At 37.4% G+C, this 255,127-nt stretch overlaps 4 protein-coding genes, 1 long non-coding RNA gene and 1 pseudogene across 9 annotated transcripts in view; 3 read left to right on the top strand and 3 right to left on the bottom strand.

Moving 5' to 3' along the window:
* The window catches only part of GDI2 (GDP dissociation inhibitor 2), a 36,032-nt gene extending 7,983 nt beyond the window's left edge, over positions 1-28,049 (bottom strand). Inside the window, exons 1-6 of the mRNA XM_069094274.1 lie at positions 27,801-28,049; positions 17,246-17,353; positions 15,637-15,736; positions 12,848-12,982; positions 3,293-3,491; positions 2,412-2,543 (exon numbers count right to left, since the gene is read on the bottom strand). Coding sequence (XP_068950375.1) covers positions 2,412-2,543; positions 3,293-3,491; positions 12,848-12,982; positions 15,637-15,736; positions 17,246-17,353; positions 27,801-27,845 — 719 coding nt within the window. The 5' untranslated portion in view covers positions 27,846-28,049. The remainder of the gene's footprint in view (positions 1-2,411; positions 2,544-3,292; positions 3,492-12,847; positions 12,983-15,636; positions 15,737-17,245; positions 17,354-27,800) is intronic.
* Positions 5,958-7,306, top strand: LOC138165819 (large ribosomal subunit protein eL33 pseudogene; annotated as a pseudogene).
* Positions 28,050-28,220: 171 nt separating the features above from the next.
* Positions 28,221-37,089, top strand: LOC138165887 (uncharacterized). The gene is made up of 4 exons (XR_011169482.1): positions 28,221-29,304; positions 32,393-32,550; positions 32,649-32,907; positions 34,113-37,089. It is a non-coding gene; the product is annotated as an uncharacterized lncRNA (long non-coding RNA).
* Positions 37,090-71,386: 34,297 nt separating this feature from the next.
* Positions 71,387-107,529, bottom strand: ANKRD16 (ankyrin repeat domain 16). 2 transcript variants are annotated; one of them, XM_069094271.1, is made up of 7 exons: positions 106,439-107,528; positions 100,422-100,642; positions 87,655-87,697; positions 83,679-83,787; positions 79,631-79,792; positions 76,904-76,982; positions 71,387-71,571 (listed from the first exon to the last, which is right to left on the bottom strand). In XM_069094271.1, the coding sequence occupies exons 1-7, from the start codon at positions 106,795-106,797 to the stop codon at positions 71,417-71,419; spliced, it is 1,128 nt and encodes a 375-aa protein (XP_068950372.1). In that variant the 5' UTR covers positions 106,798-107,528; the 3' UTR covers positions 71,387-71,416. The 2 variants fall into 2 exon arrangements, with proteins under 2 accessions (XP_068950372.1, XP_068950373.1); XM_069094272.1 differs by lacking the exon at positions 76,904-76,982 and having other exon boundaries at positions 106,439-107,529.
* A 1,005-nt stretch (positions 107,530-108,534) lies between these two features.
* FBH1 (F-box DNA helicase 1) lies at positions 108,535-199,880 on the top strand. Of its 4 annotated transcripts, none has more exons than XM_069094266.1 (21): positions 108,542-108,629; positions 120,000-120,158; positions 135,781-136,343; positions 137,512-137,642; positions 138,894-139,029; positions 139,804-139,994; positions 149,311-149,403; positions 149,579-149,673; positions 156,356-156,524; positions 157,310-157,532; positions 170,011-170,098; positions 170,185-170,271; positions 171,416-171,552; positions 174,509-174,608; positions 174,697-174,818; positions 178,090-178,165; positions 193,140-193,337; positions 193,692-193,817; positions 195,416-195,522; positions 197,251-197,382; positions 198,835-199,880. In XM_069094266.1, coding segments are annotated over exons 1-21 (3,105 nt in total). In that variant the 5' UTR covers positions 108,542-108,628; the 3' UTR covers positions 199,006-199,880. The 4 variants fall into 4 exon arrangements, with proteins under 4 accessions (XP_068950369.1, XP_068950367.1, XP_068950368.1 ...); XM_069094267.1 differs by having other exon boundaries at positions 108,542-108,639; XM_069094268.1 differs by lacking the exon at positions 120,000-120,158 and having other exon boundaries at positions 108,535-108,629.
* A 15,638-nt stretch (positions 199,881-215,518) lies between these two features.
* The window catches only part of IL15RA (interleukin 15 receptor subunit alpha), a 63,650-nt gene continuing 24,041 nt past the window's right edge, over positions 215,519-255,127 (bottom strand). The window contains 7 exon segments of the mRNA XM_069094265.1: positions 215,519-216,262; positions 216,265-216,329; positions 217,016-217,076; positions 242,000-242,032; positions 242,727-243,002; positions 246,351-246,410; positions 247,416-247,610. Of these exon segments, the coding sequence (XP_068950366.1) occupies positions 216,183-216,262; positions 216,265-216,329; positions 217,016-217,076; positions 242,000-242,032; positions 242,727-243,002; positions 246,351-246,410; positions 247,416-247,610 (770 nt within the window). The 3' untranslated portion in view covers positions 215,519-216,182.

Genomic DNA, 255,127 nt, shown 5'->3' with positions numbered 1-255,127 from the left:
AAAAAAAAAAAAAAAAGAAAAGAAAAGAAAAAAATCCCAGGCAACTCTCTAACCAAGTTGTTAATATTCACTGGTGGAAGGACTTTTCATACTGGCAGTTTCCTGCACCATTGAAATCATTCAACAGTCAATAAACATCTATTAAGCATTTACTATGTTACAGGCTCTGTGCTTAGCACTGGTAATAGAAAGAAAGGCAAAATATAGTCCCGACTTTCAAGGAGTTCACAGTCTAATGGGAGAGACAAGAAGAAAACACATACTACCAAGCTACATTCAGGATAAAGTGAAAGTCATCAACAATGGGAAAGCATTGTGAATAAATGTGGATCTGGAAAGGCTTCCAGAACATGGGATTGTAGGTGGGACCTGAAGAAAGCCAAGTGTGAAGAGAAGGTAGTGAAAATAAGGTATAAGACTGGACAGGTAGGAAGGAGTCATGTCATGAAGGGATTTAAAAGCAAAATAGAGGACTTAATATTTGGTCCTAAAAGTAAGAGGGAACTAAGAGAGTTGACTGAGTAAGGGGAGTGATATGGTCACACTTATCAGATCATTTTGACAACTGAGTAGAGGATGGGCTGGAATAGGGAGAGAGGCACTGCAGAAAGACCTCTCAGCAGGCTATTGCTGGGTGAAGTGAGAAGCACTTATGCCAGGGTGGTGGCAGTGTGCACTTGTGCAATGTAACAAAGGTAAAAATGACAAGAGCTGGCAACCAACTGGCTATGGACAGTAATAAAAAAAAGGGAGTCAAAGCTGACACCAAACTTGCAGACCTGAGTGACTATGAAGATGATACCTTTGATAGTAACAGGGTAAAAAACCAGAAAGAGAGGAAGGTTTTAGAGGAAAAGATAATGAGTTATCATAGGTTCAGGTCAAAAACAATAGTCCCCATGTCAGCAACTTAGATCTAGGGAAATTTGATAATCAGAGTTTATATGCATACTACATAAAGTTGATGCCAACTGGCCCTGTAATAAAGCATTTATAACAAGTAAAGGGAAATCCTCATTCTAAACATCCATCACCTGTGGCACACTACTACCAAGGACTAAAGTGGTATCAAAGTTGGAAGTGAGTATTGTGTCTGATTCAATCACCAAAGTTCAACTTAAGGTTCTGGGCTTTGTTTTTTGAAGTTAGCTTAGAAAGATGATCATATTGAGACCTATTTTTTCAGACACGACCAATGAGAAATTTTGTTTTGTGCAGCTGTGTTTTTCTTCCTTTCTCAATGGGAAGGAGGGTGAGAAAAGTGAGGAGGAGAGAAGGCTGACCACTGTGTGAAAATAAAATAGTATTTAACTTTTTTAGAAAGGTAACCATATCTCTACCTTGCTTAATCTTTTGTTCCCTAACCAGATATGAAGTCCCTATCGGATATACATTTCCTCTTTTATTTTTCACTTTATCTGTGTCTTACACACAGTGGATATCCAACAAATGTTACTGACAATTTTTGCAAGATAATACTAATTTCAAAGCCTAAAGGAATGACCATTAATATCGCTCCTATAAATGTGAGACCCATTTGTAATATGCATTCTGCTTTACCAAAAATCTTTAATGCTTCTGACCTTTTAGAATTCAACTTAAAGTGAGAGATGTAGCTCCCGCATTTTACACAGAAGAAAACTAAAGTCTCAAGAGATTAAATGACCTGTCCAAAATGCAACAAAAGGAGTAAACAGCAGAGAAGGCTGGAACCAAAGCTCTATTAACTCCTAATTCTGTTTGCCTCTAATGCTCTTTACTGTTCTCTGTTCTCCTTTGCTGTTTTATACTGCAAATTCAGAAAATATTTAATTTCTCTGATATTTTAGGATTTTTTTTCATGAAAAGACACCTTCTATTGGGGGAAAAAACACTTTGAACACCATAAATAAAAATCAGATATGTCAATTCTATGTAATCATAAACTATGTAGTAATTTCTAAAAAGTGTTTTAGAACTTAAACTATCCAAATGAATGATGGTTAAACTTCTGCAAAAGTCACTTTGAGAAGTCACATATTTAATGATACAGCAGTTAGAACAGACTTCAGGACCAAGTCATTTAAGAAAATTCAATTTTGTGCTATAGGATACTTTCTGAAGCAAAATATTATTACTCGCCTTGTTAACACTAAACTTGACTATGAACTGTTCTGTTTTGCCCAAGGATCAAATTCATTCATAAAAAGAAATTTTTTATTGCAAAGCATATTCAAAAGAAAGGAACATATGGATTATGGTAATTCTAAAAATACCTTAAGTGATATCAGAAAGGCATATACTTCTTCCTGAGATGACTATGTTGATATGACAACCCAAGGAAGTTTTCCATGCTGCACATTAATATCAGCTAATTTAACTTAATTAGAAGATCACATTTATACTCAGGCATCAGAAATATGGGCTTTTACCTTGCAAATCCTTGGGGCAGCTCTCCAAGGCCATAGAGTGGATAAAGATATGGACTCTTGCCATATCTTGCCAAAGAGTCACTATAAAGTTTAATCCTGTTGATGGTTTCATAACATGGTTGATCTAAATAGCTAAAAAAAAAAAGTAATGACAATTAGTAAAGGGTTTTATATTTACAGCTTTTTGTTTCTAATACTAATGTCATTTCTCAAGTGTACTATTGCTACTGTCTAATTTATTTCAGCTTCAGGGTATAATAATGCATTTGCTTCATTAAAATACCTACATCAAACAGATATATTCCTAAAGAATGTACTTAGAGAAGGCTCCAAAAAGAAAGTCCATCTTTAAACAATATAAAATGAAGGTTTCAGGGGTAGCATGCACTTATACTTAAATTACACTTAGTATCTGGACTACATGTCCAAACATTGGGAGGGAAAAAGGGGACAAATCTGTAATTTCAATGGTATAAGGGCTCCTGGTGAGGAAATTCCCTTTAATGATGCAGACAGGCAACTCAAGCCTTAAGGAAGTGATTGGGGGCACTGATTTGCACAGGGACACACAGCTAGTATGTATTAAGAGATAGGACTCACACTTGGTTTTTCCTAACTCTCCCCATGATACCATGCTGCCTCTCAAATGGAAAACTAGGGAAATAAAAATATGCTAAAAGATATGCCCCGCACAGACCTCTTCATATGTCTTTATTAACTGAAAAAACATAAGGCTAGCTTTAAATGAACATTTGCATCTCAACTGTTATGGAACAAGTTTTATCGAAAGAGCTAATGTAGGACTTTTTAGAGTTAAGGGACCTTTTGAGAAAATCTTGAGATTTTTCAAAATTAAGACCACTAAAATACCAAGCACTCACTCATCAGTTCTGTAAAGGGCAAGGGCATGGCCAGTGAAATCTATGACATCTTGGCCCAAATCAAACTTCTTGTACACATCTCGCATTGTAGTCTTCCTAGGATCAACACCCTCAAAAGTTCTGGAGTCTTTTTCATCAAAGTTGGCAACATATACTAAGAATTTCCTGAACCGACGTTTCTCAAACAGCCCCATCAAGCCTAAACATATTCACACACGGGGGAAAAAACACAAAACAAAATGAGAATTGAGTAGTAAGGAAAATATAAGGACCAAGTCAATAACTGGGAACAAGGAGTCCAAAATAAGTTCAAAGTATACTATAAGAACTTTGGAAATAGGGATACATCCTCAACTTCATAAACCTTTCCAAAACTGAAATGATAGAACTATAGCATGAAATTTTCAACTAAAATAAAATTATCACCATCAATTAGTGAAATATGAAGTGTACATCTTTAAATATCACTGTCAGGTAAAAGAGTAATAAAAGATATTTCTTGAAAAAAATACTTTAAGGTATCCTGTTGCTGTTGCTCCTTTAGCAATGGAGCCTGAGCAGCTGAACCACCTGATTGAGATCAGAAAACAAGCAAGGGTCAACACTCTGAAATTCTGGTATATTCTTTTTCCCTTACTCAATATATGCCCTTGGTTATTATTACAAAAGAAGCTTAAGGTTACCTTGCCCACACTCACCCCCCAAGCCAAACTAGATTCAGTTTAAGGGCCAAATATGCTACCAATCAAATATTTGTTTTAACAAACTTTAAAGTGAAAAAATTCTTTCTACATAGTCTTTAGGTTGAACCTTTTAAATACACTTTAGTTTTAGTCCAACCATTTATTCAGATAAAGATATTTCAAAGGTAAAAAAATCAGGACATTATTCATTGTTAACAATTACTCTCTACTTCAAACCATTTCAGACCTTCCCATTACTACTGGTAAGTCTGTTAAGTCAGACAAGTGCCATCTGGATAAATTTGTCTACATCAGCATTCTTATCCATTGAGCTATTTCAAGCTATTGAAGCTTTAAAAAAAAAAAAACAAATTAGTCTAATAGTTGGACTACATTTAAGACTTGACTTATGTCTAAGTATTTAGCAAAAAGTGGATTTATAATTTATAACACAGTAGGGGAGCTGTGGCTGACCTGATTGCTAATTTTTTCTAGCTCTGTATGCAATTAGCTGGGGGAAGACACAAAGTTGTGGCAGAATTCAAGTGAAATATCTTTAAATACCTACTATGACAGCACTGTGCTATAGTGCCTACAGGTGACACAAAAATGAGTAAGACAGTGCTCAAGTTAGTCTGCAATCTATTAGAGGAGGTAAACTGAGGATGCAAATAATTCTAAGACCAATCAAGACTGCATCAACTGCACTGGAGTATTACAGATAGTGTTATATTGAAGAGCCACAAATACAGTCATTGCCTAACAAATATTCTTAGCAAGACCAGTGCATTCTGGAAAATTTGAAAAATCCCTAATTATGAAAATTAAGGTAAATGTATTGAATACGATTCCTACCTTACCATTTCCATAATAGTTAAATTTCATATTCTGGGCTATCTATTACAACAAAGGGCTACGTTTTAGGTACTACATGTACATTCATATTGCAATCTGGCTTCTGACCTCATTACTCAAATGAAAACATTCTCTCCAGTTACCAGTATTGTCTTAGTTTGCTAAATCCAACGGCCTTTCCTTAATCCTCATTCTTTTTTGCCACATCTGCAGCATCGGACACTGGTGACTGTCACGTTTTATATACTCTCCCTTCTCTAAATGTCCATGTCATTGCTGTCTCTTGGTTCTCTGACATATCTGGCCACTTTTTCTCAGTCTTCTATCTTGGGTCTTCATCTATATTCTGTCCCCTAATCCTCACTCTTGAGCCCTTGCTTCTACTCTCTACACCCTCTTCTACACTACTCTCTCCATCAACTCCCAAGGAATCAATGATTCAAAAAGATCTAAATACTGCTTTACTAACTGCTTACTGGGCATTTTGAAATGAATGTCCCATAAGCATCTCAAACTCATCATGTCTAAAATACATCCCTATCTTTCCTTCCAAATTGACCCTAGCTTCTTAAGCTCTATGTATTTCTACTGAAAGCACCACTACCCTTCTAACTGTCTAGGTTCACAACCTCAGAGTCAACCCTCTCCCTGATAGCTCATCCGTTGCCAAGTCTTTTCAATTCTACTTTTATAACAATTTTCACATCTGTCCCCTTCTCCTCAAAGGCCATCATCCTTATTCAAGACCTTATCACTTCTTGCTTGGACTACTGCAACAATCTGTCTGCTTTAAGTTTCTCCCTTTATCAATCCAGATGATACTCAAAAAGAACAGGTTTGACCATGTCCTTGGTTCAAATGCCTTTCTATTAGCATCAAATACAAACTCTTATTTGGCATTAAAGCCTTTCACAATGAGGTGGCAACCCACCTTTCCAGATTTGTTACTGCCCTATACATCCTTCTAACCAAACTTGTCTTCTTTTTTCCCCCCGTAACAATTCATCTCTCATCTTGTCTTTGCATAGGCTGTCCCCTTGTGCTTCTAATTCATTTAAACATATGCTCTTATGTAGTAGAGTTTAATGATGCAGTAATTAACATTCCCTCAATAGGCTGTAGGCTCAATGAGGGTAAGTACTATATCTTACCTAAACTTGGAATATATCTTAATATTATAGCTACCTCATTACTCTATAAACAACAGAAGCATAATGTTTACTGACTTAGATGTGTACAAATCCCATGGAGGAGGATAGGTGGGTAGTATAAAGATGAATGAAAAATAAGAGAGGGAAGACATCCCCCAAAGGGGGCAAATGGTATTAACTTTTTTTCATTATAATTTTATTTAAATTTTTAAAAAACAGCCCAGAAGCATCTCAACCAAAAAAATCAGAACTTCAAAATAAATTTAATCTGATCTGATTTAAATAATAAGCCTTGTACTTCAGATAAGCAAATGAAACTGAATTCATATTTAACATTTATGGGGTCTACAGCTATGGATAATCTTAAAAGGAGGAATAATGAGACCAAACGTCAGATTGTTAGTAGCTGGTTAATAGGGAGGAGTTATATAGCCATAAATCTCAATAACTGTGAAATTCTGATGTTTTTTTTTTCACAACAAGCTTATAAGGCTTAAAAAGTAAAAGGCTCTTGTCTAGTGGACATACTAATGAAAATCTAAATCATAAATATTGACATTCTCTGTAAATGAAACTATAACAAAGAAAGGAAGCTGAAGCTAAATTGAAAGAATATTCAGGTATTCTCCTTGGAGAAGAATAAAGTAACCCAGTAGTGGAGATTTTATAATACACTGAAGGGGGGAAATTGTCATTCAATGTGATACTTGATAATTTTATCTGGTAGTGCTTATGATAAGCATTTTCAAAAAGGTTGCCATGAAAATAATTGCAGCTTATGTACTAAAAAAAAAATTGGAGCTTTTTTTTTTTCCCCTCCATCTTAGAGCTGTGGAGGCCTGCTGAAAACAGGACTTTTAGAATAGCAAAACGTCTGGAAAACTGTGGTCCAAGGCCATTTTTGCTGGCTACAAGAGAGGCCTACGAAACCAGAGGGAACATACAGCTCTTCTGAAAACTGAAGGTGTCTATGCATGGGATGAAACTGAATTCTATTTGGGAAAGAGATGTGTTTATGTATACAAAGCCAAAAACAACACAGTAACTCCTGGTGGGAAACCAAACAAAATAAGAGTTATCTGGGGGAAAATTACTCGGGCCCATGGTAATAGTGGAATGGTTTGAGCCAAGTTCAGGAGCAATCTTCCTGCCAAGGCCTTTGGACACAGGATCCGAATGATGCTCTATCCCTCAAGGATCTAGAATGAAAACTGAATGAATAAAATTATACATTTTTTCAAATGTAAAAAAAAAAAAACATTGGAGAAAATAAGAAGAGAAATTCTATAAAGAACTTTATAAGGTCTTGCAAATGAAATCAACAAATACTTTAACATTCAAGTACCTTCATTGCAAAAGCCAGCGTTACAGAAGGACTGCAAAAATTGTTGGAAAATATGGTTAAGGAGTAAGAAATGAAAGAAGTCAAAGGTGTGTAAACTATACAGATGCCGCATGTCAAAATATCAATACTTTCTTCAAAACTGTCAGAAAATATCGAACACGGCAAATACCAAATTCTATCATAAAAAATACTTAACAGACAAGGAACAAACCTGTTACTAAAGTAGGAATTATTCCCAAATCGGACGTCTGTGCCTCAGGCAGCTATGTGGCACAGTTAGCTCTGGTTCCCAGGGTGCTGGACTTAGGGATCAAGTTCTGACTGCAGCCAAAGGCAAGGACATCATCTCCTCACCCATCAAATTGTAATAACTACTCCACCTCACTAAATAGCATAATTTATGTAAACTACTTTGCAAAGCTTAAAGCAATAGATACACATTTTTACTTATTTTGCTTATTAGTATTAGATAATTATTATTATCAGTATCAAACCAGAAGAATGGCATACAATTGAGTTAACTTGACCTATTTAAAGGAACTGCTGACACTGAAAAACAGCAAATGGGTGAAAGAAAAAACATTAACACTATTACTATTTCCTAATAGTAAATTAAGTAGGTCTAATCCATGTAAACCTAGAAACTACTTCAGCCAGCCAACAAGAGATGTGACAGTCAAGAGTAACCCTGTTTTAGATCATAAATTCCTTTTTAAGAACAAATATGACTTCAAAGAAGGGATATGATTTTCAAAAACTTTTTTTCTCCTTTTTTTTGTCTTCAAAAAATGACATTTCTAGGGCAGCCAGATGGTGCAGTGAATAGAGCATTAGCCCTGGAGTTAGGAGGACTTGAGTTCAATTCCAAACTCAGACACTTAACACTTACTAGCCGTGTGACCTTGGGCAAGTCACTTAACCCCAACTGCCCTGCCTTCCCCTCTCCAAAAAAAATAGCAAAAAAAAAAAAAAAAAAGAGATATTTCTTATTAAGAGATGGCTGTCTGGGAAGGTGAAAGATACTGGGGATATTTTTGATAATGTTAAAAAAAATTACGTGTTTTTAAAAATAAATTCATTTGTAAAACCTTATAGAAAAAAATGGCATATTATGACTAATATCATCTTGCAAAAGAGTGAGAAGCTGCCAAACAAAAGACAATTTTAAAGAAAGTTGGGAGAGACGGAGAGAAAGAGAGAGACACACACACACACACACACACACAGAAGAAAAGGGAAGGGGAGAGACCACACTGGACAAGAGAATCTACTAGAGGTCTAGCCTCTAACATAGACTGACTCTGAGACCCTGGACAAGTCATAAAACCTCTCAAATACCCCAGATAACCCATAAGGACTAAGGTGCAGAGTAGATGCTGGTCTGCTCTGACAGAGGGAGTTTGCTCACCAAGACTACCCTACACCATTCAAATCACAGATCTGATCCAAAAAAATAGGAGAACACTTGTCAACATATCCAATTAAGCAGTAACACAAAAGGTATTCAAGAATTTAAACAGTACAACAGATAAAAAATGAGAAAAGACTTAAAATTTTTTCAACCATCAAAAATAGTTTCGTTTCTAACATCCATTCTAAGATCTTTTATAATATCTCAGATAGTAAAAAAGCAGAAATGGCACTAAATAAAATAAAGATGAAAAGAACAGTTGGTTGAGACCAAGTATGTGCAAAGGAAGGTCATGTTGGAAATAACACAATTTTGAGGGATTAAATGAACTCAAAACTATCAGAAAAGAGAGGAGGATAAAAAGGCTTGTGGAGAATCTTAGACCCTACTATTTATTAGCAAAAAAAGGAAAATATTAACAAACAGCATATGCTTACTTTCCCATATCTACAATGTTTTTATGAAAATGATCTTCATATTGCAAAGGTATCCTTGCTGATCATGTGAAGAGAAAAGGTATTCACAAATGATATTCTAAGTCACACCACATCCTAAGAGTCATATGATTGACTGAAAGTTATAGAGAATATAAGGTTCATATAGAATATAAAGTTAAGAATAGGATACATACAGTTTTCTGACTAAAAATAAACATTTGATTCATTAGAGCACAATGACACCTTAAAGGTATATTTTATTCAAATGTCAAAAATCATAAAGACTTCTTGAAAGATGTAACAAGAAACCACTTTGACCTCTGAAGACTGATCAAGTAAGGCCTTAAAAAAAAAAAAGGAAGACATATCACTGTCAAAGATGTTTACATCATAGTGAATGCCCACAACAGAGTCCAAATCCTTCCACATGATTCCCTATAGATGGTAACATCCTCCAAATACTCTTGTTTGTAGATGGCATTATGCTCATCCTATTAACTGCCAAAGCATTTCAAAGCCTTCTAAAAAATATCCATAATCTCTCAAAAAAGAAAAGAATAACCAAGTGGATGAAGAATGTCTATTTTATAGACTATGCCATGCAGGTGGATGACAAGTCATAGAGACAGCCCATCAGTACATATATAATGGGCTCACAATGGAATAAGAAAAGAAAATTAGCTTGGGCTCCTTTTGCAAAACTGTCCAATGCTTTTAATAAATGAACCCTAAGCTTCTCCCTGAAACAAAGTCCCATCATTTTAACACCCTTTGTTCTAATTATACTGTACTGCAGCAAAGTCATGAAATACCACTGTCACCAAGTTATGGCACAAAGCGGGTGGAAGTATGCCAGAACATATTATTTACTATTCAAGTGCCATAAGAGGATTACTGTAAAGGAAATCACCAGAAAGAAGTACAACTGGAAAAGAAGCAGTGCCAGTCCATACAATTTCCACTGGTATCTAGATGTGGAGCAGTGGAGAGTCAGCTGGCATCAAAATCAAGAAGAACTAGGTTCAAGTCTACCTCTAATACACTACAGCTTATGTGGACCCAGACAGAATGGTTAAGTTCTTAACCAATGAAATAACAGACACAATTCCTAATCCTATCCCTCATATGCTCAGGTAACATTATATAATAAAAGGTGCAAATTCAGAGTAAGAGGAAATATAAGAGTAAGTTAGGGTTATATCTGGTATTACAGAAAACCGTTGACAATGGCCTTCTTATAAACTGAATGGATCTCTTATTATTAATACAACCCAACAGGCCTTTTCATGCTATCAGATCATGCTATTTATGTTCTGGTGTTTATATTCTCTATGCCCAACTAGACTATAAAGTTCCATGGGGGAAGGCACCATTTTATCACCAAGATATAACACAGTGTTACATTCTCAGCAGATGTTCAATAAACTTGTGTTGATGATGATGAATATAACCTTCCTAGGGATTTACATACTTCATTTAAAAAGAGCAACCTAGCAAAGACTAACCCAAAAGAATGAATGTATAATGTTACTATTTATGGTATGAATAACAGGTCAATAGGTAAGATATTATTCCAAGACCAGCTTGGAAAATTTAACATTTATCCTCCTCCACACAGAATACTTTACCTCTAAAAGCCAAGAAAAAGCAAGTACATTTAGGAGGTTAATAATCATAATATCTAACATTTATATAGCACTTACTTCATGCCAGGCACTCTTAAGTGCTTTATAATTTTAAGAATTTAAAATCTTATCCTCCTAACAATCCTGGAAGATAGGTGCTATTATTATCCTCATTTTACAGTCAAGGTTAAGTAACTTGCCCTGGGTCACCTATCTAGTATGTGTCAAATTTTAACTCAGATTTTCTTTTTGGAGGGGGGAGGGCAGGGCAATTGGGGTTAAGTGACTTGCCCAAGGTCACACAGCTAGTAAATGTTAAATGTCTGAGGCCGGATGTGAACTTAGGTTCTCCTGACTCCAGGGCCGGTGCTCTATTCACTGCAGCACCTAGCTGCCCCTCAGACTTTCTTATTAAGGCAGACCTGTACAACCCGGCAGCAGGTAGGGGCCAAAATTAAAATAGGCTAAAACATCTTCAGGTCACAGATAGGTTTTTAACAACTCACTTTCCAAATAAAGGTATAATAAATGATTAAACTATTCTGCAAATAAACCATGTTAAAAGGAAATTTCAATTAATTACATTTATTACTTAAGATTTTTAATCATGAAATCACATTAATGTTAAAAAAGTTACTTTGCTCAGCGGTACAAGTTGTAATATATTTTTCAGGCTTTCTTACTGTTTACATTTCATTAACTGGATGTATCATACTTCTTGTCAGCAATCATTTTATTGTACTCCAGATTCATATTTGAAATCTATTTCTTTAGAAAACTGAAAACTAACTTTAGTGGCTGCCTCATTTTCTGAGTTTACTTTCTTGAAAAACTCCTGTTCTACACTGAGATTTTTCAACAATTTGGATGTTTTAATTTGTTTTTAATTGGTGTCCAATTTGCTTACGTCAGGATATTTTGATTTGAAATGGTGACGAAGATCGTATTCCTTTGAAACAGCTATTACTTCTCAGCTAACAAGGCTCATGTGAAAGTAAACAAGTATCTATTTGTCCATTTCAGATTAAACACTTCGTGTTCTGATTCAATCTTCCATTTCTTTTTATCACCCATATTATAAGTCACCCAAAAACTTTAATATTAGAACCAAAAAATCTCCACAACAACTGTTCACATAGAGAAAAATACTGAAATAAGTGTATGACCTTGGAGAGAGCACCAGACACTCATGTAACTTGGAGGGCAGTCACACAGCAAGGAAGAGAATTGCATAGTGGGTATGAGCTAAATTGGTGCATGGGCATGGCTATACTCACTTTGTCCCTATTCAATGGCAGTAACAACCAAAAACACAGGGAAAAGATACAACTCTTGCTCCTCTCAGACTAGAGCCAGACTGACGATGGTTGGTTGCCAAGGGTCATGTGACAAACAGGAGAGAATGTGCAACGGCTACACCCACCCACCAAGTTACATGATGGGCACAATAGCGACTAGCAGAAGGCGGGTAAAAGCAGGACACAGATAAAGTACTCATTACGTTTTTACTTCTTTTACATCCTCTACATTTTTCAGAGGCTACCCAAAATCCTTCAGTGGGTAGTATGTTGTGCAGACCTATATTAGGGTTAACCATGAAATCCCATCAAATTCCATCAAATTAAGACTTTTTGGGTGGGAGGGGGTAAAGAAAGGGGAGTGGAGTTCACTGAATGGAAAGAACACTGGGATTAGAAGCTGAGTTCTAATCTGAGCTCTACCACTTACTAGAAATCTTCCATCTAACTCTCTTGTACCTAATTAACCTACATGTTGCTTCCTCATTAGGACATAAGCTCACAGGGGAAAGGGATTATTTTTACATCTCTTTGCATTTTCATGACTTAGCACAGTGACTGGTCCATAATAAATTCTTAATATATTATAATAATAATAATAAATAAGACAAAGTTCTTAATAAACACTGATAGCTCCTTTAAATTCTCTGTATCTCAGCTTCCTCTCTATAATGTAAGGGGGCTGGACTTCTAAGGTCCCTCCCAGCTCTAGGAACTTAAGAAAACAAGATTTAAAATACAGCTACTTACTAGATGCCAAGGCTTCTGCCTCAGTGGAAGGAACTTTGTAGATTTTCCCTCCCTTGTAGACAAAGCTTCCTTCGGTTACTTTGAAGTCCAGATACCGAGTGACTTCTGTATAAAGCAGCATCTTAACCAACTGACCTATAAAAAGATTAGTATCATAAAATTTTAACACTGTTATTTGTACATGGTTAATAAAGAGATCTGACCAAAAGTTAAATATTATAAAGATTATTTCCTCCTTTTTACTAAAATGATTAATGCTATAAAGTTGCTACTAAAGAAGAGCACAAAATTTTGCATGTCTTATAACGGTCAAGCACTTGTAGAAAATTCATCTTTACTTTATAAATCTTTCAGTGAGTCAGTCAACAAAACATTTACTAGGTGACTATCATGTACCAAGTACTGCACCAAGTATAGATAGAGATACAAAAAAAAAAGGGGGGGGAGGCAAAAGTTCCTGGTCACAGTTCAGTGGGGGAGGTGACATACAAATAACTATTTACAAATAAACTATAAACAGGATAAATTGCAAATACTCAACAGAGGGAAGGCAGTAGAACTAAGGGGGATCAAGAAAGTCTTCCTGAAGAAGGCGAGATGTTAGTTGGGATTTGACAGAAAACCAGGGAAGTCAGGGGGCAGAGATGAGAATGGAGAACATTTCAGAACAAATCAAGAATGGCAAAGTAAAAAAACTTACATCAAGTGGTATATTACTTACTCTTTAAGGAGAAAATCAAAATCAGATGATGGCAATATTAGAGAGAGAAACAAATTCTAAGATGTACTCTTTGAAAAAAGAACTACGGTATCTATTATACTTTTTTGATCAAAACTACTTTATAAACAGAACAAAGCATAATTATAAAACTTTAAAGTTTTCTATGTTTACTTATCGATTTGTTAAATTAAAAAATACCAACCATAAGTCATTAGTTCCATCCTACCTATGACACCATATTTACGTTTTTTGCATTTAAAAACTCTAGGCACCTCTATGACTAAGGCAAAACTCTCTTCCCAGTTATTTTTATCTTGTTATTTTCTGGCTACTTCTTCCTCTGTTACCTTTCCTTACAAGTCATACATGATTTAATGATTTTTGCCAGGGCATTATTCCTTCTTCACCTTCATTCTTAGTTTAAAGTCACTTGACAAGATCAACAAGTCTCCAGAGAAAGTCTCCCTGGTCTTCCTGATATGTACTTTGCCCCAACCCAAAAAGCCTTCAACATCACTACAGTATCTTTTGACCATAGCCCACAAAAACAAACCCCTTTCTTTCAACAATAAGCACATAGCCCTGTCACCTCTTTGACTGCCAAGTTCCAACTCTCAACTGGTAGCACAGATGAAACATCATCTAAGCCTGAAAGTCCACAAAGTCCTTCAGTTTCCTACTTAAGAGTTTCAAACTGCCTAGAGAGTCTTCAGGTTTCTGGAATGGTATCAGGCATCCTGATACAAAATCATCAGTTAGACAAATCCAAGGTTAATGATCACATTCCAGATTCTTCCTCCATGAAAGAAGCTTCATATCCCTCAATAGGATGACACCAATAATTATGCAATCTTCTATGTATACTCAAGATATAGGAATATGAATTCTCTGGCACTCAAATTTTTTTTCTTTCCTTAAATCAGTGCATGATTGCTACCTATTACTCACCTAGTCCAGATCTATAACTGTATTACTCAGAAATTTAGGAAATTCATCTGTTCTACCAAAGTGACTATAAGTACAACTTGTAGATCAGTCCTTTCAGTCTACATTTTAAATAAACCTTTAAATAATTTACATTTAAATGTAATTCAGTCTACATTTAAATAACCATTATTTCTAGACTCATTACTGACCTATAATTTTTTTTACCATTTTACTCTAACACCAAGCACACATAGGGTTAAACTAATTAATATTTATTACATTTCACACTTTGTATATTTGGAAAAAAGTATCCCAAATAAATGACTTGAGTAAGGTAGTGAAAATTTATACAAGTGACTGGTTTTAAAGTTAGCATTTAGGTTTCTGAATTTCCTTTCTTAACTTCACTTAAGATACACAAGTTTATTCTATTTGGTGAAAACTCAAATTGATAATTATGCCATATTAAAACTAATAATTATAGGTCCTCAAGTAATACATTAGCATGTAAGGTAGGGATACACTTTTTCCCTCCTGAAATATATGTGGGCTAGAAACTTTAACAATCATTAATTTACCTTTATGATAATTCAAAAGTACCACTATCATGTCTGTTATGAATGCTTGCCATTATAGCATAAGACTTTAATGTAATTATGTGAAAATATTACTATATTCTGGTCCTACCAAAACTATCAATTTAATACTCAGTCTTAATGAGCTGTATACAATATGCTACTTAACACTGTTGCAAAAGGAACACTATGATTTTGAACCACAACAGTCCTACATATAGGTATAAAAGCTATATACATATCAATTTTATCTTAAATACCTACTGCTGATGGAAAAAGAATGAACAGTTTATCGCTACTTACATTTTCCAGTGTTAGTAATTATCAAAACCTTTTTTCCTACTTCTAAATTGGATATAAGATATTCAGAAAATCAAAATCACTGGTATTCCAGGGCGGCCAGGTAGCACAGCGAGTAAGAGCACCAGCCCCAGAGTAGGATGACCTGGGATCAAAGCCGGGCTCAGATACTTAGCACCACACCCAGAAATAACTGGCCGTGTAACCCTGAGCAAGTTACTTAACCCCAATTGCTTTAAAAAAAAAAAATCACTGGTATTCCTTACCATTTGCCATAAGGAATTTGGGGATTAGGTCCACATTCCAGTCTCTTCCCCTTCCCATTGAGGCTGGTGGTGATCCTGGTATATTAAACCTTTTGTATAACTAAGAAGAAAATGATATTTAAGTGCACATTTATTTTTCTTTAAATTTCAACACAGATTTCAATGTGAAGTTAGATTCAAAGACAGAAATATTTATCAGTTTCTGCACTATTTATACCACTACTCTAAATACAACAACTGAAGTCTTACTAAAATGAAGTTCTTAAAGTCTATGCCAGATGTGACACCTACACAGGTTAGATTATCTAATTAGAAGGTCTAAGACCAGATCTATTAAAATATCTCCTTTTGGGGTGGCTAGGTGGCACAGTGAATAGAACACCAGCCCTGGAGTCAGGAGGACCTGAGTTCAAATCCGGCCTCAGACACTTAACACAAAAAACTAGCTGTGTGACCTTGGGCAAGTCACTCAACCCCAGTTGCCCTCCAAAAAGCAAAAAAAAAACTATCTCCTTTATTATAAAAAAGTTCCAGTGTCTATTTAAATCTATTTCACTGGACAGTCATTTCAGCAGCAAGAACACAGGACTACTTAGAAGTAAAGAAAATAATACTGCCAGCAGTCTACATTTACAGCATTGCCTTCAGGAACATGCTTTCTTATTTGTAAAAATAATCTAAAACTCATTTTCTCCCTAAGCAAGTTATAAGAGCAAGCTTTTGCTCCAGTGGTTACAGGTTAGAGAAACGGAAAGCAAGATTTGTTAAATTTGTCAAAAGAATTTAAAGTTTCCAAGAATATAATTAATATTATATTCAAGAATGTAAGTGCAATTGTTATAATACAGAAGGGTACATTATTTCTTATTCTAAAAAAGGAAACCTAATTCACTTAACTTGTTTTTCAAGCTGTTCAGTTTTAGCAAACTCAGAGGCATGAAACTAAACAAAATTCTATAGTTTTCTAAAGCATGACCATTTATAAAAAATTTCTACTAAGAGGAGAATTTAATGTTAATTAGGCATGCCATTTCCAAAATTTGTATGTGAAAGATGTCCCATAAAAATAGGCCAATGGTTCTTGTCCACAATCTATTAAGTAGAAAGTCATAATTAATCAGCTACAAATGGTAGTAAAGAACACAAAATTTCTATTATTGCAATCCAAGTAAGTTTGCTGAAAAGCCTTATATAAACAACAAGACAGCATGGTTTAGTAGACAGAGATCCTTGGAAGCTGGTTGAACATATGTTCAAGCTACATCTCTGAATCAAGTCACTTAACCTTGCTCAGTACCTGAGAGTATTTGAGGAACACTTGCCATTTTGCATTGCGCTGGTAGAGGAAATTTCCATACCAGGACTTCCTTACAATGCAATCAGAGGCCAAACAATAACAAAAAAGTTCATGATACAGCAGTCTGTGTAAGCATTTTTGTACTAAACTTTTGTCTAGAAGAACAAAGATGTTCAGAAGGATATAAATGTACATAAATGCTAAATAAATGTAACCTCCATGTAAATATCAACATCATTATATAACAAGAAATGATCTTAAACACCTAATGAGATTTGATAACAGAAAAATAAATGATTAACTACAACTTACATCTTCCAGTGGTGTAATAGATGCACTTTCACCTCCATAATAGGAGTTTCTATCCATGTGAAGGACCTTCTTTCCATTAACTGACATGATCCCAGAAAGTATGCATTCCTGTATGAAGAAAGTAAGTATTTTAAAAGGTAGAAAGGTATATAGCAAGTGCTAATAGCAAAAATTCCTAACTCTGTAACACTTCTTCACTGACAAATGCTTCATAAGTAGGATGATATTTTTACATAGAAAAAAATGAATGAAGGCAGTTTAGATGCAGAGAATGATTTTAACTGAATCAAGGTTTTAAATGTAATTTGTGAGATAAAATTATAGGATGGCAAGGAAAGAAGAACTGTATTCTTAGGAATAAAACCAGGAAGAGTAATGAGGAAAATATAGGCAAGTTATTCAAACTTTCATATGCATGTGTGACAGGAATTTGCTAACTGCTGTATTGTGGCTCTGAATGTATGGATTTTTTTTTTACCCACAGTGAAAGGGTTTTTTTAAATTATTTTTTTTCAGTAAACAAAAATCTTCTTCACCCTCATACTGTGACTTCCCCCAACCAAGGAAGATAAACAAAACCCCAGTTGTAAATATACAGAGAGAAGTAAAATAAATTCCTGTTTTACCTGTGTCCAAAAATAAATCTCAATCTGCATTCTGAAACCATTATCTCTTTATCAGGAGGTAGGCAGCGTGTTTCATCATGAGTCCTCTGGAATCATGGCCATTCCAGTGATTCAAAACTATTTTCCTGGTTTGTTCACCTCATTCTACATCAATTGATTCATATAAGCACCCCCAGGTTTCTCTAAAACCATTCCCTTCATCTTATTTATAGCAAAATAGTATGTCATTATATTTATGTATCATAACTTGTTCAGTCATTCCCCAATTAATGGGCCCCCGAGTTTAAAAGTCTTTGTCAACAACCAAAAAAGCTGCTATATTCTTGTACATCCTTAAGTTTGTTTTGCTTAAGACTACTACTCCCTCCCTTCATTTCCTATCTTTCTTTTATTTCCTTCTCCCTTTTCCTTCCTTCTCTTTTGTTTCCTTGTTGAGTAAAAATTTTTTATACATAACGTTTTTCCTTCCTTTGACGAGTTTAGATCAGTGAGGCTCAAGTATCAACTGCTCCCCCCACTTTGTATAGACTTTTACTTACATACCCCAACTGGGTGAGATAGTTTTCCCTATTCTTCTCCCCTTATCCCCACAGTATATTCCTCCTGCCCTCTCTTTCCATTCTTTTATTAAGATCAACAAAACCTAACAGAACCACTACCAGGTATGACTTTCTCTACAACCCCTGATAAGAATCTAAGGGTACACATACACATGTATTATCTCCAAGCATTAAAAAACATAAACATTTTATCCTTGTTTAGTCCCTTATAACTTACAAGTTTTACCTTTTTTGTTTCTTGACTCTTATAAGTCTTTTATTTCATTAATGTCCATTTTGCCCCTGTACAATTAAACTCAAGTGTTTTGGGGTGGCTAGGTGGCACAGTGAATAGAGCACCAGCCCTGGAGTCAGGAGGACCCGAGTTCAAATACAGCCTCAGATGCTTAACTTACTAGCCATGTGACTTTGGGCAAATCACTTAACCCCAATTGCCCTCCAAAAAGCAAAAAACAAGTGTTTTTCAGTCAGCTATTCTTGCCTCTTTTAACTTCTACAATACCATATTCCAGGTTCTCCACTCCTTTATGATGGCTAATATAAGCATGATCGTAACTGTGGTTCCTTGGTACTTGAATTCTTTATGGCTGCTTGCAGTATTTTTATTTTGACCTAGAACTCTGAATGTTTCTGGATGTTTTTGAGTCACTCTCTTCTGAGATTGTCCTGAATATCCTTGTCAGCACACTGGCTTTTAATGGTGGGATTCTTTTTATATTTGCCCCATTCTTCCATCCTACTTGCTGAATTCTGAATTTTAGGACCAGGCTCTTCAATTTCTGAAGGAAAGTCTAGGCTTGGTCATAGTGCTGCTTTCTTGAGGTACTGAAGGTTATTCTAGAATTCTGACAGCTCAGGTTTGGGTCCTACAAGCTTTCAGTGCTCCAAAAGCAGTTTTTGATAAAAGGCAAAGGCTGATTTCTGCCCTCCTGAACTAATCTTTGTAAATTCCTGACCTGGGTTTAGGTCAGAGCAACACAACTGTGGGTTAAACTCCAAAAGAAGTTCCAGTAGACTGCTGCTGGATTCAGCCACTATCAACTGGCCTGAAAGCTCTGTTGGTTGATAGTGATGGAACGACAGGATCCCTTTTGCCCTGAAATTTCTGCCCAAGTCATTCCATTGTAGCCTTCAGAGTGGGATTCCACTCTATTCCTATAGTTAGAAATACAGAGCTGCTGCTTGCTTCTGAACTTTATTTCCTATTCAATATACACTCTAAGGGCTATTACCACTCTTCACATGGGAACACTCTCTAGTCAGCCTTCAAGCTGTGATCCAGAACTGAATAATGAGCAAAAGAGCTGCCAGTTGGCATCTATTCCTGCACTCTGCATAACACTGGGTTCCTCTTGGCTGGATTTGGTACTGCCAGTCTTCCTTCCTCCCTTTCCATTTTCTTTTTAATTCCCTTGACATTCTTGATCTTTTGTTCTTCCAAATGAATTATTTTCTAGCTCTATAAAGGAATATTTTGATAGTCTGTTTGATATGACACTAAATAAGTAAATTAATTTAGATAGCATTGTCCTTCATAGTATATTGGTTGAGCCTACCCATGGACAACCAATTTCTCCAATTATTTAGACCTGTCATTACTTGAAGAATATTAACTTTGAACCCCAGTTTAGCAAAATGTTATTTCCTTCAACAGAATTCCATTCTTATTATTAATATTACAATAATTACAAAAAACTCTACTTAATCAGTATTATACTTGGAATTTTAGGACCAGGCTCTTCAAACATCCAGAAAAAGTGCCTGGGCTGGTCATGCTTTTGCTTTTTTGAGGTACTGAATACTAGGTTATTCTATGATCTCAGAGATAGCTCAGGCCTGAGTCCTACAAACTTTCAGTGCACTGAAAGAAATGTGATGGGGACAAAATCTGCATCAGAAATTTGTGGAAACCTGTTTTCTCTTTTGTTATATAAATATCTCTATAATATCCTCAATTTTGCTTCTTGGCCCACAAGTCTAAAATATTTACTATCTGGCCTTTACAGTTTACCAAACCTTGCATTAAGGAATGGCTGTTGTTCTGAAATATTTTGAACAGATCTTCCATATATATTGGATGTCAAACATTCATCAGGGTAACTTGTAAAGCCTCCCCATCCTTCTCCACTTTAAATTTTTATTTCCTTTCTAATTTTAACTGAATTGATTTTATTGGTACAAGAACTTAATTTTATGTAATCAGAATTGTTCATTTTATGTTCTGTGATTTTCTCTATTCTTTATCTTATCACAAACTCTTCTCCTAGCCATAGTTGAGAAAGTCATTTTCTCCCTTGTTCCTCTAATTTGTTTATGATATGACAGTTCATTTTGAGATAATGTAGCCTTTTGGAACTCATAAAATGTGGTCTCTACCCAATTTCTGCCAGATTGTTTTCCAGTTTTCCCAGTAGTTTTCGTCAAATATTAAAGTAATTAAGATCCTTGAATTTATTAAACACTGTGTATGTATTCATATGCTTGTGTATGAGTAATCTGTTCTAACTGAGCTTTCTCTTTTTTTAACCATTACCAAATAGCGGCAGCTAGGTGGCACAGTAGATAGGGTGCCAGGCCTGGAGTTATGAAGATCTGAGTTCAAATCCAGTCTCAGACACTTATTAGTTATGTGATCCTGGGCAAGTGAATTAACCCTATTTGCCTCACTTACCTCATCTGTAAAATGAACTGGAGAAAAAAATGGTAAACCATTCCAGTATCTTTGCCAAGAAAACCCCAAAGGGGTCATGAAAAGTCAGACATCTAAAATGACTGAATAACCACCACCAGCCTTAATCATTACTGCTTTAGAGTGAGATAGTTTTGAGATGCTATTACTATGCCCCATTCCTTCCTTCTTTTTTCCATCTTACCAGAATCCTACATTTCTAATAGTGCTTGAACAGCTATCACAGAATCATGCAATATTAGAACTAGAATGAACCTTAGACCAACCTAACCCCCTCCCTTTAAAGATAAGGAATGATGAGTCCCAGAGAGGGGCAAGTGGCTTGTCTAAGGTCACACAACTAGACTGTAACAGAGCTGTGACTGAATAAGTCAGGTCTTCCAAGTCCAATGTTTGTTCCACTGGGTCCGTTTGGGTAGACATTATTTTCACCACAGAGGCAACAGTATTTATAATACTTTGCCTTTTGTCAAAACATGGTGAATCAAAGGGAGGAAATCTAGATATTCTTAAAGATATAAAGTAACACTTACCCATGGCTGAAATCACATATGCAAGCAGAAATTCTAGTTAACTCAACAACATAAACCAGTTTAAAATGGATCACAGTTATCAATGATTTAAAGATAGAAGGAGCACAAACTACGTACTATCATATTTTGTAAATGTAATATAACAATTACTAATTCAAAATGAATTTTTAAATACTTAATACATCTTATTCAATTCAATAAACATTGAGTGAATCCTCATTATTTGAAAAGCACTATGAGATACAATGATGAACAATTTAAGGGCCCAAATAGTCATCTTCCCAGATGTTTTAGGGTTCCATTTTTGGAAGAAAAATCCACATTTATATTTTAAGTGCTCAAGTGTCACACAGTCTCTATTAAAATATACAGCATTTCACAATCCATTCAAATTAGCATAGGTCCACTGGATCATGGATCCTTAAAAAAAAAAATCACAGCAAACTGACATTTTAAAATCAGAACAGTAAGGATTAATAATTTTTCTAAAAAAAGGGATGCTTACTAATAGTAGAAAAAATGCAAGATTCAGAGTCAGAGAACCTGGATTCAAAACCTAGTTTTATTGCTTACTACCACTGTGACCTCTGGGGCTCTTTTTCCATATTTATAAAAAGACTAAATGAATTCTAATATCCTTTCCACTTGTAAATCTATCTGCAAATCTTAAATGCTATATCAATGCTAGTCGTCATTATCACTATTATTTATGCATTAAATTACTGAATTACTACTATGATGTTTACAATAAATATGAAAAAAGCTAGTGGAAATTCTAGAAGGTGAAGAATGTTCTGAACCCTTTCTAGTGTGTTACGCCATGGAGTAATGGAAATCACAGATTCAACATTAAAGACATGTAAATATGTCTAAGTACAGAATTTATCTACGTTATAAAAAGTTCTAAAATTGCATTATCTTTTATAATAGCATAAAATTAAAATTTGCTATTATCCAACAAGAAATATATTACACAGAAAAGAGCATTAATACCAAGACATTACTCCAAATGTTTTCCCCGTATTTAATCTTCAATCCCTTTATCAGTTACATTTGCTTTTTAATGGCATAGCTTCAGCATTTTATTAACTCCTACCTGATAAGTTAAATATAAATTAACATGCCAAAAAACGCTGGTTTAGATCAGGCCTACACTACCTTCGGCCCACCACAGGATTTCAGGTGGTCGGCAAAAAATAGATATAGATGAAAACATCCTCTACATTTTTCATGGGCTGCCTAAAATCTTTTGGTGGGCTGCAGGGTTATGCAGGGCTAGTTTAGATGCTACCAAATACTATACATTTTTAATTTCCATAACTGGAGCATATCCACAAAACAACTGACCAGAATGACAACATATACCAAAAAGTCAAACCGAAATTACAGCACTATTTTCAGTATCCAAGTTATGACCTCAACCATTTAGCACTTCATGTTTTCTTGCGTAAATGGGAGAGACCTACCCAAATTGTTTGAAATGTGGATAAGGCAAATTCTCATTGTTAAGACAAAACATAAAAAGTTAATGTAGGTTTGATAGCCCACAGAATAATTTTAACACATTTTAATAAGATTCAGAACCCCAAAGAAAATATACTCAGCCACATGCTAATCAAGAGGAGGTAGGATGTATAATGATTTACTGCAAAGAACATTTCACTGACAATCAGAAGAACTTCTAGTCCTGTTTGACATTTGCTTGGGCAATTCACTAATTTCTCTGGGCCTCTATTCCACACATGTAGAAAAATGAGGCTGAATCACATCATCTCTAAGTCTCCTTATTTCTCTAGTTCTAAAATTCTAAAAACAGAAGGTCTCACTTTTCTACTATGATGGTTCACATTTACAATATAACAAAGATACAACTCATTTGAACCATTGCTAAAGCATCAGAATTTTTTTAATGGTGATTTGAGCTACTTTTCCTGATCAATAACGCAATGTGATGGTCTAAGGTACCTGTTAGTGTCTAAATTGTTGTACAGCCCCAGTGAAACAAAATGGAACTCTTATTTTACTAAATAATAGCAATACTGTAAATTTCTTTCTAACTTACAGAGAAACAAAATTAATTACATTCTATAGTACTTAATTTACCAACTAACAAAGATTGACTCCAATAAAACAAGAGAAACTGCATTTGGCTTATTAACATGCCAATGTTAAAAATGACCAAACAAGAGACTTCATAAGTTACATCATCTAACATCTACCCAAATCATAAATCCAGCTTTATAACATTCCAATATCTCCAGTGATGGGAATACAACGATAGAGATGGGAACTGGACCCATGATTTCACTGGTAAAGAAAACTTCTTGGTGAGAAAATTTCCTCTACCAAAGCAGGATGGCACCTTCTCTGAACATATAGTCTAAAAGAACTCCCTAGAGCCCTTAGGCTGAGTAACTTGCCAGGGGTCAAGGCAGAACCCAGGTCTTCTTGACTTTGAAGAGTGCTCTCCATCCATTTCACCATACTGCCTCTCATCATTAGGATTTTTATGCTCAGAATTAAGCAGAACAAGTCTAATGCCTTTTATCTATAATCGCTATCTTTAAATATGTTTTAAATATTTAAAGATTTCTAACACATATAACCCCTAAGTCTTTTCTTAAGACTAAACACTCCCTACCTGGCACCCTTCAGTCTTGGCTCCAACCTACCTTTCCAGTTTTATTATATATTACCCTCCTTCAGACATACTTCGGTTAAACCTAACTGATTATCTTGATATTCCTCAAACAAGACAGCCCACTTTGGTGTCACTGACAAGCTTTCCCCCCATGCCTAGAGTGCACTTTCCTCATCTCCAGATCTTAGAAGTCCTAGGTTTTTTTCAGAGCTCAGATCAAATATCACCTCCAATATGAAGTCTTTCCCCAAGTCCCCCAATTCCTAACACCCCTAGCACAGGGGTGGGGAGCTTGCAGCATCAAGGCCACACATGGCCCTCAAGTAAGGCCCTTTGACAGAATCCAAACCAGATTCAAGTCTGGTGAGGCCGTAGCTGAGGACCTAGACTTGAATTCAGACAGCATGTAGCCTAGAGGCCACAGATTTCCATGCTAGAATTTCCCTAAATTGCCTTCTATTTACTTTGTAAGGTGTTAAGTGTGCTGTACCTATAGTCTCCCCCTATAAAATGTAAGGGGCAGCTAGGTGGGGCAAGGTTAACAATCAGGAAGATTCATTTCCTGAGTTCAAATCAGGAAATCACTCTTACTGGCTGTGTGACCCTGGCCAAGTCATTTAACCCTATCTCCTTCAGTTTCCTCATCTGTAAAATGAGCTGGAAAAGGAAATGGTAAACCATTCCAGGATCTTTGTCAAGAAAACCCCAAAGGGGGTTGGGGGTCACAAAGCATTAGACATAATTAAAAATGACTGAACAATAAAATGTAAACTCCTTGAAGTGAGCACAATATATTTAATTTTATCTTTGTAGTTCTAGGTTCTTAACACAAAAGATGGATATCTCAGGCATTTTCATAATCTCATCTGAAGATCACAATAACCCCTCGAGGTAAAAATTATCCATATAATTTCTCCAATTTATAGAGGAGGACACTGAAACTCAGTGAACTGCTTGGAGGTGACACAACTTACAAGTGTCAGTCAGGATTCAAAACCAATTCTATTGACCCTCACGATAAAAGGACATGAGTTTAGTCTGGTATGGTTTTTGATGAATCCATGCTGGCTCCTGCCTACTCTTCTAAGTGAAAAACACTGAAAATTCACAACCATAGAGCAAAATGAAGGTTCATGCAAGGGCCTAAGTCCAAGATAATGGACTTAGTACTATGCACTTGCTACCTGATCTAACCCATCACACACTATGTACAAGTCTGCTTTCTTTAATTAAAAGTCTGGCAGTTTTCCAAAATACCACACAGAGATTCAACTCAATCTCTAAAATTCAAAATCATTAAATAGATTTTCAGGTAAATAATTTTGTAATTGGTATCTATTTTTTCAATCCCCATGATAGCTATGTTTCTTTAATGACAGTTTACAACTTTAGTTTCTCTGATCCAAAGTGATAGAGATGAATACAAATAAACACAAAAAACTATAAATATTAAAGTGATAGACTGAAAAATAATCACATTATTTTTGCAAATGGTTAACCAACCAAATGAAAGCTGAAAATTGTCCTTTTAACATCGATCAAAAGTGATTAATATTGGTATAAGAGTCTGTCTTTTAGACAAGGATACCAGAAGAGTAAGGTACCTTCAAATATTGCTTACTGAATATAAAATAAAAGCTTAACACAGATTCAGAAATTTTAAGATGAGTCAGATGACACATAATGCTAGGACAAGATACAATTCAAAGATAGCATTTTAAAATTTTTTAGGGGTGGAGGTTCAAATCAATTTGACCCTGTCTTCCAACACTGTTTTTCTTATGAATACTAATTTGTTCATTCAGCCAACAAATATTTATTCAGCTTAAAATAAACCATAAAATGATATGCAACAGAGAGAATTTATTTACTTTTTCTGTATTTTTTCCCCTGAGTTAAGTTACCCAAAAGTATAAACAAGTTATTAGAAAATTAAATAAAATATGCCAAGGTCAGAGAAAAGCCTTTTATTTGTATTTTATATTGTAGCATTAATAGTATCAAAATTATCCAACTTAAAATGTTCTCAAAAAGGGAGCCATAATCTTTTGAGAAAAAAAATGCAATAATACTGGGAATGCTAAAATACGAAGTATGTTCAACTCTGGTATGAAAAAAAACTGATATATGAGTTCTTAAAGGACAGGACCTAAAAGCACATTTTTGTCCCCTTCCTCCACACAAACCATTCAAATGAGTCAAAGTCATTTATGGAGTAAAGAAAGCACTCACATAGACATATATTGATTTCTTTTCCAAGTCTCTGAAAGAAGCCGTCATGGAGTTATCTGTGCCTTTTACTATCCATTAACCCTCATCTTAGTAAGAAAGATAAAAGGCCAAGGAGAAGAAAAACCCAAAATTCAAAAGCAAGTCTTTCTCATTTCTAGCCTGTAAACGTGTAGCAAGTCTGGGAAGTGAAAGGCATTACCGTAACATCGGAGGGGGGACGGGGGTGAAGGAAAGAGGTTTTGCTAAAACTTAAAAACTCAACGCAACATTAGGCATCCATTAGACCTGAGTCTCTTACCTTAAGCAGGGGGGAGAAAGAACATGTGTTTAGGTGCTGCACTCAAAGCTTTTTAGAATGAGCTAACGTTTACAGTTATCACAGAATACCTTCTCACATCATCCGATTCCTGCGCTTGCTTCCTGCTGCAAGGGATTGAATTTTAGTAACTGAAGGGACCGCGAACCATTTCCACTCAACCCTTCCTGCCTCCCTTGGCCAAGTGCTATATTCTGCCTCCCATCTGGAGAGGTCATCAAAGAAAACGTTAAAGAGACACAAATTAATTCCCGAATATACAGGTTTAGATTTTTGTTTTAGTTAAAAACGGTCCGAGTCTTTTAGTAGAAAATTTAATTCTAGCCGTCTTCCTGCGCTTCACTGATTTAAACCATTTCCTGGGTCCTCCTACAAAAGTGACTGGGGAAGCTGCCATGAGGATATGGGGAGGTGGTTACTTGAGCTCCTGCAAGCGTCCTCATCCCCAACCAGGGAAAATGTTATCTGTCCGAAGCACCCTTTCCCACCAACACGTTATTTTAAGGAAAAGATCTGTGCATTAAACCTAGATCAAAGAGCTACAGAATCTCAGAACAAACGGTTCCCTTCTTAGTTCTGTCCCCCACAAAGCCTTCAGTACTGAAAGACAGAGACACGCCAATCATCCTGGAGCTCTAGGGACGTGTGCACGGAGCCAACCTCGCCGATACAGCATAAGAAGGCAGGGGAATGGAGGAGAGCTGGACCAGAGAATAAAAGCAGGAAGCTGGAGGAAGGAGGCCGCCGCTGTCACCGGACCAGACCCCGACTGCAGGACGCGCGCTCCCGGCCCGGGAGCCCCTCTCACCCTTCCCCCTCGCTGTTCACGCCCTCCAGGCGCAAAGCTTCCTCCCCTCCCCCCCACCTGCAGGCGGTCACGGCCGGCCCCCACCCCCACCCCCACCCCCACCCCCAGCGGCCCAACCTCCTCCCCTCCCTTCCCCCTCCCAGTCCTCACCGTGAGGCCGGTGCCCAACACGATCACGTCGTACTCCTCATTCATGGCGGGGGTCACAGGATGAAAGGGGAAGAAAGAAAAAAAAGGAAGAGGGGGCGCGTCAAGAGCTAGAAAGGGAGAAAAAATAAACCAAAGGGCGCGAGTAGCGAAGCCGGTTGGCGAGCGCAGAGAAAAGAAAAAATGGAGCACAGAGGAGGAGAAACCGCCCACTGCCACAGATTAGAAGAGAGGATCGAGGGCTGCGGGAAGAGCAAGCAGGAGGAGCAGAGAAGGGAAGGGGGCGGGGCCAGGCTCTGCAGCCTAGAGGGCGGGCTCTGGCGGGGAGAGCTGCTCCTGGGAGCTGTCAATCATAGGCCTTCCGCTTTGGTTGCCGCGCTTCCATTGGCTGAGCCGCGCTCGTTCGTTACCGTACTTCCCTTTTCCACGCCACGCGAGAGGGAGGCGGCACAGGGCGAGGCCTTATCCCCTCCTCTTACGAATCTCTTCCTCTCTCCCTATTCCCGCCCTCCCCGCTTCCAGCTTTGCTTGCTGGAGCGACTGGTGTGGTGGGTGTGGGAAAAGGCGGAGGTGGCATCCAAGTGGGCTGGGGCCTAACGCTTGGTTTAGCGCCTGGGACCTCCGGGACAGGGCGGGGCAGCGCTGCGCTGGCATTTGGCAGCGGCCCCAATGGTCTCGCTTCGGCCGCTAGAGCGGCTGCTCGCCCTTGGACTCTGAGCTCCCTTTTGTTTCCAAGTCCACACTGGGACTCGGGGAGAGGAAAGGATGGACAAGGTCGTGGATACAAACCCGTAAACTGTGACCATGGGCGAATTGCTTCATTTACCTGGGCTTCAGTGTCCTTTGTAAAGCCAAGGGTTTGAATTAGGTGATAGAAAGCTTGCCAGTGCCTTGTGATGGAAGGAAAAGAGGCAAGGGATGAGCTGATGATAAGTGCATTTTGGGCTGCTCAGTGAGCCGACACACCGCAGCGCCCGCATTCTCTGCCCAGGATCTTGTTTTGTTAGGTGGCTCCCTCCCTGCTTTACTCACCCTGCGTGTCAAGAAGAATAAGAGAAACAGCAAATGGTTTTCAAATGCATTTAAAGAGAAAAATATTTTAAATTTTGATGAAAAAGAAGCCACAGGCTGTATTTAGAAACAGACTCCGGTTTAAATTGATATAATCTAGAATGATTTCCACAAAAATAAGCAGCTCCGTAGAGTAGGCACTTCCTCAGCTTATAGGAAATCTAACCATCTTCTGCTTGCCTTTGGGGTCGTTTTTATCTTTTTTTATTTGGTTTTCATGACAGTCTTTCCCTCTCAAGATAAACCTTGAGAATCTGCATAGACAGAGGAATTCTCAACTTACATATCGAGGAAGCAATAAAGTCATGGAAGAAGCTGATGGAGCTAATGGAATCAGGAGAGTGATCACACTTGCTGAAAACTTGCCTTGGATAATCTGGTTTCACACTGATCCATGACAAATTTGTTTTATAATCTCAGCTGGGCCCTCACTATGGTAATGCCATCAAATCTTTTTACACCTTTCTAATTGATTCAATTCCACTCACCATAATGGCTTTTCCAAACATTTTCTTCCCCCCTCAAACTTCCTTCTTCCCTTATACTCTCAGCTGAAAACTTTGTTTCATATTTTAAAGACAAAATTGAAGCCATTCATTGTGAGCTTCCCTTTTCTCTCTTCCTCATCTCATATCACTCAAATGCTTTCTGCCATAATCTCTTCCTTCACCCTTATCCCACAGGAAGATTTACCAAGGCAAATGCCATTGCCTGCATAAGCAATCCAATTTCATCTCCAACATACCGCTTCCCTATCATCCCCTTTCAGTTATCTTCAGTCTCTCTACTGGCAGTTTCCCTACTGCTTACTTGCCCATGTCTTCCACATCCTCAAAAAAAAACCCCCAAAACCCTCATTTGATCTAACCATACCAGTTAGCCATCACCCTCTATTTCTTCTCCTTTTTGAAATGAAACTTCTTGAAGAGGCCATCTATAATCAGTCCTTCAATTTTTTTTCCTTTGAATTTCTTAATTCTGCAGTCTGGCTTTTTACCTAATCATTCAACTGAAACTGCTCTCCCAAGATTATCACTGATCACTTAATTTTCAGGTTTAGTGACCTTTTCTCAGTTCTCATTGTGTAGGACAAGAAGACCCCTGCCCAAAATAAAATAAGCAGAGATATCTCCAAGTAGAGACAGGATTTATTTAATTATTTCTTCTTACAAGAAGGGTGGTCTCCCTACTAGAGGCAGTCTAGTAGGAGAGGCAAAATACAAAATGCAAAGCTTGGTTATATACCCAAGAGACCACCTCTTCTCCCCACTCTTTGTCCTGTTCCGGTTAATCAGGAACTGAGGCACACAATCTAACCACAAAAGAATCTGCTGGCATTTGCAAATGAAAATGTCAGTAATATCAAAAAGCAGAAGTCCATATCTAGTGGACATGAAAACAGACAAAATATGTCATCAGGGGGTGGGTAGGTGGCACAGAGCACTGGCCCTGGAGTCAGGAGAACCTGAGTTCAAATCCAGCTTTAGACACTTAACACAAAAACTAGCCGTGTGACCTTGGGCAAGTCACTTAACACCAATTGCCCTCCAAAAAGCAAAAAAAAAAAAAATGTCATCAGTATTATAAACTACCTTAATATAATCAAAATACGGATATAAAAGCAGACAATATGGGTGTTAGGAACTTTTGGGTCATGGTGACCCTTCTACTGGCGACAGGAAGGTGGGAAATATCCTATGCGTCATGGGGATTTTGGAACACGATGACCGGTCTGTAGGTCACAGTAATCTTTCTAAATCTGTGTTTGTGCTAGTCAAGGGAAACTCAGTCCATAGCCAAGTTTAAGGAACATATACTTTCCCTTCCCACAAATTAGCTAAGCTCAGCAAAGCCTGCAGCTCAAGGCCAGGGGAATAGAACAAGGATTTCAGACTGCTAAGTACTAAGTCTTTGGTACTTTATTACAATTCTACTCAAATTTCTGGAATGTTACCTGAGAAGTTATCACTTTCATCCCATTTATCATCCTTCTGACCTCTGCAGCTTCTAACACTATTGCTTGCTTACCCACTTCATCTTGATACTCTCTTCTGTCTAGGTTTTCCTTATAATGCTCTTTCCTGAATCTCTTCTTTCCTAAATCATAGCTCCTACTCAATATCCTTTGCAGCATCTTCATTCAGGTCTTTCCTGCTAACTATGAACGTCTCTCTCAAAACCTTTGCTTTGGGCCCAAGAAGGCCAAGAAGACTTCCTCTAAACTATTTCTCTTGGTGATCTCATCAGCTCCCATATCATCTCTCAGCAGATAATTCTCAAATATATTTATCCAGCCCTAATATCTCTCCTAACCTTCAGTCTTAATCTCCAACTGCCCATCGAACATCTCAAATGTCCTATAGGTTTCTTAGACATTTTAAACTCAACACGTCCAAAAATGAACTCAATCTTTCCCCAAAAAATTCTTTTAACTTCCCCATTACTGTCATCACTATCCTCCCAGTTATTCAGGCTTGAATCCTTGACTCCTTACTCTCTGGCTGATGTTACTGCCCAAGGGAATTTCTGTCTTTTGGAGTAGCTACCGCAGGTAAGCAGGCTTCAGCCTGCCCCCACCTGAAATCATTATCCCTCTTAGCCCGTCTTAGGGCATGAAGTTTGCTCCTGCCAATCAATATCTACATCATCACACACCTGACTGCCCCAGTTAGATGTCTGATTACCCAGAAATCATGTTTGTGATGAATTAATGCCATTCTAGGAAGGCTCTCCATTCCAGTGGTTTCCTGCATCTAGTCTCCAGAGAAGATTAACCTGATAAGAAGGGGCTGCTTTTGGATATACTTCTAGCTGTCCCTCCTGTTTCTTGCCCAGTACAAAGTTCCATAAGTCTAGAGGTTCTTGCCCTGTCAGAAGGCTCTGTATGCCCTGGAGAAATAGCTCAGGTCCCTCTTGACTGGGCAGCTAGGTGGTGCAGTGGATAGAGTGCTGGGCCTGGGGTCAGGAAGAGTCATCTCCCTGAATTCAAATCTGGCCTCAGACACTTACTAGCTGTGTGACCCTGGGCAAGTCACTTAATCGTGTTTGCCTCAGTATACTTATTTATAAAATGATCTGGAGAAGGAAATGGCAAACCAGTATCTTTAACTAGAAAACCCAGATGTGGTAGTAAAGAGTCGAACACAACTAAACAACTTCCTCTTAACTGGCAGGTTTTCTTTCCTCTGGGATGGTTTCAACAATACCTGGGGGGAAAGGTAGGTGGTATTGCTGAAAGGTGCCTTGCTATATATCTCATAGGAAAAAGCCGCCCTTTATAACAGTTTTGCCTCAGTTTCCTCACATGGCTTCTGGATCATTTGGGGCATAAAAAGTCCCAGCCATGTGAAATCTGAGTCTCTTAGACTTGGTGAGTGCCTAAAACTTTGCAAGTCATTAAACTCTGATGAACAGACTCATTTCCAATGAAGACAGAGGGAAAGTGCAAGAAGCTAAGTATCATTTTATCCTTGTTGCATGCTCTTGCACAGTAAACATTCTTTGTTAAATGTTCAATGACTTAGGAGTGCCTCACTTCCTCCCAATGCTGAATTGAACTAAGAGGATGCTGGTGATAAAGCTGCACCTACAATAGTGAATGTGTATTTACTTGGAAGAAAGGAATTCTTTATCCACAAAAAGCTATGTGTATCTCCAGCACTTAGCACAGTCCCTAGCACTGGTAGGTACTTAATAAATGTTTGTTGACTGTCTTCTACCTCATGCTTTTACCACCTGATCTCTAGCCTCTGACCACATCTTCCCTCCAATGCTGCACAGGCCTGATATCCAGTCTCAGATTCCTAGGGGCTGTCTGGAGGAGACTTCTGTGTGCACCGCCACAAGGTAGCTTCGGCTTCCTGCTCTGCCTGTCAGCCTGTTCACCCACCTCACTTCATATGAAGAGACTCCAATGAGAAGAGGAGAATGCTTCCCCCTGAACTCAAGTCTTCCTTCTCTTGCTCTGCCTGTCCTCCAAGGAAAGAGGAAGAGGAAAATTTCATTTGCTGGATCCTCATCCAGCTCACATCCTCGAGCAGTAGGTATCCCAATGTACCTTGGGGCTCCATCCTGGGCTCTCTTACACTGCAGTAGTATTTCAGTTGGTGATCTCATCAGATCCCATGAATTCAATTATCTTTATGCTGATAATTCTCAAATCTATTTATCTAGCCTTAACCTCTCTGGTGATCTCCATTCCTCTCTCTTCTGCTTTTCAAACATCTCAGGCTAGATGTCCAGTAGACATCTTAAGCTAAACATGTCCAAAATGAAACCTATTATCTTTCCCCCTCACCCCTCCCCTTCTCTTAACTTCCCTATTACTATAGAAGATAACACCATCTTCCCAGCCCCCTAAGGCTTGCAAGTAGGTGTCATCCTTGAATCCTCTTTCTCACCCTCCATGTCCAGTCTTGCCAAGGTCTATCAGTTCCACATTTGCAACATCTCTCAAATATATGCCCCCTTTTATAGTATAGGTCCTCATCACTTCACACCTGGATTATTGCAATAGCTTTGTGGTAGGTCTACCTGCCTCAAGTCCCTTCTCACTCCAATCCATCCTCTGGAAACCAAAGTGGTTTTCCTAACACACAGGTTCAATTGTGTCACTCTCCAACTCAATAAACTCTAGTGGCTTCCTAATATCAAGTAAAAAATTCTCTAGTATTCAAAGCCATCATAACCTAGCAAGGCTTCCCTCCCCACACCCTCCCCCTAGTCTCTCATCTCTGGGCATTTTCTCTGGCTGTTCCCCATGCCTGTAATGCTCTCCCTCCTCATCTTCACCTCCTGGGATTTCCAAATTCCCCTGGCTTCCTTCAAGTCTTGACCAAAATCCCACCTTCTAAAAAAAAAGTCTTTCCTACTCCCTCTAAACTCGAATGCTTTCTATCTGCCTATTTATCCTGTATATAGCTTACTTGTATGTATTAGTTTGCTTGTTGTCTCCCCTCTTAGAATTTGAGTTCTTTGAGGAAAAGAACTGTCCTTTTGCCTTTTTTTTGGTATTCCTAGTTCTTACCACAATACCTAGCACCTAGCAGACACTTAATAAATGTTTATTGACTGATTAAGTGACTGGCAGAACCTAATGTGCCTCTCAGGAAGGGGGAGGTTTTGGCATGTGTACCAGGGAATACTGAGTAGATGGGGGTGTTATGGGGAAAAGTCTCAGAATCAAGCTAGAACCTGGACAGATTTTATGGAAGAAGCTTATGACCTCTTAATCACTTTCTACAGATGACTGACATGTGATGAAGAATCATTGACTGTGCCAGAGGTATCATCATCTGTGCTGTGTCCTTGATGTTCTTATCATTCTCACCCATCATTACAATGGGAGAAGAATCTGTGTGTGACTGTATTGGAAGTTTTGTGTTCCTAATGGGATTGCTTTCTGGTCATCTGCTGCAGCATGTGACTCACAGTGAACTGCAAATATTTGGAATTACCCAAATCTTTGAGATCTAAGATTTGGTCCTTCTAAAGGGAATAGGAAAAGTCTAATATTTCTTGCATTTATTTTCCACCTTTTTTTTTTCCTCTACGGTAACTTTTTTTGGGGGGGGGTATGGAGGGTGGGGATAGATATTAATTTGTTTTGTTATTGTTCTTTGTATTTTGTTTTTACTTTCTAAACTTTTTTTCTTTTTTCTTCCTTTTATTCCTCTTAGTACTACTCATATGCCGGCAGGATTTTTCATTAAAGTCACAAAAAGCATTCAAATGGCAGAAGGTATGAAAGATGCAATCCACAGACTTTGTGCACTCCAGAAACTCCCAAGTGTAGCCCAAAGCAGATTAAAAAGTAATTGAAAAATATTTAACAAAATATATAAAAATACAAGAAAACATATAATATTACAGTTTAAAATAGTCAATTTTCAGCCCACAGGGATCCTTATTATGGTCTAGTGAATGCTGTTTCTATTTGAGTTTAACACTATTACTGTAGAACAGGACTTCTTAAACTTTTTACATTTGTGACCCCCTTTCACCTGAGAAATCTTTATGTAACATATAGGTATATAAAATAACTATATAAAATAAAATACACTTACTGATCAAATCAAACATTTCTAACAAACATTTACTGATAATAAATTTTTAAAAATTTATTTTAAAACAATTTTTTGGTGTACATACAATTTTACTATTTGTTAAGGATGAAAGCAAATTTGCATACTAATAAGATGGATGTGCTTGTTTATTTTACAGAAAGAATTAAATTTTGGCAGAATATTTGATATTGTAGGGCATAGAGCATTCTCAACATTTTTCAGAGGTGATCGATAATTTGATAAATATGTAGTACAAAATTATGTTCAGGGCCACTTCAGATATTGTTGGAAATTTTGTCCTAATCCCAAGCCAAGATTCATTTAATAATTTTTTGGGGAACTCAAGTTTTAAACCTATGTTGTTTGATAAGTCAGCAAATTCTTCTTGAACTTTTAATGGCATTTGACTGACATTTTTTTATTTCAATTGAATATGGTTTATGAACTCAGTTTTTTAGAATCAAAATTTGAAGTGAAGTAGTTTTGAAACTGTGTCTCCAGACACTTCAGATGATCAATTATAACTCTTACAATTAAATCTTTGGAAAGTTTATTTTCAGTTGTAAAATCATCTGTAGTTGGAAACATTTCTAAAGAACCATTTTCCACCCTATTCTTCCAAATGTTAACTTTTTTAGTAAAACTTTCAGTTTTATCTTTTAATATAAATATGTTACAATTTTTTCCTTGAAGCATCATAATTAAATCATTGAGTTTTCCAAAAATATCTGACAAATAACAGTTTTGAAAGTCATTATGAAAAAAAATCAACAAAATAAAATTTTTACTCAGTCAAAAATATAACAACTTAATCTTTCAATTTCAGTAATCTGTTTAAAATTCAGCCTCTTGAGAGCCACCATCTCTGTATGTAGTAATAAGCTTTTGTAACTGGAGTTCGTATCTTTCCAAAGATTTGAAAACAAATGACTGTTAAGGGCACCGCTTTTAATGAAGTTAATGATTTTGATAGTCTCATGAACTATAACATCTAACTCTGTCTAGTGATAATTTTTGGCTACAAGTGCGTCCTGATGGATCATGCAGTGAATAAAAGTGATATGTTCATTGCCACCAGCTTTAACTTTTGCTACAAGTCCAACATTCTCATCCATCATTGCTCCACCACTGTCTATATAGACTTCGACACAATTATTCCACTGTAAAACTTCATTTGTGAAAAATTAATCTACATTAAGATATATCTTTCCCTCTTGTGTGCCCTTCCAAAGGGTAACAAAACAATAATTCCTCATGTATGCTTCCTAAATAAACACATATCACCCACATACTACCTACTTCCTGACATAGAAGTCACAAAATCAAGGTGCAAGCTAAGACATACATATTCAAACTTGGCCAATGTGGGATTTTTTTTTTTTGCTTGATTGTACATATTTATTGAAAGTGTTTTTCCCTTACAGGGTGAGATTTAGCCAAAAAAAAAAAAAAGCCCAAAAAGAAATAAGGGAGGGTTATTGAACCATTTTTATTTTCTTCTTCTTTTTTTAAACATTTATTTTTAGTTTTGAACATTCAGTTCCACATGCTTTTGAATTTTAAATTTTCTCTACTTCCTTCCCCTTCCTCCTCACCAAGACAGCATGCAATCTGATACAGGCTCTCCCAATACATTTATATTAAACATATTTTCACATTAGTCATGTTATAAAGAAGAATTGGAACCAATGGGATGAGCCATAAGAAAGAAGAAATATAACAACAAAAAGAGAGAGAACAAATAGTATGCTTCAATCTGCATTCAGGCTCTAGTTCTTTCTCTGGATGTGGATAGCATTTTCTATCATGAGTCTTTTGGATTGAACCCTTCTTAAATGTACAGTAAGGGACTGAAGTAATGCCAGAAAAAAATCACAGAAAGGTAGCTTCAAAAGTTTTTTGTTGAATTATAAGTAAAAAATAAATCAAACTGTATATAATAGGTATTCATGTTTCATGTACAATCCTCTTTTTGTGTTCTACTGTGTATATGGAAATGTCCATTCTATTTGGTGTTAAATTCAGAATAAAAATAAATAAAATTTCCTTATCCCAAAAAGAAAATTGAGCTAGAATATCTGGAGCTCCCTGGGTTTTGTTACTGCTATGACTTGAGGAGAGGAATTTTCTGTGTATAACAAACAGCACCTATACTTACTGGGTATTCAAAAAAATATTCATTGATGGTGATGATAATACACTATTTTCCTTTTCTACTTTAGAAGAATTTTGTGAAGCTAATTGAGAATTATATAAAATGCTGAGAACCCTGTAGAAAGACAAAAAAGAGGTTTTTCAAAGTAACTTGGTATAGTAGAAAGAACACAGAAATGAATCAGAAGTCTTAGGTACAAACCCTAGCTCTGAAACTATGTGATCTTAGTAAATCATTGAATATCTATGAGACAGTGTTCTCCTCTGTATAAATCAAGTTATTAATAGTTAGAATACCTCCCTCAGAAGAAGTAGCATGATGAGATAGGTAGAGGACAGAGCTAATTTAAGTCCTGCTTCTGACACATATGATCATGGGCAAGTCACTGAGAATCAACAGGAATGATATATGTAAAGAGAGATGAAACCAAGATGGCAGCCTACCAGGAAGAAGTACAGCTGAACTCTTGCCTACACCCTCCTCCTATCACCACAGAAAAAAAAGAAAACTCTACAAAGAGATTATAAAGTGTACTGGACTAAATCCTAATGGGGCCAAACAAAAGAAGACTAAACACTTCTGGTCCTTCCAATACTTGAAGACAATTATACTCCTCTTCCTGACCCTGTCCCTAGTATTCTCCAGAATAAACATCCCCAGTTCCTTCAATAGATCTTCATATGACATGAACTCCTGGACATTCTCCCATTTATGAATATTCTGTTTAATCTTTGGTGCTAATAACTGAACACAGTTTTTCAGGTGAGGTTTAATAAAGGCAAAGTGCAATAGGACTATCACCTTATTCCTGGAATCTGTACTAAACAACTAAGTTCTCTCTCTCTTTTTAATTATTTATTTAATATTTTACTTTTCCTCAATTACATGTAAAAACAATTTTCAACATTGTTTTTAAAATATTGAGTTTCAAACCCTTTCCATCCCTTGCTACCGCCTTCATTTAGAAGGCAAACTGTTTGATATAACTTATATGTGTATAGTCTTACAAAACATATTTCCTTATTAGCCATGTTGTAAAAGAAAACATAGACCAAAAAAATTTTGAAAAGTATGCTTTGATCTGTATTCAGATTCCATCAGTTCTTTCTCTGGGGATGGATAGCATTTTTTCATCATAAGTCCTTCAGAGTTGTCTTGGATCATTGTATTGCTGAGAACAGGCAAATTATTCATGGTTGATCATTATCCAGTATTGCTGTTATTGTATACAATGTTCTTGTTCTACTCAGTTCACTTTGTATCAGTTCATGTAAATCTTTCCACATTTTTCCGAGAGCATATTGCTTATCTTTTCTTATAGCACAACAGTATTCCATCACAATTGTATACCACAGTTTGTTCAGTCATTCCCAAGTTGATGGGCATCCCCTCAATTTCCAATTCTTTGCCACCAGAAAAGAGCTGCTATAAATATTTTTGTACATAAAGGTCCTTTTCTTTTTTCTTTTTTATCTCTTTTGGGTTACAGACCTAGTAGTGGTATTGGTAGATCAAAAGGTGCATGTGAATTTATAGGCCTGGAAAGAAGATTAGAAAGATCTATATGAACTGATGCAGAGTGAAATAAATAGCCAAGAAAACAATATACATAGTGACTACATCAATGTAAATGAAAAGAACAACTACACAGCAAAAAAAAAAAAATCAGAAGTGAAATGTAACAAAAGTCTAAGATAAAGCAGGACTCAGATGAAGAGATATAAAAAGACATTTCCAACCTATCTTTTTGTGGAGTTGAGAGGTCCATAGGTGTTACAAACATTGCCTCTATTTTTAGTTTTTTTCCAATGCACTGATTTTTTTTTCTTACTCTCTAAAGAAATACTATTTGTCATATGGGATAAAGCTCTGGGAGGGAGAAGAGGAGGAATATTTGGTTTAACTACATTGATATTGATAATCATTAAATATCATATTTTGGCCAATGTCCGAATTAATCAAACAGACTGCTTTGCCGCATTTTAAAAAGGCTCTTTTTCTGTCAGCAAACCCAGAGAACAGATAAGGCTGAAAGTAGGATTTAAAACAGGCATCCTGAGATCATAAATTCCAAACAGACCTAACTTTGACTTTGCTTTCGGAGAACACCTCTCCTTATGTCAACAAACCAGATGAGGCTACTTTATGGCCCTAAGGATGAGACCCTCAACTCGAGGCATTAATTTGAGTAATGGAACTTTTTCTTATCTTAATATTTTCTGAACATATACAATGTTATGGAATGTTAATGATAAAGAAAACACAGATATTCTGGATCATAATTTCAATTGACACTTTGTGAACTCTCTTGTTTTATCATATTTACCATTTATTCCATTAAGAAAATTCCTTTTGGGCGGCCAGGTAGCACAGCCAGTAAGAGCACCGGCTCCAGTGTTGAGAAGACCTGGAGATCGAATCCCGGGCTCAGACACTTAGCACCCACCCAGAAACACCTGGCCGTGTAACCTTGAACAAGTTACTTAACCCCAATTGCTTAGGGGTGGCCAGGTGGCTCAGTGAGTAAGAGCATCAGCTCCAGTGTCGGGATGACCTGGATCAAATCCGGGCTCAGATACTCAGCACCACACCCAGAAATAACTGGCCGTGTAACCTTGAGCAAGTTACTTAACCCCGATTGCTTTAAAAAAAAAAAAAAGAAAATTCCTTTTGTGATGACCAACTTTGATAGACTGGACTCTTCTCAGCAATGCAGTGATATAGGTCAATCCCAAAAGACTCATGATGGAGAGAAATGTGTGCATCCAGAAAAAGAACTAGAAAGAACTGACTTTATATCCAGATGGAAGCAAAAATACCTGATCTTTTCCCTTTTCTTGTTTGGTTTTGTGTCCTCTTTACCATTTTTCATTCCATCTGATACAATCCATCTTTATAACCTGACTAGTGTATAATGTGAAAGTATTTACAGATACTATACTTGACTATATGCCGCCATTGGGCGGAGGGGGGGAGAGGAAGGAGGGAGGGGGACAAAAATGTGAAACTCAAGGAATTGTGGAATTTAATCCTGTAAACTAAAAGGAAACAAACAAATTAATTAAAAAAATAAAAGAAATTAACATTAAAAAAAAGAATAACAGATAAATGTTATGAGAATAGGAATATGAAGATCTTCCCTGCCCCTAGGCCCTTTGATAGGCTTAAGTGACTCTGAGAATCTTCCTTGATTTGAACATATACTCTGTCCCCTAATAAGCTGAATGTGGTCATATGGAGCCTATGGCAGGAGGCTTGTTTTTCGGGAATGACCACGTCTTGGTGCTGTGTGATTAGGCAGTGGGTCAAGAGGGTTGTGACATTCTCTGAGCCAGGAGGAGGCTATATGTACCCTAATGTGAGATTTTGTTTTGGGGCTCACTTTGAGAAGAGTTATGTGATTTGACCAGATGAGACTCTGGACAGCCATTGAGCCCCTGGGCTTTGAAAACCCAGATGTTGGTGCTTCCCTCTCTGGTAACTGTGATTAGGTATGGATGTAATGGTCGGACACCTGGAAGCCTGTCTGCTGAATTATTTCTCTATCTGCTTGTAACTCCTACTTGTAACTTCTGTCTGTATACTCTGAAGTTTGGGGTGCTGACTTTTTCCTCTGAACTAGGTAAATAATATATTTAATTACAGCAAGATTGTTAAGCAAAAAAAAAAAAGAGAGAAAATTCCTTTCTCATACAATGATTAAACCATTGTGGGGATCATAAATTTGTGTGACACAGCCACCCTGAATTGGGATGGTCCTAAAATGTACTTTAGCTCTGTCATCTTTTTGTTCATCAGTTAGGATGTAGCTCTCCTAACTCCTTGTACAAGTCTGTTAGCTTTGGGGGAATAAATGTTGTAATTTTATATTACTATTCGTCTCCTTTAACCAAACATTTTAAAGGTCGAAAACATAAGAAGCAGAAAATATTAATTTAAAAAAAGAAACAAACAAAAAAACCCTGCTCCCTTTAACACATGCTTTGGGGCTTCTAAGCTAATTCCCACTTGCATTGGCAATTTGAGTCCCCAGAGGGAGTCTACTGCCTCAGGATTCTAGACATAAACCTGAGAGATTGGAGCTGTTTTTCTAGTACTATAACTCATGAAGTATATAAGCACCAATGTTTCTCACCATGATTATTCATCAACATTAGTCATCTAGACTTACTAAGCTTTTAGAAAGGTATATTTAATACAGTAGCATAGCAAGAACAGTTCCTATAAAACATACCCCCAAAAGTCTATGACATACTTTATTACCAGTATAACTCACAATTTCTGATTTCTGGAAGTCCCTTTTTTTCCCCTTTGTAGGATATTCATAAAGTTCCCCCTAGGCATCATGTAACTTTACTGCTAGCTTTCTTGTAGAGTCTTGAGGCCACATTTCTTTGGTATGTTTGGTTTGTCCTCAGCTCCAGATGTAAATATCGTCCCAGTCCCTGCTGTTCTAGGGACATTGCTAGGATGCTGATGAAAAAATTCAAATTTTCTAGGCCTCCAAAACTCACAAGGTTCTCTTCTTTCCAAGGGGCACTCTTTTGTCCATCAAAAGAGTCCTCTTCAGGGGATTGCCTGCTGGTAGGACCCCTACCACTAAGCTGCCATATTCTCAAATGCTCAATTCTAAACTAGCTTGTTGGTTTTATATAAGCCCCTAGAACAAAAGAATTTCTCTCAGCCTTTTTGCTGTCATTATGATAAGAGAAAGACTGTGATGGGAAAGAAAGTTTGGCGTAGACTTCTTGCCATGACTATGTTAAGAAAAGGATACTGCCCTAAGTCTCTATTTTGTGCTTCCCTAGACATTGTTCCTAAGAGGTAGAAAGTCACAATACCTACAGAATCAAAGCTGGGAAATAAGCCACAGCTCCTATCTTGACCAGTTTGCAGGTGTCCTTATCTTCCCTCTTCTGCTATTTGTTTCCAGACATTATCCTTTCTTCCTCTCCAGCTTTCCATAAAAATACATTTTTCTATGCTACTTATGTATTTACATTCTATGTAAGGTTGCTGAAGCTGATGTTTTGGGCTCCCTTACTTTGTATACAGATGAGACTGCACTCCAAATATAATAGAACATTGCAGGTAACTATCTCTATCTTTTATCTTACAAATATCTATAGGTCAGAAAAACTGACTGACTAGGAAAGTTGCAATCCTACTTAGAAAAATTGTGCAGACAGGTTAGTGTTTTGTGTATTTATCTGATTTCTTGTCAGTCATTTGTAGATGTTACAGTCTTGGTGACCTTCCCTCTCTTAATTCTTGGGTAGTCCTGGTTTGATCTGATCTGACATACAATTTGAGTGGTCAGGAAGGATCCATGTCACTAATAACATAAGTCTAAAAAAATCTTAATTCCACTTTAATTAGAAATCATTAAGAGATTTCTTATGTTCTGGTAATAATTGTGAGAAATGTCCTTAGTATAGGAATAAACAATATTCATTGGAAAGCCAGGAAGGTTTTCATTACATTCATTTTACATGTATTCTTTCTGAATAAATGGGTAGCCCCCTTAAAGGAGTTGCTGACTCAGACAAATGTGAGCTCTTCCATTCAAATTTCCCACCTTGTTCTCCATTGGCTAGGTGCAACTTCCTGAACTGCCCACTTCATGTTCCCCTGAAATAGCTCGTCAAGCATGCATACTGATGGGGGACGGGATCCCAATAGGTTCAGCAGGAATTATGATCTTATCTAAGACCAGAAAACCTGCAATATCATCTGGAAAGAATTCAAGGTCTCAGGCTTAATTGGAGTGAGAGTTGTAGAAGTTTATTGTTACGATTCCATGAGAAGCGGGCAAGAGTCCTTTAGGGGACCTGCAAGTGAGAGGGGTACATGCTTTTACCTTTAAAGGGTAGGGCTGCCATTGGATGGAGGGAAGGGACCTCAGTGCATAGATAAAAGGTTAGAGCTGACCAAGAGGAGCATGTGAATAGATAGTTTGGATAAGATTTGGGCCAGGTTGAAGGAGACAAAAGGCAAGGACAAAGGAGGGTGTAGGCCAGGCCCAGAAGAAATGAAGAGATTAAGTAAGAACAAAGGGGTCACAGGGTGTTGCCTAGGTGGAGTGTGGGATAGGGAGAAGGAGAAGAGCTCAAGGGTGGGAAAGAACAAATTACAACTTCACAGACTGGTTTTACAAGTTGGTTTGACCTAGACCCCAGGTACCCCATCATTCCCCCCTTAAACAGATGACACCCAAATTCATTTGGGAGTAAGGACGATGTACAGCTTCCCGAGCTACTTCCCGCTGGGGAGGGGCGTAGAGCTGTTCCTGCCTCTCAGGGTCCCATCGTTCAAAGGGTGGGGTTGGTGGCCAATGTCCGGAATTTGGCCTATGCCAGATCCAAGGGGTGAGGGGTAACGCCCGGTAAGGTTGCTATCCAACCTGAGCAATCAACTGCAAATGGAAAGCACTGAGCCTAGAAGAGACAAACTTAGCAAGGAGGTTAAGCAGACAAGGACCAGGAAAGGGGCCAATATAGGGAAAAGCCAAGACCACCATGAGGAAGAGGAGGAACCTGGTGCACTAAGGGCTTCATGAAGTTCTTCCATCCAATTGGCCTTTTCCAGTATATTTTTGGTGTGGAGTTCTACCTGTCAGGAATTATTGATACACATGCAACAGGAGGTGTTAGCTAGGGCACAGACACCCCCACTAGAGGCCAGCAGATAATCTAAGGCTATGGTTTTAGAACATTGTCTGAAAAACCCCGTTTAACTCATTTTAAAGGATAAGTGCTGGGCTTAGTGATGTTATAAACAGTCAGAGGGGGTGCGAGAAATCCCAGGGAGCACATACCTCGCCCCCAGAATTCACACCCTCTGGCCCACCCATCCCACAAAGAAAGGAATATCCTTGGGGAGCACAAATGGGGCCCCAGTTTTGTTTGTAGTAGGCCTTGGACACGGAGGCTCCATGGGTTAGTTAGATTGCATGACAACGTTCCCGGCAGAAGAGTCACCTGCCAGTGAAGGGTGCTGAGCCTAAAAGACACAAATCTAGCAACAGGATTAAACAAACAAGGGCCAAAAAGGAGTAAGAGAAAATTGACCAGAAGTGGAGTGAGTATGGGCTAGTATAACCCATTACTCAGACTATTTCACTGTCCTTTATATTTTCCCATAGAGTAGGCCTTTCAAAATCCCACTAGAGATTTAAAATTTCTTCTAAAAGTATTTTCCCTTCTTTTAAAACAGTTCTTGAGATTCATAAAACTTTTAGAATGATCTTAAGCAGTTTGCATAACTTTCTGTACATGTTCTAATCCTAGATGAAAATAATATTAGATTTTCCAGTAAGCTAACACGAAAGAGCTCCCATCTTTTACTGACTCCTTGCTCTGATCATAGAAACCTGTTATAGAAGGAAAAAACAGGGACCTGTCACATTCCAAATATGACAGGATAAAACATCCTTGATTCTGTTTAAATTCAGGTTAGTTACAGATATCCAACCATGCAGTATCCATTCCACCTCAGTGCTAGACTCAGGAATAGGTGGGGAACATTCCTTTTCAAAGGAACCCCATAGGTAAACTGAGCCAGGAGGGATCCCATCCCAGACAGAGGCTAAGATCGTCCCTCCAGCCTTTACCAAATGCAGGCTTCCACCTGTCCACAGTACAGGCTCTGAGTAGCTTGTGGCATTTTCTCTGATACTGATTTAATGCAGATAACTATACCCAAATTCAAACTCAAAATAAAATTTAGTTATGGTCCCAAATGCCTTTTACCTTAAACAACAAGCCTCAACAATCACAGCTTAGAGCCAGTTATAATTATTTCTATTCTCTTGTAGCTGCCATAAGCAATAAAGATTTATCAGGTCCCACAACTGTAAGGAATTCCATTTACCATCTTTCCTTCTGAAATCTAGAAGCCAATTGATAAAAATCCTTTTTAATCCTTGCACCTTTTTAGCAAGTTAGGTTCATTTAAAAACTACATGACTAAAACTGTTCCTTTCCCAATGACCTTGCTTAATTAACAGAGAGAGTTTCCAGGGGGATTTGGCAGTTTTATGCCCCTGTTTAGCCAATTCTCATATAAGCAGGAGGACTGTTCTGAATGGGCAGAACTAGTCAGAATAGTTGTTACAGTTTTAGGTTTTAGCATTAAAACGGTAGCTCAATAACTTAGTTAACAGTCTTACAATTTTAAACAATCTTGACTGAAACTTCCTTTTAAACAAAGACAGACTTGGAAGCTTAAGATTTTCCTACATTACAATACTCCGAAACTTTAAGAGAAACTGCTTCTCATACAGCATAGATAGTACAGATGTTTACCAGTAATGATATCATCTTAAATTTGAACTTTGAAATAAAGACAAATGAATTACCAATCTGATGACCTTAAAACGCCACATGAAGTTATACTGAACTAAAATCTTTTTTTTATGCCATACAACCAATCAACTTATAATCATTGCATATTTCTAGAATAGCCAAAAAGTTAAATGGATAATCAGCTATCACAGTAAATATTGGCAGTATTATTACTACTTGTTTGTATCCCACATATAAGAGCTTTAAACCATGAGATATTATAACATAAAAAATCCAATTCACATGAAATAAACATTATAACATAGGGTTAGCAGAACTGATAAAGTAACATAGCTAGTTTTACACAACTTTTTCTCCATCTTTTAGTTTCAACAAAATTCAGATTGAAAACTGCTTTTTGTCACTCAATTTTTACAGTATAAGAGGACTTTACAATTTAGATTTTACAATTTAGAGATACCATAATAGAACAATGACATCATGACATTAATTGCATTTCCAATTCATCACATACCAAAATTATTGATAGAAAATTAGGCTTACCAAGTGCAGCGGCTTTTCCTCCTCTCCCCACAGTTGCAGAGCTTGGTTGTGGACCCCAGGATTTGAAAGGAAAGAGGGTCATCTGCATGCCCCAGGGGCCCTCGATATAGCTGCTATGCCTCCCCCCCAAAATGTTTTTAGCTGTTCCAACTTTTACTCCAATAAATTTTTGTCTTCACTCCTTAGAAACTTCTTTGAAAGTGATAGCTTTGACTTCCCTAGCAAGGGGAGAGGGAGTGACTCCTACTCCTTTATCCCAGTTCTAGAGAACCCAAAAACCTCACCTTACGTATCAAATTTTAGAAAATATTCCAATTTGCCTAAATGCCAAATAGTAAAATGAATTCCGACTTTTCTTTAGCATCAAATTAGGAGTGACACTTTTCAAAAATGACCAGAATGCATTCAGTTGCCTTTTAGTTGCATTTTGTTACACAAAACTTTCTTCTTTTAGGTGAGGCAGGAAATAGTTAAATGTTAGTCTACCTGTGTTCTGAGGGAGAAGATTCCCTGCCTTTCTTATCACCTTCTCCTCACTCCACTTGGCCAGAGTGGAATGAAGAGGAGGAGATTTTCAAACTTTTAAAGATCTTAACACTTCTGTTTACAAACAAGACAATATTTTGCTCTCTTTCTCTCCCTCTCCAGTCTGCATTCAGCAGCAGGGGAAAGAAGGAGGGAAAGAGATACAGCATGTCAAAGGAATGTCCTGCAGTTGCAGTTTAAAGCTTAGAAGATGTCAGATTACTCACACACACTCATTCACAGAGAGAGAGAGAGAGAGAGAGAGAGAGAGAGAGAGAGAGAGAGAGCAGAATTCCAAGGAAAAGTCTAGCCCTTGCTGCTCTTGCTGGTTGGCTGCATTTTTAGTCTCATAGGTTGCTAGGTTATACACAGACACTCACTCACTCTACACAGAAACATAAAAAACAAATACAGACAAAGCAGTACAGATCTTCTCTTTTTTAGGAAATAAAACCAATTTAGGAATTTTTTTGCCCTACTTCCTCTCTGCTCCCTTCCTCCAAAGTTTTTCTGAGGAGCAGACAGGAGTAGGGTGGGATTTTCCAGGTTAACCTACTGTAACCAGCATTTCTCCTAAAGGGCTACATGGAGATAATGCTTGGAGGAATGCCATCCCCCTTAGGTACCCAAATTTAAGAGCTGTTTCCCATTCTAGGTAAACCTTGCTTATGAACCTAGAATCTGAGACTTGACAAAATGGTACTTTAGCTCCAGAATCTTCCCATTTTGCTCAGGAACTTGACTTGTGCTGCCTCCAGTTGATCAGTTTCTCATTCAGTCTCTTTTTACCTATATTCCTGATTTCACAACATTCCAAAAAATAGTCCCAAGGAATTTAGCACCCCAAAGAAGGGAAGTTCTAGCCTGTGGATACTCGGGACTGCTGGAAACCAGCAGGGCACCACCCTTTGTCCATAGTGAGCTTCCCTTTTTCTGATGCTACATAAATCCCGGGGATGAGCCCCCAAATTGTGAGAAATATCTTTAATCTAGGAATAAACAATATTGATTGGAAAGTCAGGAAGGTTTTCATTACATTCATTTTATATTTATTCTTTCTGAATAAATGGTAGCCCTCTTAAAGGAGTATGCCCACTCAGACAAATGTGAGCCCTTTTATACTGCTTCCATTCTAATTTCCCACCTTGTTCTCCACTGGCTAGGTGAAACTTCCTGAACTGCCCACATCATGCTCCCCTGAAACAGCATGTCGACAAAGTCTCTAACCCACTACCTGATAAGAAGCCTGATTCTGCTAGATCATAGCTCTGGTTAGAACCAGGCACCTCTGACCCACATTTTGCTATCACTCAAAGACAGAAGCACTTTTAATTATGTGGAAACAAAATTCCTCCCATCCTTTCCCACATTCTGATTTGCAGTAATTGACTGTACATTAGGAAGCTAAACTATTCCTGCCGGAATCTACATCTGATTTGGGAACTCTAGTCTGGTTAAACTCTGTGAAAAATATGTATGGATTATATTAAAGGTTGAAATAGAACATCCTTAACCCTGCAGAGGATCTTTTAATTTTGTAATATTGTGTACACAATGAACTATTGTAAATTGTTGAAATATCATATGTAAATCAGCTCTCCTTGATGTCAGTAATTACTACAATTCTGAAGCTAAGCTCTCCTTCCGAATAAACAGGATCTTCCACTGATCCTTTCATTACAATTTCAATGAAAGACAAATTTAACAGTTGGCAGAAAAAACTGCCCAGAGTTTCAAAGCTTTCAAAAGGCATAATCTCATCTTTGTGTTCGTAATTCTGGAATGTTTTAGGAGGGCCTCATTGATTCTAAAAGGGGGGGGGGGGAGAAAATGCAAGAATGCCTTGTAAATCTTTGGCGTTAGACTTAAAGCCTTTCTATTCTGAAGTGCTAGCAGTGAATGGCCCTCAGAAAAATTGAGATTATGTGCAGTACCATTTGTAACTATAGATTCAGATTTGATTTGACTGAATATGTTCTAAATAAAATAGTAATGCAGCCTCGTTTAAAGTGAGATGTGTTTTTCACGTTAGGATAGTTGTGCTATTTGACCCTTTATAAGTAAATCATAACTTTGATGGAAAACACACTTCAAATTTGGCATTATTAAGGCAATATGTTTAGAGAATGTGATAATAAGAATGATAAGTATCCTTGGATCAAAATTACTCTAAACTGGTTTCTGAAGGTGTCTAGTATAGAATTCCTAAATTGCTAAAAAAAAGAATTAAATGATTTTCTTAAAGATAATTCTAAATGCATTCAACTAAATTAATGTTAATTGACTGGCAACGAATGTTGTGTTTAAAAATCCATGATATTGTTTTATACTAGTTATTATGTTTATAGTTTCTTGCATTGTTATTTTGGGAAATTAGGGTATAAGAAATGTCCTTAATAGAGTGATGCAATTGTATCATTAAAAGATTAACTTCTCTTTTAATCCTAATTATTTTAAGTTATTAATTTCAGTTATCATTTATTAGATTTATGGTTTAAAAAACTATCTGAAATATTTACTTGGGTATACTTGGCCTTAAGATGAATAATAATAACAATTACTTAATCTTGGGAAAAGCACAAAAGACTTTGTAAATTTTCATTTGTAAAGTTCTTTGGGCACTTGTCAGGTCCTCTGGCAAGGTCATAAAATTTTATTGGCTCTATGAAGAAAGAACCTGCAAGAATGTATTTAACTTGTTGAGCCTATATCAATTTACGATGTCTTGGGGTGTAGGGAGGGGAGAGATGGGAAGAAAATTAGAAATTCAAAATCTGATGGAAGTAAATGTTGAAAACTAAAAATAAATAAATTAAATTAAGAAAAAAGAATGTATATAACTAAGGGGAGCTTTGTAAATTCAAAAATAATGAATCAGTTTACCAAGAAATTGAGATCCATCCACCCCACCCCCAACACAAATAGTCACAGCCACAGTGGGAAAAAACTTTTAAAATTTACTTGTAGTATAGAAGTGATTTATATGATGAATTACCTGACTACTGATTATGAAAATCTGAAAATGCACCAAAATGTATATTGTAAAAGCAAGCATGAATAGCTCTCCTGAGGACTGCTGATCGCATACTATAGTGGACTCTCTATTTATTCAGCAATAAACTAAAGCAAAACATTCACAATATAACATAACAACTTATTACTGAGGTGACCACATAGTCTTAAACAAAACATATCATTCAGTAAGTCACAATCTCCTCAATCAATATAAAGTACCCATCTAAAGTCTTCTTTCATCTTGATTGGAGGCTGGCTTCCAATCATCCTTAACTCAATCATCCTTAAGGAGTAATTATCCTTAAGGGGTAGTGGAAAGTACAAAGGTCTTCCACCCCTAAGTCACAGTAAATAATAATCTCGTCAGTCAGCACTAAGTACACAAGTAAAGGTCCTTTCATCTTGAAGAGGCTGCCTTCCAAACTCCATGGCTTCTTTTTCATGCTCCCAGATCTTGCCTGGATTTATCCAACTCTTGTCTAGATTCATATGTAGGCAGGTCTCTGTTCCTGTTCCATATCAAAGCTCACAGTGACTAGTCCACTCCAAGACCTTTGAAGTTTCTGTTTCTGGGAAGACAAAGCTTAACAGAGTCATGGCAATATTCATACACATTAAGTTTAGCGGAGTTATAATATTCACACACACTGCCAGCATTGTCATCTCAATTCACTTTCTCTCTGACAAGGTAACACAAACCAACAGACATGGCCTCTATCTGAGAAATTAACACAGACCAACAGACAGGTTTTCTATCTGAGAAACCAAACACAAATCAACAATAAAGTCCCAGGACTTCTGAAAACAACAGTATACTCTCTTTTCAACCTTGCCAGTTATTTACGTGTATTTGTAGCATTTCTCAGATTACACTACCTTCAAGGAACTCCTGATATTTCCCCTGAATGGTGAATTACTGACCATAAAGAGAACTGAGTCAAATTTATAATAATACAAATCATTCCCCAATTGATAAATGGTCAAAGGATGTGAACAGGCAGTTTTCAGATGAAGAAATTAAAGCTAACTATAGTCATATGAAAAAAATGCTCTAAATCACTATTGATTAGAGAAATACAAATTAAAGCAACTCTTAAGGTACCACATCACACCTATTAGATTGGCTAACATGCCAAACAAGAAAATTATATATGTTGGAGAAAACATGGGTAAATTGAAACACTAATGCATTGTTGGTGGAGTTGTGAACTGATTGAACCATTCTGGAGAGCAATTTGGAACTATTCCCAAAGGGTTATAAAACCGTGCATACCCTTTGATCTAGCAATACCACTACTAGGTTTATATCCCAAAGAGATCATAAAAAATGCAAAAAGGACCTATTTGTACAAAAATATTTATAGCAGTTCTTTTTGTGGTGGCCAAGAATTGGAAATTGAGGGGATGTCAATCAATTGGGGAATGACTGAACAAGCTGTGGTAGAGGAATGTAATGGGAGAAGTGATGAGTATATGGATTTCAGAAAAACCTGGAAAGACTTATAGGAAGTGATGCTGAGTGAAGTGAGCAGAAACAGCAACAATGCATAATGATTAATTATGATAGACTTACTCTTACCAGCACTACAATGATCCAATATAATTCCAAAAGACTCATGATGGAAAATGCTATCCACATCCCGAGAATGAACTATGGAGTCTGAATGCAGATTGAAGAATACTATTTGTTCTTTTTGCTTTGTTTTGTTTTTTCTTTCTTGTGGTTTTTCCTTTAGTTCTGTTTCTTCTTTCACAACAAGACTAAGGTGGAAATATGTTTAATGTGATTGTACATATATGGCCTGTATAAGATTGCTTGCCTTCTGGGGCAGGGGGGAAGGGAAGGAGGGAGAAAAAAATTTGGAGCTCAAAATCTTATAAAAGTGAATGTTGAAAACTATCTTTACATGTAATTGGAAAAAAAATACTGTTAAGTGGGGGAAAAAATAAAAAATCTTATTGAACCTTTCCTCACCCACTATATGGTTTAAGAAAGGACTTTCAGGATTTGGGGTCATCCTGGGGACCACCCTTCTCTTTTCTCAATGTATGTATGTGTGTATGTGTGTGTGTGCATGTATGTGTGTGTGTAAATTGTACCTCCACGTACAGTAGTTTAAATTGTTTTGTGAAGATGGGTAGCATTTATTTCCTTTTTATTTTTTCATTTTCAAAAAAAATTATGAATTAAAAATTTATTCACAACTAATTTAAAGAACTCTATATGTGAAAACCTCAATTTGAGACCTTAAAAACAATTACTAAAACCTATCCAAAGAGAGTTACAAAAATATGCCCAAAGTCTGTGTATTTAGAAATGTGTTTGTTTGGATGGCATCTGTGGATATTCAAATGAATCCAAAAGAAGTTCAGAAGTTCCTTCCAGCATAAGAGGAATTGTGGGGGGTGGGAAGAGGGGACTAAGATCAATTCATGTTTTTCTTTGAGGGTTTTGCATATAGCTGTTTTGACATTGCTGTCTTCTGAGTTTGTATTTTGGTCTTCCTTGCATTATAGTAACTTTCTATGATCAGGTTCTTTTTGTTGTCCTTGCTGCTATTTGCTCATTTTTTCCAGCCTATTTCTTGACTTTTAACTTTTATGTTAAAGTTTGGTTCTGTTCCTAGGGTAAAGGAGGTACCAGCCAAATGTCATGTGTTTTTGTGTTGCTGTTTTCAGAGCTAGTTCTGGGAGTCTGTAAGTTTTAAGTTCTTCCAAGGTGGTATGATCTAAGGAGCATTATGGTCACTGTTCTCCTACCCTGAGCTCTAGTCTGTGAATGACTACAAACTCTCTTTTCCACCCTGGAACTGTGACCAGGAACCATGTTTGAGCAATGCGACAGAGTCCTGTTCCCAGTGCCAACAAAAGGTCCTCTGGAATCTCCTGACCAGTTGTCTGATCCTTTATAATATGTGGGCTAAGAGCTCTGGAAGCCACAGTGGCCCCCTGGGACTGCTGCTGGTTTGCATTCGTATGGCCTGCACTGGCCTAGTGTCCACTCTCACCCCAGTGAAACAGACCTTTCCTGATAACCTTCTAAGTTGTTTTGGGTTAGAAAATTGTTTCATTGGTTCTTCTGCTTCAGAATTTTTTTGAGGCTTTATTTAAACATTGTTTAGAGGGGGATTTAGGAGAACTTAGGTGAGTCCCTGCCTTTACTCTGAGACACTTGCTCATCTCTACTTTTGTAGTGCCTCTGTCATTTTTCATGATCTTTCAAATATCACTGACAATCAACAATAATATCTGTCAGTTCTTTCAGTGTTTGAGGATATAATAATGTCTGATTTGTGGCTTCTGTGCTCCTTCCCATAATGCATATAAGGTTGTATTCTCCATTTAGGAACTTTGTAGGTGCTATTCTTCCCCATTGAATATAAATGAATTGACATTACTTGCTAGAAAATACATGCATGAATACAAACATCTGCCTGTCTTAATAGTCTAAATACCTTTTTATTGCATGCAGTAATGGCAGAATGACTCAGGAGAAGTTAAATAAAAAATTCTATACATGAATGAATTTAATGGTAACTTTGTTCTTTGTTTTTTCATGACACACAATATAAGCTCATGATCATCTTTTTGAGGGATGGATCCATGGGCACTTGGAATGTTTCTCAGACTCTGTCCAAGGCTATGAGAGACCAAAGTAGAGGTATAAAACTGGGTTGCTTGCTGATCAATATTCAACAGTGGAAGAGTGTTAAGAAATTAATATATAAATATCCATAATATAAAACCTCTCCTTCTGTTAGAGGTTATTATCTGGGTAGCCTCACAAATACTCATTTCTTTCTTATATATTGGTTCTAAAGAAACAGGCAGTAGTAATACTAATATAGTTTACTTAGATTCCAGAACTGCAGGGCTCAGATTGGAACAGCTCAGGGTTCCAGGACTCCATGGTCACTCACATTTCCTGAAGACCAAGCACTGTGAACCTCAAACATCCAGAAGGAACTAAATCAAGGAAGCAGAAGTCAACCCTGGAACCTACTAGAGCTGGGAGAGATCAGGTAGATTCAACCATACCATCCAAAAGTAAAGCATAGATGTGGCACAAAGCCCCAGTGGACTTTGTGGAACTGAAGGAACTAAAGCTGGAGAAATAAATAAATCAAGGAAAACATTAACTAATATAAACTATTATAGTTACCAAGATGAGAGTAATTGTAACAACTTCAAGCAGCAGCTGAAAAGGGGGGAAAAGATTTTCCACAAAAGCTATATGAATATCTAAAATAATTAGGAGATTAAAAAATGAAATACTGGTAGAAATGATTGGAAGAAAAATAAAGAGCTTAGAAGAGAAATTGGTAAAGCTTACTCAAGTAATGGGGTCCGCTGAAAACTAGAATAGAAAAAACTCATAAATAATACTTTAAGATATAATGTCCCTCCCTAAGTCTCCTCTTCTCTAGGGTAAACAAGCATCCCAGATTTCGTCAACTAATCACGTCCTCTGTATGCCAGTTGTCCTTCTCTGGATATGCTCGAATATGATAATTCCCCTTCTGAATTATGGCAGCTAGGTGGTGCCATGGATCAAGCTCTGTGTTTGGAGTCAGGAAGACCTGAATTCAAATTCAGCCCCACAAACTTCCTAGCTGTGTGACCTTGGGAAAGTCACTTAACCTCGGTTTGCCACTGGAGAAGAAAATTGCAATTCACAGGATCACAAAGAGCTGGACACAAATTTGGACTTACTTAGTTGAAAAAACGAAATAACAACAAAATGTGGTACCTGGAAATGAACACAGAAATGATCTGATTAGGCCCCTGTGTACATGACAAGCATGACTTCACTCATCGTGGACATTAACCCAAGGTCATATTACCTTTTTTGGATTCCAGAGGGACTATTTCATTTTCTTTTTGTTGTATCCCTAGCACCAAGCACAGTATAAGGCATATAGTACATGCTTAATAAATGCTTGTTGATTGATTGACAAAGAACTTAGAAAATGATGACTGATACATGATAAAATTCAAATTGGAGCCTTGGATTTAAAAAATGTGGGGCAGTTAGTGGTAAGGATGATGAATGAAATGGGAAACTCTTATGAAAAAGAGAAAACAGAATAATAAGACCACAAAACAAAGAAAAATAAGAAACATTCGGCTACACAAGATGTCTCTAATGAAGCAGTCAGATAAAAGGCATTATTGCTATTTTCTCAATTTTACAAACAACTACTACTTTCTTTCCTCAAGGAAAAATGAGCCCTGACTTTTCCTTATTTTTTTTTTAATTAGGTGAGTGGATGGAAGTCTTTTCTTCCTTTTAATTTTTTCCATCTTTCCTTTCTGTCTGTAGTTCTGTTCCGAAAATTCTAAGGTAAAGGCCATCCAAGAACTTCCATGAGACTACAAAAGTCATGGTTTCTACCAAGAGGTATCTTTAATAATTTTATTATGAATTTGTTAGTTATCAACCGACTTGAACATTTTCACATACAAAAGATAAAATATTATATTACATATAAAAAGTTCAAGAAATCTAATTTCTGCATGATGAATAATTTTATTAATTATGATTAGTGAGTAATTAACCCTCTCATAAACCAAAGACCCCTCATAGAGGCCTCTCAATGCTTACATGCCCTTAGAAGAATGAGTGTCCTCTACAGGTGGCAGTCAACTCTGATTGGTTAACAATTACTGAGAGAATGAATGTTATAATGAGAAGGGGGCTGGCTTATTCTAAGGAGCGGCTGGGGAATGAGACTCTCATCACTCAATCTTGGACAAAGAGATTTATCTATACCAGAATACCCCCTGTCTAGGGCAATCTAGACAAAAGGGGGAATCTAATTCCACTCAGACCTGTCTGACTGAAAACACTGGACTGGAATTCACCACTTCTCAACTAAAATGTCTTTAGTTTTCCCAGGTGGGAAAGGCTGCCTGAATAACCTACAGGTACTGATTTCTGAATTAGGAAATAGAAAAGGGAAAAACCTTAGTCCTAATTCATTCAGTAATTGGTTATTAATATAAGACAGAAATAATCCTTTCTTTCAACTACAAATAAACACATGAATATATCATAAAAGGCAGCTAGCTGGTGCTTTGGACAGAACACTGGGCCTGTAGTTAGGAAAATGTGATTTCAGATCCAGCCTCTTATTAGACACTTAGTAGTTGCATGGCCTTGGGCAAGTCACAATCTCTGTCTCAGTGAACCAAGAGAATGTTGTGCACAATAACATCAATATTGTTTGAAGAATAACTGTGAATAAGCATGTATTCTGAGTAATATAAATATTCAAATCAACTACGAAGGACTTATGAAAGAAAATGCTATCCACCTCCAGGGAAAAAACTGATATATGGAAGTATGTATTGTATGATTATGCACACACAGAGAAACACATAGATTCATATAAATGTTGGCCTTCTCCAAAGCAGGGTTGGGAGGAAGAGAAGAAGACAACTTGGAACTCATAAATATGACTTTAAAAAAGAAAAGAAAAATGAAAAAAATCATATCATTAAAAAATTAAAGAAGAGATCACATACCTTTTAGAAGTATAAGTGGGAGATGAATTCTTAATCAAAGGACAGAGGCAGTTACCAAATATAAAATATGTAATTTTGATTACATGAAATTGAAAGACATTCACACAAATGAATTAAATGTATCTAGAAGCAGTGGAATGGAAAAAAAAATCTTTATATCAAATTTCTCAAATAAGATATATATCAAGATATATAGACAACTAACAGAAATATATAGGTCCAAAAGCCAATGTCCAAGAGAGAAGTGGTCAAAGGATTTCAAAAGACAGTTATCTAAAGAATTACAAACTTTTAACAATCATATGAAAGAAAGCTTCAAATCATTTACTAAATACAAATAAGAGAGATGAAAATAAAAATAACCCTGAGGTTTTACTTCACATGTAGCAAATTAGCAAAGATGACCAAAAAAATTGTATTAATCAATGTTAAAGGAGTTATGAAAAGACAACTAAAACATTGTTGTGAATTAGTATATCCAGTCTCAAAAACAAATTGGGGTCAAGTAAATAAGAGGGCTGAAACATCTACAACCTTAACTCAGAGATCCTGCTACTAGGTGTACACCCCAAAGATGTCATTGATAATAATGATAATAACAACAGCCTCATAGATACCAAAACTTTTATAGTAGTACTGTTTGTGCTTGTAAAGATCAATTTGGGAACAGTTAAACATATGATGGTATAAGAAAATATTTGAATATTGGTATCCTATAAGAAACAACTATGATGAATACAAAACAGCATGGAAAAGCTTACTTGAAATGATGTAAACTGAAGTAAGAAGAACCAAGAAAACAATATATACAATGACCATGATGTTTTAAATGGAAAAAAAACCCCAACCACAAAATAATTGTTTTTAATTGCAAAATGTACAAACAAGCCTAAGCTCAAAATGATACCTCTCCTTACCTTATCGTCAAATTGCAGGAGTTCATCAGTATGAAACATTGCATATAATATCAGTTTTAAAAAATATATGTATTCACTAATTTTGCTGAATTTTTTTCTCTTATTTTTCTTTTTCTTTAAAAAAAACCTTTATTTTAAAGGGTGGATCTCTGGAGGACTGGGAGAAATATAGAGGGAAATTTAGTAAGGTATTTTACCTTTTATTTTACAAAAGCTACAAATAAAAATTTATTTAAAATATAAAATGTCAAATCTTTTCACTAGTGGGTCCATATATGGCTCTAAAGCTCCCACCAGTTGACTTGCTCATTCATCTGCCTACCACAAGTTTCTCAACCCTCTAGTCCATCTTTTATTCAGCTATCAAAGTGATCTTTCCAAAGCAGAGTTCTAATCATGCCAAGATTAACTATAAAACCTTCTTTTGACTTTCAAAGTCCTTCATAATCTGTACCTCCCCCCATCTTTCCAGTCTTTTTTATATCTTATACCCCAACCCCTCCTTTGAAACATAGTAACATTGGCCTCCTTTTTATTCCTTGAACAAGACCCTCTGTCTTCTTTCTGTCCCTTGGCATTTTCACTGGCTGTCCTCCCACTCATATCTGGAATGCTGTCTTTTCTTATCTCTCTGTCTTCCTAAGCTGCCTTGAGTGGGAAAAATGAGTCACTGTGACTTTTTATTGACTTTCTGGCTCAGAATTTGATTTGGTGAATTTTTAAAATTGTTCTTGGAAGGTTTATTGGGAGATCTCAGCAAGACTGTTGGCTTCGCTTTACCATCTTGGCTCTGCTACCTAGTTTGTTTATGATATAATCATTTATACCTAGGTCATGTATCCATTTGGAGCATATTTTTGCATATAGTATGAGTTGTTAGTCTAAACCTAATTTCTGCAATACTGTTTTCAACTGTCCCTAGGAGATTTTGTCAAATAGTGAGTACTTACTCTAGTAGTTGGGGTCTTTGGGTATAGTGAACCTAGTATTACTGAAGGGGAAAGGAAGGAAATAAACATTTATGTAGTTTGAGATTTGCTAGCTCTACACCAAGAATCTAATTTTATTTTTCTGCACATACAAACTGAAGCTAACTTGTATACAGGGTGTAAATCTAATCATATAGAGGTGAATTAATTCATAGTACCATAGATTTAGAAGTAGATGGGACTTCTAAAATCATCTGGTCTAATCCCTTCATTTGATAGATGAAAACTAAGGCTCAATGAAAGTGACTTACTCAAGGTCATAGGGCAAGGAAGTGGCAGCCCTGAGATTTGAACACAAATCTTTTAATTCTAGAGCCAGTGCTCTTTCCATTGCATTATACAGTTGTTCCTTCTTAAATCTTATTTCTGTACTTGTATAGCTTCACTTAAGTGAACAGTGGTATTTATTTAGGGTAGACCCCAAAGATGAATTTACTGTAGATGTGAGAAACAAGTATCTTAGAGATAAGGCATGTGATAGAAAACAATTGTGATTTTTCTCTAAAAATACACGAGAGGGGCAGCTAGGTGGTGCAGTGAATAGAGCACCTGCCCTAGAGTCAGGAGGACCTCAGTTCAAATCCAGCTTCAGACACAACACAAAAACTAGCTGTGTGACCTTGGGCAAGTCACTTAACCCCAATTGCCCTACCTTCCCCCCTCCAAAAAAACGAAAAAAAAAATACACAAGTGTCCAGTCCTAAGCAATATGCATGGGGTTTTCTGTCTAATGCACTCCTCATATATTTGGTGAGCTAGCTTCCAGATCTGCTCTTCATTTCAGAGCACACACTAGAACAATCTGTTTCTTTTTAAAAACAAATCATTAAATCATTTATTATATTTGTTTTTTCAATTAACAAGCATATCAAAAATTAATCTGTCCCTTTTACTACCTGCCCCTCCCCCACCATTGAGCAAATTAAAAACAAAAACAAATTCAAGAAATAAAGCTTTTAATATACAGCCATATAATCTGGCAAAACAAATCCCCACATTGGCCAGGTCTGAAAATGTACACCTTTTTGCACTCTAAGTTCATCATCTCTCTGGAAAGGAGGTAAATTGAATATTTCATCTTCATTCTTTTGAAGAATTAATTGCATTGATCAGAGTTTTAAAGTTTTTCAAAGTTGCTTTTCTCTGTGATGTTATTATTGTATAAATTGTTCTAGTTCCTATCTCAGTTCAGTTTCCTCTGACATTGTCCATTTCATCCTTTCTTATTGAACAATAATATTTTGTTACATTCATCTTCCATAATTTGTTTAGTCATTTCCCAATAGCCTGATATGACTCTAGTTTCCAATCTAGGATTAACAAAAATAACTGCTACAAATATTTTTGTACATCTGGATCTTTTCCCTCTTTATTTTATTTATTTGGGGTACAGTGTTATTGCTGTGTCAAAAGTTATGTACAGTTTGCTAATTTTCTGGGCATAGTTCCAAATTGCTTTCCAGAGTGTGTGGATAAGTTCACAGCTTCACCACAGTGCACTAACTTTTCTAAGCTTTGTCATTTTCCTGTTTTTCCGCCTTAGCATTTAATAGATAAGAGGGGGAACATCAAAGTTCCTTTAATTTAAAATTTTCTAATCATTAGAGATTTAGAACATTTTTCATATGATTATTTATAGCTTGGATTTCTTATTTTTTTAAAAATGCCTATCCATATCTTTTGACCCATTGAAAAATGGCTCTTGATTTTTATAAATTTGAACCAGTTTCTAATATATTTTAGATATGAGACAATTATTAAACTTGTTGCAAAGATTTTTCCCAGTTACTTGCTTTTCTTCTAATTTTTTACTACATTAGATTTGATTATGCAAACATTTTAAAATTTCATATAATCAAAAGTGCCCACTAAATCTTGTGTGATCCTCTCTATCACTTTAGTCTTCTAGAAAGAAAGACATCTTTCCCTATCCATAGATCTGAAAGGTAATTTATTCCTTGTTCCTCTGACTTCTTTTTTTAATGTGATGCCTTATGTCTAGATTGTGTATCCTTTTAGAGTTTATCTTTGTATATGATGTGTGGTCTAAATCTAATTTCTGCTAAACTACCATCCAGGTTGTTTGCTTTTGCTTTTTGGAGGGGGAAGGCAGGGCAACTGGGGTTAATTGGCTTGCCCAAAGTCACATGGCTAGAATGTGTTAAGTGTCTGAGGCCGTATTTGAACTCAGGTCCTCCTGACTTCAGGGCTGGTGCTTTATTCACTATGCCACCTAGCCGCCCTCCCCTCTCCCCAACCCCATTTTTGTCAAATGGTGAATCCTTCCCCCAGTGACTAGGATTTTTTGGTTTTATCAAACACTATGTTACTGCTTGTTTACTTTTGTATGGTGTGTAGGTACTCGGTTCCACTGGTTGACTTATCTATTGATATCACTTGATATCCACTGGATATCACTTGATATCCACTGATTGACTTATTCAGCAATACTAAATTGTTTTAATGATTAAAGTTTTGTAGTACAGTTTGAGATTGACACTGACAGATGTCCTTCCTTCTCACTTTTGTCATTATTACACTTGAAATTTTTGACCTTTTGTTCCTTTATATGAATTTAGTCTATAAAATCTATAAAATATTCTATGGGGAGTTTTATTGGTATAACAAGGAATAAATCAATTAATTTAGGAAGTATTAACTATATTATATTATTACCCACGAATAATTAATGCTTCTCCAATTACTTAAATCTGTGCAACCTAGTATACGTATTTCTAAATCTTTTAAAGTTTATGTAGTTATTTTTTAATATTAAAAATATTGGTAATTTAAAAATTTTAAATTCAATTTTAATTTTATTTTCAATTCAGAATTCTCTCCTTCCCTTTGAGAAAACAAGAAATGCATAACCCATTATAAATATATATAGTAATGCAAAATAAACTTCCACAATAGCCAATTTCCCTCCTAAAAAGAGAAAGAAAGAAGGGAACAAAGGAGAAAAGAGAAGAAAATATGCTTCAATTTACACTGACTCCATCTACTCTCTATCTGGAGGTAGACAGCATATTTCATCATTTAGTCCTTGGAATTGTGGTTGATCATTGCATTGACTGTGTTACTGAGTTTTTCAGTATTGATTATCTTTACAATATTGCTGTTACTGTATAAACTGTTCTGGTTCTGCTCACTTCACTTTGCATCCTTTCTTACAAGTCTTCCTAGGTTTTTCTGAAAGCATTCCCTTCATCATTTCTTGGAGAACAATAGTATTTCATCACATTCCTATATCATAATTTGTTCAGTCATTCCCCTATTGATGGAAATGCCCTCAGTTTCCAATTCTTTGTCACCACAAAAGAGCTACGATAAATATTTTTGCATGTGTGGGTCCTTTTCCTCTTTCTTTGATCTCTTTAGAGTGCAGACTTTATTGGGTCAAAAAAGCATGCCAAGTTTAATACCTTTTTGGGTATAGTTACAAATTGCTTTCCAGAATGATTGGATTAATTTGCAGTACCACCAATAATGCATTAAGGTACCTGTTTTCCCATAGGCCCTTTAACATTTGTCATTTTTTGTTTTTTTGTCCTCTTAGCCAATCTGATGGGTGTAAGATGGTACCTTAGACTTGTTTTAATTTGTATTTTTCTAATTATTAATGATTTTGAGCATTTTAGTAATTATTCATAGCTTGAATTTCTTCCTCTGAAAAGTACCCAGCAATATCCCTTGAATGGCCCTTTTGATTATAAATTTGACATTGTTTCCTTTATAGTTTAGAGATGAGACCTTTATTAGAGAAATATGCTGCAAAAGGTTTTCCCCAGTTTCCTACTTTTTTTTTTACTAGTTTTAGCTGTATTGATTTTGCTTATGCAAAAACTTTTAAATTTTATATAATAAATATTATCCCTTCAACTTCCTGTGAATCTCTACCTCTTGTTTCTTCATGAACTCTTCCTCTGTCTATAGAACTCACAGGTAATTTCCTCCATGTTCTACCACTTTGATTGTGATGTCACCTTTAATGTCTAAATGTTGTACCCACTTTAAGTTTATCTTGTACAGTATGAGATGTTGGTCTATACCTAGTTTCTGTCAGACTGCTTTCCAGTTTTCCTAGTCATTTTTATCAGATAAGAGTTCTTGCTGCAATAGCTGATATCTTTGGCTTTATAAACACTAGGTTACTATGATCATTTGGTTCTGCATATTTTATGCCCAATTGTTCCCTTTATCAACCCCTTTATTTCTTACCCCTCTTTTTGAACTATAGCACCAAATTATCTTGATCATTACAACTTTGAAATAGACTTTGAGATCCAGTAGTACTAGGCTCCCTTACTTTCCTTTTTATTTTTCATTGATTAGCCTTTCTTGATCTTTTGCTTCTCCAAATAAAATAAGAAAAGAAATAAGCCAAAAAGTCTCTTCCCAGCCAAACTAAATGGAGGAATTGTGTGTCAGTTGAAGTCATTCTGTTTTATGAATGATAATATGAATAGTTAAAACACATTATAGTAGTATGGATAAAAGGCTGGCTTTAAAGTTAGAAAGACGTGGATTAAATCTTGCTTCTAACCCATGCTAGCTATGACCATGGACAAATCACCTAACTCTCAAAACCCTCAGATCACTCCATGACTTGTACAAAGATAAAAATGAGTTGCTGATCTGCATTGGATTGATGGAAGAATTTTCTACAGTTTCCTTATACAGATGACAGCATAGGCATTTATTCCTCCCAATAAGTTAGAATAGCTGCAAACGCAGCACCTCTTTCTAGTTTACTACCACAACTTGTACTTATTTGTGGTTTGGGTCCCCAGAAAGGCATCTTAGATTCAAGGGGTGATGCTACAGTCTATGCTACTGTGCTCATGAATCCCCATCAGTGGACTTAATGGACTATGGAGTTAATGGACTCAATGAGCTCTTAGCAAAGACATTTACTTAAATTACATAGCAAGAATAGTTGCAAAACATTCTCCCTATAATACACACAAAACTGTGAGGCATACCTGTAACATACATGTGTCAAAGGCAACTTAACTCCTAGTAACGTAGAGCCACAAGGTCCATTCTTTCTATGTAGAGTCCTCACACTTGATTCACTCACCTTGGGCAAATCACTTAACTTCTCTCAGTTTCAGTTTTCTCATCTACAAAACAGAGGAAATAATACTACCTATCTCACAAGGTTATGGAGATCAAATGAGATAATCCGTATAAAGCTCTTTGCAAACATTAAAATGCCACGGAAACTCCAACTATTATTATTTTCTGATATTTACATTTTGATTCATTTATTCTACATATTTCTTGGGTGAGGGAATTTAAAATTAACAAAAAGTTCAGAACTGCAACATAAAATAACTGGGAACACAATTTTTCTAAACAACTATTATATTCGTTTCTTTGACCTACCGTCTCCTAGTTTATTTTAATAACTTTCCTGCCTTTCTACCTATACCACTGGCTGACTCCCACCTCAAATACCAGTCTTTCACCAGGAAGACAACATGGAATAATGCACAGGGAATCATCCTTCAAGGAAGGAAGACCTGGGTTAAAGTCCCACTTTGGACACATATTGGCTATGTGACTCTGGTCAACTCATTTAATCTCTCAATGTTCTATCTATCTAAGACTATAAAAATCTATTTGGGACAGGTAGGCAGACCAAGTCCCCAGTGATCTCCCCTCATTATCTGGGAAAACAGGGTGGTAGGAAGACCTGTCTATCTCCTTTGACCCCTCCCCCAGCCAGACTGCCAAGCATCAGTCCAGGATATTTGATTGCTCTCAGGGCTTGGATGAGATGGAGAGATTGGATGGATTCTTTGCAGTCAGATAGAAAGAAACTAGGTTTTATCATTTACCCTGACCTTCATTACCTTCTGTAGACCTCCAGGCCTTACTATCTGCCCGGTTTTTATGTCTTGCAGTCCCTGGCACTGTTATTTGACCTGATATAGCCTAAAGACTCCTGGGCCTTGCCATCGACTCAGCAGCAGAACTTTCTGTTACATGCTTTCTCTCCTAATTGGAGTGTGAGCTCTTTGAAAACAAGTAATGTCTGGATTTTTCTATTTGAAACCTTAGGTTTTGTACTATGTTTAGCGCATAGTAAATGTTCATTTATGCTTCATTCATTCATTCATTGCAGAGAAGGTGGCATTGGTAAAGGGCATTTCTTAACCTGGGAATTAACTATAACAATGAAATTACAGTTCCAGTTCCTTTCCCATGTATACCTCTTAGTTCATCACCCATGTTTTAGGATCACTTTACTCTCTTTGTAGTTTTGATTCAATGATTAAACCAGTTCAACAAGTAAAGCACTGTTCTCCACCCTCCGTTCCTTGCCCCTTTGTTCTTTCATTATGCACACCCTCAAATCAAATCAAAACAGATGCAGGAAGATGTGATTTGGCTGTCACTAGAGAGGATTGCATAGTATGTTCATATTTTTACAGTCTTTCTTTTTGTTGTTCAGTAGAAAAAACACAGAAATCTACTACTGAACAAGTCTATAATTTTGTTGTTGTTCACTGGTGTTTGATTCTATGTAATCCCATGGACTTTGTCCATGAAATTTTATGGGTAAAGATACTGGAGTGGTTTGCCATTTTCCTCTCCAGTGTAACCTCATTTTATAGATGAGGAACTGAGGCAAATTAGGGTTAAGTGACTTGCCCAGGGGTCACACAGTATCTGAAGCTAGATTTGAACTCAGATCTTCCTGTCGCTAGGCCCAGTGCTTTATCTACTATACCACCTAGCTGCTGTTCTATGATAGGACATAATATCATAAACCTATCATAGGGTTTAACAAAAGCCAAGGGCTTTGTAAATACTTATTGAACAAGATGTCAAATTCTTCTTGTGGTTAGAGCCTAAAATTCCTAACATGGCTAAATGAGGTCAATTTATAAAAAGACCAAATAGAGGTACTATTCAGATAGAGTTGACTTAAATGCCAGAAAAATCTGTCCATTCAGATGTTGAGATTTTATTTTTTAAGTTGAAAAAACTTAGTGTTTCATTTATAGAATTCACAGATAACATTTATAGCCTAGGAGTATGGCTATATGTAATTTGGCCTGTAATCAGCCACTCTTGAGAACAGAAACCATTTTTTTTGCTTGGCCAAGGGACACAGCATAGAATCACAGATCTACAGCTGGAAGGGATGTTAGTCCATCTAGTCCAACCCTCTCATTTTACAGAGAAGGCAACTGGGCTCAGGAAGTTTAGGTGATACACAAGTTTCAGATGTAATCATCATAATCTTCATAGTATTTTACCAAAAATAATCAACAAGCATTTATTCATTTATTCATGTGCCAATCACTGGGAATACAGATAAAATGAATGAAATAATTCCTATTTGAAGAAGCCTATGTGCAATTTTTTTTAAGGATATCTTGTCAAGGTAATTAAATTTTTTAAAGTGTAGTAATCCATATGGATTTGATATACAGGCATAAAAGTAATTAAGAAGCAAATTCTCATCCCTAATGAGGAAAAGAAGCTGATACTCAGGTAGCTGAGAAATGTTTTGCATACTGAGAGATAGTGAAGACTTATTTATAACTAGAGGAGTACAAATACTTGGATAGCTAATTTTGGTACAGGGCTCACTGAAGGATAATTTTAAATGCTAATAAGAATGACAGATTACTGCCTAGACAGGAAGAGGACACCTTCTTTATGCCAGTAGAGAACCAGAAAAAAAGTAGAGTGTCTTGAAACAATAGAGCTCTGTTTTTATTTTAAAAAGATAATCTTTTTCTTCCCACCTACCTCTCCTCCCTCCCTCAAACTCCCCCTTGGGGTTCCCCTCATCCCTTAACCAAGTCCTCAGAGGACAGGGTAACTAATTGAATCAATAGGAATTCATTTAACTGTGCTATTCACTTCTTGGCATACAAGTGGAATAACGGCTTGTAAAGGGGAAAGCATAGGTATGCAGTGGATAGAGTACCAGGCTTGGAGTTGGAAAGACCTGAGTTCAAATCTGGCCTCAGACAATTATTAGTTGGGTTATCCTGGGCAAATCACTTAACCTCTGTTTGCCTCACTGTACTCATCTATAAAATAGAGATAATAATAGTACCTCTCTTCCAGCATTGTTGTGAGGGCAAAATGAGATATTTGTAAAGTGCTTAGCACAGCACCTGGTACATAGTAGGCATTCGATAAATGTTAGCTATTACTATTATTATTAATTCAACATGACCTAGATTGTTAGCTAATATACTCTATTTCATCAAGGGGAACTGAGGAGAATACACCTGAAAGATGAGGGCATTCAAAGGGTAAAGAAAACAATTCTAACTCACTTCCAATCATGCAATTAAGGATCAGAAATAGTAATCTTAAATTACTCATTCTCAGCATGAGGTTTAGAGTACTTTGGCATTCTGGTAATAAATATAAGTAGTAAAGGAAAACAAATTCCCATATTGGTAGTATTTGAAAATGTACATATTATTCTGCATCTTCCATTACTTGTCTATCAGGGTAGAATAATGCATTCATCATTAGAATGAATGGACAAGAAGAAGCTTACATTGTTATTTTAAATTATTTATTTTTAACATTAATTTTTAAAATTTTGAATTCCAAATTCTGTTCCTCTCTTCAAACCTCCCTCACCCATTGAGAAGGCAAACAATATATCAATTATGCATGTGAAGTCATATAAAACATTTCCATATTAGCCATGCTGTAAAAAAAAAAGCAAGAAAAATAAAGTGAAAAAAGTATGCTTCAATTTGCATTCAGAGTTCATAAATTCTCTCTCTAGAGGTAGATAGCATTTTTCATCATAAGTCTTTTGGAATTGTCTTGGATCTTTGTATTTCTGAGAATAGGAGAGTCGTTCACAGTTGATTATTGTACAATATTGCTGTTGCTATATACAATGTTCTTCTGGTTCTGCTTACTTCACTCTGCAACAGTTCATTATGAGTCTTTCCAGGTTTTTCTAAAATCATTGTCCTCAACATTTCTCATAGCACAATAGTATTCTATCATAATCATATATTATAACTTGTTAAGTCATTCCCCGATTGATGGGCATCCTTGTAATTTCCAATTCTTTGCTCCCACAAAAAGAGCTGCTATAAATATTTTTGTATATATGGGTCCTTTTCTTTTAAAAAAAATCTCTTTGGAATACAGACGTAGTATTTCTGGCTCAAAGAATTACTTTGAGCCTTTGGGTATAGTTCCAAATTGCTCTCTAGAATGGTTGGATCAGTTCACAACTCCACCAACAGTGCATTAGAGTCCCATTTTTCCCACATGGCCTCCAACACTTGTCATTTCCCTTTTCTATTACATTAGCCAATATGATAGGTATGAGATGATAGCTTAGAGCTATTTTGATTTGCATTTCTCTAATGAATAGTGACGTAGGGCATTATTTCATGTGAGTGTTGATAGCTTTGGTTTCTTCTTCTGAAAATTGCCTGTTCATATCCCTTGAACATTTATCAACTGGGGAATGGCCTTTATTTCTATACATTTGGTTCAGTTCCCTATATATTTGAGAAATGAGCCCTTTAACAAAAAAACTTTCTGTAAAACTTTTTTCCACTTTCTTGTTTTCCTTCTAAAAGATCTTATATTCCAATGGGGAAGACAAAAAGGACATATGTAAATGCATATAAATATGAAGAAACTAAAAAAATTAATTTAATACAAGGTACTTTGGGATGAAGTCTATTAGGAGTTGATAGTGTATGTGTGGGGGGAAGGATCAGCAAAGTTTTCATTAGAAGGCAATATTTGATCTGTATCTTGAAGGAAGAGGTATTCTATGAAATAGAGGTGAGGAGGGAATACTAGATGGGGCATGGCCAGTACAAAGGCAAGAGAGATAGAGTGTTTTGGTTGTGGAAAAGATAAAAGTCCAATTTGGCACAATTGCCAAGTACAAGAAGGGGAGAAATGTATGATCAGATGATATCATCTTGTAAAGATAGGACTGAGGCCTAGGCTTTAAAAGGGTTTAGGATTTAGGGGATAGGCTTTAAAAGACAGAGAAGAATTTATATATTTTATTCTGGAGGCAATAAGTAGCTACTGGAGTTGGTCAGGTAGGAAAGCAACATGGTCAGATATGTACTTAAGGAAAATAATTTTGGAAGCAGTGTGTAGGAAAAAATGGGATAGTGAAAGACTTGAAGCAGGGAGACCAATTATGAGGCTGCTGCAATAATCTTGGCAAGATGTGATGAAGTCTTAAACTAAGGTGGTAGCTGTATGAGTAGAGATGGAAATATTATGGAGGTAGAAATATTAAGCTTTAGTTAATGATTTGGCCATCTGTTATTACATTAATTGGTGTAGAGCTTGTGAAATACCCCCACTTAATAGACATTTCCTTTCTAAACACAAAACCAGAAACTATTCCAATGCAATGTCAAGTGGGGCCATGAAATAACATGAAACAGAGTGCAAAGGGTTGAGAATAATGACAATTTATAAATCTGGGAGACTAGAAGGAATGGTGGCAGTTCTGACAAGAATACAGAAGTTTAGAGAAGAGGTGGGTTTAAGGGGAATTATGAGTTATCTATCATATAGATAATGAGTTCTGTTTTGGACTTTTTGAGTTTGAGATGTTTCTAAGACCTGCACTTTGAAATGCCCAATAGGCAAATGAAGTGAGAGAAACTCTGGCAAGAGATTGAGACTGAATATACAGATCTCTTGAGTCATCTACATTTAGCTGTTAATTACATCCTTTGGAGCTAGTAAGGTCACTCAGAGTATGAATAAAGGAGAGAAGGGGACCCAGGACAGATCCTCTAGATCAGAGGTTCCCAAATTTATTTGACCTACTGCCTCCTTTAAAAAAATAAAATTACTCAGCTTTCCCCTGGAAATCTACTTTCTTTAGCGTTAAGTGTTTTTAAAAAAAATTTGCATCATTTCAAAAAAATAATGCATCTTAAATTCAATAATTTATGAATTTTTTTCCTGCATTGAAATTTTGATGATGCCATATTGTCATGTAACCATATGGTATTATATTGGAAACAAGTAATTACATGCACATTTTTCTGATAAGGCACACAGGCACTGGCTTGGAGATATTTCCTTGTTAAGAATGGTTGGCAGATGTGACCACCGGTTCTAATTTGCATTTTGTGTGTTTATTTGGAAAATGATCGCTACGACTTTAACTCTGTTATACAACAGATGAAACATGTACAACAATTTTTCAAAATGTTCTCTTCTTTCCTTATGCTTCCACTGCCCTCTTCTTTTTATTCAACTCCCCCCAACTGGCTACTACGGTCCCCCTGGATTGTTCCAGAGCTCCACACGGTGAGGTATTGCCAACTTTGGGAACCTCTGCTCTGGAGCAGGCCTGCACAACCTGTGGCCCACAGGCCACTTGTGGTATGCCAAAGGATATACCATAGTATATGCCAAAGGATATTGGCATACCACAAGTGGCCCATGGGACACAGGTTGTGCAGACCTGCTCTAGACCCTCAGTTAGGAATGTGATGTGGCTGATAATCCAGTAAAGGAGACTAAGAAGGAGCTGTCAGACATTTAGGAGAACCAGAGAATAATGTCATGAAAACCCAGAGAGGAAAGAGTATCTGGAGAACAAGCAGTATCAAAAGTAGCAAAGAAGTTGAGAAATATGAGGAAAGAGAAAATGCAATTAGATTTGGCAATTAAGAGTCATTTAGTAACCTATGATCAAATCCAGAGAGGGGAAAAAACCCAGGAGAAGAGGGTGGTCAACAGTGTCAAATAGTATGTAGCTGTCAAAAGAGATTAGTTGAAAAGGATGATGACTGAGAAAAGATCATTAGATTTGACAATTAAGAGAACATGTGTAACCCTGTGACCATATTAATTGGGAAGGAAGTTTGACAATGAAGATCATATCAAGGAAAAGTGAGAGCCAGGATTAGAAGTCAGATAACTATCAAATCATCACAAAGAGCTGAATTTATGAGAATACAGAAGTGAAAAGGATAAAGAATCTGATACAATTGAAAAGGCTTTGACATGATATAGCTGTGCTCTAGGAATCTGAATTGGTCCAATAGAGACTATTTAAAGTACTAATGGGGAACACCTCAAGTCTAGAGCAGGCCTGCCCAACCTACGGCCCATGGGCCACTAGTGATATGCCTCAACGGTTTAGCTACGAGTACTGGGAATATTGACAGAAATGTTTACTGGTATAGTGGAAAAAACTCCAGAGGTAGAGTCATGAAGACTTGAGTTCACAAGTAAAGCACTTTGTAAATCTTAAAACATTATATACATTTTAGCTGTTATTAATTTTTTCTTTGTTTGCTACCTGTGTGTAGCAAACCCCTCCAAAGCTACCTCTCTAATCCCCACTCTGTTGATGGGCTGGGTCTCTGAAAGGTAATTTCTCCTACTCCTATTCACAATGCTGTCATCACCTAGCCCTGCGAGACTAGGACCCTCATGTTAAGTTTAATTAGCTCTCATGTAAAGGTCTCCATATATAAATCTGTTTGGACTCAGAATGTGTCTCAGCTCCCCATAGAGAAACTGCTGTCTGCCACTACTGCTCAGGAACACTGCTATGAACTTCATGGGAAGTCTAAATCTTCTGACCTTTCATAGTTCATAAGATCATCCCTGGTTAGGAGGGGAAAAAAGGAGAAGAGAGAACTCTATCCTTTGCCCTCCCCCCATGGGGAAGTCCCCTCAACTACCCTAGACTGGCCTGCTGCTGGAATATTCCTGCTAGAATTCTCTATTCTAAGCTGCATTGCAAAAGTGTCTGATTATTTTAATCCATGTGAATATCATACTATTTTATCCAATGATCAAAGTATTCAATTCCTCCCAAATTGTCTGAGGACATGTTCACATTTAGTTTCCACTTTCTATTAATTCAACAGAGATTTCTAGGCCTTCTATAATTACATTAATTGGGGTGGGGGTTGTGAAACATCCCCTTACATGTATAAGCAGCTTATAGATATTTCCTTTCCAAAAACAAAACCAAAAATTATACCAGTGCAATAACAAATAGGTCTACGAAAATAATAACTCAAACTGAAGAGCTGAGTATTACCACTCAAACCTAAAGCAAATTTCAGGTGTAATGCAGATTTTAATAATGCTCAGTCAAAACCATCCATAATATAATACTTTTATACTTTTATCTGAGCAGTCAAGAGGTTCCTTCAAGAGCAAATTCAAACTTTCATAGAAACTCCTCAAGAAGCAGGATAAGCTACTGTATCACCTTCAGAAGCTAAGAAACAAAGCAAGAGGTACATGCTGGGTCAGGATCTCACATGTCCATAACAGAGCCTGATATATAACCAATGCAGAGGTTAATCCAGTACCTCGATATTGTCTTCTGATGATCAAGACATTCTTACTCAGGTGTAGCGGAGGAGCTGAAAGCACCCAATGATGTCCAAATTAAATAGTCATATGTTTATTAACCAAAAAATTAGCAAGAAAGCTGGAAACACTGCTGCTTAAATATTTCTTTTATTTGTGGGTCATGCCATTTTTTGGTCAAAGTAATAAAGAATGTCTTGTTTTTTTATGAGCTCTCGAGCCAGGGTCCCTGTGATGTCTGGAGAGTCCATTAGTCCACACTGGAGGAGAAACTCAATGCAGGCCAAATGTTGACCTGCACAAGCCAGGTGCAAAGCTGAAGGAAGAGATGACCAAAATGAACTTAGTACAAAAGCAGTCTTAAACTTGTGAATAGATTAACTCCATTTAAAGCAATTATCTACAAGCTATTTTTGACCTATTCCAGTAGTTTATAATGTATACTTTCTTTTTTGTGGTTGTTAGTTTTTTTTGGGTAGGCCAATTGGGGTTAAGTGACTTCCCCCCTGGTCACATGGCTAGTTTTTGTGTTAAGTGTCTGAATCCGGATTTGAACTCAGGTCCTCCTGACTCCAGGGCTGGTACTGGAAATAAAGGAAACCCCAAAGCTTATTCTCCATCCTCACTGTGACCTCTAATTCCTTGACCCCTCAGTTCTTTCCCAGGCCATCACTGGTGCACTGGATACATTCTCCTTCCTTCCAGATCCTAACCCCTTGATGAACCAGTTCAACTCTACATTGAGGTCTTTGTGCCCTTTGCCTATTGAAGCTCTTGCCATGTCAAGCCCCCCACTATCCACTGCATTCCCTCCTAATCATGCTACTGAATGAGGATGGAGAAAATCACAAAACTGTGCTGCTAACTGTGCCACTACAAACTTATGTAACATAATCTCAATGGGACCCTAACTGTGGCAAGGCAATCATTTTACCCTCCCTAACAGATGCACTATCCCACTTTCTACAGCAGCTCTTACAGCCCTTTTCTTCTCTTATCAAACCTCCCATGGCTCCCTCTCTTCCCACCTGGTCTCAAATTTCACTGAAAAAACTGAAGCTCTTTTCCAAAAGCTCCCTTTTCCTGCCTCCTCTGTATCATAGATCATTTGAGTACCTTCCATCATTTTCTCTCCCTTAACCTCTGTCTCATGAAAAGACTTGCATTCTTTCCATTTAAAGCAGACCTCACAACATATGTCTCATAGGCCTCTTGCCCAACAAAGAATTCTGGATGGCCTGGGAAAAATGTAGGGTTACCACTGAGTACTCTCTCCTGCTTGTCACATGACTCGCGGCAACCACCCATCATCAGTCTGTCTCTAGTCTAACCTATCTGAAGCCTGAAGAAGTTTAGCCTTAGTTTAGTTAATTTTGGCCCTTGCCTGCCAAGTTGTGCAGATCATGAGGCTTCTTGCCCTTCTTGACAAGGCAAAATAAGTGACTGAACAAGTGATCCCATTCCATTCCATCTTCTCCAGCCCTCTCCATCATTCCTCTCATCTTCTGTCTGTCTTCTGTTTCCTTCTTTACTGCTGACAAATACCTAGGACTCCCCCAGCCTCCATCAACTCTTACTTGATCTATCTGTCCCTGCTAGCTACTGTTCTATGTCTCTTCTGCCTTTGTGGTTAAATTTCTTGAAAAGGCTATCTACAGCTGACGCCTTCACTTATTCTACTTCTCATTCTCTTAATTCTCTACAGTATGGCTTCAAACCTCATCATTCCATCAAAACTGCTCTCTCCAAAGTTACCCATGATCTCTTATTCACTCTATCTAATGGTCTTTTGTCAATCTTCAGTCTTCTTGGCCTCTCTGTAGTCTCTGTTGATCACCCACTTCTCCCTGATGATCTCTTTTCTCTAGGTTTTCATGATGCTGCTTTCCTCTGGTTCTTCTCCTACCTGTCTGACCATTCCTTCTCAGTCTCCTTTACTACATCTTCATCCAGGTTATGCCCATTAACCATAAGTGCCCCTTGAGGTTCTGTCCTGGGCCCTCTTTTCTTCTCCCTCTCTAATATTTCATTTTGATGATATCATCAATTCCCATGGATTCAACTATCATTTCAATGCAGATGATGACTGGATTTATTTGAACAGCCCTAACCTTTCTCCAGAACTGCATTCTCACATCTCCAACTGTCTATTAGATGTCTTGAATTGAATGTCCTGTAGACATCTTCAACTCAACATGTCCAAAACTGAACTCATTATCTTTCTCCCCAAAAGCTTCTCCAAATAGAATATATGTAAACATACATATTATATATGTATACATATATATAACATACATATATGTACACAATACACACATATAGTCTACCCTGGTATTAGCTATAATCTATATATATATATCTGTAATATATATGAGACATTATTATATATGTATAATGATATATATCTATAATAGAGAATAGATTTTATAAATACATATGTGTATATTTATATATACATATACACATGTACATACACACCTATCTAAGGTAGAAATGATAGGACTTGATTTTGGGTATTTGTGTGAAAGAATAAGAAATTGAAGATGATACCTAGGTTGCAAGCTTGAGTATGGTGGTATCCTAGACAGCAATATGGATGTTAAGAAAAGGGGAGGGTTTGCAGGGGTAGAGAACCTGTGGCCTTGAGGCCACATGTGGCCTTCCAGGTCCTCAAGTATGGCCCTTTGAATCCAAACTTCACAGAATGATTCCCCTTAATAAAAGGATTTGTTCTGTAAAACTTCTCAGTCAAAAGGCTGCACCCACAGACCTAGAAGGCCCCATGTAACCTTGAGACTGCAGGTTCCCCACCCCTGGTTTAGGAAGAAAGATAATTTGGTTTTGGACATGTTGAGTTGAAAATGTCTATGAGGACATCCAATTCAAGTTATATAATAGATAACTGGAAATGTGAGAGTGTAGAATAGAGAGAGGTTAGGACAGTTCAAATAAAACTGAGAATCATCTGCATAGAAATGATCATTGAATCCATGGGGATTCACACACACATACAACCTTTTCTCTCCTCTGATACTACCACCACCCGTCTGTAGGCCCTTATCACCTCATGCCTGGATTACTGCAATAACCTGATGTTAATGGTAGCGTCTGCACAGCACAAGTCCCTCCCTACTCAATCCATCCTACTCCAATCCATCCTCCACTCAGCTTCATAGCACTGATCTTCCTAAAGAACAAGTCTGACCACGTCATACCATGTTTAAAGAACTCCATTGGCTCCCTTGTAGGATCAAATATAAGATCCTCTGTTTGGCTTTCAATGCCCTTCATAACTTGACCCTTACCTACCTTTCTTACTCCCCTCCTCTTACTCTTCAATCTGGTGACACCAGCCTCCTTGCTGCTTCTCTCACGGGACACTCCATCTCCATCTCTAGGCATTTTCATTGATTGTCTCTTATACTTGGAACTCTTTCCCACCTCATTTCTGCCTCCTTGCTCCCCTGACTTCCTTCTAGTCTCAATTAAAGTCCCACCTGCTACAACAAGCTTTTCCCAGTCCTCTTTAGGTGGCATAGTAGATAGAATGCTGAGCCTGAAGTCAAGAAGACCTGAGTTCAAATCTTTCCTCAGACACTTCTCACCTTGTGTAAGTCACTTAACTTTTCTCAGTCTGTTTCCTTATCTGAAATAGGAAATAATAACATATACTTCCCAGGGTAGTTGTGAAGATAAAGTGATATAATATTTGTAAAGTTGTTTGCAAACTTTAGATTTCTTTATCAATATTTGTCATTCTTATTTTTTATTCTCTCTGAGATTATTTACAATTTACCCTGTATATATTCTATTTATTTTTCTAATATATATCTATTCCTTTTGCAAGTTGTCTTCTCACTTGGACTGTGAGCTCCTTGAAAACAAGGGTTGTTTTTTGCCTTCTTTGTATCCCCAGGGCCTGGTACACAGAAGGTACTTAATGAATGTTTTTTTTTTTAACTAACTGAATGATTAACCTATTAATCTAAAGGCAAGGTACACATACATGGATTGGCTGGTATGACTAAGAATTGGCTGGGGTCCAAAGAAGTCACTATTTAGTTTTGTAAATGGAATAAATTATCTCATTTTTTAGAAGACTAATCTAGTAAGGCATAGTAGAAAGAGGTCTAGGCATATCTAGTTTCACTTCCCACCTCTCACATCTGCTATCTGGGCAATCTATTGGTGCTCTAGACCAGAGGTTCTCAAACTTATTTGGCAAAAAAAAAAAATACTCTCTGCACACCCTGGAAATCTACTCTCTTTAACCCTTTAACTTTTTTTAAAATTTGCATCATTTCAAAAAGTAGAAAATGCATATTTTTTTAAATTACACATCTTAAATTTAATAATTTATTCTAAATTTGTGGGTTTTCCCCCTGCATTGAAATTTTGACGGCACAATACTGCATCATGTTATAGTTTGTATTTTTTTTCCTTAGTTTTTTTATGTGGGTGTTAAGTGTCTGAGGCTGGAACCGAACTCGGGTCCTCCCGACTCCAGGGCCGGCACTTTATTCACTGCGCCACCTAGCCACCCCTATGGTTTGTATTTTAAACAAGTCATTATATGGATGTATTTCTGCCAATGCATGCTGGACTTCCCAACACTGTGCAACATGCTTGCCTGCCAACACTTGCTTGTTAAGATCTGTCAGTGGACTTGACCACTGATCAGTTGTAACTTGCATTTGTGTGTTTATTTTGAAAATAATGTAATCACAACGACTTTAATTCCATTATACAACAGATAAAAAAATGTACAAATGGTTTTTCAAAAGTTCTTATCTTCCCTTTTTTCTTATGCTTCCACTGTCTATTTCTTTTTATTCAATGCCTCCCCCAATTGCATCTGAGGCTACTAGTGCTCCCCTGGATTGTTCCAGGCCCCTAACACCCCCCTTCCCACGGTATTGCCCACTTTGGAAAACTCTAAGAGACCAATGGTGTCAAATTCAAAGAGGAATGGATGCTTGCCTGATGCATATTGATTTAGAACACCACAAATTAACATTATCTATGTTGTATTATATTTTTATTTTGTTAACATTTTCCCAATTACATTTTAGTCTGGTTCTGCCACAATTGAGAGTTTTGAGTTGGACACCTCTGCTCTAGATAACTAAGACAATAAATTGCAAAGAAGATGCAGATCTTCTTTGGTAGAGGATGTTTCCTTGCTCAGAAGTTCCCTTAGCCAATGAAATTACAGATGCAGGCCTTATGCTTAATTAATGAAATGTAATCTTTCTAAAATGTTAATCTGCTACTTTATCACTGTGTCCAAGTTTTCTCAAAGTGTGTGTCAGTTAAGGTAGGAATTGACAAGTTCTATCAGGTGCTTTCAAACTATAAATGCTTTGGGTATGAGTCTGATGATAGCCACAGTGTTTCAGTCTAGCTAAATTTCAAAAGGTGATCTTCCCAGTCACTAGGTGATGAATTTCTTTGGTCACAGCAACTGATGAAACTATCTACTAAGGTTCAGTGTTGTAATTTGCACCATTGGAGGAATATTCATATCAATTAAATTGCAGATTATTTGAATCAAGTATTTCATATGAAACTCAAATAAAATCCAAATTCAATTTACAAATATTTTACAAGGTTTGTCTATACTGAGTGTCAGTGACATAAATTCTTACCTGATCGATTCCTTCCATCTTTAGACTCAAGGTCAGCTCCCAAAGACAAGAGAGTCTTCACTGTATTTGTATGTCCCTCCTGATTTATTAAATACATTAATTACATTAATGTGGAGTTGAAATCAGGTCTTAAAAATATATTCTAGGGGTGACCAGGTCACACAGCGAGTAAGAGCACTGGCTTCAGTGTCGGGATGACCTGGGGATTGAATCCGGGCTCAGACACTTAGCATCCACCCAGAAACTCCTGGCCATGTAACCTTGAACAAGTTACTTAACCCCAATTGCTTAGGGGCGGCCAGGTGGCTCAGTGAGTAAGAGCACCGGCCCCAGTGTCGGGATGACCTGGGGATCAAATCTGGGCTCCGATACTTAGTACCACACCCAGAAATAACTGGCCGTGTAACCTTGAGCAAGTTACTTAACCCTAATTGCTTTAAAAATATATTTATATTCTAAATGCCAAGTATTTATTTATTTTTAAAGCAACTGGGGTTAAGTAACTTGCTCAAGGTTACACGGCCAGTTATTTTTTGTGAGGGTACTGAGTATCTGAGGCTGGAACTGATCCCAGGTCTCCCGATGCTGGGGCCAGCGCTCTTACTTACTGCGCCACCTGGCCTCCCCCAAGTATTTATTTTTTGCCATCTTTTTACTAACACCATTTGTTTTTGTATCATTTTCATTTGTGAATATATTACAGGAAGTAGGAAAGAAACCCTGAGATTATAGATATAAGCTTCCTAGAACCTAAGATGGCTATTTACTTCTGTACCCTTGTGTGAATCTCACAAAATAGAGGCCAATTTAACAACTGTATAACAGCATGGACATTGTGCAAACATAGCTTTAAGTACCTCCTGTCCTGCAATTCTGGTGTTAATGGAACTCCCAGAGTTTATCTATAGTATACAGCCCAGTTAAATTGCTATACCTTCTATGCTTGTGACAATCTTAATTATAATTTTCAAGGAAATAGGGAGAAGTGATGAATTAAAAGAGACTGTGAAAATGTAGTACATAGCATCAAAAAGTCTAACACCAACTGATTATATATAGTAGTATATCCTTTGTTTACAAGCTTAGGAGATCACTTAAGTAACTCATAAATTTTCTATCTGTGGCTGATTAGTTCAGTTATTTAATGTGTTATGACACTGAGGCTAAGGTCATGGATTCAGTTCAGTTCCCTTGTATGTCCATTACATTGGTTTCATTCTGTGACCACAGACCATACTCCTAATCCTAGGGGCTATAAACTTTGCATATAAACATGTCGTTGGTCATGAAGGTGACTGGACATGAGAACGTGTATCGATCAGTGCAAATTCATCACTGTAACTTGAAAAATAATTCAAAGCACAGGCATTACTACTGGTGCATCAGTAGTTTCATCTCTATAATTGGTGAGCAGAACTCATCCCTTAAAACCTGATGGGAGGCTCATAAGATTATAGATTTTTAGTTGGACAGGTCCTTAGCAGTCTAGTTCAACCCTGTCATTTTACAGATGAGGAAACTGAGGCCAGGAGTCACAGTGTGTCCAAAGTTACACAGAGGCAGGACTGGAATTTGAATGAAGATCTTCAAACTCTAAATGTAGCACTTTTTTCACTATACTATACTGCTCCTGGAGATAAGGAAATTAAAATGCTTATTGACTGGTGGAAATTCATTTGTCTAAATAGTTTATGTATCATAATATATAAATTACTCTTTTACTACCCCACCCTCCAATCTCATGTATAAGGAGAGTCTATTGAGTACAACTCATATGAGCCTTCACAGAGCCAAATCACACTGTTTTAAAAAATGTAGAAACCAGGTATCTCAAGAATGTAATAGTATTTTTAAGATTAAAAAAATTTTAAATATTACCTATTATGCATGAGAATGGGGGTGGGGTGTTAAAAGAATATGAATTTATATATTATGATACATAAACTATTTAGACAAATGAATTTCTACCAATCAATAAGCATTTTAATTTCTTTACCTTTAGGAGCAGTATAGTGTAAGTCGAAAAAATGCTGGATTTAGAGTTTGAAAACCTTCATTCAAATTCCAGTCCTGCCTCTGCTACAACTCTTGGTCTCAGTTTCCTCTTCTTCCAGACCCTTGTATTTTTAAAACAGGTTCCTCTTGCTTGATTCTCATTGATTTATTCAAGAGATGTTCTCACCTAACAAGAATAATTACTTTTAGCTCCAGCCCCAGAGTCGGGATGACCTGGGATCAAATTCAGGCTCAGACACTTAGCACCCACCCAGAAACACCTGGCCATGTAACCTTGAGCAAGTTACTTAACCCCAATTGCTTTAAAAAAATTACTTTTAAATGTGGGAAAACAATGGAGTCTCACCCTTATAGGGCAGGTTTCTACTTTATGGTCTACTTAATTTCAGAAGGATTACTATTCAGAACTCATCTGATGGGGCAGCTGGGTGGCACAATGAATACAGCACCAGCTCTGGAGTCAGGAGGACCTGAGTTCAAATCCAGCCTCAGACACTTGACACCTACTAGCTGTGTGACCTTGGGCAAGTCACTTAACCCCAATTGCCTTGCCTTCTCCCCTCCAAAAAGAACTCATCTACTTTAGGAGTTGTGCCACAGGTGATTTTGATAAACCAACCCACACAAGTGACTTGCTAAAAATTATTCAGTGAGGCAGCTGGCTAACAAGTCAGAATAGGGATAGGAATACTACTACAAAATAAAACTAACCTTAGCTGCATAGTGGAGGGCTGTGTATTGTGTTAATGTTGCTCTCTCATCAACTCCAACACCAAGATCAGAGACTAGGAATCGAATAGCTTTATCTTGACCAGTGACTGCTGCCTTGTGTAAAGCTTGGGCACCTAGGATATCCTTGGCCGTGAAACAAGCCTATTGGGTGAAAAAAAGACAAGAGAGAATAACGATGATTTCAAAAGAAAATTAGAGTAAAGGATTGGATGGGTTTGTTAACAATAGTACTATAACAGCTAGAATTTATATAGTGCTTTAATGTTTGCAAAGTGATTTACATAATATTATTTTATTTTCATGCTAACCCTGTAAAGTAGGTGCTATTTTATTATCAATTCCATTTTACAGATGAGGGAATTGAAGATGAGAAAAGTTAAATGACTCACCAGGGTCATACAACTAGAAACTGTCTAACGCAGATTAGATTGATCACACATCTTCTTGGCTCCAAGTTACCTTACTCACAATTGGAGCTAATTTTACAGATAGTAAGACAGATTTTAACAGACTGTGGGTTGAAAAACTCTTCACTTCTTTTACATCCTTTTGGTCACTACCCTTTAGATAAACTGAAGTAGGTATTATTATCCCTATTTCAATTAATCAATTTATTAAGAGCCTACTAGGTAGCAGGCATTCCACTGAGCTTTGGGGATACAAATAAAAAGAATGAAAATTCTTATTTGTGATAAAAAAAATATAAATTTTAATACAGTGGTAGTGGAGGGAAAGATAAGTACATATAAATGTATACATACATACATACATATATGTACATACATATGTGTGTGTATTTTTGTGTGTCTATATATAGACACACACACATATCCTGAGAGAGGTTGTGCTTTCTCCAGTGCTGTGCAGCTAATAATCATTTGAAGCAGAATTTGAACCCAGATTTTCCTGCCTCCAAATTCAGTACTTGATCCACTGTGGTATTACTGCCTCTATAAAGATATGTAGACAGAATAGAAAAATGTTGAATTCACACATAAATGCATAGGAAAGCATTTGGTTTAGTGGATAGATAAGTGGTCAAAGGGTATCAACAACCAGTTCTCAAAAAAATTATGAAATTCAAACATCTGAAGGAATACTCCAAATCATTAGTAATAAGAGAAATGAAAATAAAAATAACCATGAGGTTTTACCTTATATGGTGCAAATTGGCAAAAAAACAATAGTGATAGTCAGTGCTGATGGGGTTGTGGGATGATAGGTACCCAGGCACACTGGTGATGGAGCTATGATTTGGTATACCATTTTAGAAAGCAATGCAGAATTGTGCAAATAAAGTGATCATCATGTACAGAAACTCCATTATTTTGCCAAAGAAGCCAAAGTTAATAAGGAAGTCCCTTAATGCAGCAAAACATTTATAGCTGAAGTTTTTGTAATAGCTAAGAACTGAAAAAAAAAGTAGATGCCTATGGATTAGAGAATGGTGAAACAAACTGTGAGGCATGAAAATAAAGGAATTCTACCAAGCTGCAAGAAATTATGAGTGTGATGAATATAGAAGCATGAAAAGATCTAGATAAATTGAAGAATGAAGCAGAGCTAAGAAAATAATATACACAATGACTGTAATAATGTAAGTAACAATAATACATTCAAAAATAAAAAATGAACATAGCAAAATTATAAAAATCATTTGATCCTCATAATGATCTTGTGAGGATCACAAAAAGTCATACACAACTGAAACAAGTCAACAACAGTAACACCCATAGTGTTTAGAGTGCTAAATTTGGAGGCAGGAAGGTATGTGTTCAAATACTGTTTCAGACAATTACTAGCTACATGACCTGGGGGAAAGCTCTTAACCTCTCTCAGGCTCATTTTTCTCATTTATTAAATGGGGATCATAACAGCACGGCCTCATAAGGTCATTCTGCAAATCAAATGAAGTAATACAAGTAAAGCATTTTGCAAACCTTAAATTGCATCAAACACTTTTATTAACTATTTACTTTGTGTCAGGCACAATCTGGGAATATTAAAAAAAAAAAAAGCAAAACCAGTTTCTGCCTTCAAGCATTCTAAAGGGGGAGACAGCACCAAATAAATAAGTGCCAATAAGATACATAAAGCATAGATAGGAGACAATCCCAGAGAAGCAAGTACTAGTGGCTGGGGAACCTGCAAAGATTTTCTGTAAAAAGTTGTGTCTGAGTTTAGTATTGAAGAGACTTTAGATTTTACAGATAAGGAAACTGAGAAAGTTTATTTGTCCAAGGTCCCACAGCTAATCTGTCACTGAACCAGTAACTCTCATATTCAGTCCAGTGCTCTTTCCATCCCACTAGGCAATGTGTCCATATTAGTGTTATTTCTCTAAAACATAAATTTGAGGGCAGGGATTATGTCCCTTTGTACAGGTTCCTTTACAATTAAGCACATTTTCACGATGACTGAGTTATTCAGCCCTGACCTCTCTCTGGACTACTAGTCTCACACCTCCAACTGCCTGACAGACATCTCAAACTGTATGTCCCAGTTTCAATCATTTTTCAGCCATGTTGGACTCTTTGTGACCCCATTTGGGGTTTTCTTGGCAAAGATATTGGAGTGGTTTGCCATTTCCTTCTCCAAAATGATGTCCCATAGATAAACTCAACATACCCAAAACTAAAGTGATTATTTTTTCCCCAAACCTTCCCTTCTTCCTAACTTCCCTATTATTGCCAAAGGTACCACAATCCTTACAGTTGCCCAGGTGTCATCCTCAAATACTTTACTCTTTCTCTCCCATATTCAATCTATTGCCAACTTTTGTTGTTGCTATCTTGGTTACATCTCTTCTACATACCCTCTCCTTTCCTCTGACATGGCCAGCACCCTGGTACAGGTCTTCATCACCTCCTACCTAGACTACTGCAATAGCTTGCTGCTGTGTCTGTTCACCTCAAATCTTTCCCTACTCCAGTCCATCCTCCACTCAGCTGTCAAACTGGTCTTCCTAAAAAGCAAGTCTGACCATATCACTCCCCTATTCAATCTACCTCAGGGGCTCCCTATTGCTTAGAAGATCCTTATTAAAGAGCTTTATAACTTGGCCCCTTCTACATTATTTATTTTTTTTTTTTGCTTTTTGGAGAGCAGAAGGTAGGGCAATTGGGGTTAAGTGACTTGCCTAAGGACACATGGCTAGTTTTTGTTTTAAGTGTCTGAGGCCGGATTTGAACTCAGGTCCTCCTGACTCCAGGGCTGGTGCTCTACTCACTGTACCACCTAGCCACTCCCATTTTGAGTTGCCTTATACCTTAATCTCCTCCACTTACTCTGCTATCCAGTAACACTGACTTCCTGGCTGTTCCTCACACATGACATTCCATCTCTAGACTGACTATTTTCTCTGGTAATCTGTCATGCCTGAAATGTTCTCCTTCACCTCTGCCTTCTAGCCTCTCTGGTTTCTTTCACACCCACTTTCTACAAGAAGCCTTTCCTAGGCTTCTTTAATCTTAATACTTTCCCTCTGCAATGACCTCCAATTTATCCTATATTTCTTATACACAGTTGTTTTCATGTTGTATCTCCCATTAGAGAGTGATCGTCTTGAGAGCAGACTTTTTTTTTTTGCCTTTTTGTATCCTCTGTGCTTAGCAGAATGCCTAGTACATAGTAGGTACTTAATAAATGCTGGTTGGTTGACTGTTTACCAAAGGAAATGGAAATGTAACTCAATTTAATTTGATTACTTCTTTAAAAAGGAATGAAATATTAGCTAGATATTGAAACTATGATATAAAAGATGAGCTGGGAATTTCATGTAGATTTTATTTGTCCATGTAACATCTTCAATTACGAAAAACTTATCTTCATGTCACAGAAAATTAAAGTGTTTTAACCAGTATCCTAAAGAAATTTGGTAGTGGAAGATTATTAGACTAGAACACAAGTCTTTCTGATTGGCATAATAGTGTCAAAAGTTGAGTCTGCTAGGATGGACTTTCCTGCCTAGCAGTTTTTTCCTTGAATTTGTAAGACTCAAAATAATGCAATAGAATAGTGTCCATACTTTATGTTTTTCAAGGAGGAGCTGAGCTGTGTTGATGTGGCCACACTGTATTGCATCCATAAAGGGAGTAATGCCACATTGGTCTCTGCTGTCTGGCTCATACTGGCACCTAGAATCAAAGCAGGAAAGAGAGGAGTTGAGAAAATGGTAGCTTCAAACTCAACATCCAGTCAACTTTTTATCACCTACAAGAAGATTATCTGATATGAAAACTATCTACAACTACCTAGGGCTCTCCTATCCTCTGCATTTTTATCCAAATACCCCAGTCAAGAGAAATTTAGAGAGATAAGAGGAAACAGTGTTTGAAGATCTACTCCAGGGTGTTCCCTGTATTTAGACAGTATATTCCTCTGTTTTATCCTTGCATTCATCCTCTTTCTTTCTCTATACCTCTCATCTGGGACCTTCAACAGTTTCCATCGATTTAATAATTGTCTCTATATAGCTAACTCTCCCATCAACATATCCAAACCTAGGCCTTCCATAGGTATTTCAGTCTCCCCTGAAAACTACCCTTCTTCTAAACTTTCCTGTTTTTGTGGAGAGCATGAATTACTTTGGTATCTTCCTCAACTCTTTCTTCTCCCTCATCTCATTTATACAATTAGTTGCTATATCTTGTGTAGTCTCTACCTAGAAAATGTTTTTTACACCCATGCCCTGCTCTCTAATTTATATAGCCAAGACTCTAGTTTAGGTCCTATCAACTCTGGCCTAAATTCTTGAGAAGACCCCTTAACTGGTCTCTCTGCTAAACTCCATGACGACTCCAATCGATAGTGATTTTCCTAAAGCACTAGTCTGACCATATCACTCCTCTGTTTAACAAACTCTTTTGTTATTGTTGTTGTTGGGCAGTGAGGTGGCCAAGTGAATTGAGTGCAGGGCCTGGGTTCAGGAAGATTCAACTTCCTGAATTCAAATCTATCCTCAGATACTTCCTAGCTGTGTGACTCTGGGCAAGTCACTTCACCCTTTTTGCCTCAATTTCTCATCTGTAAAATGAGCTGGAGGAGGATATGACAAACCACTCCAGTATCTTTGCTAAGAAAACCCCAAACAAGGTCACAAAGAGTCATATACAACTGAAATGATGGAACAACAACAAAAACCCTATGACTGGCATTTAAAAATCTTTATAATCTGGCTCTAACCTACCTCTTCAGATTTATTGTATGTTACATTCATCTTGGCATACTGCACAAACTGGCCAAACTGGTCTTCTCACTATCCTACCCTTTACATCTCATTGTAATGGTACTAGTAATTTGAAGATCTTCCTGGCTCCTTAATAAGGTCAAATGTAATCACATGGAAGCCTATGGTGGGAGGAGTTTGCTGAAGGGTGGAGCAGAGCTGAGAGGAAGCTGGGAGTTACAGCAGTTAGAATGGAAGGAGGAGAGAGGCTGCAGGCAAGGAAACAGGCTTGTGTTTGTGGAAAGGCTTTGGGATGGTGTTGCTCTCTGCAGTGTTATTGTATATAGATTTCTTTGTTGCTATGATGAATTTGGTTTTCTTGTGTTGGGATTTGGCTTTTTGGTGTCTGAATAAATGTTTTGTTTCTGTTCTTCTATATGGAGAGTCTGTTATATTTTGCAATTCAGAATTATGGCAGCATATTCATAGTCACCATTGGTGCTGTGAATATTGTGTTGGTGCTACACTAATTTCCATGTTTTTATACTGGCTCTCACTCATGCCTGGACTGCTCTACTTCCTTACTTTCAACTGTTAGAACCCTTGGTTTGTTTTTTTTTTTTTTGGAGGGGCAATTGGGGTTAAGTGACTTGCCCAACATCACATGGCTAGTAAGTGTTAAGTGTTTGAGGCCGGATTTGAATTCAGGTCCTCCTGACTCCAGGACTGGTGCTGTATTCACTGAACCACCTAGCTGCCCCAAACCCTGGTTTCTTTAAAGATTCAGTTCAAATGATACCTTCTATATGCTAGTATAGGATTAAAATCATCCATTAACTAGGTGACAATTAGGCCTCAATCAATTGCCATCAAAATTCCTTAGACTAAGTACAAAAAAAATCTTTGAAAGTCATTTGATGAAATAAAATTGAGGCAGACAAGTGGTCTGTTCTAACTGTTCCATGTTTGCTGTGTCTTTTGGGTTCTGTATAAAAGCATTAAGTTAGTTCCAATTGGAACCTTTTCCAGAAATTGGAAGATGTGGCTTACCATCACATTCCTGAGAAGGAACTACCTGAGGGGGTAGGAGCTGTATGGAGAGATAAAGAGAAAAGAGGAGAGGCCTTAGCCTGAGTCTTCTTTCCTTTGTATCAGGGGAAAGAATATGTATTAAGACTTCCCCTCTCTTACAGCTACAACACTGGTTAGGCCCTAAAAAGAAACCAAGTCTGGACTTGATTAGCCTGGGGGTGGCATCAAGGCTCAAGGTAGGTGTAATTTCCTAATAGCCTTGGGCTATGTGGAGATGGCTTCCTGGTCACCTAGGAGCATAAAAGGTCCTATCCACTTGGGCTCAGGTCGTTAAGACTTAGTAGATGTCTGAAGAATCACCATACCCACACCTGTTGAACAGATATGCTTCCTCCCCCCTTCATAAATTAAGCATACTTGTTGCTGTGTTAGAGCTAAGTAAACTTCCTTTGAACTATTCAGTGACTGTTATGTGCCTGATTTCCTCCCAATATCAAACTTAAACTAATAGGGTGCCAGCATCAGGATAAAACCTCCCTCCTTCCCTGCCCTCCCATTCCATCTGTGACTAGAGGAGGAGCTTCTAGCTTTGAAGGATCTGGAGAATGTTGGACTTCATATATTCCCTTTGGTGTTCTAAAGGTATCCTTGATCAGCTGGCAGCAATGTCTACACTGGGAACCAGTGGTTGACTAAATACAGATTCACCATGTTTAAGGAGAGCTTGAGTAGTCACAAATGGAAGGAATGGACTCTAGCAGCCAAGAGTTCCATGCTATGCCTTTGCCACCTGTGGTCTCTAAGCTGGAGACAGCTTTCTCACAGATGTTAAGAGTATACTACATGTTTTTGGAAGGATGATTTGTACCAACTGTGGACCAACTTAGTAAATACCCCTCTCCAAAAAGCTATTTATGACTCTGATTACATGATTTTCAACTGATAATCTAAAGGAAGAAGCATATCAGTGAGGTCTGGAGCCATTTTCATGAGAGACTACTCATACTCCTCAGGGGCAGCCCTAGGACCTTGACGGTGAAATATAACGAGTCCAGTAATAAGGATTTTACTTGTCTGTTAAGAGTGGCAGTTGGGGGGCGGCTAGGTGGTGCAGTGAGTAAGAGCCCCGGCCCCGAGTCAGGAGGACCCGGGATTGGTTCTGGCCTCAGATACTTAACACCCACACACAAAAAAACTGGCCTGTAACCTTGGGCAAGTTACTTAACCCCAATTGCTTTAAAAAAAAAAGTGGCAGTTGGGATAAAAATCATTAGAACATACATAGGTAGCCTGTTCTGATTCCCTCAACTGCTAGTGTCTCCTCAATGACCCTGTATCTATTCATATATGTAAATGTCTCCCCCACATAATGTCAACCACTTGAAGACAAGGATTGTTGTACTTTTGTCTTTGTATCTTCAGTGCTTAGCACAGTACCTGGCATACTGTAGGCTCTTAAATGCTTTTGGTTGCCCCTTAATTACCATAAATAATTTGATGAAGAGGCAGAGGGGAGGAGGGAGAGATGGTCTAAGACATGGGATTTCCCTGGTGTAGGGAATTCCTCTTTAGAAAAACTCCCTCCACCAATTCTGACAGGTAACTGTTTTGCATCTTTTAGTAAATTAGAATTGCTTGGGACATTGAGAGTTTAAGTGACTTGCTCAATCACACAGTGATTAAGTATCTGAAGCAAGATTTTGACCCAGGTCCTTTTACTCCAGCTGTTGAATTTACTCCTGACTACCTAACCCAGACCACTTGTGCTTCACTGCTGGGAGCACACAAACAGAAGTTAGCTTACCTCTCCAGAAGCACTTCCACTGCCTCTAAGCAGCCATGCATTGCTAGTGTTGAGATGGAGAGAGAATGAAAAAATTAGAGCTTTTCAGCATTCAGGCAACAAACTTCCTTCTCTAAACTCTAGTGCTCTAATTCCTTGCAGATTATCATTTATACAAGAAAAAAAATCAGTTTTAGAAATGTAGACAAATTCTACCTATAAATTAGAGAGACTTACTGATAACATTAAGATGAGGACCTCAGAGGTTTAAGAATTTAAAAATAAGGAAGAGATGATCAGATTTTCTTAGACATTTCATAACCTTCATTGGAAGTATTTGTATTTCTAAAGGAGTGATTTTGTCATTACCTTGTCTCTACGCTAGGAAAGAGAAAAGGAAATGTTCACAAGATTTAAGTGTCCAAAGGAGATTTATCAGAAAGACATTCCTTACACCAGATGGAGATGGTGGTGGAATCCTGCACTCAAATTGAGATGATGCTTCAGGAGTTCCCCAGACTGGGGTGATGTGGCAGATCTAACAATAAGCCTTCTTTCTCTTTTTGTATAGGAACAGTACCATCACAGACATGTGCAGAAGGAGTTTTCTTCTTCTTTAAGGCTCCAGCACTGGTGATTGGTAGAGTGTTGTCTTTGTACTTCTGTGTTTAGATCTATGCTTTGGAATCTTTGATCTTTGGAGCTGATAGAGTTGAATGAGAATAAGGTAGTGAAATGTCCCTAAGATTAGCCAATAATAGGGACAATGAAGATTTTTTTCCTATGATACCTGATGGTTTGGAGCTTTTTAAGCCCATAAAGACACTTTATCTATGGAGTTATTATTGGCAAATGAGAGGAAAACCTTGGATAGTTTTGAGAATGAAAGCCAAAAGCAAGGAACAATGAGTACTTACAGGATACAAGTCAGTAATATAAACAGAACTTCCCAGGGACTTCAGGAGGACTATTAGAAGAGTGTTTGGGTTTATTCTTACAAGGAAGGAATCAAAGGGTTTGTAGAGGTGCTTAAATAATTTTTTAAAAAAATTCATGTGATTCTAAATATTAAAGCTAATTCAGATTCCATAAGGAAAGGGAAACACACTTTCTCTTTTAAAATAAGTTTGTAGGGGGCAGCTAGGTGGCACAGTGAATAGAGCACCGGCCCTGGAGTCAGGTGGACCTAAGTTCAAATCTGGCCTCAGACACTTAATACAAAAACTAGCTCTGTGACCTTGGGTAAATCACTTAATCCCAACTGCCCTACCTTCCCCCCTCCAAAAAAGCAAAATAAATAAATGAAATAAGTTTGTATTATTTTGTTCTTATTATTATGGTTATCCCAAATTTCCATCTCCCTCCCACTCCCAGAGAGTCATGCTATATAACATAATATTTTTCTAGAGAGAAATAAAATTCAGCACAACTGATTGATACATTGAAAAAGTCCAAGACTATGTGCAATGTGTAACAACTTGTAGACCTCCCACCTTCACAAAGGGGTAGATTGAAGGTGTCTCCTAATTTTTCTTCATTTGAATCTTTATATTTTTATATTTACTTTTGACTTTTTGGTGTATAATTGTTCTCTCCTTTGACATTGTTACAGTCATTGTTCATACTGTTTTCTTGTCTCTGTTCCCTCTGCATCAGTTAATATATATGCTTCCATGTTTCTCGGTATTCATCACACACATAATTTCTTATAGTACAGTACTGTAATATTACATTATATTCATGTAGCATACATTTAGCCATTCCCCAATCAATGAGCATCACTTTGTTTCTAATTATTAAGTATCACAAAAAGTATTGCCATAATTCATTTGGAGTATAAGGAGGCTTTTTTCTTATCAGAGGCTTCCTTGGAGATATGTCCAGTAACGGAGTCTCTGGTTCAAAGGGTACATAAATTTTAGTCACTTTATTTACATACTTCTAAATTGCTTTCCAATGACTGGAAAGCTCCACCAACAAAGTATTAGTGTGTCTATCCTTTGACATCCCCTCCAACATTTGCTGTTAGCATTTTGGGATCATTTTTGCCAATTTGCAGCATGTGAAGCAAAACCTCAGGGTTATTTTGATTTGCATTTCTCTTAATATTAGTGATTTGGAGCATTTTAAATGTTGTTGCAAGTACTTTGTAGTTCTTTTGAGAACTGTTGGTTCATATCTTTTAACCATTTCTCTACTGGAGTATTAGTCTTATAAATGTTATTATTATTATAAATATTATTATTTATATAACTTGGACACCAAACCCTTTGAAAATTTTGATACAAATATTTTTTCCCCTTTGACCACTTCTCTTCTTATCTTCGATGCATAAATGCTGTCTGTGTAGAAGTTTTTCAGTTTTGGGTAATCCAAGTTATCTATTTTATCTTCTGTAATTACTTCTATCTCATGTTTGGTTAAGAATACATCTCCTACCCATAGCTATAAGAGATATATGGTCTGCTTTTCTTCAATTTTTAATAGTATAATCTTTAATATTAAGGACATATATCCAGTCAGAAAAGAGCACATAGGTCACACAGTGGATAGAGTGTCAGACCTAGAATCAGAAAGACCTGAATTCAAATCCAGCCTTAGATACTTACTAGCTGCATGACTCTGGACAAGTCACTTAAACCTGTTTGCCTCAGTTTCCTTATCTGTAAAATGAGCTGGAAAAGGAAATGGCAATATCTTTGCCAAGAAAACCCCAACTGGGGTCATGAAAAGTTGGACACAGCTGAAGGGAATGAACAACAATAACATCCATTCAGACTGTATTGTGAAGTGTGGTGTTGGTCTAAGCTTAATTTCTGCCACACTACTTCTCATTCTTCTGAGCAGTTTTTATCAAATAGGGAATTTTTCCCTAAATAACTTAAATATCCTACATTATCAAACACTGGGTTATTGATTTAAATTGTTTTTGAATCTTTCTTGTCTAGTTGGTTCCATTTATCTATCTCTCTATTCTTTTAGCCAGTACCAGATGGTTTTGATGACTATTGCTTTATAATATAGTTTGAGGTTTAGAACTGATTGTCCCCCTTCATCCCTACTTCTTTTAAGCATTTTCTAGATATTGTGTTTTTCCAAATGAATTTTATTAATATGTTATCAAGGTCTATAAAATATCCTCTTGATAATTTGATTGGTTTAGCTTTTAAAGGGTAAATTAATTTTGGTAGGATTATCATTTTTATTATATTGGCATAGCCAAGCCATGAGCACTGAATATTCTTTCAGCTATTGAAGCTGTTATTTAATTCTTTAAAGAAGACTTTGAAGAAAGAAAAAAAAAGAACACTTTGTAAATTGAATCTACACAAGTATTTTGTGTACTTTGAGAGATTGATCCCCTGATATTTTATACATTTTTAGTCATCTGGAATGAAATTTCCTTTTTTATTATTGCTTTTAGGGTTTTGTTACTATTAGAATGCTGTTGATTTTTGAGGAGTTATTTTATAGTTTGTAGCTCTACTGAAGCTATTATTTTAACTAATATCTTTACTGTGTAGATGCCCAAACCATCTTAAACCCCCAAGACCTAAGAAAGGCCTAAAACCTGGAATGGCCAAAGAGGAAAGACATTTTGGTCTATGCTGAGCCTAACCTACCATAATGCTTTGTGTACTCTGGCATAAAAGACATGCTTCGCTTTGCTCTCTGAGTGAAATCAAAATGCCCCTTCCTGTGCCAGCAACTACAAGTTCAGATGAAGCTGACCAGGGGCATTCTTCTGTTTATTACTACCAAGGACAAGATGCCTTGAACTAGATACTATCTTAAAAAATGGGACTTCTCTTATCTTGGTATTCTATAGACATATGTTGTGTTATGTTAAATTATGTCATGTCAATGATAGAAGAAACATAGACATCCTGGGTCTATAATTTCAACTGACACCTTGACATTCTCTTATCATATTGTATTTACAATCTATCCACTTAAGAAATTCCTTTCTCATATTATGGTTAACACATCCTGAGCCAGGAAAGGAGGAAAGGGTGAGAAGGAATTGCTCTGAAGATATAAAATCCCCTTCTGTCTGTCCATCCTGGGGTTCATTGTCTACAATGACCTTCCATGTGTATCTCTATATGCATGTTCTACAAGGTTTTAGAGAAATAATGCAGAAATAAATACAGTTTAATTTTGTTTCTCGTTTAGTTTTGTTTTGTCATCTTAGAATGAACTCAGTAATGGTTGACAACTGATTCCCTAGTAATTTTCCAATTAAATCATAATGCCATCAGTTCAGATGGTTTTATCTTCCCTTTATCTATCTTTGTGGCTTCAATTTCTTTATTTTGTCTTATAGCTATTGCTAGAATTTCCAGAATTATATCAAATAATAATAGAGTGTGCATCCTTGCTTCAACCCAGTACTTTTTTCTTTTAAATTTATTTACTTTTAGTTCACAGCATTTGAGTTCCACAAGTTTTTGAGTTCCAAATTTTCTCCCCCTCCCTTTCCTACTCCCTGCCTCCCCACTCCCCCCCACCCATAGAGGTATGCAATCTGATATAGGTTCTATATATACCTTCATATTAGACATTAATTAATCAAACCAGTGTCTTTTAGAAAAGGTTCTAGTGGATCTCCATTGCATATGATGCTTCCTTTCAGTTTTAAATGCTTTTTTGATATTTTTTAAAAGGTCACTCTATGCCTATACTTTATAAGGTGTGTTTTTTTTTTAGCATAAAAGAATATACTTTGTCAAAGTTATTTTTTTTGCATCTATTAAGATGATCATATGGTTGTGGATGCTTAGGTTTTAATAAGATTAATTGTGTTGATTGTCTTCCTAGTGTTGAACCATCTTTGCATCCCCAGCATTAGGCACACTTGATCATAATGAATGATTTTTTGGATAAATTTCTGTAGTCTATTTGACAGGATTTTGTTTAAAATATTTCAGTCAATATTTATTAATGATACTGGTCTATAGTTTTCTTTCTGTGATTTACCTTTCCCTGGTTTAGAATATATACAAATAATTAAGAATATATTTGTTATACTAATTCACTGTTGGTAGAACTATAAACTGATCCAACCATTTTGGAAAGCAATCTAGAATTATGTGCAAAGAATTATTAAATTAACTATACCCTTTGACCCTCCAGTACCACTACTTGGTCTATTTCCAAAGATGATTAGGGAAAAAGGAAATGAATCTATATGTTCTAGAATGTTTATAGCAGCTGTCTTGGTGGTGGCAAAGAACTTTCAGGTATGCCTCTCAAGTAGGGAGTGACTGAAAAAGTTGTGGTATATGGTTGTAATGGAAGACTACTGTGATATAAGAAATGATGAGCTCAATGATTTTAGAAAAACATGGAAAGACTTGTACAAAATAATGAAAAATGAAATGAGCAGAACCAAGAGAACATTGTATATAATAACAGCAATATTGCTTTAAGAACAACTTGGAGTGAATAAGTAATTTTGTCTATTATAAATACCCAAACTCACTATAAAGGACCAATCTGAATCCAAAGAAATAACTCATAAATAGAAGGATGGTATAGAATAATTATATATGTGTATATATGTACATATGTGTGTGTGTATGTGTGTAGATAGATAACCATTTGTGTCTAATGGTAGCCATATCTAGGGTAGGAAGGGGAGGGAAGAAAGAAAAGAAGAAATTTCCATGATAATTTTGTTGTATATTTGAAAGAAATAGCAAACTTTGCATAGTAGATTTGCAGTTCCATGTACAATCATCTTTTCTATTGTACTCTGTTATGGAAATGCTTGTTTTAATTCCATACATTTAAAAAATCCTTTTATTTATCCCATTAAAGGATTTTGATAGAGTGCTTTCTTTCTCAATTTTTGAGAATAACTTGTGAAGTATGGGTACTAACTGTTCTTTAAAAGTACAATATAATTCTTCTGTGAATCCATTAGGACCAGGAGTTTTTTAATTTGGTCACTCCTTTATAGCTAATTCTATTTCATTTTCTGAGATGGAGTTATTTAAGATCTCTCTCTAGTCTTCTGATAATTTGGACATTTTCTATTTTTGAAGGTATTTCTCTCTTTCCTTTATGCTCTGTTTTGTTAGCATATAACTGTGCATGATATATACTGATTATTCTTTTCATTTCTTCTGGTTTTGCTGTGATTTCACCTTGCTCATTTACTTTTTCATTGATTTCATTTTCTGCTCTTTAAAAAAAAATAAGAATAACTAAGGGTTAATTTTATTAGTCTTTCTAAAGAACCAGTTTTTATTTTTATTTATCACTTCTGTTTTTTCTAGCTTATCTATTTCCACTTTAATTTTTAATATCTCCCCTTTTCTGCTTGTTTTAGGGTTTTTTTGCTTTATAATTTTTATAAATTCATATTCAGTTCATTAATCCTCTCTTTTCCTATTTTGCTAATATAAGTTTATAAGGATATGATTTCCCCCTGAGGACTACTTTATCTATACCCCAGAAACTTTGGTATATTGTTTCATTATCATTTTCTCTCACATACTTATTGTTTCTATGATTTGTTATTTGACTCACTCATTATTTAATATTTCATCGTTAAGTCTCCATTTGGGTTTGTATCCTTTGTGGTCACTGAACAAATTTCTATTTTTATTGCATTATAGTCAATAAAGAATGTATTAACTATTTCTGTTTTTTTACATTTAGATCTGAAGGCCATATTTTCTTATTTTGTGACTGATTTTCCTGTTGACTGAGCTTTCTTCTCCCTGAAATTTTTGGTAATTTAAGGGTTTTTTTTCTCATTTTCCCTGTCACTTACTATCCTCTCTGATGACAGTTTCTCTAGGAGCTCATCTCAAAGTGTCTGAGCCTCCCTCCATGATGAATATATTCATAGTTCACCAGCTTAGGTCTCTGTCCCAGTGGTCAGAACTGGCCCCAACTAGATGCTGTGCTCTCTTCCTCAGGATTGGTAGAGTGCTATATAGTACATGAGATACACACAGTCTTGTCATGGAGCTGTCCTGCTCCCTCTCTTCCTTAGTTCTTTGCCTAGGACTGGCAGGTCAGAGCTTTGCAGCACTGTTGCTATGGGGGTGTCCACCCTAGCTCTGGCTTTGCTGGAGCTACAGAGTTGTATGCTCTGTAGCTACTGATGCTACAAGGTTGTGAAATCTGGCTGGCTTTTACACCTGAGGGACTGTGGTCAACAGGGCAAATTTCTGTAGAATAGAGATGGGGACTCTGCCCTTGGGTTTTGCTAATGCAGCCTGGCTGCACATAGTGTGAGAGGTGAAGAAGTATGCTAAGTTAGTGTTAGTGTCAATTCATGCTTTAAAAAATTTTCTTTTGGGGGCGGCTAGGTGGTGCAGTGAGTAAAGCTGGCCCTGGAGTCAGGAAGACCTGAGTTTGGTTCCTGCCTTAGACACTTAACACCCACACAAAAAAACTAGCCGTGTAACCTTGGGCAAGTTACTTAACCCCAAAAAGTTACTTTGCCCTCCAAAAAGGCAAAAAAAAATTTTTTTCTTTTGTATTCTAGATGTTCCAGACCATGCATATAGTTGAAGTTGCTTTATCTTTTGTGCACAGTTTCTGTTTTGGAGAGTTTGGAGAGGTCATGGGAATCAGAAAAAATGTCTAGTCCTCCATCTTCAGAAACAAACTTTCAAAACACACAGATCCTCTCAAGGCCTTACTTGTTAATATAACTATTTATAAGTGTGTATATACATGAATATATTCAATAATAAATAATATTGTTTAATTTGTGTTTCTTAGTGTAATTGTAAATGCATTTGTAATTACAAAATTCCAAGAGGTAAAAATTATATTCTTATACACATAAGAGGTTATAAGAACCACAATCCAGATGCTATGAAATGAATCTCAGAAGCCACAGTTTAACTGGCCCTACAACAATTGAATATCATCATTCAATTCAATGAAAATTAAACATTAGATAAGACAATGTTATAGTGATATTATATAATATATTATAGACAATATTATATAGACTTAACATTAAACTGAGTCTTGCAGGACAGATACGTTTTAGATAGCTACAGAAGAAATATGAGTTAATTTAGTTAATTTCGGACAGGGGAAAAGAGGAAAGGAATGAGCAAGGTGTATGAGGAGACAATGAATAGACCAGTCTAGCTAGAAGTAGTTATTATTTGAAAATAGAGAGAAATAACACTGGAGATATAAGTTGGGGCTAGGTTAAGAAAGTCTTTGAATGTCAGGCTAAGAAATTTGGAATTTATCCCATAGAATATGGAGAATCATGGAAAAAAGTTTGAAAGAGCACATGACATACATATATATGTGTGTATATATATACATACATACACATATATCACATTTGCATGTCTATGCTACATACTATGCTCTATTTATACTATTACACTTAATGATATTAGACATTCTCATGATTTAAATTATTATCTTCATATAGATGAGTCTCAGATATATCTGACCGGTCCTAACCTCTCCTCACCTCCAATTTTGTATCTCTAACTGCCTATTGGACAACTTTAACTGACTATCTCATAGACAGTTTAAACTTGGCATGTCCAAATTTCTTCCTAACTTCTTTGTTACTATAGAGTACCACCATTTTCCCATTCACCTTGGCTTGAAAACTAGGTATCATCCTTGACCACTCACTCTGTCTCAATACCTATATCTAATTTGTAGCTACCTCCTATCATTTTTGCTTTGGTTATATCTCTCCTATACTTTCCTTTCTCTCTCTTGACATTGCAATCACTCTGGTATAGGTCCTTATCAATGGGTCCATATGCAATAATCTGCTGGTTGGTCTCCCTGCCTCAAGTCTTTCCCTGATCTAATCCACTCAGCTGTCAAATTGATCTTCCTAAAGCACAGGTCTGACAATATCACTGCCTCCCCCCCCCCAATTCAAACAACTCCAGGGCTCCCCTTACCTCTAGGATCAAATATATAAGATCCACTATCTTTGAAAGTCCTTCATAACCTGGCTCTTCCTTCCTTTTCTCTCACTCCCCTCCACTTACTCTGCTACCTAGTGACACTGGCCTCCTTGCTGTTCTTCATCTCCTGGCTCTAGGCATGCTTGCTGGCTGCCTCCAATTCCTGGAACTCTCTCCCTCCTCTTGTTTGCTTCTTGGTTTCCTTCAAGTATCAGCTTCAGAAAGAAACTTTTCCTGGTGTCTTCCCTCTGGGATTATCCCCAGTTTATCCTGTTTATGTCTTGTTTGTACTTACTTTGAATCCTGTCTCCCCCATTGACATGTGAGCTCATTGAGGACATGGAGTGGTTTTGTGTTGTAGTCCCATCACTTAGCACAGTTTCTGGGACTTAATGAATGCTTGTTGTCTTGGCTTGACTTGATTAGCCTTGTATATTATTTGCATGAAATTAGTTTGATGTCAAAATACTATGAAAATCCTTCATCCCTTTTCTTTCCCTTGAAAAACCTTAAGCTTCTTCCTATTTTTCTTCCTTTAACTTCAGTTTTTTCATGTGTACAGAAAATGTTCTAGATTAAATGACCACTAAGGTTTCTTCAAACTCAAAATCCAGGATTTTATTGCATACCCCTTCTTCCCATTATGTCATCTAGTCTTATATTTTGCCTTTTTGGTGATGTTGGAGGTAGGGTAGGAAATGAGAATCTCATTTACTTTAATAACTTCAAGAAACACTTTTCTTACTAATCAATAACACTTGATTCAATAAGCATTCATTGAGTGCCTAAGATTTTTCAAGCATCATGCTAAGCATTTAGGATAGAGACAAAAATTTAAAGTATCTTCCCTATCTAATCTTTCTTTTTCCACATGGAGTCAGATTCATTTTCCCTTTTTTTAATTTAAATTTTTTAAATTAAAAAATATTCACTTTTGGGGCGCTAGGTGATACAGTGAATAGAGTACTGGCCCTGGAGTCAGGAGGACCTGAGTTCAAATCCGGCCTCAGACACTTAACACTTACTAGCCATGTGACGTCGGGCAAGTCATTTAACCCCAATTTCCCCTCCAACAAGCAAAAAAAAAATCACTTTGAACTTAAATATAAAATGATAAAAGAAAAAGATGAACATCTCCATGTACATAGCAGAACATAAGAGAGGATTCAATATAAAATAATAAAATTCCATTTCTTAAAGACCTATAATTGTTTTCAAAGTAACCCAGCTTTTCTGTGCTTCCTTCTAGGTTTTCTTTTGTTCTTCATTGTGTTCTCCCTCCCCTCTACCCCTCCAGAGAAGTCTACAATCAGATATGACTATGTCTATATAAGCATACACATATATACACACATATACCTATATGTAAGACTATACTATGCATATTTCTATTTGCCAGTTCTCTCTCTGGAAGTGGATAGCATCTTCCTTCATAGGTCCAAGTCCCAAGTCTTTCCTTGTTTTTCTAAATCAACCAGCTCATAATTTCTTATATTATAGCATTACTCCATCATAATCATATCCTATCTGAGATTGTCTATGAAAATCCTTTCCCAGTTTTCTGCTTTCCTTCTTTTTTTGGAGGGCAATTGGGGTTAAGTGACTTGCCCAAGGTCCACAGCTAGTTTTTTTTTTGTGTCAAGTGTCTGAGGCCAGATTTGAACTCAGATCCTCCTGACTCCAGGGCCAGTGCTCTATTCACTGTGCCACCTAGCTGCCCCTTCTGCTTTCCTTCTAATCTTGGCTACACTGTTTTTATTTATACAAGAAAATATTAATTTAAAATAATCAAAATTATCCATTTTATATTTTAACAATACTCTCACCTTATAATATCGTTTAAGGTCTGGTACTGCTGAATCTCCTTCCTTTATTTTTTTTCCCCTTAGTTTCTTTGAAATTCTTGACCTTCTGTTCTTCCAAATGAGTTTTGTTATTATTTTTTTTAACTTTGTAAAATATTTTTTAGTAATTTAATTGGGATAGCATTAAGTAAATAGGTCAGTTAGTTACATCGTCATTTTTAAAAATTTCATTGGCTTTACCTACCCATGAACAATGAATGTTTCTCCAATGATTTAAATTTAGACTCATCTTCCTTAAACATGGATCTAGTTATGCCACTTCAGTGCTCAAAACCCTGGAATGGATCTCCATTAGCTCCTAAATAAAGTTCAAAACTCTTTGCCTGTCATTTAAGGCCCCCGTAATCTGGCACCATCCTATTTCTTGTTGACTTCTCATACTCTGTGCTACAGTCAAATTTGACTGTCTACCACATAGTGCACTACTTTCCCACTTCTGTGCTTCTGCTCAGAGTATACCTGAAACTCTCCGATTCATAGTTACCCTTTATAATCCTACTCAAATACCACCATCTCTATTATGTCTTTCAGTGTCTTCCCCAGTGAGTATTAATGTCTCATCCTCTACCTTGGACCTCATATTAGTAATCTGCTTGCACTTCTCTTAACTATTACTTACGTGTCAGTTATTCAACTATTCAAGCACCCATGTTTCAGGCACTGTGCTAAGCTCTGGGGACACAAAGAAAGGAAGAAAAAAACAAAACAGTTCCTGTTCTCAAGGAGCCCACAATTCCATGAGGAAGACAACACAGAAACAACTATGCACAACAAGATATATATATATAGAAGACAGGCCTTTAGCTGAGATCTGAAGAAAACTAGCGGAGCCAAGAGGCAGGATGAAAATGGAGAGAGTTCCAGAAAGAGAAAACAATGAGTAATCATTTTCAGCACTGGGAGATGGAAACTCCTATGTGAAGAATGTCGTATACTCAAGATATAACCAAGCAAAAATAGTGGGACCTGGCAACAGATTGAATATGGGAGGTGAGAAAGAATGAGCAGTCAAGGATGACTGAGATTTTGAGCCTTGGTGCCTGGATGGTACCCTTGACAGTAACAGTGAAGTTAGGAAGAAGAGTTTTTGGGAGAAAGATAATTGGATATATAGAGTTTAAGACATCAATGGGACATCTAGTTTGAAATATCTAACATTGGGGTGGGGAGCAGAGGGGAAAGGGAATAAGCACTTATGTAGCTTCTACTATGTGCCAGGCACTGTGCTTAGTGCTTTTAAAATACCTCATTTTATAGTTAGAGATATGAGACTGGAGGTTAGGAAAGGGGTTAGGGCTATCTGAGAATCATCTTCATAGAGATGATAATTGAACCCACTGGAGCTGATGATGTCATCAAATGAAATAGTATAGAGAGAAAAGAGGTCTCCAGGATAGAGCTTTGAGGGACCCACATGGTTAGTGGATTTGACATGGATGAAGATGTATTTTTTTACAGTATAGTTATGTGTGTGTGTATGTATGTGATACCTCCCTCCAACTGGGTTCTATGCCCCATGAAAGCAGGGACCACATCTCATCTCAGTATCTTATGTAGCACTGGCATGTGGTACCACAATTATGTTATGTAATTCAGTCTACAAAAAACAATGGTCAAATCCAACATGTGTGCAGCTCTATAATTAAAGATCTAGGGGTGGCTAGGTGGTGCAATGAGTAGAGCACCAGCTCTGGAGTCAGGAGGATCTGAGTTCAAATATGACCTCAGATATTTAACACTTACTAGCCGTGTGGCCTTGGGCAAGTCACTTAACCCCAATTGCCCTACCTTCCCCTCTCCAAAAAAAAAAAGATCTCTAAAGACTTAGATATGGAAAGGGCCTTAGAGATAATCTGGCCTAATCTTCTCTTTACAAAGAGCAAACTGAAAGATTAAGTGATTTGGAGAAGGTCATACAGGAAATAGGTAGCAGCAATGGGATGTGAACTTTTATCTTCTAACTCCAAATCCAGTTTTCTGAACAGCCCAGAGTCCATACCTGCAGTATGTAGAGGTGTTCTTCTGATTTTGCTCTCTGTCTGCCAGACAGCTGGGGAAACAGTAAGCAAGTACTTGAGGATCACAGGGTGACCCTCTCGGCTAGCAATATGAAAGCTGTTCCAGCCATCTTTGTTCTTCAGGATTGGATTGGCCCCATGTTCTACCAGATCCTGGATCACTTCCAAGTTTTCCCTCGTGCAAGCCATCATCAGAGGAGTCCTAAGGCCAATAAGGAGAAACTTATCAGGCTAAAGAACAGCTAAACACCAGTATTGTGTAACAATTGTCTGATACTTCCAGTTTTTGTACTAATAGGGGAAACTAAAAGGATCAAAGAGCTAGGAAATAGCATAGCCTCTGGCCTTTATTAGCAGCTTCTCTGCCTGTTTTGTAGAGTTTGGGAAAATAACTATAGGAGAACGGACTGTGATGTATAGGAGGGGCAAGAGTGTGGTGCAGAACTTAGGCTCTGTACTCCTCAATAGCACTAATCTAGGGATAGAGGGTAGTTGATAGCAAAAGTAATATTATAGTGAGGCTCTCTCATTATATGCTTAGGTAAGGTAAAAGACATACCAGAAACATGAAACAAGATGGCTCTTGCCCTCAAACAACTTGTAATATAGTCGGAGAGACATAAGAAGCAAATAGTGACTATAAGAATACAGGAAAGAGACAAAGATGAAGGACAAAGACAAAACAACATAGCTCAACTTTCTCCCATACCTACTCCAAGAAAGAATGAGGAAAAGTAGCAGACCAAATAATGATTGGGAAATTCAAGGAGAAACTACAGTAAGCCTCTTCAGAATAGGAAGATAAGCAGAGGACTGCATGCCCTGGAGAGGGGACCTAGCTAGGAAGGTCCAGTATAGGACCTTGGGGGTTGAAGCTGTGTAATGAAGCACAGAGTAGAAGTAGAGGCCTCTGACCCAAGAGCAGAATATCAAAACCTTTCAGCACAGATGGAGTTGGGTCTGCAGCCTAAAGTGTGTACTCATGCTGAACACACTCCCTTCTCACCACCCTCTGCTGTGGGTGCATAGAACAAAGAGGAGAAAAAGTATAAGAAAATAGGATAAAGGGAAATATACAATAAAGCATCATAAATGTGAATGTGAATGAATTCAACCATAAAATTGAAAGAGAACAGCAAAGTGGATTAGAAAGCAGATTCCATTAGTATTTTGTTTATAAGAAACATATTTGAAATATAAAGATTTACAAAGAGTTAAAATAAGGAACTGGAGCAGGTGACTACTGAATGGGAATAGAAAGGAACATATACATTTCTCAGAACTACAAGACACAAAAATCGACCATCTCGGGCATAAAAACCTAATGACCAAATGCAGAAAAGTAGAAATATTAAACCCGTCCTGACCACAATGTAATGAAAATTATGTTAAATAAGAGATTATTGAAAAAGAATTACAAATTAATAAAAAGTTAAATTATCCTAAAGAATTAGTGGGTCCATGAACAAATCACAACATACTAAAATTTGTGGGATGCATCTAAAGCAGTCCCAAAAGGAAAATTCATATCTCTGAACACTTTGATGAATCAAAATGAGAAAGATCCAATTAGTGAACTGGGAATATGACTAAACAATGAAACAAATAAACAAAATCCTAGAAAATCAAGAAATTTAAAAAGCCCTTGATTAAATGCCAAAGTAGAAACTTTTGAAAAAATAAAGAAAATACCAACAAAACAGAAAGCAAAAATCTCCATTGAATTAATAAATAAAAATAAGAACTAGTCTAAGGAACCAAAATAAAAAACAAACAAAAAATAGATAAATAATTTGCCAATTTGATCAAGGGGAGGATGGGGGAGGGCAGAGAAGAGGGGGAGAAAATTGAAAACTTAAGGAAGTGAATGTTGAAAACTAAAAATAAATAAACTAAAAAAAAAAGATTTAGTTGGCTCAGGGAACTAAAGTACATACAATTGACATAGGTTCCTGGTCATTTAGGCATAAAACAGCTAGGACTGGGGCGGCTAGGTGACACAGTGAATAGAGCACCGTCCCTGGAGTCAGGAGGACCTGAGTTCAAATCCAGCCACAGACATTTAACACTTACTAGCCGTGTGACCTTGGACAAGTCACTTAAACCCAATTACTTTGCCTTTCCCCCGCCATAAACACCTTAGCAGTCAGAACAACAAGGGAGGAGTTCCAGCCAAGGCTGGAACTCCTCCCTTATTCTTCTGACCACTAACTAGGAGAATCCCCAACACAGGCAGTGGAGAATTGTATGATGCTGAATCAAAGCTATACTCTAGATATTCTAACATCCCTCCCCTACTCCCCTGCTCTTAGTTCTCCTGACTAAGTAAACCTCTTTGTGCTTGGTTTTCTCAGAACGAGCTATAAAAAGGTCAGGTGGGCTTGAAACCCAGTGTTTTACTATGGTAAAATACTGTTGACATAGTATTTGGTTATTAGACAAGGAGACAGAAAGACACACAACAACCTTAACCCATCCATCAGACTGCTACACCGAGGAAGGAATGATCTCCTTCAATTCCCATAAGGAAAGGACTTCAAAAGCCACATAGCAATGTGGCTTAGTCTACCAAAACCTTGGAGTTTAAAGTATAATAAAGGTAACAAGAATTTAATTCAAGATCGAAAAGTGGATATGCACCCCTGGAGTGTCTACCAGAGAGCAGCTCACTTCTACTTGAAAAAATAGTTCTTACTCCTTTGGATATCAGTGTCGCACTTCATAATATTTGTCTTTGACCTGGAAAACCTGGTCTCATTCACTGAGCAGCCAACAGAAAGATCATTAATGGTGATCTGGCAAAGCATTCCCTTTTAGTCAATGATGAAGAGATGCTAGAATGACATTTCCTTATCTGCCTTCAAGTCACTATAGTTCTGAGCAATTGTATGTTTTGGATTAGACAACTATGTATTCCAGGTTCCTAGTCTATCTTGCCCTTTGAGTTGATTGACCCATGCAAGGTAATAGAAGCAAAGTCCACTGAAGCACCAATCACTGGACAATTCAGTTTCTTAAATTCTCTTGCATGATCACTGAAAGTAATAATTTCTGTTGAAGAAGTCAGAAAGTATTTTCCTTTAGCAGAAAGGATGTCTTTGAGCTGTTGTCAAATGCTTTTAATGAGGATGAACACAGCATCAAGGTTAGTCACCGAACAGATGGCAAATTCTTCAAACTGAAAAGGCTAAAAAGCTAAAACCAAAGTGGAGGGAGTGTTTTCTGTCTGCAGATGATTGTGCATTCAATGTAGTCTCTGAAGCTGAGATGCAACAAAATATGGATCAATTCTCTACCAATTGTGCTAACACTGGCCTAACAATTAACACCAAGAAAACATAGGCTACTACCACACCATCCATATGTGGAACCAACAGTTACAAGCAAATGGAGAAGTTCTTAATGCTGTGGATAAGTTCACTTACCTTGGTAGGGTACTTTCCAGAGATATACACACTGATAATGAGGTTGTTGCATGCATTGCCAGAGCTAGTGTTTGGGAGACTCCAAAGTAAAGTATGGGAAAGAAGAGGTATTAGACTGACTACCAAACTGAAGGTCTACAGACACATTGTGCTGACCTCATTGTTGTAGGCCTGTGAAACCTGGACAGTATACCAGCAGTGCCATGCCAGGAAACGGAATGACTTCCATTTGAATTGTGTTAGGAAGATTCTGAAGATCACCTGGCAGGATAAGATACCAGACACTGAAATCTTTTCTTGAACTAAACTGCCAAGCATTTAAACTCTGCTTCAGAGAGCACAATTCTGATGGGTTGGCCATGTTGTTTGAATGCAAAATGCATGATTGCCAAAGACTATTTTATAAAGAATGCATACATGGCAAGTGTTCACATGGTGGTCAGAAGAAGTAATACAAGGACACTCTCAAGATCTGTCTTGAGAACTTTGGAATTGATTGTGTGACATGGGAGTCACTGGCACAGGACCACTCAGTATGGCATGCACACATCAGAGAAGGTGCTGTGTTCTATGAGCAGAGTTGAAATAGCTCAAAAAAAAAGATGCTCAAATTCAGAGAATCCACCCCAAATGTTCACACAGACTATTTGTACCTGACCTATGGTAGAACATTCTGAGCTCATATTGGTCTGATCAGCCCCAGCTGGACACACTGAAACTTGACTTTGGCATAGTGATGTCATTTAGTCCTCTCTCTTTGGCCTTTCTCACCTTCACCTCACTGAATCCCTCACTTCCTTCCAAGGAAGCTCAAATGTCATTCTTTATACTCACAATCCTCCCTAACTACTATTGAACTATCTCCCTTGTATCCATTCTGTACTTACATATTTACATGTTGTCTATCTCAAACAGACTGTAAGCTCATTGAGAGAAGGTATCATTTCATGTGTGTGTATCTCCAAAGAGTATTGGTATATAGCAATTTTTAAATAAATGCTTGTTGCACTGTTTGACTGTCCTGAAATGTTATGCATTATAGTGACCTGTAATTTCGTCGATTTAAGGAACTTCCTAATGAGGAAACTACTTTGTGGTGGGCTTCACCTGACTCAGACTGATCCTTTGATAGTTTAGGTCCGATACCAGAACAAAATGAAACATTTGTAAGTCATTCAAGTTACAAAAGGCAGTTTACTTAGTTATGGCAGGAGAATATGTATCCAACAAGGATTTGCACAGAGGATACTTTGGCTGATTTGTTCAGCGACAGATAGATGAACCTAACATCAGAATGGGGCTGGGGATCTTTGCAATTTTTTGTACTCAGGTGACCAGGGAATTATGTATGTAACTTGAATTTTTAATCCCTTGAGCCATTTAAGTCTTCATTATAGTTTCAATAGCTTTTTAAGGAAAAGAACTAGCTCATCCCACATGGTGGGGGGCTCTGGTAGCTTTTCCTCAGCACACTCTTCTAATGCAGGTTAGCATCTTTGTCAGTTATATTACTAAGAGAGTTGCTTTGAGCACCTAAAGATTTAGGGACTTGCTCAGTCATACAGCTAAGTATGTATGGCTCCAAGACCAGCTCTTTATTTTCTACGCCACTCTGTTTCAGTCATAGAATCTATAGATTTAGAGATGGAAAGGATAAATCATGTCTACCAAAATTTAATTAGTGCAATTTCTCAACACTTCTGTTATAGGAGTGCTTCCATTTTATAGGATCTTGGCTGATATTTAGTTTATCATCCCAGCTGTAAATTTTTTATGTCTCTGATTTATAACATGAAAAATAATCCTGGAAGGCAATGATTTCTCAACAGAGGCTCAGAGACATAGCACAGTGGGTGCTAGAGTGAACCAGTCTCACAAAACTTGGTAGGGCGGATTCTGGGTAAAATGTAAATTGGAAAAATGAAAGCAATTAATAAGGTGGTTATCTAGCCAAAAAACCTGAAAGGAATTTACATGCATATAGCGTTTTAAGGTTTGCAATGTGCTTTTCACACAATAACTTGAAGACACAGAGAACACAAGTATTACTATCTACATTTTATATATAAGGAAACTGAGGGATCTGAAAGGTGATGTGATCTACCTTTGATCATCTAATAGAGTGGAATTTAAACTGAGGTCTCATATGTAAAACGGAATAACACCTGTAATAAATACCTACCAAAGTATCTGAAGCACCTCGTTAACAGGTGAATGAGAACTTATTTAAAAGGACTATAGAAATGTCAGTTACTCTCACTATTAGTGTTATGTTCCTTTGAATGCCAGATTTTAAACTCTTTAAGGATAAGGGAAACTTTGCATTTTTTTTTTAACTTCTCCCATTAACTCTGCTGGCATAAGACACGGGGCATAAGCAGCCGTTTATTTGCTATCTACTAGCCAGTAGGCTGCATTTTAGGAGAAGACTGTACGAGGGGGGGGGGGGGGGTGAAGCTCAACTGAATGAGCTAGTAGTTCAGGGAGACAAAAATAAGGGGGGGTCGCCGAAGCCATAGCCCATCTTCGGGCAGGGCTTAATCTACGGACACATGCAGACCCTCCCCACCTACCAGTCCCCCTTCTTCAGGCAGTCCACAGCCGCCCCTCTTTTCAGCAGATACAGCACGCAGTCGCGGTGTCCCAGGGACGCTGCCTCATGCAGGGGACGCTTGTAGTCCCGGTTAGGGGCCTCGATGTCCAGCTCCCAAGCTTCAGCCAGGTAGGCTAGGATGTCCCGATGGCCGAGGCGGGCTGCAGAATGTAGAAGGGTGTCGCCTCCCCGGGCCGGGCACCCGCTCTTCACCTGCCAGCTGCGGCTGGGCTCTGCTCTCCCAAGCTCCTCTTGCAAGGGCCTTAGCTGCCCCTCCTGGACCAGCCTGAAGAGTCTCTCCTGCAGCTGCGCTTCCTCCACGCGCCGGCGGCGGGCCATGCTAGCTCTCTCGGCTCGGATTCTGGGGGAGGCTCCCAAGCCACACGCGGCGCGAGGAGAGCCGGGACGTGCGGGAGTCCCGGGGGCCCTTCCCGGTCTGAGGCCGCCGCCTTAGCGCTCCTGCGGCTCCCTTAAGGGAGGACCCGCCTCCCGGCCGGCCTGCCTTCCCCGCTCGTCCTCTCGGCGAGTCCGGGGAGGATGAAGGGAGCAGACCACGGCCCGAGGTCCGCCCTTCCTTCCGCGCCAGTTATTACACGACGTTGGCTCCCGGAAGGTTGTTTCTGGGAACCGGGGCTGGGACTTGCAAGGTTTCATCCCAGGAGAGCTCTGACTCCTTCTGCTCCTCCCAGCCGCCTCAGTTTTCCAGGATGTGCAAGGTGTCCCCAAAGTTTTAGTGCTATCAAAGCTTAAAATGGCATGAAGACTTTTGGGAACACCTCGCAGGGAATGTGTGCGTGTACATCAGTGTGACCAGGGTGACTGCCATTGGGCATGAACAAGGATGGGACAGAATTGGAAGGGATCCTACAACTAGAGCGGGAAGAGACCTCTAAGGCCTTTTAGGTCCACCTCCTCTTCTTGTAGACGAGGCAAATGATGCTGGGGGAGGAGCTAACGGACTCGACCCAAGTCAGAATTCTATACATTCAGTGTGTGCGTAGCATGGGTAGCGTATTGCTTGCCTTTTCAGTGTGTCTGGGGGGGGAAGGGGAAGGTGAGAGGGCGGAGGGAGGGAGAGAATGTGGAATTGTAAATAAAAAAAAAATTCTATGCATTTATATCGTGTAGCTCTTGGATTTTCCTAAGGTCTCCAGAGAAGGAGGTACTACAGATAAAGATATTCAGTAAATGCTAAATTGCCCAATGCATCAAAGGATTCAGGGTTTAAACTTGGACCTTCCTCATGTCGAGTCTAGCATTCACAATACTATGCTATAATTTAATAAATTACTTTTGAATGGAATTTGATATCCATTCTTCTGGTACCAACTCTGAACCCCAATTTTCATCTGTGAAATGGAGGGGTTGGATGATCTCTAATCATCCCTCCCACGCTAAAAGTAAGATCTATTCCCTTAACCCCCAGTGGAGTCGGAAATACCTGAGTTCAAATCCTGTCACATACATTTACTAGTTGAGTGGCAGCCCCTTCACATTAGCCTGTGAGCCCCTAGAGAACCAGGGCTTTTTTTTTTTTTGCCTTTGTGTTCCCAGAGTTTGGCATGGTGCCCGGCATATAGTAGGCGCTTAATAAATGCTAGTTGACTGACCCTGGACAAGTAACAACTTTTCTATACTTCAATTTCCTCATCTGTGAAACAAGAAGGTTGCCTCTGAGGTCATAAAATTAGACAGTTATATAAAATCATCAACCAGTTCCCCACCCTCCGCAAAAACAGAGAACCCGAGGAAATTCTCTTAGGTCTCTAAGATCATAAAGTAGAAGAAACAAGAGATAGAACCGAGACTTGTCATTGGGTGGCAGGCTGCATCGGCATTTCTATTGGTCGAGACCGAAGTCAATTAACTCTATGGTGGGGTGTTTTTTTTTTTTTTTTTGTATTGTGTGCTTGGGTTTTTGTTGTAGTTGTTGTTTTTGTACCAGCTGGAGACGAGGGGGTGGGACTTTAGGGAAGAAGTCGTGAGAATTCCGAGTCCTACTTGGTAGAGTAGCGGTTTGGGAAGGTTGGAACCAGGCCGGAAGGAGCGGAAGGATCGAAGGGGCGGGAGGGGAAAAAGAGCGGAAGGGGAGAAGGACGGGGGGCGGGGCTGTTGGAGGAGGAGGAGGAGGCCTCGGCGCGGCGGTAGCAGCCACACTTCGAAATATTCAAGTCCGTGAGAGTGGGTGCTTTGCGGGTGCGGGCGGGGACTGGGGCTGGGGAAAGAGGTGGAGGGGATGGCCAAGCCCACTCCTGTTTGGCAGATTTAGAACCTGAACAACGACCGCCGGTTTCCGATCCCACGAATACATTTATTCTGTTTCTATGAGCTGTATGACCTTAGAAGAGTCACGTTCCCACCATGGGCCTCTTTCCTCGTCTGTAAAATGAGGGACTTAGATTAGATCTCAAAGGAAAGAAAGCCCCTTTCAGCTTTAACATTCTGTGGTTCAATGGAAGTCTAGATTTGAGGGAAGGAAAATACTGCTGTTAGAGAGGGGGAGGGGCGGAGAGGGACCGCCCAGGAGGAATCGTCACAAACATTTATTAAGCTTTTAGAATCTTCTGGACTTTGTGCTAAGCACTGGCTGTGCATACTCAAATATCAAATAGAAAATCCTTGCCCCCAGGGAGCTTACGTTCTAGTGGGGGATGACGACTCACCCTAGGGAGCTAGAAATGGGTGGGGAGGGAGGAGGAGACCTTAGTGGGGCATGGCCTGGAGGGAAAATGAAAGTTTATAGGCCTAAGCCCCTCCCCAAAATGGAGGTCCGGGGGCTGGCGGCCGGGCCAGGGCTGCAGGGCCAGATGGAGGCCGGGAGGCTGAGAGGCTGAGGAGGCCGCCGGGATTGAGGGAAGCGCAGGATGAGCCTAGCGAGGTGTGCGTAGAGGTGGAAAAGCAAAAGCAGCCAGGAAGAGCAGAGTGGGTGAGAAGACAGGACCCACCGACCTTTGGAAGGAGCAGTGCCTTCTCATCGCCTTCCTTTTCTTTGGGGTGGCGTCTTCAGCCTGTGCTGCTGCTCCCCCTGCCCCAAGGGGCTTCTCACAGCTGTCATTTCTCCAGCTCCAGAGAGAGGGGATTGAGAGGGAGGAGGAGGGAAGGAAGGCGAGGGAGGGAGAGAAGAGACTTTTGAGAGTAAGTTGCTTCGGTCAAGGAGGCCCCCCCCCCCATAGTAATTTCTTAAAAAATAAGATATAAAAATTTTCTTTAAAAATAAGATATAAAATATAAAAAAATTAAAAAAATACACACAAATAGTAATATCTTAAAATTAGAGTGGATGATTACAGTTTCCATTTTGTGACTCAGGTTGAATACTTTTTCCTTTCATCATCTTTTAAAAAAAACAAACTCCTTTGCCTCCTTCCTTTTCAAAAACCTTAATTAATTAATTAATTGCCTCCGTTATAGAATGCAAATACTTCAGCATGACGTTCAAGCTGAAGTTCAGCTATCTGGCTGAAACTTACCTTTCTAGGGTTTTGTTTTCAAGATATTCCTTTTCCTGGACTTTTCTACACTTTTCTTACCCCCTCCCATTGTACCCTTATCCACACCGAACCCCTACTTTGTGCCCACCCTGCCTGTTAACAGCCATTTTTTCGTTCAAGCCCTAGTTCTTCCATCTCTTCTGAAATCCCATTTTACCTTCTCTGCCCTCCTGCCCTCCATGTCATGCTTGACAACCATAGGCTTCTTTTGATTACTAAACTATGTACTAGGCACCGTAATAAGTACTCATGATACAAAAGACAAGAAAAACAGTCTCTGTCCACAAGGAGCTTATATTCTAATTCATTTATAGCCTTATATTCTAATTATATATTCTTACATATATTCTGATTTCATATATGTAGATATATATACAATTCTCTTATATTTTAATTCTCCCAATATTCTAATGGGAGAGATAACATGTGTACACACACAACACACACACCCCTCTCCCTGTTGGTGAGTTCTTCCTCACCGAAGGTCTAGATCAGACATCCCACCTTCTCCACATTTAGCCACCATGCCACTATTGGGTACCTCCCCCTTCCCTCTTTTTAGGATTCCCTTTTATGTATGTTTTTTCCTCATTCAAATTTAAGTTTGTCAAGGGGCATCCCCAGCATTTATTAGACTGCCTAGCACATGATAGATGCTTAATAAATGCTTTTTGCCTGTGTAGAAGCAAGGTAATCTTAGAAGGGAAAAAGCTAACAGCCAGGGTGGGAGAAGAGGAAATGCCTTTTGCAGAAGGTGGCAGTTGGACTGAATCTTGAAAGAAAGTATAATAAAAGTTCAAAGTGAGGAAGGAAAGCATTCTAGACATGGGAGACAATACAAAAGGCAAAGAGAACGGAAAAATAATTGTGTGTTTTTTGGAACAAAAAGGCCAGTATAGCTAGAATGTAGAATGTATGTAGGGAAGTAATGTTTGAGAAGACAGGAAGGATAAGAAGGGACTAGATTGAGAAGATGTTTAAATGCCAAAAGGAATTTGTTATTTGATCCAGAAGGTTTATTGAGTTGAAGGGTGGAGTGATACAGGCAGACCTGTACTTTAGGAAAAATCACTTTGCTAGCAGTGTGAAGGATGGATTGGAGTGGGGAGAGAATTGAGGCAGGGAGATTGGTGGTTTTGGCAGTAATTCAGTGTAGAGGTGGGGAGAACTTGAACTAGGGTGGTGGCTACAATATAAGTAGAAAATTGGGGACTTATCCAGGAAGTATTGTGGAGATAGAAGATTTAGTAATTGATTAGCTATTTGGGTTGAGGGGAGTGAGGGATCCTCGTGCTGGGAGGATGATGATGATGTATTCCACTGGAATTGGAAGTTTGTAAGGAGGATGAGGTTGGGGGGAGGGATAAAATGAGTTCTAGGTGGGGAAGTGAAGAGAGCACTGGCCTTGGAGTGGGGAGGACCTGAGTTCAAATTTGGCCTCAGATACTTAACACTTACTAGCTGTGTGACCTTGGGCAAGTCATTTAACCCCAATTACCCTGCCCTCCCTCCTCAAAAAAAAAAAAAGGTCTGGCCCTCCTTGAGTAAATGTTTCCTTGTGCTCCAGATTCAGGCCTCTTAAAGTCCCATCCCCTCCCTCCCTCATCAAAATTTTGTTGACTTGTGTATATATCCTCAGTGAACTGTTTTCTGCTTTCTAGGACAACTGGCTAATCTGTTAATTTATGCAAATATGTTAATTCATGTCAATTTAATAAATATTTATTGAGCAGGTATACTGAGTTCCACATGCCTATGAAACATCTAGTTCAAAATATCCAATAGGTAGTTGATAATGCTCAACAGAGAAGCTGTGGTTGGCTGAAGTAGACTCAGGAATCGTTGCTAGGCTATATAGTGGGTATGAGTCCTGGAGTTGGAGTAGGGAAGATCTGAGTTTATATATATGTAAGCTTTGTGACCCTGATTAAGTCACTTAATGTGAGCCTTAGTTTCCACATATGTAAAATGGGGATAATAATTACACCAACCTTATAGGGTGGTTGTGAGGATCACATTTTAACATGTGCAAATCTTAAAGTACTGTATAAATGCTAGAGCTATTATCTGTATAGGGGTGATAATTGAAGAAGAATTGATGTGGGTATAATGGAAGAGTACTGAGCTAGGAGACCTAGGCTTCACCAGCAACTAGCTGTGTCATTGTGGTAGTATTACTTCTCTCTTAGACTTTATGTGTAGAAAAGGGGAAAATTATAACCTGCCCTGTTTACCTTATAGATTTATGAGGAACAAACAAGATAGTGCATGTGTAAGAAGTAGGTTATTACTATTACTGCCATTTTAAAGAGCCACTGTAAAGTAGGTAATCATAAGGGCTTTGTGGATGGAACTTCTGAAGTCATCTAATCTAATTTTTTGGGCAGCTAGATACACTGAAGTCAGGAAGATTTGTCTTCAGATGCTAGCTGTGTGACCCTAGGCAAGTCACTGAACCTTTTTGGCTTCAGTTCCTTGTCTGTAAAATGAGCTGGAGAGGGAAATAGCAAACCATTGCAGTATCTTTGCCAAGAAAACCCCAAATAAGGTTGCGGAGAGTCAGAAACAAGTGAACAACAGCAATCTAATCTTCTCATTTTGTAGACAAAGAAACTCAGAGGGGAAAGACTTGGTTCAGATCATAGAGGGGAGTTTGGACTCTATATTCCTGCTCAATTCTTTCATTGTACCACAGAGCTTCCATGAAGATAGTTTTTAACAGTCTCCATCCTCACGTCTTTTGTGTTGTTTCTTCATAATACTTAGAAGCCCTACCCTTTGACATCTGATCTGGGCCTGGCCCTCCTTGAGTAAATGTTTCCTTGTGCTCCAGATTCAAGTCTCTTAAAGTCCTGTCCCCTTCCTCCCTCATCAAAATTTTGTTGACTTGTGTATACATCCTCCTCAGTGAACTGTTTTCTGCTTTCTAGGACAACTGGCTAATCTGTTAATTTATACAAATATGTTAATTCACGTCAATTTAATAAATATTTATTGAGCATCAGCTATGAGTAAGTTACTTTTCTCAGCACTAGGAAAGATGGAAAGATGAATAAAACTTTAAAATGCTATATAAATGTGAATTTGTATTGTTATTTTTTTTTAAGTAACTTGCTCAAGGTTACATGGCCAGTTATTTCTGGGTGTGGTGCTAAGTATGTGAGCCCGGATTTGATCCCCAGGTCATCCCGACACTGGAGCCGGTGCTCTTACTCACTGAGCCACCTGGCCACCCCTGAATTTGTATTGTTATTGCTAGCAGTAACATTGGGATAAGGAATTAAGGACCGGACTTGTAATTTCATTGATATAAGGGAATCCCATATGAGAACACATCATCTACCTGTACATTCTCTGCAGCTTAGAGTCTTAGAGAATTGCCCAGAGTACCAAAAGGATAAATGACTTACCTGAAGCTATGTGGCCAGTGTGTGTCAGTGATCTGACTTGAGTGGAGGTCTTGGTATTGAGACTAGCTTCTGATCCATCATGTTATGTTCACCATTACTAATAAAACAGAACATGGTGAAAACTCTGAACAAAGGGGCATGAAAATGAGTTCTAGATCTGGATCTGACACTTGCTGACCAGGTAACATTGTTATGTCACTTAATTGCTTTGGGACACATTTTCCTTATATATAAATAAAAGAATTTAAAATTGATCTCTTAAAGTCTATTCCAATATTAGCATTTTATAACTATTATTCATGCCTTCAAGCAGTTTATAATCTGATTTAAAAAAAAGACATATACAAATAACTAATGGAAGGTAGAATTTGAAAGTTTAGTGGAAAGTACAAAGTGCTTTGGAAATTTATAAGAGGGAGCGGTTGCTTTTTTGCTTATGGGAGAAGGATTCATGAATATTAGATTTGAGTTGGGTCTTGAAGGTTGGGTTAGGATCTTTGGGTATATCAAACATTAGATTTTGGTCATTTATTATATATTTAATCTATTCCACTGATCCATGGCTCTATTTCTTAGCCAGTACCAGATTATTTTGAAGATAACTTCTTTGTATTACAGTTTGAGATCTGATGAGGCTAGGCTATGTTCTTTCACATTTTTTTCACTGATTCCTTGACAGTCTTGACCTTTTGTTCTTATAGATGAATTTTATTACCTTTTTTGGTAGCTCTATAAATTTTTTTTTGGGTAATTTAATTGATATGACACTGAATAAGTTAATTAATTTAGGTAGAATTGTCATTTTTATTATATTTTCTTGGCCTACCCATGAGCAATTACTATTTCTTCAGGTATTTATGTCAAACTATTTGTATAAAAAGTGTTTTGTAATTGTATCCTTATAGTTTCTAGGTTTTTCTTTGCAGGTAGACTTTGCTACAGTTATTTCTAAGTGGAATTTCTCTTTTTAACTTTTGTTGCTGTACTTGGTTGGTAATATTTATAGAAAAACTAATGATTTCCTTTTTTATATACTCCTACCAGGAGTTGGATTTGTCCACTGGTGTAACCCTGACAGGGCCCAACTGGATATTGGAGGCCAGGATTCAATTCCTGGTGACTTCAGGATCCGAGGCATACTGGGTACCTCTGCCCTATCATTGTTACTGTGGCCAGTTTCTTTTTGGGAACTGGCTTTTTTCCCAGATGCAGCATAAATGGCTATCAGAGATTACATTGGTCTCTCTAAGGGCCCCATATTGCATGTCATTCAATAAACACTTATTAAGTACCTATTACATGCTAGGCACTGTGCTAAATGTGATTCTGAGTAGTACCTCTGCCATTTTTTTTTAATAGTCACCTACTAGGAGTTGACATTATCCCTTACTGTGACTCCAGTAGGCATAGATTGAGATCCTATTGACTTTAGACCTTTCCACATATCACAGTATCTTCCTGCTGCCCTGATGCACACCCAGTCAGAAAACTCATAGAATCTTCTTTTGTAGTTCAGGGCTGAATGGATAAGTTTGCTGATTTTATTGAGTATTTCTTTTATCTGGAGTTTTTCCGTCATTTACTTGAGTGTTGCTCATGATAACTGGGCTTTGCTTGGCACTTTTCATGTCACTATTTTTGCAAGATGTCTTAAAGAAAAAAAATTAAGTCCTTAAAATGTTTAAAAATAAAAACAAACCACACACATCAGGCTTTAAAGAAGTTTACTTTTAATATGGAAAAACAAACATGAATTTAGATTGTGCGTGTGAGTATATAAATAGAACTGTTTCACTTTGAGAAAACCTGGTAGATTAGACCCCCAAATATACCAACAAAGGTTATTATATTCACTTCAGTGGTCTTTTTAACTTGATGTCTCTTGGTATTAGCTCCCATGGGTTTAATTTTCATTTCTTTGAAGATAACTCCCAGTTAGTTCTATATATCTAGCCCTAGTCTCACTCCCTGAAATCTAATCCCACATTCCCAACTCTGCATGTTAGATATTTCAAATCTGATGTCTTATAGACTTATCAAACTGAGCACATCCAAGACTTCTTATCTTTCCCACTCATGTCCCGCCTTGCCCTCCCCACACCTCCTAATCTTACCTTCTTCCACATTTCATCATGTCTTCTGAGGGTACCACTATCCCATCTTTCAGGTTTTTTACCTTCTTCTTTGACTTCTTCTCTTTACTCTTACATTTTAATCAGTTGACAAATCTTGTAATTTCTGTGTCTTTAACATCTCTCAAGTTTATGCTCTCATTTCTATTCCTTTCACTATCACGGTAGCTTAGGCTTTCATCGCTTCTCTTTACTAGCTGTCATTCACAACTGCAGAAGTGATTTTCCATCTGATTATGTCACTATCATTTGATAAACTCCAGTTGCTCTATGTTTTATCTAAGATCCCATATACACTTCTCCATTGGCATTTTTTTAAAGTCCTTTGCAGCGTGGTCTAACCTACCTTCCTAGACATATATTGTTCCCTTTCCTGCATTGTACAGTTCTACCAAACTGGCCTCTATTCTCCCCACCTGATACTCAACCTCCCATTTCCATGCCTTTGCATAGGTTCTCTCATGCCTCAAATGTCACCTCCACTTCATAAAATCCCTCACTTCAGGGTGCATCTTAAGCAACATCTTCTATACAAAGCCTTTTCAACTGCCAGCTCATGCCCTCCCTAAATTCCCTTTTATTTAACTTTACTTGCTCAGTTGTGTCCAATTCTTTTGTGACTTCCTTTGGTGTTTCCTTGGCAAAGACACTGGAGTAGTTTGCCATTTTTTTCTCCAGCTTATTTTACAGATGAAGAAACTGAAGTAAACAGGGATAAGTGACTTGTCCAGAGTCACACAGCTAGTAAGCAACTGAGGCCAGATTTGAACTCAGGAAGTCTTTTCTAATTCCAACCCTGGTACTCTATCCAACTCTGCCACTGCTCTTTTATTTAACTATCATGTATTCTCTTTGTTTATTCTGTATATCCTTTATAGCTCCCGAGGTTTCTTCACCTCAACTTCCCTCACACCAGCACACCTAGGGTTATCAAAGAAAAGTCACAACTACAGGGTTATAACTTGAACTCTCTCCAAGTAGCCTTTTTGTGGGAAAGAGACATTTTTCCCTGGATGCCATCTGCAGTACTGATCTGGATCTTGGCACTGGACTCTGATGGCTCCCATAGTCTCTTTGCATAGCTCTCCCTCACTTAAATCCAATTCACTTGCAAATTATGGTATCACCTTCCTGGTGTCATGGTCCTCTTTGAGAATGAAGGACAAATAGCAACATTATTCACCACTTTAGCATATTTGTTCCTCTTTTGCTCTTGAGTTAATGAAGTAGTGACAAATTCTTAGTCAGCCTTAACCAGGGTACTGACAAAAATGTTATACTATTTTAATGATACATAATTTAGAGAATTTAAGCCTAAGCCAGAGAATTACCTATTTACATAGTCATTGACACCATGATTAAAAAGAAAACTTTTATTTAAGGATAAGGAAAAACAAGGATAATAACATTGTAGTCAGTTAATGTAAAGCAAGTGTAGAAACATGAAATGCATCCATAAACTTGGGTCACACTGCCCAGTTCAGGTAGTATTTCTCTCCTTGGAGGTTGAGAGAGTATGCATTTTTAGAAATCTAGCAAGGAGGTACATGAGTAGGAAAATTGGTGTATTTGGGTTAACAGAACTGCTGCTGTAGACCTTGATATCTTTGGTTGCTTTAGGAACAGTTTGTACTGCACAAAGTCTCTTCTCACTTAGCTGTTCCCCTTTTGGTTTCCTTCTCTTCTGTTAGGCATATTTACTCCTGCTCTTTAGTTAATGAACCAGTGACAGATTTTTAATGCACAATCACAGGGTCCTGAGAAAGACATGCTTGTGTAGTGACATACAGTTTCTTTAAGCTAGAGAACTGCATTGTTCCTCAGGTTGACTGAGCAATGGAGTCAAACCTAGCCAGCCTGTCACTCAATATGATTCCATTTTGTTTAATCATATCTCAGCCATTAAAAAAAACAAACAGAGAAGGAAGGCTCACAGCAAAACAATAGACATGCTCAGCTAATTCTTTATTCAGTTTGAAACTTCTTACAGTAAAACAGCCCCACAGCCTGCCATGCCTCCTTTGTTTCTCCTTCAAGCCACTCGGAGAAATTTGCCTCTCAAACTAAATGGAGCTAGAGAGTAATAGCTCAAGCTGCTGTCAACTTTTAACTCTTGTCCAGTGAGCTTCCCAGCACCTGCTCCAGCCTTTGCTTCAGTCAGTCTGTATAGTCAACCATTCAGCAGGCTCCCAGAAAAACAACTGAAGTCTTTCTGACATCTGACTTTGTTGGTGCCTTCTTAATTAATTCAGCCTTTTTGCAGCTGGCTTTTTCACTTCCATTGCCTCATATCAGGCAATCCTGGTGGCTAATGATTCCTTTCTCTTATGAAGTAAAACTCACAGAATCTACCTTTTTGTCAGACAAACCCAACAGTAATCTTCCCAAAGTCTTCAGGCAGTTATTTGATTTACCTCTTTATCAGTAATAACATCTGGAGGCAGTTGGAGTTAAGTGACTTGCCCAAGAGTTGCACAGCTAGTAAGTTGTCTGAGACTGAGTTTGAACTCAGATACTCCTGACTAAAGGACTGGTGCTCTATCCACTGTGCCACCTAGCTGCCCCAACTTCTAAAAATTAAAAAACCCCAAAAAACCCCATCATGTATGCAAATGAGTAGGACCACAGTATCTCACAATCCTCAGCCATTTCTTCATCCTCAAACAGTTCTTTTTCTGGTCCTTTAGGCAGTCTGTGCCTCTCTTCACATCTTATTGGAGAAACTTCACTCACAAGTGAATTTGATTAGTTTTTCTTACACCGAAATTCTTTTTCTGCCCCTTTCTACAACCAAACTGTTTGAGTTATAAACTGATTTACATTCCTTAACCTTTTTTTGTGTTATAGACTCCTTTGGCACTCCGATGAAACCTATGGACTTATCAGTGTGTTTTTAAATGCATATAATAAAATACGTAGGATTACAAAAGAACCCAGTTATATTGAGATATGATTATAAAAAAATTTTAAGTCAAATCCAAGAACTGTTTTGCAAATTAGTTTCATCCTTTTTTTTAACAAAAAATTTACATTTATACACCCTTTAGCAAGCAAGCTGTAGTACCATACTCATTTAATTGCTAGTTTTCTTTCCCATTAAGAGCTTAGGGATATTATTTGTATTTATATCCTCACCTACTAGCACAACCCCTGGCAATCCCAAAGTTTTGACCTTTTCTGAGATCATGATGTTTCATAGTTTCCAACTATTTTCTTGTTAAAAAGATTTTTTCTTGTGTGTTAGGGAGGATCTTGGAATCATTGAAAGTCCTGCATGATTTCCATAGTCCAATTCAGCCTGATTTTCTCCCCCTTTTAATTTTTGGTCTTTAATTGGTGGTTGATCTGAATGAGTGAGTTAACTACTATTTCATAGTATTAGTTGTTTTTGGCATTTTAGCTAATAGGTAACCCCAATTTAATTCAATCCAACAAATATTGATTATGTTAAATATTGGGGGAGAAGCAAAGTTTCACTAGAGATGGTTCCAGCTCTTAGGGAGCTAATAGCTTAGTAGAATAATATGGCACATATACAAATAACATAATTACAGGATAATACATGATAAGTACATTGCAGAGTTGTAAAACAAAGCATTTTGTGGAGTCCTGATGGAAAATATAGGGAAAGGTTTCATGAAAGAAGGTGACATTTGGATTGGACTTTAAAAGATGGTTAGGAAACCATAAGTCAGGAATTCTTAGATATTTGTGTGTCATGGGCCTCCTTTGGCACTCTGGTAAAAGCTATGGATCCCTTCTAAGAATGTTTTTTAAATGTATAAAATAAAATACATAGGATTACCAAGGAAATAAATTACTGAACAGCAGTTACCAAAATAAAATTAAATGTGACCCAAGGCAAGTCACTTAACCCCGATTGCCTCCAAAAATATGTATAATTAAAAAAAAAACCCTTCAGAGCCCAGGTTAAGAACCATTGATGGAAATGGAAAGAACAAAAAAATGAATGCTGCGTAATTGTAATGACCAAATTTGACTCTAAAAAGAAATGAGAAATCCACTTCCCTTTCTTTGCAGAGAGAGGGAACAATGGACATGGAACGTTGCATATTCTGGCAGACAGGATTAGTGTTTATAAAATCATTTGTTCAGAGGATCAGAGGTGTAGAGCTGTGATAGATGTTAGAGATCTATCTAGTTTAACTCCCTTATTTTTTAAGAAGACAGGTATTTAACAAGGGAAAAATAGAATACATTTTAGCTGTAGGAACAAAACATTATTTACCAGTAGTATTGTAACAATAAATGACAAAGCTATCTGTCTTCATCTTGCCATCTCTCCTTTCTTTCTTGAAGTGCTAGGGAAGTGATGCTTAGAAACCAAATGATTAAAAGATGGGTACCTGGGAAGGAGGAGGAAAGGGGCTGGGACAAACCACAAACTGCATAATTGGATGACTGAGATTTGATTGTTTTTCCTGGCTAGCTTGCTGAGTTAGTGATTAATAATAAATGTATAATTATTTTATTCTTTTTGCTCTTAGTGAAACGGTTTAAGCGGATACAACTCACAGCCATTGACTGCCAACACTTGGCACAAAGCAGGGAAGGCTCGTGTTCTCTGACCCAGCCCTTAAATCAAAGGTGGACAAGTAGAGATCTGAACTGGAGACTCTATCCTAAACAAAGAAAAGGAAACAGAGGTATATTTGTACTTTAAAAACTAAAAGAGGATGTAAGAAATCTAATTAAATTTTAATGAGACAGGAGAATACACATCAGTTTGACCATTCTTCTAGAAAGGCTGAAACTCTAGAATACTCAGCAAAAAAATAAATAAATAAAATTTGGGTTACAGCAAAGACCTAGGTTCAGGAATTTACAGGAAATTGGTGTTCAAGAAGCTGATACAAACAAGTACTTTATGATTATGCAATGCAGCAGGTAGACAAAGCATATGCACATACTCTGGCAATATAAACATTTGTCATGAGGTGTAATAAGAAACTCACTTAGCATGAAGAGGGGGAGGGATACATGTTAGGGAAGAAACATGCCTAGAGTTGGGGTTCAGGTGGTAAAATTAAGAATAGGCTTGGTTGGAAACAGGTAATTTGTGTCAGATGTGAGAGGGGCATTCCTAATCAGACCCAGATGTTGCAGAGAAGTTTTCAAGGTCATTTCCTTTATTGGCATCAAGACTACTTAGCCTAAGTGACTCCATATTGAAATCCTATCATTATAACTATAACATCAAGTTATATAAATTTTAGTTATCACGCTCTTTCGTCTTCTTTATCTATCAGGCCATCAAGTATGATCCGTTCTTCCAAAATGTTTTACTTCATTCACACAGCAACTAATTTCATCTAGTTTAGGCCCATTATTGCCTTATCGTTAGCCTATTGTGATAACCTCCCAACTGTTCTCAGCAGCCTTTTCTGTTTCACTTTCAGTCTGTTCTGTATGTTGGAGCCAGATTAATCTTCCTAAAATAACAGTTTTAGCATGTTGCTTCATTGTTCAAGAATCATTCCTCATCCTGGCAAGAATAACCTGACCTTACTCAGTTATCCACCTTTGATTTTTTGCTAGTCTCAAACATGTGGCATAATGGCAAGACACCTGAGTTCAAATCTTGATCTACAAATATGACATACAAACATGCATACTTGTACGTGTATGTATGTGTATTAAGTATGTACACACATAAATATAGGCCAGATTACTCTTCTTAATATTCATAAGTATGTGGATATATATTACCCTCTTTAGTGTCTATCCCAGTATTGGATACTAGTGAATATTGTTGAATTAAATTTATTAAGTAGAAGAAAATATCATTAATTAGTTTCTGGCTAGAGGCGCATCAGTTCTAAACCACGATTTTCTTTCAAGTTGTATTAGAGATAGTTTTGATTGATTTAAATAATTATTCTTCTCATTATAGAGTTTTAATTTAAATATTCCCCAAACCACATTTAAAGACCACATCTAATTGGAAGTCCATTTCCTATCCTCAGAAAGAGCAATATAATTTTATGTGATATCTTTTGTTTTTATAGCAGAGTAATGATGAGAAAAAAATCACTTAGCCAAACTAACCAGAGCAACCTTGTCTCATATTATATGTAACAGTCCATACCCATTGTCTCCTAGTTCTGCATTTGAAAGGAAAGAAATAATGTTTCTCCTCTCTTTTCTAGGGCTGAAATTGGTTAATATCATTGTACAGTGTACACCTTCATTTTCTTGTTTCTATTTATATTGTTAGTGTTATTTATATGGTTTTGCTGATTCTTACTTTTCTCTACTTTAGTCTCTTCAAATTTTCTCATGTTTTTTGAAGTCTTCATATTTGTTTCTTATAGTACAATAACATTTCATTTAATTTGTGTATTTTAATTTGTTTAGTCCTTCTTTAGTCAGCGGATACTAAATTTATTTCTATGTCTCTGTTACCACAAAATTAAAAAAAATTGTATTTATTTACTTTTAGTTTACAACATTGAGTTCCACAAGCTTTTGAGTTACAAATTTTTTGCCCCTCCCTCTCCTCCCTACCCCCATGGAGGCATGCTATCCAATACAGGTTCTGCAAATACATTAAACATTAGTCAAGTTGTAAAGAAGGATTTTAACCAATGGAATAAACAGCGAGAAAGAAGGAACAAAACAAGAGAGAGAGAGAGCAAATAGTTTGCTTCAGTCTGCATTTGGACTGTAATTCTTTCTCTGAATGTGAATAGCCCTTTCCATCCTGAGTCTTGGAGTTGTCTTATAGCCTTGCATTGCTGAGAGGAGTCCAGTCTATCAAAGTAAGTCATCACAGATATGATGTGACTATAATTGTGTACAATATTCTCCTGGTTCTTCTCCCTTCACTCAACATCAGTTTATATAAGTCTCTCCAAGCTATGAAGTCTATCTGCTCCTCATTTCTTATAGCACAGTAGTATTCCGTTACATTCATATACTACAACTTGTTTAGAGATTCCCCAATTGGTGGGCATCCCCTTGATTTCCAGTTCTTTGCCACCACAAAAAGAGCTGCTATAAATATCTTTTTACATACCTGTCCTCCTCCCACTTGTATGATCTCTTTGGGATACAGCCCTAGAAGGAGTATTGCTGGGTCAAAGGGTAGGCACATTTTTATAGCCCTTTGGGCCTAGTTCCAAATTGGTTTTCAGAATGGTTGGATCAGTTCACAACTCCACCAACAAGGCATTAGTGTTCCAATTTTCCTACATTTCTGGCATTTATCATTTTCGTGTTTTGTCATGTTAACCAATCAGATAGGTGAGATGTGGTACTTCAGAGTTGTTTTGATTTGCATTTCTCTAAGCAGTGATTTAGAGCATTTTTTCATACGATTATAGATATCTTGAATTTCTTCCTCTGAAAACTGACTGTTCATATCCCACAAAGTTAAGTTTTATGCAAAATAGAAGAGAGCATGAGAAGTTCCTTTGAACGTCTAGGGATAGTAGAATCTCTGGGATAGAGTATGAATGTTTAGTCAAAGAGTAAAGATATTAGTTACAGGGGTGGCTAGGTGGCGCAGTGAATAGAGCACTGGCCCTGGAGTCAGGAGGACTTGAGTTCAAATTTGGCCTCAGACACTTAACACACAACTGGCCGTGTGACCTTGGACAAGTCACTTAACCCTAATTGCCCCTCCAAAAAGAAAAAAAAAGATAATAGTTACAGCAGTTTAAAGAGGAGATATGGTATCTTAAATTTCTTTTTTGGTTTACTTATTCTTTTTTTACCATTGAAAATTTCTTAGAAGAGACAACTCATCTAGAAATCTAGTTAGGTTGTACAGCTCTTATTTCAGGGTGAATGCTTCAAATAAAAGTCTCCAGTTAGAGGATATCTGAATGGTTGGAATTAGGGAAAAAAATGTACTTAGAAAAAATTACTGAGTTAGCAGTAGAGAAACAAAATTCCAACAGCCTGATAGTCTTCGTTACATATTTTCTGTTAATATTTTATTTCTTTTTGATCAAACAAAATCCACCTTCTCACCATATAATCAACCAAAACAGATTTTCACATTGGTCATGTCAGAAAAAAGTCTTTATCTCATTCTGTATTCTGAGTCCTTCACCTCCTTAACATGAGATTGATAGGGTATTGTTTTGAGACCCTGCTTACTGCACCAGTTGTTTTGAGGCAGTCCTCTGGAATAAGGTAGCCCCTCCTGAGAGGGTGTAGAGTTCTCTATTGATCCTTGCTTTCTACAGCTGGGCTCATCATGTCATATTTTCATAGTGTCGGTTGACTAGCAGTAGGCTAAATCCTTGTCTGGGTACCTAGTTGATGTCTAAGGAAAGGCTGATAGCTAGCCAGAGATGGTGAAAACAATTCCTTAATGAATTCTAGTGCTATGAATAACATGTAAAACAGTGGGAGTCAGTTCAGTGCAAAGTTTTATTGAAAGAAGTGGGAAAGAAGGAGAGAGAAGAAAAGGGGACCCAACATACAAAATATTTCCATATTAGCCACGTTGCAAAAAAAAAAACCCAAACCAAAAAAAATAAAGAAAAGGAAAACATCTGCTTCAGTTTGCATTGAGTTCCATCAATTTTCTCTTAATGTAGCACCAATGGAATATTCACAGTGCCAATGGTCACTATAAATATGCCTGCATAATGCTCAATCACAAAATATAACAAACTCTGTATAGAAGACAGAAACAAAACATTTATTCAGACACCAGAAAACTGAATCCCAAAACCAATAACCTGATTCCATCATAGTAGCAAAGAAGTTAATAAGCCATAACAGCACAGAGAGCCACAGCATCCTCTAGCCTTCTCATAAGCCTAACTGTCTCCCTTGGATGCGTCCTTACCTCCCTCCAGTCTAGCTGCTCTGATTTGCAGCTTGCTGTGGGTTCTGCTTCACCCTGCAGCAAACTCTTCCCACCACAGGCTCCATGTGATTACATTCAGCTTATTAGGGGGCAGGGTATATCTTTAAAACAAGGAAGGTCTTCAAATTCCCTTGGGCTTATTAAGGGCAGGGAAGATCTTCAAATTTCCATTACTATTATGCCATGTTGCAAAAAAAACAAAAACAAAAACCCCAAACCCAAGAAAAATAAAGGGAAAAAATGTGCTTCAGTCCGCATTCAGAGTTCCATCAGTTTTCTTACTAGATGTGGCATTTTTCATTATACATCTTTTGGGATTATGTTGGATCTTTGTATTGCTGAGAATGGCAAAGTCATTCAGTTAATCATCATAGAGTATTGCTGTTACTATGTACAATGTTCTCTTGGTTCTGTACACTTTACTTTGCAGAAGTTCATTTAAGTCTTTCCAGATTTTTCTGAGAGCATCCTGCGTGTCATTTGTTATACCACAGTGATATTCGATCACGATCACATTCACCTTGTTTAACCATTTCCCAGTTGATGGATATCCCATCCATTACCACAAAAAAGAGCCTGTAGATATTTTTGTACATATAGGTCCTTTTCCTTTTTGTGATACAGACCTAGTAGTGTTATTACTAGGTCAAAGGGTATACATAATTTTATGGCCCTTTGGGTATAGTTCCAAATTGTTCTCTAGAAATGGTTGAAGTCAGTTCACAACTCTACCAACATTGCATTAGTTCCCAGTTTTCCTGTGTCATTTCCTACATTTTGTTATTTTCCTTTTCTCTTATATTAACCAACCTGATAGGTATGTGGTGGTAGCTCAGAGTTGTTTTAGTTTGTATTTCTCTAATCAGTAATGATTTAGAGTATTTTTTCATATGACTATAGATACCTTTGAAAACTACCTGTTTATATCTTTTGACCATTTATCAACTGGGGAATAATTTGTATTGTTCCACATTACACTCAGTTTCCTATTTATTTGAGAAATGAGGCTTTTAATCAGAAAAACTTGATATAAAATTTTTTCACATGTATGGTGACTGTATATTACCCTCCATCCTATTTTTCATTGTTTATCCTCTTTCTCCTTTCGTCCTGTCTGTCCTCAAAAGTGTCTTGCTGACCCCCACTTCACCCAATCTGCCCTCTCTTCTGTCACCCCTTCTCTCCATTTCTCACCCTGCCCTTCTTTTATCCCTTCCTGTTTCTACTTTCTATAGGGTAAGAAAGATTTCTTTACCCAAACTGAAGGTGTATGTTATTTCCTCTTTGAGCCAGTTCTGATGAGATTAAGATTCAGGTGCTCCCTCAGCTCCCTTATTTTTTCCTCTACTGTAAAAGTTCTTTTGTACCTCTTTTATGTGAAATAATTTACCCCATTCTACTTCTCTGCCTTTTCCCAGTGTATTCCTCCTTCATCCCCCCTTAATTTTATTTTTTATAAATATCATCCCAGGGGTGGCCAGGTAGCAAAGCAAGTAAGAGCACTGGCTCCAGTGTTGGGATGACCTGGGGATCGAATCCCAGGCTCAGACACTTAGCACCCACCCAGAAACACCTGGCCATGTAACCTTGAGCAAGTTACTTAACCCCAATTGCTTAGGGGCAGCCATGTGGCTCAGCGAATAAGAGCACCGGCTCCAGTGTCGGGATGACCTGGGCTGGGGATCAAATCTGGGCTCAGATACTTAGCACCATGCCCAGAAATAACTGGCCATGTAACCTTGAGCAAGTTACTTAACCTCAATTGCTTTAAAAAAAAAAATATCATCCCATCTCACACCCATGTCCTCAGTCTATATATACTTCTAACTACCCCAATAATAATAAAATTCATAGAAGTTACAAGTATTATCTTCCCATGAAGGCATGTAAACCATTTCCTTATTGAATCCCTTGTGATTTCTCTTTCCTGTTTACCTTTTTATGCTTCTTTTGAATTTTGTATTTGAAAGTCAAATTTTCTATTTAGCTATGGTCTGTTAATGAGAATGCTTGAAAGTCCTCTATGTCATTGAATGTTTATTTTTTCCCCTGATAGATTATGCTTAGTTTTGTTGGGTAGGTGATTCTTGGTTGTACTCTTACCTCCTTTGGCCCTTGATATATGATATTCTAAGCCCTTTGATCCCTTTATTGTAGAAACTACTAGATCGAATGTTATCTTGATTGTGGTTCCACAGCATTTGCATTGTTTCTTTCAGACTGCTTGCAATATTTTCTCCTTGACCCTGGGAGCTCTGGAATTTGGCTGTAATATTTCAGGAAATTTTAATTTTGGGACCTTTTTCAGGAAGTGATTGGTAGATTCTTTCAGTTTCTATTTTACCCTCTGGTTCTAGGGCATGGGGCAATTTTTCTTGCTAATTTCTGGAAAGATGATAGTTAGGCTATTAAAAAAAAAATTATGGCTTTCAAGTAGTCTAATAATTGAATTATCTCTCCTGGATCTATTTTCTAGGTCATTTGTATTTCCACTGAGATATTTCACGTTTTCGTATTTTTTTTTTCCATTTTAAAATTTTGTTTTATTGTTTATTGATGTCTCATGAAGTGATTAGCTTCCACTTGCCCTGTTTTAATTTTTAAGGAATTATTTTTGTCATGAGCTTTAGTACTTCCTTTTCTGTTTGGCTAATTCTACTTCTTAAGGAGTTATCTTCTTCAGTGAAGTTTTGTTCATCTTTTTTGCATGTGACTAATTCTGCTTTTTAAGGATGCTCTTTTCTTCAGTGGATTTTTGTGCCTTTTTTACCATTTGGCCTATTTAAAATTTTTTTTTCCTTTAGTTCATATGTTTTTTGGTATATTTTTAAAATTTATTTTTAGTTTTCAACATTTACTTCCATAAGTTTTAAATTTTCTCTGCTTCCCCCTCCTCCTCCTACCCAGGATATTGTACAATATCTTATATGCTCTACATATACATTCTTATTAAACATCTTTTTCACATTAGTCATGTTGTATAGAAGAATTAGAATGAATGTAAGGAAGCATAAGAAAGAAAAGCCAAAACAAAAAAGAGAACAAATAGTATGTTTTGATCTGCATTCAGATTCCATATTTCTTTCTCTGGATGTGGATGGCATTTTTCCTCATGAGTCTTTTGGAGTTGTCTTAGGTCCTTGCATTGCTGTGAAGAGCTAAATCTATCAAAGTCAGGCATCATACAGTATGGCTGTTAACTGTGTACAATGTTGTCCTAGTTCTTCTCACTTCACTCAGCATCAGTTCATATAAGTCTTTCCAGGTTTTTCTGAAGTCTGTCTGTTCATCATTTCTTATAGCACAATAGTATTCCATTACATTCATATACTCCAACTTGTTCAGCCTTAACCCAACTGATGGGACTCCCCTCAATTTCCAGTTCTTGGCTACCTCATAAAGAGCGGTTATAAATATTTTTGTACCTGTGGGTCTTTTCCCCATTTTTATGATCTCTTTGGGATACAACTCTAGAAGTGATATTGCTGGGTCAAAGGTAGGCACATTTTTATAACCCTTTGGGCATAGTTACAAATTGCTCTCTAGAATGGTTGGATCAGTTCACAGCTCCACCAACAATGCGTTAGTGTTCCAATTTTCCTTCATCTCCAGCATTTATAATTTTTCTGTTTTGTCATGTTAGCCAATCTGATAGGTGTGATGTGGTACCTCAGAGTTGTTTTTGATTTGCATTTCTCTAATCATTTAGAGCATTTTTTCATATGACTATAGATAGCTTTAATTTTTTCTCTGTTCATATCCTTTGTTTATCAGTTGGGAAATGACTTATATTCTTATAAATTTGACTCAGTTCTCTTTATTTTAGAGATAAAGCCTTTATCAGAGAAACTGGTTATAAAAATTCTTTCCCAATTTTCTGTTTTCCTCCTAATCTTGGTTGCATTGGCTTTGTTTGTGCAAAAACTTTACAATTTAATGTAATCAAAATTACCCATTTTGTATTTTTTAATGTTCTCTATCTCTTGTATGATTATAAATTCCTCTTTTCTCCATAAATCTGACAGGTAAACTATTCCTTGCTCTCCTAATTTGCTTATAGTATTAGACTGTATATCTAAATCATGTACCTGGTTGGACTTTATTTTGGTATATGATGTAAGATGTTGGACTATACTTAGTTTCTGCCATACTGGTTTCCAGTTTTCCCAGCAATTTTTGCTAAATAATGGGTTCTTATCTGAGAAACTGAGGTCTTTGGGTTTATCAAACAGTGGATTACTGTAGTCATTGATTACTGTGTCTTGTGTACCTAATTTATTCCACTGATCCACCACTCTGTTTCTTAGCCAGTACCAAGAAGTTTGATGATTGCTGCTTTATAATACAATTTAAGGTCTGGTATGGTGAAGCTACCTTCCCTAGCATTTCTTTTTATTAATTCTCTTGATATTTTGGACCTTTTGTTTTTCCAGATGAATTTTGTTATTATTTTTTCTAACTATATAATGATTTTTTGGTAGTTTGGTATGGCACTGAATAAGTAAATTAATTTAGGTAGAATTGTCATTTTTGTTATATTAGCTTGGCCTAATGAGCAACTGATATTTTTCCAATTATTATTAATTCCAATAATTATCCAATTATTTTATCCAATTATGCTGTGTTCATATAGTTCCTGGGTTTGTTTTGGCAGGTAGACTCCCAAATATTTTATAATGTCTGCAGTAAATTTAAATGGAATTTCTCTTTCACTCCCTTGCTGTCAGGCTTTGTTAATCATATATAGAAATGCTGATGATTCATGTGGGTTTATTTTATATCCTACAACTTTGCTAAAGCAGTTTTTGAGTGGATTATTTTTTAAAAAAATATTTACTTATTTTTAGTTTTCAACATTCATTTCTACAAGATTTTGAATTACAATTTTTTCTCCTGTCTTTCCCCTGCTCCCCACCCCAAAATAGCAAGCCTACTGAAAACCCGTTCTCCCAATCTGTTCTCTCTTGGATCCTCCCCCATCACCATCCTAACTTTCTAGTAGGGCAAGATGGATTTCTATACCCCAGTGCCTATATATCTTATTTCCCAGTTGCCTGTAAAAAACACATTTTTTTTAAACACTTGTTTTTAAAACTTTGAGTTCCAGATTTTTTCCTTCTTTTTTCCTCACCTGCCTCCACTGAGAAGATAAGCAGTTCAATATAGTTTTATACATGTGTAGTTACCCAAATCGTTTCCACAGTAGTTATATTGTGAAAGACTAACTATATTTCCCTCCATCCTGTCCTGCCCCCCACTTATTCTATTTTCTCCTTTGACCCTGTCCCTTTTCAGAAACGTTTGCTTCTAACTACCCTCTCTGCCAATCTGCCCTCCTTTCTATCATCCCCCACCCCCCTATTTTCCTGTAGGGTAAGATACCCAATTGACTGTGTATGTTATTCTCTCCTTAAGCCAAATTCAATGAGAATAAGGTTGTCCCATTTCCCCCCCCCCACTCCTCCCCTCCACTGCAACAGCTCTCTCTTGCCTCTTTTATTTGAGATAATTTACCCTAATCTTTCTCTCCCTTTCTCCTAATAAATTTCTCACTCACCTCTTAATTTTATTTTTTAGGTATCATCCCTTCATAATCAACCCATCCCGTTGCCCCTTCCTGTATATACATGAATATACATATGCCCACACTCACATATATTTATATACACATATACCCTCCTATACATATATACATATATATACACATATACATATATATTTTCTCTTTAGCTTTCCTTATACTGTGAAAAGTCTTATGAGTTACAATGATCATTTTTCCATGTAGGAATGTAAATAGTTCAACTTTAATAAGTTCCTTATGATTTCTTTTTCCTGTTTACCTTCTCATGCTTCTCTTGCTTCTTGTATTTGAAAGTCAGATTTTCTGTTCAGCTCTGGCTTTTTCATCAAGAATTTTTGAAAATCCTTTATTTCATTGAATAATGGTATTTTTCCCTATAGCATTATACTCAGTTTTGCTGGGTAGGTGATTCTTGGTTTTAGTCCTAGCTCCTTTGAACTCTGGAATATCATATTCCAAGCCCTTCAGTCCCTTAATATAGAAGCTGCTAGGTCTTGTGTTATCCTGATTGTGTTTCCACAATACTCAAATTGTTTTTTCCTGACTGCTTGCGGTATTTTCTTCTTGACCTGGGAACTCTGGAATTTGGCTATGATATTCCTAAGAGTTTTCTTTTTGGGGTCTTTTTCAAGAGGCGATTGGTGAATTCTTTCAATTTCTATTTTGCCCTCTGGTTCTAGAATATCAGGGCAGTTTTGTTTGATAATTTCTTGATAGATGGTGTATAGGCTCTTTTTTTGATCATGGCTTTCAGGTAGTCCAGCAATTTTTAAATGATCTGTCTTGGATCTATTTTCCAGGTAAGTAGTTTTTCCAATGAGATATTTCACATTGCCTTCAATTTTTTCATTTGTTTGGATCTGGTTTATAGTATCTTGATTTCTCATACAGTCATTAGCTTCCAATTGCTCCAATCTAATTTTGAAGGAGTTTATTCTCTTCAGTGAGTTTTTGAAATTCCTTTTCCAAATTTGACTTTTTAAGGCATTTTTCTCACTGGCTTTTTGGGCCTCTTTTGCCATTTGAGTTGGTCCATTTTTTAAGGCTTTATTTTCTTCAGTGTACTTTTGGGTCTCCTTTAGCAGGCTGTTGACTCACTTTTCCTGATTTTCTTGCATCATTCTCATTTCTCTTCCTAAGTTTTCCTCTGCTTCTTTTACTTGATTTTCAAAATCCTTCTTGAGCTCCTGCATGGCCTGTAAGCAGTTCATATTTTTCTTGGAGGGTTTTGTGGAGTTCTGACTTCACTGTCTTCCTGCTCTATGCCTTGATCCTTTTTGTCCCCAAAAAAGGGTTCTGTGGTCTGTTTGTGCTTCCTCTGTTTGTTCATATTGCCAGTCAATTACTTGACGTTTGAGCTCTGCCACGGTAGAACTCTGCTTCCAGAATGGAGAGAGCTTTGTCCCAAGTCGCTGGAGTTTTCTCAGTTACTGGAGCTATTAGGAGGACACCCTCTCTACAGCGCCCACAAGCTCTGGCTCACTGGCTATATGCCCCAGGACCACTACATAAGACCATGATCCATATCCAAGTAGGTTAAAGCAAAACAATTATCCTCTGAATGCTTGCTTGGTCCTCCTACATCTGCAGGCGAGGATCTCCTGAGGCAGTCATTGCACTGCCACTGCAGCTTCTCACCCCAGGCGTAGCGGCTAGACCTTGCTCTTCCGTCCCATTCTCCCCCCAGCCCCCATTTTCCAGTAGAGTTCCACATTGACCTTTTACTTTGTCTTTGGGTGTTTATGGGATAAGAAGTCTGGAAACCACAATAGCTGCTGGTGGTTCACTCTCCTGAAGTCTCCGCTGGCCGCCTCTGGTCTGGGTTGCCCTGGGGCCAGAACCCCATGGATCCTATGGGACTGAGCTTCCAGCTCAGTGCGATATATCCTTCCTGTCTGCCTTCCAGGCTGCCTTCAGTGGGAGATTTGTTTCTCTCTGTCACTTTGTGGGTTCTATAGCTCTAAGTTTGTGTAGTCATTTTTTACATGTATTGGAAGTCATTCGTGCAGCCAAGTCTGTGCTTCTACTCTGCCATCTTGGTTGCCCCCTGATTCTTAACTTGATTCTTTAGGGTTCTCTAAGTCTGTCATCATGTCATCTGCAAAGAGTGATTGATAGTTTAGTTTCTTCTTTGCCTTTTCCAAATCCTTCAATTTCTTTTTATTCTCTTATTGCTAAAGCTAATATTTTTAGTACCATATTTAATAATAGTGGTGATAATGGACATTCTTGTTTCACTCCCAATCTTATTGAAAGTGTTTCTAGCTTATCCTCATTAAATATAATGCTTGCTGATGGCTATTTTTTTTTTTTTTGCTTTTTTGGGGGCAATTAAGGTTAATTAGTTTCCCGCAGTTTCACAGATGGCTTTTTTTGTGTGTGTGTGTGTGTGTGTGTGTGTGTATGTGTGTGTGTATTAAGTGTCTGGGGCCGGATTTGTACTCAGGTCCTCCTGACTTTGGGGCCGGCACTCTAGTCACTGTACCACCTAGCCGCCCTTATTTTGTTTTTTTAAGGTATTATTTTCTGCAGTATTTTTTTTTGTGTCTTTCTTACCAAACTGTTGGTTCTTTTTTTCATCATTTTTTGACTTCACTTTCATTTCTTTTCTCAATTTTTCCTTTACCTCTCATTTGATTTTTCCTTTTTAGGGATGTGGTGCTCTTCCAAGAATTCTTTTGGGCTTGAGACCAATTCCTATTTTTCTTTGAAACTTTGGATATAACAATTTTGACTTTGCTGTCTTCTGACTTTGTCATTTGCTCTTCCCTTTTTTTATAGTTAAGTTCTTTTTAAATTGATTGCTCATTTTTCCAGTCTATTTCTTAATTTTAAACTTGTTTTAAAGTTCGACTTTACTCCTGGGGTGTAGGTTGCACTGTCCAAAATTTAAGGTTTTTTGTGCAGCTATTTTCAGAGCTAATTCTGGAGTTCTCTAAATTTTCAGTTCTTTCAAGATGTGTGTTCACTACTCTCTGACCTTTGCCGTGTTCTGTGAGTGACCACAAGTATTCTTTTCCATTCTGGAACCTGTTGACCAGGATCCCCGTTCCCCTGCAGCCACAAACTCTGGTTTTGTTATGCTCCTCCTTGTCCTGAGACCAAAGCCCAGGACTTCAGCCTGGTACTGTTTATGGGCAATGCAACAGAGTCATACACTCAGTGCCAGTAAACAGACCCTTGTAAATCTCTTTCTGACCAGTTTTCTCACCCCCTTACGGTCTGTGGGGCCTGGAAGCTGCTGCTATTGTTTCAGTTGCCCCAAAGGCCTGCTGCTGGCTTACCTGGCATTTCCAGGGCTGGACTGCACTCTACTTTCTTTCAACCAGTGGGACAGACCTTTTCTGCTAACCTTCTAAGTTGTCTTGGGCTAGAAAATTCTTTTTTTTTTTTTAACTTTTTGGAGGGGTAAGGTAGGGCAGTTGGGGTTAAGTAACTTGCCCAAGGTCACATGGCTAGTTTTGTATTAAGTGTCTGAGGTCAGATTTGAACTCAAGTCCTCCTGACTCCAGGGCCGGTGCTGTATTCACTGCGCCACCTTGCTGCCCCCAGAAAATTCTTCCATCCTGTCCTTTTGTTGGTTCTGCCACTACAGAATTTGTTTTGAGCCATTATTTTAAAGGTGTTAGAGGGGAATTTGGCAGAGCTAGACCAGTCCCGGCCATTTCTCTGCCATCTTAGCTTCTCCCTCTTTGGTATTTCTTTCAAGAGGTGACCAGTGGAGTTTCTTTGTTCTCTCTCCTATCTTTTTATTTACTCCTTTTTCTGTAGTTCTATAATATGGACAGTTTTTCTTTTATGAATTTTTGAAATGGGATGTCTAGCCAGTCCAAAGATTCCTAAATTTTTTTTACCTTAATCCCTTTTCTAAGTTATTTGTTTTTGCTTTGAGATACCTTATATTTTCGTCTATATTTTTAGCCTTTTGACTTAGTTTTAAATATTTCTTGTTTTTTGGCATCACTGGCTTCTATTTGATTCATTCTAATTTTTAGAGAATTTGTTACCTGGGCAAGGTTTTCCTTGCCTTTCCTATTCTTTCTTCCATTGTTCTTGTTTCTTTTCCATTTTTCCCCTCAAGTATTCTTACTTCATTTATAAAAATATTTGAAACTTTTTTCAAATTCTTATTTAATTTCTTCTGGGAATTCTAGTTGAGTTTGTGCCCAAACTGTGCTTTTCTTTGAGACTTTGCTTGTAGATGTTTTGGAGTCATTCTCTTCTGTGTGTGTTAAGCTTTCCTGCCACCATAATAACTCTTTATGGAGAGATTCTTTTATTATTTGCTCATTCTTCCCACCTGCTTCCTAACGTTAGATTTGTTGTTAGAACTAGACTCTGCAGCACTTCTTTAGGGAAGGTCTGGCCTGGTTCTGTTGCTGTTTTCTTGGAGTATTTAATCTTGTGTTTTTCTATGGTCTCAGGAGGCAGTCTGGGGATCTACAAGCTTTCAGTGTTTCCAGAGTGGTCTGAGGGCAGAGCCCCAGGTTAGAGCTCTGCAATTTCTTGATCTTGGTTTGGGTCTATGTAAGAGTAGACTTCTGTTGGCCCATGTCATTCAGCCAGTTAGAAAGTTTTATTGGTTTGGTGTGGCAGTATTGTGGGCTCTTTGGTCTAGGGTTCCACTCTACAGTCTGGAATTTCTCCTTGCAATCTGGGCTAAATGCTGAATATGAGCCTTTGAGTCTGGAGTATGAGCCACACTGCTGATACTCTTGCTGTTGGCATTTCTCTCTCCAAACATAGCCCTGCCCCCCAAGAATTCTACTCTTCCACGCAGGTTCCCTCTATCTGCCCTGGCTTTGTAACCCAGAAATGAGTAATGGGTGTCAAAGTTGCCATTTGGCATCTTCCCCTGTTGCAGGGTCCTGCTATGGGTCTTGTGGGATATGGGTGAGGATTGCCTCAGTGGACTAGTGTGTTCTATAGGCAGCATACTCCTAAGCTGACCCCAGTGTCCATGTCTCCCTCTCTGATTCTCTGTGTTGAGCTTGGATGAACATTTGATTCACTGGGCTTTTTTATGGATTTCTTTCTGGATTTCCCCAATGGGATTCAGTTTATTGCATATTCTATATCTGTTTAAAGTTTTGTGGAAGGAAGCTCCCACGCTTGTTCTTACAATTTCTTCATCTTGTCTTCTCCTATACCTCTCCATTACATCTTAATCCTTTTACTGTTTAACAAAGAACTAATGTGCTTTTCTGAACTCTAGTGACTCTAGACCTTTTCTTCATAGAAGACATTCCAAGACATGAGTTTTCTACAGCAGGAATAAATCAAAAGGAACTCAGGTCTTGGCATGGGGTAAATGTATGTGGCTCTAAATGTATGGATGTGACTGATTATATATTTTATTCTTTTTTCCCTTCAGCACCCAAGTGTTCAGTTTGCATAATGTTTTTCAGTATTTATTTAAATGTTCTTTAGTATGGTACAGTATATAGTACCAAATAACACATAGTGGTGCCCAGTGGATATTGATTCCTTACTCATGTGTACTGTAGGTCAAGTGCCTCCTTCTTAAAGACTGTTTAATTTTCATCTTTGTATCCTCAGGGCCTAGAAGAGTTCCTGGTGCATAATAAGCATTTTATTGACTAATTGACTTTAAAAAATGGCTATTGATTGACTGATTAGATCTGTTTGCATCTCAGAATATGTCCTCCTATCCCTAAAGTCAAATATAAATGACATATGGTTTTTCTAATCTATCCTCTATTCCCCTTCATTAACATGGATAATTAGTAGTTGATTTGTTTGTGTTGTTAAAGAGCACTAAATGTCTATAGAGTTTTCAGAAATGGAATGATAGTCATCATTCATTTAAATTTCTTTCCTCCTTGGTTTCTTTATTCAGCACAGGGATTTCAAAGACGAATGACTGATTTCTTCCCGGTTAGTCAACAATCATGTACCAGTAACATGGCTCAAAGTGGCTCCATTGATGAAAATAATACTGCTGCTGATGAAATGGCTTTTGCTTGTGCTTTGCCTCAAGAACATGAAAGGGAGTCTAAAGTAGCATCCTTGGGATCTGTTGTGACTTCTAGGAAGCGATGTCTTTCCTTTGACCAGGAAGGAAACCAAATCACAGGAAGAAGCCAATGTGGTGGTGTTGCTAAGAAAAACCTCAAGGACCAATCCACAGATCTTGGGGAAATGAAATGGGAAATGAATTGTTTATTCCAAGTTTGCATGGACCCTGGACAAATTAAACAAGAAGATGATGAAAATGCTCCTGAACCTGACCCATATTATGGGCTTCTTGGAAACTTGGCCTGTCACGAGTCCCAGAGCCACATTTGTAGTCTTCCCAGTGAAGTCCTGAGGCACATCTTTGGTTTCATCCCTATGGAAGATCTGTATAAGAACCTAAGCTTGGTGTGCCACCTTTGGAGGGAGATTATTAATGACCCACTGGTAAGCAGTCTCACCAGAAAATTATTTTTCCATTACTTCTGAGATTTGTGCTTTTCTTTTTTATTGTTGGAGTGGATTGGTTCCTATTTTGGAGCTTTTTTTTTTTTGAGACTGATGCCAGAGAGGGCAACCTGTATACTTCATAAAAGATTTGTAGATACTGCTGTGTGATTCAGCATACCAATCTTAATAAATAGCTGATCTATACTAGTATGAAATTTCTTACATTAGTGTTAGATTTCTTGTAACTTTGTATTATAATAACTTGATTAGGTTTGTCTGGCTTCTCACAGAGGCTTGTAGGATATTTTGCCAAATTTACATTTCACATATGCTAACCTTTGGGACTAGATCTAAAACAAATATTATACCACCTTCATGTATACAGAAATTTGAAAGTCAAGGAATATGGTTCAAGATGTATCAAAGTAAACTTGATGATTTATTGCAAAGCACAAAGGATTTGAGGAAAAATAGCTTGACTTTAATCTTGAGGAATAGGACTTCTGCCATCCTTATGTTTTTGGTTTCTTAAGAGTTCTTTCTGGCTCAAAATATTGGTATTATTTTATGTTATGTTTCCTTGACCCCCTAAATCTGGTACTGCTTTGAATTGGTTTGAATCATGTAATTGACCTTTTGAGATATTTCTTGGTTCAACTCTGGCTGCTTTTTGGGAGGATGTCAACTTCTTAAAATGCAGCCTAGAACTAACACTTTCCATAGCTAGACAATTACATGGATGAATGTGGAAATATGTATTGTATGTCTTCCTACATATAATGGGTATCATTTCTTACCTTCTGAATGGGTGAGGAAGGGAGAGAATTTGGAACTGGAAATGAAAATACATTTTTTCTAAAAAATAAAAGAAAACAAAAATAATAATGCCTTGTTTCCACACAATGTTTTTGCTTTCAGAAACATTTATGTCTCTCATTTAATCTTTTTTGATGGTCCTAGGAGCCTACAGATGGGAAAACTGAGGTAATGAGGACACAGTAAAGATTTACCCAAGATTATACAGGAAGTTAGTGGGGATAACAGTGCTAGAATCAGGACACCTATCTAGTTATGAGAAAGTCATTCTTTACTTGTGGCTTAAGCTGTAGGTTATCTTATTGATGTCCTGAGCTCCCTTGTTACCTTTAAATTACCTGTCTCACAGTTTATTCCTTGGAAAAAGCTGTACCATCGTTACCTGATGAATGAGGCACAAGCTGTCAATGAAGTGGAAAATATCCTTTTGAACTATGCCATATCTAAGGAGGAGAACCTTTGTATGGTGAACCTGATACGGTGAGTTACTTAGATATGTGAGGGGAAAATGGGTTTTTGAACTAGTCTATTCTACAAAGTCAAACCAGCAAAATGCAGAAAGTCTTATAAACCAAAGAAACATATTCCTGTGTTCTTCCTCCTTCAGTTTTAGGCAATATATTACAAAGTATATTAGGAGAGTACTAAAGTCTGAAGTCTTTTCCAGAATTACCTGACTGAAAAAAAAACCTTGTCATTACTTAATCATGTCCTAGTGAGAGGAACTTTTTAATAATTCTCTTTAAAAGTCTAACCCATTTTTTTAAACTAAAATTTTATTGATTTATTTTGTTTTTACATTACAAAAATTTATCCCAGAATCTCTCCCCCCACCTCCAAAGAACCATTCTCTGGAACAAATAATTTTTTTCTTTAAAGAAAGCAGAAGAAAAAAAAAGAATTAGTAGGTGTGTGACCCTGGGCAAGCCACTTAACTGAAGTAATGAGGACATAGTAAAGATTTACCCAAAATTATACAGGAAGTTAGTGGGGATACCAGGGCTAGAATCAGTTGGTGAAATCTGAAAATATATGCAGTGTTCCACACTCATCAGTCTCCCACCTCTACAAAGGAGTGAGGTGGAGTGTCATCTATCTCTTCTTGGGGTCCATACTTAGTCTTTCTAATCCATTTCTAAAACTAAGTCAGAGTTCAGGAAGGATTTGTTCATTCTGAAGATAGAATTAGGGTAGTGACTTCCAACATAGAGGGACTCTTGATTAATTCACTGAAGAATGGTTTCCCTTTTCCCTATGACTGGATTAGGGTAAGGATCAGACTAAGGAAATAAAGAAGTCTTTGTTTAATTCAGATTAACCAAAGTATCTCTTCAGTTGACTTCTGTTCAAGATGAAAGAAGAATACTTCCATGAGATTGATTGCAGAGGGTTTTAGGAAAATGATTGTCCAGGGTGTGTCAGAAGTTGTGGCAATTGTTCTCTTTATGGAAGCAAAATGTTGAGAGAACTTTCATCTAAGCTCTCTAACTATGCTTTTATCTTGTGGAATTTTTTCTCTGAGAATATTTTAAGTTATAACTTCAAAATTCCTTGTATGAGGGAGGTTTGTAAGCGTAGATTTGATTTCTTTTCCTTTGACTTTTTCTAAGCAAAACTACTTAGAATTAGATTAATCTAATTACTAAAAATTTTTCTGGCAGGCTTATGTTTGTTCCACAGACATTAATGACCATTTAAAAAAATTAACCCTGTTTTTTGGCTGTTCTACAGATATACAGTAGGTACCAAATATGTTCAACATGTCAATCCTGAAGAGGCAAGGTGTTGCCTGAAGGATCATCCTCTCTTTCCGCAGGCAGAGGCGTGCCTTCGTCACAAGATGCTTGATTTATACAGTGCTCCTGGGGTATGTAAAGAAAGTTTGGGGAGTTGTAGGGAAAGATGGCATTGCTTTCTCTGAAAGAGAATACTGTATATTGGGGAATGAGTTCTTTTTAAAACTACTTTGTATTTTTATAGAACCTTTCTTCTCTAAATTTGATAAGTTTTTGATACTATAATCTAGAAGTTGGTGAGGAAGTGAAGCAATGAGAGACCATAGAATTATAGGACTTTAGAGTTGAAGTCTAATAGACTCTCTAATAGAGTATTACTCTAATGCCAGAATCCCTTCTGTAGCACCTCTGACACATATTCATCTAACCTCTGCTTGAATCTTTGCTTCTGTAGTGATAGAGAATTCAATACATCTGATAATAGTTGAAGAACTCTGGTCATTCGGAAGGCCCAAATTTCAGTTTTGCTACTTGGCCCTGAAGACTTGTACTCAACTGGACCTCTTATCTGAATGTCCCAAAGATCTCATGGTGAAATAAAGCAACCAATGAAATAATGTCTTGTAGACACATTTAAAACATGAAAGCAGCAATCTATTGTACTACTAAAATTGGGCTCTGAGAAGAAGAGGAAATGCAGTTTTAGAGTTGAAGACTGTCATTGGACAAAACACCCATTTCTTTCATGGTTGGGTTGTCTTTAACACACAGAGTTTGTAAAATTGGCTGGCAGCTGATGGGTAGCACACCAACCTAGCGCTACTTTAAGAGATAGGTTGACTTACTTGGCTTTCATTAAATGTAGCATGTGTCCTCTTTTTCTTTCCTTGTTCTCTATTCCACAGGGTATCAGTGTGTGGGCCTTAATAGCAACGATCGTACTTCTCTCCAGCGCTATGAGTGACATTCAGAGGCTGTTATCCTGTTTCAAGAGGCCTACTTCCCCGGTGACCATATTAGACATCACTGAGACTCTGTACTGTATGGCGGTACTGCTACATGCCATGAGAGAGAAGGGGATTAAGATTAGCAACAGGTGAAACAAAGGAAGAGAAAGGGCAGAGGGGCTAATTTCTTAAGCTGAGAAAACCAAATTTATACATTTGAAATTTTTCAACCTTATCTTTCATTTAGTGGAAGCCTTCTTTAAACATGGAGATGGAGTTGGAACATCAGATTTCCTAAGGAGATTTAAAAAACGTTTTCTTTTCACTGTGGTGTAGTGCACAGAACATTGGTCCAAAGACTGAAGCACAAGTCCTAGTTCTAACTCTTATTATATGACTTGGCCAGATCTCTCTCAGGTTACACATCTGTAAATGGAAAAATAGTATTTTTCACTGCTACAAGATCCTTACATGTCTTTTTCTCATTTTCCTTCTTTCTGTATATGCTTTTTCATGTCTTGTACCTTCAGATATGCTTAGGTCTAACAAATCCTTAAAAAATCTTCATTTGATTGTGCTATCTCCTCAAGCTATTCTCCTGGGTTTGCAACCTGTGTTATCCCTTCATTGCCAGATTTTCTGTAAAAAAATTATTTTATACTCACTGCCTCTTTTTCTTACCATCCACTTATTTCTTTCTCAAAATTTACATTTTTAAAAATTGTGAGCTTATCATACAGAAATGTAGTAGTATGATTATTTTACCTATCAGTAGTTGTGTCATGGATTATCCCCATTCATGTCAAAGACCCAGAGCAAAAGGACAGTTACCCCTTTATAGGTTTTGGTGAGTGCAGAACATGGTAGATGATATCATGGGATTAAGGGCCATATAATTGGTTATAGAGCTGAGGTGTGGGGAACTATATGATTAATTGGATGTTTGGTAATGGGGGCTAGCAATGACCTCCCCTTCTCTAATGAAACTAAGAAATGCTCTGTTTGAATCTATGTGCAAGATAATGGCTCAGACTTTTGTACAACAAACCAGACAGCCTTGAAGGATAGTTTGGTAGAGTAAAGATACCTGACCCAACTCCTGTTCTTTCATACACATTGCCCAAGGATAGCAAAATTCCTTGAGGCAGAAAGAGTTCAGTGATTTAGCAGGAGAGCTGGAGTTCTAGAATTAACCCATTATAGACAAGCTAAATTCTGAACTAAGTTCAGAGACAAAGAACTATGACTTAAGCAGTTACAGGACAAAATCAATAAAAAAAAATGATACAAGGATTAGTCTTTATCTCTGTACATAAAGAAGTTAAATAAGGGGCGGCTAGGTGGCGCAGTGAATAGAGCACTGGCCCTGGAGTCAGGAGGACCCAAGTTCAAATCGGCCCTCAGAGACTTGACATACTTACTAGCCATGTGACTTTGGGCAAGTCAGTGAACCCCAATTGCTCTCCAAAAAGCAAGAAAAAAAAAAGAAGAAGAAAAAGTTAAATAAAATTACTGGGAACTTCTCTGACAGTTTTTTTTAAATGTATGTACTGAATTTAATTTTAATGCTGTACTGAAAAATTTTTTTCCTCAGTTTGTGCCCTTCTTAGCTGTTTTGTTTTCTTCTGTGTACTTTAAAAATGTTTTATTGATGCCTTTTTGTTTGTACCTCTGTCATTACCTACTAACTCTCCTCCCCCCCAGAACTACTTTCTCCGTTTTACCAAATAAGTTTAAAGTTTAATCAAGCAAAACAATTCTATGCATTTAATGTCTGAAAATATATGTTACATTCTTGTTTTTGTTTTTTTAAAGCAATTGAGGTTAAGTAACTTGCTTAAGGTTACACGGCCAGGTGTTTCTGGGTGGGTGCTAAGTGTCGGAGCCCGGATTCATTCTCCAGGTCATCCCGACACTGGAGCCGGTGCTCTTACTCGCTGTGCTACCTGGACGCCCCAATCTTGTTTTTTTTTTAAGCTTTTTTGGAGGGGAGAAGACAGGGCCATTGGGGTTAAGTGATTTGCCCAACGTCACATTGCTAGTAAGTGTTAAGTGTCTGAGGTCAGATTTGAATTCAGGTCCTCCTGCCTCCAGGGCCGGTGCTCTATTCACTGCACCACCTAGTTTCCCTCATTCTTTTTTTAATTAAATTTTTTGAAGAATTGCCTTCACTTCCTCACTCCTCTTTCCTTTCCAAACTCACCTCTCTCCTCTAATTGAGAAAGCAAAGAAAAAAAGCCCAAAACAAAGTCTTATAACATAAATGTGTAGTCAGGCAAAAAAATCTCACATTGGACATGTCCAAAAAAATTGTCTCCTCTGTGCCATCATTTCTGATGAAGACTTTGGAATCGTGATTGGTCATTGTGGTGATATGAGTTCTTAAGTCTTTCGAAGTTGATTGTCTTTACGATTGTTATATAAATTGTTCTCCTAGTTGTGCTTTCTTCACTCTGCATCAGTTCAAATAGGTCCTCCCAGGTTTATTTGGAACCATCCCATTCATTATTTCTTACAGCATGATAGTATTTCATCACATTTAACGTACCTTAATTTGGTCAGTCATTCCCAAATTGAAGGATGCTTCTTCAGTTTCCAGTGCTTTGCCAGAGTACAAACAGAGATGCTATAAATCTTTTTGTATATGTTAGTCCTTTTTGCTTTGATCTCTTTGGAGTATATACCTAGTAGTGGTATTAATGGCCCAAAGTATAAGCGCAGTTTAATAGTTTTTTGGTCATAGTTCCAAGTTGCTTTCCAGAATGACTAGATGAGTTCACAGTTTCATCAACAGAGTGCAATTGTGCACCATCCTTTTAGTCACCCAGGCTCACAACATAGGTGTCATCTTTGACCCTTCACTCTCTCTCACTCCCACGTTCAATATGTTGCCATGTTTTGTTGATTTTACTTTCATAGTATCTTTCATATATTCCCTACTTCTTTCCTCTGGCACTACCACCACATTGGTGCTTGCATTTATTACCTTATACTTAGACTATTGCAAAAGGCTGCTTATTGGTCTCCTTGCCTCAGGTCTCTCCTCAAGGTAGTTCATCCTCTCCTCAATTGCCAAAGTAATTATCCTAAAGTAGTGTGGGTCTCATCATGTCATCATCCTGCTTAACAAACTTCAGTAGCTTCCTTTTACTTCCAGGATCAAATATAAAATCCTCTGTTGTGAGTTTTTTCAAAGCCCTTTATGACCTCTTCCTTCCCCTTCCTCCTATATTCCCCATCCCTCCCGTGTTTGAAGACTTCTTGTAACTTACATTCATGTACTCTGTGATCCAGTGACCCTGGCCTTCTTTGCTGTTCCTTGGACCAGGCATTTTATTACCTGACTCTGGGCATTTTCATTGGCTGTGTCCCTTGTCTGGAACTCAGTCCTCATCTTTGCCTTCTGGTTTCCCTGGCTTCTTTTAAGTTCCAGCTGAAGTCCCATCCTCTCCAAGAAACCTTTCACAATCCCAGTCATACTAGTGCCTTTCCTCTATTGATTCTCTTCAATTTATCCTGTATGTAACTTATTTGTACCTATTTGTTTGCACCTTGTCTCCTAAATTAGACTATGAACTCCTTCAGAGCAAGTATTCTCTTTTACCTTTCTTTGTATTTCCATCACTTAGCATAGTGCCTGACTGTGCTATTTTAGGCACTTAAATTAATATTTACCAGCTGATTGACTTAGGGGTATTGGTCTATAGTTTTTTCTCTGTTTCTACTCTTTCTGGTTTAGGTGTCAAGGTCCTATTTGTATAATAGAAAGAATTTGGTAGGACTTCTACTCTTTTTTTTTCTTTGTTTGTATACTGTTAGGATTGATATTTAAGTGTTTGAAAGATTTCTCTTGGAAATCTATCTATTCTAGAGTTTTTTCTTTGCTTTGGAAGTTCCTTTATGGCTTGTTCAATTTATTTTTCTGAGATTGGGTTATTTAAGTTCTGTATTATTCAGCTAATATAAGAATTTTGTATTTTTGTAAATATTCACCTGTTTATTTTAGATTGTCATTTTTTTTGGCATATAATTGGATGAAATAGTTCCTAATAATTTCTTTGTGAATTCACCTTTGCTTCTGGTAATTTGGTTTTCTCTTTTTTTAAAATCAGATTAACTAATGATTTATTTTATTGTTTTTAATTTAATTTTACTAAATTTTTTTGTTAATTTCTTCTTTGATTTTTCAGGATTTCTGTTAGTATTTTGAGGTGTTTTATTTCTTAGTGTTCTAGGGGATTTTAGTTGCATGCACAACTTGTTGATCTACTCTTTCTCTTTTATTGATGAAAGTGTATAGATAATTTTCCCCCTAATTATCATTTTGGCTGCTTCCCTCCAATTTTGACATGTTAATCTTCTTGTCATTATGTTTAATGAAATTATTGATTGGTCTTATGATTTATTCTTTGACTTCCACCCATTCTTTAGGATTAAGTTATTTAGTCTCCAATTAAATTTTGGACAGTTTCTTCAGAGACTCTTTATTGAATATAGTTTTTATCGCCTAAAAATGTAAAGGATGTGTTTAATACTTGTTTTTCTGTGGTTTGTGGTTATTATACCAAATACTTGGTCAGTTTTTGTGAGGATGCTATATGATACTGAGAATATTTACATTCCTTTCTTTTTTCATTAAGTAATTTCCAGAGGTTGATCACATTTAACTTCTTAAATATACTATTCAGATCCTTTACTTATTTTTTTTTGTTATTTTAAAATAGATCTCTGTAGCTTTGAAAAGACTAAATTGAGGTCCTTTATTATTATAATTTTACTGTCTTATTTCTCCCTATATGTCATTTAACTTTTCATTTTAGAATTTTTGGTGCATACATGTTTAGTGTTGAAATTAATTCATTGCTGTGTGGTACCTCTCAGCAAAATGTAGTTTCCCTGTTTATTTCTTTTAACTAGGTCTATTTTTGCTCTTGCTTTATCTAAGATGGTGATTACTACCCCTGCCTCTTTTACTTTAGCTGAAATGTAATAGAATTTGTTCCAGTCCCTTATTTTAACTCTCCTTGCATGTCTTTCTGATTCAAGCATATTTTTCATATACAGCGTATTGTTGGATTCTGCTTTCTAATTCATTCTGCTATCCTTTTCTGTTTATTTTTATTCTGTTTACATTCATATTCCATCTTGTTCTCATATATTTTTCCTTTGCTTTGTCTCCCAGCCTCTCTTCATAAAGATAAAGAAGAAGGTGGTAAGAGAGGAGTGTGCCCTATGCAAATGCTGTAGATTTGATGTGATCTGCTTCTTTTCTCCTCTGCCTCTCTTCTCTTTCCTTTATGCTGAGCTCAATAACTGGTTCTTATACCTTTATTTATTTTAAGCCTCTCTTCAAATTCTGTACTCCTTAGTTAGGATTTATTTTGTTTAATACTATCCTTCTCTTAATCCTCCCCTCTCCCTTTTTTCCTCTTCTCTCCTTCCTATTTTTCTGTTGAGTGAAATATATTTCTATAACAAACTGTATGTGTATTCTCTTCTTTCACCAGTTCATGTGAGAGTGAGGTTCAAATGTGGCCTGCTCCTCTTACCTATTTCTCCTTGTTAAAAGTATTAACTTGTGTACCCAAATTATGAGATGATTTTCCTCATCTTTATTCTCCTTTTCACCTCCTCCCTTTTTATTTCTCTTCCTTTATGTTTACATTTTTCTTTTAAGATCAAAATACAGTGGAACTATTCTCAAGCCCTGTGTCCCATCAGGCTGCCTAATTATAGACCCTCTTTAATGTGACTTCCAAACTGACAGATCTGATGGCCTTTTTAAAGGCCAAGTATTCTTTGACCTCTTTGCAGCTTTAGGTCCTTGACCATTCCCTTCTCTTGGACATTGCCTTCTATGGCATTTTTCTGTACTACTTTTACCTGACAGGTCCCCCTTAATCTGTTTTGCTGGATCAGTCAGTAAGCATTTAGCAAGTGCCTATGTTTGGGTATAACAACAAAAATAACCTTCCCTCTAAAAATTTAAATTCTGCTATAGGAAATAACACACACACACATGCAATAAGTTAGGGAAAGGGACTGTTCCTGTGATTTCATTGTTATAGAGCACTCGTAGGTGAGGAAATCACCTTTACCAATGTAGGTCATCACTTCTGTAACATGCTGTCTTAGGGAGTTGCCTAGAGTGCTGAGAATTTAAGTGACTTGCCCACCTTCACAGAACCAGTTATGTGTCAGAAGTATATTTGAACTCGGGTCTTCTTGCCCCTGGGGTCGGGAATTTATACCTGACTGTTCACATATATAACTATATACAAAGTAAATAAGAGATAATATATGAGTGTTTGTGTTTGTAATACAAGCACCTGGAGATTATCAGGTAAAGCTTCTTGGAAGTTGAAACATTTGATTTGAGTTTTGAAACGAGACTAAGGAGTCTGTCAGGAATCAGTAAGTAAACAAATGTTAATTAATCACCTCCTATGTGCTAGACCCTAGTGATTTAAGGTGCTAGTTGCTAGTGATACAGTGATAAAAATGAAATGATCTGATCCCTAAGAGCTTACTGAGGAGGGTTACTTTACTCCATGTTGGTACAACCTGTGTGGATATAGCGCTTGTCATGTGTAAAGAATAGGAGGGCCAGTTTGACTGAAACATAGACCACATGAAGAGGAGAATTGTATAATAAGAATGACAAAGAAGTTGGCATTTATTCTTAGAGGTAATAGGCACTAGAATTTTTTGATTGGGGGAGTCTGACAAGGTCAAACATATTCTTTGCAATTTTATGGACGTTGGATTGGAAAAAGAAAAATGAGGCAAGGAGATCTCTTAGGAAGCTATTGCAGTAATCCTGGTGAGAGGTGATAGAGGCTGGAATTAGGGAGGTGGCCATGGGAATAGAGAGAAGGGAGAATTCGAGTGATGTTGTAGAGTCAGAATTTATGAGACTTGAGAACTAATTGAATCTGTAAAGTGAGGCAGCATAAGGAGTCAAGGTCACCATTGAAGTTTGGGTAACTAGAAGGATGGTGGTCTTTTCAACAGAAATAGGGATGCTTAGAAGGAGTGAATTTGACTGGGAAACTTAAGTTCTTTTTTGGACATGATTGAATTTGAGGTACCTATGAGGCATACAGTTGGAAAATCCCATAGTTACTACATGATGTGAGACTACAGCTTGGGAGAGGGACTAGAGTTGGCATAAATCTGGGAGTCTTTTGTGTAGTGCTGGGAGCTAATAAGGTCATTGTGAATGTAGAGGGCAAAGAAAAAAGGGAGCAGGATAGAGCTTTGGTGGTACACTCTCTGTTATAGCCTCAGTATGGGTGAAGATCCGTCAAAGGAAACTGAAAAGGAGGGCTGTGATATAGTGGAAGAGAATTAAGAGAGAATATATTGGAGGTGGCCAAGTTTCAAATGCTATAAAGAGCTTAAGAAGGATGAGAATTGAGAAATGGCCATTTCCTAGTCACCTAAACTTGTAACCTCAGAGTCATCTATGGCATTTCCCTCTCCCTGATGCTTGCTGCACATATCCAGTTAGTCGCCAAGTCTTATTGCTCTTACCATATGTACAAAGATAAGCATAGTCTGCTGTATTGGCTTCTGGGCCAAGGAGAGTAATATAAGAAAATCTGAGAAATGCAAGCATACTTTGGAGGAAGAGGCAAGGATTTATGGTGGAGGATGCACCTTACTAAATCTAGATGAAAAAGAATGATTTTCACTGGCTGAAAAGAGAAGGAAAGTGCACTACCATATGTTGGAAGGGGGGGGGGGGTGTAATGACCTCAGAATACATAGAACTGGAAAATGGGAGGTTGAGATTGGGAGACAGTTTATAACTCATTTTGGGCTGGATTAGTTTATATAAAGAGGAGTAAGATGGAAAGGAAGATGATAGAAGAGCTTAAATTTTAAGGAGTTTATAGAACAAGATAGTGTATAATATGTGAGTATGTTTTAGTGTATCTGAAACTTCCTGCCTTGTCTAGAAAGTATTTCTTCTCTTACTAGTACTGACTGAAAGATGTGTTTTAAAAGACATTTACCTTGCGTAGATGCTAAAGAGATTATCCATTTTAGTTCCATGGATTCCCAGTCATAATGACTCTTTAAATGCATTTTTTTCCCTTTTAAATCATAAGGTTACAACACCTTATTATTGATCTAGTTAGCCTTTCCTTCTGAAAAACACAGAATACTTTAAAGATAGGATTTTATTTTTCAATACTTCTTATGAGAATTTCTATGTGAGACAGGTGGAGATAAAAGAGAATTGTATTAGAGTCATCTAGGATGAGACTCATTTTACTCCAATCTTCTCTCTTAACACAGGTCCTTGTGTTTTGTGTGTTTGGACTGTAGTAATACTAATAGTAGTCTCTTAAATGGCATCTCTACCTTCAGTCATTCCACTACACTCCATCTTTACAGTTGTAAAAACACTCTGATGTAAAGATCTGAAAATGTCAATCCCCTGATGAAAAACTGCTAATGACTGTCTGTTGCCTCTAGAAGAAAACCTAAACATCTTCTCTGACTTTTGAAATCTTTCCCAACAATTATCTGCACAGGTATGCCTTTCTCTTAGAAGTTTTCTCTGATCACCTCAAGTCAAAAAAGACCTCTTCTCCCTAAAGTTTTCTTTGGATATTTGCTTGGAGAATTCCATTTTTCCTTTCGCCTTCTGCTTTGTATATGAATTAGTGTATGTGTCTTATCCCAAATGTCCTTCCCTTTACCTTCCATTAGATTTTAAGCCCCTTGAAAGTAAATTCTGGCATCTTTTCATTTTTTGTATCCCTGTCATCCAGTACAGAACCTGATAATTCAACTAAACAAGCTTTTATTAAACACTTGCTACAAAACAATCCCAACTCTCAAGAAACTTATATCCTATTGCATATAATATTAGTTTAATAAATATTTGATGAAATTGTTGAATTTGTTTCATTTCTGGGTATAGAGTCAAAATTTCAGATCTAACTTTTATCACTCAGTTGTATTGTAGTGTCGTAGTGTCACAGTGTGTGTTCCTGTTGGAATTACTAGAGGACTTCATTTGTTTAGTTTTACCTTTTATGGTCTTTGATGAAGAATACATTGTTCCCAGGATTGTGCTTTGGCCAGAATTTTTTGTTGTTTAAATTTTTCAAATATTTCTTTTTGATAGGTTTTTGTTTTATCTGCTCTGTGTTTATTTAAGGTTTTTTTGGGGGGCACTTTTAGCAAGTTGTTGAATTATAACTAGAAAAAGAATTAATATTAAGAAGTCTTTTATAGAATTTTAAATCTTTTAGGGATTTTGGAGATCCCATCTAACCTGACCTGTTTTTTATTTAATGAAAAAAACTGAAGTTTAGAGAGAGGCAATGACTTGCACAGTGAAGTCACACACAGTAAATTAGTGGCAGAGCTGGGACTAGGACTCAGGTCTCCTGACTACCAGACCTTAATAAATCAGTTCACCGTGTCTTTTTTTTTTTTAATCAGGATTCATTACAATATCTCCTGTTGCCTATACGTTCAGGAGAACTCGAGATTTCAGGCCGTAGGTGTCAAAGAGGAAGCCTCCACTTTTCAAGGGTAAATATTTTTTCCATTTTTCTTACTAAAAGTTTGCAAAAAAGGATTTTATATCAGTATATGTTCACAAATCCTCTGGACCTCTGCTTTTTTTGGTGAGGGGAGAGGATAGTCTGTGTATATTATTGTTTTTAGTCCCTTCCTTTTCTTTTTAGTTTTTCTCTGTTGATTTCAGGAAAAAAGTGACCATTCAGCTAACACATGAACAGCAAAAGATCCTGAACCATGAGATTAAACCTCTCCAGGTGGTGAAAATTATGGCTTTTGCAGGTTAGAGAATTTGCTTTCCAATCTTCCCCTTTTTTTCCCCCCAAGACTTCCAAGTCGAGGTAGGCAGACATGTATGTATTCTGTGCTTCTCTTTAGGGTGTGGAAGGCAGAGATCTGTGTGAATGAATTGTAATACTCAGTATAGCACCGATTGTTGGAGGGTGGGGGTGTCCAAGAGGGAAGGGAGTTGGTGTCTAAGAGTGATCTGCTATCTCTCTCCATTTCACCTTTGGTTTCTAGTCCTAATGACTTGTAGTAAGTTAGCACTGACATGTTTTATTCTCCAATATAAAATATATTCAGTGTTGTGCTAGAGCCAGCTTTTAGCCAATTTTGAAGGTGAGTATTTACACCATGGACGTTGGCAAAATGCTACAAAGCAGAGCTTGATATATTGTATTATTGATTGTCTAGACTTAAGGTGGTAAAGTTATTTCTCCAGCAGTTTGTTCAGTTTCATATTTTCCCTTTCATTTATCTTTGTTAGGTTTATCTAAAACTGAGATGTTGAAATCTCCTGTCACTCTTGTATTATTCTCTATATCTTGTGGCTCAGATAATATTTCCTTTATGAATTTGGATGCTAAGGCATTTGGAGCACATAAGTTTATTACTGATATTGTCCAATTATCTGTGATTCCTTTCAGCATAATAGTTCCTTGTCTATCCCTTTTGATTTTTTGAATGTTTGTTTTTGCTTTGTCAGATTGTAAGATTATAACTTCTGCTTTTTTGGATTTACTTGCTGCATAGTCAACTTTTTCCCCCCATCTCTTCAGTTTTATATTGTGCATATCTTTGCTTTTTAAATGTGTTTGTTATAAGTGACAAATTTTGTAGAGTTTTCTTTTCTTATCCAATCTGTTACTCTTTTTCATTTTATTGGATTGTTTAATCCATTCACAGTTTTCCTCCATCTGTCTCTAATATGCCCCCAAGGTATTTTTTTTCCTTCTGCTGTAAACACAGTACTGTATTCCTTCAGCTACTTTATTCCTTTTCTTCTTCTATTGGATTTCCTTCTTGTTTGTTAATCCCTTTTCCTTTAGGGTTTTGTTTATTAGTTTATTTTTCCCTCCTGCTTTTATCTGTTTTTATAATTCTTCCTTCCTTTTACCTCTCACTAGTCCTGTCCGTTTGTTTTTGTTTTTTAATATTTTTGTGCCCCTTTCCAAGAAGAATTTTTTCACTCTTCATTATCTATCATTTCTTTTCTTATACTCTAGACTCTTATCTTCTGATTCATGACCCCTATAATTATCTGATCTCTCTCTAGTTTCAGTATTCTTCATGTAATCAAAATTGCTAAAGTAGTAATTCCAGGCTCTCACCTCTAAACAGTATTGCCATTGCCACATATAGCTGGGCCCATGGATTCCCTTTTTCCATCATGCTTCACCCCTAGAACAATGCCAATTATTGCAAGTGTCAGAAAGGATACTGCCCCATGGTAGGGTTCCTCCCCTTCCACATCCACCTTCATCCACCACATGATTATGCAGCTTATCACTGGTTTCTACCTTCTCCTAGTTATTTTTTTCCTCCCATGTTCCTCAAAGTCTTCTCTCTGGGTCTTTGTTTTCTCACTCTTCCAAAGGCCAGTTACCAAAGGAGTTCCAGCTCCCCCTTTCTGAAGTGGGAAGAGTGAACTTTTCAAACATCAAATCAGATCACACCTAATACAAGGTCCCCATTTCCACTTGCTGACCATCTTTTTTTACCCATAAGAGCATTACAACAAGGTCTCCTTTTCCTTGCCACTTTTTATTCCTTCTTTCTACCTACTTTTCTGCCAGCTTTTCTCTTTCTGAGACCACAGGGATCATTTTCTCTCTAATTTGACCTCAATTTGACATTTCTCTGTATCTCCTTGTTCCCCTCACCCTTCTCCTTCATGGACTCTCCCATGTTGTAGTATAGTCTTATAAAAAGCACTGATTCACCAGCAGGCAGAGTATTACTAGGTTCTACTCAGAATGCCCTATGCCCATCTCTTTGCTATTACCGCCACCAGATTTCTGCCTTCACTTATCTCCTTGTGTATAGTTAAAGTGAGGCTAGTGACTTTGCACAGCCCTCTCTCACTCAAATTAGAGTCAACTGCAAGTCATGTCATCATCATGCTTTTTGGGGAAAAGGCTTTGCTTTTGTGGGAGGATATCCAAAAAACATTTCATAAGGAGAACCATGTAATTCCCACCTTGGCCTGTACTGCAGTTGTAAGCTCCCTTTAAGGGCAGGGACTGTTCTTTGCCTCTTTTTGTATCCCTAGTACTTAGCACAATGCCTAGCACATAGTAGGTGCTTACTAAATGTTTATTGATTGAATTAATTGAAAAGAGACTCCAGGGATACAATGAGAAGAAAGGTGCTGTGAACTGAGATAGTTAGTTAACAGAAAGACATGAAACAGTATCTCTTAATTTACACAGAAGACCTCACCTTAACAGAATAACAGGAACCGTAGGCATTAATAAAAAAAATGTTATACTGAAAGAGGGCCCATAGTGACAGTTTGTAGTGATAAGATAGGAACAATAACTTAATTATTACAACTGTTTGAAGTCCAGTAGGAATACACTGAGAACTTGATATTGAATTTAAGATTGAATTAGAGGCATTGGTGTCAATCAGACAATCACCAGAAACATTCCCAACCTTAAGTGTAACATGAATTTCACCAACATGGGAAAAGGCAGTGACAGGGATAGCAGCCAAGGACTTTCAGTCCAGAAATAAGAGGTCTTTACTATCATCCATAGTCCTTGTCTTTTCTCTGTGCCTTCATGCCAAAGGTTTTCTTAGGGGTCTTGACAATTCTTCTCTACAGGAATCTTGCAAACTCATCTCTTGGGAGTCTGGGAAACCCACCATTGTTTGGGAAATAAGGAGTACCAAATTTGTCTCTATTCTGAAAATGCATATCACGCTTTGTTTTTTTGGCAGTCTCTTCTAAAATGTCTTCTTGTATGGCAGTAAAAATATACAACCTCATGAGGTGGAGTTGGGTTTGCTTGGGTAATTGCTAAAAGGGAGGGGGCTTCCTCTTTTGGCTTTTTCCTTTGGAGCCTTTTCATCCTTGTCCCTTCCCTCATACACATATACATGATAGCTTTGAACTCCTTTATATTTTTTCCATGCCATCCTGGACAGTTCTTATGAAAAAAATTATGAATATCTTGCTGTAACTGATTAACTAATGCTGAATTAATTGTTCAGGCATTCCTAGGATTAAGTGGAGCTAACCCTGCATATTTCTTTGTACTTTTACATAGTCAGTTATAAAAGCTGGTGGGAGTTTTAATTATTTTCTTGGATAGCCCCTGAAACTTACTCCAGTTCTTTGGATGTGCTGTGCATCTCTAGTTTGTGTCAGTCTAACAAAATCACCTGAGATATTAGGATCCCAGAGAGGATCTTATGAGGGCCAATTGGGAAGATTTCCCAGTCTGTCGTGGTCATAACCTCTCAGGAGGCTATTGGATGCTTCTCTAACTGTTGCCCTCTAGATGAAAGTAAGGTGACCATTAAATTCACAATATGCCCCCAAGTGGTATTTTACCTCTAAAAATGGCCTGGAATTGATCGATAACAGTTGTAAGATGCTTATCAAATTTGGGGGTGTCCTTTCTCCAGGGGTCAAAATCAGAGGGATTTAAAAGGGTGATGATTTCTAACAATTGTTAAACCTCTATTAGTGATATCCTGAACAAGTGTGTCTTGAAGGGAGAAAATGCCAGTAGGCTGTTCCCTGGAGGAGTAATAAGTCAGATTCCCCATCATTATTAGTTAACGCCTTGAATAGGCACTAAGTCAGTGGGCCTTTCTGTATTCACAGAGGGAGTGAAATTTTTTGAAATAGATGAGTAAGCTGGAGGAGCAAATGGATAAGGAGAAGACTGAGTGGAAAGAGCATAGGATAGGAGAAAAAGAAGAGGCCTTTTTTTGTTGCTGTGGTCAAGATTTGTCACTTAGGGATGCCCAGTAGAACTAATAATTCATTGGATACAGGTTTTCAATAGCCAATCTCAGTTTTTCCAAAATACAATAATCAAAAGAGCCATTCTTAGTCCAGAACAGCTCATCAGCTGAGTCCTTAGCAGTTTTAGACCAACTTTCACTTAGTTTAACAGCATATGCTTTTGTCATCCCCAGACGAACTGTCAGGCTACCTTAACTCCAGGAATTCAGTTACTTTTCCAGAAAGGTTACTGAAGGAATCCTGATTTCTGCTCCCATTGTCACCATTTAAAGGGATATTAAGTGGGAAACCAATTGCAGATGATTATAAGTGGCCTTGGAAAGGATTAATTAGAAAAGATTGCCATAAGTGACCCTACAGCAGTGCTCTTGTAGAAGAGAACTATTGAGTTGTAGGGTATCCTCCAGTCTTAGCAATAGCCCTAATTCCTTGCTATGAGACGTTATCAGTCACCTAAAAATGATGACTGGCAAACTCTCCTCCTAAGGTTTTATATCTCAGGAATTCCGTTGTTCTTTGGAACACATTACATTCCTTCCTACATTGTCTGGTGGGTGCAGAATAGTCTTGTGTTAACTTGACTTTTCTTTATATTTGAAGGTCTTTTTTCCTGATTGGTTGCAGAACTTGGTTTTTTTCTGAATTGAATTATTAAGTTTAACCATTATGTGTCTTGAAGTTTGCAACCTACAGTTTTTTCCCCTGGAAAGAATCTGTGAATTCTTTCAATTGGAATTTCCTTTTTCTATGTTTAGAAGTTCTGGGTAGTTGTCTTCTATTATTTCCTGCATTATGGTGTTACGGGTTTTTGTCTTGTTGTGTTCTTCTGGGAGACCTCTGTGATCTTAGGTTAGGTTGTTTCTATGCAGTTTGTCTTCAGGATCAGCATGTTTTTCTTGCATAGTGAAGCTCTTTTCTTTTAATGTTATTATTCAGATTGCCCTTTACTTCAGTATATTTGCATTCCATATATTTGCATTTGCATATTGTTCTCTCTTTTGTTTCTTTGGTGAGATTTGTTATTGCTGATATCAGTTTTTCTGTTCTGCCTTTATTTTTGCTGTCAAGGCCTTAAATTCTGCTCCCATAATTTTCATCCCTCTTTTGAACCACTCAGAAACAGTGTGTTGTGATTTTTGTTCTCTCATAGCATCAAATTCCACAGAGTTCTCAGCCTAATCAAGTGTAGATAATTTTTCTTTGTTTTTTGGTATTCATGGATACCTGAATTCATTTTCTAGATCTCGAAGTTTTATTCCTCTATTGTTAATGTTTTCCTTGTTGATTTAAGTTCTCTGAATAATTTCAATCTTTTTTTTCCCTTCTGATTTTCTCCAGTTGCACACTCTGTACCTTCTGATGGTAGTTTTCTTGGGAGCTGGATCTCTAAGTATCTCAGCCTCCTCCCATGCTGGTCAGTTCATGGTTCACCAGCCAAGGTGAACCAAGTGAATTTTGGGTAGTCAGAAGTGGCTTCAACTGGATTTTGAGTTCTTTCTCTCAGGCTTAGTGGAGTGTGGTACATACTCCCCCCGTATGTAGAGTGTCTTGATCTGGTGTCCTGCCACAATCCTTCTTTAACTTAATTTTCTGACCCAGCATCAGCAGTTAAGAGAACTGCCATGCAGGTGCTTTGGCCTGTCCGCCCCCACACAGGCAGAGGCAGTTCAGGGCTTTGCAGTGCTGGTGCAAATGTGTGCCATAGCACTAGCTATCTCAGCCTAGGCTCCTTTACACTTTTTTTGGGAGGTGGGGGAGCAGTACTAAGTGAGCTCAGGATCAGTGAGTGTCAGTTCATGGTTTTTGTGGGTGTGTTTTTATTTTTTTAAACCTTCTTTTGGATTCTGGGTGACCTAGACCATTGCTGATTGCTGAAATTGTCTTATCTTTGGTGCATAGTTTCTATTTTGGAGAAGTTTGAGAGGTCATAGGGATCTGAGAAAATGTCCTCCATCTTGTTGCTCACTGGAGAAGCTTATTAATAATGCAGATTAAATTTAAAAGTGTGTTGGCATTTTTAGAGAGTTGGTTATTAAGAGCACACTCTTGGCTTCATGAGTACTGGGACATTTTCATTTTTTGTCTTTGTATGTCTAGTGCTTCATGGATAGTACACACTTAATAAATTCTTGTTGACTGATCTACTTGAAAATAATAGCTGCTTAATAAGTATTTGTTGAATTGAATATATAACAACATCCTTTTTTTTACAAATGAGGTAACTGATCTATATAGTTGAATTAACTTGCCATGGCCGTTTAGGTAGAAAGTCAGAGAACAAAGGTCCTCTAACTCGAAATCCAGTGATCTTTCTACTCTACCAAGGGTGTAGTGTTGAGAAGATTTAAAATGACTAACTTCCAATCATTTGCCTGGTCTTAATTTCCCTATTTATGATTAGGGGGTAATTAGTTAAAGCACCTCTAAGGTACCTAAGAGCTAACATTTTCTGAGTCTACAAAAAAGTTTTTTTTTTGATACAGAACTTTCAGATTAATTGAAAGTGTTATACACAAGAAAGGTATTTTTGACCATACTAACATAACACCTTGTATATTGTGGACACTTAAATATTGATTTGAATTGATAGCTGAGTGTAATTAGTAGTACAATGAACTATTTTTTTTATGGTATTGTAAATCCCATTCCTCCCCCCCCCAGCCCAGTCAAAAGTATACAAACTTTTCTCTTGGTTTCTAGGTACTGGAAAGACCTCAACCCTAGTTAAATACGCTGAGAAGTGGTCTGACAGAAAATTTCTCTATGTGGCATTCAACAAGAGTGTTGCAAAGCAGGCTGAACACGTGTTCCCAAGCAATGTTACCTGCAAAACTTTTCACTCTATGGCCTTCAGAGACAAAGGGAGGCTGTATGTATTGTCACTACTATCATTACTGTTGCAAATTGTTACTATCTTGCCTATGTGTGGTGTGTGTATATTCTTTGTACATATAACATATACAAACATAATATATAAAATTTATGTGACATTTGTGATAATTTGTGACTATGGTAGTAAGTGGAATGTTTGCTATCATTGTCCCTTTTTACAAATAGAGAATAGAAAGTGAGAGATTCAGTAACTAAACATCTCAGTCCTCTTACGTTTTTGAATACCAACAACAAAATTTACTCAGATTTTCTCACAGTGCAAGTACATAAGCTATGCCATTTTCCTTCCTACTTGTAAGCTGCCTGGACATACCCTTGAGTGAAATATGGTGACACCAGAATCTAACGAGGTCTATGAAAGACACAAATCTTCAGTACTTTACATTACTATGGAACTGACAGTGGACTTCATGTTTGTTACCTGAGGATCAACTTCTCTAAGTTCAGGGAGGTTCATCAGCAGATTTTTTTCTTTTAAGTCATAGTTGCTCTGGAAGAATAAAGTGTTGTGCTTTACATCAGGAGAAAGAAAATTTGACTTTGATTAAATCACAGGTGCTTGTTAGAATTGATTAATATAATTCTTTATGGTATAATTATATCCTCATTTGACCATGACAACACTATGATGAAGACAGGTTAGGAATTCTTACTGTCTTTTGATTCCTAGCCTAATAATTCTGTTATACACATGTATACCTACATACACCAACACATATTGCAGTTTACTGTTCATTAAATAACTTTGGATATTCATTACAGGTACCAGATAGCGAAGAAACTGAATCCTTTCAAGCTCACACCCTTCATGGTCAACTCTGTCCTTTCAGAAGGGAAAGCAGGGTTCCCAAGGGCCAAATTAGTATGCAAGACCTTAGAAAACTACTTTGCCTCTGCTGATGAAGATTTGAACATAGAACATGTGCCCTTATGGTGGAAGAACAATCAGGGACAGAAGGTCATGGTAGATCACAGTGAAAAGCAGGTAAGTGTTTAAACTGAAAAGGATGGTCTTAGAAATTTAGATTTGAAGAGAGTGAATGTTGACACAGTGTACTCTGTGTTTTTCTCTTATGTTTCTCTGATGCCTGCATCAAAATGGGCACAGGCAGAACCAAGAAGTGTGGAATGATGTACACGAGCCAGGCGGGATCTGTCATAGGAGTTCCAATTTATTGATCAGAGGGCAGGGTTTACATAATGAATGTAAAGCAATTATCTCTTAGGTTCCCATGAGAAAATGTTTAATGTCCTTGTTCACTGATGTACATCTATATGTTTTAATGTCCTTGTTCCCTTGCATGCATCTATGTCTGGGTCACTGCTCAGTTATCACGTCCTAAACTCCTGCAAGTCAGGAAGAGATGGTGAGCCAATCTTACGACATAATATAGCCTTCACGGGGAGCTGGCTTGGGAGAAATCCTGGACCAGAGACTTCCCATGTATGGACCAGGTCAGGGAAGGCCCTTGACTTTTCTTCTTGTCACCCTCTTTATATATTTATTTATTAAAAAAATTTTTTTTCCTGAGGGTCCCTAAGTTTACTGGAAAAATAGCAAGAGCAGGCATTAAACAACACCTCTTCGAGTTTTTAAAGTTCATCCTAGCTATGTGCTAGGTAACTTGTAGATTAAACAAACTGCCAAAGTCTAGAAGTTCCAGTATTTCTTTGATATCAGAGTCCATTTTAGTAATCTCCTAATTCAGAGCAAAGACCTCAAGGTATCTTTTTTTCTCTTTATTCTTCCTTCAGTTTCCTGAAGATAGCTCTCATAGGGCAGAGCCTCTCTAGATCTGTTTCATCAGACGAATAGCATATCCCTTGATCCTTTTGAAGAACTTTTTGCCATGAATGGGACAGTTTCCTAAAATATAGACTTGTTCATGTAGTAGTTGTTCCTTATGTGGGTATAGTTCTTTAAAGAATAAATTTTATTAGGGGCGGCCAGTTAGCACAGCGAGTAAGAGCACCGGCCCCAGTGTCGGGATGATCTGGGGATTGAATCTGGGCTTAGCACCCACCCAGAAACACCTGTCTGTGTAACCTTGAGCAAGTTACTTAACCCTAATTGCTTAGGGGCGGCCAGGTGACTCAGCGAGTAAGAGCACTGGCCCCAGTGTGGGGATGACCTGGGGATCAAATCTGGTCTCAGATACTTAGCACCACACCCAGAAATAACTGGCCGTGTAACCTTGAGCAAGTTACTTAACCCCAATTGCTTAAAAAAAAAAAAGAATAAGTTGTGTTAGGGGCAGCTAGGTTGCACAGTGAATAGAATGCTGGTCCTGGAGTCAGGAGGACCCGAGTTCAAATCCGGCTTCAGACACTTTAACACTTACCAGCCCTGTGACCTTGGGCAAGTCACTTAACCCCAATTGCCAGCCTTCCCCCCTCAAAAAAAAAAAGTTGTATTGCTGTGTTTGTTTTCTTATGTCAAGCAATACTATATAATAAATGGTATTTAAAAAAAAAAACAAAAAGAAGAGGAAAAAAATCAACACAACTAATTATTACAAATGTGTGTTATGTATAATACTTGTGGGTCTCTCTTTTCTTTCTTTTTTTTTTAATGCTTTATTAATTTCTGATTTACACCATTTGTTTCCGCCAGATTTTGAGTTACAAATTTTCTCCCTGTTTTTCCCCTACCCACCGCCCCAAAGCAGTCCCACAGGATATCCCTTCCTCCAATCTGCTCTCTCCCATATTTTCTCCCATACCCCTTTCGACTTTTCCAGTGGCTCTCTATGCCTCAGTGCCTGTATATCTTATTTCCCAATTACATGTAAGATGGCATTAATAATAGTATATATATATATTTGAATATTTGATTTTAAAACTTTCAATTCCAGATTCATTCCCTTGCTTCCTTGTCACCCACCCTTACTGGGAAGATAAGCAGTTCAGTATAGGTTGTACATGTGTGCCTAATGCAAAACAATAACATAGTAGATATATTGTAAAAGACTGACTATATTTCCCTCCCTCCTATCCCACCTCCCACTTGTTCTATTCTCTACTTTGATCCCATCCCTTTTCAAAAGTGGGTGCTTCCAACTTCTCTCCCCCCCAGCCTGCCCTCCCTTCCATCATTCCCCCTCTCATCCCCTTCCCCCCCTACTCTCCTGTAGGGTGAGATACCCTATTTAGTGTGTATTTCATTCCCTCCTCAAGCCACATTCAATGGGAATAAGGTTGACCCATTCCCTTTTGCCTTCCTATTCTTCCCCTCCATTGTAACCATTTTCCCTTGCCTCTTCTGTATGAGATAGTTTACCCCAATCTGTCTCTCCCCATCTCCTCTCATTATATTCCTCTCACCTCTTAATTTCACCTTTTAAGTATCATCCCTTCCTGTTAAATTGGTCCTGTGCCCTCTATGTATACCTGTAAACATACATATACACATTCACATATGTATTCATATGCCCATATACCCTCATATATAGACATATATATATATATATTTCTAATCCCTTCAACTACTGAGAAAAGTTTCATAAGCTATAGTTATCGTTTTTGCATGTAGGAATATAAATAGTTCAACTTTGATAAGTTCCTTATGATTTCTTTTCCCTGTTTACCTTTTCATGCTTCTCTTGCTAATTGTATCAGAATGTCAAATTTTCTATTCAACTCTGGTTTTTTCAGCAAGAATGCTTGAAAGTCCTCTATTCCACTGAATGACCATATTTTCCCCTGAGGGTCTCTCTTTTCTACAAAGGGATAAAGTGGGAGTGTCTTCTCAGATCTCTCTCTCTCTCTTTCTCTCTCTCTCTCTCTCTCTGAGGCAGTTGGGGTTAAGTGACTTGACCATAGTCACCCAGCTAGTAAGAGTCTAAGGGCAGATTTGAACTCAAGTCTTCCTGACTCCAGGACTGGTGCCCCTTCAGAACTCTTCTTTCAAACATGCTTGTTTTTTTTTTTACAATTTTGCAACATTGACTTTTGATATCTGTGTGTATTTCTGTTTACATTGTTGTAGTTATATATTTTTTGGCTCTGCTTACTTCATTGTGCATCAGTTCATATAAATCTTTCTGTGCTTTTTTGTATTCATCACATTAATTATTTCTTATAAGACAGTAATATTCCATTACCTTCTTGTACCACAGATTGTTTAGCCATTCTCCAATCTATGGGCGTCTACTTTGTTTCCTATTCTTTCTTATTACAAAATGTGCTGCTAGAAATATTTTGTAGTATATGGGGACTTCTTATCAGTGGCCTCCTTGGGCCAATAAAGTGAAATCTCTGATTCAAAGGCTATGGACATTAGTCACTTTGTTTGCATAATTCCAAATTACTTTCCAAAATGGTCGCACCAATTCACAGATCTGCCAGCAGTGGCTCAGTGTAGCTATCTTCCCATAATCCTTCCACCATTACTGTCTGACTTTGTCACCATTGTCTTTGTCCATTTATAGGATATGAGGCGAAACTCCAGGGTGTTTTGATTTACATTTCACCTATTAGTGATTTAGAGCATTCTCTCATGTGCTTCTTAATAGTTTGTAAATTGTTCTTTTGAGCACTGTTTGTTTGTATCCTTTGACCACTGAGCTATTGGGAATGGCTGCTGGTCTTATATTTATGCCTCCTATTTGTTTATATATTTTGTGTACCAACTCTTATAACAAAGATTTTTTTTTTCCGTTTGACTACTTCCCTTCTTATCCTAGGTACATTAAATGTTTCATTTTCATGTAATCACATTATCTTTTTTATCTCTCCTACTTGCCTCCATCCCTTCTTTAGTTACGAATTCATTGCCCACTAAGAAGTATATGACCTACTTCTCTTCTAATTTTTTATAATATTGCCTTTAATATTAAACATGTATTCATTTAGAATATATTGTGGAATGTGATGTAAGGTGTTGGTCTAAGACTAATTTATTTCAGTCTGCTTTATAGTTTTCCCAGCAGTTTTTAATCAAATAAAGATAATTTTGTGTTTTCCACTTTATTTAAAACTGGGTTATTAAGCTTCATTGTTTCTGATTCTCCCTTATTTTGTCCCTTCCATTAATATATCTATTTTTAAAGCAACATCAGATGATTTTTATGACTGCTGCTTTATAATGCAGTTTGAAATGTGGATGTGCTAGTCCACTTTCATCCCTATTTCTTTTCATAATTTCCCTTGATAACTCTAGATATTCTATTTTTCCAGACAGATTTTGTTGTTATTTCATCCAGTTCGGTAAAAGATTCCTTTGTTAATTTGATTGGTATGGTATTAAAAATATAGATTAACTTTAGTAGTGTTGTTATTTTTCTTATATTGTCATGACCTAGATGTGAACACAATGTTGCTTCAGCCTTTTTTTTCTTTAAAATTTTTTTACTTTTTGTTTACAACATTCAGTTTCACAATCCCTTGACTTTTAAATTTTCTCCCTCTCCCTCCCCTCTCCCCTGCCCCCCATGGAGGCATGCAATCCAATATAAGTTCTACAAATACCTTCACATTAAATATTAGTCAAGTTGTAAAGAAGGATTGAAGGAATGAAAAATGAGAAAGGAGGGGCAAAAGAAAACACAGAAGAGAGCAAGTATTTTGCTTCAATCTGCATTCAGACTCTGTAGTTCTTGCTCTGGATGTAAATATCCCTTTCCATCATGAGTCTTTTGTAGTTGTTTTCTAACCTTGTATTGCTGAGAGGAGCCTAGGCTATCAGAGTTAGTCGTCACACATACGATATGTCTGTAATAGTGTACCAAGTTCTCCTGGTTATATTCTCTTCACTCATCATCAGTTTATTTAAATCTCTCCAGGTTATTATGAAGTCTGTCTGCTCCTCATTTCTTATAGCACAATAGTATTCCATTACATTCATATACCATAACTTGTTTAGCCATTCCCCAATTGATGGGCATCCCCTTGATTTCTAGTTCTTTGCCACCACAAAAAGAGCTGCTATAAATATTTTTATACATTGGGTCCTTTTCCCACTTTTATGATCTCTTTGGGATATAGCTGTAGAAGTGGTATTGCTGGGTCAAAGGGTATGCAATTTTTTATAACCCTTTGGGCACAGTTCCAGATTGCTCTCCAGAATGGTTAAATCAATTCACAACTCTACCAATAATACATTAGTATTCCAATTTTTCCATATCCTCTCCAGGATTTATCATTTTCCTGTTTTGTCATCTTAGCCAATCTGACCAGTGAGATGTGGTACCTCAGAGTTGTTTTGATTTGCATTTCTCTAATTAGTAGTGACTTAGAGCATTTTTTCATATGCTCATAGATATCTTTAATTTCTTCTCTGAAAACTGCCTGTTCATAAAGTTGACCATTTATCAATTGGATAATGACTTGTATTCTTATAGATTTGACTCAGTTCTCTTTATATTTTAGAAATGAGGCTTTTGTCAGAGACACTGGTTGTAAAAATTTCTCTAGGGTTACGTTTCCTGTACTGGGTCAGTTTTCATGTCAAAGGCTCTTTTCTATTCCTTTTTTTTTTTTTTTTGTCTTTTTGGAGGGGGGACCAGTGCAATTGGTATTAAGTGACTTGCCCAAGGTACCATGGCTAGTAAGTGTTAAGTGTCTGAGGCTCTATTTGAGTGCTGGTCCTCCTGACTCCAGGGCCAGTGCTCTATTCACAGTGCCACCTAGCTGCCCTGGCTCTTCTCCATTCTGTATTTCTCACCGGGAAAGAAGCAAATTTTCTAACCCTTTTGAAAAACCATCTGTTGTCATGGTGGCATATGGTAAGTTTTGCAAGATAGATAATTTTGAGGTGCAGGATAATTTCTCTTAACTTTTCAGCATATTGCATTCCAACCACTGCCTTTGACTTTTAGTTCTTGTTGAGTAGGCTTATAAAATCTGAATGAATGATTCTTGATAATATTAAGTTGCTTTCTCTTTGCTATTTCTTCAAAGTCTTTTTGATAAGAAACTCTAGAAATTGGTGACTGTATTTAGTTAAACTTGGAATTCTCCTCTTTCAGCCTCCTGTGAATTATATTATGAGAGAAATGTCCCCTCTTTGAGTGTAGAAATTGTAGGTTTTATTATGCTTAAGCACAGTTTCAGGAATAAAAAAAAATAACCCCAAGCAAAGATTAGGATTTTAAATAGACTTTTTATAGACAAAATTACATCAGAGTGACAGAGAAATTCTTTTACATATTGCCATCTCATATATTCTTTTAGGTTATCAAAATTAAAAAAGATTCATAATCCTTTGCTTCCTTAAATTTCATTAAAATTGAACAAACTCAGTTAAACAGAATCACAATCTCATACATCCCCTAATTAAACAGACTGTAGGTAAAGGTTCAGTTACAGATTAAACTACATTTAGAGGGTTCACAATGGGTGGATTGAGAGGGGAGACTTATGCCTTTATGCCCCTTCCTCAGATAAAGTAAATCAAATTACTTGGTGAAGTCTTGACTCTTTTTTTCTTCTTATATGAGGAATGTTTAAGGTCTTAAGTAAATTTCTACATCTTTGGAACAGGTTTCAGTGAGACCCTCCCCAAATAATGAAAATTAATAAAAGAAAATCGAAGGTGAAAAATTATTATTGCAATTGTATTGATTTTCTGGAATTTGGTATCGGACTCTGTTTCATCACATTTTGAGGGAAACCAACAATTTCCAGATTGTTTCACCAAGTTCTGCAGTCAGTGTCTATTGCTTTGCTTTCCAGTTATTTAAAAGTTTTCAGTTTTAATATTTTTTTTAAGTTTGCTCTGTCATTTGTTCTTTCATCCCTGCCTTTTTTATTCTGCCTGTTTCATTTTGTTATTCAGTCCTGTTTTGAGATTTTTCAACATTCCTTCTACAAGTTCTGATGTTCTTCATTTTTAATTCCCTTTAGCATTCTTATTTCTGTATTTTTATAGATGTCATAAGAGAATCTTTCAGTGTTTATTACCAACATTTCCTTAAAGCAGCAAGTCACACAACTAGCTAGAGCTCGCAGAATTTATCTGACATCAAACTTTAGCTCAAATAATTAAGTGGTTAGTGATGAGAGAATTTCTGGCTCAGCTTTATTACCTCATTTTATTTAAGATGAACATGTCAAATAAGTAGCTCCAGGATTGATGGTTCAGGTTATACTGCAAATTCTAGCTTTATTGTTGTACTTCTCCATCTGTCTGTTTTTTGATATGTAAATCTTTATATTCCCTTTTGTCCCCCTATATTTGTCCTACCTATATAACTAAGATCTGTGTAAAGTTGTTAAAACTGATGCTGAGGCCCACTGTTTTTTGTATACCATGAATCCATGCTTTGAGCATATAATAAACTGGTTTATGTATGTTAATAATTATCATTGGCAGTAGTACCTGTCAATGAATTTTTATATCATGGTTTTATTTTCCTTTATACACAGTGTAAATATTCTAGCCTCTCTGGAGATTCCTGTGGCAGGAGACAGTTTATTAAATGTTTACTATGGGGGCGGCCAGGTAGCACAGCGAGTAAGAGCACCAGCTCCAATGTCAAATCTGGGCTCAGACACTTAGCACCCACCCAGAAACACTTGGCCGTGTAACCTTGAGCAAGTTACTTAACCCCAATTGCTTAGGGGTGGCCAGGTGGCTCAGCGAGTAAGAGCACCGGCTCCAGTGTCGGGATGACCTGGATCAAATCCGGGCTTAGATACTCAGCACCACATCCAGAAATAACTGGCCATGTAACCTTGAGCAAGTTACTTAACCCGATTGATTTAAAAAAAAAATGTTTACTATGTGCTGAACTCAGGATATAAATCCTACCCTCGAGGAGCCTACATTCCTTTAATTTTATTTTTTCAACAAAAACATCTAGTATGAAGGTATGATCGAATATTTAACCTGAAGCCTTTGTCTTGTGGGGCCATTTAATAAAAATGTCCACAAATGAAGTCATTTTAAAATAAGTTTCTCTCATCTCAGTATTTCTCTCATCTCAGTATTTAAGTTTCTATCTTTTTCTGGGGCCTGCGAAACTAGCTTTCTATAGAACTTTACAGGGAGCAGAATCATAACAATGTGTCACCACCTTATCTCTTACAGGTGGATTTTTCCAACATGGTGCTTGTTTGAATTAAAAAGGACTTAAATTGTGCAATTATCAGGTTTTCACCTTTGGAGATGGCATCAATTGCCTAGAAGTAGTGAGACACTTCAGTTTTGGCTATTATAATAATAGGAACTGTATTAATAACTTCTGAGAATGTAGAGCTTTTCAATTAACTAGGTCTTTCACAATTTACAGAACACTTGAACAGAAGTATAGCTGGAGAAACATTGGCCTGAAACATGAGACACATATTCTAGCCCTGAATCTAACACAGTAGGTTGCCTTGACCAACTCTGTTTTCCTCTCTCTGGGCTTGCTTCCCACATCTGTCAAATGAAAGGGTTGAAGACAGAATATATTAGCTTATGTCACAAGGACATGTGACATAAGGGGTCTGGCATGTGATCAGTAGATTCTTTCAGTAGACATTTCATGGCTCTAGGGATCCACAGTCCATCCTATCTGATTCTCAGGTCAGGTACTCTAGTGACTCTATGGTCCCCTTCTAACCTGAACATTCTAGTCCCTTTCAATTTTTTCCATTTTATGATTTTCTATCTTATCACTTTGGGTTCTGCATCCAAGGCAGACAGGGAAGATCGTCATTTTGGTTGTAGTTTGATACCTGCAATTGCTTGTTGTCACAAAAATGAGAGGGAAGTAAATGCCTATTATAATACATATGCTTCTAAAAACTTACATTAAGAAGCCTCCACCTCCCATTCACTCATGAAACAGTCCCCATTTCTCTCCTCCAGGAGCCTATATTCTAATGGGGCAGACCACATACAGAAAGGAGCAGACGAAAGGAGGATCTGACAGGAAATGAAGGAACCCAGTGCGGAACTTGGAATGAAGTCAGAGTCCACACATAGAGGGTTCAGGAGGAACTTACCATTGGGAGATATTCCAAATTAAAACAAACAGAAGGATTAGGAGATTCTTGGGTGAGGAGATCTGAATACTGAGGGAAGTTTCAGAATGAACCAGCAGGAACAGGGATATGGTTTTGAAGTCTAAGAAAGTCACGAACAGAACTGGGATGAGAGTAAAGGTATGACCATTCTACCCTTTAGAAGTGCTTTTGTTGTAACCTTATTTTTTTCCTTTACTGCATTGGGGCCCTTTGAGCTTATTCATTTCTTTGAGATTTCTGTTAATTCTCTTACTGTCTCTTTCCTGTTAAGATTTGTTGTGGGAAGAATATTTTCCCCATTGAATTAATGGATAGACTCCTATGGAATAAATCTCTCACAGTGTAAAAATTTAGAGGTAAAAACCTAGGTTTTATTATGCTTAAGCACAGGTTCAAGAAGTAAAAAAATAACCCTGAATAAAGATTGGAGTTTCTGACAAAGCTGTAAGGGAAAATTTAAACCAGAGAGATAATTTTTTTTTAAAAACATATAATAATCTTTAAAAGATCACGTAGACCAAGTCAAACAGATTTGTTATCTCATGCTTCCTTCAATTAAGGTTGAGCAAACTTAAGTTAGAACAAATTAATAAGCAGACTAAGTTGTAGATTTAAACACCGAGTTTTAAAATCCTACTTAGAAAACTACATGGCTACATTTTAAAGTCATAATGGGCTAATTAAGAGTAGGAGATTTACGTGTCACAAAGGTAACCAAAGGTTCAGAGCCAGAATCCTTTCCACAGAGTTAACTAAATCCCCCTGGGAAGGTTTAAAATGTTTATAGATGCTTTATTCTCTCTTTTGGCTTATTATTTCAGAAATGTCAAAAATCTTCATTCAGTAATATCATTCCATGAGTTGGGTTTTTAGCCAGATGAAAGTTAATATTAACAGGAGACAGCCAGAAATGACGTAATAAAATAGAATAAAAGGAAATATAGAATTCTCATAAGGTTCTTTCCCCTTCATTTTTTTTTTTGGTCACTCTTTTATTTGATGCATTTGTTATTGTTTTGAAATGGTACAAGAGACCCAGACTTAGTTGTAACCAGTTTCACAGACATTTTGTCCAAATGTTTCTGCAATATCTACATCTTTCCCTTTCTCTCAATTCACACGGTTAACACCGTAATTCAGAACCTCAGCACTTCTCACCCAGACTGCCTGTTAACTTACCTCCTTCCTTATAGGTTTTCCTAATCTGTCCTTAACAAAATTTCCAAATTAATTTTGAGGCACTGGACTAGGTCATTCACCTCTTCATAAACTTTCAGTACTTTCCAATTACCTATAAGATAAAATACTCCTGATGATCTGAATCCAACCCAGTACCTGTAATGCCAATAAAATATTTACAGCATCCACGATCATGATAAAGACCGTGACTAAATATTCCTGCATGGTAGTTGATTGCAAAATAGAACAAACTCTCCATATAGAGGACAGAAGCAAAGCATTTATTTAGACACCAGAAAACCAAATCCCCAAACCAGTAAGCTGATTCCATCAGAGTAGTTAAAGAAATTAACAAACTGTAACAACACAGAGAGCTACAGCATTCTTTAGCCTTCCCACAAACCAATATAAGATTAATATTTACTCACTAGCGTATCTGACTCCTTGCCTGAGAGTCCTCTACCCCAGGGGTCTGGTCTAGCTCTGATTCCCAGCTTCCTGTGGGCTCTACTCTACCCTTCAGCAAATTCCCATTCCTATTACAGTGCCTCTATTTCATATTACTCCTTTGAAGCAGTCCAACCTTCTGCCAAACTAGACTGTTTCCTGAACCTGATATGCCATCTCCTACTTTTTTGTTCTTACATGCCATCCACCATGGCATTTTCACTGACTTTCAGAATGATTTTCTTCCTTTATGCATTAACCTAGGTACAACTTCTTTCTTGAAGCCTACCCTAATTCTTTTAGCTGAGAACATTCTTTCCTTCCTTAGATTTTTCTAGAGCAATTTGGAGCTCTTTTCACTACCTTCTCAATAAAATATAAGCTTCTTTAGGATATTGACTATTCATTTTTTTAAACCTTTGTATCCCCAGTTTCTAGTGCTGTGTCTTATACCTAGTATCAAATTAGTTACTGTTCTGTGCTTTGCAAACCTTAATGTTCTACCCAGGTTGTCCTAGCTGCTCTAGCTAATTGCTAGCTATTTCTTTTATCATTATTGTTGTTGTTACCACCTAGGATGTACTTCAGAAATGGTTGAATATTAAATAAATTAGTGGTGAGACTAATCCTTTGAATTTTTCATGTGTATCATTCCATCTTCCAAAAGCTACACTTGCAGACTATTTGATGACTTGGAACTGTCTTGAATTTTCTTCCCTGACTCTTGAACTTTAGTATCATAGGATCATAGATGAAAAGCAGGGGCAGTTAATATTTTTTTTTTGTTATCATGGACCTCTTTGGCAAACTAGTGAAGCCTATGGAACCCTTTTCAGAACAATTTTTTTTAATATATAAAAAAACCATATATAAGGTTGCCAAGGAAACCAGTTATATTAGAATTCAGGAATTGGACTACTTTTTAAAAACAAATTCCTGGATCCCAACTTCAGAAGCTCTGATTTAGAGCATGAAGGGATTTTAGACCTCGTTTTATAATTGAATAAACAGGGGCCCAGAGCTTGTGTGACTTGCCAGACATTATCTATAATGCCCAGGTTGGAGCTTACAAGGTTTAGTTTTCTCTCTTCCTTATGAAGAATTATTTGTTCTTGTTCTGTTGCTGTAGTCCTTTGAGATCATACTCTGTTCTCCTTTTTGGTTGTAGCCATCATAGACATAATTCTGTCCCAGCATATGGAAAAGTAGTAAGTAGCAGTCAAGATTTGAACCTGGAACCTCTGACTTTGTAAATCTAAATCTCTATAACACCCTGCCTGATTAGACTATTATTATTTAGTTTATTATAGAGGTTTTGCTTATGTTTAAGTCTTCCATTTTTATGAATTTTTCATATCTGCCCTCTTTTTATTCCTTACAGGCAAATTTGGTATTAATGTCAATATATGGTACTACTGTGTACATTGTTTATTATATACAGTGTTGTTAGGGGCAAAACCTGCAACTCCTCATCAAGTCTGACAGTCCACAAGAAGGGCTTTGGCGTTTTCTGTACCTGTCACCTTTTCTTTTTGATGAATCAATCAGTTGCTGATCTTTAACACTTTTTCTTTTTAATGTCCTATAAACTTTAAAAGCTAACTTTTTTCTTCTTCTTTTTCAATGTGTCCTACTCTTCCCCTTCCTTGTTTTCTTTTTCTTATATTTTAGTCTACTTTTGACTCCTATACCCTGAGGAGATAGAGGATAGACAAGTCTTTACAGAATTTGAATATTTTCCCAATCAGAATTGTAGTTTGGGTTGGAAGAAATTGTTCTAGACTGTGCCCATAGCCTAAATTTTGAAGCCTGATTTACATAATTACAGACCCTTCTCTTTTTTCATGCCTTTAGTCTTTGATACTATATACTTTGCTTTCTAGAATGGTGCATATGAAGCAGCCAGACTTTGGGAGAACATGAAGAAGTTGGAAGAATGCAGAGAAGAGGCGTATCATATGACTCATGATGGTACGGAAGTCTTAGCATAAGTCTTTTATATGGAACGGGACTTGTTTACTCTGGAGATTTGAACCATAACCTCTTGTCTCTTTTAGGCTATTTGAAACTTTGGCAACTTAGCAAGCCTTCTTTTGGTGCTTATGATGCCATCTTTGTGGATGAGGCCCAGGATTGTACTCCAGGTGATAAATATAGGAAACAAACCTAAAATAAGTAGAAATGAACACTATCCCTCTCTCTGTCTCTCTCCTTCTCCATGTGTACATACAGGCATATATGTGTATGTGTATTTATATATACACATGTGTATGTATAATTGCTGTGTATACATATATATGTGTGTGAAATCACAGTTTACGGTCATCATTCTCTCTCTGACACTGACAATAGATGTACAGTCCTGAACAATTCTTTTGAACTTTTTAGGCCTTGGTTTCTTCATCTGTAAAATGGGCATCATAACACTTTGTAAATCCTAAAGACCTTCCCACCCCCATTTTTATGAAGTGCCATGGTATGTAGTAGTATTCTGAACTTAAGAGAGTTGACACTTGGATTTGAATCCTGGCTCTTACCCTTTTTAACTATATAAGATTCACTGACTCTAAGCCTCAGTTTACTTTTCTATAAAATGGTACCTGCTTCATAGAATTGTTCCGAGGAAAATTTTTTGTAGAAGACCTAAAACAGCCATATAAATATGTATGATTATCCATGCTTACAAAGGAAACAGCGATATAAATCATCCTAAAACCATTTGTGTTCTACTTTGAAGTATATCATGTAAAGATAAATATGCTTATCTTCTTACTTATGTTTTTGCTTCAATTAGCATTATTAAAATATATCTGCCTTCCCTAAGAACCAGTCAGCTGATGGTAAAGGGTCACTAATCTTAGGATGAAAATTTTGTCACAGATAATACCCATGTGGATTATGTGAATGTACAATGTGCATGCACATGTGAATGTAGTTCTCTGAGGGATCTTGTTGGTTTCAAATTGGGATAAAACAGGCAGAACGCATTGGCTTGTTTTCTAAGGATATCTGTGCTTAGTGAACGTTTGCGTCATTGCACATTATCAGCATATATAGAGAACAGTTTATAGTTGTAAAAGATATGTTACTGATAAACTAGATGAATGCTAGTAATAGTTTTAGTTTTGATTTATTTACTTAGTCCTCAAGAGAAGGGAAGACATCTGTAATGCCCTGGCTGGAGCTTACAAGATTTAGTTTCCTTTGTTCCTTATAAAGAATTATTTGTTCTTATTTTATTGACTGTAGTCCCTTGAGATCATACTTTTTTCTCCTTTTTGGTTGTAGCCATCATAGACATAATTTTATCCCAGCCATGTGGAAAAATCTTTGTAGGGGACCCACACCAACAGATCTACACCTTTCGGTATGCTATTAATGCCCTTTTTGCAGTGCCACACACACATCTCTTCTATCTCACGCAGGTAAGAACTTTCCCTGCTCTCAAAGTGTCGTTTTTGTTTTTTGAATTGTGCTTTCCTCACTTAAGTTACATGCCTGAAACGTGTGCCCGAATCTTAGATTCTAGACCACTCTTTCTGTTTTCTTCCTTAAGGGCTGCAGAAATCCACTTGAGTACCTTCTCTGCATTATTTGGGCCTTCTAGGGAGGGATGTGTTAGATACAACCTGTATGACTCATTGTAGCTTTCTCCTCTGTATACCTAACATCAGCCTTCCTGTACCTGGAGGTTCAGTGGTGTTAAGAAAGGAACTGGGCTCTGGAAGTACTAGGAGCCAATCATAATCCACTGTCATAACTTTCTTTTTGATATGACATATTCAGCCCTACTGAGTCGTCTATAAGCCATAGCTCCTGCTTTGGCTTGTTTGTTGTCGCAGTCACTTTAGGCATTTCCCATGGGTTCTTGTGTGACCCATTATAAGATAAGATATTGTTCATCTTCAGGTATGGCGTAGCTCAATCAGTCAAACACTGAATTTAGAACCAAAACTTTTTGAAGTAAGCATTTTTTATTCAATCACAGAGAAGCTTCCAGGATTGTAGCTAAGATTTAAAAAGAACCAGTCTGTCAGGCAGATCCTGAAGCCTCCAAAATTTTTATTTCAACAGGCATTTATTAAGAATGCTGTGTGCTCTACATGGAAGATACAAAAATAACACAAAGCTTGTGTGCGCGCGCACGTGTGTATGTGTATATGTGTTTGTGTTTTGGGATGACACACTAGTAACTGTAATAAAAGTTATAATGACATAAATAAACAGAAGAGGACCTATATAGAGGAATAAGAAGATTCTTTTAGTAGGTTAGAGGAAGGTATTAGGGAAAGCTTCATGATGGTAGCATATTTATAGTAGTTGGACTTAGGGGAATGGTGAGCATAAAGGGAAGAAGTCATGAGGGCAGGGCGAAATTGGAAAACAGCAATAGCCTAGGTTGGCTAGAACATAGCATAGATGCATGGCATTTGGTAGTGATGGATATGAATTGTCCTGAAGTTGGGGGCAAGGGGACTTCTCAGATGCCTTCAGATTTATATGGCCCTGTATCAGAGCCATATAGCAAACTGATACAGACGTGAATTCTTGAAAAAGGCAGAGAACAGAGCTGTGTCAGCTATCTGGTATGATATGCAGGGGTGGTTTTTAAAGTTCTTAGCTTTTTAAAAATTTGTTACAGATTTCTTGGGCAGTCAGAAAATTGTTTTCAACTACATAAAATAAATAGGATTACAAAGGAAATCAATTAAATTGAAAGAAAGATGTAATTTTTTCCATCTAAGTTCATGGGTCTCCCCTGAAATTAATCTGCTTGGATTACTTGGGAATCCTAGGACCCTAGGTTAAGAGCCCCTAGTCTAGAGAAAGGTAGATAGAACATAAAAGGAGAATGTTGCTGTAGTGCTTATATGAGAACAGGTCCTTAACCAAAGTTAGAGAAGCAATGTAGCTTAGTTGAAAGAACACACCCAGGGGAGCAGAAGTTCTAGATTCAGATTCTGCTTCTAGTATCTACTACATATGTGACCTGGGGCAAGTAATTTAATATATGGGTTTCAGTTTGCATATCTGTAAAATGTGGGGGTTAAGCTCAATAGCCTCTAAAATCTATGCTTCTATGATCTGACTCTACTTCTATAATCTTATGACATCAAGATGAAGGAATGTAGGTGAGAAACATAATGGATAAAATTAAAAGAACTTGGTTGGTTCATAGGGGAGGGAGATGGGAGATGTCAAAAAATCATAACATCACAGTTTATGCCAGTCATTTTGTACTCCTTCACCTTGCCATGCCTCCCCATCTCTATCTCCAGCCCAATGAATCCCTTCTGTAATATCCTATAACATCTCCAACTTTCTTAAGGTTTGACAAATAGCCAGAATTTGAACTCAGGGCTTCTGATTCCATAGCAAACATTATTTCCACTGTACCATACTGCCTATACCCAGATTCTACTTGAATTTCTTCAGTGATTGGGAACTTACTATTTCATGAAACATTTTTAAATGGATCTGAGGTTTCAATCCTGGATGATTAGGAGAATGATATTTGAAATATTTAAAAACACTATTAATAGTTTGTTGGGAGATAACATAATAACCAGATTCTAGTTAGAACCCATCATCAACTTCATGTTTGAAGACTTTCCAGCATGCTAGAGCATTCTTCTGGCATATAGTCAGCTAAGTGGTACAGTGGATAGAATGTTGAATCTGGATTCAGGAAGACCTGAATTCAAATCCTGCCTTGGACACTTGATAGTTCTGTGAACCTGGGCAAGTCTCTTAATCTCTTCTTGCCTCAGTTTCCTCATTTGTAAAATGGGGTTAATAGCAACTGCTTTCCAGGGTTTTTGGAAGGATCAAATTTGTAATGCAATCAACAAATCATAAAGCACTATGTAAATACTGGTATAGATTCAGAAAATCTAGAGTCATTTCCATGTCATGTTTAGATATGATTGGTAGGACTTTAGTGGAAAATGGATCTAGTGGTGGATTGCCTATCTTTTGGAGGAAGACCGGTCTTTCTAAGGTTACTCTTTGCCTTGATTATATTAGTGAATTTGTCAGCTATCACAGCCTTCCAAAACTTACCAACTATATGATAAAAGGGTTATTATGACCACTAAAGGAATCATAGATCCTTGAAGTACTAAATGGTAAATTTGAGTACAGGTAGTTTTATTTTAAAAACAATTTCTGAATATCCATTCCAGATAGGGTGAACAGAAATTATGTTTAGCAAAGCAAATGAGTTCAGTTAAGTAACATACTAGTAATTATTATCCTCCTTTAAATGCTGAGAATTCTAGTGCATTTCTTAATTAGGATTAATTTACTGTTGATGTCACTGACTGTTGTATGCTAGGATGCAGCCACTAAATCCTTTGCCCTCTTGACTCTTCTCAACAGAGTTTTAGGTTTGGTGCTGAAATTGCTTATGTGGGAGCCACTATCTTGGATGTTTGCAAGAAAGTCAGGAAGAAGACTTTGATTGGAGGAAACCAGAAGAGTAAGATTCTAGTTCCTCTGGTTTATGGGTTCTAAAAATTAATTTTTTTCATTACCATACAATATGATACATGTTTCTCTCTCAAAAGGTAGCATTAGAGGCAGTTCAGAAGGACAAGTTGCCTTGTTGTGCAGAACCAATGCGAGCGTATTTGATGAAGCAGTACGGGTGACAGAAGGGAAAGCTCCCTCAAGAATATATTTGATTGGGGTAAGAGTGAGTTTATTTTGACTGCTTCATGCTCTGAAACTTTTCAGAGAAACATACTTTCTCCTATGAGAGGAAAATACCTGGCACAAGAGATCTAAATTGATTAGCTGAATTATGGAAGGAAATATTTATTTGACTGTTGGATATTTTAGTTGTTGACCTCTTCCATTTGTCAGTTAGGTGGCAACGTGATGGAAGTTTCTACTACTTAAGGGACCAGATTATGTTGATTAAATATTGAATCTCAGTGACTGAAGGACCTTTCTGTACCTACTGTTTTGAAAATGTAGGCCCTCATCTCACATGTGCACTTCTTTTTTTGTATCTCCAACTGTTTGTTGTCATTATTCATTGCTATGGAATTGATCAGGATGACTACACATAACCCAAAAGCATTACTGTAATCTACTGGATAGACTTTTGAATTGAGGATTTGGAAGCTAGAAGATTTACACTGCTTTTGACTCTGTGTGCCATGGGACAAATCAGGTCTATTAAGTATCTATAAAGCATATAGCAGTATCTTTCTTTTTTCACAGGAAATTTGGGAAGATTAGGTTTCTGAAGGGAAGTTGCTATGCCATATAAATTCAAAACACTAGTATTTTCCAAGTTTTTTATATTCATCATAATAAAAATAATACTTTTTAAATGTTACACATACTGAACATTGTGCAAAATCCAATTGATTTCTTCCCTTCCTGACTGTTCATAACCCAACTGACTATACCATATGTTATGGAACTTGATTATATAATTTGTTGTATAGTCCCTTATATTTTCTAATTATTTTATGTATATGGGTTTTGTTCCCTGAGAAAATTGTGAGTTCCTTCAGGACATAGACCTTGTAATAAACTTCTTTTGTATCCTTTACGTGATAACATGGCAAGTGCTGTAGCTTGTGATTTGGGTTAGGTCAAAAGAAGCTTTACTTAAAAACATTTAGCTATGGGAAATTTTATACCCTCCAGAAAGCAACTTGTTTTTGTCTCCAGTTAGCCTTGCAAATGGTGCTGGATAACTTATTACATTCTGTGGTTGCCCAGCAAGTAGAACAGTTCAAAATGTTGTTGTTCAGTTGTAGGGCAGGCTGAACCTAGATTCTGAGAAGGATATGTGGCTGTTTTAGCCAAAAATGGTTTGTGTCTACAGAGAAGGAGGACACAATGCCTTTCTTTCTGGGCCTCTACATCATCTAGCATTATGGAGCACATAGTAAGTATTCAGCAAGAGTTGAATTAAATTTAATTAAATGGATCTAGGCCCTGCCTATTTGGAGTTTATCTTTTAAAATGAAATACAACACAAGATTTCTCTAGCAGTACCTTCCTAAAGACGTAATGACAAATGCACATATTTTTAAATAATTATTTACCTTACCATTCATATTTACATTGTGCCAGCATATGTTCCTAGAAAGTAGGTTCCTTTAACTAATTAGAAAACAAAGGTATAGGGGTTTGAGGACTTAACTACTGCTACTGTTGCCTCCTGGGGAATGTCAACTATTCAACATGGAGGCGGTGGCCACTAACCTGGAAGTGCTGTTCCAGAAAGCAGAATCTGATCTGGATTACATTCAGCACAAGCTGGAATTTGAAGTCAAGAAAAATCCTCCTGATGATTTGTCAGGAGAAAGGAATTGTCAGTCATGAAGTCTTGATACAAGACTTTGTGTGCCCAGTTGGAACAAGTTGCTGTTGAACAGAAAGAGTCTATGAACTGTATTCGTGCTACTTTGAATAATACCGTGAAAATGGTACAACAACTAGAGCGACACGCAGATCTGGAGTTGTCACCTCTGACTGAGGAAGAGCAGACTGCAGTACAGCAAGTACAGTCCCATTCAACTTGCATAAGACAACTCGAATGTAGTTTTCCAGCATGAGTGTTTTCACTTTGGTTGAAGTTTCCATCACCTCAGACAGAACTCTACTGAATATGAACAAATTCTACCAATGAACAAATGATACAGATGAATGTGAAAGCCAAGAGCCTAAGCTATGGACTCAGAAAGCACTGAAGTTAAGAAAAATGGAAATAGTAAAATGGACAAGGCAGATTAAAGACAAAGGGTCTCTTTTCATTTTGATGCATTGAAATGAGCATTATCTACTCCTGTGCCAGGAAGCTGTTATTTTGACAGTGATGATATGGTGATAAATGTATTTTGAGAGTTGCTTGTGCTGTATTAACTATTTGTAATAAGTGTTCCTTTAAAACTAAAAAAAAATCTGTAAACCATCTAAGTACTATTTTTAACTGTATCATGTTTTACTTTTGTATCCTGGGAATTAATCTAAATTCTCTATTCAGTGAAGTAGAGTGTTTCTTTAGAGCTTCAAGTCAGAAGTTTTTTGAGAGTTTAGTAGTGAGATCATTTCCTAAACTTCTGTATTTGAGAAGTACATTTAACCTCCCCAGCCTTAGTTTTCCCCTTTAGGAAACTGAAATTTAGTTAATTTTATCTATTTCCCAAGAATGAAGGAAATATTGTATCCACAGACAAACAAATTCCTTAGGGGTAGGATTTGTCAGCACGTGAAGTTTTATTGTCATTGCTTGATTTTAAAATGTGTCTAGATATGATAATTTAAACTCAATTTTTTTCAAATGCCTGCTTTTATTTTCTTAACCTGATAAAGATAAAATAGATGGTGTCCATAGTGGCTCCATGAACTCATATGAGAAGAGAAATATTAATGTGTGTTTTGAGAATTAAGAGTACAATGTAATTTTCATGGGAAAAGCTGAAGAGCTTTTTGCGTGTTTCCTTTTACTATTTTACTTGGTGTGCTGTAATGATACTATTACTCTTTGGTTTCCATGATCCCGGTGGTCATTTTAAGTATTTTATTTCAGTGCTTATTTCAGATTTTATATATAGATCCATTAAGTTTATCATGTCGTGGAAGTGCAATACTCATGCTAATTAATATGATTGTATTGGATTTGTTAAGTTAAAATATTCATACCTTTAACAAGCAAAAAGAAAACAAAGGTACAGAACAGAGGCCTTGACTTTGCCAGTGCCTTTGAGGAGCTAATAGTTGAAGCAAAAAACCCAAATTGACCATCCCACGTTCTCAAATCTGTAGCATAACCCTGTAATAATTTTCATCCTTGACCTGCTTGTTGTTTTATGCTTTCATTATAGCTCAGGTTTGTTTCTGAAAAATCACTTTGTTTTAGAGTTTCAATATATTTGCTTTACTTAGTTCTACTTTTTAAATATCCAAACCTTCACATCTCCCAAAAACTTTTTCAGGGAACTAAATCATTTGGACTGGACAGATTCATTGATATTTGGGTCCTTCTTCAGTCAGATGAGGAGCAGAGGAAACGTGAGTACCCTGATGGTCGAAGTTCATCAGAATAAGTACTGGGGGCAAGAGATTTGAGTGTTATTCTATTGTATAGTATCTGCTTAACTGATTTGCTTTCTTCTGGAGAAAGGTTGTTCCTTTCTGATGACACTTATTTACTATGTTTTCAGAGAATTTGATCATTGACTTCAGATTCTTCTGAAGTATGATCTCTACTTGGTCTCTACTTTTCCTGTAGCAGAAAGAGTCTTAGATTTGAGTCCTAGTTCTGTCACTTGGTTTCTGTTGACATTGAGCAGAGCTTTTGTAGTTTCCTCATCTGTAATGAAACAATGGGGTTGGAACAGGCCTCTCAGGTCCCTTTCAAGTTTCATATCTTTTGAATGAGGCTATGAGAAGCAGCCATGGTACAGTAGAAAGAATGCTGGGTCTGGAGTCAGAGGACCTAGATTCAGTTCCTGCTTCTCTCATTTATTGCTTTTGTGACCTTGAGCAAGTCTCCTCTCCTTCCTATAAGTCCTTGTTTCCCTTCTTAAAACTCTTAGAACTTCTTGAAAAGTGTGACTCAGAATGCTTGTTTTTCTCCCTTGATACCATTTGAAGACAATAACATTTTTGCTTCTTCCTTTTAAAATGTTATCACTACATCATCAGATAACCCCTTCACAATTGCTCAAATGAATTTATCTTACTGGGTTTCACAAATACTTGTGTTTGCATTTCAGAGTTCCTGCTCAGCTTTGGTCTTTTCATCAAAGATGTTTGAAAGTCTTCTATTTCATTAAAGGTCCATTTTCCCCTGTAGACTCAGCTTTGCAGGGTAAGTTAGTCTTGGTTGTAAGCTTCTTTCTTTTGCCTTTTGGAATATTGTATTCCAAGGTTTCCTCTCATTTATAGTAAGTTATCAGGTGTTTTATTATCCTCACTGCTGTTCCTTGGTACTTTGAACTTCTTGTTGACTGCTTGCAGTGTTTATTCTTTGATATACAAACTCTGGATTTTGGTTATAACATTTCTCAGACTTCTCTTTTGGGGGCTCCTTTCAGGACATGGTTGGTAAATTATTTCTCTCCTTTGCTCTCTGATTCTATAATAGATTTGGATAGTTTCACTGGTGATTTCTTGAAATAAACTATCCAGGCTTATTATTATGATTTATTTTTTTGTAAACTATGACTTTTAGGGAATCCATTGATTTTTAAATTATCTCTCCTTGAACTGTTTTGCAGGTTACTGTTTCAGGTCAGTGTTTCTGATAATAGATACCTTGTATTCTGTTTTTTTCAAGTCTTGATTTTGTTATATTTCTTATTGTCTCATGGAGTAATTGATTTCTCTTTGTTTATTCTGATTTTCAGGAATTCTCTTACTTGGGCACTATATTTTCTAAACTGTTTACTTCCCTTTTAATTTTTCCTCCACAGTTTTTATTTCATTTTTTTAATATCTGACTTCGTTTTCTTTTACATACTTATTTAGCTGTTGTGAAAAATCTGCTTTTTCCTTTTAGTTTCTGCTTACAGTTGTTATAGAGTTACTCTTCCCTTGTAGTTTATATTTTTGTGTTTCTCTAGATCTGTTCTTCTCATAGCTGTCACCCTTTTGTAGGCCTTCATCACTTCATATCTGGACTAATGGCACTAATCTGGTTGGTCTCCCTACCTGAAGAGTCTCTCCACTCAGCTGCCAGATGTTTTTCTAAAGCACAGAGTTGATTATGTTACCACCTACTCGGTAAAATCCAGTGGACTCCTATTACTATTCCATCATCAAATATAAAATCTTCTGTTTAGTTTTTAAAGCTATCTACTACCTTCTCTTTCCTACCTTTATAGTCTTCTAGTACTTTATTTCTCCCATAACTGGAATGATCTCCTTCACTTCTACCTCATGACTCCCCTGGCTTCCTTCAAAGTTCAGCTCAAAAGCTTTTCCCTGGTCATCCCCTTCTTCATATACCTTCCTTCTGATATTACATCTGATTTATACTGAACATACTTTGTGTGTACATAGTTGTTTATATGTTGTTTCTCCCATGAGAATGTGAGCACCTTGAGGACAGAGGCCATGCTTTTACTTTTCTTTGGAACATACATAGTAAATCCTTAGCTTACTTAAAAGGCATTGATTATTTTATTGTCTATTCTATTCTTTCTAATAAAATGAGAAAGAATTTCATCGTAATTCTTTTGTTTTCTATATCTTCAGTTTCCTCAATTCTTCAGCCTTAGTTCCTGAATTGGTGGGGCTTTGTCCCAGGGCCAGGCTTTACCTTCTAATTACACTTTTGGGTAAGGTTGTCATCTCTGCTTTGTAATGACCTGAGTCATTTTGCTTCATCTTCTGACGTCTGCCTTCTGGAGTTTGGCTCTCTGGATCTTTGAAGTTCAGAACATTGGATCTTAAGGGCCTTTTCTGGTTCTTTAGGACAGAGTGCTGAAGACCTTGTAGCCCTTTGACCTGAGGCTTCCTCGTCTGAGTATTCCATCAGCTTCACTGGCTGCTGTTGCTCCTGGTGACTTTCAAGGTATCTCCACTGGAACTTTACCATGGGGGAAAATCTTCCAATTCTTGTTGCCTCCAGATACAGAGTCCCTTTCTCAGTTTTGGATAAGTCTAATAGAAAGATATACAAAGAGGAAAATCGCTACTGAATAATTTACTGAAAAAACTAGAACTAAAAGACATGACATCTTCCAAATAGAACTGCAAACTATATTTTTTCCAGATGGAACTTATAAAAATTGACAATATATTGGGGCACAGAGATACTGTAAATAAATATAAAAAGGCAGAAATAGTAAATGCATCCTTTATATATAGTAATGCATAAAAAAAGTAGTCAATTCAAGGATCATAAACAAAAAACACATGCTCAGATGAGCATTTAACAATGAAATCCAGAATTGAGCAAATTATAGAAATAGTTAATAATGATATAAAAGAAAGTGATGGGGGGATACAGCTAAGGAAATCTTCAGGGGGGGTCATATTACTATAAATATACATTAATAAACTAGAAAAAGAAAATTGAATATTCATTTAAAAAACAAGAACTAACAATCTAAAATTAGTATTGTATAGGAGATATAAAAATTAGATGATAAACTGAAAACAAAAAAATTTAATTTTAAGAACCTTAAAAACTAGTTCTTTGAAAGGACTTCTAAAATTGAGAACTTTAGCTAATCTGATTAAAAATAGAACAGAGAATAAAATCAACATAATAGCAAATTAGGAAGGTGAAATTTTAATAAAACCAGGGGAAATAAAAAGGTAATCTGAGCCTACTTTGCGCAATTGTATCTTAACAAAACAGAGTACACAAAAGAACCACAAAAACACCTTTAAAAATATAAAATACTCAAAATGACCAAATAAAGATTTTAAATAGTCCAATCTCAGAAAAAGGAATAGAAGGAAATAAGCATTTACATGGTCACTACTATGTGACAGACTGTCAAATATTATCTCATTTGATCCTCAAAACAACCATGCAAGATAGGTGCTATTATTATCTCCATTTTAAACTTGAGGAAACTGAGGCAAACATCTTAAGTGACTTGCCCAGGGTCACACAACTACTAAGTATCTGAGGTCAGATTTGAACTCAGGTCTTCCTGATTACAGGCCCTGCTCTCTGTCTTCTGAACCACCAACTCAGAAGAGTTATTTTCAGTCTTGTCCAACTCTTTGTGACCCTATTTGGAATTTTCTTGACAAAGATACTGAATAGTGTGCCATTTCCTTCTCCGGCTCATTTTACAAATGAGGAAAGAGAGGCAAATAGGCTAAATGACTTGCCCAGAGTCACACAGCTAATGTCTGAGGCAAGATTTGAACTCAGGAAGATGAGTCTTTCTCACTCCAGGCCCAGCGCGCTATTTCTGCATTACCTAGCTGCCTCCAAGAAGAATTACCAGTGAACAATAGTGGTCCTAAAAGATTTATAGGAAAATTCTTTCAATCTTTCAAAGAATAATAATGTACTTCACAAATTAGTCTCAAAAATTGAAAAGAGAGCGCCTTGACAAAAGCCTTTTATGAGATATAGTCCTAATATTTAAACTAAAGAAGAACAGAAGCAGAAGATTTGTAGATCAATGTTATTAATGAATGTTGATTAAAAATTTTAAAATAAATTTTAAATAAATAAAATTTTTAAATAAAATCATGTCAAACAGGCTGCAGTGATGTATCCAAGAAAACATTCATTATGATCTAGTGAGATTTATTCTGGGGATGTAAGGATGATTCAACATATGGAAAACAACATACTGACATAAAAAACCAAAACCATATGATTATCTGAATAAATGCAGAAAAAACCTTTGACAAAGTATAGGACTCATATATGCCAAAAACTTTACAAAGTGTAGGCATAGAGATCCTCTTTTTAATATCATAAAAATAATCTAAAACCAAAAACAAGTATCATGTGAAATGAGGATACACTAGAACTTTTTCCAATAAATACAGAATCCTCACTGTACCTACTTTTATTTGATATAGTTCTGGAAATGCTAGTGATAGCAATAAAGCAAGAAAAAGAAATTATAAACATAAAGATAGGTAAAGAAATTATAAAATCATTCCTATGTACAGATGATAGAGGAGTCAGCAAAGATACTGATGAAACACAATAGGTTCAACAATTCTAGGCTACCACATAAACTTTTAAAAATTAGTTGCATGTCTATATAATAACAAAAACCAAGAGGCAAAAATGGGAAGGCAAATCTCAAGCAATTACAAAATGCTTAAGGTATTTTGGGATCAACCTACCAAAACAACTAAAAGTCTTAAATAGACTTCAAATACAAAGTGCTTTGTAAAGAAATGAAACATTTAAAATGGCTGGAAGAATATTCCTCATGACTGTACTGTGCTACTTTAATAAAAATGACAATACTAGGAAAGTCAATTTATGCTTTTAATGCTATTTCATTCAAATTATCTAAGGGATACTTTATAAAACTTGATGAAATAATAACAATTCATTTGGAAAAATTAGATTGTCAAGGCAAGTAATGAAAAGAGGTACAGACAAAGGGAGGATAGAACTTCCAGATTGCAAACTGTATTATAAAATAGCTGCCATCAAAATTATCTGGTATTGGTTAAAAATTAAGAGGTAGATCAGTATTGCAAACTAGAAAAGGAAGTATCAAAAACATTGGAACTCAACCCTGTGTTTGATAAACTAGTAGACATATATTACTTAGGAACTTTTTTGATAAAATCTTCTGGGAAAATTAAAAAGAAAGCTGGCAGAAATTCAGCTTTAGCTAATAGGCTAAGCCATATTCCACAATACATTATAAATGGAAAGATTATTGTAATATTAAAGATCATACTATTAAAAAAAATTGGGGCAGCTAAAGTGGCATTGTATATAGAATCCTGGACCTGGAGTCAGGAAGACTCTTGAGTTCCCAAGTTCAAATCCAGCCTCATTCGTTGGGGGACCCTGAGCAAGTCACTTAACCTCTATGCCTCAGTTTCCTTATCTGTAAAATGATCTTGAAAAGGAAATGGATGATTTATATGGATTTACTTTATATCCTGCTGCTTTACTAAAATTACTGTTTTGACTAACTTTTTATTTGAATCTTTGAGATTTTCTATGTATTATCATCGTTTCGCCTTCAAAAAGAGTTTTATTAGCTCATTCCATATTCTTGCTCCTTTTATTTCTTTTTCTTATCTTATTGCTATGATTTCCAGTATGATATTGAATCATATTGGTGATAATGGGCATCTTTATTTCACACCTGATTGATCTTACTGTGAAGAATTCTAGCTTATCCGTATTACAAATAATGCTTCCTGATAGTTTTAGATAAGTGCTTTGTATCAATTTAAGGAAAAATTAATTTATACCAATATTTTCAAGTATTTTTAATAGAAATAGAAATGTGTTAGACTTTATAAAAGCTTTTTCTTCATCTGTTGATAGAATCATATGATTTTTAAATTGATATAATTGATTATGTTAATAGTTTTCCTTATGGTGAATCATCCCTGTATTCCTGGCATAAATCCCACTTGATTATAATGTATAATCTTTGTATTATATTGTTGTAATTTTTTAGCTAGTATTTTTCTTTAGGATTTTTGCATCCATATTCATTGATGGAATTGTTTTATAATTTTCTTTCTCTGTTTTTACTCTTCTTGGTTTAGGTCAGTATCATATTTGTTTCATAAAAGGAGTTAGGTAGGACCTCTTCTTTACCTATTATTCCAAATAATTTATTTAATACTAGAATTAGTTGATCTTTAAATGTTTGATAGAATTCACTTGTAAATCCATCTGGTCCTGGTGATCTTTTTCTTAGGAAGCTCATTTATATTTTCTAATGAAGCAATAAAAATAGTTAGTAGTCATATGAAAAAAATGCTCTAAATCATTATTGATTAGAGGAATGCAAATTAAAACAGCCTTGATATCATTTTATACCTGCCAGAATGGCTAAAATGATTGAAGAAGGAAAGTAACAAATGTTGGAGGGGATGTGGAAAAATTGGGACACTAATTCATTGTTGGTGGAATTATAAACCGATCCATCCATTTTGGAGAGCAATCTAGAATTTTGCCCAAAGAATTATTAAACTTTGGCCCAGCAATACCAATGCTAGGTCTATTTCCAGAGATAATTAGGGAAAAAGAAAAGGAACTTTTATGTTCTAAAATTTTTATAGCAACTCTCTTTGTGGTGACAAAGAAATGGAAATTGCAAGGATGCCCATCAATTGGGAAATGGCTGAACAAGTTGTGGTATTATGATTGTGATAGAATACTACTGTGCTATAAGAAATGAGGAGCTCAATGATCTTAGAAAAACATGCATGAGTAATGAAGAATGAAATGAGCATAATCAAGAGAACATTGTGTATAGTAACAGCAATATTCTTTTAAGAATAACTGAGCAAATAAGTAATTTTGACTATTATAAATATCCAAATTAAATGTAAAGGACGTATAAAGAAAGATTCCATCTTTCTCTATCCAGAGAAAGAACTAATAGATATGTATAGAATAATTTTACATGTTTGTAAAATTATGTATTTGCCTATTTGTTATCTAAGGCAGAGGGAGAGAGAGGAAGAAAAAAGTTCACATGATAACTTTATTATATTTTTAAAAGGAATAGCAAGTTGTACATAGATTTGCTGTTTCATGTGTAATCATCTTTTTTATTATACTATGTTATGGAAATGCTTGTTTTATTCCATAAATTAAAAATAAAATTTAAAAAAAGAACAAGCTTGGTATGAAAGAAGAGATATGAGAGGCTTCTCTCAACCAACCCCTTTTTTTCGAGTGATAGAGCCCCAGATGTTACATAGTGCACATATCTTTTGACTTTTTTATATTAATGGTTGCGCTGACTTTTAACTTTTTTTTTGTCTTATAAAAGTACTAGGGGGAAAGATTGGGATACTAAGGAAAACTGTGGTGATTTAAAAAATAAAAGAATTCAATTAAAATGTATTTTACAAAAATAATTATCCTAAAAATGACCTTGGAAGAAGCTATCTTAAAATGAAAGAGCGAAACTCCTTTAAAAAAGGAGACAAAAAGATTAAACTTTTGCATACAGAGATTACAAGCAGCTGTACTTCAGTGTATACTATGCCCTCTTTACATGTTAGCAAAAAAGACTATAATTTACCCACACTTAATACAAATGTTTCTTCTTATGATGAAAGGAGACTCTCAGAAGTTGAAGTGTGGGGGATTGTAGTCCCAGTTTCAGTATACAAGTAATAAATGTAGGGATCTGGTCCATCACTTCAGTCTCACTTTGTAGTAGAAATTTGTATATCAGTAGTACTTTAAATTTTGATAAATGTCGTAGCACTTAAGTTGTTTGCTCAGTCATAATTGTTTTTTTTTCCATTTTTCAAATGCTTTATTAACTTCTGATTTACATCATTTGTTCTGCCAGATTTTGTTACAAATTTTTTCCCCGTTTTTCCCCTACCCACCACCCCAAAATAAGTCCCACAGGATATCCTCTCCTCCAGTCTGCTCTCTCCCATATCTTCTCCCATACCCCTTTTGACTTTTCCAGTAAGGCATGGTGGATCTCTATGCCCCAGTGCCTGTATATCTTATTTCTGTCATAGCTGTTCTTTATCCTATATCCTGTAGGGTATGAATTATAACAAGTATTTTACATGTGCATTAGACTTATTTTTTAAATTATTTATAACAAGCATTTATTTTCTATCTCTCTCCCAGCACTCTCTGCTCCCTAGGGGAAACAAAAGAAAACAAAACTCTTGTAACAAATAGGCATAATCAGGCAAAAAAAATTCTGATATTGGCCATATCCAAAAACGCACCTTTCTTTCTAGAGAGAAGTACTTATGTTTCATAAATTATGGTTAAAATGTCAGATTTTATTGATGTTTTAAAAAGATATATATTTTATTTTAATCAGCCAAGATCTGCCTTCTTGCCTTCTCATTTTAATCCCTCATTCCTCAATGAGGACACAAGAAAAACAAACTCCATTAAAAACATGCATCATCAATAAAAAAAAAAAACATCCACATTTACCATGTCGACAAAAATATTTGTCTCATTCTACATTCTGAATCTTTCACTTCTCTGTCAGGAGATGGGTCACATGGAATCCTGGTTAGTCATTAGGTTGATAAGGGTTTAGCTTGTATCGCTTCTTCTGACCACTGTTCGAACACTTGCCCTGTGTGAGTTCTCTATAAAACAGTCTTTTTGGCAAGCATACATTTTCATTCAAACAGTGTTGCCAGCCCATCAGAGTTGTACTCTGAAGCAAAGTTTAAATGCGTGGCAGTTTTAGTTTGAGTAAGGACATCAGTGTCTGGTACCTTATCCTGCCAAGTGATCTTCAGAATCTTCCTAAGACAATTAAAATGGAAGCTATTCACTTTCCTGGCATGGTGCTGGTAGACTGCCCAGGTTTTACAGGCATACAATAATGAGGTCAGCACAATGGCTGTGTAGACTTTCAGTTTGGTAGTCAGTGTAATACCTTTTCTATCCCATACTTACCTTTGGAGCCTCCCAAAAACTGAGCTAGCTCTGGCAATGTACTTTTTTTTTTTTATAACTTTATTTTATTTTATTTTTTTCAAGCAATCGGGGTTAAGTAACTTGCTCAAGGTTACATGGCCAGTTATTTCTGGGTGTGGTGCTTAGTATCTGAGCCTGGAGTTGATCCCCAGGTCATCCCAACACTGGGGCCTGTGCTCTTACTTGCTGAGCCACCTGGCCGCCCCTAAGCAATTGGGGTTAAGTAACTTGCGTAAGGTTACACGGCCAGGTGTTTCTGGGTGGGTGCTAAGTGTCTGAGCCTGGGATTCGATCCCCAGGTCATCCTGACACTGGAGCTGGTGCTCTTACTTGGCTGTGCTACCTGGCCGCCCCTGGCAATGTACTTTCAAGGTCTCTCTCAGGAACTTTGGAATTGATTGTGTGACATAGGAGACACTGGCACAGGACCACTGAGCATGGTGTGCCCACCTCAGAGAAGGTGCTATGCTCTATGGGAAAAGCAGAAATGAAACAGCTCAAAGTAAACACAGGATGCACAAATTTGGAGAATTCCACCCTAAATGTTCACATGGACTATTTGTTCCAACCCGTGGTAGAACATTCCGAGCTCATATTGGTCTGATCAGTCACACTCAGACACATTGAAACTTAGTTTATAGCATAATGATGTCATTTTAGTCCTCTTCAAGCACGAAGGACAACAGCCAAGATTTTAGCATAGTAATTTCATAAAGTGTATATACCATAGCTTGTTCATCTATTCTCCAATTCATGAGTACCTCCTCAGATTCTCATTCTTTGTCACCTCAAAAAGTTATAAATATTATTGCATATTCTTAGTGTTTTTTCTGTCTGGGATTAATCCCTCCTTAATTTACCCTTTTTCTAATTTCATACTTGTCCTTCCTTTTCCTCTTTTCCTCCTGTTGATTTCCCTGTTGAGTGAAATGTATGTTTGTACCCAGCTCTGTGTGTGTGTGTGTATTTGCATTATTCTTTCCTTTGACCAGTTCAAATGAGAGTAAGGTTCAAGTGTCAGGTGCTCCCTTTACCCCCTACTTGTTGTAAAGAGGTCTACTTGTATACACTTAATTTTCCCTAACCTTCTGTAATGGGAATGGGAATTTGAAGACCTTCCTTGCTGTGAAAGTAAACTCTCCCCCCAATAGGCTGAATGTAATCAGTCACATGGAGCCTGTGATGGAGGAAGTTTGCTGAAGGGTGGAGAAGAGTCCACAGGAAGCTGGGAGTCAGAACTAGTGAGACAGTGGGAGAGAGAAGTGCTCAGGCAAGGAGAGAGAGAGGTTTGTGAATAAATATTGATCTAATATTGGTTTATGGGAAGGCTGAAGGATGCTGTGGCTCTCGTTGTTATAGCTTCTTAATATCTTTGGTACTATAATGGAATCAGCTTACTGGTTTTGGGATTCGGTTTTCTGGTGTCTAAATAAATGCTTCAGTTCTGTCCTCTGTATGGAGAGTTTGGTATGTTTTGTGATTGAACATCATGCAATATTTATAGGCACAGTCTTTATAGTGATCGTGGGCACTGTAAATATTGCATTGGCACTATACCTTCCTTTCCCTTTTCCTTCTCCACCCTCTCTTTCCATTGTTTTCTTGACTATCAAGGCATAACAGAACCACTCCCAGGGAATTGCACTCCCTCTGACCCCTTATGATGTTAGGGTTCAAAAGGGACACATGTATCATCTCCTCATATTTGAATGTGGCAGTTTATCCTTTAGTCCTTTTTTTTAGCTCCTTTTTGTATTTCTGTGAACTATAGTGTTTGAACTTCAAAGATCTAATACAGGTGTAATCTTTTCATCAGAAATACTTAGAAGTCCTCTAATTAAAGGTCCTTTTTTCCTTATAATATTATACTCAACTTTGCGAGTGAGTTATTCTTTTCTATAAATCCATATTCTTTGCCTTCTGGAATATTGTATTACAAGTTCTCCACTCTTTTTTTTTTTTGGAGGGGGAAAGGAAGGGCAATTGGGGTTAAGTGACTTGCCCAAAGTCACATGGCTACTAAGTGTTAAGTGCCTGAAGTCGGATTTGAATTCGGGTCCTTCTGACTCCAGGGCCTGTGCACTATTCACTGTGCCGCCTAGCCACCCCTCTCCATTCCCTAATAGTGGTTACAGCTAAATTGTATGTGATCCTGACTTTGGCTCCTTGGTATTTGAATTCTTTCTTTTTCGCTGTTTTCAGTACTTTTTTTCTTTGACCTAGAAGGAAGCTCTGGATTTTGGCTATAATGGTCCTGAGAGTTTTTGTTTTGGGATTTCTTTCAGGAGGTAATTGTTGGATTCTTTCTATTTTCACTTTGTCTTTTGGTTCTGAGAGAGCTGGACAGTTTTCTTTTTTAAGAGTTCTTGAAATGGGATTAAGATGTCTATGTTCTTTTTCTTTCTTTCTTTATTTTGGTCATGGAATTTCCTGGGACACAAAAGTATTCCATTGCATTTATATAACATAACTTGTTCGACCATTTTCCCAGTGATGGGCACCCCTTTAATGCCCAGTCATTGCCACCACGAATAGAGCTGCTATATTTTTGTACATATGAGACCTTTCCCTTTTTATTTAACTTCTTTGGGGTAAAGTCTAAGTAATGGTGTCACTGACTAACATGTTCTTAAACTACATGAATACATTAATGTTCAGAATGAGGAATGTGATAGTGATGTTATACTTTGGATCAGATCATAGCTTATAAGTTTATGAACCTGTGGTCCATTTATTTTCAGTGATTGATGCATCATTTTTACTTTTTGGAGGGGGATGGCCGGGCAGTTGGGGTTAAGTGACTTGACCAAAGTCACACGGCTAGTTTTGTGTTAAGTGTCTGAGGCTGGATTTGAACTCAGGTCCTCCTGACTCCAGGGCCTATGCTCTATTCACTGCGCCACCTGGCCACCCCGATGCATCATTTTTAAAGGGATATTAATAAGTTAGATTTTCCACAGGAAGGTGACCAGAAGGGCAAAGTGACTAAAGACAAGTAAATGCCATATCTTTAGAAAATAACTTGCTTGGGTAAATTCTAATCCATTTACATAGGTCTGAATAGACTCGGAAACTTTTTCTGGGTAGCACTTTTACTGGAAAATGACCAGTGAGAACACAAGTATTTATTGTTCTCTGAATTATGTTATAGTGATGGGAAAGCAGATGTATGGATTAATATTTATTGCTATTTTTTAGTCACCTTTTTCAATGACAGTTATGATTTTTCCCCCTAAGTGTTTGGTATCCACACCTCTTTTTTTTTTTTTAACTCTCCTGAGAATCAGTCCTTCAATTTCTTCAAAAGTGTATACCCTCTACTTCTCTCTGTACCATCTTCTTAACTTTGCTTTTACCTCTTGTCTCTTGTCATCTTTCAGTCAACCAGGTTAGAAAGTGAGTCATCCTTGAGTCCTCTCTCCCTGACTCCATATATCCAGTCAGTTGTCAAATGTTATGTATTCTACTTCAGTTTCTCTTGTATCCATCTCCTCTCCACATATATAACTACCCTAATACAGGTTTCTTTCCTGTCCTGGACTGTTGCATTAACTTCCTAATTGGTCTCCCTGTCTTAGATGTCTCCCTTCTCCAATTGTAGCACCAACGCAATATTCACAACACCAACAGTGACTCTGAATGTGCTGTCATAGTTCTCAATCACAAAATATAAGCGACTCTCCATATAAAGGACAGAAGCAAAACATTTATTCAGACACCAGAAAACCAAATCCATCATAGTAACAAAGAAGTTGATATACCATAACACCGCAGTGAGTCACACCATCCTTCAGCCTTCCCACAAACAAGCACTCACAAACATAGCTGTCACAGCAGGGGGAACACACTGGAAAGCTTAGCTATCTCCTTGGGTGTGTCCTCTCCTCCTTCCAGCTCTAACTACTCTGACTCCCAACTTCTGTGGACTCTTCTCCACCCTTCAGCAAACTCCTCCCACCACAGACTCCATGTGATTACATTCAGTCTCTTAGAGGGCAGGGAAGATCTTCAAATTCCCTTAGGTCTATTAAGGGGCAGGGAAGACCTTTAAATGCTTATTACCATTGCACCAATCCATCCTCAGTTCAACTGCCAAAGTAATATTCCTAAAAACCAAATATTTCTATGCCACTTAACTTGCTCAAAAAGGTTCTTATTACCACTTGTATCAAATACAAACTCATCTGTCATTTCAAGCTCTTCACAACATGATCCCAGTCTATTTTTATGGCTTTATTATATATCATTTCCCTTCCTGTACTTTATACTACAGTCAAACTAGCCTTCTTGCTGTTGCTTATATCTCTCATTTCTTAGCTCTCTCCCCACCTCCCACTCTGCCCCAATTGCTCTCCTTCCTCACCTCCACCTCTTAGAATCCATGACTTTCTTCACTCCTCATCTCCAATACCACTTTTTCATGAGAGCTTTTCCTGATTCCCCACCAACACAAAATGACCTTATGTTTACTTAATGTGCTTCTTATATACACATTGTGACCCCTGCACTTTGAGAGCAGGGACTATTTCATTTTTGTCTTTGTTTTCTTAGCACCTAACAGTGCCTGGCACATAGTAGGTTCTTAATAAGCACTAATTGATTGATTGAATTAACTAACATTGTTTTTAGGCTCTTTGTCATGGAAACTGATTTATATCAGTTAATCTTTCTCAGGAAATAGTTATTATTTGTGTTAATATTTGATTTTTCCAATTTTTTGCATTAAACTTGTTTAAATATCAGAATGAGTTTATTTAAAAATTGCATGCCATATCTTTTCATTCTTCTTACTTGGTATCAGTTTTTATATCTACTCTAACAAGTTGGTAGTATGACTGTACACAGAGAACTTATTTGGAAATGACTCCCACATTGATAATCAGTCCTGTTTTGTCTGCTAAAGTACAACCAATTTCAGGGTTTTTTTTTTTTTGGTAATATAATAATGATATATTTGCTATGTCCATTACGTCCTAATCTTAAAGTATTCACAATATAAAGGTGTACTGGCTGTTGGCCTCTCATTTCTGACCCCTTAGCCATATATTCTAATCTTTCTTGCCATCCTCCCCATGTGTACATTTTTATTGAAGTTACCAAGTATTAAAGTTTAACTTAGAAGGTCTTCTCATACTTTTTCATTCTTTATATCCTTGTCGTTTGCAACAGAGTCCTAAAAGTTGCAGTTTGTTTCTCATTACCTTTGAGTGTATGATAAAATTCTCCAATTCTAGGTGATTACAGTAGTTAGAATGCTGGGCCTGGGGTCCGGAAGAATTGAGTTCAAATCTAGCCTCAGACATGTCCTACTTGTATGACCGTAGGCAAGTTACTTAACCTGTCTGCTCAGTTTCCTCAGTTGTATAATGGAGATAATAAAGCATCTTCCTACCAGGGTTATCGTGATGATCAAATAATATTTATGAAAGTGTATATTATAGTGCCTGGTCTAAATAAATGCTTGCTCCTTCTTCTACCTTTCCCATCCCCTTTATTTGCCTTTTCCAAGAGGACCTGTGAGTTATCTTCCCTTTTAATGGAACTTATTTTCTGTCTTCTTATTTTATTTATTTAAAACAGGTTTGAGTACCAACTGTTTAATTACTATTAATAGAGGGTCTAAAACACTATGATTCTTAGGCCCTTCTGTTTTATAATTTTCTTTGCTTTATGGGTTGCCATGACAAAAGAATCCATTCCTTGTATATCTATATATTGCAGAAAAAATGTATTTGATTAGGCAAGTGCTTCCAAAGTATTCCCTGTTTTGAAGCTTTTCTAGCTACTGCCAAAGCCTTTGAAAACTCAGGATCATTTTTGTGCCACATTGTGACATTAGAATAGAATTTTATGGAAGGAATATGTAACCTCTTAAGTTTTATAATAATATCATTGGTTTTAATGTATATGTGTTTTCTTTAGAAAACCTTTCTATCAAGGATAGATTCATCCGGAGATGGATACACAAAGATGGCTACGGGGGCTTAAAAAGGTATGCTGTTGCTGCTGAAGATAAGGAACTGATGGCAAAGATTGCGGTGGTTGAAAAGTACAATGTCCGGATCCCAGAACTAGTGAAAAGGATTGAGAAGTGCCATGTAAATGATGTAGCATTTGCAGGTGAGGGAAAACAGGATCCCTTTTCTGTCTCACTGCATTTCATAAGACTTATTGCTGTGTTTTCTGCACTGTTCGTAATGGAAACTTTCTCAGTGCTGACCCAGGAGCTTCATGGATGTCTTGCCAATGCTCGACATAGAGGGAGCAGTCAGTGCATGGTTCTTCACTTCCAAGAATGGTACCAACCATTCTGTAGCTTGCATTCTAACTTCTTCAGTCTTCCCATTTTACCCTTGTTTGTTATAGCCCTACATCAAACCTATATATTGTCAAGAAAGAGACATTTTAGTTCTGTATTTTTTTCTCTTCACATCAAGCCCCATTTTACTATGTTCTACCTTTTTCTTGATCTAGAATATGTTTTGGGCACCGTTCACAAAGCCAAAGGCTTGGAGTTTGATACAGTTCAGATTTTGGATGATTTTGTAAAAGTTCCTTGTGGCAGACATAGCCTTGCACAGATTCCTCACTTCAGAATTGGTAAGAATATCAGAAATTTTCCCCATATTAATTATAAAAATTGATGTACTAGGGTGGCAGTGTTTTCATATAACTGTTATACTTCTTGTTGGATACAATATATTTTTATTTTTTTCAAATAGCATGCATTTGTCTTCACTTCTCAGCCCCCCCCAATTAAGAAGAATAAGAGAGGGCGGCCAGGTGGCTCAGTGAGTTAGAGCACCGGCCCCAGTGTCGGGATGACCTGGGGATCGAATCCCGGGCTCAGATACTTAGCACCACACCCAGAAATAACTGGCCAACTGGCCGTGTAACCTTGAGCAAGTTACTTAACCCCAGTTGCTTAATAAAAAAAAAAGAAGAAGAATAAAAGAAAAACAAAATCCTTGTAATAAAGCATAATTAAGAAAAACAAACTTCCACATAGTCCATGTATAAAAATGTTTTTCTCATTTTATACCTTAAGTCCATTTTCCTCTCTGCCTTAAACCTTGGTTTTGGGCATTAGTTTTGAGCGTTTTGTGATAGGATTATTTTTCATGATGGCAGTTTTATGTTGGTGTTACTTAACAAAAAGGTTAGTTGGTTTGAAGAATTTATGCCTATATGTGATAGTTTAAAAGTTAAATTCTATGACTAAGTTTATACTTCTGGTTATATGTCATAAAAGCATTGTGTTAAAAGGCATTGTTTCTTCACTAATGTAATATGTTACTTCCTAATAGTGTTGGATAGCAATAAATAAATTATTGATTTGAGTTCCTACCATGTATTCAGTACCATACTAATTTCTGTGGGGAATACAAGAGATATCTAAGATGGTCAGTAAAGATTTGTTGATTTTTTTTTCTGGTTACCATGAGTAGTTAGGCAAATACATTTTAGTGATAGGATGAATAGTATCTCCTCATTAAGTTAATTCCTTATATTATTCCTAATATATTAGACAGCAGGCCTAAAAAGAATGTAATCCTGGGGTAGCTAGGTAGTGCAAGTGAATAGAGCACTGGCCCTGGAGTCAGGAGGACCTGAATTCAAATCTGAACTCAGACACTTGACACACTTACTAGCTGTGTGACCTTGGGCAAGTCATTTAACCCCAATTGCCTTGCCTTCCCCCCTTCAAAAAACAAACAAACAAAAACAGGCTTAAATCCAGCCTCAGACACTTAACACAAAAAAACTGTCCTGTGACCTTGGACAAGTCACTTAATCCCAATTGCCCTTCAAAAAAAAAAAAGAATGTAATACTGATATGAGAATTCATATTTGTAGGAGAACTCTAGTATCTACTAGGCAGAGCCTAGGAATTCTCCCTTCTGTATGATAGCTTCAGAATAATTGTGATTTCATTAGTGTGAGTTCTCCCTTCACAAACACAAATTGCAATTGTGCCTTCTTTGTCCCAGTTAGCATAGGTGCTTGTACTGTGTACCACAGATGAATGTTGTGAAGAGATGCTTTCTAGAGCTTTAAGCAATATAAAAACATCACTTGTTATATAAGGAATAATAGGAGGGTCTAGAGAACATTTAAATGTGACTGTAGATTTTTGTAAGTTATTTAATCTTTGAAGTGACATTCACCTCCTTCCTTGCCCCACCTACCTTCTCTAGAGTCATTTCCTGATGAGGAGTGGAATTTGCTATATGTTGCAGTGACTCGTGCTAAGAAATGCCTCATCATGACCAAGTCAGTGGAAAACATTTTAACTCTGGCTGGGGTAAGAGAAATGATAAATAATCAGATAAAACATGGGACACATAGTAACATTATCAAAAGCCTGGGAATTGTAAAAACTGAATTAGGGTACAGAACTTGGGAAGATTAAAATGTTTTATCAGATTAATAAACTCTTGTTTGCGGTACAAAAATGTGGTGTCTTGACTAGGATCTAATCGAAAATGGCGAAAAGTGGAATTCCAAGCCTGCCAAGGGCTCCAAGGCTCTTCATTAAAACAGCAACATTCTATATGTTTTCTATTGTTTGCCTAAGTCAGCTTATTGTCCCAGTTTTGCTACAGTTGCTCATATTTCTTCCTTTGCATATTCTATTCCTTTGAAAAAGGAAATCAAATAAAACTAATTTCTGCATAAATTTCCTTTATACATGCTTTCTCTCCCCACTCCTACCTTGTCTTTGAAGCAGCAACAGCCATTGCCAAGAAAGTTGTTTGTAAGTGGAATGAATATATTTTGTCTAGGGCTAGATTAAAAGTGCAGCTGGTTACTTGTCACTGGCAAGAGTATCCAGAATCAGTATTTTCTAATGCTCAACAGCTGTTTCTTCCCCACAATGTCCTGACACACTCTTTGTACTTCACCATTTCTCCTTCCTGCTTTTCCTGAGTTAGATTATTGAGCTTTTGGCTTTCCCAATAAACCCCAGATTCTGTAGAGAGATTTAATATAGGACAGCTAGAGCTGTAAAAGCTGTCAAGTTCTCTTTTCCTTGAACCAAATAGACTTTAGGCTACAAATCTGAAATTGGAAAGGAAAAGAAATCCTAAGTGTAATCACTACCTTTCAATTCTTACAAATCATCTTTCTCACAAGTACACGTGCTACTTTTCTAGATGCTTTGGTTAAAGTAGTCTTTGGCTTTGCATAGCACTTTTGAATAGCTGCTGAAGGTAGATAGAAGTGTCAGGGGTTAATTATTTTTTTTTAAATTTTAAAGCAATTGGGGTTAAGTAACTTGCTCAAGGTTACACGGCCAGTTTTTTATGTGGGTGTTAAGTATCTGAGGCCGCAACTGATCCCAGGTCCTCCTGACTCTGGGGTCAGCGCTCTTACTGCACCACCTAGCCGCCCCTGTCAGGAGTCTAATTTTGCTGTTGATTGTTGTATTACTACAAGGAGTCACTTTCCTTTAGTATTTGGACTTTTACATTGAAAATAGCTAGAGATCGAAGGTAAAAAAAAGTAAAAATGGTACGTAACTATAGCCAAGATAGCCAAGGAAGAATGAGAGAGAGTGAGTGAGTGAATGAGAGCGTTTATTAAGCATTTATTTTGTTCCAGGAGCTATGCTGGGGATACAAACACAAGCAAGTAAGGCAGTGCTGGTGCCGTTCAGAGTTGCACAGAAAGTGCTGACATACTTTGGTTAAAGGAATTTCTTTTTTCAGGGGTTCCCTGTTAGAGTGAAATCACTGATCCAGTCTCTATTCCCTCTCTTATCCCTAATATTGTGGATATTCCAAGAAACTATGATGCCATAAGAGCAAAGAGTAGGAGGAAGGAGGCAGAGAAGCCAAAGGCTCAGATAATGCATAGATGGGACAGTAAGATCTGTCCCCTTAATAATTTATACACGGGATGAGGGACACCCAACTCTACTCCAGCAGGGATGTTGTAAGGACTGACAAAATGCTTGAAGTTCTTTTAAGACCACTGCAGGGGCCAGAAGGTGGTATAGTTACTAATCTTAATCTCTCTGTCTTTCCAGGAGTACTACTTTCAAGCAGAGCTAACCAGAGATGTCTTAAAAAGTGGAGAGGTACATTGCTGTGTGAGGCAATGCAATAACATAATCCCTGCAGAGACTGTTCTCACCATGAAGAAATTTCCCATCATTTATGTACGTAGGTCACTTTTGTCATTGGACTCATTTTTTGATTCAACAAATACTTAATACACTATGTTCAGCTACATGCCTTCTACTATGCTAGAGGTGGGTGGGGTGGGGTGGGGCAGGGAGATATATAAGAGAAAGAATTTTAACAGACAAGTAGATACACTATTTGAATGCCTACCAGACTGTAATGTTGAGAGAGAACTCAAATGTGCAAGGAGCATGTAAAGAAAAAATATAAAACAATATAAATAAATGCTAGATTTTGAGTGATGCAGACATTCAGAGAATACCAAGGACCACTAGGGGTTGAAGTAGTTTGGAAAGTTTCATTGAATCAGAGCTGATGGTACCATGGACCAGCCTTTGAATATATGAATTGTTCTGATACTGTTGTTAAATTGGGAAGTGTTTAATAAGAGTACGTCAGTCTTCCTTGGCTCATCATTCTTTGATTTAATTTGATTTTTAAGACCTCATACTGAGTAGTGTGTACTGAGGATCTGCCTATTTAGCAGGTCACCTTTAAACTGAGGGAAGTGCTGGAGAAAGAGTCGAAGCAGTAATAATAATTGATATTTAGATAGTTCTTTAAGGTTTGAAAAAGGGCATTTAAGTGGCATAGTGGATGGAGAGAGGGCTGGATTAGAGATTCAGGAGTATCTGGTCAGTTTAGATCTTGTCTCAGACACTAGCTTCATCACCCTAGGTAAGTCCCTCAACCTAACTCAGGCTTAATTTCCTTCTCTGTAAAATGGGGATAATAATAGCACCTACTTCACAGGGTTGTTGTAAGGATCAAATGAAATAGCTTTTGTTATTTCTTTGTAAAATTTAAAGCATTATATAAATGCTTTTTATATAAATATAATTATTGTTACTATTAAAAAGAATAATAATGGTCTCATTTTATTCCCACAAGAGCCCTGGGAGGTAGGGTCCTGTTATTATTTCCATTTTACAGATGAGGAAACTGAGGCAGAGAGTGAGGTTAAGTGCATTGCCCAGGGACTCATAGCTAGTAAGTATCTGAAGCTGCATTTGAACTCAGGTCTTCCTGACTCCCAAATCGAGCCGTCAAACCAGGGTGCCACTTAGTTCCCAAATATGATTCAGCCCTAGATAACATATTCATGGTTAGTTTCCACAGACCTCATTGGAAGTGGCAGCTTTTTGTTTGGAGAATGGTCCTGAAGGAACTATTTCCTTACGTCCTCCAAATGGCTGAATTTCACTTGCTCATCCTTGCAGATACAATAGAAGGGAGTGTCTTTTTGACAGATATTTATATATTGAATTTCATTGCAAAGTCTAAGTTACTTGAGCAAGCCAAAAACAAATTAATGGGCTTTGGGTTGTGGCAGTACTGTAACACTTCCCTCGGAGACAGTGTCTCTCAATACACTCTGGCTCTTCCACCTTTTCTCTTTGCCTTCTTTTCTTTATCCCTCCCTCCAGAGTGGCAGAAAGGAAGACAAAGGTGGCCACTTCTGCCATGCGTGTGCAGAGCAACGTGTTGGGCCTCTAACATTCATGACAGCTGCACCAGAGCTGATTGTCTCTATGGAACATACCTTTGAAGAACTGGAGCTGCCTAGACACGAAGCTCAGCTTTTCATTGTCTTTTGAAAACTAAGGCAAAGCTTCTCACCAGTATGAAACTCTTTGTCATTAAGTTTCCTGGAAAGAAGGAATGTGAGAGTTGGGGTGGGGAAGATCAGTTTCCCACCACATCTGGAGTTTGTGAATCCATGGAAGAGCAACCTCAGTGGTTACTGGAGTTCTCAGCTCCTGAACTTGGAGTTTTCTAGTGTTGGGACTGTTTTCTGATTTTATACATGGGCTCAGGGTTGTGTTTGATTCTTTCCAACCAATTCCAAGATGTTTCCTGTCTAGTACCATTTGCCTTCATCCAGTGGCCAAAGCCCTTACAATAGTCTATGATTAATTCAGGATTTATTCATCCATTTGTAGCACAGTTTCTTAAAACCTATTCTTGTTGATGATTCTTGGATTCATTCAGAAACATTCCTACCTGATATAGGTCTCAGGTTTCTGAATTTATTTTATTTACTCATTAAAGCCTAATAATGTCTGTTGATTTTGAGGGGTATAGGTCTTCTGTGATTACATTACATAAGATTAAATTTGTATCCCAGCCACCTGACAAAAGCATAATAGAATCATACAACTCAAGCCCAGAACAGAACTTCTAAAGGCCCTTTAGCTTACTTGGCACATGTGACTGGCAGCCATATAGGGCAGTGCACGAGATGAACTCAGTAGTGAGGAATACTGCTGAATGCAGACTAAAGCTACTTTCTTTGTCCAATACCCTGTGTGCCAAGTACCTTGTGTAGATACCCCTCCCACCATATCAAGGTTAAGAATGTCCTAACAGGTATTGATACTGACATTGGTTAAGGCTTTACCTGACCCAGCTGACATGCAATGGCTATTTATGTCATCTTTCTTTCAATAATTAAAAAAAAAATTATAATAAATTGCCTTTGATCTCAGTACTTCTGTCACAACTTAGAAAATTAGATTGTCTGGTCCTGGGCATCAGTTGGGCATATAATATTCCTGTTACCATATAAGTTCATAGAGTGTGGGCTGGGTATGCAAATGCACTCCAGGGGAGAAATTTTATTGCCCACTCCCTGTTTCTTAACCGGAAGACTCACAGTCCTTCCCCAGAGGGAAAGGACAGAGGGAAATGCTTCCCAGCATATATTCTGTGTATGTGTATACCTGTCACCCATAAGCAACATTCCTCTTAGAAAAGTAAGTTCTTAAAAGTGGAAACTTCACCACCTCCTGACCTTTACATTCTTAATGAGCTGGGGAGTCTTAACTGAGGCAACCTATCAGTAGTACCATAGCCCCTTTCATCAGAAGTATGAGATCAGAGGATAGACAGCAAAGAAGGGATGAAGAGGTTGGAAATGATTCAGCCTGATATATTTGCCTACTTCCTCAAACAAAAAATAAAATCAGGAGCTTTATGAAATACACACTGACTCTCGGAAGTAATGGAGCAATAGTGACCCTCTCCTACTCCCAACTCCCTAGACTGTTATCGGAGAGGTCTGGAACCTTTAGCCTGAGGGAATATTCTTGCATAGACCCAGAATAGGAAGCAAAGGCTAAATATTACTTGCAGATTTTGAGTAGGTCTGATTTAGCAGCTCAAAGGTGCATCACCTTAAGTCTGATCAGAGTAATTCTTCAGAATCTAAGCTGTTGCTCCCATTTGAGTAGAAGGGATACTAAGTCACTCAACTGTTACATCTCCGACTCTATTTTTTATGACTAAAGGGACATTTTAACCTGGACAGTATTTGCAAAGGACAAGGATTTGGGTTTATTGTCCAGCCAAAGTGAGCAGACTGGCCAAAGGGTCCATAGCAGTTCTCTGTGCATTGTTACTTTAAAGTTTCAGCAGAGTTCTTGTTTTATCATGTTTTATCCCTAATTATTCTTAATGAACCTAGGCTCCCCTTTCACTACCGCAGGGTTGGATCGCCAAGATTACATGTAAGGGAAGTTAGAGTTCTTATCTAAGGCTATCTAGGCATCCAAATTTCATTGAATTAAATTAGGAGCCAGATCAAGGCTTTTAAGATACAGAATGACAAAGTAAATTTTGTAACCGTACCAGCTAAAAGCAGACATGGTCAGATTGAATGTTAACTCCAGATATCCCGGTTTCTAAGCACTTGTTTAATTGTCCACCACCAGTTAGCATAACCAACTATTTTAACATCTATTAGAGCTGTCTATGTCCAAAAACAGAAGACTTGAGAAATTTATGACTTGCCTTGATCAAGATTTAATAATATTAAGCACCTACTTTGTGCAAAGCACCATGCTAGTTTGGCACTGGGAATATGAAGATAAAAGTAATTCCTTAGCCTCAAGGTGCTTATATTCAAGGAGGGAGAATACAGTGACTAAATACGTTTCAGTACAAGGGGAACTGAAATAAGTAGTTACCAAATTTCATCCTGTAAAAGGGGAGAAGCAGTGAAATGAATTTAATAACATCTCAAAAGAGGAAACAGGTTATAGTTTGGCAGATGAAACACTTGGTAGTGATGTCGATGCTGTTGTTGACCCACTATATGTGAATTTTCAAAAGCAAGAATAATAGAAAAAGATTTGCCTTTGAATCAAAACAACTTATTCTTGAACTAAACAACTGACAATGAAAAGTGGGAAATGCAAAACAAGTTACAGACATGTATTTTAACCATTTTATGGAAGAGTCTAACCAATATAAATCTATTTCCACAAGACCGAGAAAGTACCTTTGGAGGCAAACATTTGACTCTATTGTTAGGTAGAGAGAGATGACAGCAAAAGGTTTTGAGAATAAACTTTAAAAACCTTATGGAGAAGGATGATAGATAAGTATAACCAGTTGTCATCTCATGAAACAGAGAATCATTGGAAGATAGAAGTTTGGCAGGAGATCCAGCTAAAAAAAATCATCCCAAGAGCATTAAACTATGAAAAGAAAAAAAGAACAACAAAGAAGAAAAATGGGAAACTTCCTATAACAAACTTTTCACCTCAAGAACAATTGAAGTACCACACTGATCCACCCATCACAGTCCTGTGCTAAGAAGATAGAAATAGGGGGAAGAAATTTTTCCAAAGATGGGAAGAGCAGCCAGATTGGACCAAGTGTGTGTGATCCATACTAGAGGTAAGATAATTGTGAGGGTTATAAAAGATTGATCTATAAGGTAGTTAAAGAAATGGAAGATACAAAAAGGGCAAAAAAAAAAAATCTCAGACCTTGCTAATATCAGAAAAATGCAACGAAAATTACATCATCTACTGATCAATCTGCCTACTCTCTCATGTATGCAAAGTCTTTATGAGAATCATCAATAATGGATCAAGTTTATCCTTAATGAGAATATTAGTAGGGGCCAATCAGTCTTTCTCAAGGTTCCATATGCGTATTCATAGCACTTTTTTGTGGTAGCAAAAAGAACTGGAAACAAAAGTAGGTGCTCATCATTTGGAGGAATGATTAAACAAATTGTGGTTCATGAATATAAAAGAATAAAAAGCAAAATTAAAAGTCTTTCTGTTTCCCTCTACACACACACCAAACAGTACTTAAGAGAAAGTTGTCAAATGCCAACCCACAAAACTCCTGAGTGTGACCTGAACCAGATTAAAATGTAATTGGGAAGTCTTTAACAAAATCAGTAAAAATACAACAAGGATAATATTGATTTGTGGTTTTCTATTAACAAGATCAGAACCATGAAATCCTTATATTGGCTCAGCTTTCAGGTATGAAAAGGAAATCCTAACATTTCTGGATGAGAGGTTTACACCTCAGGCCTTTATATTTCTATTCATATGAAGCTAGTCACTGAGAATACCTGGTTATAATTATAAGCAACAGTGAATATTATGAATTCAGAAAAGAATAGGAAAACAAATTAATACAAAATGAATTAAGAAAGATAATATATATAATGACTACAGCAAAGTTCTTGGAAAATATAGAAAACAATTCAATGTAATTATAAATGATTAAGTTGGGCTCCAAAGAAGAGATGAGAAAATGTACCTCATTTCTTTGTGGAAGTGGTGGTGGATGGCATATAGATTATTGCATATACTATCAGACTTTGTTGTTATAATGGTTAGTTTTCCTAAGCTGCATTTATTTTTCTTTTATTCTTTGTTGCAAAGGATGACTTACTGGCTAGGGGAAGGAGATGTATCTATTTAGAAATAAGGGGATATAAAAACAAAAGATACCAGTAAAAATGTTTTAAAAGATGTATTGAAGAATGGAAGCTGGGACACATAAAGAAGGATAAATACAAAAGAATAGAATGATTCTGTAAGAAATGTGTCAGAGATGGGGTAGCCAGGTAGCACAGCGAGTAAGAGCATCAGCCCCAGAGTCAGGATGACCTGGGATCGAATCTGGGCTCAGATACTTAGCACCACACTCAGAAACACCTGGCTGTGTAACCTTGAGCAAGTTACTTAACCCCAATTGCTTTAAAAAAAAAAAAAAGATGTGTCAGGGACAGTTAAATTTCAAATGACCTGAGGTTGCTGATAAATGCTAAGAACCAAAAGAAATGGAAGGGGGGCTATTTTAACTTATTTGGGAAAAAAGGAAGATCAGCTTACTTTAGGTAAGTATAATTATAGATGACAGTATGAAAGCTGAGCTACACCCAACTTTATTTTCCTTTTTTCTCCCTCTTCCAAGGACAATGATTTTTGGATTAGGAAGGACAAAATAAAGATGGCTAGAAATTCAAGATTAGTGAGGAGATGGTCAGCATCTAGCTTTTCTCAGTAACTTCAGGTCACTAGGTCTGAAAAACTATATCCTGCATGATAAAAAATGACAAACATTTCCAGTCATAGCGCTACATAATGTAGAAAATAGAACAGTCCTTGATTGGAGTGGAGGAGGGGAAGAGGAGAGACTACCTTCATAAAGGTAGTTTGAAGGAGGGAGAGGGGAGAATACTAAGAGATGAGGGAATAAAAAGCCTTCAGAAGGTAGAGCTTGTGGAGTTTTGAAGGAAGCTAGGGACTCTCAGAAGTAGAAATAAGGGTGAAATGCATTCCATTTGATTATATGGCACATCTCATATTTTAGCATACAGGCTAAAAAGGATGGAGTATAGTTTGTGAGGAGCAGCAAGGTCAGTTTAAAGGAGAACAGGAAGGGAAGTAATGCAAAACTGGAAAGGAAGGTTGGAGTCTGGTTATGAAAGGCCTGATATGCAAAAAAAAAAAAAAAGGAGTTTGTATTGGATTCTAGAGGAACAGGGAGTTATTGGAGTAGAGGGATGACAGTACTGCTGTCACCACCTCTGCCACCCCAGGACTCGGGCTGGACCTTGATCTTTTCTCACCCAGGTCCAACAGAGTTTCCCTACTTATCTTCTACTTTGTCTTTGGCAATTGTGGGTTGAGAAACCAGGAAACTGCCTCAGCTGCAGGTGATTCATTCAGTCCTCTGAGGCCTGTTCTGCCCCTGTCTTTGCCAGCCCAGCCCTCCTGGAGGGACTGTGCTCCACCTTCAGCCCAGTTTGTTAGACCCTTCCTGTAGGCCTGCTAGACTGTCGAGCTGGAGCTGTGTTTCACTCTGTCACGTGGGTTCTGTAGCTCTGAAATTTGTTTATAGTCTTTTTTTTTACAGCTATTTGGAAGTTATTGGGAGATGAGCTCAAACAAGTTCTTGCTTTTACTCTGCCGTCTTGTCTCTGTATCTTACATTTTTAGAATGCTCTACTTCCTCCCCTTGACCACCTGGCTTCCTTCAAGGTTACTCTCAAATTGAACCTTCTGCAGGCAGAACCCCTCCTGCTACTAAGGCCTTTCCCCCAATATTATGTCCTACTTATCTGTATTTATCTTGTGTTCATAATTGTTTGCATGTTGTCTCTACCAGTAGAATATGAATATTGTATGTTTTGTATTCCCAACATTTCCACCAATACCTCAGAGGGCATAATCCTTCTCCCCTCAACACATTCTATTTTAATGAATAGGAGGGAGTTAGGCTCAGAGTTTAGCTCAGTTCTCACATAGTTTTAGTCCCACCAAATTCAAGTCCAAAAGCCCCTGAGGTTGTTAGTGCCCATAGATTCTTGTTCTTCAGGGCTTTGTTTATGTACTAACTGCAAGACAGCCTTGATTCCTGGATTCACATCACTCAATGTTGAGGTTTGGGGTTTAGGGATACTTGAGATCCTAAAATGTCAACACACTGGGTCCTGCTGAATGAATTCAACTCAAGCCTTCTCTCAGCCAAAGTAAAGCAAAGTTTATTAAGGATTCCCCATAATGGGTAGACTCCTAGGGAGCCTGTTTGTGATGCTTGTGTTGACAAGTGGGCCAGAATAATCAGACACAGACTGAATCTGTGCTAGACTGAATCTGAGCACCTTCATGGAGGCAGGATGGATCTGATATACAGAAAGATTGTGGGAGGGATCTAGGGGTGGTCTAGAGGAGGAGTTTAGGGAAAGTCTTGAGGAGGAGTCTAAGGAAGATCTAAACAGGATTGAGGTCAAACTACAGGAATGGGATTAAGGGTGGGAAATAACTGAAGGCTACCTGGAGATGACAATAGGGGGCTAGGCTAGGTTAAGGGTAACAGATTTGGGTGTAGCAATAATGAAAGGCTTATGGCCTCAGGCGAATGCCTCATCAAAGGGGAAGATTCAAGGAGGTTCCCAGAACCTAAACCCCATCATCAAGCTCCTGGACTGGATCAGACCTCACCTCCCCACCCCTAGAAGAGAAAAGAAGTGCCTGCTATATACTAAGTACAACATGCTTTACAAATATCTCATTTAATCTTCAAAACAATCCTGGGAGGTAAGTGCTATTATTTTTGTCATTTTATAGTTGAAGAAACTGAAGCAATAGTGGTTAAATGACTTTTCCAAGGTCACAAAATAAGTGTGTGAGATGTTTTGAACTGAGGTCTTTGTGGTTCCTGACACAGCACTCTATCCACTGAGCCACCCAGCTGCCTAAGAGTTTCAGTTTCTTGATGTCTTCTCATCTTAAACTTTGAATATTTTTAGTAGAAACAGATTAAGTCAAAGCAGATAATGATCTCCTGAGGAGATCTCCTAGATTGAATAGAGAATGAAGACTGCAGAATTATCCCCAGGAAGTATGATAGGGTTTAGAGCTGGAAGGGACCTCATAAGCCATCTGTCCAATTTACGGGGTACAGGCTCTGGGAAACCCCTTGAACTCTGAATCTTTCCACTTGATGAGGCATTTGCCTGAAGCCATAAGCCTTTCATTATCCTGGCCCTAAATCTTTGTTATTGTTAACCTAGCCTAGCCCTCCATTGTCCAGCTACTTTCCACCCTTGATCCCATCAAAGCATCTATGCCCAAATCTGTTACCCTTAAACTAGCCTAACCCTCTATTGTCTGTCATCTCCAGGTAGCCTTCAGTTATGTCCCACCCTTAATCCCATTCCTAGAGTCTGACCCTCAGTTCCTCAAGATCCTCTTTAGACTCCTCCTCAAGACCCTCCCCAAACCCCTCCTCTAGACTACCCCTAAATCCCTCACACAGTTCTGTATATCAGATTCAATCTAGAAATGATTCAGTCTGGCCTGCTTGTCAATACAAGCATCACAAATACTTAGTCCCCTTAAGAGTCTATCCATTATGGCAAATCTTTAATAAACTTTGCTTTTCTTTGGCTGAGAGAAGGCTTGAATTGAATTCATTTAGCAGGACCCATTGTGTTGGTATTTTGGGGTTTTGAGCATCCCTAAACCTCTAAACATCAACACAACCCTCTCATTTTTCCTATGGAGAAACTATGTCTAGGGAAATTAATGACTTGTCTGTGGTTCAAAGATGATAACTATTGGAGGTGGCATTTGAACCTCTGACTCAAAACAGGACCATTAGGTAGTGCAGTGGACAGAGTGCTAGGCCTGGAGTCAGGAAGACTCGAGTTCAAATCTGGCCTTGTACACTTACTAGATGTGTGACCATGGGTGAGTCACTTAGCCCTGTTTTCCTCAGTTCCTCATCTATAAAATGAGTTGGAGAAAGAGCAGCTAACCACTTCAATATCTTTGCCAAGAAAACCCCAGATGGAGTCAGGAAGAGTTGGACATGACTGAAACTATTGAACAACTGATGAGGTATGGGCTCTGGGAGCCCCCTGAAGCTCTCCTTGAGTCCTTGAGGGACAGGCTCTGGGAACTTCCCTTGGACTCTTGATGAAATCATCCTCAACATTTGATGAGGCAAGTCTGTTACTAGACTTCCCACCCTTGAACTGGCCTAGCCACCATTGTTTGTGGTCTCCAGGTGATTTCCCACCCTTAGTCACTCATTGACCTCATTAGCTCCTAAAGACCCTCCCCAAATTCATCCTCTAGACCACCCCTAGATTCCTCCCACAACCTTCTGTATATAAGACCCTATCCTGTCTTCGTGTTTGTGAGAGCGCCATAGAATGACCTAGCACAGACTTACTCTGTGTCTAATGCAAGTGAACTTTTAATAAATTTTACTTTTCTTTGGCTGAGAAGACTTGCGTCAAATTCATTTGGCAGGACCTGGCGTGTTGGTATATTGGGGTCTCCAGAGCAACCCTACCCCTCTTACTGGGTAACCTTTTCACAATCACCATCTTTGACTCAAGAATCAGTGAAGGTTTTACTACATCATGTTGGGAAAGGAAGAAATACCACACTATGAGGTCATGGGGAGGTAGTAAGTGAAATAGCTTCTAAAGCCCTGGACAAATCACACTTCATGGCAACTCTTCACCCTCCTGTTTGTAGTATATCTCTGTGTCATGATCATAGATTCTTGGTGGTTTGGAAAAGTCTATCCATGATCAGGCAGATATTGCCCAGTGTTCTCAAAGCTCCAATAGCTTTTGAACTCGAAGGGACTTCCAAAAAGAAACAGTGGCCACTCAGAGAAACAGGTTTCGATGCAGGATTGACAGAATTACTACAGTATACCTTGTGAGATTCCATTTTCCATTGATTGTAGAATGGAGTAACGTTTGACATTCATTGCACAGACTTGCAGACACAAGTGGATGATGGCTAAAACCAACACTGGAGTAGAGGGGGTAGCCGGACTAAGTTGAGGTACAGATAGACCGGGACTAGAGCAAAGAATTGAGAGCAGAATTGGCAGATGTAGAGTTGGTACTATGAACAAATTCGATCTACAGCACCTTCCTTCTCATTCTATCCCTGGAATCTCTTTCCAATTAATCAATCATTACACATTTATTAAGCATCTACTATGTGTCAAGCACTGTGCTAAGTGCTAGGGATACAAAAAGAGGCAAAGGATAGTCCCTGCCCTTAAGGAATTTAGAATTGAATGGGAGAGACAACATGCCAATAAATATATACAAAGCAAGCTATATACAGGATAAATAGGAAATAATTAACAGAGGGAAAGTATTGGAATTAAGAGGCATTGAGGAAGTCTTCCTGTAGACGATGGGATTTTAATTGGGACTTAAAGTAAGACACATTTCAGGCATGGGAGGAAAATGCCCAGAGTCAAGAGATGGAACATCTTGTCCATGGAATGGCAAGGAAGCCAGTGTCACTGGATAGAAGAGTATGCATTAGGGGAGTAAGGTATAAGAAGACTGGAAAGATAGGAGGGTGTAATGGTAATAGGAATTTGAAGATCTTCCCTGCCCCTTAATAGGCTTAGGTGAATTTGAGGACCTTTCCTGATTTGGAAATAAACTCTACCCCCTAAAAGACTGAATGTGGTCACATGGTGGGAGGCTTGTTTTTCAGGAAGGCACAACTTTTGGTACTTTGTAGTCAAGGGAAGATGGCAGTGTAGAAGCAAGAAAACTCCCTGCGCTTCCCCCTTAATCACCTCAAATACCTATAAAAAGTGACTCTAAACAAACTTTAGGGCTACAGAACTCACAAAGTGACAGAGAGAAATAAACCTCTGGCTGAAGGCAGCCTGGCAGGCAGACAGGAAGGGGCCATTGCAGCACACTGGGAGCAGAGCCCAGCCTGTGGTTTTAACTTCAGGGTGGCCCGACCAGCCGAGGCTAGAGGGAGGTTGGGAGAGTAGATCACCAGCAGCTGTGTGGTGGTTTCCAGAATTATCAACCCATAAATGAAAAAGACAAAGTGAGAGGTCAGTGTAGACTTTGGGAACAGGGAGTCTGGGAGTAAGATCCAGCCTCTGCCCCAGAGGGAGAAGCAGCCGAGGCATGGCTGCTGCTGCCACATGGCTGCTTCAGAGCTCCTGGCCTGTAGATTGTAGGGGCACCAAGCAACCATTCTGAGGGGTAAGTGCTCTTGCTTTAGCCTGCCTGGATCTGGATTGCTGTCTAGGGTGGAGGTCCTGGGGTGTGCGACAAGTGAGCCACAGCGTGTGGAGGCTTCAGAGAGGGCAGCCAACTAATAGCTCCAGCACCTGCAAAAACCCCAGTGATTTGGGACAAAGCTCTCCTCTCTGGAAGTAGAGATCTACTGTAGCAAAAAGCTCAAAAGTCAAGTAATTGAGTGGCAACATGAGCAAGCAAAGGAAGCAAAGCAAGCACATCAGTCCAACTTTGGATTTCTTTTTTGGGGACAAAAAGGATCAAGGCATGGAATGGCGGAATACAATGAAGTCAGAACTCCTGTACCAAAAGCTTCCAAGAAAAATATGAATTGGTTACAGGCCAGAGAGGGGCTTAAGAAGGATTTTGAAAACCAAATTAAAGAAGTGGAGGAAAAATTGGGAAGAGAAATGAGAATGATGAAAGAAAATCATGAAAAGAAAGTCAACAACCTGACTGAATAACACCTTAAAAAATAGACTAACTCAAATGGTAAAAGAGACTCAAAAAGTCAATGAGGAGAAGAATGCCTTGAAAAGCAGAATTTGCCCGATGGAAAAATAATCTCAAAAGCTCACTGAAGAGAATCATTCTTTCAGAATTAGATTGGAGCAAATGGAAGCTACTTTGTAGTCAAGTGGGTCATGAGGGTTGTGGTGTTCTCTGACCCTGGGGAAGGCTGTATGTACCTTTGAGATGAGGTTTTGCTTTGGGGCTAGCTTTGGGAAGAGTTGTGTGATTTGACCTCCTGACTCCAGGGCCGATGCTCTATTCACTGTGCCACCTAGCTGCCCCAACCATTCTAATTTTTAAGGAGTTATTTTCTTCAGTGAGCTTTTGGACCTCCTTTTCCATCTGGGCAATTCTGCTCTTTAAGGCATTCTTCTCCTCCCTGGCTTTTTGGATCTCTTTTACCATTTGAGTTACTCTAATTTTTAAGGTGTAATTTTCTTCAGTAGTTTTTTGGGTTTCCTTTAGCAGGCTGTTGACTTGTTTTTCATGATTTTTCTTGCATCACTCTCATTTCTCTTCCCAATTTTTCCTCTACTTCTCTTATTTGATTTTCAAAATCCTTGAGCTCCTCCACGGCCTGTGAGCAGTTCATATTTTTCTTGGAGGCTTTTGATGCAGGAGTTTTGACTTTGTTGTCTTCTTCTGGTTCCATGTTTGATCTTCTTTTCACCAAAGAACGATTCTATAGTCTGATTTCTCTTTCTCTGTTTGCTCATTTTGCCAGTCAGTTATTTGATTTTTGAGCTCTTTGCCATGGTAGAACTTTGCTTCCAGAGTGGAGATTTCTGGGGTTTTGCGTAGCTGTTGTCAGAGCTACTTCTAGGCACCTGCCTCAGAACTGTGAGGAGAGTTCTCTCTCCACAATCAGCACAAGCTCTGCCACACCAGTGCTCTGCTTCACTCCAGGACTGCCACCCAAGACTGTGACCCAGATCCAAGCAGGGCAAAGCAAGAGAATACTGCCTCAGCATCAGCAAAGAGCCCTCTGCAATTGCCCTCTGATCAGCTGCTTGGTCCCCCCACCATCTGTGATCCTGGAGCTCCAGAAGCAGCTGCCACACTGGCACAGCTGCAGCCACTGCCACCGCTGCCACCTCCACACCCTGGGGGCAGAGGCTGAACCACACTCTTCTTTTACCCAGTCCAATAGTTTCCCCACTGACCTTTTTCTTTCTCTTTGGTGTTTGTGGGTTTAGAAATATGAAAATGGCTACAACTGCCAGTGATTCAGTCCCCTGAGGTCTGCTCTAGCCCAATTGGTGCTGCTGGTTTGTGTTGGTGTGGCCCATGCCAGAATGTGCTCTGCTCCCATCTTGGTGTAATAGACCCTTACTTTTGGCTCGCCAGGATGACTTCAGCTGAAGGTGTATTTCACTCTGTCATTTTGTGGGTTCTGTAGCTCTAAAATTTGTTTAGAGTCATTTTTTTACAGGTATTGGAGGTGGTTGGGGTGCGAGCTCAATCAGGTTCCTGCTTTTACTCTCCTTGCTTTATCTTTCTAGTAAATATACCTTTGTAAAAGCTACTTGATGTTTCAGGCATTCCTAATTTTATTGTGCTTCCCTTTATTGCTCTTTGAAGATATTGTGGGGGGGTTTCATTTTTATTTTTTACAAATTGAAAGTTTATAGCAACCCTACATCGAAAAAGTCTATTGGTGCCATTTTTCCAACAGCATATGCTCACATCTTGTCTCTGTCTCACATTTTGGTAATTCTCACAGTATCTCATACTTTTTCATTATTATCATATCTGTTATGGTGATCTGTGATCAGTGATCTTTGATGTTACTACTGTAAGACTATTGTATTTACCCATAAAAGTCAGCAAATTTGATTAATGAGTGTGTGTTGTGACTGCTCTACCCACTGGCTATTACCCCATCTCTCTCCCTCTCCTTTGGCCTCCCTATTCCCTGAGACACAACAATATTAAAATTAGGCCAATTAATAACCCTACAAATGTCCTTTAAATGTTCAAGTGAAAGGAAGAGTCAATCGATGTGCTAATTTCATTGTCTTTTAAGAAATTGCCATGGCTGTAGTAATCACTCCAATTTTCAGCAACCATCCACCATCAACATTGAGGTAAGACCCTCCTCAGCAAAAAGATTACAACTTGTTGAAGGCTCAGATGATGGTTAGCATTTTTTTTTAGCAATAAAGTATTTTTTAACTAAGGTATGTACATTTTTTCGACATAATACTATTGCACACTTAGTAGACTGTAGTATAGTATGAACATGACTTTTATACACATTGGGAAACCAAAAAATTTGTGACTCTCTTTAATAGTAATATTTGCTTTCTTGCAGTGTTCTGTAACCAAACCTTCAATATCTCCAAGGTTTGTCCAGACTTGGTTAAATAGAACTGGTGCAAATTACTAGTTGCATAATACCAGTAGTATTGTAATCTTTTTGCTGGTGGAGGGTCTTGCCTCACTGTTGATGGCTACTGATTGATTAGAGGATCACATTGGTTCAAACCAATACCTTTAGGAAAGAGACACCCTACAGTTCCTTAGGCATGCCCCTAAAATAATGAGAGGGAGCTGTAGGTGGTATCCAGAATAATAGCTGCACGCATTTTTTTTGATGTATGAAAGGAAACAAGACAATCAGGATAGTTTTTTAAGTTACACATTGAATTTATTGCATATTTAAAAGGAACTTACACAGCTCACCTGTGACCTCCTTATTCCTTCTCAAGGAGCTTGACATCACCGCAGACCCTGCCTGCCTACCTACCTGTGACCTACTTGATCCTGAGTCCCTCCATTCTTCCCTGTGTCAGCCTTAAATCTCAGTCTTAGGCCTCTCTATTCACCCCAAGGCCTTATTTAGTGGTCTATTTGCTAGGCTCTGCCTACTAACCTGCTTCTCCCTAACTATACCTTTGGCTGCCACAATTTACTGGAAATCCATTCTCAAGCACCTCACAGGACTTAATGTCAACAACTGCCTCATGGTTGGGAGGGCTTTGATTTGTCTAATCATCTGCCTCCCTCAATAAACCGATACTCTTCCAGAACTCATTCCAAAATCCTTAGCATACTCCCATTTCATCATACTATTTCTCCATCTTAGTGATTCTGAACCCCTGACTGTTATTGTCTGCTCTCCAATACCCACCAACTTGAGGCTTCCCCAAGTATTCTCTCCTCTTTGATTTATTAGTCTCTGAGAAAGGAGGGAATGCAGTTGCTGCACTAACACAAAACCATGGTGAAAACTTCATCCTGTGGGATACAAGAGTAAAACTTTGGATAGTGCTGGTAAAGGTCTCCCAGGCTTCCTCCAGGCAGTAGTAACCACATTTGTCCTTGTTTCTGCCATTGAGGACATTTGTCTTGACTCTTCCTTAACAGTACATGTTCCCCAGGCCCTTGAAGCACTCTTAAATTCACACCATACTTAGCATTTGTCCTTTAACAGGCTAGCCAATCTTGAAGTGACTCTACGATCCAAGCCTAATCTGACCATTAAACATGTGAACATACTCAATCCTGCCATCTATCTACCTGAGAGGAAAAGTGAGGATGAGCCTTTAGACCATGACTGTGTAATTTATCTGGATGTCTTGCTTTCTCCCCAGAGGACTTGAAGGAAGAGGCAGCAGATTTCAAATGGCATACTGATGGATCTTGCCTTAGAAATGAGGAAGGAGACTTGGCTGTCAGTTATGGCATTGCCACCACCATAGAAGTGGTTGAAGCTTCATCATTACCTTGATTCCCATTTGGCACAACAAGCCAAACTTGAGGCAGTAGTCAGAGCTTGTGAATTAGGAAGAGGAAAAAGGATTACTTTCTACATTGATAGCAGGTATACATTTGGGGTGGTTTATGGGATGCTATGAAAACATCAGGGTTTCCTCACCTCAGGACAGCCATTATAAATCAGAAATAGGTTTCCTGTCTAATAGTTTGTTTACTGTTTCCCCAGGCTGTAGCAGTAATTAAAATTACAGGGTACAACCAATAAAACAGTATTCATACCCATGGAATGACTTAACTGCCCACACAGCTAAAACCACAGCTTTAACTCCCCCAAGTCCTGAGAGCATGGTTCCCATAATACCCATCCCTGTGGAACTTTTACTTTTCCCTATAAGTCTTAGCATATGTATCTCACCCTGAAGACCTGCCTAAGCCTCTTAGCCTAACCAAAGAAGAAATAACTACATCCCAGAAAAGAATGCTTATCACAAAGCAAGAAAAGCTTCAAAAGGAAGGATGTGAGCTTGGATAAGACTATGGGACTATGGGTAGGCCCAAATGGACTTATTCTACTCCCTAAGAATTTATACCTCCCTATGATGGAACATCTTCATTCATTCAGCCACTGGGGGCCCCACAATATAGTGGAGCTTGCCTGAAAATATTGGTGGTGGTAGTTTAAAAGATTGCTGTCTCCGCTGCTGAAATGTGTTCCACCTGCTCCAAGCACAGTGCATCCAACACTCTGAAAGCTGCCCCTGGGCGGTTTCCTCTCCCAGATGTGCCATTCGAAATCTGGCAGATTGATTTCATTCAAGTGCCATCTACCCATGGTTACAAATATGCTTTGGTTATGGTCTGTATGTTCTCCCAGTGGGTGGAAGTGTTACCCTGTTGTACTGCCACAGCCTCTGGGGTAGCAAAAATCTTTAGAAAAAAATCATTCCATTAGGGTGATGGTGGGGTAGCTCCTAAGGAAATACATAGTGGTAAAGGCACCCATTTCACAGGAGATTCATTAGCTAAGGTACTTTCATTCTGGCCAATTATTCAGCACCTCTATTATGCCTATCACCTCCAGTCATCAGGAATAGTTGAAAGAGTTAATGGGATGCTTTTTAAAACCTGCCTTGCTAAAGTCTGTGAGGAGCTAGGTATCCCCTGGCCTAATGCTCTTCCTTTAGCCCTTCTAAGCCTTAGATCTAGACCATTTGACTCCCATTAGCTCAGCCCCTATGAGATAGTAACAAGTCACCCAATGCTACTCTCCTAGTGGGTGGAAATAGCAACCAAATATCAGAGACTTATCAACTTGTCTCACACTCTTGTTCCTATACTATAAATGAATTATGAAGATATAAGGTATATAGATCATATTTATCATTAACACTTAATTGAATTTATCTGTGTTCTTCCAAGGTAGTGAGCTGAGAAACTTTATAGTTGGGGCAGCTAGGTGGCACACTGAATGTAGCACCAGCCCTGGAGTCTGGAGGACCTGGGTTCAAATGTAGCCTCAAACACTTGACATACTTACTAGCTATGTGACCTTGGGCAAGTCACTTCACCCCAATTACCTTGCCTTCTCCCCTCCAAAAAAAAGAAAAGAAACTTCATAGTGAGGGAATGGTTATTTTGATGGGGAAGCAAGAGTAGCTTAAGAACAATAGATATGGAGGAGGTGCTAACTGGGAACTCGGGGTGGACAACCAGATAAGAAGGAGAGAGAAATGAAGAAATGTGTGTAGAAATGGGAAGTGTGTAAGTCCTTGCAGGTGACAGAAAACATTGCTGGGATCAATGGTAATTCATATGGTCTTGCTCCAGTGTTTCCAGAAAAAAGCAATGCTGTAAGGAACCATAGAGGGGAACACCGATGTGGAGGAGGAACGCTCAGGTTCCCTCCAACCCTACTCCTCTTTTCCCTTATTACAACTACAAAGTACTCAGTCTATATTCTCTCCATTCTTTTTCCTTCCTTCATTTGTAATGTACTTTTAAAATCCTTAAAACATTATTCTGCTCACTTTTATGTTAAAAAATTAAAATATAATTTTATTTTATCTTACATCATATTACATACATTCAAACAAGTATATAAACTAGACATATACACATATAAAATAAGTATATCATCTATTTTGAACCCATGATCCCAAAGTCATCAGTCAAAAGGATTGATTTATGCCTAAATTTGCACATTTCTCTTCTGCCTGATCAATGACTCCCTTACAGTACATTTTAAGGGAAGCAATCTAGCTGGAAATATGTTTTTTAGGCATTGAAATGCTCATCCTTTTCATTCAAAAATAACAAATCTTTTAACAAGATATTTCAGAGGAAAGACTTACAGGTAATTACTGCCACAGGTATATGTTCCCTTTGCCATTTGTAGGTTAGATTGTTTTTTTGGAAAAAATACTCAGGTTCCTTTCCATCTCCAGACAGCCAAATGAAGTAAGTACCTACTAACGAGTATCTGGAGAGTTGAACTTTTGCCTGACAAACTTTCCCGCAATGTACTTCTTAAGGTACTTAATAGATGCATAAGGGACTTGAAGTTAAGAGCTGTGTACCCCATCTCAGTTGCAAAGCTTAGATTTTTCATTCTGGCTTGTTTCTCCCTGTTTATTTAAGCCAAAGAAAGCTCTTTTCTGCTAAGGTAAATGTGACTTCTTTATCCAGACCTTGCTACATAAGAGCAATGGATAAAAGGGATTTGTCTTTCCATTTTTCTACAGGTTCTGTAGTTAGCTGTCTACACCTTCTCTGCTGTCAGTTCCCCCTCTCATTGGCATTGCTTCCATCTCAATATAGTGTTCCTCTGGGACTGGATCCCTGAAAAGCAGAAAATTCATTACTGTCAGAAGGTCAAGTATCCCCTGAGCTCAAATCAATAAGTATTTATTGACCTTTTTGTATGTATAAAGCACTATGCTGTATGCTGAAAGGAAGTCCAAAGTATTATATAATAATATTTTGTATAATAATATTGCTATTTTGAAGTATTGAAGCACAGAAAATCTATTTACTCATTTTTCAATAGCCCATCTTAATTCCTTTAGAAATCACAGGGCTTGATAGTTGAAAGGGAACTTCAGTCCCCAGTATGTGGATCAATGGCCTAGATAACCTTTGTCCTGGAGATGAACTGAAGATGTGAGTTAATAATACCCGTGAATGTATTTTTATCTCTTTGGAGGAAAGTTGAGATGTGCCAAGCCGTATTAAATACAATTTTTGACTTGTGAATTTGACAGTGTGTTTAGGAAGGGAAGTAGGACTACAATAGCTCCTCTGTACTCATGTGGCACCATTGGGGGGGACAATGAGAACAGAACAGGGTACAATTTTCACTCTGGAGCTCTATTAGGCTGAGTGACAGCAGGGACATAGCCTGTGACCATCTTGGTGGCTGGCAATGGAATCACAGAAGACAGGAACTCTCCATTTTCTGATGGGAATCAATTTCTCTTATATGGAATGAAGAATGAATTCTTCTATTTTTCTCTTGTGCTACTTACCTTCTTCTGATGTAGCACACGCATACCAAAATAGCTAACAGGATACTTACAGGAACAACCACTAGAAGAGAAGCACAAAACAATGTTTGTGTCATGATAAATCCAAAGATCTAATTTATGTCTAAGATCCTGAAAATCCTTTACAACTTGCAACCAGCTTATTCTTGGTATTGAATTCTTCTCTGAGTGTCTGTGGTAGAAAGAGCTCTATATAATCCCTCACATCTCCATCACCCTATCCTGATCTCTCTTATACATGTCCTTCTCCTCCTCCCCAGCTATTTGCTCCCTTCACAATATAAATTGCCCAGATTAACAGAAGAGGAAATAGAATACTTAACCCTATCTTAGAAAAAGAAATGGAACAAGCCATAAATGAGCTCCCTAAGAAAAAAATCCCCAAGACCAGGTGGATATACAAGAGCATTCTACCAAATATTTAAGGAACAATTAATCCCAATACTATATAAACTATTTGAAAAAATAGGCAAAGGAGTCCTACCCAGTTCCTTTTATGACACAATATAGTTTTGATACCTAAAGCAGTGAGAACAAAAACAGAGAAAGAAAACTATAAACCAATCCCTTTAATGACCTATTGATACAATCTGAATGCTTTCTAAGGAGGAAAATGTTTCTAGAAGGGTGGAAGCAGACTTCACTATCTCCTAGGCTACTGCCTTCCCTCTGAAATTAACTTTTTTTTTATATCTATTGTTCTATTATCCTTCATTCTCCTAGAGTGGAGAAGGCTCATTCATCAGCTAATATATTTTATTATAAGTATAAATAAAAGGTAATCTCAGATATACGATGTTCCTCAGTACAAATGTCTCCCTGAACTCAGCTAAAAAAGATACTTAAATAGAGATTATTGTCTAAGAAGATTAAATTAGAATATTAGAATATCAAGCCTGGAAGGGATGTAGAGGAACCTTTAGTCTATTGCCTCATTTAAAAAAAATAAGGAAAAGGACACCCAGAGAGTAATATAGTAACAGAACCTAAATTTTCCAAGACACTTTTCATGACCCCACAAGGAAAAAGAATACAAACACAGATACATAGAGAGATGTCATTTCTCCTTCCATTGTTGCTTTTATTTTATTTTTGGTTGGGAGAATAAGAAAAAGAGAATATAATATTTAGAGAGAATAAATTATTTAAACAGGAAAGGAAGAAGTATATAGATGCTTATTTTTTGGCTTGTTTTCTTTTAAATTGATTGTGTAAGTTTTCTGCCATTGAAACCAATGGGATTGATGAAAACGTACTTTGCCAAAGGAGTAAAAGTAAATGGTCTGGACTACATGGAAATGTGGAGGGCAGAAGGAACTGTAAGCAATGCAGTGCTTAGAATTCAAGTACTTCAAAGAACTCCTGAGAAATTCAGGCTTTCATCACTGACTTCGATTGATTTTATAGAGCACACTGAGAATACTTGGTATATTTGCCTGAAACTCAGCAGAAGCAAGGAGCCCATCGAAGATCTGTGTGATTTAGTCAAGAGGCATAAGAATAAAAGAGTGGGATAGTGAGAGAAAAAAGTAGATGTCTCAAGGAGAAGGAAGGTAGCCTTAGAGACATGAAAGGTATACAAGGCTTTTCAGATGACTTGGGAGGTATAGACAGGGCACAAGTTTCCATAAGCACTAAATGTGTAGGGATGTGCCCTCAGAATTTTCATATGAAATCCTTTCAGGCATCAAACAAAAGTGGAGACTTGGAGGAGTGGCCAGCAAGCTGATCCACCAGCTGCAAGGGCCATTCCCAGGCCTATCACCCCAGGGCTGAGATCTGTCCCATCCGGGTAAGAGAAAATGCAGGGCCCATGGCAGTGGCAGCAGCTACTCCTGGGACTATCAACTCTCAGATTGGAAATTTAAAAAGCACTATCTGAACTTCCAGGGACTAGAATGGCAGAGTGAACCCTGGCTGCTCCAATCCCCCCCTCTGACCAGGAAAACACAGAAATTATTGCCCAGAGAAAATTTTAAATAGTAAAGGCGTGGGAGTCCTAGAGGAAGGGTGAGGCTAAAGCCTTGCCTCAAAATGGGTTAAAAAAAAAGATTGCAAAGACAAAGACTCTAGAATCCTATTATTGGAGGAACCAAATTGAGAAGGAGACAGCATTGACTCCACACCTACAGCTGAAGCCTCAACAGGGAATATGAACTGGTCTAAAGCACAGAAAGCTCTTGAAGAGCTCAAGAAGGACTTTGAAAAACAAATTAGAGAAGTAGAAGATAAAATGAATAATTCTTTTAAAATCAAAATTGCAAAATTAGAAAAAATATTACAATGAAGAAAACAGCTCCTTAAAAAGAAAAATGTGTGAAATGGAAAAATACATGGAAAAAGAGCTTCAAAAACTAACAGAGGAAAATAATTCCCTAAAAACTACAATCAACCAAATTGAAGCTAATGACTCTATGAAGCATCAAGAATCAAACAAAACATCAAGAATGAAAAATTAGAAAAAGAGGTAAAATATCTCAAGGGAAAAATAACTGACCTGGAAAATAGATCCAGGAGAGATAATCTAATAATTATTGGTCTACCAGAAAATCATGATGAAAAAAAGAGCCTGGACAACATCTTCCAAGAGCTCATCAAGGAAAACTGCCCTGAGATCCTAGAACCAGAGGGCAAAATGGAAATCGAGAGAATCCACCGTACACCTCCTAAAAGGGATCCCAAATTGAAAACTCTGCAAAATGAGGTTGCCAAATTCCAGAACTATCAGGTAAAGGAGAAAAATATTGCAAGCAGCCAGAAAGAAACAATTCAAAGATCACGGAGTTTCAGTAAGGGTCACACATTGAAAGATTGGAGGGACTGGAATATGATATTTTGCAAGGCAAATGAGCTTGGGTTACAACCAAGGATCAGTTATCCAGCAAAACTAAGCATAATCTTTCAGGCAAGGAGATGGTCATACAATGATATAAGGGACTTCCAGACCTTCCTGATGAAAAAGCCAGAGCTCAATGGAAAATTAAATCTCCAATTACAAGAATCAAGAGAGACATAGAAAGGTAAATAGGGAAAACATACATGCACACAAACACACACACACAACTTATTATATAAGAACAAACTGTTTACATCCCTATATGGGAAGCTGATACCTGGTAATATTAAGAACTGTATACTTAACATGATATTTAAAAGGGATATAGATAAATAGAGGGGGTGGTACAAACTAAACAAAATGATGATTAAAAACCTTATTAAGGGGTGCAAAGGGACCTGGAAGAAGAGGAAAGAACAAAGCAGAAAAGGGTAAATTATGCCACACAAAGAGGCATAAAAACATATTATAGTAGAGGGGAAGAAGAGAGGGAGATGAACATTATAAGAACTTCGCCCTCATTAGTCTTGGTGTAAGGAGAGAATAACATAATCAGTTAAATCTAGGACTCTATTGAGAAAAGACATGAAACCTATCATAATAGAGGGAAAGAGGGGAGGGAGAGGAGCATTGCATGAGATCTATTCTCATAAATCTTGGTTTAAGGAAGAAATAACATACTACATTAAGCATAAAAATCTTTTGAACCCTACAGACAGTAGGAGGGGGAAGGGCTAAGAAAAGGCAGGGTGAATAGAAGGGAGGGAAGAAGTAGTAAGGGGGAAGGGTAGGAAAAAGGAGGGGGGCTGATGAGGGAATACTGAGGAAGGCAGTGGACAAAAGGAAAACTCTTAAGGAGGGAAAGAGAGAAGTGGAAAAATAAAAGCATAAATGGGAAGGAATAGCATGGAGGGAAAGATACAGATAGTAATTATAACTGTGAATGTGACTGGGATGAACTCTCCCATAAAATGGAGGTGGATAGCAGAATGGATTAAAAACCATAATCCTACTATATGCTGTTTACAAGAAAAACATCTGAAATAGGGGGATACATACAGGCTAAAGGTAAAAGGCTGGAGTAAAATATATTATGCTTCAGCCAAAGTAAAAAAAGCAGGGGTAGCAATCCTTATCTCAGAGAAAGCAAAAGCAAAAATAGATCTAATTAAAAGAGAAAAGGAAGGAAACTATATCCTGCTAAAAAGCACCATCAAAAATGAAGCAATATCATTATTAAACATTTATGCATAGCATCCAAATTCCTAGAAGTTAAGGGATTTAGAGGAAGAAATAGATAGCAAAGCTATACTAGTAGGCAACCTCAATCTCCCCCTCTCTGAACTTGATAAATCTAACTTGAAAATAAACAAGAAAGAAGTTAAGGTGGTAAATAGAATCTTAGAGAAGATAGATATGGTAGATCTCTGGAGAAAACTGAATGGGGATAAAAAGGAATATACCTTCTTCTCAGCAGTACATAGCACATACACAAAAACTGACCATGTTCTAGGGCATAAAAACCTCAAAATTCAGTGCAGAAAGGCAGAAATATTAAATGCATCCTTCTCAGACCATGATGTAATAAAAATTGTATATAATAAAGGGCCATGGAAGGATAGACTAAAAACTAATTGGAAACTAAATAATACTAAAGAATAAGTGGGTCAAGCAAGAAATTATAGAAACAATTAGTAACTTCATTCAAGAGAATGACAACAATGAGACAACACACTAAAACTTGTGGGATGCAGCAAAAGCAGTTCTTAGGGGAAGTTTTATATCCCTGAATGCATACATAAATAAAATAGAGAAAATGGAGGTCAATAAACTGGGCATGCAACTGAAAAAGCCAGAAAAAAAACAAATTGAAAATCCCCAATTAAATACTAAATTAGAAACAATGAAAACCAAAGGAGAGATTGAAATTAAGAAAACCATTGAACTAATAAATAAAACTAAGAGCTGGTTTTATGAAAAAAAAAAATAAAATTGGTAGACCTTTAGACAACATGATGAGAAAAAAGAAAGAAGAAAACCAAATTATGAGTATCAAAAATGAAAAGGGTGAATCTACCTCCAATGAAGAGGAAATTAAAACAATAATTAGGAATTATTTTGCTCAATTGTATGCACATAAATTTGACAATCTTAGTGAAATGAATGAATATTTACAAAAATATAAATTACCCAGATTAATTGAGGAGGAAGTAAATTACTTAAATAACCCCATCTCAGAAAAAGAAATCGAACAAGCCATCAACGAACTCCCTAGGAAAAAACCTCCAGGGCTAGATGGATTTACTAGCGAATTCTATCAAACATTTAAAGAACAATTGATTCCAGTACTCTACAAATTATTTGGGAAAATTGGTGAAGGAGTACTGCCAAATTATTTTTATGACACAAATATGATACTGATACCTAAATGAGGAAGAGACAAAACAGAGAAAGAAAATTATAGACCAATTTCCCTCATGAATATAGATGCAAAAATTTTAAATAAAATATTAGCAAAAAGACTACAGGAACTGATCACAAGAATAATACACTTTGATCAGGTAGGATTTATTCCAGGAATGCAAGGATGGTTCATTATTAGGAAAACCATCAGTATAGTTGATCATATCAAGAACAAAACTAGCAGAAACCATATGATTATCCCAATAGATGCAGAAAAAGCTTTTGACAACATACAACATCCATTCCTATTAAAAACACTAGAAAGTATAGGAATAAATGGAATCTTCCTTAAAATAATAGGTAGCATCTATTTAAAGCTATCAGCAAGTATTATATGTAATGGGAATAAGCTAGAAGCATTTCCAACAAGATCAGGGGTAAAACAAGGATGTCCACTATCACCCCTCTTATTCAATCTGGTACTAGAAATGTTAGCAGTAGCAATTAGAAAAGAAAAAGAAATTGAAGGAATCAAATTAGGCAAAGAAGAAACTAAGCTATCACTCTTTGCAGATGATATGATGATATACTTAGAGAATCAAGCAAAAAAACTACTTGAGACAATAAATAAATTTGGCAAAGTTGCAGGATATAAAATTAAACCCACATAAATCTTCAGCATTCCTACATACTTCTAATGAAATTCAACAGCAAGAGATAGAAAAAGAAATCCCATTTAAAGTTACTGTAGACATTATAAAATATTTGGGAATCTACCTCCCAAAACAAACCCAGGACCTATATGAACACAACTATAAAACACTTTTCACACAAATAAAGTCAGATCTAACTAACTGGAAAAACATTAATTGCTTGTGGCTGGGTTGAGCTAATATAATAAAAATGACAATTTTACCTAAATAAAATTACATATTTAGTGCTATAACAATCAATCTACCAAAAAATTACTTTGTAGAGCTAGAAAAAATAGTAACAAAATTCATTTGGAAGAACAAAAGGTCCAGAATATCAAGGGAATTAATGAAAAGAAATACTAGGGAAGGTGGCCTAGGCATACCAGATTTTAATCTGTACTACAAAGCAGCAGTCATCAAAACTACTTGGGACTGGCTGAGAAATAGAGTAGTGGATTAATGGAATAGATTGGGTACACGAGACTCAGCAGTCAATGACTGTAGTAATCTACTGTTTGATAAACCCAAAGACCCCAGTTTTGGGGATAAGAACTCTTTATTTGACAAAAACTGCTGGGAAAACTGGAATATAGTATGGCAGAAAATGGGCATAGACCATTATCTAACACCGTATACCAAATCAAGTCTAAATGTGTGCATGATCCAGGCATAAAGGCTGATACTGTAAGTGATCTGGGAAAGCAAGGAATAGTGTACTTGTCAGACTTAAGGAAAAGGGAGGACTTTATGACCAAACAAGAGTTAGAGAGCATTGTAAAATGCAAAATGGATAATTTTGATTACATTAAATTGAAAAGTTTTTGTACAAACAAAGTCAATGTAACCAAAATGAAGAAGGAAGTGGGAAATTGGGAAAGAATTTTTAAACCAGTATCTCTGATAAAGGCCTCGTTTCTAAAATATACAGAGAATTGAGTCAAATCTATAAGAATACAAGTCATTCCCCAATTGACATAGGATATGAACAGGCAGTTTTTAGAGGAAGAAATTAAAGATATCTATAAACATATGAAAAAATGCTCTAAATCACTATTGATTAGAGAAATGCAAATCAAAACAACTCTGAAGTACCACATCTCACCGGCCAGATTGGCTAAGATAAAAAAACAGGAAAATGACAAACGCTAGAAAGGATGTGGGAAAATTGGAACACTAATGCATTGTTGGTGGAGTTATGAACTGATTCAACCATTCTGGAGAGCAATCTTGAACTATGCCCAAAGGGCTATAAATAATTGTATGCCCTTTGTCCCAGCAATACCACTGTTAGGGTTGTATCCTGAAGAGATCACAGAAATGGGAAGAAGACCTATACGTTCAAAAATATTTTTAGCAGCTCTTTTTGTAGTGGCAAAGAACTGGAAATCAAGGGGATGCCCATCAATTGGGGAATGGCTAAACAAGTTGTGGTATATGAATGTAATGGAGTACTATTGTCCTCTAAGAAATGAGGAGCAGATGGACTTCATATTTACCTGGAGAGACTTATACAAAGTGATGCTGCATGAGCAGAGCAGAACCAGGAGAAATCTGTACACAATTACAGACACAACGTATGTGGGACGACCAACTTTGATGTACTGGACTCTTCTCAGCAAGGCAAGGCTATAAGACAACTCCAAAAGACTCATGATGGAGAGAGATATCTACATTCAGAGAAAGAACTAGAAAGAACTAGAGAGAACAGAGTTTGAATGCAGACTGAAGCAAACCACCTGTTCTCTTTCTTTTTCTCGCTTGGTTTTGCTTCTTTCCCATTGTTCATCCCATTGGTTACAATCCTTCTTCACAACCTGACTCTTGTCTAATGTGGAAGTATTTATATATCCTATACTTGATTGCATGCCGCCATGGTGGGGGGAGAAGGGGAAAGGGAGGGGAAGAAAATTTGAAACTCAAGGGAATATGGAACTGAATCTTGTAAACTAAAAGTAAACAAACAAATTAATAAAGACAAAAAAAGTGGAGACTTGGAGATTTCAAGAAACTTTGATTTAATAGGTATAGGTACTCTAATGAAACAGATTACAAAACTCTTAACCTTAGGGGTCTTTATGCATTTTTATGGCTGAAAAAAATTTTGCAAACCAAGGCCAGCTTTTATCCTGGGCTGTCACTGAGTCTATACCCCAAGCATATCCAGAGCTTTTGATCTGCTGCAATTATGTTTAAGAACTTAGGCTTACCCCCAAACTCTGAGCACTTTAAAAAGCAAGAATGGTCGCATAGAAAAGATAATGAAATACTGCTCCCTCCTCTCAGCACAAAGCTTGGGGACTATGACAGTAGGATGTTGAATACACTGAGTCACTGTATAAGGTTAAAAAAACCCAACCTTTTTTTTTTGGTAAAAGGGATGGTTCCATTTCTGAGGGGAGTAGAGGGGCTTTTCCAGAAATGACTCAATAATCTATGATGTAAAATGAAATATATGAATTAACCTTTATTCTTTTTAAAAGAACTTATATTTCTCTCCATGTCACAATGAGGCAGACTTTAATGGAAGAATCTAACATGTAATTAATATAAAATAGTCAGCTGTAAAAAATTCAAGATTATAGTATACAGAAGTTCTAGTAGGGTAGGAAGATGGGGAAGACATGCATGAAGTCTAGTAAAAAGAGAGGCAAAAAGTAAGATGTGGTTAGTGTTTATCCAATATTGTTCAGGGTGCTCTAATGATCAGTAACAGTTATACTAGACTAACAATCATTGAACAGAGAAGGCTGATTAACCAGATAATAAGTCTTGATGGAAATCTCACTTAACATTTAACTCTCTTTCTTCTAATTCTATGCTACCAAAGTTTTCTTACCTACAGTTTGGTCTCCTGAGTAGAACTACCCAGAGTCAATCTCTGTGTAATTATAATGTATGGAATTATTTTGCCAGTTATAACTTCCATTATAAAAGTTGGCATTCTGTTTTTATAAATCAATATCGTATGGTTAACATAAACTTGGAACCAAACAACCTCTGTGTTTACTGGTAAAATCAAGTCCCTGAGCGGGCAAAGCTGAGGACCAGATCTGTGATAACCTCAATGAGGTATTGTTACTTGTGAATCCAAATCTGAGAAACTATATTTTAGTTGTAGCAATAAGAATGTAATCTGTAGGTAGAAGACAGAAGGAGTAGGCTTAGGGATCAAACAGAACAGCTTTAAGAGTCATTGTGTAGGAAGCTCCAAATCAGTTTAGTTAGTCTGACAACACTATTAAGTAAATCCTGAAAAGCATGAAACCACACAGTGAGTAAGGTAACCACAACAATTGTATAGAAGCCACCTAAATATGTAGAGAAGTATCCTCCAGATGTATAGGCACTGAGACAGATAATTTCAAAAAGGGCAAATGACAAGGCAGGCAATTATGATGAATTTTTGTGACTCAGTGATGAATTAGATCCTAAGGAAAATGAATCATGAAGGAGACAGTAAGGTCAGGCAACATTGCTAGAAATGGCTTGGGTTTTCAAACTCAAATGACACACCACCTTTTATGTCACAAAAGCTAAAAAATAAAGGCTGAACTAGCAAATAGTCTCTACTAGTCACTTAGGTATGTCTTCACATTGACCAATAAGGTTAGCATTCCATTTACTGTAGTTGGTAAGATTTATTAGAAAAAGCAAGTTGATGCCAATAATCTAGTTTCTCTTTCATAACACTTGCTTCCTGTTTTTGTTCAATTACTATAAATAATTTACAATTACTAAAAGTGAAAGTGAAAAAAGGGAGTGGGTGGGTAGGAGAGACACTCCTTGGCTAAATTTTGTGACTGAAACACAAACCCACAGTCTCTTACAGTTTTTTCTATTACATCAATACCCCACCCTCATATGAAAAAATTCAGAGTAAAGCTAATCTCATGAATTTACACACCAGCTGCCAAACTATCCTACCTATTGAGCTCATTAGATGGGTGAGTGACCTAGAAAAGTTGGAGATGCAGGGGAGTAAGAAGAGTTGAAGAAACTCTTCAGCACAGTATTAGCATTGGAGAGAAGGTGAAGGAGGCTGGAAACTTCCTTTTCTTGACTTCTGATGATATTCTACTTGCTATGGACCATGAAGTTGTAGTCTCTGAGTATTTAGGAATTCAGGATATTTATGTTCTCTAGAAATGATTGTGTGGGAAAAGTAAAACCAGTTTGAGATGGTATTGATGCAAAGATTCAAAATGTCCTCTATAGTGGTCCTCTTGCCCCAAGTTCCTGTTGTCATTTTCTTTAACTCAGTCACTGGCACCAGCCTAGTTTGGGGCTTGGTGGTATATGGCTGGACAGCAGTCCAGGATGAGAGCAATTTTATTTAAAAAAAAATTTTTTTTTAATGTGCATACCCTTTGACCCAAGCAATACCACTTCTGGGGCTGTATTCCAAAGAGATCATACAATAGGAAAAGGACCCATATGTACAAAAATATTTATAGCAGCTCTTTTTGTGGTGGCAAAGAATTGGAAATTAAGGGGATGCTCATCAATTGGGGAATGGCTAAACAAGTTGTGGTATATGAATGTAATGGAATACTATTGTGCTATAAGAAATGAGGAGCAGACAGACTTCATAATAACATGGGGAGACTTGTATAAACTGATGCTGAGTGAAAGGAGCAGAACCTGGAGAACTTTGTACATAATTACAGACACATCGTATCTGTGACAACTAACTTTTATAGCCTGGACCCCTCTCAGCAATACAAGGTTATAAACAACCACAAGGGACTTATGATGGAGAGGTTCTACTCACATCCAGAGAAAGAATTACAGAGTTTGAATGCAGATTGAAGCAAACTATTTACTCTCTCTCTTTTTTGTTTAGTTTCTTCTTTCTCATTGTTCATTCCATGGGTTATATATAATTCTTCTTTACAACTTGATTAATGTTTAGTGTGAAGCTACTTGTACAACCTATATCGAATTGCATGCCACTGTGGGAGGGGAGGGAGGAGGAAGAAAGGGGAGGGGAAGAAAATTTGGAACTCAAGGGATTGTGGAACTGAATATAGCAAACTAAAAGTAAATAAATTATTTAAATTTTTAAAAATATTATTTTCTCCCCAATTACATGTAACAACCATTTTTAACATTTGTGTTTTTTTTTTTTTAATTTTGAGTTCCAAATTCTCTCCTTCCTTCTCCTCCCCCTCCCTGGGATGGCAGACAATCTGATATAGGTTATACATGTGTAATCATGTAAAACATATTTCTGTATTAGTCATTTTATAGAAGAAAACAGAATTTGGGCATTTTAAATTAAAACACATACATTTTGAAAACTCCAGACAGAGTAGAGCTTGAAAAAAATTCTAAGTAGTTACCAGACTAAATGACTAAAGTGACACAAAGTCAGAAATTTTCACTGTTTGTGGTAGATGTACCCATTTCTTGGAAATGTGGTAAGGAAGAGGCCTCATGTTACTGAAATCAATATGAAACATTTCTTGGAAGCTTGGGTTGGGTATGCTGAAGGCTTTCCAGACTAGCAAAGTAGGAAAAAACTGGGGCTAGAAGGATCCAATTTAGATTGCCAGAAACTTCGGGTCAGTTGGGCAGGGCAGGGGTGCCATGCAGGGCAGGGTCCATATCAGAGTGTAAGTTGGTATCAAAGAATCAATAGAATTCAAAGAGCATATGAAAAGATGCCATAGAGGGTCAGGCTGAAGTTTCAGATGACAATGAGGATCCAAGTATAACAAAGACATGGCTCTACCTGCCACATTTCAGGCATCAGAGAACTTTCCCCTAAAAATACTTTCACTGGAGAGCTAGTAGTCTACCACTACTTGCTATTTAGAAGTAAAAAAAACTAGCATCATTATGTCCCTACTAAGAGCTGTGCTATGGGCACTAAGGAGGCAAAAGGCAACCCTTAAAGAGCTCACAGTTTAATGGGGGAGACAACATGCAGATAACTAGGTACAAACAAGTTATATGCAGGATGGGACTGGGAGCAGTCTCAGAAGGAAGTCACTAAGATGAAGGTGACCTGGGAAAGACGTCTTCCAGAAGGAGGGACATTAGCTGAAGCTTGAAGGAAGCCAGAGAAGTTCAAAGGCAGAGATGAGGAGGAAGAGGATCTCAGGCATGGGAGTCAGGAAGCAAAAGCATTTCATCAGGGAGATGGGATATTTACTACGTGGGAGGAATAGCAAGGAGAACATTGTAGAAGGGTTGGCGATATAAGAAAACCAGAAAGGTAGGAAGGTAATGAAGCCCTTTGAAAGCCAAAGAGAGAACTAATAGGGAGCCAGTGAAGGTGACTGAATGGGGGGAGGCAGTGGTGTGGAGATGGATTGCAGAGAGGAAAGATTTGTGGCCGGAAGATTAACCAGCAGGCTCTTTCAGTTGTCCAGGTTTGAGGTGATGAGGGCCTACATCAAGAAGGTGGCAGTGTCCGAGGAGAGAAAGAGGCATATATATATATATACACATATGAGTGATAAGTAGAATCAATGAGACTTGAACATGGGGCGTGATAAAGAACAAGGGGTCAAGGATGACAATTAGGTGAGCCTGGATGCCTGGGAGGATGGTGGAACCCTTAACAGTAATAGGGAAGTTAGGAAGAAGGGAAAGTTTTCTTGGGGAAAGATAATGAGTTCAGCTTTGGACAAGTTGAGTTTGAGATGTTCAACAGGCAGCTGTAAATGTGAGACTGGAGGTTAGAAAAGAGATTAGAGCTATGTAAATAGATCTGAGAATTACCTACAGAGAGATGATAATGGAATCCATGGGAACTCACAAGATAACCACGTGAAGCAGCACAGTATGAGAGATAAAAGAAGAAAGCCCAGCACAGAGTCTTGGTGGACAATCACAGTTAGTGGGCAGAACCTGAATAAATATCCACCAAAGGGGAATGAGGAACGGTCAGACATGTAGGAGAACTAGGAGAGAGAAGTGTCTGGAAAACCTAGAGAAAAGAGAGTACTACACACTAAAATAACTACAGCTGGATGGTTCGCTGGTGGCAGGTCAGTGCACATGCATGTGAGGTGAGGCCTGGAAACACTGGATGAATATCTGTCTGGGAGTTACAGTTGGTAGACCACCAAGGTTTGCTCTCTGGACAAATAAACAAGAAAGCCCATTTGGCTTGTTTCACTAGCTTCTTTGAAGGACTTTTAAAGCAGAAATTCTGAATCCTTGGCCACACTTACACTTATGTATGCAAAGTCTACTCTAGAGGCCTGGAATCTTTGCGCCATTTATAGGTATCTTTGGTGGATGCTATCTGAGCTGTTTTCAATTTCTTTTGGTTCTAGCACAATCAGGGAAATTGAACAATAAAGCAGAAATGCTAAACTCTTAAGGAAGTCGGGTTCTTCGCTGAGGCACAGACCTCACAGAACTGAACAGACTAGCCAATGTCATGACCCTCAAGTATAAGGTCACCAGAATTTCCATGTGTTACCCCTGCTCTTTTAAAAACATACCCTTAGAGGACGGCCAGGTAGCACAGCGAGTAAGAGCACCGGCTGCAGTGTCAGGATGACCTGGAGATCTAATCCGGGCTCAGATACTTAGCACCCACCCAGAAACACCTGGCCATGTAACCTTGAGCAAGTTACTTAAGCCTGATTGCTTTAAAAAAAAACATACCCTTAGGGTACTGGGATAGAGGCTCAGAATAAGTGTTATATATTAAGACCTCACCACAAATTAAAAAATACTGAAAAATTGACCCTCCTCTTGTGTATACAGGCATGGTATCAAATATTGCCACAAGGGAGATTCTGAGGGGTTTATTGTTAGTTTACTTTTGGACTAGAGCTGACCAATCTTGCTGACTCTGTATTAAGTCTCATGGAATCTGACCAAGTCTGTCAGACATACTAAAGGTGCTTCTGTCCATGCTCATATTTGTAGATGCCCTTATGTGTTATACATTGGAAGTTCTATGCCAAACCAGTCAGTCAGTCTATAAACATTTATTTTACTATTATTATGTATATATTATTATTAAACATTATGGTCCATTCTGTGCCAGGCACTGGAAAAACCTTTCCTATAATGTTATGTCACTTACCTACCTGATCTGACACTAAGCCACACCACACAGTTTGTGATCCTTCAGGGAAAGGACTAAATATGCCCCAAAGTAAGAGATGGGCTTAATCCTATTACATGGTGACAAAAAATTTTTTTTACCCTTTTCCTTAGCATTGGACAGAGACCAAGCCTTAAGCTAATGGTTCAAATTTGTAAGCAGGGACTTAAATGGTTCCAGCTACTCTAGGAATTTCATGAAACTTGTGGCTTTCTCCAGGATTTCCAAACTGGCATGTAGTGGTAAATTTGGTCTAAGTGGTATATGCAACCAGATCTGTTTTCTCACCCTACACAGGTAAGGCTATCTTGACAAAGTGCTGGTAAGGAATGCAAGAAACACAGGAGAGAAGAAATAAGTACTATCAGGTGACCTTGCATGGATGGGAGTGAAATTTGGATCAGATTCCTGACATATGATAAAGTTTAGAACCATGTTCCTTTGAAATTAAGATTTTGGGTCAGCTTCCCCAAGCTGGTGAATCAGATTTCTTCAGGTTACTGGAAGAGCATTCAGGATAGGATACACAGCCTCTCTGGATAAAAATAGTTCTATACCAAAAAGGCCAATATCTTATACTTTATCCACTACAGAAATAAAACTTGCAAATTCTTAGACAAATTGAGTTGGCCTTTGAGAGATGATCAGACTAAATAATTTCAAAAGAAGGATCTTTTTATCCAGATATCCAAAAAAACCAAACCCACAAAACTCAAAAGCTTTTTATTTTTGATGAAATTTGTTCAGTAAAATGGTGCTTGGCCCCTAAGAAAATTGAAATCAGTTTTTTAAAAAGGTTATTGGCAATTTTATTTTGTTTTTGTTTTCTTGGAGGGCAATTGGGGTTAAGTGACTTGCCTTGTCACACAGCTAGTTTTTGTGTTAAGTGTCCGAGGCCAGATTTGAACTCAGGTCCTCCCAACTCCAGGGCTGGTTCTCTAGTCACTGCACTCTAGCCACCCCGAAATCAGTTTTTAAAAAGTTTTTCAAATGATTCCAAAATTAGAGAAGCCTCTCAAACAGTCTAGGGTGGCTAGGTGGCACAGTGAATAAAGTGATAGCCCTGGATTTAGGAGGACCTGAGTTCAAATGTGACCTCAGACATTTCATAGCTGTGTGACCCTGGGAAAGTCATTTAACTGTGTTTGCCTCAGTTTCTTTATCTGTAAAATGAGCTGGAGAAGGAAATGGCAAACTACTCTATTATTTTTGACAAGAAAACCCCAAAATGGGGTCTCAGAGAGTTGGACATGTGACTCAAGTGACTCAACAACAGCAACTCAAACAGTTGCCATTTTTATCTTGTGAATAAGAATCCTATCCGCATATAGTGTCCTTTAACTTTTTTTCTTCTCAACTTGGAAGAGAAAGTTTATCTTTTTAATTTTTATCATTCCTTGAGGAAAAGAGGTGCTTCATACACAAAGAAAGACAAATATTTTTTTGGGAAAAGACAATGCTTCATATTTGGTAGAAAGAATATGATTTGTCTGACCATAGTGAGCTAATCTGAATGATGTGGCAGGCTTCGATTGTCTAACAAATTAGAAACAAAGTGATAAAAAGAATTAAATTAAAAAAGAAAAAGGAAGTTTAGGACAGACCATAAAATTGCAGATTCTTAGGTAAGAAGTCAAATTAGAGGGGCAGCTAGGTGGTGCAGTGAGTAGAGCACCAGCCCTGGAGTCAGGAGGATCTGAGTTCAAATCTGGCCTCAGACACTTAACACAAAAACTAGCCATGTGACCTTGGGCAAGTCACTTAACCCCAATTGCCCTCCAAAAAAAAAGTCAAATTAGATAAATGGTTTACTTGGCAAAAAGAGAAACTGTGCCTGCATTTATTAAGCACCTACTCTGTACCAAGCACTGTGTGAAGCACTGGGGATACAAAAAGGGCAAAAATAATCTCTGCAAGTTCATAATCTAATGAGTAAGACAACATGTAAACCATTAGATAGAGGGAAAGATAGATAGATAATATAAGTTGGAGATAAGCTCAGAACAGGGAACAAGGCTCTTACTGAAGGTGGGATTTTAGCTGAGACTTTGAAAGAAGTCAGAGAAGCCAAGAGGGAGAGAATTTCCTTCAATAATCCAACTGTTGTACCCTGCCTCATTCACCAGTTACATAATATTGGGAAACCAGTCAAGATACTCAGGGCAGCATACAGGATGAGTCTTTTTGTTGTTGTTATTAACATACAAGTTGATTATATTCAAATGATAAAATATCATGATTATGAATATAAGACAAGGGGGGGCTCATGCTACTGCCAAAGCAAGCTCCAAAACAGTTACAAAGACATTGCTCAAAGATTCTGTAAATCACCAAAACTGCTGCAGGAGGCCAAGGGCTTCAGTTCTTGGGTTACATAGTCCATTGTAAAGAAATTTTTGCTGTAACGGAGTTTGAAGCAAAAGGCCACAGTGACTAACAAGGCCAGTGCCCTCTTCCCTCCCCAAAGAAGAACAGAGGCTACTTTAGAGCAAAGAGGTTGGGCTTGTGGTAGTGTCTAAAGCACTCTGAGAATAAGATTTTGGAAGCTGGTTGTATGAAGGAGGGCTTGCTGGCAGAGAGAGAGAGAGAGAGAGAGAGAGAGAGACAGAGACAGAGACAGAGACAGAGACAGAGTCAGTGAAGAGAGAGAAATATTTGTTTTTTTCTTTTATGTGTGTCTCTGATGAAATTTGTTCAGTGAAGAGGTGCTCAGCTTCTAAGAGAATTGAAATGGCCAGTCCTCATGAGCTCTTTTGTGGAGGGAATTGGGAAAGATTTACCTAGAAATATGAGATCTATAGTTATTGAAGCTTGGAAGCAGCTATCTACCCTTATTGTTAGGTGCCTTCACCTGCTACTCCTCAACTCAGTGGCCACAGTTGTGTTCTTTAAGAAGGGATCTGACACATATACATATTTGTTTATAATTAATGACTGATAGGAAATAGATATAGTCATGGGTCCTGGAACTAATGATCTAAGTGGAACGGCACTATCTTACTACAGAATCTAAAATTGGGAAAGAAGATAGATGGTAACAAATAGGATTACATAAATTATCCTTTCTTTAACAAGCCACTGTTTCCATAAACCCTCATTGTTCCTTGGAGACAATTACCCAATGTCACAACTCAGAGTCCTGGCTAATGTCTGGATCTCCTTATTTCTTGCCTTGGAGAGGTAAATTAGATTTAACTGGACAGCCAATACTGCAGTTTCAGTCCAGATATACATAAAGACCTAGAAAGAGACTACTGGGACAATCAGAACAACTGAATTAACTCCAGCTAAGTCTGGGAGAGCTTCATCTGATTTCTGCACTAGGAAACTCTATGATAATGAGCCTTAATTCACTTATGAGTGTGGTTGCCTAACAGGTTGAGATGCTCCAGTTGGAAAGAACATTCTTTGAGGACTAAGATTTCTTGAATCATCAGATATGGGCCATGAATATGCCATCACTCACCAACTCTGGCCTGATGCAGATCCCTTTGTGCAAAGGCCGTGGAATTTCTCATGTTGACAGTTCATCGACTTATCATGTGCCTTCCCTGCCTATACTGCTGCTAAAGGAATCTGGACCTTGACTCAGGGCTTACAGAGCTTCTGGGAAGAATGCATGTGGATTTGAGTAGTCCTCAATGGTGGGATCAGGGCCCTGATTCATAAGCACTCCTGAATAATGTTAGCTATTTGGTAAGAAAGAGGGAATCAAGGAATTTTCTGAACTTTAGAACAATTCATTTGCAGTGTACACAACAATTGGAGATAAAAGATGTGTACAATAAGTGCATGATAAGATTTTTGGGGATGAACAAAGAATAGGAAGTACATTCTTCAGATGAGCTGTGATATTCTATATTAAGATAATATATAAATTCAGAACATCCATTTTAATAGCTATATCTTAAGGAGATCAGACAACCTACTTACCAGCTGATCAGCAGAATAAAATTACATTTAAGTTCCAATTGCTCCTTAATCGGACCACCCGGACTCCAGAGAGTTCCCTTAATCTTCACAGCCTTCTGGCTACTGTTCAAGAGATTAAAAGACTGGAGACTCAGGTATGTGTGGACACTGTACTTTTGTCTCCACCCACTTCCTAGCTTTCTATTTCCCATCTGATATAACCTGTAATATTCAAGGAACTGCCTCAACAATATTAAGTCATTTGGCATACTGTTTATAGTATCTGGAATAGTTCACTTCAGCTCATTGTTTTGCTACATCTGCTGTATTAAAGCAAAGTATAGAAAGCTCCATAGTGATCCTGAACCAATTAGTTGGTTGTACCTTGCTACTGATCAAAAGAATCCTAAGATCAAGGAGAGCAGATACTGGAATTAATGAAGAGAGCCTCCAAAACTTCACTGCAAAATGGAGAGAGTATACAAAAAAAGGAGGGAATGTAGAAGCTTATCTATGGATAATAAGATCCATCTCAGTTGTGCTGTAAAATATTAATAAGAAGACTATTATGACAATGTTTTATCCTGAAGTCCTTGAACTCATCTGAGTCAAAAATCTAATAAATTTTCCTCTAACAGAAGAAAAACAATTTTAGGGAAGAATCTTGAGTCCCTGAAACTAACAGATTTAATCTTATTTGTAGTAAGCGAACTAAGAGAAAACTGGTCTTTTTATTTAATCCATTTAACACAAGCATCTCTTTGTATGCTTTTGACCATATTCAAAATGGAATCTTCAGAGTGACTGGTAAAGAAAAGGAAATAATTGCTTTGGAGATGGTATTTTCCCAAGGGGATGTGGACACTGACATTATTATTGTTCTGTTGATACAAAGAAAAAACCAAAAACAAAAACCAAAGCTAAACTATGTCCTTCTGTTTTATTTTTCTAGGTAATGTTGACTTTTGATTACTGTATTGTACTATGCATACTATATATATATAGTCTGTTTCTGCCAAATGGACTTTACTTTCTGTTTACTGTTACAGGACAATTCATCTCCTGTCTCAGTGCCTTTTCATGGACCCTCTTGTCCAGAATGTACTCCCTTGATTCCTCCAGATGTTAGTACAAATGCCATGGTCTGCAGAAAACCTATAATAATTCCTTCACTGAAAACGAGTGTATATTTTATGTTTTTTTTTCCTCATCTGTGTGCATATCACAAATTTGTTTTATTTTTGTCTTTGTACCTCAGCACAGTGCCCGACATATAGTAGGCATTTAAGAAATGCTTATTGAATGAATGAATTAGTTGCCAAAGGCAGATCTATATTAGTCAGTTTTTCTGCAGTGTCCAGATGGGAGGTTAGGATGAGTTGAACTAGGGTGACTACAGAATGAGGAGCAAGGAAGGCATAGATACAAGAGATACTGTGGAGATAGAATCAGCAGGATTCAGTAATTAAGAGACAAGAAAGGGTGAGAGAATTAGTGACTTACACAGAAAAATAACAAAGTAGAGAGTGTGTAAAATACCTTAGGTAGAATGAATTAATCTCTTTAAAAAACAAACAAATAATGGGAAATAAGAGATTTGGGGAGTGAGTTATGAAAATATTTTGCAAAACCAGGCAGGAAGATGTCAGGAAAATGGGCAAAATCAGAATGAAACAAAAATAAAGAATGTTACTACATATATCTCTGTCATGAAACAGCAAAAGACCAAATTGTGGTATAAGACTAAGTGCCTCTGTATTCTTATTGTATAACCTGGCTATGTTAGGGCAAAGTAAACTTTTTGTTAACTGTTCAATGACTTCCAAGTGCTTATTTTGTCTAAACATCAAACTTGAATGAAGAGGTTGCTGCATTAGAACCATCTCTGATAGCATGTCTTCCACAGGTAACAAGTAGAGGATGTTACAATGGGCTTTCTTATCAGGAGGATCATGTTATATTGATACTGCCTTGCTGGTTAAAATGTGTGTGGGTGTACTGGGGGTCGTGAACCAACTTCTCTCTCTCCAGCCAAAACAATATATTTGAGAAAAGAGAGCAGCAGTGACTAAGGAGAGGACTTTCTGTTGATAACAGGGTTGGATCTCCTCAAAGTGAAAAAAGGAAGTGACTTTGCCTCCATTTTCTTCTGTAGTAGAGACAGGAATGTGAGGTAGTGGTTTTTGTCTTATCCTTCAGTTCTCAAATGTTATGTGCCTTTCTCTGCTTGGACTGGAATAGAGAAAGCTGCTTGACCCTGGTCAAAGCAGGTCCACATGAACTGAATAGAGGTAATTAAATTCCGGCCTATTTTCAGGAATGGTTCTGCATATGTCTTTAGATTTATTTTTTTAAATATGTTTAAAAATTATTTTGTTTTTACATTGTCTAAATTTACCCCTGAACCTATCTCCCCCCTCTCTCCCATCCCAAGATTTATAATCAAGAATTATATCCTCAAAGTCAGGGGTTCTTAACCTAAGTCAGTGAGTCAATAAGCATTTATTATGTTCTGTTATGTTCTGGGCACTGTGCTAAGCACTAGGGATAAAAAAAAAAGAGACAAAAGGGGTGGCCAGGTGGCTCAGCGAGTAAGAGCACCGGCTCCAGTGTTGGGATGACCTGGAGATCGAATCCCGGGCTCAGATACTCAGCACCACACCCAGAAATAACTGGCCATGTAACCTTGAGCAAGTTACTTAACCCCAATTTGCTTAAAAAAAAAAAAAGAGAGAGAGAGACAAAAGACAGTCTGTGCCCTCAAGTAGCTTATATGCATAAAAACTCCATGTAAATGGAAAGAATAACCAAAATTGTATGCTGTATAAGTGCAATGACCAAGCTTGGCTCTCAAGCTGAGAAAATTATCTCCCTCTCTTCATTGAAGAAGTAGGGGAACTATAAGTATGGAATATTATATACTGTTAGATATAGTCCATGTGTTGGTTAATTTTGTGGAACTGTTTTATTTCTCTTTCTTTTGGAATCTTTGATATAAGGGACAGTTCACTAGGGAGGAAAGGAGAGGATACATTTGGAAATTAATGAATGTGAAATAGAAACAGTATGAATAATATAAAAATTATGTAAAATTAAAAAAAATAATTATGTTAACTCAAATGAGGCAATAAATTTAAAATATATTAATAATTATATTCTTGACTATAAAAATTACTTTTGATGAATTTATATACTTGTAGTGGGTTAGAAATTTTTTCTGAAGTACTTGCTGGTCTTCATTAGTATCTTTCTCCTCATGCAATCATACAATACAATCCTTATACAAGAGGAACATGACAAATATTGGAGGAGCTGTAGGAAAACAGGTATGCTAATACAATGTTGGTAGAATTATGATTTGGTCCAGTCACTCTGGAAAGCAACTTCGAATTATGCTCTAAAAGTCACTAAACTGTGCACACCTTTTGACCTGGTGTTACTATTACTACTACTACTGATGGGGTGCTTGGGTGCCTGTGCTTGAACCCCATTTTGTAAAATGACATCACATTTTTCCCTAGCCTCAAATCTCCCCAGCCTTATCTCTGCCTCTCCCCCCTGCTAGCACTCTGCCTAACAACCATTCATGAACAAATGTTTATCTCCCCTTATGAGGGGAGATAACCAGCTGCACCTATGAATCCTTCACTGGATTATCCATAAGTAACTCCCTAGCCCATTATAGACATTCTGAATCCCTCGTTAGCCTAGGTTCCCAATATCCATCTTGTCAAACAAGACATTGATGGGTAGCAGATTGGGCACTTCTCAGTCAGCCCTGACCGACTTAGTGATGTTTCAAGCCTAAAACCACACCTCCAGGTAACACCCCCCCTTAGGTTATTTCCCAGTGAATTATGGGCAATATACCTGTGCAGTAGATATTAAAAGTACATGTTCCTTTAAGCACTGACCACTCCTTAACTCCACCCTAATCCCACCCTTACCTAGTTAGCATAATTGGCACAGGTTATACTATGGATTATCCTATAAAAACTTTAACTCTACCCCTTTAAGGTTGCAGGTTCCTTAAGACCTCCTGCCCGCTGTATAGCATAACAATTAACTTTTACCAACTCGACTCAGAATGCTTGAGCCTGTGAATTCATTCCAGGCTGCCCACCACGGGACTCTGGTCATTGGGGTCCCTGAAACACCTATCATCCCTTGTCACTACTGTTACTGCTACTGCTACTATTACTACTATTTCTCTCTGACTCCACTAGATTAACCTAAGGAGATAAATGAACAAGGAAAAGGTGCAAAAATATTTATAATTGCTCCCTTTGAAGTAGCAAAGAACTAGAAACTAAAGGGAGTCTACTGGGGAATGTTTAAACAAGTTATGTTGTATCATTGAGATTATTTGATATTTGTTTTTAAAAAAAAGAGAGGGCAATCAGTGGAACATACTAGGTATACAACAAACAAACCCAGTAGCATAAAGTTTGGGAATCCACTTAGTGGTGTAATAGATTGGCAGAAGTTAGGTTTAGAATAACATGTCACCCTATACACCATTATGGGTTCCGAATGGATACAAAAGACATACAAAAAATCACATCATAAACAATTTAGAGGAGAGAGGAAAAAAATTACTTTTCAGATCTGTGAATGTGGGAAGAGTTCATGACTAAACCAGTGATGGAGAGGATCATATAAAATAAAATGGACAGTTTTGATTATATAAAATTTAAAGATGTTTTATACAAACATCTAATATGGTTAAAATCATGTGGAAACCCGATAACCGGGAAATTTTTTTTGCAACATTTCTCTGATAAAGGAAAATAGGAACATTAGTGCACTAATATATTATTATTATACTATATTATATGTTGTGCTTAATTTCCCCAAGCTTATACAACATTTGTCATTTTCTTCCTTGATCATCTTGGCTGATATGTATTAGTTCACTGTTGTAGGGTAGCTAGGTGGGCAGTAGAGTTCTGGGTCTATAGTCAAGAAGACATCTCTCTGAGTTCAAATCTGGTCTCAGATGCTTGCTGTGTGACCCTGGACAACCTTAAACCCTGTTTGCCTCAGTTTCTTCATCTATAAAAATGAGCTGGAGAAGGAAGAAAAACCCAAATGGGGCCATGGAGAGTTGGACACGACTGAAAAATACTGAAGAACAAAGTGCACTGCTGGTGGAATTATGAACTATTTGGAACTATGTCTAGAAAGTAACTAAACTGTGCACACTCTTTGACTTACCTATACCACTAATTGGCCTATACCCCAAAGAGATCAAAGAAAGAAAAGAATATGTGTGCAAAAATCTATAGGAAAAATGTTTATAACAGTTCTCTCTCTACATTTTTATGTGTGTGTATACACACATATGTATGTATATACGTATGTGTGTATGTAACCCTAAACTAGAAGGTAAGAGAGTATCCTCCTATTAGAAAATGACTAAACACATTGTCATATATTAATGTGATGGAACACATAAGAAATGATGAAACAGACAATTTCATAGGAAACTTGGAAGACCTTAATGAAGTGATAAAGAGAAAAGTAAGCAAAACTATGAAAGCAAATAACAAAATAAAAATTATGTTATAGAGAAAAATAACTTTAGAGCTCTGATCAATGCAATGATATACCATGAATCCAAAAGAATAACATTGAAATATTCCACTCACCTCCTGATAAAGAGGTCAGGTATTTTAAATGCAGAAAGAGACATAATGGACAAATTTGTTTTGAGAGCTATATTTTGGGGGTTTATTTTTTAATTTATCAATGAGGGGTAATAGGTGAAACAGACTAAAAATATTTCTTAAATAAAAAAAATATTGGCTTTGTTATTTAGCTTTGTTAACCCTCAATCTTCTTATTTCTAAAATGAGGGAATTGATCTAGGTGATCTCTTAAGGTAACCTTAATTGAAAGATCTCTGGGCCTTAACATCTGAGCTGTCACTGTACCCTTATAACTTATGCTTGGCAACTGAACTTTCTTTTATGATGTCACATTATCATCTGGAGGTGACCCTGGTCCTTAAAAGCTATACCAGCAGAATTCTAACTTGGGCATAGTCTATCAGGTCAGATCCATTTTCACTGTAATTTATTTTTGGATTTTCACAGACCTAGACCCACTGTACTCTTTATCAGATGGAACATTACTCATATTTGTGACATACTCCCCCAAAACAAACAATAGCAACAACAGAAACCCCAAACATTTCTACACGTGGTTTGGACAAAAAGAATTGTATAGTAAGATATGATAGTACTGTTATCCCATCCATATCACGATTTTCCCCATCGTGGTTTTGATAAATTGCGGGTTGGTATAAGAAATTAAATGGGAAATTTGGGGGAGTTTTGCAGAAGCTGCAGAAGATACGTAAAGTCCAGAAGATAACACAGAACCTATAACCAAATACTTAACCCAAATTTACAATTAGGTACTGTAAACACTCCCTGAAAGAAAAATAAAAAATTCAGACTTCTTCTCTGGTATGAAGGGAGTCCCAAAAAATTTTACACAGATTTTCCAGATTGAAGCGGACACCTTGCCTCTATCCCCTGAGATGTGAAAGGAATAACTATAATATCTTAAATGTTGTAGCCATTGTTTATTCTAATTATCATACAATTAAAATTTTATGTCAAAATCACATTGTCTGACATTTTTTGTTAAATAAACAACTCCTCTGGTTGACCTATGGAGACATTCCATATTTGTTTTGTGTCAACTCTTTTTGATACTTTTTACACCTGCTTTTAGAAATAAATTCTAAAATCATTGGAGAACTTTCAGTCTTTTAAGAAGGAATAAAATGATTTTTAGCTTGATAATATGTTTTTCTGTAAAAAAAATAAGATGGAAATTCTGGTACAAGGTATCTTAGTTATATATACATTTCAGCTCCACCTTTATTCCCCACTAAAGATTTTGATTACTGGTCTCTTTTTTGTTTTGGTGTTTCCATCTACAATAGCTCTTCCCTACTAGAGGGTAAACTTGAAGGCAGAGACCACACTTTTTTTATTTTGTATTCCCTGTATATCCAACTAAAGAGCACTTACCAGAAGCAGATACAATAACATTATGATGTGCATCTGCAAAGGAAAAAGAAGATGAAAAGTGTTTACTGCAGAACTCTGAGGTTGCTAAATAGAGCAAGTGTTTCTTGCCACCCCCCCCTTCCCCTCCCTTCCCCACTGATCTTTAACCAAACAGACACAGGAAAAATATGACTAAAATATAGATGCTTGACTCATTCTTTTGGAAATGTAAGGGTTGTCACAAGATGTTTCCTGGAAGAATAAATAATCTGACTCACTAGAAGTGGGGCCAGACTTTTGGATAAGAAAAGCCCTGGCAAACACATGACAGAAGGGGGTCAAGACTCCAAATAATATCCTATTTGAAATACAAAGCACCCCCAAACTTCTAAAAAATATTTAACACAGTACAATACAGCAAATAACTACACTATGAAGTTTCTGTCATTGGAAAGTATCCTTTATTTCTCTGTAGTGGAAATTATTAAGTAGATGCTACAATTTGATGGTTGAATCTGGAAGCTGTATGCCCCTTTTCCTATGGACTTGGCTAAGTTAGGCCATTATTGCATAGAATAAAAACTATAGGCTGTGGGAGTACCCAGGAGCCAAAGGAAGAGGACCAACTCTGCACCTGAATGTAACAACAGCATGCAAAAACTGCTTTGCCCGAGCTGCCAGACCAAATTCGAGTGACAAGAAATGTGGAGCTAATCTTTCTGACAGTGGAGAGGAGGAAGTGGCTAACCTGGTGTTATCCCATGGGTACTGGGGGAGGATTGCTCCATGGTCTGTGTTGTTGTTTGAGCCAGGGTTGTGAAGGACCAGTTTCGGGTTGTTATTATGACTGTTGCAGAAGGTGGTTCTGATGGTATCTCCTTGGAGACTGGCTTCGAGACCATACCTGTTAATGCTGGAGATGCTGTGTGTGTGGATGATGAGAGGGAGATAGAGGATGACACCATGACTGTCTCTGTTGCCACTGTGGCGTCTGACTTTGAAGCTTCTGGTTCTATAGTGAAGCCTGAGATATTGAGAACATAAATATTTTAAAGCAAGTCTCTTGTGGCAGGGGTTGGGGTGAAGACTGCTTTAGAAACAGAATCTAGTAATTAGAATCTAGTTCTGACCCTACAACACTAATCTAATATTAACCTCTGCTCCCTGAAACTAACCTTTTGGGACATCTCTCAAAGTGTAACATTTTATCTTATTCAGAATGACTACCAAAGTTATGGGAAGTAGACAGGATCTGTTATTATTTATTCTACACAACATAAGGAAAAGGATACAAAGGTTTTAGTAGGTACAGATATGCAGAAAGAAGCATTTCTATAATATCTGTGAAGCAAAATATCTGGGAAGATTTATTTTAAAATAACAAATACTATATTTACCAAAGATGCCTTGTATTCAAGTTTTAAATTTCTAAAATTTTCTCAAAACCTTGAAATAAGGGAAACCCTTAGCTGTCCAGTTCTCCCAGCAGAAGTAGAGAGAATCAGAGAGTTAAGTACCTCAATCCCTGTTTGTAATGGGAATGTAAATTTTTAAGATCTTCCCTGCCCCTAGGCTTAAATGCACCTGGATCCTGTGGTGGGAGGCTTGTTTTTCAAGAGATGCTTTGTGATTGGGCAGTGGGTCAAGAGGGTTGTTACATTCTCTGAGCTTGGAGAAGGCTATATAATCCCTGATGTGAGGCATAGTTTTGGGGCTCACTTTGAGAAGTGTTATGTGATTTTACCAGATGAGACTCTGGGCAGCCCTTGAGAGCCCCCTGGCTTTGAAAACCCAGATGTTGATGCTTCCTTCTCTGGTAACTGTGATTAGGTATGGGTGTATGTAATGGTTGGACAGTTTGGAAGCCTGTCTGCTGAAATGTTTCTCTGTCTTGTAACTTCTGCTTGTAACTTCTGTATACTCTGAAGTTCGGGGTGCTGACCTTTTTCCCCTGAACTAGGTAAACAATATATGTTTGATTGATTAAAGCAAGATTGTTAACCCATTTTGAGTTGCTTTGCTTTAGAAAAGCAGATCTAAGAACCTGTGTTGGCAGGCACTGTGGGGATGCTGGGGTGCTTGCTGCTACACATGTTCTAAATAGCTTGACCATTCCTGTGTGGTACTTGGTGGCAAAATGCAAATATGATGTGATATTTTTTTTCCAGTTTCCATAAAAGGAATTATAGCTTAACACATAACTTTCTAATATAGCCCCATATAGTATTGGATGATGATGGCCTCAAATTTGCTTGCTGACCTCAATGTGAATGTAGCTTTCTGGAAAGCAAGGTCCTTTTATGTCTCTCTGATCATATCCATTTATGGCTTCTTCTATGTACTCCCCTAGCTATAAACTCAGTATAGAATCTTTACTTTCCTTGCTGCCGCTCCCATTTGTCATATTCTTCCCAAAGAAATGCGCCAAAGCATCATTTACATGATGTCATATAAATATGGTGGACAGATATCTTGGAGAAGCAAAGTTAGCACATCTGTGGCACGTTGTCCGAGTTTTTTTCATCAAAATATTTATAACGGTACTTTTTGTAGTAGCAAGGATTGAAAATAAAGTATATCCATTACATTTTTTAGTCACTTTTTAACCATAAGTGTAATGGAATTTTTATGGTGCTATAAGAAGCAACGAATATGAAGAATAGAGAAAAGCACAGAAAAATTTACGTGAACAGATGCAAAGTGAAGTAAAAAGAGCCAAGAAAGCAATATGCACAACAAATGCAATAACGTAAATGGAAAAAAGCATAACGTGATTGAAAATGACTGTTGTGAAGTGACACAGAACAAGACTGACTCCTCATCCTCTTACTCTCTTCTTAATTCCTTATAATCCAGCCTCTGACTTTATTGTTCCATTGAAACTGCTCTCTCCAAAGTTACTAGTGGCCTCTTAGTTGCCACATCCAAAGGCCTTTTATCAATCCTCATTCTCCTTGACCTCTCTTCAACCTTTGACACTGTCAGTCACTCTTTCCTTGATATTCTTGAGGTTTTCAGGATACTACTCTCTCCTGGTTTTCCTCCTTCCTATCTTATCTCCCCAGGTCCTTCTCCAGTTCACATCCTTTAACTGCTCGTTAGAGTTCTACCCTGGGCCCTCCTCTCTTCTCCCTCTATATTACTTCATTTGGTGATCTCATCAGCTCCCATAAATTTAATTACCATCTCTAAACAGACAATTCTCAGATCTACCTATCATGCCTCAACCTCTCTGTTGACCTCCAATCTCACATCTCCAGTTGCCTTTCAGACATCTCATACTGGGTATTCACTAGACATCTTAAACTGAACACTTCTAAAACAGCACTCATTTTTCCCCCCCTAAACTTTCTATCCCTTCTTACTTCCCTATTACTATAGAGGGCAACATCATCATCCCAGAACCTCAGGCTCACAATCTAGGAATTATCTTTGACTCCTCCCTATCTCTCATCCCCCCATATTCAATCAGACACCAGGGCCTATTGATTATACTTTTGCAGCATAATTCAAATACACCCCCTTCTGTCCTCTAGTGTAGATCTCCTCAAAACTAGTTGTCCAAGTTTTTGACAGCAGAACTGTCAGACTTGGAGCTGAGAATTTTTGATCAAGACATAAGGGTAGATCTGGGAATGTATGTGATATAGCAAAAGTGAAATCTACAGAAAATTCCTGAACTTATTTTTATTCTAAATATCTTCCTTTAAAAAAACAAACAAACCAGAACTGTTTACTGTTAATTGAAAAAGACTTATCTCTTCTCATTTTCTCCATATATTCTTTGGTGGATGCACTAATGGATAGTGAAATAGATGAAGAAGAGACAGCAGAAGAAACAAAGGGCCTGGATGATATGCAAACACCATATTCTATCTTTAACTAATCTATAGTTGACTATAAAATTAGAATGTGACCAGCTAAGAATTTAGTGTATCATTCTAGAAATTTGTAATTGATAAACAAAACTTATCCTGAGAATGAACAACACTGAAGAAACTGGGATGGAAGATTACCCCAGGTTCAAGTGAAATGCGATAGTATTTGTTACTACACACATCATAGTAATAAACCAATTATCATTATTCTGATTTAAGGACTCTTGGATTTAATCTGAGACTCTCAACACTTCACCTTAAAATGATGCAAATTATGAAACATAAAACCAGGATGTGAAACAAAAGTCAAGTTACCTTGATTTTAAAGAATCGAAAGTAAGATGTTGTTAGACCTTTCCTTTAGTTGTAGCTATCTTTTTTTTTTTTTTACAAGTGTGCTAAGTTCCACAATTTATGCATTTTTTGGATATGGAAATAAATGTGATAGTAGGAAAAAAGAGTCCTGCAACAACATCTCATTGAGATATTCATACCTTTTCCATCAGGGGTGAGAAGTTCCTTTGTTGGCTTTTGGTGAACCAAGGCAGGATCTCCTAGAGAAGATAATTAAATGATATTTATGGCTGAATTTTGAATTGTGGTAGTTCAGAAATGTAAATACCTTTTGTTATTTATTTTTTCTTTTTAACAAAGAGGTAGTGATTTTCTTTTTAGGCTGGCTGCCTTAGAGGTACAAGTAATGAACTAAAGATTGCCTTAAAATTCCTCCAGCTCATTGATCAACATACAGATGGTCAAAGTACAAATGATCAGATTATATAATTTTACTATTTTGAGTGTCAACCATGACTTATATAGATGGCAGTTTCCTCTGAGGGTAATACTACCAGTGGCAGGGGGGAGAAACTAGGAGAAAGACCTGATCTCTTTTACCAGGACATAAAAACCCACTGTAAGGACTATGTGTGCTATAAATTCTGTTGGACTCTGTGAAACTAGAACTCTCCTAATTCCCTCAAAACTTGAACAGACCATATCTTTTCATTTGTTCCTTAATTGCTATGATATTGACTCCCACACCCGAACAAAACCCAGCACCCTGCCTCTGTCCCCTTTCCTTAGCAATCTACATCTGATAACTGCTTCTCAGCTTTGTACAACTTTTCTTGCACTTCTGGCCCAAATGGGAACCTCTTCTTCTTCTAGGTCATACAGTCTATAGCAGGTCTTTCTCTAGCCCATGTTTAAGTGTTCTAAACACTTTCAAGTCATTTCAATGGGACAGGTCAAGGGGCAGCATTATCTTGGACCTCATAGTCAGGAAATGGCTGAGCTGGTTAGGATAAGTCTTCTAATTGATAATTTTGGGGGCATGATTGCAGATTCTACACATTTCTACCCACCTAATTCAACTCTATTAGTAATGCAGCTGGTGAGGGAATGCTGACAGGAGTCCTAGTATTCCATTCAGGCCTCTATGTCAAAAAAAGAACTCTTTCTAACAAGCCATCTGTACTTTGATCATTCAATGATTTATATAGCTTTTGGTATGTTCTTCCCCACTGACCCAGGAAAGCTGTAGGAAAAGGGCCACTTACTGATGCACTTCAGATTGGTCTCTGTCCAGTGGGCAGTGTTTGAGTTCTGGTCAAGTATACACTGAATAAGGTTGGATGTCCCAGCTTGACGTTTGAAGCCTGAATTACAAACATACCGTTCCTTGGATTTTACGCTGTGACTCTTGACTTGAATATCTGCATGTTCAACAGATCTGGGAGTAGGGCATGTTACTTCTGTAAAAATACAGAGCAGGAAGATTGGAATACTCAGGGCTACTGTTACTATAAGGCCTATTAAGACAAATGTCCCATGTTCTAGAAGGCTGATAAAAAACAAAACAAAACAAAAAACTTCTGTGGCTTGGAAGTCTTTCCAAGGATCTCACAGCCCCATTTGAGCATACCAGTGACCTTACACTGCTAGTAGCATGAGCATAGGAAAAGCTGAGGTAACAGAAGATCCTTCTTCATATTGTGGCATAGTACAGGTGAAAATCCTGATTCAGATTAGCTTTGTGGTTTTTGGCACATCATTTAATCCTGGGCATCTCAATTTCTGCACTTAAAAAATGGAATAATAACAATTGTACTAATTACTTCACAGATGTTATGAGAAAAGTACTTTAAATCTTAAAGTGCTATATAAATACTTTTTGAGTACTTATCATGTGCAAGGTATTAGAATAAGACCTGGTCCCTACCCTCATGGAGCTTACAGTCTAACAAAAATGAAGGAAATTAATATTACTTATTATTTTACCTAATATAAATTGCTACAGGTCCTGGGAAAGTGGTCATTTGCAAGATCTTGGTAACATCTAAAATATGTATGCTCTATCATAGTGATGCAAGGTAGAGTCAGGTGTTATGAAAAGTCTGAAAGGTTCCCTTAACAGTCAGTCAATCAATAAACATTAAGTACCTACTATATGCTAGACACTGTGCTAAGAACTGGGAATACAAATAAAAGCAAAGACAAAACAGTGGTACCAGGTAAATTACGGCTAAACCATATGGACTAAACGGTGTAAAGTCTCAGTCGATATCATTGGCTTATCTCTATGTGTCATGGGGTCTTGTCCATGGTCACAGACAAAATTTTCACTGAAATCAAGATTAGTAAATAAAGAGGTGAATTTTATCTGAGAAGAAAGAGACTGTGGAAGCTCTGGAAAACTCTGTCCCTTCTGCTCAGCTCTACTGCAGAGAAATCACATAGGATTTTAAGGTGTAAATTTCAATGGTTCAGAGGATCTGCAGCCAGAAGGAATCTTAAGAGGAAAATGAGAACTGGAGTGGTTTGGTAGCTTCCCCAAGGTCACACAGGTAATGAGTGGAAAAACCGGGATTTGAACCCAGGTTCTATGACTAAATTCAGTGCTTTTTTTTTTGCAGAAGCACACTCTGCCATACCAATGCTCTAAAGGCAGTTTTATGTCTGCTTAATTCTACAAGCTTTTTTGCCTGCTTTCATGTCTGCCTTCACTGATGGCTAACAGGTTCCCCTAGTTCATCTCCCACCATAAAACTCCACTAATCTCTGCCATACAAGTGTACTATTCTAGTCATGTGGCCTGTCCTGTTGCTAACTATCCCTCTTCCTCCAAGCCAGACTTCCCCTTAGGCCTTATCCTCACCTTTATAATGACAGTGTCCCAGGAGAGTCCTGTTTCATTGTTATCAAACTTCCTGTTATCCTCTTCCACTCATTCTGTCTTTTCTAATTAACTAAAACCTGGGCTATCAGCTATAAAGTTCTCTTTTCTCCTTCTTCCTACCTCCCCACCCCAATCTCTCAAGACCAGAGATTAGTTAGTACACTCTTTGCTTTCCAGTATCTCTGTCAACATTACTCAATTACCTCTTATTTGAATCTTTTTTGGGAGGGTCTCATTTAAGGTTAACACTATCCAACTACCCAACTCACTTCTAATACTCATTACTATCATCTATCAGTCTTCAGATGGCTTACTGTAATAGTAATGTAATTTTGAATTTGAAGATCCCTTTGTGTTGGCAAAAGTAGCAGGTACTTAATACTTAGTAACTGATCAAGCCTCTGATTGGGGGAACAGAAAGTATGAATTCCTGTCTCCTGTTAACTGATATAACAGGAAGGGATTGGCAGAAGGAAGTGAAGTAGGTAATACTGTGTATGTAAGAAAAGCCCCAGAGAGGCACAGTCAGAATTTCCTTGAGACCAAGATCTGGTAGCAGAACAGCTACAGAAGAATGGAGAACTGAGTCCTGAAAACTTATCTTGGTGGAGCTTCTACTGAACAGGATCCCAGGAGCCTAGAGCCCAGAGCCAGGAGGCCAGGAGCCAGGAGCCCAGGTGACGGAAGCATGACCAGGATGCTGAGACTTTGTTTGTTTGTGGCTTGGTTGAGCCTTGAATTCCTTGGAGCAGAAATGGTGAAGGATCTGACATGGACCGGACCTTGTGAAGTCCAATGTGAAGCAGGACTTCCCCAGAGAGCTGGTCAAGGAACTGGGAGCTGTCTGCCATTGAATCCAGGTAGAATCTGGGACCATGGAGGGGATCCAGGGAATCTGAGAATAGGCTCCAAGTCAAGATGAAGAAAAGACCTCTCCTTGGGTACTGAGTAATTATGGAATTATAGTTTACTAGTGACCTAAAGGGTGGAGAGTTTTGTGTATGACACTTAGTAAGACTTTGCTGAATAAGTGACTGATTGTACTTTGACTATTGTTACTGATTAGTGACTGATTGAGTTAATCAAGACTTTGCCCCAAGAGTGGAAGACTTTGACTGTGTACTTTGATACTACTGATAAGTGACTGATTGAATTAACTTAAGAGTGACTATTTTACTTTGAGACTATGTTGTGAATATTATATTGTGATTTTCTGTGATAAGTTGAAATATAGTGAATGCTGTATTTTGAATTATGCTGTACCTTGATTTTCCATGGATGTTTTGCTTTTGTTATGGAATAAATAGAATGATCACTACACTGAGTAATCAGAACCTTAAAAAAACCTGTTTATAGTAGCAGTTCTTCTGGAAAGCTTCTGTGCATGGCATTACACTTACCTACTTTTCCTCTATTATAATAGCATTTACTTCAGTCTCCTTTGCATTCTTTTCCTACCATTCATCCTGGGAGTCCAAATTTTCTATCCTGAAAACCAATTCAAAACCATTTTTCTCCAGATTGTTGAATTTATTAACTTCTGTGACCTTTATCCCTACCTTCCTTAAGCTAATCATCATGGTGTCCAGCCTAGAATCTTATCATCATTCAAAACTGCTGCATCTCCAAGATCCTCAATTCTGAAACTTCCTACTCTGACCATAGTTTGATCACTTCTACCTCTTCTTCCTCTCTCCCTTACTCCTTCTAATCCCTGAGCCTTCATATAGCCACCTTCTTTGATTCAATTCAAACCAATTCAATTAATCAGCCATGTTTTTAAAAGTACCTACTAATGTAAGGCATTGTGTGAGTATTTGGGGTACAAAGATTAAAAGAGTTTACAGCTTGCTAGGAGAGTAATAAGACATGCACATAAATAAGGATAAAACAAGATAAAATGAGATAGAGGAAAAAGGAAAGATGAAGATAAAATATTATGGAAAATTTGAGGTAAGAGATCATTTTAAGATAGGAAGATCAGGGGAAAATTATGGAGAAGGTGGCACCTGAGCCTTCCTTTGGAGGAAGAGGATTTTAATAGGTAGATATGAGGTGAGAAGAATATATATTCCAGGCATGGTGGATTCTGAACAAATGCACAGAGGTAGGAGACTGAAAGAGGAGATTTTGAAAATTCAATTTATCTGGAATAGGGAATACATAAAGGGGAGCAATGTGAAATAATGCTCCATACCACTCTGTACTTTTAGTTTGTCAGTCTTGTTCTGGTTTACCTCTTCACTACTTAGTTTTTACCTTGTGGTTAGGCAATTCAATCATGACTCTTCTTTCTTAATTGCTTTGTTTCCACAATCTACCACTTCTTCTATTCTAAAAATTTGCAATCTTGGGCAACTCCTACGATCTGCCTTTTTTGTTCTTATTCCTAAACTGCTGACCCCTGCTGAAGGAAATAGTGAAATCATTCTGAATACGACCATGACAAATTTATGTTTCCTAGTTTGCTGCATCTGACATTGCTGAACACCTTGTTCTCCTAGACACTTGTCCTCTCCCTCTCTGGAATTTCATTACATTACTTTCCTGGTTTTCCTGTCTAACCGCTCTTTCTCAGTCTCCTTTGCTGTCTCAAGCATATACCTCTTCTGAGTATAGTTCAACTGTTCTTCCTTTCCATGTTTATTTAATGCCATTTAAACTTCCTCATATATTATACTAGGAATGTAATGTTATAGTCCCAAGCCTGCACCATTTTCCCAACTGGTGTGAATTAATCAAAGAACATTTATTAAACACCTACTATATTCCAGGTACTATGCTAAGTGCTGGGGATACAAAATGAAGCAAAGGACAGTCCCTGATCTTAAGAAGCTTACAGTCTATTCAGGGAGACAAGAAGACAACAGACATAAACAAGGCAAGCAACGTGCGCATAAATAAAATCACAGAAGACACTGTCATTAAAGTGAGTTGTAGAAGATGGGATTTTAGTTGGGACTTAAAGGAAACTAGGGAGATTTCACCACAAAAGGAAGGAAATTTAAACTGTGGTTAGAAATGTCACCAATGAAGTGCTTTGGGGAAAACAAGAAGAGAAAGGAGTTATTTACTTGGATTATCTCTCACCAACTGTCACAACTGCCTTTTGGGCCTGTGAACTCTTGCTATATACTTTTCCTTTCTCCTTGTGCTCTCCTGAGTGTGCACTCATCATTTGCATCCTGCTCTCACACCAAAACTTTGATGGAAGTCCCTTTCTTAAGGCCACCCGATCTTCAAAACAAACATCAAAACTTCAGCTTTCTTAAATGCCTGAGAAAAGTCTAACTTCAAGGATTTGGAAGGTCCTCCAAAGTCTTTGGGATCCCCAGGAAGTCTTCCAAAATTTCTGTGATCCTGAGTTTTGGCATGTGATAGGACCACTGTCATTGACAAAGGAATAGTTTGTCATAGATATCTTGACAAGTTTTATCCCCCCTCATATTTCACCTATTTACTCTCCTTCTAGTTCCATCCATAAATACTCTTGGGGGGTGATGCAGCTTTCTATACATTTGATGTTCCTAATACTTCATAATCAACATCTTTCTCCATAAGATATTACAAATGAGTTTATAGGATTATATACTTAGAGAAGAACTGCCCTTGCTATTCTTCTCTAAATTTATAGCCAAGAAGATCAAGTATTTGTTGACTGAGATAGTTTCTAGGCTTTCTGATCACCTCATTGATTTCTATCAGTTAAACTTCATTAGGAAATGGAAGTAATTTTTGTTGATGTATGTCCATTCTTTTGTTCATCTTCCATCTTTTGATATCAACACTTTCCTTAAACATAGTATGGGTTTGCTTTAACTGTATGCCATATAGTTTCATTTTTATTCTTCTAATGTGGCATTTCTTTTGATCTTTGCTCTAACAAGTACTTACTATATCTGGCACTATCTAACCTCTCTTTTTGAAGTAAGTACTTAGACATGAAACTCCTGATCTACACACCTTTGGCCTCTTTCATTTTTTTAACTCTTGGGCCATATTTTCCACATTTTTTTGACATCTACCCTCATGTTTATATTTGCTCTGAACTTACCAATTATCAAAGTTTGTGCCAATTTAATTTGGAGAGTTTTACTGAGTTTTTTAAAAATAGAATTTATTTACCACCTCAAGATGCAATTATTTTCATGGTAGCCTCTTTAATTAAAAAAATCTAAATTTAAAACCATTTTAGATTTAACAAACAGAAAAGGGAGTGCTTCTACAGGCAAAGTAAAAAAGAAAAGGAGGATTACACGTAAAAAGGTGAATCTCCATTATGTGTAGCTTGTTTTTTTAATATGTTGCTGTTCAGGTTTGTCCTACTCTTTATGTCTCCATTTGGGTTTTCTTGGCAAAGATCCTGGAGTGGCTTTCCATTTTCTTCGCCAACTCATTTTATAGATTCCCTCATCTGAGATAAAGATGATTAAGTGACTCGCCCAGGACCACACATCCTAAGTTCTTCAGAGTTGTCATGGATCATTGTATTACTGAGAATAGGTAAGTCATTCACAACCAATCATCTTACTATTGTAATTTTTGCTGTTGTAATATTTGCTGTTGCTTTGTACCCAGTGCATTTCACTTTGCATCAACCCATGTAAGTCTTTCTAGGTTTTTCTGAGAGCACCCTGCTCATCATTTGTTATAGTACAATAGTATTCAGTTAAAAGTATATCCCACAGCTTATTCAGTCATTCCTCAATTGATGTGCATCCCCTCAATTTCTAATTCCTTGCCCCCAGAAAAGAGCTGCTTTAAATATTTTTGTGCATATAGGTCCTTTTCCTTTTTGTTTTTAATCTCTTTTGGGATACAGACCTAGTAATGATGTTGCTAGGTCAAAGGGTATGCATGGTTTTATAGCCCTTTAGGCATAGTTCCAAATTGCTCTATAGAATGATTTAATCAATTCATAACTCAGACAACAGTACATTGATGTCTCATTTTTCCCACATCCCCTCTACCATTTGCCATTTACATTTTCTATCCTATTATCTAATCTAATAGGTATGAGGTAGTATCTTAGAATTGTTTTAACTTGCATTTCTCCAATCAAGTGAGTTAGAATATTTTTTTCATATGGCTATAGATAGATTTAATTATTTCATCTGAAAACTGATGATATCTTTTGATCATTTATCAATTGGGGAATGGCTCTTATTTTTATAAATTTGACATAGTTTTCTATATGTTAGAGAACTGAGGCCTTTATCTGAGAAACTTGCTTCAAAAAAATTTCTTTTAGTTACTATTGCTAACTGTATTTCCCTCCATCCCATTTACCCTACTCCTGTTTATTCTATTCTCTCTCTCCTTTTGCCCTGTCCCTCTCAAAACTGTTTTGCTTCTGATTACTCCTTCCTCCAATCTGCCCTCCCTTCTATACCCCTCATCTCCCTTCTCTTATCCCCTTCCCCTTCTATTTTCCTGTAGGGCAAGATAGATTTCTATACCCCATTGCCTGTATAGCTTTTGTTTCCCATTTGTATGTAAAAACAATTCTTAACATTTGTTTTTAAAACTTTGAGTTACAAATTCTCTCCCTTCTTCCCTCCCCACCCACCCTCATTGAGAAGGCAAGCAATTCGATATAAGTTATACGTGTGTAGTTACGCAAAACACTTCCATAATAGTCATGTTGTGAAAGACTAAACATATTTCCCTCCATGCTATCTCTCCTCTCCACTTATTGTATTTTCTCCTTTGACCCTATCCCTTTTTAAAAGTGTTTGCTTCTGACTACCCTCTCCCCCAATCTGACCTCTCTTCTATCATCTGCCCCCCTAATCCCCTTCCCCCTTAGTTTCCTGTAGGGTAAGATACTCAGTTGAATGTGTATGTTATTCCCTCCTTAAGCCAAATCCGATAAGAGTAAGGTTAATTTATACCCTCTCACCTCCCCTCTTCCTTTTTCTTGCTTCTTTTATGTGAGATAATTTACCCCATTCTATCTCTCTTTTTCTCCTCCCAATACAATCCTTTCTCACTCCTTAATTTTATTTTTTTAGATATCATCCCTTCATATTCAACTCACTCTGTGCTATCTATCTATCTATCTATCTATCTATCTATCTATCTATCTATCTA

This window comes from Petaurus breviceps, unplaced genomic scaffold (assembly GCF_028583685.1).
Source record: "Petaurus breviceps papuanus isolate PSGF00001 unplaced genomic scaffold, PetGlider_PUasm1.0 216, whole genome shotgun sequence".
NCBI classification, from domain to species: Eukaryota; Metazoa; Chordata; class Mammalia; order Diprotodontia; family Petauridae; genus Petaurus; species Petaurus breviceps.
Note: the sequence above shows the minus strand (reverse complement) of the source record. Positions and strands in the feature narration are given on the sequence as shown.

Bases quoted from the DNA above. Each gene is read 5' to 3' on its own strand.
- ANKRD16 (XM_069094271.1), bottom strand. From the start codon at position 106,797: ATGGCCCGCCGCCGGCGCGTGGAGGAAGCGCAGCTGCAGGAGAGACTC. The intron at 79,793-83,678 runs GTATGGACACTA...TTCACCCAATAG, and splicing joins TCCTCCTTGAAAAACATAAA to GCTTGTTTCACGGCCAAGGA. The intron at 76,983-79,630 runs GTTAGTTTTATT...TTAATAAATCAG, and splicing joins CCCTCCACTATGCAGCTAAG to GAGGGACATACAAATACAGT.
- FBH1 (XM_069094266.1), top strand. The intron at 120,159-135,780 runs GTATATTTGTAC...TTCTTTATTCAG, and splicing joins ACAAAGAAAAGGAAACAGAG to CACAGGGATTTCAAAGACGA. The intron at 139,995-149,310 runs GTGAAACAAAGG...TTTTTTAATCAG, and splicing joins GGGATTAAGATTAGCAACAG to GATTCATTACAATATCTCCT.